The 288358-nt window shown below is 38.7% G+C and overlaps 2 protein-coding genes, 3 long non-coding RNA genes and 1 pseudogene across 8 annotated transcripts; 3 read left to right on the top strand and 3 right to left on the bottom strand.

The window, feature by feature from the left end:
• Positions 1-51810: 51810 nt before the first annotated feature.
• Positions 51811-234285, top strand: Superdeath (Suppressor of ER stress-induced death). 4 transcript variants are annotated; one of them, XM_076391398.1, is made up of 15 exons: positions 51811-51919; positions 84983-85352; positions 98084-98382; positions 106296-106454; positions 160102-160401; positions 161360-161543; positions 163026-163182; positions 163265-163346; positions 175902-176085; positions 176178-176385; positions 192118-192392; positions 215633-215832; positions 215915-216226; positions 233108-233189; positions 233839-234285. In XM_076391398.1, the coding sequence occupies exons 2-15, from the start codon at positions 84996-84998 to the stop codon at positions 233989-233991; spliced, it is 2952 nt and encodes a 983-aa protein (XP_076247513.1). In that variant the 5' UTR covers positions 51811-51919; positions 84983-84995; the 3' UTR covers positions 233992-234285. The 4 variants fall into 4 exon arrangements, with proteins under 4 accessions (XP_076247513.1, XP_076247540.1, XP_076247522.1 ...); XM_076391407.1 differs by lacking the exon at positions 51811-51919 and adding an exon at positions 56957-57147; XM_076391416.1 differs by lacking the exon at positions 51811-51919 and adding an exon at positions 84670-84730.
• Positions 81000-84469, top strand: LOC143187597 (uncharacterized; annotated as a pseudogene).
• Positions 180162-180765, bottom strand: LOC143187311 (uncharacterized). Its single transcript, XR_013003183.1, has 3 exons — positions 180679-180765; positions 180359-180445; positions 180162-180171 (listed from the first exon to the last, which is right to left on the bottom strand). It is a non-coding gene; the product is annotated as an uncharacterized LOC143187311 (long non-coding RNA).
• A 6313-nt stretch (positions 234286-240598) lies between the features above and the next one.
• LOC143187628 (uncharacterized) lies at positions 240599-248034 on the bottom strand. The gene is made up of 2 exons (XM_076391858.1): positions 247755-248034; positions 240599-241260 (listed from the first exon to the last, which is right to left on the bottom strand). The coding sequence occupies exon 2, from the start codon at positions 241257-241259 to the stop codon at positions 240663-240665; it is 597 nt and encodes a 198-aa protein (XP_076247973.1). The 5' UTR covers position 241260; positions 247755-248034; the 3' UTR covers positions 240599-240662.
• Positions 248035-270801: 22767 nt separating this feature from the next.
• LOC143188451 (uncharacterized) lies at positions 270802-271332 on the bottom strand. Its single transcript, XR_013003523.1, has 3 exons — positions 271220-271332; positions 271084-271139; positions 270802-271008 (listed from the first exon to the last, which is right to left on the bottom strand). It is a non-coding gene; the product is annotated as an uncharacterized LOC143188451 (long non-coding RNA).
• A 10241-nt stretch (positions 271333-281573) lies between these two features.
• On the top strand, positions 281574-282104 carry LOC143188432 (uncharacterized). The gene is made up of 3 exons (XR_013003522.1): positions 281574-281686; positions 281767-281822; positions 281898-282104. It is a non-coding gene; the product is annotated as an uncharacterized LOC143188432 (long non-coding RNA).
• Positions 282105-288358: the final 6254 nt, after the last annotated feature.

Here is a 288358-nt window from a genome sequence, read left to right as displayed (position 1 = left end):
TATGTCACCGTACTAATTGCGAGATAAATTATGCATTTTTCCATGAAGATTTATCTGCATCGGATTCTTACTTGGGAGTTCGAGATGAAGGACACTCTTCCACACTATACAACGATTTTCAATTAGAACGCGCAATTTACATAAAGACTTCTACAATACTAATTTACGAAACATATTACCTTATAGGTCATTTTTAAAAATTTTTTTGAAAAACATTTATCCATTACAACTTACCATTCTTATCAAGTATTCAATCACATTCATAATATTTCTAAGATTACAAAATTATAGGAACTGACTGGCGAGCAACAATTAAGGGGGGAGACTCCTTGTGTCATAAGCTGTGTGCGTGCGCTCATACAAGCAAAGAAAGTCACACACGTAAACGCGATGAGCGAGAGAGACAAACGGTTTTGCAAATTACGCTTTACGTCTTGGTATTTGCATAAATGAATTTTTCGCGAGTACAGAACCTACGGGTAGACTTCATCACAGAGTGGTCTGGCTCGTTTAAACTCCAATAAACACTATACGTTGAGAAAAATGTAAAATTACAAACTGTAAGCATGAAACAGACGCTGCTGTAAACTAGCAAGATGGCTGCCGAAGTGACATTTTTGCAAATATCTCACGATTTAATAGTATTTTCACTTATAGTAAACCAGACCACCCTTTCTTGAATTAGCACAGTATCGTGGAAATAAGATTTTCCTCAATTTAACACTTCTTCAAGACGTAAAGCGTAATATTCCTTGTTTACCCGTTATGACAGGAAAATAGTTCAATGATATGTCGTTAGAAGCGTTGATGTTATCTCAACCAATTTGGTCATATTACCATCAGCCTCGATTAAAATACAGATCAGTCGATAAATGTAATCTAAAATTTGACAGCTGAAAGTAACGTATTCGTCAAATACGCGAATACAGATGCAAGAAAGGCTTAGTTGCTAAAACGTATTGAAAGTTTGATCACGCTATTGCCACATATATGAATGTACATATTACAATTCTGCCCATCAGGAAAACTCGAACAAATCCAGCTCTAGCCGAAATTTTGATTGCTACTAATAAGGGAACATTGCAAGGAAAAAATCTTCGATTTTGATGAAACTTTGTAGGATTGTAGAATAGCCGAAAATATTCGACACGAATTTTTTTTTATTGCTTCTAATTTATCTAAAGGGTATGAAAACCACCCACATATTTCGTTTAATATCTTCAAAACTAGTGCGTTGTTGTGCCCCGCGTGGTGACTTTGCAGGACGAGGGACGGGATATGGCCTTTAGGTCCGTGAGCGGTTAAAGGATTAGAATCCACCGGGTGATTTCAACAAAACTCCGTTTATTGAGCAGAGGTACTGAACAGTTCGGGAAGTTACAGTGATCGCTTCGACCAGTTCCCCGCCGTGGTTTTAGTCGAACTCCTCGATTTCCAACTCTCTCGAGTTCTGTTCGGCGTTTTTGGTGAGGTCGCACATTACCATATATGGTTTTGTTAGCAACAACGTTAAGATGTCGATGCTGAATTAGCGAAACGTGCTTGGCGGAACGCGTGTCTTTCTAGAGCGTTCTCGGGTGACGCAATTATGTTACGCGGATGGGCGTTGTCTGGCACAATAACGTGTAGTAAAATGGTATAAATTGGGCGATTGTGTATTTCTGAACGACGAATCCACCTATGTAAACAGTTTTTAGATATCAATTTATTTAAAAAATATATTAAAAAATAGTATATTGTCGTTGTTTTCACTGACTACATGCTGATCGATCGTTTTGCAAATTTTTAAGCAAATACTATGAACCAAAACACAAAATACGGCTAAAATAGAATTTTGAATTTTTACATTATAAACAAAGTAATAAAATTCCTAGTTAGACTACATTTTGTGCGAAATTGGTCCCTAAAACGAGTGAGTTTACGAAAAACATATATCTCTACAATGTGTTTGTGCATTTTTGACTTGACTTATTTGACTGCGGCCCTAATTGACCCATCTGGTAGGGCAACATCGTAAACTCAAGTCTACATTGTCCACAACGTAAATATAACCATTATTTTGCCATACGTTGTATCTGAAACTGTCATATGATCAAGGAACTGCTATACTTATTCTCAATTTTATGCTTCTCAAGTCGAGTTCCTTGGCCCTAATTGTCCGATCTGGTTGGGCGACGTCTCAAACTGAAGCCTATGTCGTCCGGAACGTAAATGTAAGCATTATTTTGCTTCCCATTGCAGCTGAACCTATCATATTTTCGAAAAACTGCTGTATTTATTCTGAATTTTATACTTCTGGCGTCAATTTCTGTGGCCCTAATTATCCCATCTGGTGGGGCAACGTCTTGAAGTGAAGCCTAGGTTGTCCAGAACCTGTCATACGACCGAATAACTGCTGCATTTATTTTGAATTTTACGCTTTTCAAGTCAAGTTATGATACATGTTGTTTACTGTTCACTAAATGTATAAATAATAACATTGCTAATGAATACTCGCTATGTTTTGCACACGTTACAAACAGTACGAGAGGTTCAATGTGAGTGAACCTTGCAACGACGAAAATGTAGCAAGTAAAGATGGTTTACAAATCATTATCCTTCAATAGTTATTATCTACTATGTACGACCAATCTGAATTGTACCTAAATTGTAGTTTAATCCACTCATAATCTGTAGGTGCCGGATTCAAAACTCGTGGTAGCTTTTTTATTTTTTTTTTCAATTCTTATTTTACATAATTCTAATTTTCGTATACCTTTTCACAGATTACAATTCGGCCGCTCAACTCAATTCACCAGTTTATTACTGGTACCAATTTCGTCAGTTCGAAGGTCATTTACTACCGTATAGTATATTATGAGTAGAAGCATGATTCGAGTTTGGATCAAATCAGATCCAAAAAGTAGCAAAGGGTGCCGACATTATACAAAACATTATAAGGACATATGTTTTTCGTAAAGCTACTCGTTTCAGGGTTCAATTTCACACAACTTGTAGTTTAACTGGGAATGTTATTATTTTGTTTATAACGTAAAAATTTAAAATTATATTTTACCCGTATTTTGTGTTTTGGTTCATAGTATTTGCATACAAATTTGCAAAATAATTTATCAGCATATAGTTAACCCATAAATGCGCAACATCTTCAGTTTAAACAAAAAATCATGTACATTATTTAGACACTAAAAATAATTTGCGTGCATAATTGGTTTAAAGGTTCTATTGGAAATTTAAATTGATTAATTTTAATGTGGTACATTTAGCCTACAATTCATTTTGCATCATTATTTTGATTTTAGAAGGCATTTTATAAGTGATTCATATGTGCAACAATTTACATTGAAGGGTTAAAAAGTATGAATGAATGAAAACATAGTATGAATTTAACGAATTGTTTATTCTATACATAAAAGTTTTACAATTTAACGCATTAGTACATATGTGCCCATAATTATGAAAGTGCTCTAAGTCGTATATTTCTTATTTTGGGATATTGAAAGAATTACATTTGAATAAATTTAGAAAATATTTCTATATTATGTAATACTGTAATTTAGAATTTTATTAGTCTCAATTAATGAAAATTTATTATGAATGTAAAATTTTGTGTGAATCTCATACGAAAGTGTTGTTTTTAAAGTTTGAATTGACTTAAGAGGGCAGACTCCTTGTGTTTTGAGCTGTGTGCGTGCGCTCACACAAGCAAAGAAAGTCATACACGTATACGCGATGAGCGAGAGAGACAAACGGTTTCGCAAATTACGCTTTACGTCTCGATACTTGCATAAATGAATTTTTCGCGGGTACAGAACCCACGAGTAGACTTCATTACAGGGTGCTCTGGTCCGTTTAAACTCCAATAAACACTATACGTTGAGCTTACTGTAAAATTACAAACTGTAAGCATGAAACAGACGCTGTTGTAAACTAGCAAGATGGCTGCCGAAGTGACATTTTCGCAAATATCTCACGATTTAATGGTTTTTTCACTCATAGTACACCAGAGCACCCTTCCTTGAATTAGCACAATATCGTGGAAATGCGATTTTCCTCAATTTAACACTTCTTGAAGGCGTAAAGCGTAATTTTCGTTGTGCACCCGTTTTGACACAAAAATAGTTCAACGATTTGCCGTTAGAAGCGTTAATGGTATATCTCAATCAATTTGGTCATATTACCATCAGCATCGATAAAAATACAGATCAGTCGGTAAATGTAATCTAGAATTTGACAGCTGAATGGCGTATTCATCCAATACACGAATCCAGACGCAAGAAAGGCTTAGTTGCCACAACGTATTGAAAGTTTCGTCACGCTGTTGCCACATATATGTATGTACATATTACAATTCTGCCCATCAGGAAAACTTGAACGAATCCAACTCCAGCCGAGATTTTGATTCTTACTAATAAGGGAACATCGCGAGGTGAAAGTCTCCGATTTTTATGAAACTTTGTAGGATTGTAGAATAGCCGAAAATATTCGACACGTATTTTTTTTATTGCTTCTAATTCATCTAAAGGGTGTTAAAACCACCCCCAAAGTTGGGGGTGGAAAACATCTTTCGTTTAATATCTCCAAAACTAGTGCGTATAGCAAAATGATATAAATGGGGCGATTGTGTATTTTTGAACGACGAATCCATGTATTTAAAGAATATATTAAAAAATAGTATATTGTCGTTGTTTTCACTGACAACATGCTGATCGATCGTTTTGCAAATTTGTATGCAAATACTATGAACCAAAACACAAAATACGGCTAAAATAGAATTTTGAATTTTTACGTTATAAACAAAATAATAACATTCCTAGTTAAACTGCATTTTGTGCGAAATTGGGCCCTGAAACAAGTGGTTTTACGAAAAATATATACCCCTATAATGTTTTTGTCATTATATTATGATACATGTTGTTTATTGTTCACTAAATATATAAATTATAACATTGCTAATGAATACTCGCAACGTCTTGCACTCGTTGGAAACAGTACGAGAGGTTCAGTGTGAGTGACTCTTGATCGATGAAAATGTAGCAAGTACAGGTGATTTACAAATCATTATTCTTCAATAATTATTATTTACTATAAACAAACAATTGGAATTGTGTCAGAAGGTATAGTTTAATCCACTAATTTTACAAGAAAGTACCGTAGTTGAGTGTGAATTAGGCATTCCCTCATAATCTGTAGGTGCCTGGTTTGAATCTCGTAGTAGCTTTTCATTTTTTTTGTTTTCAATTTTTATTTTAAATAATTCTAATTTTTGTATACCTTTTCACAGATTACAATTATACCACTCATAACATTTTTATTTTTAAATAAAAAAAAATTAAAATAATTTCGTTTGTTTATTTCTTAAAAAGTATGAATGAATGATTGAATGAATAGCATGAATTTAATGAATTATTTATTCTATATATAAGTTTTAGGATTTCACATATTAGTATATATATATGCCCATAATTATGAAAGTGGTCTAAATTGTATATTTCTTATTTTGGGATATTGAAAGGATTACATTTAAATAAATTAGAAAATATTTTTATATTACGTAACATTATAATTAGTCTTGATTAATGAACATTTATTATAAATGTGAAATTTTGTGTGAATCTCATACGAAAATGTTGTTTCTTAGACCACTTTCATAATTTTGGGCACATATGTATTGTTTCATTCGTGATACTCTTTCTTTCTCGTTCGCACCGTCCTTTTCTATATTCTGTATTAAGCAAAATATCGGCTCAAGGCGTATTCAGTAGAGATTTACTGATGCATAAAATTGTAATTGATGTGGCAACAGTGTGACAGAACTTTCCTACGATGCGATTTAGCAATTATACCTTCGCACTTCTCATTTGTAATTCAACAAGATAACACTAGATGTCACATTATTAAATGTCTCTGTGGAGTCTATCTCATGACGAACCTGAGGTTGTAACATGAACAAGAACCGGAAACATGAAGCTATCATCTTTGTAAACTCTTATACTTATGATAACGATCGTCAGGAGATACTTCTGAGATTTGGTAGAGTCTAGACGTGTATTTTAGAGGAATTTTAAAATATATATTTATTCAAAAAATATTGTATCGGGCTTAATACTAAAGAGTCGCTATAATATTTAATTGGTGACCCCGACATGATGAGATTCTAATACATAATTAAATAATTTTTACGAATTTAAAAAAAAGTGCCTCTTGATCGTTTTCCACTACGGCAGTCGGAGTCTTCGCCATGAAACTCAAAAACAGAAGATCATTCTCAAGATCAAGCTCAAAATAACCCGGGGATCCAAGAAACCGGTCAGCAGCAAAATTTTAATGCGATTAACGCAACCACTTCCGTCAGACTTCCACCGTTTTGGAAGGAAAATTCAGGACTTTGGTTCGCTCGAATCGAGGCAGCGTTGGCCATAGTACGGATTTCCAGTGATGATTCGAAATACAGGTACGTGATCGTACATTTGGATCAAAGCATTCTTCCGATGGTGTCAGACATCCTGACCGATCCACCTCCGCAGAATAAATACTGCGACGTGACCGTCCCGCCGAGCCGTATTTGACCTAGGACGGGCGTGCAGAATCCGGCCACTCCGCGTCCCACGCCTTGATTTTTTTTTTTATCTTTCGATACCGGCGTGGAACGCGTCTCCCGTTTTCCGAACCGCGGCCCAGGCTAGCTCTTTGCGCGAAGAGGGGCGAGGTTCTTTCAGGCGTAGGGTGAGGAACGTATCTAGGATCTCGGGTTCTTACGGCGAGAACGCCAGTCAAAACACGGTTTTCTGAGGTAATAAAAGATGTATTATAGCAAGAAACGTACAATCGTTATTCGATGTGATTACACGCGCCGTCCCTTGACACGTGGCCGCGGGCAGTTACCCGTTTCCTGCTACAGCGATCGCGTAACAATAATTTTCGAGCGGCGACGAGGCTGAAACGCACGTTGGCACGCGTAAGCGAACCGCCCGCGTGGCTGCTGTTACAACGAGGTTACACCAGCAAAGTTACACTCGCCGCTTAGTCGAGCCTGCAGGCTTCGAGAAACCCACACGCGACGGCTTTCTTTCTGTTACACGGCCTACACGACCATCAGGAGTCGGCCCTCTCAAGATTCCGCTTACGAACCGATCTAATCCGAGTCAACCGGGGAGAAAAATGGGGGAAGACTTACTACCTGCGACCTGGTCGGCGTCCCGTACAAGAAGAAGGCCGAGATCGCTGCGTGCGGCAGGATCTCGGCACGCGACGCTTCCCCCACCGTGCTCCGATTGGCTCGCTCGAGTCGCGCGACCTCGCGACCAATAATTATTGGCGCCGTTCGAATGTCGATGGTTGATTGGCAGGGACTCCTTGAGTCCCCCTGGAATTCTTCTTTTGACGAGGATCCGAGACGCAGTGTTAGATGTCGCATTTCCGGGTTCCGCTGCCATCATCTGCCCGCGGGATGGCTCCCGTGGCGACGCCCCTGCGCCTCTCTGGTAAGGACTTCTACCCAGAACGCGGGGCGAGGAGGCCTACATCCAAATTTAGGCGTCGAGTCACTTGTCGGGTGGAGTGACTCTGGAGCGGCGGGTATCCTGACCGCTCCCCGATTCCGAAGATCCGTCGCAAGAGACCGTATCGGTGGCTTCGTTGTGGTCTCGCACAACCTGTCTCCTGCCAATGCTAGCATCTACGCCGTTGAGAGAACCCTGGTAGCTTGAGTGCAAAGAAGGTGTTAGTAACGCGTTAGACTCCCGATGGTGCGCACTAAAGGCCTCTCTTGCCCCGGGAAGGGGTCGGCTTTGTGACTGGCACTTGTGCCACGTCACTGTACCAAACTATAAAAAGTAGAATCATTAATGCTTTTGAAGCGGCTAATGAGTCCAAATTGCGCAAATTAATGCATGGTCTTGAAATTTCCGAAGAAACACTCTCTAATTTCCTGCAAAAATTGAGAAATTTGTCAAACGGTCAATGTAATGATTCCATACTACGTTCGTTATTCTTAGAACGATTACCCGACAACATTCGAAGTATCTTAGCGATCAGCGAAGTTTCTCACTTACAGAAATTAGGTTTACAAGCAGATAAGGTTTATGAAATGTCCAAGTCACATATCTCGGCAGTTTCCTCTTCGCCAAATACGGGCACTTCTTCATTATCTGATGACCGTTACAGTGAACTGAAACTAATGATAGAAGCATTAGCAGAAAACATTTACACACGTCGTTCAAAACAGAAGCAAAATCGGTTTAGACACAGAGCTAGATCTAATTCCCGAAATAGTAAATACTGTTTTTATCACCAAAATTTCGCCGAGAAAGCAAAAAATGCACCCCGCCTTGTTCTTAGAGACAAGCTCCGAATCAAACATCATTGACGCATACGGAAAACTAGTAAAGTCATCGGTATCAAAGGCAGTTCCGGATGACTACTCGAAAATTCGCCTCATTATCGTAGATAGGAAAACGAAAACACGTTTTCTGGTCGATACCGGCGCTGATATTTCTGTAATTCCAGTAAAGGGTTATAAAGGAACTCGTAAACAGGACGATTTAAAATTATATGCTGCAAATGGTACGGTCATCAATACTTTCGGTCATAAACTTCTATTCATCGATTTCGGCCTCCACCGAGAATTCACATGGGAGTTCATAATCGCGGACACTTCGAAGGCGATTTTAGGAGCTAAAATATTATACTCTTCTTGTTGATTTGAAACGAAAGAGGTTACTGGATGGGATCACATTTTTAAGTTCTCCAGCTTACATAACATCCAAATCTTGCGTTACTTTATCGACAATTAACGAAACCGGAAAATTTTCATCTCTCCTGAAAGAATTTATTGACATTACAAAACCTTTAGGAAAACGTGGATGTAAACGTCATGTTACGTATCACATTCTTACTTCTGGACCTCCAATTTATGAACCAGCTCGTAGACTCACTCCAGAGAAGTTACAAATCGCGAAGAAGGAATTTGAAAAGATGATGAAAGAAGGTATCTGTGTTCCCTTTCTAGTTCTTGGGCGAGTCCACTGCACATGATTAAGAAGAAGACGGATGATTGGTGCTCATGTGGACACTACAGGACGAATTACTCGAAGCCTTTAACTATTGCAAGATTCAATTAGCCGACGCTACTTTATTGGCTCATCCTATTGCTGATGTTCCTTTAGAAATTCGTACAGATGCATCGGATATCGCCATTGTCGCTGTTCTTCACCAATTCCGTGAAGGTAATTGGCTTCCTTTAGCATTTTTCTCAAAAAAATTAAATGATACTCAGAAAAATTATAGTACCTGTGACAGAGAATTTATTTACAGCAGCATTCAATTTTTTAAACACCAAATGGAAGGTCGACAATTGACGATACGCACTGACCACAGACCTTTAACTTTTGCTTTTTCTCAAAAGTCTTCCAAAGCTTTTCCACGACAATTAAGGCAACTTGATTTCATTTGTCAATTTTTTACTGACATTGTTCACATTGCTGGTCAATCTAATATTATTGCTGATACTCTTTCGTGAGTAGAATCAATAAATATGCCTACTGTTGTTACTATTGACGAATTACTAAAAGAACAACAGCATGATCAGGAGCTACAAAATATCCTGCAAGCAACAAACTCTTCACTGAAGCCTTGCGGTCTACGCGTAGATAATTCAGATTCTCTACTGTATTGTGACACATCCGGAGAAGACATTCGACCTTACATACCCATCTCTTTACGGAAACAGATTTATGCATAAGTACATAATCTTTCACATCCTAGCGGAAGAGTTACATTAAAATTAATCTCACAAAGATTTGTTTAGCCACTTATGAAGAAACACATAAAAGATTGGACCCGTTCCTGTCTTCCGTGCCAAAGAAGTAAAATTCATAGGTACGTGAAAAACGTACCAACACACTTTCCAGTTCCAAATTCTCGTTTTGAACATATTCACATGGATATTGTTGGACCTCTCCCTATTTCTCATGGTTTTAAATATTGTCCGACTATCATTGAAAGATTTACTCGCTGGCCAGAAGCTATCCCAATCATTGACATTTCTGCTGATACTATAGTTACTGCACTTTTTAATAATTGGATATGTAGATTTGGTTCTCGAACCACAATTTCTACAGATCGGGGAAGTCAATTTGAATCAGAACTCTTCGAAAGCTTATGCAAATCTATTGGGGCAAATAAAATTCGAACTACGGCTTATCATCCAGCTACCAATGGTTTAATTGAACGATTGGCACAGATCTCTTAAAAACGCTATGAGTCTGAAATATTCATAAATAAATTCAAGGAATATATGCAAGACATCCGACCTGTTCCTACCTCATATCATTCTAAAAGAAAATCTTTTAGATTTAACGGATTAAATACCTGTTCTTACGTATTTGTCGAGTTGACGCTTCAAGAGGATCTTTAGACGCACCTTATGAAGGACCTTTTGAAGTTATAAATAGGAATTCAGATTTAGTTTATACTGTTAAATGTAATGATAATTTAGTTACAGTTTCCACTGAAAGGCTTAAACCGGCTTATTTTGAAGACATTCCTACAGAAGCTGTTGCAATACCTATGTGGCAGTTCGGCACTGCCACCACGGCCTTGTCATTTTCTCTCAATTTCCATTTCCGTTTTTTGTTCTGACTTTCTCTTAGACTTTCGCTGTTCTTAACCTTTTCTTCTAATACTTTACAATTTTCAGTTTATTCTTTCTACATCCTGTCCCAAGGATTGGCACGGGTCTGGTCATCGTCAGTCACATCTGGCGGCCAGATCCGCGCGAGGCTCAGGACAATTTTCCCCTTTTTACTTTCTTCACTCTTCTCTCTGTTCTGTCCGCTTTCCTCTTCGTTTTCCAGCCCTCTTTCCATCCTTCTCTCTTCCTGTTACTATCTCTAGTTTGTAAGGTATAAGAAAGGATGATGTGAGGGCGCGAGGACAGTCGGAGTCAAACTACTGTAGTTTACACTTCATCGTGACAATAAATCAGTTTTTAGTTAACCACGTTTATGTGTCTCTTCATTAACCACCTCACCTATAACAGAAAATGAACCCCAACCGTCATTCTTACGGTATGCAACAAAAACGAACCCTGGGAAGAAAAAAACTCACGTTCGCGTAGTTTACTAGGAGGGGAGTACTGTGGAGTTTATTGTGGAGTCTATCTCATGACGAACCTGAGGTTGTATAGTCTGAAGAAGAACCGGAAACATGAAGCTATCATATCTTTGTAAATTCGATTTACGCGCGTTATTTAATTGTTTAAAAATTTAACTATTAGTTTGTTTATGGTAACGATCGTCAGGAGATACTTCTGAGATTTGGTAGAGACTAGACGTGTATTTTAGATGAATTTTAAAATATATATTTATTCAATAAATATTGTATTGAGCTTCATACTAAAGAGTCGCTACATCTCATGTATAAATTATATGTTTTCACTAATACCCGTTTCTTCGCAACAGCGCTTCGATCGATTTGGAGTAGGCCCCGAAGGAGTCTGCGACCTTACAATTTCAGATCAACGATACATTACAATCAAACTTTTAAATCAGCCCTGCGCATAATGTTTCCACATACAACGCATCATCGAACAACGAATTTCCAGCGAAGAAATTCACAAACACATCTTACCTTGTGAAATAACAGTCTCACAACGGCAACAATTTTGGCTATGGATCATCTCGGTGATGACGATTCAAAAGCAAGTGGTTTGTTATATTTAACGTTAGATACTCTTTCTTAAACTACAACGTACTCGACTACGAAAATTTCCACAATGCTACACATTATCCAGACACATTGACCAATAAAAAGAAAAATTCAGAAAATTCTAGTTTGGAACGTAACACCAGCATACGTTGCATGGATATTGGATGTGCGTAACCTAAGCTATAGGTCAAGTGTTACATGTATATTATTTATCAGATATGAGCTCTTTGGATTCCGTTTTTAAATTGTACCTCATATAATCCGTTTTCACTTCTTATCTCTCTTATTATTACATTGTTTTTATATTTTATTTTAACTTTATTTTAGTAAAAAATTACTTCTTCGCCGTTCTCACTCATTGCAAGTATCGAAAATAGTTTCGTGCTAAATTTAGGTATATAAAGTACATTTTTTAGTATACAATCATTATATTCTAAAGTTCCACTAACTTTAGAGATTGATTTCTTTTTACTATGTTTATTTTGGTCTATGTCGCGCATCTTGTATTCTATTGTATAGATTTTCTCGTCCACTAGTAAAAGTCATAAATTTAGGTAACAGTACACGGTTCTAGAGGACTGCACTCCAGATATTGAAGCAATGCGTTTAGTAGAAAGGAATTTCTGTGAAGATGTCCAGAAACTTTTCCTTTCTTGTTTTACGTATAGATTATTATTGAAGCACAGTAATGTCACCGCCTACCCCTTGTTGTAACTCCACTAATAGTAGATGTTTAGCTTGTTCTTCTTCGCACTGAATTGGCTAATAGAGTTTAGCCGTACTCCAAACTTTGTACATCTTCTTGCACAGCAGAGCAGATTTCGTTCAACTCTCGAACCGAAAACATTGGTAATCCTTAGGGATATTCGTATCGATAGGAAACCAAATACAGTTTTCTAAACAATTCTTTGTGCAATATTAATTTGGCGTACAACCGCGTATTGAGACGTACGTAACAGTCTCATTCTCAACGAAATCTTGTAACCCTATCTTTGTATTTTTCACATGCGACGTGGTGCCTGAATCTACAATCCAACGTTCTGTTATACTCTGTTTGCCAGGAAAGAAAGCAATTTTGCTCGCTTGCTATTATTTTGTTGATTTATTATGAAAGAAGCAATTTTTCTCAACGTAATTGCTGTTTTTACAAATTGTGCAGTACACGTCGCCTACATTTTTGCTGAAACCTTGTATCTTTACGTTATTATTATTATTACTTTCTTTACCGTATCTGTGATCTGTATAACTTTTGTACTTACAATTTTTGGCAATATGATCATATTTGTTAGATTTATAACATTTTGAACCATGGCCCGCAAAGGCGACGGAACTTTATTTTTTGTTTTGTGGCTCCTCTTTCCTCCCTTATCAGTCTCGAGCTAAGATTCTCTCGAGAACTCTTTGGCCTCAGTCGACTCCCACGTAGTCACAAAATATTTGTATCGGTTTGTAACTAATGTTAGGATCTTCGAAATTAGTAATTCAACACACTCTGTTCTTCCAACACTTTGACAACAAAATTGCCTGTAATTTAGTTCAAATTTTATAAACATACGTGCAACTGGTTATGTAAGGAATTACTTTTTTATCTATAGATAATACCGGTACTTTTTGTGCCTTAACGTCTGGATGCGCCACTGCTCATTTTTAAAGCCGTTTCTATACGATGAGATTTGTTTCGAGTCATGCTTTGCATCAAGCGATGAGTTTGAGACTACTGGAAGTATTTCGAATTACTTTGCTTCTTCGAAGATCCAATAAGAGTCAAAACGACTCGAAATAGTCTGATTCCAACACTTGTCGCGAGGCATACCTGGAAGCAAGTCTAATCGTGTAAAACATGTGTAGGCGATTCCGTAGTTCCTTTTTCCACTAAGCTTTTCAGTTCACATGAGTTTAAGTAAATTCGCATTTGAAATTTTCACGTGTTGTAATTTTCGACGTCGTTGAATTTGTTGATGTGGCTACATTTCGTTTCAATTTTTTCGTTTCATATGTTACTTATTAATTTTACTTTTTATGTTTTTATACTTAATAACCTTTCCTATTTCCTAATTCTGGGCACAAAACCTACTATCATTTTTTAATGAGCGTAACACGGATCTTATATCATTATTCCATAATGAGTCACCAAGATCTGTTAGTTTCCTTTGAAGCTAGAGAAAAACTCATTCCTACACTTGATTTTGATAATACAACACGTCGATACGTTTTTTTAAATTTTACGAACACTTTTTTGTACCTATCGATAGTATTTGACGAATACAATTCAAAAACATTAGTTTTAGCTTTAGAAATTCATAATATCAAAAGTTATCAAAAGTTATGCCTCTTTAAAGATGCGTATTATACGGTTTATTTTAACGTCATATTGACTGCGTTTGATGACCTTGGGAATCAGTTTCTAAGAAAATTCAAGTTTTTATCGTTTATAACCTAAAATTGAGATTTGGATTAGGTTTTTTACGGGTTGAAGGTGTGCCTACTTTTTAAGGTTATAAAATTATAAATTGCTCAGAAAAAACTGTAATATTGATTGTCGGAAAAATAAAAATAAGGTGTTCAAAATGTTGACTTCTACTACGTATCTATAAATTGATTGGTATAAGAAATTTGTTATGAAAGTCATATGGATTGTTTTGAGAGTTACATGAAGTTGAGTACGCGATGATACGTACACAAGACAGTAAACCATACTGTTGAGCTTATAAGTAAGTGAGACGCAGGTTTAGTTTGGGGTCAATTTGTCGAAAAATAAAACACTGTTCGACTATAGTGTTGTCAATGTATCTCAATGAGCTAAACGCTTTACGACTCTTTACACAGGATTGGTTTCAACTTATTCACAATAGAACATGACATGGTATTTCCTGATATAATTTAAGTAAAACAGTAATGATGCTCGATCAGCAGTCAAAGGTCAAATGCTGAGCCTTGGCCTTACTTCTGGACGTTCTAACTCGGCGGCATGAAAATTCGGAAACCTATTCTGCCCTATCGCTTTTGTCTATAAGCTGTTGTCCGTATATTTCTTACGATCCAACGAACGGCAACAGAATTCATGCCACAATAGTTTTGTAAGTTTCAGTTTGGGTCAATTTGTCGAATTACCATACCTTTATCCATTTTAATGGTTTCTAAATATGTTACCCCCCCCCCCCAAACATTAAACATGCAAATTTTGCACCAAGTACTTAAGGTGCCTTAAAACCTTTTAAAGATTGCTATAGAAATAAATTAACTTCCCAAAAACTTTTTACTATTTATATCTATGAAATCATAGATAAAGCACAGAAGTACCTATGTTTTAGCTTACGATATGCACTTTATTATTTGAAAGCTGATTACATTGAGGTATGTTAGTGGTTTAATACTTCGTATGAATACTTCGTTTAATAGTGGTTTAATATTTCGTCTAAAATTGTGAAATCATAAATACAGCGCGCAAGTACCCACTATTTTAGCTTACAGTATGCACTATTATACCTATCCAGAGGTTAGCTATACCTGACTATGCTAGTGGTTAATGAATATTTTGAAAAAGCTGATTGCCATTTAAAGTTGTGAAATCATAGAAGAATTTATGAATCATCTAATCATAGATGAATCTATGATTACATGAATTTAAATGGCGCAGAATTGGAGAAAAGACTCTTCAGGAGCGGTCTTAGAAATGTGCCCGACTAGGAATGGCTTCTAGCGCTTGTTGGCAGGCGATTCGTCTGCTTCTGGCGAGCACGAACTCTATATTAAAGGAGCATCAACTACTATTTGTTAGAACGGTCGCTACCCCTAAAGGAGCGGTCTCGATCTGTTAGTATATCAGCTTTCTTCAAGATGTCGCCCGTACTGCTCTTCACAGGAATCGTCCTAGTGCACTTGTCATAAGGTTACTCCAGACTGAACCTGTAAAGGAGCATCAAATACTCTTGATCGCTGGAAAACGGTCGCTACCTCTAGAGGAGCGGTCTCGATCTCACTGGACGAATATATCAGCTGCCTTCAAGATCTTCGTCTGTTCGGAACCCGAGTTCGCGCATGCGTAATGTCTTACTTTCTAATGGCGGTCTTATTCTAATCGCGAATGAAATCGGACGATATACGTTGTTTTTATGTTAACATATAATTGAAACTTGTAATATATGGTATAAAAATAAGGTACAAAAATATTAGTTAGTGTTAGGATAATAGAATATGCAGTAATATAATAATAAAGTATTAGAAAGATACAAATATAAAGAGAGACGGTGATAGATAGAGAGAGATAGCAATAGAGTGAGAGGGAAGACCGTGGGTCGTTACACCCGCGAGGCGATTCGCAGGACGAGTGTTCGGGAGTTTGTGAGTAAACATTCAGTTTTTGTTGGGTTAGGCAAATTTCCCGCGGCAAGCTGTTGAGTCGATCGCATGGAAGTGTAGTTGGAGCGAACCAATCAGCGAATATTGCCTTCTGATTGGTTTTAGAGACTTCGCCCCAACCACATAAATTAATATTTAAGACAGTGCGTCTTACAGATGCCAGTCAGTCTGGTTTTGGAGTTTAGAGATAACAGCCTAAATTTTCGGTTGGCACTTTCATGCAAAATTAGAATTCAAATCCGAGCTTCGGATTTTCGAATTAACATTGGTTCTTCGAGCCGGATTAAAAAATATATACTACGACGTGTTACATCAGAAGAGCTGTAATCTAGATCCTGATACATCATGCGGCTTTCTATAAAGAGAAGTTGCTGAATTTTGAATACATGAGGAGGGTTGTAATCCAGATCCTGATACATTCAGTAGGCTTCTAACTACAGAAGGTGTGAATATCGACGATTCTTCCGAGGTCCTTCGTTGGCGAGGCCTACCTGCATGAAAACGTCTGCGTACCACATTGTATATAATACAGAAGTCATTGCGATCCAATAACGTTAGTTCAATCATTGTATTTAATCTGCATTTGTTCGAACATGGATTTTCAAGAAAGCGTTAAATAATTGATCTTAAGGCAGCTTTAATTGATTTAAAGGTAGCACTAACTCGACTTAAACGATTTTTTGAGACATCGGCTAATAAATCTTCTATTGATTTGTTAAAAAAGAGATTAGATTCAAAGATAGACTTGCTAGAATTTGATAAGATTCAAAACCAGATTGAGAACTTGGCCAAGGGCACAGAGCATAAAGGGGACCATTTAATAGAACGCGAGCAATTTGAATAAATATATTTTGATGTAACCTCCGCAATAGAAAGTCATATTCTCAATTTATGTCCTTCTTCCGTAAGAAGCACTTCGGCTCCAACAGTACCGTCTTCCGCCATTACTGAAAATTAATTAGGAGTCAAACTTCCCACTATTAAGCTTCCAATTTTTGATGGTGATTATAATGGTTGGGTCAAATTCCGGGACACATTTGAATCGTTAATACATAATAGTGCAAGTCTCTCGGGTATTCAAAAGTTTCATTATTTAAACTCGTCATTAAAAGGTGAGGCTGCTCGCGTAATACAATCCCTTGGTATTTCTGACACTAATGACGCTATCGCTTGGGAAACTTTAAAGACTAGACATAAGGATACCAAATGCTTAATAATATCACTATGCAAATGCTATAATGGAATTACCATACGTTAATCGTGATTCTCATCGTTCACTTCGCGCGTTTACTGACGACGTTCGTAGTCATTTAGCTTCGTTAAATGCTTTGAAAGAGCCCGTAGAGCATTGAGATACTCTTATTATTATCATTGTCACAAAAAGGTTGGATGCAGCTTCGAAAAGAGAAAAGCGAGTATTAACGCTAGAAGATAAGCCCACGTTACAAGATTGGTATGATTTCATTGAGAAGCGGTGTTCCGTTCGACGATGCAATCGTTTGAAAAAAGGTGCATACATTAATGTTTGCTGAATTCGTCTTGAAACGTACTATCTATTGATCAAACAAAAAATATATAATCCCATTTAAAAAACCAAACTTAACTTTCATATCTCTGTAAACAATAATGCTAAAAAAAAATTGTTACAACCAATAAATCAGCCTCCTCTTGCCATTCAATTTCATATAAAAACTTTTTTCCTATCTTTAATAGGTTACCAAATAATCGACTGTCCAGGATTTCATGGGACATACTGTATATGCTGATCCAGTTCCATTTCCCTTCTGTGTGTCTAAGAGTGGGACATAAACTGCAAGAAGAAGGCGCCTTTGGTGATATCCGATGTCGACTACAGCGATTTCTGTAAAATCCTTAATTGTGAAGTGAGACTCTGGTAGAGGGAAATCGAGGTCCTTTATAATTCGTACTATGGAGCTCGTAATGTCATGTAACTGTTAAGAAGTAAGCAATTTTGTGTGCAGACGTTTTTCTCGTGCAGCCCGTATTATGGACATTGTCTCATCTGTAGTTTCCTCGAATTGGCCGAACACTGCCTGAATCATACTGATTCATCGACTCAAATTTGCTGTATACTTCAAAATGTCTACCTTTTCTCTTATTAAGAAGAGGTTTCTTGACATTTCTGTAACTGTTACCGAAAGTGCCTTGATAGCAATGGCATGTTGCTGCGAAGCATTATCTATATGTTGAAACTGATTTTGAATTAGGTGCATCTGACTTTGCAGTAGATGTGCCATTTGTTTTGATCGGAGTATAAATTATCGATTTCTTGGTTTATGTAATCAATATCGTCTTCTGTTAAAGTACCAAATAAAACTCGTCCAATATCTCCAATTATTGACAAGGGTGCGTGACGTTTCATCCTTATGGACGTGGGTAATTCCGTAGGGTCTCTTGCTTCTAATCTGAGTTCTTCGAGAATTTCCTGAATTTCTTGCCTCCTCTCCTGTACCTGCTTTGCTCGTTCTTGAAAATAGTGAGGACGAAGAATACCTTCGCATGCGGTATCCAAATGCTTCCTGCAATCCTCGTAGATTTTCTGGATGTATGGTATGCCCTCCAGGCGTTGCTTTTGGTAAACTGTTATATTTAGGAAAGTAACGATTCGCCAATGTGCTCTTGTGAGACGGAGATCCTTCAATTTTTCGTAATATAACCTGGGATTATTGTCATATTCCGTGAGTACGTAGTCATTCTCTCCAGTGACTAGTGGAATACCCCATACAATCTAAACGATTAGCTTGATTTCCAGTTCTTATGAATGTATGTGTTAGATGTACGCAAGTTTTAGTTTTTCCATGTGCTTCTCAAACTTGGAACCAGGTTCAGATTCTAATATAGCATTGTTATTTTGAGTAAGCGCAATAATGTTGTATGGACCGTGATACCATTTAGAAAATTTTCCTTGACGAGGTTCTTGGATTACGTAAGCGAATTGCCCAGGTTTTCCCGCAAACGAACGAACTTTCGTGTCATAACGGAATTTAGATTCGGCCTTAGAATTTTGCAAATTTGTGGCTGCTATATTGCGTAACTCGATCAATGCTTGTAACTAGATCGTAGAGATATGACTCAAAAGTTTTCAATTGTTCATCGGTTGCAAAGGACGATAGAATTCTAGCAGATTTCCCAAATATTAGTTCGAACGGTGAAAATTGTGTACCTTCATGCACAGAGGAATTACAGGAGAACATGCCAAAAGGTAAAAGGAGATCCCAGTCATTGTAGGACTTGGTATAGTGTTTTATGAATTCAGATAAAACTATATGAGTACGTTCTAGTGAGCCATTGGTTTGTGGACGATAACCCGATGAGTTAAATCATTTGATTTGGAAAGTTTTACATCAGTAGTAAATAAGATTGCTCATAAAAGATGTGCTTCGGTCGGAAAGAATTGCTTTTGGAGTTCCATAGATAGCAATTAGATTTCGATCCATTGTGTCAGCTATGGTTTCGGCTTTTATATCGGGAATGGCAACAACTATACAATACTTAGTTAGGGTATCTACACATCTGGTGTAGTGGGTAAAGGGCCTACGGAATCAATAGAGCCCTTATCGAATGCAATAACGGGAGTATCTGTAATAATCATAGGTTCCTTTGTGCGAGATCTAACCAATTTCTGCTCCTAGCAACTTTTACATTTGCGAATAGAATTTTGTATATCGTTTTTCATGTTCGGCCATGTGAATCTTTCGCGTATACGCCTGTAAGTTTTAGTGATTCCTTTATGTCCTCCAACCAAACTACAATGATATTCCGAGATAATTTCTGATCTCAACTCGTCCGGTGGAACCTGTGTATTACCGTAACATACAGTTATGGCGATTTCGTCTTGATCAAAGGTGTCCAGTAGTAACGTCGTTAGTTCGTGAGTGGATAAGTCGGTAATCGCGTCTTGAAATACGGAAAAAATGTATATGATGATTTAATAATGTCATACAAAAATTTCCTAAACAATCGTGAAGAATTTGAGAATTTATTTCATCAAAGTGATTTTGCTTCACAACAACACTAAATGTCTTCTATTTTCCTCGAGGAGTTACTATAATTTTACCCAAAGTTTATGGAGTGCTACGGATATTTTCAAAATCTATGAATCCTGTATCTACTAAGACATTACTTATTGACGAAGAAATCTCACCATCAGCAGATATAAAATGGACAATGTTATCTCTGTGGTAAAGAATTCCTTCTCAGGTACTAGAAATTCCACATGGTGAGTTTATACAAGACGTGCTATTCGTACGCAGTGTGCTGAAAGGTACATGTTTATTTAGGGTGATGTACGGGTAATTTGAGTTTCTATTGTTTGTCGGCATAGTTTCAGGTGGGGGTACTTGTTTGGCTGGGATAGAGGGTGTATGATTTTTTTCGGTTGCTAGTGACTGATCAGGAGGGGTGATTTCCTCATTTTCCGGTTCTTCCTCCTGAATGATAGTTGAAAGTTCGGGGGGTTTAATATAAGGTCGCATCCTCGATTGGTAAGATGGGAAAGGAGTAGAGGATCCCAAATTTGGTATCGTGAATTTAAGGTGATTGCTGTCAGCGTTGGAATCCTTATCTTTTAGTTGTAATTTAGAGTAGAACTAGGCGAAGATGTGTCATTACCTATTGTTTTCAAAAGATTATCTATTCGATTGTTTAACTCTCTGTCTCCGTCCTCGTCAGTAAACGGGTCAAGGGTTCCCAAAGTCTCTAAAAGTTCTTCATCATTTTCTCCATCTGATACAAAAGTACACGAATCTTCAGTACCAGATCGAGATTCTGATGATTTATTAATCCAGTCTTGATGGTCTTTTAAAGATTTGTAAAATTTTGAAAGGGATTCTACAGTAGTTCCTCTGCTGTTGGCTTCGAATTTGTTGTTTCGTCATCAGTTGAATCATCAGATGGAGGATTTATCATAACGCAAAAATCTTCTTGTAGTATCGTAGGAGGTTCTGATTCGGCACTATCTGTGGTAGTAGGGAGAATAACTTCTTGGGAACTACTACAAGTTTTAGGTTTGGGAAAGCACTTTTCCGTTGTTGCAGAATAGGCGGTGGTTCTTTTAAGGAATCATCGTTGGTAGATTCAACGGGACTGTTATTTGTATCTATAGGATTTTGTAATTGGGGAAGGAGCGGTCTTCGTCTGTCAATAATTCGTTTTGCTATACAACTTTCGTTTAAGGAAACAGGGACCTTAGGACGAGATTTGGATCCAATTGGTCGACCTCGTTTAACCATGGGTGGGTTTATCGAAGGGTTACCCTGAGATGTGGTTGATTTTGAAGGTCCTTGCCTAGCTGCAGTTACCGAAGGTTCAGCCGGTTGTGAAGGATTTGATACAATGTTTTGGTTAATAGCCTGACGGGTTAATGGGAATAATTTTGCGCAGGGGTTTTTGGAGGGCATTTCCAATTTTGATTCTTTATCAATAAAATGTATTGGTTTTATAGGATGTGACTGAGTCACCATGGCATTGTGATTAAATGATATCTCGATTCTTTCTGTTCTCATAAAGGATTTTCCGATAATTCCATCTGATTTAAGTGCCGGAATATCGCGCAATACGTGAAATTTTGCGAGGGCTCCTGAATATTTGTAAAAACGGTACCTAAAGTTTTCAATTTTTCATCAGCAATATCTGAAGTTGTCAGGATTTCATCATGTGTTATTAGAGTGTTTGGGTGTAACGATCTTAACTTTACAACGTTAATTTCTGAGCTCGTATCTAATAAAAATCTTCCTTGACCCGAGGCTAAAGTTTTACTAGAGATTTTTATAACGGAGGATTCTTCGTCTGTGCCTGTTCGGAAGATTTTTCGTCCTATTCGGTTATAAACTGTACTTTCGACTGACGCGACTTTGGAGTTTGGCTCATTGTCGCGTCGTTCCGACGGCCAAAATAGGAGTTTAAAGATTGATTATTTTGGTTTCGATACGGACACACAGATTGAGAAGATGTGGCATGAGGTTCTATTGTTCGTGAATTATATGGGTTAGTTGGGAAATTTTGAGGTGCGGAAATGAAAGGATATGGAGGGTATGCTATAGGAAAAGGATATGGAGGGTAAGGTTCATATAAATTTGAATCATATGTCGGGTAATTAGGCACTGGAAGTGGTTTCATCAGGTTGAAAGTTTATCTTTAAAGATCGAGGGTGTGAGGGATTTGATGAATTGTGATGTGCAAAAATTCTATCATAATGCACAGAGTCTCTATCTAAATATCGTTCTGCTTGTGTTGCAGACGTAAGGGCCTCATCCAACGTTTTAGGATTTTTGTATCTAACTATTGTACAAATTTTGTCCGCTAACCCACAAATAAATGCGTCCAAGGCCAAATCTTGCACGAGTAGTAACATATGCTTAACCGTGGATTTATCATATCTTTCTTCTAGAGCAGCTTAGGCTACGGCAATTAGCATACGTAGTCTATCATAAAATGCATTTACTGATTCTCGCCATTTCATACGACATGCATCTATTTCGCGAAGGTAGTGCTGCATATTCTTATGAGAAGAGTACCTATTCTTTAAATGTTTTACTAGATCATCTAATTTCGAAAAATTTTTGTTGTCCACGCTATCGCGAGCTTCACCACGCAATTTGGACAGAACTGCTTTGTCAAACGCGGCTTCGCTTTCTACCGGCATGATGGCCGCTTCGTTTTCTACATCTTGTAGGAAATCTTTTAAAACTATATTGCTTTCGTCGAAAGAAGGAATATGCATTGTGGCTTGATGAATTGAAAAGCATTCTGCCATTGAATGCATCATAGTATTAGTCGTATTTAGATTTGACGCTAACCCGAACATTGTAACATTTTCGGAAGTCATATTTATGTCTAACATGTAACACAGATATATAACGACAACTTATAAATGGAAATTGTATCAATCGTACAATAACGTTTCTGGTTCGATTGTTATACGCAGTAGGTAAGTGAGGAACAAGGTCCTTGTTAAACCCAATTTGTTAAGAACGTTCCGAGAATCCTACCACTGCCACCAATTCTGTTACGTCCCGGGTACGCTACCGGGGACTAAACAAAGTATTTATAAGAGGTTTAGACTATGTATGCCTTCCTCGGGATCGTCGGAATGTTCGGGAATCGGGAATTGGTCAGGCTGTCGTCACTTAACTCCTTACGTATATATGTACCAATAGTTTAATTCATTATATCTCGTTTCGGAGATAAAAATGATACGTTGTTACAAATATGATTTACAATAATTGATTTACCTTATAACTGTGACGGTAGCGAGTGACAAAGATCTAATGGCTCCGCGTTAGAAGACTTACAAAGGTATTCACTCCCGGTTTTACGTCGCGTGACACTGACTACGGACGGGCGAAATATTCCTTACTTGAATTTTGGTAAAATAATGGGCGCGAGACAAAGGTTACGGCAGGTTTTAAAGGAGTTGATTGGAATTTTGTTCGAATGGTGGGCCCGAATGACCTGCCGCAATTGATGCTTAGTCTGGCGAAATCTATTCTTAAAACGCGAATTATGTACTAGGTCGGTCATCGACACACGTTTGACACCTGCACGATTGGTGTAATGCTGAGGTTGTCAAATTACCAGGTTACAGGGACGCTCGGTTTGAAGCAATACTTCTGTTGAAATGTTATACGATATTAGGCTATGATTTCACCGGAAAGTAACAAGATACAGGATTTGGTCTTTGGGTTCCTGAGCGGTTAAAGGATTAGAATTCATCGGGTGAATTCAGCAAGTCTTCGTTTATTGAACAAAGTGTCTGAACGATTAGCGAAAGTACAAGTAGCCGCTCCGACCTTTCGTCGTTCGTAGTCATCTTCGAACTCCTCCATTCCTCATATATCGAATTCTGTTTTCGTTTCACTGACGGGTCACACATTACCATATATGGTCCTGTTAGAAACCTCGTTAACGCTGAACATGTCAATGCTGACTTTGCACAACGTGCTTGCACATGCCTATCTAAAATGTCCTTAGACTGACGCAATTATGTTACGGATAGGCGTTGTCTGGCACAATAATAATAACAACAGCATTTCTGGATTTAAACAAGGCTTTCGACATAGTATGGCATCGAGGGCTCATATTCAAAATGTATAATCTAAACTTCCCAACATACCTAATAAAAATCATAGCCAATTACCTCACCAATAAAACATTTGCAGTAAAAATAGGACCAAAGAACTCAACAAAACAACTAATAACAGCAGGAGTCCTACAAAAATGGGTACTGAAATATGCGTTATTCCTTATACATCAACAATATTCCAAAAAACTTACATACAAATCTAGCACTATTTTCACATGACACAATAACATTCACCTTCTCGTGGAAAATAGAGCAAGCTTCCAAATACCTCACCTCACACTTACAGCAAATAATAAATTATTTTAAGGAATGGAAACTAACACTCAATACAAACAAAATAGTTACAACATATTTTAAACTTACAAGAATAAAACCATCACCACCGATTATAACAGATGACCAAAAAATTTCATGGACTAAAGAAGCCAAATACTTAGGAATTTGGTTAAACTCTAAGCTAACATGGAAATACACAACAAAAGAAAGAATCAGTAAAACTTACGGTGCTCTAAGAAGCACAAGATCCTTAATTGAACCAAACAGTACTCTTACATTCAACACAAAAATGCTTCTTTATAAAATTTGTGTACTTCCAATATTAACTTATACTATGCAAATTTGGCCTATCACAACACTAATATATATCAAAAATATTTATACAGTGCAAAACAAATTTTTAAAGATCATTCTAAATAGACTCAGAGATTATCCTACTGTAATAACCAGCCGTGATCTCATCTGTGAGGAAATCCGGTGTTGCAGGACATTTTTCCTTTTACAGTTAATAGATGATAAGTGATAATTAGATTCGAACAGTGGCAGTGATATAAACCCCTAACCCATAACCCTAACCTCGAATCCTTAATTGAACCCTCACGCCAGCGATACGCGGCGCGCGTGCGCACACAGAACGGAACGCTTCTCATTACGCGTGCGCACAAGATCAGTACGTCATCAGAGCGACATCCTATGGCGTGCGATAGAACACACGTTGACGATAGGATAACGACCGGATGATGAGAGTACGAGCCAAACAACGCCCTCTATACGCCGACGCAAACACTACCAGACGCATGTGCCAAAACCTCGGAACCATCCTGCAATGACTCCTGAATGCGCAGGCGCAACACAACGCTACCCCTACAGCAAGAACAATCATTGGGTCCAAAAGAGGGAGGCAATTTTCCCGTATAAATAGGGCAGCGCCAGCGCCAGCACCAGCAGATCAGAAGATAACAAGAGGCAAAAGTCTAGTTTTCTCCAACTTCCAAATCATTACCAAGACAGGTTCAACCAGCTCCTTGGTTCCCTCGTTCAAGGTAGCTTTAATCAGCTCCTTGGTTCTTTCGGTCTAAGCAGCTTTAGCTAGCTCCTAGATCACTCCTAACTGAGACAGCTCTAATCAGCTCCTTGGATCCTCCGAATCGAGGTAGTCTCAATCAGCTCCTTGATTACCGACCAAGGCAACTTCAACTAGCTCCTTGGCTTTCCCTTAAGGGCCTTAATCGCGCTGACCTCATTCGATAGAGGAAGGTCCAATCTAGCCCGCGCTGGTCATTATTTAATCAGAATCTGCTGGTGTTCAGTAATATGAGTGTTCAAAGTAAAGCAAAAATCCACAAATTCACAGCCATGAAATCTAAGCATTTTTAGCTAATTTAGAGATTGTCCTGAGCGAAATCATGACCAGCGCGGGCTAGATTGGACCTTCCTCTATCAAATGAGCCCTTTTTCAGCTCAAAACCTTTCAATATAAGGACGTAAAGCGTCAGCGCGATTTGGCAGTACTTTTTGCCAGGTTAGAGATAAAACAGAGTAAAAAACTGACAAGTTTATTTCCGCTTGAACACACCAGGCAGCGCCTAATTAGGAGGCCCGTGCTGCTCTGAGTTGGCACGCGAGTTTCGAGAATTTGACACACCACTACACATGTGTAACGTGCCTCTTCGATCTCGGATAGCACATTATTGATCGAATACCTTGTGCTTCGAATGACATCTTCCCACCGAACTACTGGACACTTTCCCACATGAAGCGTGCATCGGATGACATCTCACCTGAACAATAGGATTCCTTTGCACACATTCCTACATAGACACCTTTGCACACGGTCTTACTGAAAACACAATCCCCTTAGTATAAATATCTCTCGGAGTCGCACTCCTGAGTTAGTTATTGTTTAACTCTCAATATATTGAGAACATAAGCTCTTGTTAATAAATCAAAGTTATTCATATTCCGGTGTTACGATTATTACGGCCTCAAATCACTCTCTTCAAAAAGACTTTTCCATTAAAACTTTCCGCATCGTGTTTTACGTGACATTTTGGCGATCCTGCTAGGATACCTCAACTGTTCGTCTGGAAAACCAACGACCACTCTAATCTACGGATAGTGCTACTTGGGACTACGGTCATCCAGGACGACAACAAGGCTCTACGGACCAAGGTAAAAACTGGCTTTTTATAAATATCGTACACGGAAGAATAGCTTTGAATCTAACTCCTCTAACGAAATGACTCAACCAAGTAACGAAACTACTATGCTTCGGCAAGTGCTCGATCGTATGCAGCAACTCGAAGAGGCTATGCGTAACCAATTCATAGCTGTTAATAACGAAAATAAGAAGCGCGCCGATGAAATTGAACAATTAAGCAAAACTTTACAATTAACTATGCTGACAGAAACTGGATCTAGTAGACGCTCAGACCTCACTGTACGCAGTGTTAGAGTAGAAGGCTGTGACGAAGAAGAAGACTCAGTATTCTTACACACTGCACAAGAAGGCAGTCCAAAACCTTCTATTAAACGACAACAAGGAATCATTTTACGAAAAACGACTGAAAACGAACTAAAAGCCAACGAAGCCATTGAACTAGTCGAAATCTTACGTGGAAAAGACGATGTCGGTGTCGAAGATTTCATCAAAAACGTAAAATTTGCCCGAAGTCAATGCTATCAAAAAGCATTACTCCTCAAACTCATACTAGTGAAACGCATCACGGACAGTGCCAAACGAAACATTCGCTTCCTGAATATCGAAACTTACGAAGACCTTTACGATGCATTACGACAAAACATCTCATTACCAAGCACAGTATCGAACTGCCGTGAAAGACTCCGCAACACAAAACAAGGTAACACTGAAAGCGTACAGTCATATAACCTACGCTTCAGACAACAACTTAACGAACTAACATACGCGTTGCAAAATAAACACACTAAACCAATTAGCAGACGCATAGCAATAAAAGAAGAAATGGAAGATGCAGTCAAAATTTATACGTTTAACCTACGGGATGATATAGGACAATACGTAATTCCTAACCAACCTCTTACGTTACTCAAAGCACAAAATCTAGCTTCCGAAATGGAGATGCATCTACGCGAACGACAAGCGAGACGATCATCGACACGAACTGTCACCCAACAACAACAGCCTCGTCACATTACAACTACGTCACGATACGCCGCGCTCCGATCACAGTCAATACCAATCGAACGAAAATTTGAAAAGATGGAGATTCATCCGCTCAGTGAACGCGCTTTACTTAAGTGTACCAAATGTGGACGACTTGGCCACACCAGTGACAAGTGTTACGCTCGAAATTTTCCGTTGGCCAGCCAACGCAATCTTCCACCACCGCAACGAGTAAACCAGACCACGGTCAACACAGACGAGACAGACTGGAACATAATCATGGAAACGGAAGAACCAGAAAAGACATCAGAATCAACTGCACCACTCGAAGAAACTTACTCACCATCGGATTACAACAACCAAGCACTGGAACCATCCGACGAATGCTCGTGGATACCGGAGCAGGAATAAATTTAATTAAAGAAACACAGGTTAACTCTGCTAAAATTAAGTACGACAAATCAATATCTTTTTATATGGGAAATGACAAACATACGACGGACAGAGTCACTACGATAAAAATACTTAACAAAGACAATACCTTCCACATAGTTCCTGATAACTTCCCTCTCATTGAAGACGGACTAATAGGACTTCCATTACTCCAAAATTATCAATACCAAATTACAAACAACAAAATCATACTTGATAGCCATCCAATATATTTCCAGAAACCAACACACCAGCCAATTAACCCTGGCGAAACAGAAATCCATACAGTATATTTACAAGGCAAACCGACACCAGTATGCTTCTTCAACAATGGTAAGCGTATCCATCATATTTCTAACGAAATTTATACCGGCAAAAAACCAATTAATCAAATCTCGAAATTCAAGCAAATAGTTAGAACAGATCATATCGAAAGTGCTTTACGAGAACCTATAGAAAAAATTCTTGTTTCCTACCTAGACGTGTTCAACTTAGAAACTGACATACTCCCTTGCAGTAGACTAACACAGCATATCATAACTCTCAAATCCGAAAAACCAGTTAATGTTAAAAGTTATAGACCTCCCGAATGTCATAAGAAAGAAATAGAACGCCAAGTAAATGACATGCTTCAGAAAAACATTATAGAAAAATCGGACAGTCCATATAATGCACCTGTCTGGGTCGTGCCAAAGAAATTAGACGCTTCCGGTAAACAGAAATGGAGAATTGTAATAGATTTTAGAAAATTGAATGAACTAACAGACCAAGACGCATATCCTTTACCCAACGTCGATGAAATTCTCGATCAACTCGGAAACGCAAAATTCTTTTCTGCACTCGATCTATCTTCAGGCTTTCATCAGATCCCCATGCACCCTGACTCAAAGAAATACACTGCATTTAGTACACCTCAAGGACACTTTCATTATAACAGAATGCCATTTGGACTTAAAAACGCTCCCGCGACATTCCAACGAATGATGGACACAGCGCTTAGAGGTCTAGTCAACAAACATTGTTTCGTATACTTAGACGACATCATAATATTCGGTTCCACTATTCAAGAACACAATCAAAATTTAGCGATCGTACTTCAACGACTTAGAGAATTAGGACTTAAAATACAACCAGATAAGTGTGAATTTCTCAAACCAGAACTTGAATATCTCGGACACCTAGTTACCGCAGAAGGAATCAAACCCAATCCTAAAAAATTAGACGCTGTTAGAAATTTCAAAATACCAAAGACCCCTTCGCAAATAAAATCATTTCTCGGATTAGCAGGCTACTACCGGAAATTCGTAAAGAACTTCAGCAAAATCGCTAAACCCTTGATAGAACTTACAAAGAAAGACATACCATTCCACTGGACAGACGCTCAACAAAACAGTTTCGATACACTAAAACAAAAATTATGTGAAGCCCCTGTACTCAAATATCCTGACTTTAAGAAAACCTTCACTCTAACTACAGACGCAAGTAATGAAGGCATAGGCGCGATACTTTCACAAGAAGGACACCCCTGCTGTTACATTTCACGAACGCTCAATGCACCCGAAAAGAATTATAGCACTACGGAAAAAGAACTCCTCGCAATAGTCTGGGCAATTAAAAGACTTAGACAATATCTCCTCGGACGTAAATTCATTATCCAGACTGACCATCAAGCTCTTAAATGGTTAAAAGACTGTAAAGACCCTTCATCTAGGCTCATGAGATGGAGACTTAGATTAGAAGAATACGAATACGAAATCGAATACAAGAAAGGTAAAGAAAACAAAGCCGCAGACGCACTCTCGCGAATATTCCCTATTAACACTCTAGAGCCAGATGAACTTCTAAATTCATATTACGAATGGAAAGAAAACCCCACATCTCGAGTTCCCGTGATGATCAAACCCAATAAACATAATTTCGCTCAACTAACCAAACAGTATCTCGGAACATTTGATGAAAGAACATGGCTATACAAGCTTAATCAAATCATATCACAAAATCCCGATGACGCCAAACTTGGTATAAACGACGACAATATTACGACTCGCGAAATTCTTCACCTACAACTCATGCTACAATTCTTAGCTCAAATCACACCTAATAAACAGATCACCTTTGCAAAAGAAAAACCACTAGAACTAACTCGCGAACAGAGAGACCAAATCTTAAGAGAAAATCATAACGACATTATAGGCCACTTAGGTATTCAACGAACTTACAAACGCATACAAGAAAAATACTCTTGGCCCCACATGCTAAAAGACATTGAAAGTTATATTGAAAAATGTGAAACTTGTCAAGCTGAAAAATTAGTACGAATCCGACCTAAAGAATTACCAACCATCCCAGATACTCCAACAAATCCCAATGATAAAATTGCTATGGACATATTCGGACCACTAACCAAAACCAAGAAAGGCAACCAATTCATCCTTTCCATACAAGATCAACTAACCAAATACCTTGTACTCATCCCTTTGAAAGATCAGCAAGCTCATTCGATAATCGATCAACTTCTAGAACACTATATCTATATCTTCTCCGCACCCCGAACTATTCTAACTGATCAAGGTGCCAATTTCGTTAGTAAGCTTATGGAAACGTTTGAACAAGCATTTAAAATCAGACACATCAAAACCACCAGCTTCCACCCTCAATCCAACGGATTCCTTGAAAGAACACATGCTACAATCAAAGACCTCTTGAAAACCTGCACTAAAGACAGACACAACGAATGGGACGAAAATCTAAAACTCGTTTGCATTGGATATAATACTTCAGTACACGAAACGACTGGACATACTCCTTTTGAACTGACTTTTGGGCGACAAGCTAACATGCCTTCCACAATTTCAACTACTCCTAATATCACATACGACCAACTATTCAAACTCTGGAAAGAACGACATGATGCATATATTAGAGATGCACAAAGAATAGTCAAACAAAATAAAGAACGCTACGCCCGCGATCAGAAACGTAAAATTATCAAATTACAAACCGTATTTAACGAAAACGACTTAGTCTGGGTACACAACGATCACAAGAAACACAAACTAGATCATGAATGGTTAGGTCCTTACCAAATCCTAGAATCTCGATCTCCCACATATACCCTAAATATAAAAGATAAACCAACAAAAATACATGGTAACCGATTAAAACCATATATTTCAGGACAACAATCATCTTCACCACAACCATCTACTTCGCAACTTGTATAAAAGTAATACCACTCAACAACAGTAACATCTTTATAGAGAATATAGAAACAGGCTACTTGTACTCTGAAGAAATCCAGATCACTATTGGATTCGATATGGACGATCTATATAAAACGCTCAGTCAACTGAAGGTACACTCTAAAATAATTACTGAACACTGTACTACACCTTGCTTATATACAAACGAAATTCATTCGCTACAAACACGTATTGGTCAACTCGACGATTTAGCTGTACACTTACAATTCATTACTCATAATCGTAATAAACGTGGATTACTCAATATAATCGGTTCAGCATCCAAAGTTTTGTTCGGAACTCTCGACAACGATGATCTAGAACTTATTAACGCTAATATAGATAAACTTTTCACTGAAACAAATAGTATAAAAACTATCATCAGCAACCAAACTGCTCTCATTAGGAAAATCATAAATTCAGATAGCTTAAGTCACATCGAAGAAATATCTCGAAACATTAGAACAGAAGAACAGCTCCAGCATCAGAACGATCTTATAACAAATTTAATCATTAGAACAGACAATGCCGCTTACGACCTACGATTTCAATTTGACGAACTTCTCAATACAATTATTTTAGCGAAACAAGGTATCATTAGTCCTCAAATAATCAACCACCACGAATTTATTAATACATATCGACAAATACTCACCAGTAAGTTTATTAAACCAACGATTGAACCAAAGGAAAGTAACTTTCAATTTATATTAGACGTCAGTAAAATTACTCTTTGGACGCAGTTTCGTAAAATATATTTCAAAATCACTATTCCTATGTTAGAAGATCAGGAATGGAACATTCAACGTATACACCCCATACCAGTTAAAAGAAATGGAGTATTTCTAGCCCCTCTGATAGAATCGCCATACTACATCTTAACACGAGACTTATTTATGAATGTAAATCAGGAATACTTTAGAGACAACTGTAGACATAGAGCTAGTATATACATATGTAAACGCAACCAACCAGTACACAGTAGATTAGGCATTCACGACTGTACCACTGAACTTATTAACCATGATAACCAAATTAAGATTTGTCAATTTGTAGTATTCAAAATCGACGAACTAACTTTTATATCACTTACACAAGAAAACCATTATATTGTAATACCTCACAAATCTATAATAATACACACACTATGCGACAAAGAATCAGGTCAACAAATTACCATTGACAAACCTAATCTCATATATTCTGAGAACCCGTGCAGTTTAGTTTACAATTCAAATTTTATGAAAATTGGCGGAACAGCGAAATCTGTAACGTACGATATTCGAATTAAGAGTATTCCACTTTCAAACGAAACAGACCTCAGTGTATTGTTAACCAAATTGGAAACCGCTCCCAAAATAATCAACAACGTTAATGATTTTAAAACTACACTAAATAATATTGATCAGCAAATAGATAAATTACAATTCGAACATCGTATGACTTCGCTAAAGAACTATGGATTAACAGTACTCCAACTTGCAGGATACTTAGCGTTAGTGATAGGACTATTATATACTTTATACAAGATAGGCGTTTTCGAATATATCAAAAATTGTTTTCCATCTACACTTTGTATTAACATACTCTGCTGTAAAAACACCACTGAACAACACATAGACATTCCGACACCTCAACCATCAACACCCAATAGGTACGAAGATCTTCTGGTAAGTCTTCCACCACTAGAAGACAATGTAACCATCATCCCTAAAAGGAAGGTCGTACGTTTCGAGAGACCAAAACGAATCTAAGGAGGGGGGAATGAAACGTGCCTCTTCGATCTCGGATAGCACATTATTGATCGAATACCTTGTGCTTCGAATGACATCTTCCCACCGAACTACTGGACACTTTCCCACATGAAGCGTGCATCGGATGACATCTCACCTGAACAATAGGATGCCTTTGCACACATTCCTACATAGACACCTTTGCACACGGTCTTACTGAAAACACAATCCCCTTAGTATAAATATCTCTCGGAGTCGCACTCCTGAGTTAGTTATTGTTTAACTCTCAATATATTGAGAACATAAGCTCTTGTTCATAAATCAAAGTTATTCATATTCCGGTGTTACGATTATTACGGCCTCAAATCACTCTCTTCAAAAAGACTTTTCCATTAAAACTTTCCGCATCGTGTTTTACGTGACACATGCAACTATACGAGCTGCGTGTTTAGTTCATGTTTCACAAGAAGTCTCATGAAAAGTCATTCCGAGTGACATTGTAAGGTTCGAACAGAAAGTGAGCTCGGCGGTTCGGACTGCTTCAGACGGCTTCGGAAAGATTCGGAAAGAAGCTTGAAACGCTTAGATCCAAGTCACCGGCTTAGCGCAACGAGGCATACGCAGTCTTTTTGATATTATAGATATTTTCACGTTTCGACTCGGAAGGAGATTCTTCGGTGACATCTTCAAAAATTTTTATAAAATTTTGAGGGATGAGTTTAAAGATCAAACGATTACATTCTCTATGTATTTTGTATAAAAAGTTAAATTAAAACAAGTTTGTGTACAAGGTGATACAATCGAGAAAGAGCGATTCTAGATGCAATAATAAATTAAAAATAAAGAGTATAAATTGTTTATAATATTTATATGTTCTTAGGTCTGGGTTAGGTTTGGATTAGGTCTGGGTATATACAAAATAAAAGGAGACATTGCTAAAAATACATTAATTTATTATATTTATTTTTTAATTAATTATAATAATTTATAATTCCGTCCCGAAATATTTCGAGTGTAAACTCTGATTTGGTCTGCAAAAGTAAATCAGTTTAATAAAAATTACTTTTCGAATTTATATAACTTGAATGTAAAAGATGATATACTTACAAGTTTTACACATTCTACGTTCTTGATACCAGCCTTTAAAAACAATTAAAACAAGTTCATAATGATTTCCTATTAATTTACTTACAACCAATAAAAGTAAACGAATTTTACTTATCTCTTTGTATATGTGGCGAATTATTTCCAATTCGTTTTTCCTTCCGGTTTGGTCTGGGTTAGGTCAGAGTTACTTGAGAAAAGTGGTGTAGTGGTACTGGCATATGCCGATGACGTGACTTTCCTGGCGACAAGGAAGAGCGAGGAGCTTGTTACCTGCAGGGCGAAAAAGGCGCTGCGGGTACTAGAGGAGTGGTGTAACCAAACAGGGTTATCGGCGAACCCGACGAAAATGGAGATGATCTTGTTTACAAGAAAGATCAACAGGCCAACCATCACGGACCTGAGATACAAAGGACAAGCACTGGAGTTCACAAGGGAAGTGAAATATCTAGGAGTTTGGTTGAACGAGAGACTGACATGGAGGAAACATATCCTCAAGCAGATAAGTAAAGCTAAAGCGAATTTAGCAATGTTGGGTAGGGTGGTGGGTCCCACATGGGGACTATCTCCTTTAACGACAAAATGGATGTACGAGGCGATCGTACTTCCTAGATTAATGTTTGACAGCATAGCCTGGTGGGAGGCGGCTAATATGAGAACGGTAAAGGACAAATTAGACGGTCTGCAGGGATTGGCGCTGAAAAGGATCCTGGGAACGTTAAGTACAACACCGACAAGGGCAGCAGAGGTGGTAGCAGGGGTGGAGCCTCTGGACGTGAAAATTAAAACACTGGCGTTAAAAACGGCGCACAGGCTGGTGACATGGAACGCTTGGAAGGAAAGAGACTTCGGCCATAGCTCGATACTAAGGACGGAGGGGAATGAGGTCATTCGGGAAATGATAAGTATGAAACAGCATAGCAAAACATTAGAATTGATTTTTCAAAGGAAATTTCAGATACAGGTTAGTAGCAATACGAGCTGGGAAGATAAGAAGAAGGGTCTGAAGGAGTACCATCAAATTTGGTACACGGACGGATCCAGGAAGGAAGGCATTACAGGAGCGGCCTGGACGAATGAGAATGGAACAGATATAAAGGTGATTCAGCTGGGAAAACTGGCGACAGTATTTCAGGCGGAGGTCCTAGCGATACAGGACTGTACGGAAGCACTGATAGAAAGGAACACGGAACACAGGAGGATTGCCATCTGTTCGGACAGTCAGGCAGCGTTAAAAGCGTTAAGCAAACCAGCGCACAGGTCCATAACGGTTATGGAATGCAAAAGGAAGGTAAACAAATTAGTAGATAGGGGGAATAAGATAACGTTGATTTGGGTACCAGGTCACGAGGAAATCGAGGGGAACGAGATGGCGGACAAACTGGCGAACCAGGGGTCGGACGATGCACCAACAGGAGTGGAACCCTACCTCCCTCTGTCGGTGTTGACGGTGAAAACGGCCATCAAGGAATGGGCCACCGAACAGAGGAAAAGGAAATAGAGTGAAACGGAAGGATGCAGGGAGGCCACGGAGATCTTGAGGGATGAACCAAAATACAAATACGCCAGGAACCTGGTCGAGATGGATAGAGGTAAATGTAGATTAATATCGGGATTATTGACAGGGCATGCGCAACTAAAGCTGCATCTAGCAAGGATGAGACAATTGAAGGATAGGATGTATAGCTTCTGCGAGAAGGAAGAGGAGAGCAGCACGCATATTGTCTGTAGCTGCCACAGGCTGATGGCGAGAAGACAAAAACACCTGGGAAAATACCTTCTGGAGGTGGAGGAGATAAAGGAGACAAAGCTGGACAAGTTGACAAAGTTCGTGATGGAGGTCAAGCCGTGGAAACGTCCGGGTTGATCTCTGGTGAAAGGGTAAGAACGGAGAGTCTAGCTAGGTGATGGCCTCCATCGGGAGACGGAGGGCTTCACTAGATTCAGATCATCCGTCGGGATGATAGGATCATTGGGATCCTGGGGAGACTCACGGATGGGGGCGAGGTCGGCTCCCCCGTCAACACAATGATAAAACGATAATGGACAGAAAGGGAAGTATGACAGGAAAAGGATATGTTACTATAGATTTCTAAATGTTTACAGCAAGCTGGAAGGAGGAAAGGGTAGGATGGACTCGTGGAAACGAAGAGAAGGAAGCAGGAGACAACGTCGCATGAAAGATCGAGATGAAGGGAGATGCGACAGCACAGAGATTGGGACTGGGAAAGGAGTCAAGGGAAAGGACAGCACGAGAGCAGAGGGGAACCAGGAAGGAACAGGAAAAGAAAGGGCAGAGAAGAGAAACATAGAATTAAGATATAAAATGTAAAAAGAAAAAAAGAAATATAAATATATAGATACATATATATATATATAGAAGTGACAGGGCAAATAATAACGCATATAATAAGAAAGGATAGCTTAAACCGAAACTTGAATCAGTATACGTAGATTAGCGAATAAATGAACGAATAAGAGAACGTATAGTGAGTAGGTCGGACAAGCGTACAGCCACGGCCTGATCGGTAGCAGAAAGGGAAGCATGAAGATCACAGATCAGAATAATAGATAGTTGAATTGAAATGTCAGGTATAGATTAAAGGGGAAATAAGTAAGTAAGAAACTGTAAATCATATCGGGAAAAAAACAGAAAAAAAAGAGAAAAAAAAAGAGAAATATAGATGTAATATACGGAATAGTAATTTGGAAATAGGACTAGTTGGTAATGACAAATGTAATCTAGAATAGAATATTATAATAAAGTACGACACATACGGGAAAAGAGAGGTCCAGGTTTGGACGATCACTCAACAAGATTAAGAGAATAGGAATAGTAGAATGATAGCAAGATGAGTAAATAATAATAACGATGGTAGCAATAGGAATAAGCTAGAATAATGAATGTACAGATAAACGTGAGTAATCGATTCATGGAGAATGTAATATGTATAAGGAGAAGGGAGACCGAAACCGGCATCTACAAATAAAGAAAAATTCTACCAGAACACCATGTAAATGAATTAATACGAGAACACCTTGAAATTATCGAATAACTAGAGCACAAGGGAGAAGGAAGAAAGACAGGATGCACAACGGGAGGGTAGGGAGAGTTGCCTTCAAGTAGAATCAAACGTAAATATATCCACCTGATTCATCCCTCCTACCCCTTCTTATCCTTTCAGTTCTTTCATATTACCCATATACAGGGTGTCCCAAATTAAGTGCGGGAGCCGGAAATGGGAGATTCCTGGGGTGATTCTAAACAACATTTTCCTTTGCAAAAATATCTTCCGAAGCTTTGTTAACGAGTTATTAACAAAAAACCCCGACCAATCAGAGAGCACAAATAGCGAGCGCTCGGCCGACCAGCGACAGGGCACAAGCTACGCGGAGCGTCTGCTATTCACCGTGCTCGAGGCTTGTACAAGAAACTCAAAATGTAAACGTCAATGCTCAATTTCTCCTAAACTATTGGATGAAAAATTATGAAAAAAATTAAGACCACGTTAACTATTGTGACATATATTATAGAATTTTTTCAGATTTTTAAATTAATTATCAAAGTTGTAAAAAATAAAAAACGAGAAGAAAGAATTTTAAAATGCCGATTTAGTAAAGTAATACCATAGTAAAAAAAATAAAAAGCAATGTTTTCGTAGTTCCTACGGATTGTACGTTATTTTACTGTGTATTAAAACATTGAAAACTCTACAAGAATACTTATTTCATAATGAATGAACAAAAATTGGACGTACTAGTTGCTGTAATCGGTAAAAAGTATGGAAACATTGATTTTTATTTTTTTAATTACGACGGACCAAAGCAAAAAATGTTTAAATGAATTGAGATTAATAATATGACTATAGTAATATGAGTAATTACTATCGGTAAAACTCACCCATTCGGAGAAGAATTCACCTGCTGCCTGAACACTTGCTCCATTGGGTCACTGTGCCGATCCCGATTACTGAGGGATGATGCCCAGGTAGCGTTGATCGCAGGTACAACAGCACGAGAAACCACTTTGCATTTACAACACTTCGCGGTCACTAACACTGATCACTTCACTAAACGAGCACTTGACCTTTTAATGACCGACAACCGACTACTTTGAAACATTCTGCGCATTCCGTAAATAAAAACAAGATGTTATACAGTTCAGCGGCGAAATTACGATGGATACTGACCATTTTTTCCGAAGTTTCTTTCCTCGTGCCCTCGCATCCCTCCAGCACGACTTCTCGGGGTGTAGCTTCGTCAAAATACTCGAATTTGATTTGCTAGCTGACACCAACAAGATTGGATCTTCCTCGGTTACTTTTTTTAGTGGAGGTGGTAGTCTCTCCTTCGAGTCGAAAAAGTCACAAGCAAATTCATGGGGAAAAGCAAAGGTATATCGGATTAGCGTAGGAGACCGTAACGAGTGTCTGGCAGATATAGCCGTTTATGATCACAGGTATTGCCTTGCGTAGTTCGAAGGAGCCATCCGTACCCGAGACCGAAGGCCGCGAGGGTCGCGTCGCGCTTACCATGGAAGTCCTTTCAATGCATTCGGACGGATGAAATATGGAATTGTCCGTTGTTAAAAAGCGAGTTAGGGAAACTCTTTTGCCCTTAAACATTTGGTCAACGAATGTCTGGCAGAGACTAATTCGTTGCTGAATCGGGGGTTAAATACATCAATTGTATTCGAATTCCTTTAACAATTTCGACGTCTGCGTCTTGCGACCGAGCCTTGCTTTTTATTACGCTGCACATGTAGTGACCGTACATTTATTCTTATTGTTTGCCCTGCTATCTTTCAAAATATTTTTATGAAACAAAATCGAAAAAATAAACAGATATTCGTTGAAATATTCCGAAGGAAAAAAAGTATTGCCATTGTATTGAATTTAATTTCCAAGTGGTTTATAAAGGAGGTCCTGATTTTACATGTACAGTAGCTCACGAAAGTATTCGAACGCTTCCAATCTACATCGTTAACAAATAAAATACACCCGTTGGGTTTAAGTTTTCAAAATAAGATTGTAAATAAAGACACATAAGAGTCTTGAGAATGTGTAAGTAAAATTACAAAAAAATCTGACAGCACATACGGGATTCACAAGGCATTGAGTATAAACATACCTTTTTCGGATGTCACAAAAGTATTCGAACGTACGAATAAATCTTGAATTGTTTGATGTTAATATCTGGTTGGTCCTCCTTTGGCATCAATAACGTGTCTAGCCGGCTTTCCATACTATATACAAGTTTTTCCGTTGTCTTTTTTTCAATGGAATTCCATATATCTATTATTTTGGTTTTTAACACTTCCTTGGACGTTATGTCAAAATTCATAAGTTTTCTTGCAATTTCGGCCCATAAATGTTCTATAGGATTTATGTCAGGGCTTTGCGGAGGAGTTTGTAGTGTATGCGGGGTATTATACATATATGATCCATTCCTTTACAATCCCAGCTGTATGTTTAGGATCGTTGTCCTGTTGGAAGTAGAAATCATCCAATAGGTTCAATTTAATTGCACTTTGTTCCAAATTTTGTTTCAAAATATTCAGATATTTGTACTTATCCATAATTCCGTCAATAAAAACAAGATTTCCCGTTCCATTCGCCGCCATACACCCCCATACCATCACTGAGCCACCTCCGTGTTTCACAGTTGGAATCATATTCTGTATTTGCAATGCTGTGTTGCACTGTCGCCACACATAATGCTGTCCATCCGAACCGAAAATATTAAACTTACTTTCATCCGCGAAAATAACTTTATTCCAAAATGAAATATCCTTATCAATATACATTTTTGCAAACGTTAGTCTTTTCTTTTTATTAATTTTACTGATATATGGCTTTTTTCGTGGTATTCTTCCATGGTAATCATTACTCCGCAGAACCCTACGACACAGTTCGGGATGTACATCTTTCCCAAAATTATTTGCAACAATCCCCACAAGTTTTGGTGCAGATGTGCTTGGATTTTTCTTAATTTCACGTATAATCATTTTCTCCTCTCTGGGCGTTAACTTCTTTGGACGTCCTGTACGCTTCTTGTTTGTAATATTACCTTCAGTTTTCGACTTTTTTACTATATAATGTATCGTAGATTTACTTCGATTTAATAATTTGGCAATTTCAAGATAAGATTTATTTTCATTATACAACTTCAATATTAATTCACGTTCACATTTACTGGTTTCTGATTTTTTCGTGCTCATGATTAGAATAACTATGAAAGATTATACTCTACGAAATCTGTATGAACCACACGATGTCTCGGAATCGACTAAAGTGTAATGTTTACATTTCAATCACTAGAAATACGCTTCTTGTCTACGCGTTCGAATACTTTTGTGACGTCCGAAAACGGTATGTTTATACTCAATGCCCTGTGAATCCTGTATGTGTTGTCAGATTTTTTTGTAATTTTACTTATACATTCTCAAGACTCCTATGTGTCTTTACTTACAATCTTATTTTGAAAACTTAAACCTAACGAGTGTATTTTATTTGTTAACGATGTAGATTGGAAGTATGTAAAAGATCCGTCAAATCTTTAATACATGGGTAAGCCTCCCCTAAAGGTCGAAAAGGTTTACGAAAATTGGGGAAGAGAGAAACAAACATCGAATGATCACTATGTGTGTGTGTGCCGTAATAAAATGCATGCAAGAATGAGAATACAATTGCTGTATTTTCTCCTCATCGACGAGTTTGTCTGTCTATGCGAGACATCCGTTGACCAAATGTTTAACGTTCAGAAGCTTTCCCCAACTCGCGTTTTAACAACGGGCAATTCCATACTTCATCCGTCCGAATGCATCGAAAGGACTTCCATGGTAAACGGGACGCGACCCTTGCAGTCTTCAGTCTCGGGTATCGATAGCTCCTTCGAACTTGCAGGGCAGTACCTGTGATCATAAACGGCCACACCTGCGAGACACTCGTTATGGCCTTCGCTTTTCCACATGAATTTGCTTGCGACTTTTTCGACCCGAAGAAGAGACTACCACCTCCACTAAAAAAAGTAACCGAGGAAGATCCAACCTCGTTGGTGTCAACTAACAAATCAAATTCGACTATTTCGACGAAGCTACACCCCGAGAAGTCGCGCTGGAGGGATACGAAGGCACGAGGAAAGAGAGTTCGGAAAAAATCGCTAGTATCGGTCGTAATTTCGCCGCTGAAGTGTGTAACGTCTTGTTTTTATTTATGGAATCCCGCAGAACGTTTCAAAATAGTCGATTGTCGGTCATTAAAAGGTTAAGTGCTCGTTTAGTGAAGTGATCAGTGTTAGTCACCGCGTAGTGTTGTAAATGCAAGGTGTCGTCTTGTGGTCTTGGATACCTGCGATCAGCGCTACCTGGGCATCATCCCCCAATGATCGGGATCGGCAAAACGACCTAATGGAGCAAGTGTTCAAGCAGCAGGGGAATTCCTCTCCGAATGGGTGAGTTTTACCGATAGTAATTACTCGTATTACTAGCGTCATATTATTAATCTCAATTTATTTAAACATGTTTTTCCTTGGTCCGTCGTAATTAAAAAAATAAAAATCAATGTTTCCGTACTTTTTACCGACTACAGCAACTAATACGTCCAATTTTCGTTCATTCATTATGAAGTAAGTATTATTGTACAGTTTTCAATGTTTTGATACACAGTAAAATAACGTAAAATCCGTAGGAACTACGAAAACATTGCTTTTTATTTTTTTTAACTATAGCATTACTTTACTAAATCGGAATTTTGAAACTTTTTTCCCTCGTTTTTTATGTTTTACAACTTTGTTAATTGTTTTAAAAATCTGGAAAAATTCTAAAATATTTGTCGCGATAACTAACATGTTGCAGCATTTTTTGTTATAATTTTTCCACCAATAGTTTTAACAAAATTGGTCAGTATCCATCTTGTCTCTCGCTTTTTATGTTTTACAATTTTGTTAATTAATTTAAAAATCTGAGAAAATTCCACATTTGTCGCGATAGCTAAGGTGTTCCTAATTTTTTTCATAATTTTTTATCCAACAGTGTATGAGAAACTTACACTAACATTGTCTTTTTTTTTTCTACAACTTGGCTAATAATTTAAAAATCTGAAAAAATTCCACAATATGTGTCGCGATAGTTAGCGTGTCCCTAATTTTTTTCATAATTTTTCATCCAATACTTTAAGAGAAATTTGGCAATAACGTGTAAAGGTCTTGAGTTTCTTGTACAAGCCTCGAGCACGGTGAGTAGCAGACGCTCCGCGTAGCTTATGACCTGTCGCTGGTCGGCCGAGCGCTCGCTATTCGTGTTCTCTGATTGGTCGGGGTTTTTCGTTAATAACTTGTTAACAAAGCTTCGGAGGACATTTTTGTAAAGTAAAATGCTGTTTAGAATCACCCCAGGAATCTCCCATATCCGGCTCCCGCACTTAGCTTGGGACACCCTGTACTTCTTCTTCCTTCTTTCTCCCTTTCTTCCTCTTTCACCTATCATTTATTTAGTAATGTTGCGATGGGGGCCCCGACCTCGCCTCCGTCCGTGAGTCCCCCCAGGGTCCCCTGATCCTACCATCCCGAGGGATGGTCTGAACGTAGTGAAGGCATTCGCTAGTCGAAAACCATCACCCAGTTGGACTTTCCGAGATACCCAGACCTAACCCAGACCTAACCCAGACCTAAGAACATATAAATATTATAAACAATTTATTCTCTTTATTTTTAATTTATTATTGCATCTAGAATCGCTCTTTCTCGATTGTATCAGCTTGTACATAAACTTGTTTTAATTTAACTTTTCATACAAAATACACAGAGAATGTCATCGTTTGATCTTTAAACTCATCCCTCAAAATTTTATAAAAATTTTTGAAGATCTCACCGAAGAATCTCCTTCCGAGTCGAAACGTGAAAATATCTATAATATCAAAAAGACTGCGTGTGCCTTGTTGCGGTTGCCGGTGACTTGGACCTAAGCATTTCAAGCTTCTTTCCGAATCTTTCCGAAGCCGTCCGAAGCGGTCAAAATCTTCCAATATAAGGACGTAAAGCGTCAGCGCGTAAACCTCTGTTTTTGCCTAATTTTGTCGGTTATGTCACCGCCCTGACATATCTGATCTTAGGCCCTTAAAGGGTCAAGTGCTCGTTTGGTGAAGTGACCAGCGTTAGTGACCGGGAAGTGTTGTACATGCAAGGTGGCTTCTTGTGGTGTTGTATACCTGCGATCAGCGCTACCTGGGTATCAACCCCCAATGATCGTAATCGGTAGAGTGACCCAATGGAGCAAATGTTCAAGCAGCAGGTGAATTCCTCTCCGAATGGGTGAGTCATATCGATAGTAATTACATGTCTACTTACTCACCATCCAATAAAGGGTACAATCGAATGAAGGAGTCATATTATTAACCTCAATTTATTTAAACATTTTTTGTTTTGGTATGTCATAATTAAAAAAATAAGAACCTATGTTTCCGTACTTTTTGCCGATTACAACAATTAATACGTCCAATTTTCGTTCATTCCTTATGAAATAAGTATTTTTGTACAATTTTCAATGTTTTGATACACAATAAAATAATGTACGATTTGTAGGCACTACGAAAACATTGCTTTTTATTTCTCTATTATGGCATTACTTTAGTAAATCGGCATTTTAAAATTTTTTTTCCTCGTTTTTTATGTTTTACAACTTGATTAATTAATTGAAAAATCTGAAAAAATTCCACAATATGTATCACGATAGCTAACGTGTGCTTAATTTTTTTCAGGCTTTTCCATTTAATTGTTTAAGAGAAATTGGGCAATAACGAAGAGAACTTGTGTTTCTTGTACAAGACTCGATCACAGCGAGTAGGATGCATTACGCATAGCTTGTGCCCTGTCACTGGATGGCTGTTTGTCCACCACAGGCGCATTCTGATGGGTCAATGTTTTTCGTTAATAACTCGATAACAAAGTTTCAGATAACACTTTTGCGAAGGAAAAGGTTGTTTAGGATTACTCCAGGAATCTCCCCTTAACGACCCCGTCACCTTATGTGAGACACCCTGTATAGGGTATCCCATTTTAACCTCCCAGGGCAAATATTGTGAGAAGCACGAATGAAATGAAACAATATTTCAGACGAAAGTTGTATGGTTTCAAGGGGGACAAATTGTGCTGTCATTTATTCGACCTTGTGGCGGCTTTCGAAAAGCTTACAAAAGTTAACTTGAGATGTGTAAATTAAAACTTGTATTTTATGTTACATATTGTTGTAGCTGACATCAAGACGTTTATAAAACACTACTTGAATGTAACTTTTGCGTAATTCCTTCCCGAGATATAAGCTTTTAAAGTTGACGTATCGCCTGCAGTACCAACTAGAGTTATCCGCTGGTACAAAGGCTAAGCTGTGATTGCTCCTATAATATTTATAAACACTTCGACTATTTCGAAGCATTTCACTCTAGTACTCATTGGTCAAATGAATCTTGAAAACTAAGCTGGTCATTACTGTTTTCGTACCGAATTTCCATTCCATATATATTATAATTGGTGACACCTTTAATTAATTTATTTAGGTGACTTTTAGGTATTAAAATTTTTATTAGTTAAATAATGCCCAACTATCTACTAGAAGAAGTTATGGATATGGTCGCTTGCTTAGAAGCAAGTGGAGATGTTTTTATAGAAGCAGTATGTCTTTATACACAATGTTATCCAGACAGAAAACATCCAGATCGAAAAACTATTAAGTCTTGCATTGAAAGAGCAAAGTTGAGACATTTTAAACGTCATCGTCGTTGACGTCAAAGTTCAAATCTTCGTGAGATTACTGTTTTAGGAACTGTTAATTTAAACTCTAACATAAGTTCAAGGTAGATAGAAAATTTTCATAACGTACAGCGCTTAACAGTCTCATAATATCTTAGATACAAGAAATGGTATCTATACCATATTGTACTGCATCAACAATTGAGTGACAGTGATTATTGACGTAGATTACTATTCTGTCAATGGGCTCACCAAAAAATGAGAGTGAACTTCAATTTTCTTTCTTACGTACTATTCTTATTACTGTTGTTATTCTATAACTATATAAAGTAAACGGATATGCTATTGGGCCTTACTTCTTTAATGGTCATTTGACAGGTATTTATTATGATAGATTTCTCCAAGATGAATTACTAGAATTTTTACAAAATGTTGATTTACAAACAAGGTAACGCCTATGGTTTTAACAGGACGGAGCTCCTACACACAGCGCCCGCATTGTTCGTGAGACTTTGAACAAATTATTTCGTAACGGTTGGCATGGTAAGGGTAGAATTGTTGAATTTTCACCGACATCAAATTGTTGAAACATGCCAAAATCTGTCGGCAACAATATTGAAAACAGTAGAGGACTCTTTCTGGCGACAAATGGATTTGTGCATTTAAGCAAATGGTCAAGAATTCAAACATTTATTAGCCTAAGGTGGTTATTGGTATTGTGACATTCACACAATCGGCTCTTTTCAAAGCTAGTATAATGTACAAATTCCGAGCGTACAACCTCCTCGCAGTGTACATTAGGTAACATTAGGTTCAACTTTAAGAGCTTATGTCTCGGAACGGAGTTACACTTAAATTACATTTAAGTAGTGTTTTGAAAACGCCTAGATGTCAGTTATAACAATATGTAATAAAAAAGAAAAGGTTCTAATTTAAAAATTCGAAGTTGACTTCTGTAGCCTTGGAAAAGGCTACAGAAGTTTTTCACTGTAACGTCAAAGAAGAGAATACGCCCAGTCTCACATATATTTTCGGCTCTCATATGCGATTCATCAGGGCAGCCATACACACAATGTAGACCGAGAGATCCCACTATTCCCTGTACTGTCTCAGGGATCACCTCGTGAGCGGAGCACAGTACCTATTCGATAATATGACCATTCGAACCCGAGTGTTTTACATTTGCTAACAGAATACTATACTGCATTTATTTAGAAGGATGCAACACTGGCTCCGTGTAATCCCGTCTGTTACAGCCCCACTTTCAATCTTGAGTCCGATTCTTTATTTTTTAATTATGTACACGCATTGTTCGAATATATGTATATAGAAACGTATTCACTGAGTGAGACGAAGAGTGGACCGTAAGCAGGAGATTATATTGTGACTAAATGGACGCGTATCCCTTTCCCGTATTTCCTTTTTACCGCTGTATAGAAGTAATAAATATCATGCGGTTGCTTGATTAATAGTACTAAACAATAAGTACAGGGTATAAAAATATTGATAGTCACGGTTCAAGGGTGTGAATCTGCACCCCTGGATTGCTGGACATTTGTAAACAGAACCCGCCCGTAAAATTGCTTATAACATTCAAAATTAATGTCACTTTTTATTCTGTAATCGTATTGAGATCGTTTAACAGAAAAAAATGTTTGGAAGGAACCATATGACGCAAACAAACCGTTTACTCAAGAAATATTAACAATTTGGCATTGAGTTGATTGTGTAGAATCATATACAGGAGCATGGGTTTACCACTATTCTGCTACGCAGCAACGTCTATCCTGAACATGAGGCTTAGCACAGCAGTGCGCGTACTCCAATACAGGAGGAGGGTTAGCAAAGTGCATTGATTTAATAAATCTAACTCGAGTAGCTTTTCTTTCCTTTCAGTATTTCCAATATGATATAGGAAAATTAACAATTGTGAACTACGATATTAGACGTAACGATAACATATTTATTTACCTATTCGTTGTTTAAACCTTCTATCTCCTGTTATTTTATTCTATCTTTTGAAACACGTTCCATTCAGTACAAAAATTACAAATTCGCTAATAATGAAAACCCTCTAAATATCATTGGTAGTCAAACATTAACGATCAAGCACTGAAATATTAATAACAGATAGCACTGAACCACTCTTAACAGTAGTTTAGATAGAAATAACTGTCAAATTGTGCTACATATGTGCTGCACATACACATGTAATACTAATAAAATAAATTTGAACTGATTTAATAGACAAAAAACTAAAAACTTTAAATAAGACGCTAAGCAAGTCAACGATCGCGTAGATATGATTTTGGTGTTACTGTTAAAACGATTCTGACCTTTTGAAACTCTTTGCATACTTTTCCGAAAATTCCGAATTCAGTCTTGACAATAACCAGTTCCCAATTTTACATGTCCTGCCGAAAACATTTTTAAGAAAAGGGGAGGACTATAGAGAAAGTAATCCTCACTTCAACTGAATATCTTCGTTTGCAAAGATTCGGATGTTGGAATGGGTCTTATAGAACTCAGGTCAGGTCAAAATCGTTTCAACATCGACATTGAAAGCACTTCTAAGAGACCGTTGCTTTATTTAACGCCTTATTTGAAATTTTTATTTCTTAGTCTGCTATAGTGGATCAGTGATATTTATTATTAATGTTTCAGTTCTTGATCGTTAGTGTTTATGCTATTTTGATAACTAAATTTGTGCTGAATGGAACGTGTTCCATAAAATAGGATAAAACAACAGGAGATAGAAGGTTCAAATATCGAATAGATAGGTAAATGTATTATAATTACATATAATATTGTAGTTCACGATTGTTAATTTTGCCATATCATATTGGAAGTATTGAAAAGAAAGATATTCGAATTAGACTTATTAAGCTAATGCACCTTACTAGGCCTTCGGTGTTGGGATCACACACCATTATGCTGGGCTTCACATTCAGGGTAGACATTACCGCGTAGCAGAGTAGTTGTGTAGGCCCATGCTCTTATGGGTGATTCTACACTAGGCTTACCGTCGGTTCCGACGGTCGCTCTACTTCTTCTGCTGTGTCTGCTGGGCACCCCTTTGCTTCTCCCACTTTTACCACTTTCCAAGACCGAGTACGAGAAGTTAACGCGTGTCCTTTAGTCCCTGAGGACTAAAGTGTATTCTTACGTAAGTTAGGTTCGTTTAGGAAAAATAAGCTTTTAGATATTATTCAATACAGAAATTTGAATGACAAGCTGTTTTAATGAAATAAATTCGTGTTTGTAATCTTAAATAAATGTAAAAGGAATGAGGATTAGAAAATTATGTACTTACGTTATTGTAGTATTCTTAGTAATATTTTATGTTATAAATGAAATATGTTGGTTATACAATTTACAAAAGTAATATACCATATACGAACATGGTTATTCACAGGAATATTATAATCCCCCCCCCCCCCCCCCCCAAAAAAAAAACATTTAAAATATTAAAACACCAAGTAATTGACGTATAGACTCAGATACGTCGCCACCTCCTTTCCCCCACTCCGACTCCCTCCAAAAGAAGGTCCCAAAAAGCATTAAACCTACAATAAATATCTTCAAAAACATGAGTCCATTTCATGTGAAGAAAGTACTGAAATCAAAGGTTAATAATGGTTAATAATGTTTATAAGGATGTTCCAAAACTGGAGGAATACAAAATAGGGGCAAGCAACACACTTCATTATTAGCCAAATGGATTTCTCCGTTACTAAAATGTCGAGGTTTCAAAATAATTTTCAAGTGACGTGTGCTCATAATTTAGATACATGCGTACTAACTCGACATGCGACAGCAGCAATGTCTGTTTACTGATGAGCTTGCTTGCGTATAAAATACTTGGTGAGCCTTTTTGTAAAGCACCTAGTCTGATAATAGCTCTCAAGACGAATACAAATACTTATAACACAAGGTCATTCAAGATCATACAAGAGAATAATAAATAAACTAAATAAAGATATTTAGAATTTTTACGTTGTCTTCATTGTTAGAAGAGGTACCTCTAGATATCGAAAGTAGAATTATTTTTTAGCATGACAGTGATTCGCCATATTTCACGAGACGAGTTTTAAATTTCTTAAATGGAAAGTATTTGTGCTGGATAAATCGTGACGATAAGATACATTAACTTTCAAGATCTCTGGACCTCACACCTCTGGACTTTTACTTATAGGAACATGTCAAAGAAGAATTGCACAGATAAAACAAAAAATTCTTCAAGTCTTTGAAAAACTAAAAATTCATAACACGTTACAATTCATTTAGTTATCTTTAATTCGACGAGCACAGTTATGTATGCGGCAATGAGGAGGACATTTCCAACAGTAGTTGTAAAATACTGAACTAAAATGAAAGTAGTAATTTTTAAAAAATTCAGTTTCAAAATTTTTCCTTATGTTTTTTAAATGGAATTACCCTCGGCCGGTTGTACTACAATTTTCCACCTACCCTGTATACTTTGGAATGAAGAGTTTTTGGTATGTTTCTATTTTTCGCTAGCAAAATCTTTATAATGAAATTAATTGTTATCTATAGTATAGTGGTGTCTACCATCATAAAAAATTGCATAAAGTAAAATATAATTGTATCATTATTCCACGGTTGAGTTGAAAGTGAATTGCGTGCGCAGTATGTTTCTTTGAGTGAATATTACTAGATAATATCATAATGAATCTTCAAGACAGATGTTTTCCCATCTAAAGTTTATAATATTTTTTAATAATAAATTTATCAAAAATCCTAATTTATAAGCAATTTACCGGTAATGAAACAGTTATATGATATTCATTAGCATAATTGCATTAATTTTAATTTTATTAAAAAAGAATTCAGTGTTATGTAGACGTTCGCAAAAGGTACACAGAATGTTTTTTTCAAACATTCGAAAAATGTCCTGAGAATGTTGTCAAAACACGTCTTTAGTATGTTCCTTTTTGTAAACTGAATCTTCCATAGGGTCTTCTAGTTGAGAGGACGAAAAACAGTGATCTTTTTGAGAACTTTTTCCAAAAAAACCCTGAGACTTTTTAATACGAGCATTTCGCTCACTGTTTTATTCACATTTACGGAATAATCAGAAATTTTTTTAATGTACATTAATAAAAATTGCAAAGGTTATATAATGGTATATTGTATAGCCTGTTTCTGGATAGCTGACATAATTGCGGCCGTTTCACTCATGTGAAATGAACAAATAGTAAATCATTTTAATTAGTAAGTTATAGTCTGAATTATGGATATTAAAATCTGATGTCTTCTTCTACTTTTTTTCTTTTTTAATTTGATAGACACAAAAACATACGAAAACCGATACTTCAACTTCAAAGTGTTGCCATTTTTTTAAATATTGAGATATTTTCTTCTCCGTAGTTTATAGCATAACTTAAAGTATTCTTACTAATCAAAGTTATTTATCATTTGTTCGTTTCAAATAAGCAGAACAACTGTAATCATAGCAACTATCCAGAACCGTTTGTCAAAACAGCCTATATATAGAGTGTCCCAGATTTTTCCGGCCAAATGGTGTCAGTATATTTTGCGAGTGAAAATAAAGAAAAAAATGTCATATAAACATAGACTCAAAAATGGTTTATTAAAAAATTATAACAAAAATATGAAATAGCAATGGACTAATTTTCATTCAACGTAAAAATGTGAGTGGTATTTCTCTTGGTAACTATACCTTTATCTTATCTGTGTTTGCTTATTCAAACTAGGTTTACTAATTCAAATCGTCTTAATATGTTTGGTAATAGTACTAATATTGCTTAGTAAGTTGTACGATGCCGTAGTAGTAACATATCGCAAAGGTTTTCGAATCGAGAATATGTTAAAATTCACTTTATTTCCGGTTTCACAAACGAAAGTTTGTTTATCAACAAATGCAAGGAAACGAAAAAGAAATTCGCAATGTAGTACGTTCGATTTTTCATAGATGTCAATAGTGTATTTTCAAGCCGTCTGTTGTTATTTTGTTTTTTTCTTCTAATTTTTTAATCAAGCATTTTTTAACCTATATTTATATGACATTGTTTTAACCTATGTTTATATGACATTGTTTTATTATTTTTGCTCGTAGATTACACTTCTACTGTTTGGACGAAGAAACCTGAGACACTTTGTATATCATTTCAGAACTTTTGCAATTTTTATTATCGTGTATTAAAGAAATTGTTAATTATTCTCTAAACGTGAATAAAGAAGTGAGCGAAATCCTCGTACCAGAAAGTCTCATGGTTTCTTTGGAAAAAATTTTCAAAGAAGTCCCGGGTTTTCGATTTCTCAACTAGAAGACCCCTTTAATAAGAACGTATAGAGGACATCTGAACATTAATTATTAATTAATTAATTGTCAAAAAGTTAAAAACTTTTAGAATGTAAAAATAGAAAGAATTACTAAAATACAAAACTGAGATTCTTCTGTGTGGTACTTCGAGGAACAATTTATTCCTTCAAACTGTAAACGCTAAAATTTTCGATGCTACAATATTTACAAACTGTTCGATGAAATGCACGGATAGGTATTCGATGACTAGCTAACTAAATATGACTTACATATCTACGTTCTCCTTCAGCATTTAGTGTGTCAACATTTGACAGTATTTAATAAATGTATAGAAGATGGCAGAAGTCATACTTGGAAAGTTTGTCAAGATCTTTTTCTATCGATATGTTGAAAAGTAAATTTAGAAAATAATTTAAAGAAAGATCGCTACAACAGGGTTCAGACTTTAAATTTGAATGTTCCCCATTCGCTTGGGTTTCGGTGAATTGATGGCGAAAAGTATCGTAGAGACAGCGCACACGGATAGAAGGAAAGGGTGTATTAGTAGTAGTGCAGTGCGAGTAATGAGGGTTCTACGGTTGGTCGTGAAGGGGGTAAGAGTTTGTCTCCGTCCCACGTCCCACGATTCTGTCATCGCTGCTTAGTAGTCGTGTGCAAGCTATCAACACGAGCGGAAGGTTCTCGCTTCGTCGGTTTACTTTCACAATCCTTTCTCAGTGGCACGGTGGTATAAAAAGTTACATTCACTGACCGGTTTCAAGGTAACAGGTAACTTTCCTCGTTGATTTTGCTTGGTGAAGAACACATGGTTTTGCGCGTATCCAAGATACATTAAAAGAAGCGTCCCTCCAGTGATTCTCTATGGTAGATAAAAGAAAAGTGTTATTATTGTTATTGAGATCATTTCAAAGGAACATAACAATTAATAATTCATAAGCCTTATTGTTATGAATAAAATTTTATGAAGAAGTATTTAAATTGCTTTTGTTCTATCTAGTTTTCCTCCTTTCGTTCCATTTTTCGGATAGAACTCTGTAAAGAGCTTGTGTGATTCGTTTTAGATTGATATAATTGAATAAAAAATAGTGTACACTAATAACAGAACAGTAACAGATTTAAAATAACGATGTAATCGATGTGTAATACTTCGCACACCAAACAGTTCTTGAAAAAGTTTTAAAGTGGAACTTTCTACGTATACATATACATACATACATACGTCTAAACGTAGACAAAGCTTTTCGATGTGCATGACTACAGTAGCAAACAGTTCACGAACACGGTACGCAAACTTTTTATCATCTTTACTCGACTTTTTCGTGAACACCAAGAACAATGTGTGAACAGATACGCGACAATTTCCAGAAAATTTAATTTCCATACTGTTCGTGAACTCTGATATAAACGCACCTTAGTGGAGTAAAATAATAAGTAATATTACCGCCATTTATCGAAAAGGCGATATTATTATATTTACATTAAGATAAATTTATTCTATTCACAACCTTCTGGTTCGGATAACCATAACATAGATACTAGGTGTGTGCTGGTACCCGGAATTTTGGGTTCGGATGGGCTCGAAAAAAATCGAGCAAGCACGGATGGGTAACCGACACATCTAAATTTTCGGGTAGCCTGACTCTTTCTCTGTCTCTCTTGATTCTGTTTCGGGTAACCCGAAACAGTCGAGCTACTCGAAAATTTAGATGTGTCAGGTACCCACTCGACCCAACTACTCTACCCACCCACCTCTAATAGGTACTAATCTATTGGATCGCATGCTTTGACGCTACGTTCAAATGCGCATAAGAAATCCCATCTTTAGACATATACCGATATATTCTGACATAAGAATAGCAAATATACTAATATTAATTTAACTGGTTTAATACCTGTTTTATTTATCGTGTAATCACTTTTGTGTATTTCTGACGGCATCATTTTTATTTTCATTTTTCTTATTCATTACAGAATAAATATAGAGTCATCAGCATGAGCATATTCATGATATTATAATTGTGTAACATATGAATTATTGTAAAATATGATATAACGGAATCAAAAAGTACTCAAGTTTGAATACGTATTAGATACACGGTGTGTCTTAAAAGTCCCGAAACGGTCAATTATTTTGAAAACGGAACATTTTAGAAGAAAATGTTTTAGACAAAAGTTTTAGGGTTTCGAATGTTTCATTGACAGGATATTTCCGATTGATCTTGAGTGTGAGCGTCAAAGTCACATAAAGGTCAACAAAATTTTTTTTAACCAGTACTAAAGCTGACTTCAAGATCTTTCCAAAACACTGCAATATGACCTATTTTTCTCCAAAAGTACCTGACCTATGATTTCTAGAAATTATAGTGCCACCAACATAAGCATTATCCAGAGTACCTAACCCAGACCTATTTTTCTCCAAAAGTACCTGATCTATGATTTCTAGAAATTACAGTGCCACCAACATGAGCATTATCCAGAGTACACTATGTGGAGGTTATATGGTCGAACTTTACATTCCTCTGCGTGCGTGTGTGTATACATCTGCGTGAGTATATAGTACACTTTAATTTCTCAGGTATTCGAATTGATGACCATCGACTACCTGGTATTGCCTCAGTCGTACATAAAAGCTATTGAACACGTTATGCATTTGATCGCGTGTGATGAGAGGTACTTCGTCGAGAATATGATTCTTAAGAATCTGAAGATTTAGAGATTTTGTGGCCTATGCTTTGCTTTTCAAGTGACCCCATAAGAAATAGTTTAAGGGATTTAGATTAGGTGATCTGGATGGCCACTTTAGTGTACCTCCCCTACCGATCCAATTTTCTGGAAAATTGTGATCTAAAAATGCACGTACTTGCAAGCCAAAACAAGCAGAAGCTCCATCTTGTTGTAACCACACATTATCAAATTCTTCGCTGTATAATTATTGAATTGCAGGAACAATCTGATCTTATAATATTACCAAATATTTTTCAGCATTCAAGTTTCCGTCAATAAAAAATGGACATATTAGGTTATTCCCAACTATTCCTGCTCATACATTTAATTTTTGAAGATACTGTGTATGATTAGCACTCATCCAATGAGGATTTGAGCCACTCCAGTATCTACAATTGTGACGATTAACATTTTCATTCGATTCGAATGTGCCTTTATTCGAAAATGCTATTAAATCGCATCAAAGAACATTAAAAATGCAAACGTTTACACCAAGTACTTAAGATGCCTTTAGAGCATATAAACATAGCTATAAACTTTTCAAAAATTTAGTGCTATTTAGATTCATGATATCGTATCTGCATAAACCGCATGAGTAGTATTGTAGTTTTTAGTGAGCTATATTATATTTACACACTTATTATAGCTGACAGTGATAGTGTCTAAATATTTCTGGAAAAGTTTTTGTCATTTAAAGTTGTAGCATGTTAGATAAGATCTGCTAGTATTATTTGAATTTGCGATACAGGATATTTATAACTTCCAAAAACTTTGGGCCATTTAAATTTATAACATCATAGATAAAGCACACAAGTACTATTTTAATTTATAGGATGCTGCATTATATTTATAAATTGGTTAATCATCGAAACTAACGGAGTCCATGAGAGATAAGTAAATTAACATTTTTTATTAACGGAAACTTGAATGCTGAAAAATATTTGACAATATTACAAGATCAGATTGTTTCTGTAATTCAATAATTATACAGCAAAGAATTTCATAATGTGTGGTTTCAACAAGATGGAGCTACTGCTTGTTTTGGCTTGTAAGTACGTCCATTTTTAGATCACAATTTTCCAGAAAGCTGGATCGGTAGAAGAGGTACACTAGAGTAACCACCCAGATCACCTAATCTAAATCCCCTAAACTATTTCTTATGGGGTCACTTGAAAAGCAAAGCATAGGCCACAAACTCTCTAAATCTTCAGATTCTTAAGAATCGTATTCTCGATGAAGTACCTCTCATCACACGCGATCAAATGCATAACATGTTCAATAGCTTTTATGTACGATTGAGGCAAAGCCAGGTAGTCGATGGTCATCAATTCGAACACCTGAGAAATTAAAATCTACTATATTCTCACATACGCACACGCAGAGGGATATAAAGTTCGACCACACAACCTCCATGTGATGTACTCTGGATAATGCTAATGCTGGCGATAGCACAACTTCTAACAATCATAACTCTTATAATTTTAGAGAAAAATAGATCATATTGCAGTGTTTTGGAAAGACCTTGAAGTCAGCTTTAATACTGCATGATTAAAAGTCGAGTATTCTGGATAAAAAAATTCTGTTGACCTTTATGTGACCTTGGCCCTTCCACTCAATGTCAATCGGATATATCCGGACAATGAAACATTCGAAACCCTAAAACTCTTGTCTGAAACATTTTTTTCTAAAATGTCCCGTTTTCAAAATAATTGACCGTTCCGGGATTTTTGGGACATACTGTATACTTATACATAAGATAGTTCAATATCTATTACGTAGGATAATTCAAAGCCGAGTATTTTGTTTTTATTATAGTTAATCACGTTTTCTCATCTGGGTATATTTATCTTACAACTGTTTTGAATTACTTATAGTATTACTTTACTAAAGATTTGGCGCTATTCCTCTTATTATTAGTTCGTAAAACTGCCCTCTAAATTTCTTCTATTATTATATTCAGTAAAACAAAAAATGTTATTAGTACAGAAATTGATTTCCGAAAGATATTACTTAGATACTCTAAAGATTCGTTACTCATCCTGGATTACAAGATTACAGCGTGTAACGACTAAAAGACTTGTAATGTTTTTTGATTTTATGTTTTTGTTAAGTTAGCATTTTTAATGTCAAGTTTTTTCTAAATATTTGAGACGATGTATGTACAAGTAATTTAAAAATATTTATAGATAAATCCTAACAAAATAACGGTTAAATTACTTCAATTTCGTACTTTAACATTTACTTGAAAAAAGTTATCTACAATTTATTAGATTTTTACAGTCAAGTTAAAAAGAATAGAAGCATTTGATACTTTATGGTCATAATTGTTTTAGCAGCACAAATAATCTTTCTAATGTTATGTACTTTTTTAACGTTTCGTAATTAATAGTTTATCATAACACATAATATATTTAATTATAATTCCGTATGTACCTATGTAATTATTATGCATTAGCCTTATGTATATGTACATAGTATCAATAAGCGATTACTTATAATTTTCATTATAAGGTGAGCCAAGTTCGATCGTGATTATAGGTAGACATCCCATTCGAAGATGATTATTGACAGTAGCATCAGCTACACTTAAATCCACAACATTCAGATCTTTAAAATTGGTTCCGCCGTACCGTCGCTCGTCGCACCGTATCACTGCCAACCTTCATATCTTTTAAAGTGCTTATCAATAAAAATTTTAACACAGGTATTTTGGTGCTAATTATGGGTTTTGTTTAGGGTGGGAGGTAGTCATCTTCGAACAAGACGTCTACTTATAATGACGATCGAACTTTGCACGCTTTCGGAGTACTCGTTTGGTCATACAATTATACTATGACGTCTCGTTTTCAACGATTACTACTAAATGTTCAAAGCCAGAGATAAACTTTTTATTTATTTATTTAATTTCTTTAACTATTACATTTTTTTTAATGTGACTAGATTGTTATTATATTATGATGCATGTTGTTTATTATTCATTAAATGTATAAATAATAACATCGCTAATAAATACTCGCAACGTCTCGCACCCGTTGCTAAAAATACGAGAGGTTCAATGTCAGTGACCCTTGTATCGACGAAAATGTAGCAAGATGGTTTATAAATTTATAAATATAAATAAACACTTAGAGTTTCCTTAGAAAACGTAGTTTAATCGAACTTTACAAAAAGGTCAGTAGCCGAGTACGAATAAGGTACTCGTTCAGATTTCTCGTTCATACCGCGCTGGAAACACCAGTTCTGGTTCGAACACCAGTTCTCGTTATAAATAAGTAAGTACCATAAGATATTATCACAGCTGTGCAACAGACTGACTTCAACAGACTATTAATCTAGTGGAACTGTTATAAAGTTAAATAGTATGCAGCTTCCTGAAATAATATCAGAATCAATGAACCTAACCCAAAAAACGAACAACTAACCTTACATGAGGGCAAAATGTCAATGCATTTAGTGTGGTAGTAGTAAAAGACAGGAAACGGAAAATACAGCATTTTAAAATATATAATATGCAGAAGAAAAAATACAATTAAGAGGGTAAAATCCCTATCCAAAATAGATTTCAGTTGCTTGAAGACGACAGTGGTACTGATGACATGGATTTGGATGAAATTAATTAAGAAGATAACGTAAACACTAAAAATGACAAGAATCCTTCACCATTAGTGTTATATGGAAAAATCGAATCATATTCAACTTTCATTAAAAGACATTAAAAGACCTATTGGAACAAAATTACCATGTGAAATACCACAGTGAATTCATAGAAGTATTCGCAACAACAAAGGAATAATATGAGCTACTTAAAGAAATCTGACAACCACAAAACCTAAGTTTTCATACATGTACTGACAAAAATGAAAAAAGAAAGATTTTTGTCATAAAAGGTTTACACGAACAAGCAAAATATCAGGAAATAAAATGAGAACTATTAGAATTAAAATATGAAATGATTAACATAAACTTTATGAAAAATACCATACAACCAAAATATATGGTTAAGTATGGAGGATAATATACAGTTAAATAAACCAAGGCAAAGTGTTAAACATGTAATGAACATAAAGATAGAATGGAATAATTATGTTAAGTAGAGACAGGTAATGTAATGCCACAAATGTCAAACCTGGGGACGCACCACCACAAATTATTATGCCAAACTAGTGTGTCTGAAGTATGCAGAACAGTTTGGAGAACCACTAAGGAATTTTGAGTCCCCAATAAAAATATGTAATACTGAAGTTTCTTCTTTAATTAAACAAATGTATTTAAAATTCTTATAAAATTATAGATTAAACATTACAAATCAATAAATCTATGAATTATGATATCTCTCGACCTTTCTTTTTCAAATCCTCACTATCCTTTTTCTTTTGTTATTAACAAAACAACCACATTCCAAAATGAAATATGACAGTAACTATATTCAATCCATAACCAACTTTACATTCATAAAGTTGTCAAGTGTCGCCACAACAGCACTTGACAAAAGACTGTACAAAGAGCAAAGATACCTCTGCAAAATGTGCAAATTGTGAAGGTGATCATTCAACAAACACCCTAACATGTCAAGAATATATAAGAAGAATTAAAACAATAGGAACAAGGAGTATTGTCACCCAGCAAAAACATGCAGAAAAGAAAAAGAGAATCGAAACCAATATTTAATCTAAAGGACTACACACAGTATCTTAACTTAAAACAAGAATCTACTTCAACAACATAAAGTAATAATGAATACGCTGTATGGAATCTGTCACCCTCATCATTGAGAATCAAAAGGACCACCTCATACACTGATGCACAACACAACAAACAAATAATATAGAAAATGTAATAATAAGCGTAATAATAATAGTAATAATAATAGATATTGTACTAATAAGCAAAACAAGACTGAATGAACATATAAAACTTTAAACTAAAAACTATAAGTGCCTTAGAAAAGACAAAACAAGTACTGCCAGAGGCTTAGCAATACTTATTAAAAATAATATACCTCATAAGGTAATCTGCCTGACTGAAGATACATTAATAGAATATTCAGGTATTAAGCTAGTAATGTAAATATTATAACAGTATACAACAGTTCAAATGCAACATATACAGCCAAAAATATAGAAAAACTTGTTAAATTAGGCAATAAGATTATCTTAGCTGGAGATCTAAATGCTCATCATAGCGTATGGAACTGCCATGTAAATAATTTGAGAGGTATAATCTGACATAAATACATACTACAAACTAACTGTAGTCTAATATTTCCTGATGAATCAATTCATTTTCTTGAAAATGGAACAATGCCAACTACAATTGACATAGGAATAAATAAAAACATCACAAAAATTTTAAATGTACAGTCATTAAATAAGTTGTCTGATCATAATCTAATTGTTTTCACACTATATTTTCAAACCAAGACAGAATACTTCCTAAGAATATATGATTATGATAACACAGACTAGTACAAATTCAAACAAATGCCACACAATAAAGTAAAATTAATACCAAATATTAGCACCATAAGCGAATTGGAGAAAGAAGTGCAGATAAATGTAAACACTATCAAAAATTGCATTGAGCAAACTGTTCCTATAAAATGTGTGAAGCAAATTCAAGATAGTTTTCCAAAATATATAATAGATTTAATCAAGGATAGAAATAAAATAAAAAGACTCTGACAAAGAACAAGGAATATTGAGCATAAGAAACTAACTAAAAAATATAATACTGATATCAGATCAGCTATCATCAAATATAGAAATGAAACTTGGAGAAAGAAACTGGAAAAACTAAATGTAAATGACAATTCATTATGGAGAATGACCAAAGTATTTAAAAATGAATTTCAACCTATACCTACTATTATAAAGAATAGTACAGAAGCTATAATTGACATAGAAAAAGTTAACATGCTTGCATCCCAATTTGAAGAAGACCATAACATGACCATAAATAATAATATTAACGAACAAACCAATGTGATCACTCAAGTGCAGCAGTACATAAATGAAGCTTTTAATGAAGATTGGTCCAAATTCATAACATCACTTGCAAAAGGTAAAGAAATAATTAAGACACTCCTGTTGTGCAAAGCCCTTGGAATGGATAACATTCAAAATATTATTCTCAAAAATCTAGGTAGAAACTAATAGTGTAACTCATATACATAGTCAATGCGACAATTAAATTAGCACACTTTTCAAGTCACAAAAACTTGAAAGAATAGTGCTGAACCTAGCAGTTACAGACCAATTAGCCTACTTCCAACTATGAGCAACATAACTGAAAATGTCATTTTTAAAGAGATTAGGAGAGTTTGAAGAAAGAAATAATATTATAAATGGTCGTCAATTTGGATTTAGAAAGTACTATAATACAGTGCCACAGATAAATCAAGTAGTTAACAATATCAGTATTAACTTTAACAAAAATAATACAACAGCAATGCTACTATTAGACATTGAAAAAGCATTTGACAGAGTTTGGTTTGATGGACTTATATAGGGTGTAACAAGAATGTTGCAGTTCCCTGAAAGGGGTGATTAAGGGGGTGATTTGAAACAACTTTTTCCCTAGCGAAAATGTAAGATGAGGCTTTGTTAACGAGTTATTTACGAAAAACACCGGCCAATGAGAGCGCGAGTTTGCCGCCCGAGCGACCGCGGTAGCGTTGAGTATGCGCGCTAGATGCTACGGTTGTACTCCGAACAAGAAAGTCAATACAAGGATAGGAATTCGTCATACATCGAAGAAAATAGCATTAGTATGAAAACTGAAAGCGACATAATAAATAATACCGAGTCCTTTTTTTGTTTATCATTTGAAGTGAATAATTACTTAAAATCGAGGAAAACTACGTGCAACGTAAAAACACGAATACGTAAATTTCTTATTCGCATAACGTATAAACGAGATTAACGTATAATACAGAAGCTCTTTCTACCCTCATATAGTTTCCCATCGTTCTATTATGAGTTAACTTTCACTGTGACCACAAGATTGAGAGAGAAAAAAATTAGTATCTGTCAAGAAAACATGTGTTTTGCAGAAGTGCACAACAAGCACCAACAAGCAGTTTTACAAAAGCGCTCACTCCACTCTTTAACTGCCTACGTATCCAATGCTTCGAGACCGAAAACAGACACATCATGCATCGGTCCAAAAGGGTCCGCGAAGAAGAGAAAGTCTTTTCCGTCCCCGAAGAATTAGAAAAAAATTTTTAGCACCGTGTGTCGAGTTGTCGCTGCTAGGACCAGTCTAACCACCTTAGCAGAGATCGGGGGCACGCGTCTAAACGCGTCTGTAATTTATGGCTTCATTGCTTTGGTTTCGAAGGAGACGTGATCTCGGAGTGTCCGAACAAGGAAGGTCTGAGGTGCTTAAACTACGTGGGGATACAAGGAGCTTCTTTGGAAAAATTCTACCCCACCATAAACCATCTCGACGGTCGATGACCAGGATCGGTACAGTGACCCAGTGACACAGATTTACAAATTACAGATGAATTGCATTTAATTCATTAGTGATTATTATTTTTTAAATCTAACACAGACTACTTTTAACGTTTCTATCTTCAACGTTAATTCTCCAATTTTCCGTTCATTTCTTTTGTTGCATTGCTTTTTCGTTTATACGTTATGCAAATACTTTCATACTAATGCTCTTTCCTTCGACGCATGCCGACTTTCTTGTTCGGAGTACAACCGTAGCATCTAACGCGCGTACTCAACGCTACCGCGGTCGCTCGGGCGGCAAACTCGCGCTCTCATTGGCCGGTGTTTTTCATTAATAACTCGTTAACGAAGCCTCATCTTACATTTTCGCTAAGGAAAAAGTTGTTTCAAATCACCCCCTGAATCACCCCTTTTAAGGAACTGCAACATTTTTGTTACACCCTGTATATGAAATGATTAAATATTAATATCCAACTCCTCTAGTCAAATTTGTTTATTTATAGTTGAGAAATAGAAATTTACAAGTCAAGGTAAACAAAATTGTAAGTCAAAAATGCAAAATCAGAAGAGGCGGACTGCAAGGTTCTGTTTTAGGTGCTAATCTATTTAATATATGTATATATTAATGATTTATCCATATTTTCAAAAACCAACTTAGCATTGTTTACGGATGATATGGCGATTTACTCACATTCATTTACTGCAGCAGTAGCAACCAAACAAATACAAACACATGTAGACCTATTAACCAAATATTATGACTTTTGTAAATTCTCTCTAAATGCCAATAAAACAGAGGTAATAGCTTTCAGTAAAAAGCATAGAGACACCAAGATCCATCAACCAATTAAAGTATATAATTATATAATACGACCATCAAATAGTACAAAGTATTCAGGAGTACATCTAGACAATAAGTCAACATATAAACACCATATCAAACAAGTCTTGTGCAAAGCCTATTCTATACAAAGAAAAATATATCTCTTAATGGTTTCCCCAAATTTATCCAAAATCAATTAGAAATTGATTTATAAGATAATACTCAGGCGCACTATTCTTTATGCTTGCCTTGTATGGTGTGGGGCTTCTCAAACGAATGTTAAAATACTTCAGGTGTTCCAAAACAAGTGCCTTAGGTTAGTATTATCCAAGAATAGATATACAGTCAACCCTCCTATAACGCGGTACTCTCAGAACGCGGTTTCCATATAACGCGAAGCTGAAAATGCGACAGCCCTCCTATAACACGATACTCTTACAGCGCGGTTTCCGTCGACAGCATCCCATAAGTTCGAATAAATCGTTCTTCAACTCCCCGTGTTATGAAAAACATTAATAAGACCGAATTGCCTGTGTTCTGGCGATCTAATAAGAAAGCTTGGATGACCCAAGATTTATTTAAGGATTGGTTTTATAATTGTTTTATCCCGGCAGTGGAAACCCATACGATGGAAAAAAATTTGTATTTCAAAGTTTTATTGATTCTTGATAACGCTGGTTGCCACAACATACAACTGGATCATCCAAATGTAAAAATTGTCTTCCTTCCTCCTAACTGCACGTCATTAATACAACATTTGGACCAAGGAGTCATTCAAACTTTAAAAATGTATTACACACGCCAAGTTTTCCAAACCATTTTCGACAGATTAGAAAGTAGTGAAAATAAAACCCTTACTCAAGTTTGGATGGAATTTTCTATTTTAGATTGTATTAGAACCGTGTCATCGGCTTGCGCGGAAATTAAACCATCAACGCTTAATGCGTGTTGGAAACCCCTTTTACCTGAAATGGTTCAAACAATACAAGATGATTCTACAATTTTACTCCCAGTTACAGAAATAGTAAACATTGCTTCTCGTTTAGGCGATGAAGAATTTACAACAAACCATCAGGATGTAAGAGAACTCGTACTCAGGGAAGAAACTTTAGATGAGGATGAACTGATGGATTTAATTGATGCACCCACCTCAAATCCATTGGTAAACGAAAATAAGGAAAACGAATGGGTGCCAAATGTCGATTTACAAGATGTGAAAAAAGGGCTAAATTTGGCTAAAGAATTAGAACTCCATTTCATTCAAACTGATCATTCAACGGTGCGTAGCGCAAAGTTTAAAAGAGAGTTAAGAAATTGCTTAGCTCCCTATAGAGAGGTTTTAGTGGAGTTAGAAAAAAAAGCTACAATCGAAAACCAATGTGAAGATGAGCCAAGTGAGAAAGACATTTTGCCTATTAAAAGAAAACGAGTTAGGCGACTCATATTATCTGACAGCGAGGATGAGTGTTGAAAGATTAAATTTTACAAAAGTCTTTCTTGTTTTTGTTGGAAAACAGTTTTTCAGTTTAGTTTTGGTATCATTTCTTTATATAAACTCTTCAATTCAATAAAAATAATTTATAATTTATCTTGTCCTTATTGGTCTCCATATAACGCGGTACGAATAATGTGATTTGTACTAATTCTGCGTTTCTTATAGCGCGGTTTCCATACAACGCGGTAGACGGTTTCCATAGAACGCGCTACGAATTAGCCTGGTTTGTACGGTTAAATCCGAGTTTCTTATAGCGCGGTTTCCATATAACGCGGTACGCACTCACCGCGTTATAGGAGGGTTGACTGTACTAGAATTAAGGGTCTACATGAAAAGCCTTATGTACCATTAATAATAGATTATATAAGAGATTTAGCAGAATGTTTTTACACCATTCAACTACGAAACAACACATTAACAAAAAATATAACGGAAATCAGAAGACATAATCTTTCTTTTAGACCCAAACATAAACTATCGTACGAAACGCTCCAATTATTCAATTAAAAATAAAGCTCAAATCCTGGTCACAACATTCTATGTATAATTAATAATATCTAGGTATAATTTTTATAGACAGTTTTTCTAACATCATATATTGCTGTTCTGTATCACAGTCATTATTATTGATATTAAAACCAACTAGAGCAGGGTACGAAGCATATTCATAAGCGAGTATTTTAGATACATACAATCATATCTCTAGGTTAAGCTTATGTAAGTAGGAACTAGTCGTTAAGTTCTAAACGTATAGTGCATTGTATATTTAGTTAACTACATGTGTAATGTATACCTTTTATACAAAGTGCAATAAATATGTTATAAAGAAAAGGTACTTTGCAAGTCCTGAGTTCGAATCTGGTGGTAGCTTTTTATTTATTTTCTTTTCAATTTTTATTTTAAATAATTCTAATTTTCGTATACCTTTTCACAGATTAGAATTGTTTTGTAACAAAAACTACTTTTAGTGATATTACGATCCTCCCTTAATATTTTAAGGATTTCGTTATCAATCGCTAGTTCTTTTTGAATCTCTTTTTAAGTTCCATCTTTCTTTTGGAAGTCTGATACATTTAGCGAATTATCTGTTTGAACCTCATTTTCCTAGTTATAACCTTTCTCTGGTAGAAAAAGGTAAACCAGTTTTTTTGCATGGAACATATTGTTCACAATGAAGTTTGTGTGAAACTTACTTTTATTACTTATTTAGTATTTAACTTTATTGACCTTATTGGACGTGCTTTGTTCGTGTGGAACATGCATATACATATATTTTGCACAATAGGCTGATAGATTAATGAAACGTATAAAAATTAAAATAAAGGTCTAAGGTATATTTTTATTTAATTTCTCATATCTTGATTATTTGTGCGTAAAATAAATTAATTGTTTTTTTTGTGATAAGTCATTTATTTATAAAATATATAGAATTCATTTCGCTTATTTATAAATAATACACTATACTTAATATTAACTGAGAAAGTACGTCATTAGAATACAAGTCGTTTAAGAAACTTTTACTAGGTATATAACTGTTTAAAAGTGTTGCATCCACCCCTACAGCCTCCGCACTATAATCTAGTAGAAAAATTGTGGGTCGAGTTGCATAAATAAATAAAGATTACGCCTATAAATACTAGCAAGAGAAGTTTCCCAGATTGGCAATTAGTTTAAAAGAAAAAACAATTGAAAGCTATAGTACTCCAACTCCTAATAACTGAAATGAATGTCGTTCGCTCGAGAAATTTGATATTCGTTAGAAAAATGGCATTAAAGTCTACCATAAGCGGTTCCGAAACAGGGTATAAATGACATTTTTGCGTAAATTTTATTCACATTTTGAGGTTTTATAGGTACTTGTAAGTAATATAAGTGAAATAGAAAAAAGCTCGTGTCCCGATTCTGTTAGTGGGTGTAAAACGTCGTATACTTATCCCTGCCAGAGTTCGAATTGCGTTTGAGTATGGTACATTTACAAAGTTATATGAATGTATGTACATACAAAAATACATGTATATTCTTATTTATTACACATTTTTATTACACACTCTTGTTATGTAGATATCTACATTGTATAAGTAGATATATACCATATTATGTACACATTTTATATTGTATATGTATACTATTAGTTGTAAAAAAGTATTAGCACATTAGTGCACGCCAATTTATTTCTGATCTTTCTGTCTAATTTAGAAAAACAAAATTAATGAAGTATAACAAGAATGTATCTAGTATCAAGAAAACCTCAAAATCTGAACAAAATTTACGAAAAGATGTCATTTATATCCAATTTCGAAGCTGTTATGGCGGACTTTTACGCCATTTTTCTAACCAATACCAAATTTTCCGAGAGAACAATATTTATTCCGATTATTACAAGGTGAAGTACTATAGCTTCTAATTGCTGTTCTTTTTAAACTACTTACCCATCTGGGAAATTTCCCTTCTAAGAGAAAAACTTACAAACAGGCTGCAAGGAATGCTATACAGGAACAAGTCTTGATTATTTAGAAAAGTAATTGAGCAATACGACAAAATGTTTAGGACATAATATAAAAACGAACGGTCATGCCATGACATATTAACTGAAATATTATATTTATTTAACTTATATAATAATGACTTCTTTGGTTAATATTAACTACAATGTAATTGTAGTAAACTACACAGTGTAATTGTAATAAACCTAACTCAGGTCTATCAATTTGTTAAAGAAATTCTACAAATACAGGGTGTCACCTAACATTAGAACTTGAAATATTTTCGAAACTGTCAATTATATCGAAAAATTATTCAGACACAATTTCATTTGTAGGAGAAGTTCATTTATAGGAGGACGTGTAGAGGAAAATCGAGGGTTGAATTTGTTTTCTTAAGTATAATTGTATCTTTTTTAATGCATGAAATATTGGGTTGTTCGGAAAGTAATTTGGTTAAAATTATAACTAACGATACTCTTGGGAAAAACAAAATTACTTTCCGAACAACATAATAATTTAAATTGTCGTTTCTTATAAAAAAAAGTATTAAGCCATTTATACCAAAAACAATTTTGGATATATATTAATTTGAAGTATACGGGATTTTATATGTACAGTTACATGTTATTATGTTTTTTAAACGGCGCTTATCTTTTGTTAATAAGTTGTGCCCTTTCGTCTATGATCTATTCCACACCAACCTGATCACTCCTGTACCTCGATGTTAGGGATTTTTATAATATTGAAATATATTGTAGTTCATGTGCAAATAAGAGGGGTTCAAGTCATCATTTTGATAATTTCAAAATTATTTAAAAAATACAAGCCTCCAAAGTTATAGTTTTCACCGATTTTTACGACAAAAATGCAAAATTCAGCTTTTTTTTAATTTTGTACGATTAAGTAATTAAGTTACGCTAGTAAATATCATGAAGCGAAAAAATTCAGGTAAGTGCTAAAAATATAAGTTACATTGTTAAGTTTTCAAGCGTGCTCTAATTACAGTTTTGAAGCGTTTGCAAATTAAAAAATTGGAATCGAAATGGGAAAGACCAGAGAATACGAAAATATTTTTTTCAAATTTTTTGACCCTTAAACCAGACTTCAAATTTGCAAAAACATTTTATATATTTTTGCATGGAAAACAGTTTTGGAATACGAAACAAATTAATATGTGAACATCCTTCAAGACTAATAGAAAGAAAGCTGAATTTTATAGCATTAATAGTTCCGGTGATGTAGTGGGAATCACGGGACATGTGATGTAAGATATGTACATAGGTGAATGAGTGCTAGTAATTAAAAAGAAAACAGACCTAGAAGAAGTCTTAAAAAGTAGAAGAAGATTGAAGAAACTAACTTGTGAGAAAGATGAAACAATAGAGATAACAGGATCAGATTAAGAGGCAAGGAGAGGAGAAAAAGATTACAGAAAGATAATAAGTGCGAAAAGAGAGGCTAGAAGTATACATCGATTATACTGACAACTCATCAGTGACAAAATATACACTCAGCAAAAAAATTAAGGGATCACCTCTACAAGTCAAAAAGACGGTTTGTGTTTCAAAGTTGAATGACTTTATCACAAAAATCGTACAATATTCAGCAAACACTTCCTTTACACAGGAAGGAAGTCGTTTTCGACTGGTATAAATGCAATGTACCTAAAAAATATTTTACGCTCCGTGGAGTATTAGAATGTTGATCGAAATTTAAAAAAAAACTTAAACTGCTGTTTATATCGCTATAACTTTCCCACGGAACAATAAAATTAAAATCTGAAAACAGTATGCGAAAGTAGAGATTTCACACTTTCAAACGCCTTTTCAATATTGTTAATACGATCGATTTTGCTAAAGGTAAGACTATTTGAACTTACTTCTATTTCTCGGCTTCATAGAGGTGATCCCTTAATTTTTTTGCTGAGTGTAGTTTATCGGTCATTCCTTCCAAGGGTAATAGACCATCTAGAGGAGCATAAAGGAAGTATTTATCGATCAAGGTTAAGAGACACGTTAGATAAATAAAGTCGAGGTGATCTGGAGGTAAGAAAGCGAACTATCGAAATAAAACTACTAATCACAGTCGATAAATAAGTACTTAGATGAGAAGGTACGAATGAAGAAAACGGAAAGGCAAAAAGAACGGAAGAAAGAGTAAAAGAAAAGAAGGAGACCAATGAAAGTAAGCAGAGTTTAGTAAACAGAGATCGAATAGTCTCGATTTAATAAAAAATATGACAAAAAGAAAAAGAGAGGAAATAGAAGAGACAGACAATTCTGGGAATATATAGAAAGATTTATGAAAAACAATGGGAAAGGTTAGCGGAGAGATTGCCAAGACAATTTGATTGGAAATGCTAACTTGCAAAAAAAGATAAACGTAAAATAGTACAAGCGAAGAGATTATTATAGAGGTGAAAAGAGGAATAGAAGAAATAGAAACAAGAATTAGAAGACAGGATATACAAGACAGAAGAATTAATCTGAAAATCAATGTATGGAGAATAATAACAGTGTATAACAGAGACATGAAGGAGACGAGGAAGGCTTTATGCGAAATGGTGGATAAAATGGAAACTCGTGTTCTGGTAATAGGAGGAGAATAAACGAAATACATGTAGAAAAGCAGTGAGCAAAAATACAGAAGGAAAACAACTGCTGGAGATGGGTACGAGAGAGGATGGGAAATTTTCAAAGGAAAGAGAGGAGGAACAGGAGGAATCGAACTCCATGGAGAAGGAAGAAAGGATATTCGAAGAAGAAGTAAAGAAACAAATAAAAAAATTTAAAAAGAACATAGCAACGGGAACTGACAAGATAGAAAATGAAGCGTGGTTAAACAGCAATGGAGAAATAATTAAACGATTAAAAGAGATAATAAATAAAATTTGGCGCGGAGGGGGACTTTCATATAACTGGAAGGAAGGAGTTACCTCTCCTATCTTTAAAAAAGGAGATAGGGATAACGTGAAAAATTATATGGGAATAACAATATTAAATACTCGCCAATTTAAGTACGGTTTTTGACAAAGTAAACAGGGAAGAACTATGCAGAATAATAGAAAAAAGATGTATAAGACACAAATTACAAGCAAGAATAAATGAGATATACAGGGTGTAACAAAAATGTCGCAGTTCCTTAAAAGGGGTGATTTAGGGGGTGATTTGAAACAACTTTTTCCTTAGCGAAAATGTAAGATGAGGCTTCGTTAACGAGTTATTAACGAAAAACACCGGCCAATGAGAGCGCGAGTTTGCCGCCCGAGCGACCGCGGTAGCGTTGGGTACGCGCGCTAGATGCTACAGTTGTACTCCGAACAAGAAAGTTGTCATACATCGAAGAAAATAGCATAGTATGAAAACTGAAAGCGACATAATAAATAACACCGAGTCCTTTTTTTGTTTATCACTTGAAGTGAATAATTACTTAAAATCGAGGAAAACTACGTGCAACGTAAAAATACGAATATGTAAATCTCTTATTCGCATAACGTATAAATGAAAAAGCAATACAACGAAAAATAAAGGAAGAAGAGAACAAACTTCACCTGCAGTTTGTAAACCTGTGTCACTGGGTCACTGTACCGATCCTGGTCATCGACTGTCGAAATGGTTTATGCTAGGGCACGCGTTTAGGTAATTTATGGCTTTATTGCTTTGGTTTCGAAGGAGACATGATCTCGGAGTGTCCCAACAAAGAAGGTCTGAGGTGCTTAAACTACGTGGGGGGTACAAGGAGCTTCTTTGGAAAAATTCTACCCTGCCATAAACCACTCCAGAGGTCGATGACCAGTATCGGTACAGTGACCCAGTGACACAGATTTACAAACTACAGATGAATTGCATTTAATTCATTAATGATTATTATTTTTCAAATCTAACGCAGATTACTTTCAACGTTTCTATCTTCAACGTTAATTCTCCAATTCTCCGTTCATTTCTTTTGTTGCATTGCTTTTTCGTTTATACGTTATGCAAATATTTTCACACTAATGCTATTTCCTTCGACGCATGTCGACTTTCTTGTTCGGAGTACAACCGTAGCGCCCAGCGCGTACCCAACGCTACCGCAGTCGCTCGAACGGCAAACTCGCGCTCTCATTGGCCGGTGTTTTTCATTAATAACTCGTTAACGAAGCCTCATCTTACATTTTCGCTAAGGAAAAAGTTGTTTCAAATCACCCCCTGAATCACCCCTTTTAAGGAACTGCGACATTTTTGTTACACCCTGTATAAAGAAAAGAAAACATCGCGAGAGTAAATGGAAGAATCTCGAAGGTTTTCTGGATAACGACGGGAGTAAGACAGGGATGCTCATTAAGCCCAACACTATTCACACTGTACGAAGCACGTTTGTTTTTCTGCTGAAAGGTATATTTACTACATTGTGTTATCGTAGTTTATTTGGAGACTATCCGCTAGCTTGTCGATATCTTGTTGCACGTACATCTGTCTGTGAAAGCTGAGACCGTGTGCATATTGCGGGATGCTTATGGCTGCCCTGATATGCGTTATTTATAAGGTCGGCTTAATATTTAGTTTAGACAATTCTTCTTCTATAACAGTCGTGAAGATAATCGGGCAAACATTCGACAATATAATACATTCAGATTTGGATATTAACGGTCAAATATCGAGGCTGTGTGTTCCGATGTTTATTTTTTTGAGTGTATTAGTGAGTTTGTCAACTATATCCTTGATGCTCAAGTACATACATACACGACCATGAGAGATACGAGAGATGTAACGAATATTGATTCATAGTCTTGTCATAGTCTCAAAGTCTTGAACCATTAGATCTATAAAATTTAAGACGATTACCTGTTCCTTGGTTAGATATTGCACTTGCTGCACTACTTTCGCATAAGACGTTGTAGGAAAGATTTTAGTTGATGAATTTATTTTGGAAGGGAAGTTTGCAGGTCTCCATAGTCAGAGATAATTGCGGTTCTCCTCTTCACTTGCTTATTAACTGCACTTCTTTTTTCCCTTAACGAGATAAACTGTTGCGCCGAATCAAAATTATCAGATAGCGAAAACGGGAGTTTAACCGTCTCAACTTATACTTTTGTTTCGAGCCACTCGCTAGGACATATTTATAAACACGTCTTAACTTAATGAAGGTTTGACTCGAACTCCAACGTCTTACTACTAGTTTCGGAGATGTAAATTCAAACGTAAAGGCAGTTATTGTAAAAGTCGGCAAAAACTGTAAACTTAGGGACTTATATTTCTTAAATAATTTCGGAATTATTAAAATGATGACTTAACCCCTCCCACTTAATTGCCCATGGATTACAGTATATTTCAATATCATCAAAATTCTTAACATCGAGATACAAAAATAATCGAGTTGACGTAGAATAGCACGTATGATTTTAACAACATCGACCTTAAGATAAATTTTTGTGAAATAATTTTTATAAAACGTGTACAAATAATGTAATACTCTTTATTTAATGTGTTTAAATTCAAATAAATGATTACTACATTATTAAATATCTATTATAAAATGAGTTCAAACAGTGACTGTTGACTTCTAAACATTTTTGCAATCCAATCCTGCATACGCTTTGTAAGAATTACTTCTATTACGGGCAGTGTTCGTAACCCCATTTATTACTTACGATATTGTTACAGGATGGCTAGGCCACCCGAGATGTATTTTATAAACTAATATACTCATGCTCTTTATAAGTGACTAGTCGAGCAACTACTCTGTTTTATCAGTCGCTACTAATGAGATTATGTGAAATAGTAGTGTGATCGTCATAGCAGAGTAGTCTTTAGATAGAAGAAGAACTCGGACATGATACGTGAAAATGTCAATTATATTTATTAGTTAATTATCCAGTAGGATAATGATATTGGAAGGGAAACGTAGAAGAAAGACAAATCTCATCGTTCTACAAAGAAACGAGTACTTAATAATATAACGGTCACACATAATCTTCACTCAGAGTATGCCTTAATCATACTGCACCTCAATTTTCCTCGCCAACTTCACATCATGCACTCAATAAGCCGTATTCACATCCATCTCATCAATCTACAATAAAACAATTACATCTTAGACTCACAAATGGTAGATGAGTTAGGAAATCATCTAGTCCCATACGGGCCACGCTACACGTGATTACCCTTCGAAAGGTGGGGATTTAGACTTGTATTGTACTTGGAAAAATTAAATAATTAACTCAATGCAAATGAAAAACCAAAAAAGAAGAAAAATATATGTTTTCAAAGATTTGATATTTCATAAACAAATATAATATCGTTAACTAATTTAAGTTAACAGTAACGTAGAACAAAAAAAAACATAATCACATATAACAAAAAATAGAAAGGAAACGCATTACACGCAATGTGCACGCAATTGTAAAATAATATGATTCATATACACGCAAAATTATTATGTTGTTGAGAAAAAGAAAAAAATAGATAATATGAACAAAAGCATATGATATAACAGAAACAAAAAAAAAAGAAATATTATAACGTGTTTATATAAATATTCACATGGCTCTTTGTGCCAAGGTAACAGTAAGGACACCAAGATAAATTCACGATATCGATGTCCTTCGAACCACGCGGAGCATACAAATGGCGATACCACGTAGTTAAAAAACTGGTGATCAAATCAATATAAAATCAATACATGAATATTAGCAAAGTCAATACACAATCAATATGGAAATAAAAATTATAATAATAAAAGAAAATTACGCTATTCTAGGAATCAATACAAAATTGCAATCGTAATACACAAAATCGAGGTCCTAGATAAAGCCTGGTTATTGTATAGGGTGCCTGTAGAAATTGTTGTGATATGCTGGCAAAACTGAAAAAGAAAGAGAGACCACACTTGGATTTAAATGTATATATACTATATATACTATTATGGAAATTCAGAAAGAAAGAAAAGGATGAACCCACAGGCTCTTGTCACGCATCTCGTGACTTGTTAACGAAGAATATTGATTAGCAGACTTAAGAGGAATTCGCAAAGGATTTTAACAGGCATCGCAGATAACAAGATATCCGATTCGCGATACAAGGTGTTACTCGCACGTTCAGACCGCATTTACTCTGCCATATGAAAACCCACAATTTCAAATACTGAAATGTAACGATAATTGGTACGACAAGGTGTTCGCGTTCACTTTCTCGAGACTTCAGAAGAATATACATACTTCGAACACACTTATACGCACTTACACACACACATCCGCGGTGTCATTCTTCGACGACAATTCCAAGGAGAAAGCGAATAATACAATAATTATAATTTAGAATTTTGAACGTCAAAGGCCAGAATATGTCAGACTAGGAAAATCCATAATGACAAAGCATTGTCGTGATACATTTCAACTGACGTAATAGTTAAAATAAACATTTTCCTATTCGGAATATAACACTTCACATTTTAGTTAAAAGTTAACGTTATTAATGTTACACATGAAATGGCATAAATAAAGATCCAGTACATAACTGCAGGTAACTGTACTCGTAACATTGGACATTTTTTAAATTAAAAATTTCCAAGGCTAATTGCTTTTTGGTATAACTGGCTTGGTAATTGTTTAGGATTAGGACCTCCCCACCAATTTTTTGCGCCTTTGCTACATTGTAGATTTTGATGTGTAAATTAAGATTTATATTATAAATAGATTTATATTATAGTGCGGACGTCGCCGTATCAGTTATACAGAGTGTCCCGGAATAAATGTAACTCCCGAGAAGGGGTGATTCCTGGGGTAATTTTAAGCAACTTTTTCCTTAGCAAAAATGTTGGGTACAAGCACACCTCTAATTTGGGTTTCACTAAGTATGTATACATATCACAATTCTAAAATTTGTCATATTTTTTATTCCAACTTAATGTCTGTATGTCGAAAGATCTTTAGTGGTCACAGCGGTCTCTAATTTACGGTGTTACCACTTTCCTGACTTGTAAATGGTATTTCAACGCTTGTGGTAAAGTTCTTCATTTAGGTTTCACCTTTATGAATACTGTTTTTTTTTATCCCTGCAACTGATTACCTTCTAGCACCCAATCTCCACCACCCTCGATAATAGTTGTCTCTTTCTCTTCATATAACTGTTACTTCAATCAGACCTTACGTAATCAAGAATGATTATAGACGTACTGATTATCTTTCGATCAATAATTATAATTATTATTATAAAATAATCAGTAATTATAAAAAGTAGACAATTTGTAGTTATAAACCAATTATAAAAATAAGACATGGAAAATAAAACATACTGATGTATAAGCAGTAGGCTAGAAGCGTAGAACAACGTTACAAGCAGGAAAACAGGAGAGTGAAGTTAAGTATTGAAAAACAAGTTATTTATATGGATAGAAAATAGGGAAATAAAAGTAAGCGAGAGTCATAGTAGGGGTATAGAAGTATGACAAGTAGATTAAGAAGAAAATTAGGAATCTAGGTAAAGAATTATGATAAATAGGTTAAGAACCATAGAGAGTACGTATAAGTGAAAAAAAAAGAATAGACACAACAGAAAGCAAGAAGAGGAAGGAAAAAGTTGAAGGAGATATAATAGGTATAGAAGACACACCAAGTATGGAAAAAAGGAAAAGAGGAAGGTCTCTATCAAAAAAGTATAGAATTAAAGGCAGTTCAATGAACCGAAAGCTGATAGATCAATGGATGTGAAGAAAAAAGATTAATCAGATCAGTCACAGTTAAAGGAAACAATTGCTAAGAGATTGGACACGAAGAAGACCTCATAAAAAAAAGACAAGAAAGAGAGAACGGAGAAGAAAGAACCGATACAAGATATATTAAACATAACACTGTTCAACAAATTTTGACTTTTTTTCGATTTTGTAAACGTGAATAAACATTTCTTATAGATTTCGACGTGCTGATTACGAATCTGCAAACCGTTTTTTTCCAGAACGTACAGTTTTTGAAAAAATCAATTTTGAAAAAAATGACAAATTTTCAACTTTGGGATTTTTCTGTGCTTTTGCCGTAGTAGTTACTTAGTTGCTCTTTGCACGAAATGATTCTGTGGACTCTCCCGAATAAAATAATATAAATATTTATTAGATTATAAACATCGAAATAGGTTTAAATAACAATTAAAGTGAAAAGGACACCCAAAACGCACCCATTTTTGCTGATATTTTTCACTTTATTTCAAAAAGTAAGGGTCTAGGAGAAAATTTGACTATAACACGCGATAGAGCAAACCTTTCTACTAAGGAAAGCATCAAGGGAATGTTCAAAATTATTTTTGTTTTCAATATAGAAATAAAATAGTTTGGCGAAACGCGCGGCGGCGACAGTGGTACTCAATGACGGCGACGCGCGCCGGTGGACGCCTCGCCTATCGCCTGCCGTTCCGCGGACCCTATACGCATTGACGTCATTGAGTACCACTGTCGCCGCCGCGCGTTTCGCCAAACTATTTTATTTCTATATTGAAAACAAAAATAATTTTGAACATTCGCATGATGCTTTCCTTAGTGGAAAGGTTTGCACTATCGCGTGGTATAGTCAAATTTTCTCCTAGACCCTTACTTTTTGAAATAAAGTGAAAAATATCAGCAAAAATGGGTGCGTTTTGGGTGTCCTTTTCACTTTAATTGTTATTTAAACCTATTTCGATGTTTATAATCTAATAAATATTTATATTATTTTATTCGGGAGAGTCCACAGAATCATTTCGTGCAAAGAGCAACTAAGTAACTACTACGGCAAAAGCACAGAAAAATCCCAAAGTTGAAAATTTGTCATTTTTTTCAAAATTGATTTTTTCAAAAACTGTACGTTCTGGAAAAAAACGGTTTGCAGATTCGTAATCAGCACGTCGAAATCTATAAGAAATGTTTATTCACGCTTACAAAATCAGACCCCTGTTGAACAGTGTAATTAAAAACAAAATGCAAGGCTTAAGAATAGAAATAGCAAAAGGAAGAGAAGGATTAGAAAGGCAGATAAAAAAAGAAATAAGTGGACTGGTATTGAGAATAAGGGTCATAGAAGAGAGGAGAAGGTTTAAGAAGATTTAAGTAGGAATGTTACAAGAATTAAAACAAAATGAGAGAAAGGAAAGAGAAAGGAGCCATGAAAAAAAGGCAAAACTAATGAAGGAGATCCTAGAAAAAGTAGAACAAAAACTAAAAAGAAAGAAGGAAAAAATAAGAAGGTGGCGAAGCAAAGAGAGGACAGGGTGTAGGTGTGGAAGGAAATGAGGAAATTGAAAACTAGAGGAATAGGAAAGGAAAGAAAGGAAAAATAAAATAGTTATCAGAGGTCTGAAGGTAAATTGTAAGGAAGCAAAAGATAAAGTACAGGAATTTATGGTTACAGAGGGAGTAAACACAATACAGACAAACGGCAGAGGGGAGGAAAGCAATTTATAAAGTTGAAATGAAGGACTGGGAGATGAAATAGACACTGATGAGGAAGAAAACCAAAATGGTGGGGCGGACGGGGGGGGGGGGGGGGGGGGGGTAATTTTGATAGACCATGACTTGATAGACAAAGAAAGAGAAGTACAGAAGGAATTAAGAGGGATAGCGAAAAGAAAAAGAGTAGAAGGAAGAGAGTCAAAAGTAAGGTATAGGAAAATAAGAATACAAGGCAAATGGTATGGTTAGAACAGCGAGAAAAGGGAGATAGAGTCCAATAGAATAAATAGCAAGATCAGAGGTAAGATTAGACAAGTTGAGAGACTAAGGGGTACACAACAGGAGGTAAAGCAAGGAAGGAAAAAAAGCGATATCAGGGGAAGAAAAAACAATAGAAATAGGGGATTGTTATTTTGGAATATGGCAGGATTGAGGAAGAAGGATCGAGGCTCCTGGAAGTATGTGGTAAACTTTGATTTTATAGGAATGACAAAAACTTGGATTAACCAGAAGAGGTGGGAAAGACTAGAAAGAAACCTTCCAAAAGGTTCCGCATGGAGCTGCCAAGCAGCAGAGAGGAAACAGAGGAAGGGAAGAGCACGGGGGGGGGGGGGGGGGGGGATATTATAGAAATTACAGAAAAATGAGAAGAAATAGAAGGAACTAAGACAACTGAGCTCCTAGTAGAAAAGAAGGTTAAAGTTCACAGAGGAGTCTGGAATATTTATAGTCTACTCGAACAAAGAGGTGGAGAGACTAGCAAGGGAGATGAAAGAAAAGCTGAAGCAAAAAGAAGGGGAAGTATTAATAATTCCGAGAGATTTTAACGCTAGAATAGGGAGTGAAGGATAATTGTATAATGGAAAAGTGAAAGAGAAAATCAAAGGATAGGGTAATCAACGAAGAAGGGAAAGAAATGTTGAGGTTGATAGTAGAAAGGGGATGGCATATTCTCCATGGAAACATAAAAGGAGACAAATTTTAAGAATTCTCCTATGTAGGTAGGCGGGGAGCTACTGCTATCGATTACGTCATGACTAGCATAAGAGATCTGGACATGATACAGAGTTTCTGTGTAGGGGATTCAGATTCTGATCACCAACCATTCTGTGTTACAATAAGAAGCAGAAGTGGAGACAATTTAAGAGTAAGTGAAAGTCATGTAAAAGAAATGAGATGTTGGTAGCCAGGAAGTATAGAAAAGTACAGGGAAGCAAGGAAAGATAAAGTGTTTAGGGAAGCGGAGAAGGTAGAGAAGGACTGAGAGAAACTAAAAATGGCGATAGAAGATATTATAATGACAAGGAAAACAGTGTTGCGGAAGAAGAAGCTAGGGTAAAAATATTGGTGGAACAGGAAATGCAGTAGAGAGAAGAGAAAAGTGAGTGTGTGGTGCAATAAGTGGAAACTGAAGAAAGTAAAGAAAGAAAAATATTTAAGACAGGAGACGGAGTTTAGACATCTGTGCGAAAGCAAGAAGAAGCGTAAGAAACAAGAAGAGGAGATAGAAATAAAGAGGGCAAGGATGGAAGGACAAATTTGGAACTATATAAATAAAGAAAGAAAAAAAAACAGAAGTAACATTAAAAAAATTAAAATACAGGCATGGCGAAAGCATTTTAAAAGCTTACGTAAAGGTGTGGATGAAAATAAAAGAAAGATATACCGGCGTTGGCAGAGGAAGAGATAGAGAAACAATTTAAAAAACTAAGGAAAAACAAGGCTCCAGGAACGGACAGAATCCCAGATGAGGCATGGCAATATAGCGAAGGAAACACGAAGATGAAATTAAAAGAAATTATCAGGAAGGTTTGGGGAGTCTACGTCTGACTCCCGCAGCGAGTAGAAATGTGCTCAATCGCTTTCATTGCCTACACTATGTTTACATTCTTTGAATTCATTCGTGTGATAGAACGAAAGAATTAGAACGAAAACAGACGTGTCGTTTGGTGAGCCATTTCGCCGTTTGTGTGATCAGTGTCTACTAGAAGATCTATTAAAATCCTCAGTTAATATTATAATGTTCCTCATGGAGAACAAACTACACAGTGCTAGATCTATGCAAACAACAATACATTCATTCAATAGTGATCCGTCTTCAAATTTCAATTTACATCCCCTTCACATTCGTAATTCTCAACTAAATTGTTCAGACAAAAATGTCAATACGACAGACTACAACTCTTCTCTATTAATGCTAGATTTAAATAAAGCCTACGCTCAAATTTCAATTCACAAACAGTCGCATCAAATGCAACAACAAAATGTAGTACATCAGAAACATGCCGAATTCTCCCGCTGAAGAAAGCACACCTACTAATCCGAGAAACTCATGGCACATGATTAAAACTTTCAAGAAAAGGAAAATATCCCACAACAACAATTATGGTGTCGAATCTATCAGTTTGCTCAATATATTCGATAAGCTACCTTCAAGTAGTACTGAAAACGGAGGTTCAAATCCAACTGAAAAACATATCCCAAAGCCACCGCCCGTATTCATGTATGGAGTAGTGAACCTTTCTGAGATGACAAAATCCTTGAACAAGGTAGTAAAAGAGGATCACTAGAGTACTAAAACCATGGCCAACAGTACTGGAGAACAATTGCATTAATCTGGACATTTTATACACCACATTTATCGACCAAACGAGGATAGAGTATATATATGTAGAATCGTAATCAAATATTTTCATCACTCATTTAACATTCAAATTATTAAAGAAGAACTATCGGATTTAGGACACAAAGTAACAAATATTATCAACGCCAAACAGAAACAGACTAAAGAGTCGCTTAACATGTTTTTTGTAAACCTAGAGCCAGCAAATAATAACAAGGAAGTATATAAGCTACAAAAACTACTAAACTGTATAGTGCAGGTAGAACCTCCGAGGAAGAACAAAAATATAACACAATGTATGAGATGTCAGCTATATGGCCACACGGAATCATACTGTAACAGACCTTTCGTATGTGTTAAATGCGGTGGCTCACACATATGTACCTCAAGTTTTAAAAAAAGCAAAGAGACTCCAGTTACCACTACATTATGTGAGGAACCTCACCCTGTAAATTACAGGTGCTACGGATACTACCTCCATTTCTATAAAGCGAATCATACAAACAGTAATCCTATTGTTCGTCAAATGACATCACAGCCCCAAATAATACAGATCAGAAACTGTTTACTATATGTTATAGAGGATCAAAAAATAAGAGATACGTGTTTTTTTTATATTGGCCCGTATTCATATTTATGGTGTGAAACTACCACTCGAAATTGATAAGATAAAATACGAAAATAGTTTAAGTTAGTTAAAACATTATTATCAGACTTGATATAAATCTAATTTGTGGCATATCTAGGTGGATGAATAATGTCCTTGTTGTCAGTCATCCTTATCACGGGGTAAACTACCCTTAATCATTTAAATGCACATTTAAGATTTGAAACTTGCAATAAGATTCTTAAAATCTTTAAGAAACCTTGGATTTCATACTGATAAATTATCGCATGATAACAAATTACTGGTTCTATTACCTTTGACCCTTACTGAGGGGTGCACCACCCTGATTGGTGAACTACATTCGTCTTACTAGGAGCTCATCAAATTCAAGTAAAAATTTTTGCTTAAAAATCGAGTTCTGCATAAGCACTTCATTAATAAAAATAATATTATTTTACAAAAATTGTATTAAATTATTGTTAAAAATGAAAGTTGGAATTATAATACTGTAAAAAATAAAAAAATGTGAAGAAATCAAACGTCTGTGAAATGACACTTGTTTTCGTTCGTGCGGAATACATATACCCTGCTGGATATTTTTATTTTTGGAACGTTATCAAATTACATGTTATTACTGGCAAAACATTATTATTCTCTTCTTCGAAAACGCGTTCTCTAGTCATAGCCGAGTACTTGACGTTTTAACAAAAGTAATTCTGCTATTCTGCTATTTCAGTGATTAAAAGTGATTATTAAACCGATAAACATATTGAATTCGTTATTAATAACATTCAAAATAATGTACTTGATAGAAACTCCCATAACGAGAGAAAAAATTCAATTAAAGGAGTCTATAGAAAAAATTTTGCTTCATAGCATATTTAAATTTAATGCAATTGAAATTTCGGAAGAGTTTTTATTGGATTTTCAGAATCAATTTAAAATGTGTGAAGTTGAAGTTGTTGATGAAAATGATAAGGATGAAAATTGATCTGAAGAAACATATACAGAAGTTTGTTCACAGCGTGATGAAAATGTTAATATTGACTATAAGCAGAGAGCTATGGAAAGAGGAAAGATGCAGAAAAAAGACGGAAACTTAATACAATTGCGATTACGTCGATGGGCTAATCAGATCGAAGGAGGAAGAACCAAGCAAGAAAAATTAGCAAGAATTTCCGAGTATGTAATAAAAAATTTCAAGAAGGGCATTGAAAGCATACGCGGACCAAAATAATAACAATATGGAATTTGTAGCTTCCAGAACATAGTTATATAATTTTAAAAAAGCTCATCGCATTGTTTCACGAAAATTAACTTTTGTTAGACGAAAGGCAATAGAAGACGATGAAGATTTGAAGACTAAGGCTGCTGACTTTGTTAATATGGTAAAGCCCCTAATCACAACATATGGATCAGAAAATATATGTATACAATTCAGGCCAGAGTGGATTTCAGTTAGAAATACATTCTAGTTTCAGTTAGAAATACGAACCTTACAACTGAAAGGTGTGAAAAAAGTAAAATGTGTCGTGCAATCTCTATCTTCAACGTCACATACGGGTCATTCCACGCGAAATCGGGCACGTTTCGGAGCAAGTTCTTGTAATTTGCTCAAATTTGAATATGTTGTAGTCTTTAACGATATTTAAACGTACCCTAAAGGATTTTTCAAAATTTTGAAAATTGTCGATTTTACAGCTGTTTGAAGTTAAGTGCTACCTTTTTTTTAAAAAATTATAGCTATTGAACTAGTAAGCGGATGGAGATGAGCTTCACGGTGCTTATAGAGAAAACATTGAAGTTTGTAAAAAAAATTATTTCGTTTAAAAAAACTTGTTTTTTAATCATCTTTTTTGCAATTATTTTAAACAAATGCAGGTTTTTAAGATGATGCGCGATTTTAAAAATCTGAAAAAAAAGGAGAATATAGTCTGATCCTTCCCCTTGATGGACAAACTTTCAAAAAGATGGACATTTTAAAATTGGCCCTGTGAAAATTGCTGAAAGTTGACGCTGCGTCGAGTCGCACTGCTGTGGCGGGCGCGTCGTCGCTGGCAGCCTACTCGTGTCCAGCGGACGAACGTGCGTTATTATTTGCGATCAAGGCGGCAAATATTGGTAACTCACTCTTTGTCAATGATACTTATTGACAAGTTCACATTCATTTTTGCCATGTGAAGTTGCAAAAAAGTGCCATTCTGCATTAATACCAAAATCTTCGAAATGAAAGCTAGGATTTAAGAGATTATATTTATGTTTTCAAGAATAAGACGAAGATTGAGTTACCAATATTTATTGATTGCATTAAACCTTGCAAATGCTCGGAGATAATGTAGAGTAATGTTGGGTGAAGTCGCCTTGATTCCAAATAATAACGCACGTTCGCCCGCTGGAGTCGAGTAGGCTGTTAGCGACGACGCGCCCGCCACAGCAGTGCGACTCGACGCCGCGTCAACTTTCGGCAATTTTCACAGAGCCAATTTTAAAATGTCCATCTTTTTGAAAGTTTGTCCATCAAGGGGAAGGATCAAACTATATTCTCCTTTTTTTTCAGATTTTTAAAATCGCGCATCATCTTAAAAACCTGCATTTGTTTAAAATAATTGCAAAAAAGATGATTAAAAAACAAGTTTTTTTAAACGAAATAATTTTTTTTACAAACTTCAATGTTTTCTCTATAAGCACCGTAAAGCTCATCTCCATTCGCTTACTAGTTCAATAGCTATAATTTTTTAAAAAAAAGGTAGCACTTAACTTCAAACAGCTGTAAAATCGACAATTTTCAAAATTTTGAAAAATCCTTTAGGGTACGTTTAAATATCGTTAAAGACTACAACATATTCAAATTTGAGCAAATTACAAGAACTTGCTCCGAAACGTGCCCGATTTCGCGTGGAATGACCCATACAGTAATGTTGCGGACGAGAGCCGCTCTCGGGTCTGGTCGCGACTCTCGTCCGCGACTGGTAGTCGATTCGGCTTCCTTTGCTCTCGGTCGCCGAGATAATTGGTACACGACCGGAGAAGCAAAAAAAAGGGTCTCGCTCAAGCTCGATGCCCGAAATCAATGACGTGAGATAAGACAAGGATAGCATTAGGGATTTAATAGGAAAAATTGAAGTTCCTTATTTGCAAACAGATTTTCACGCAAGTAACACCAATCGATTCCTTGTGCTCTCCCGATAAAAATGATATCAAATACGACATGATTCCTATTATTTATAATAAAGATATTTAAATAATAAACGTTGGAACCCTGCGACGGTTACGGAGAATCGTCAAAGTTACTTTTCTATCAGTTCTTTACGAGCTAAAAATGACATAAACAGAATTTATGTATATTATATTTAATCGATGTCGGAAAGAAGATATTAAAAATAAAAAAATAAAAATTTCTAAACATTTAAAACGGAACTTATATACATACTTTTTGTATTACGCTTTCATTTTCTTAATAATTTCAGTCATTAAATAATTAAACACAAAAATATGAGGGAATACATAATAGGGAGTTAGCCCTACGACGAGAGCCGCGTTCGTCGAATCGACTACCACTCGCGAGCGAGAGTCGCGCTCGGGTCTAGTCGTGCCTTAGAATCGACTACCATTCACGGACGAGAGCAGCGCTCGGGACTGGTCGTGCTTAAAATCGACTACCACTCACGGACGAGAGTCGCGCCCGGGTCTGTTTACGAGCATGACCTTTCGTTCTACAAACCAAGTTTTATGTATCTTTGTTAAAAATAATCGGAATCATGTCGTGTTTGACATCATTTTAATCGGGAGAGCACAAGGAATCGATTGGTGTTACTTGCGTGAAAATCCGTTTGCGAATAAGAAACTTCAATTTTTCCTGTTTAAATCCCTAATGCTATCGTTGTTTTTTATGACGTCCTTGTTCTCGGGCGTCGAGCTGGAACGCGATGGTTCCAAGAATTGGTTTCTCGGCGGCACGTATCAAACAAGGTAGTGGGGATAAACCACGGCTCTCGTCCGTGTAGACGAAACGGCTCTCGTCCGCAACATTACTGTAGTTATACAATACAACCAACGGTAACTGCTGATAGAAAATTGTTGCCCCTCTTTATGGTCTTACACGAAGTAAGCAGACAATCTGGACCAACAGTTTAGAAAACATTATTTAAGCCGATGAACGTGTACGTGACTGCATCAAAATCTGAGAAGCTTACTTCAGATAATGATGTATTTTGAAATTATCTTAATTAAGATATCTTTTACTGATAATTTATATGTACATAGTTAATGCGGATGTTTTTTTAATATTGCAGCTCATTTCAAAATCTGGTTGGAAGAGGTATTTTTTCCTAAAACTGGAAACACAAGTGTGTTGTTACTAGACTTTTGAAGTGTATACTGGGAATAAGATGTACATGATGCAAAACCAGTCGGGAAAGAAATTACAATTAAGACAATTTCAAAGGACACCACTGGACGAATCCGGTCTTTAGATGTCTATGGATTTAGAGTGTAGAAGAATTATGTTAGGCGGTTTTGCGATGATGTACTCTTACATGATTACAACGTTAATCTTCATTTAGGAAACAATATTATTAAATTACAATCACTTGTACGCAATCAGTTGTCTTCACCAAGATATAAAAATCTATTTCAGTATGCTGGGTATAAAAGTGGATACATAAAAGATAAATTAGGAGATTTTGAGAATCCTATAAATTTTTCTTTCGAATAGAATACACAAATGAAGTGTGCACTATGTGATAATATACCGATAGTTCGATGCTCCTAGTATAAAAAAGCATTTTGTTTGAAACATTTCTATTATGAATACCACTTCTGTGATAAATATGAACCATAAGATTTCTTTGTATTTAGAGAACCATAAAATGAAAACGGGCCAATATAAAAAAACAAGCATCTCTTATTTTTCGGTCCTCTATAACATATCTGAAAACCAATGTAATCGGAGGCGGACACATAAAAACCCTTCCTTGTAAGTCATAGATGACTGTTAGTGGAATGTAGAAGAGGTATATTTCTGATTATGAAATGAATTTATGTACTTTCGCTCTACTTATGCTTAGTAAAGATGAAGATCAAGAAGGCAGGAAAATAATTCTGCATTAGGCTCACAGTGAAAATGTACCTTACTAATTCTTACGAAATAAGTGCTGTCGCTTGATATTACAACTACTGTAATGCTTCCTTCTTCAAAGTACCATCATTATCTTTTTTTTAAATGCAGGTCCATATATGATATGACCCAGTTCCGCGAGGTGTTGTCAATGATGGACGCGCACACGACAACATTCGGACGCAAGAAAGGATGCACAGTTTCCCCTTGTGGTGGTTTCCTTCTGGGTGCAGCTTCTATCTTATCCGTGGTTGTAACTGGATTATTGGTCTACCATTTTGCACCGTGTCTCGAAGAAAAAGTCGTTAAATCGTGCAATGATCTCAGCATTTCAACGTTCGAAGCACGCGGAATGTTCATTCCGCATATGACGAGTAAGAATAAACTGGATGTCAGATTGCCCAGGTCTGTTGTACCGGACACTTATGAATTGAGGTTGATACCCTTCATATGGGAAGGAAATTTTACCTTTAATGGCGAGGTAACATATATTTCTGTTCTTATATGCTTTTCCAGCTTATCCTTGAATGAGAGCTTTCTATACAGCATGTACAACGAAATGCAAGACATTTCAAGGAATTAATAATAGACATCGAAATTATGTTTAAATTTTTCACTGCACAGCATTAATTAATAAATAGTGATCATTTGGTGCCGTTAGTTAACTAGCAAATTGATATCTTCTTAAGCTTTACTGACTAATGATTTAAGCTCTTCTGAATGTTATCTAGAGACGCGGCAGCGTCTCGACGCCAAGTACATGAACCAACACCTTCTATATACAGGGTGTCCCAAAAATGTTGGAGTTCCTTAAAAGGGGTGATTCGGGGGTTGATTTGAAACAACTTTTTCCTTAGCGAAAATGTTCTTCGAGGCTTCGTTAACGAGATATTAATAGAAAACCCCGACCAATCAGAGCGCGAGTATGCCGGTAGAGCGCCCGCGGTAGAGTAGGCTACGCGCTATGCGGCCGCGCTCGTACGCGAACAAGCGAGTCAGCACCAGTGGTGGGAAACCGCGAACTTCGGAGTCGATTGTCTCGAAAATGGTGCGAAATATCGAAAAATGTTACTCTTGCTTTTTTACTTGTTATGGATAAAGGAGTCGAAAAGGAAGAGTAGCACTTTTCGATATCTCGCTCCGTTGGAGAGATATCGTCGACAAGAAGTCATAGCCTGCGTTAAATTTAAAAAATACTGATTACCGACAAATTGAATAAAACTCACCCTTTCGGTAATTCCTTTCCTTCCTTTTTAGAAAACTGTGCTGCTAGGTCACTGTGCCGAGCCGGAACATCTGCGGACGAAATGGTTGTATGGTAGTTCAGCGCCCTGTGCACAGCTGATCGCAGGTATACGCCACCACCCGAAATAAAGGGTCGCGACGTCAAGTGTATCCGAGTTATTGCTGTATCGAAGATGTATTCACTTCACTGCACGACCACCAACACTGATCAAGCGATACAATCACTGAATTTATTTTTAATGGAACTTGTTGTTCCTACGTTGTATCATCCCGTAGTACTCTTGAGGAGTAAACATGTCTTCACAGAGGCTTTCCGACTGACTGACAAGATTTTTTCGAAAGAGTTACCTCTTCCTCCAAGTAGTGTCTCGCGATTTCATTGTGAGGTATCCCCACCAAGACAACAGGATTCACGTAGGAAGAAATGAGCATGTTTTGGAAACATGTGCGTTGCAGAAGGGCCAAGAACGGACCATCCTGACAGAAAAATAATTTTCACCCCATTCACGATGCTTGACCTTGTCCGAGCATAGTGGCTAAAACCCTGTGCAAGCGCCGGCAGAAACGGTCGGAGCGTATCGTAACGGTCAAGCATCGTGAATGGGGTGAAAATTATTTTTCTGTCAGGATGGTCCGTTCTTGGCCCTTCTGCAACGCACATGTTTCCAAAACATGCTCATTTCTTCCTACGTGAATCCTGTTGTCTTGGTGGGGATACCTCACAATGAAATCGCGAGACACTACTTGGAGGAAGAGGTAACTCCTTCGAAAAAATCTTGTCAGTCAGTCGGAAAGCCTCTGTGAAGACATGTTTACTCCTCAAGAGTACTACGGGATGATACAACGTAGGAACAACAAGTTCCATTAAAAATAAATTCAGTGATTGTATCGCTTGATCAGTGTTGGTGGTCGTGCAGTGAAGTGAATACATCTTCGATACAGCAATAACTCGGATACACTTGACGTTGCGACCCTTTATTTCGGGTGGTGGTGTATACCTGCGATCAGCTGTGCACAGGGCGCTGAACTACCATACAACCATTTCGTCCGCAGATGTTCCGGCTCGGCACAGTGACCTAGCAGCACAGGTTTCTAAAAAGGAAGGAAAGGAATTACCGAAAGGGTGAGTTTTATTCAATTTGTCGGTAATCAGTATTTTTTAAATTTAACGCAGGCTATGACTTCTTGTCGACGATATCTCTCCAACGGAGCGAGATATCGAAAAGTGCTACTCTTCCTTTTCGACTCCTTTATCCATAACAAGTAAAAAAGCAAGAGTAACATTTTTCGATATTTCGCACCGTTTTCGAGACAATCGACTCCGAAGTTCGCGATTTCCCACCACTGGTGCTGACTCGCTTGTCGCGTACGAGCGCGGCCGCACAGTGCGTAGCCTACTCTACCGCGGGCGCTCCACCGGCATACTCGCGCTCTGATTGGTCAGGGTTTTCTATTAATATCTCATTAACGAAGCCTCGAAGAGCATTTTCGCTAAGGAAAAAGTTGTTTCAAATCAACCCCCGAATCACCCCTTTTAAGGAACTCCAACATTTTTGGGACACCCTATACACATATATACAGTATGTCCCACGAAATCCTGGACAGTCGATTATTTGCTAACCTATTAAAGATACGAAAAAAGTTTTTATATGAAATTGAATGGCAAAAGGGGGCTGATTTATTGGCCGTAACAATTTTTTTTATCATTATTGTTTACAGAGATATGAAAGTTAAGTTTGGTTTTTTAAATGGGATTATATATATATTTTTTGATCAATAAATAGTACGTTTCAAGACGAATTCAGCAAACATTAATGTATACACCTTTTTTCAAATAGTTTTTAAGATATTACGCGTAAAAGTTTACTGATTTTCGGTGGAAGAAAATCTGCGAGACCAGGAAGCACAGTAGGGAGTCTCGACTCTCGACCACACTTAAGATGCTACGGGTTAACACGTTGCGTGCGGGGGTAAAAAAATGGTCGAAAAAGGTTTGTTCGATTGTATGCTAGCGCGCGGCAGCACCGCCGGGTCAATAATTCTCCGGGGAAACGGGCTCAACTCGATAGATCTACCCTGCCGCGCGTCGAACGTGTTAAACCGTGCCTCTTGAAACTGATACGAAGAGACTGTGTAGGAACGGCAGGCCTAAATCTTCCACCGAAAGTCAGTAAACTTTTACGCGTAATATCTTAAAAACTATTTGAAAAAAGGTATATACATTAATGTTTGCTGAATTCGTCTTGAAACGTACTATCTATTGATAAAAAAATATATATATAATCCCATTTAAAAAACCAAACTTAACTTTCATATCTCTGTAAACAATAACGATAAAAAAAAATTGTTACGGCCAATAAATCAGCCCCCTTTGGCCATTCCATTTCATATAAAAACTTTTTTTGTATCTCTAATAGGTTAACAAATAATCGACTGTCTAGGATTTCGTGGGACATACTGTATGTCGACTGTCACTGCCGTGAATCTTTACTCAAAAATCGGCTATTCCAACCTTACCTGAAACTTATTTCATTAATATCTCATCACACGGGCAATGTTTTTTAAATTTAAAAGCATTTTTCTTACGTAAACCGCATCTGAGCTTTCCAATAAGAACAAATTCAATAAAATCGGTCAACTTAAACAGAAATATCGTAATATCATGTCACAGATCAGTCGGATATTGTACGATTTCTCTTCTGATTCTTCTTCTCCTCCTTTTCCTTCTCCTTCAGGCAAATTTCCGTCAATATAATACCTATACGCGTTACGCGCACACATTCAATCAAAAGGAAGTAACACATATTTCGTTCGTCGACTCTCGGGATCATTCCGTAGGGCTCGGCGGCCGTCATTGGAAAGAGAACCTGCCAAGTGTTGAATGCCATTTCGGACGCACCGGCATGGAGTTGAAGATTATGATAAAACGAAGAAGCATCCTCATTCGTAGTAGTTTTTGAAAATTTGTGTCATACTTATGCGAAATATAACAAATTGCAGGCAGAATTCTCATTTAAAATATTATCATTTGTTTGTTTTAATTTAAGTTTGTAATTAACTAGTTAATACATTTATCTTCTGTGATTCTTCATTATATTTGTTGACTTCATTATTAATTAATTATTAAGCTGTACGCATGATGAAACGAACATATTTTCAACAAATTACATGTATATACAGGTGTATGTGCAGTTAAATTAAATCAAAAAGTAAAGAAATTACGCCAAGTACATGAAAAAGTCGAGGACGAAAAGGGATATCAAAAAAATAGAAGACCCTGCAAAAGAATAGAAAATTATAATATAAAAAAATATGTGAAAGCAACATGAGCTGCAAGTACATATCCCCACAAAAAAATAGAAGATTACAGTATAAAAAAAATATGTGAAATCAAAATGAGCTGCAAGTACACATGATACATGTACAATATAAAAATATACAATATAAAAAAGGATGTAAAACCAAAATGTGTTACAAGTACATACGTGTGCTTTCCAGCAGCGTGTAAAGGCGACAATGTATAACACAATGTTAGAAAATTCGAAGTCAACGAATGCTCGAATAGGGCATGTGCTTTTCGTCAACGTGCTGTCTCTATCGACGGTCAAGTGGGTACCTCTAGGGTTACTATAAACACCGGAAAGGGCGATACTGACGAAGGCGTCCTCATGGCTAAAAAGACGGTCGAAGGACCATTCTTGTACGAGCAGTCGTTGTGACTGGTAAAACCCAGGAATAAACCACATATAGTTTTGCTGTTAGCATAAACGCCTACAAAGTGTCTTTCTTGTGACTGCTCATCACACCAATCGTGATTTTCCCTTACAACAATGTAAGATTCGGTGCTTTCCAACTGCGATTATTAAGATGACACCACTATGCACAGCTAAAATGCTGTGTTCAACTTGGCGTGGCCAGGCAAGATCAAGGTGTCGATGAATGAGAATTATTTACAAATTGCAAACTAATGAAAGTGTACACAATGTGTACACTTAAACTTTATTTAAATTGATGAATTAGTTGTACGTCTGTGAAATCGCAAGGTATTGATATCGATAAATGACTTTAGAAATATCTTAAAATGCAACATAATGAAAATCTACTCATATTGTCAGAGTATTGATGATCTGAGAATACCTTGCCTGGCCACGCCAAATTGAACACAGCATTTTAGCTGTGCATAGTGGTGTCATCTTAATAAGCGTAGTTGGAAAGCACCGAATCTTACATTATGTTATACATTGTCGTCTTTACACGTTGCTGGAAAGCACACGTATGTACTTGTAACACATGTTGGTTTCACATCCTTTTTTATATTGTATATTTTTATATTGTACATGTATCATGTGTACTTGCAGCTCATTTTGATTTCACATATTTTTTTTATACTGTAATCTTCTATTTTTTGTGGGAATATGTACTTGCAGCTCATGTTGCTTTCACATATTTTTTTATATTGTAATTTTCTATTCTTTTGCGGGATCTTCTATTTTTTTGTAATACCCCTTTTCCTCCTCGACTTTTTCATGTACTGGCGTAATTTTTTTACTTTTGTCATGTTTTTTTGTGGGGATACAACATGTACAGATACATATTTATATGTTATACAGATGCCTATACAGGCATATAGGCTATACAGGCATCTGTATAGGCATATAATAAAGAGTATTTCATCATTATAAACTTATTCCGGCATCCATTATAGTTTGATATTAATATGAATGAATTATCAGGCTAATTTTGATCGATGCGGTGTTGAACGAAAGCTTTTCCTGCGTCGAGCTGCCTCGAACTCAAGGCAGGACAGCCTGGTAGCTTCGCCATATCCGCCCTGCAAGTCGCTCGACAGACAGGACGATTGCCCAGATGGGCGCCAGGCACTTTCGTGCCAACTATAATGAAAATCGACACGATGCGCGACCCTTGCAGTGCAGGTACGGCGGGAAACCTCGACTAGCTCGGCGAAAGAGAAGAAGGTCGTGGTTCGGACGCGCAGAGAAATCTAGCTTTCACAGCAAGGCAAGGATGAAATGGCGAGTATCTTCCACAGGTGTTTATTGAACAAACTACTGGACCGTGCAGACGGCACAGTAACGTAAGATTACACAGATGTTCGGTAATAGTGACAAACACGCGTCCTAACAATTTCGACACACGCGGACTCGCCTGTTACAAAAGTCGCGTCGATCGTAGTGACACCGGAATAAGCGATACATTAGACAAAATACACAATGCCGCGATATCGGAGACACCCTGGAGGAAACCCGAATCGCGCCTAGCACCAACGGCACTCCGTGTCCGCAAAGAAATCTATGCAGCTTATCCTAATTTCGCTGGTAGCTAGTGTCGTCCGTCACGTATCGGCAATGAGTGACGACGCCCAGCACACGCGCATGCGAGCCCCCCCCCCCCCCCCCCCCCCCCCCCAACCCCTCGGCGTACTCACTATGCTTCAGGCGCGTATGCGAGGAGCGAGGCCCCGCGCGGTAGGCCGCTCCTCTGCGACGACAATACGTATTCCTTCGCATCGTGGAGACTTCCCCAGGACATCCTGTGGTTTCTGCAGCCTGAGCAACAGTCTCCGAGCTAGCCTCCACCCTCGCCTTCCTCCTGAGCCATTGCAGAAGGGCAGCACCGCGGGTCCATCCCTTAGCTCGCTGTGGACAGATTTTCCTTCGGCTCTCTGGTCCTCCGCGAAGGCGGCAAGTCCCTTAACTCCGAGGGTGGAGGACCCCTGTACCATCCGATGTAGATACGGTGCCTGAATCTGGAAACTGCACGGCCAGGGGACGGGGACGGGGACGGCCGCAGGGTCCCTCAGGTTTCCCCTACGGCCCCGAAACGTAGCGCGCGCTCGGCACGGAGGCACCCAAAATTAGCGGCGATTCCAAATTCACGATATTTTCCTCCAGGAGGTGTCTCTTAGCACGTGTTCCGCAAGGGGGCCGTACGGTCCTTCTTATCACTAACTTCGCGTAATTCGCCAAATCGGGGACAGCACTATGCGCATTGTCACAGTAGACGTACCATTAAATAAAAAAACATTCTTACTCCTTTCTGAAAGACTGTTTCTTTTTCTCAAACGTAAATGCAAATATGACAAGTATCCTAACACTTATAAGCGGGAGTGTATACTCTCCTATTTTGTTGGGGAGGTAAGAATCTTAGCTTTTAGTCACTATCTGAACTGTAATTCGGGCTCTGATTTGGAAAGTATGTACAAATAGAGACCTAAATTGTTTTGGACGGAATATTTTATTTGTCCTTTATGAATCTGAACTAAAGCTAGTCATCTAACAATATTGGCCTATGACATTTTTCTGTCTCTTAAAATTGTGAAGACATGCTGTATATAGCATGGACCATTTGAGCAAGACTATCACTACCACTATTCTGTTACACAGCAATGTCTACCCGGAACGTCAGGTGCAGCATAATGGTGTGCATATTCCAAAACCGAAGGTCTAGCGACATGCATTAACTTAATAAATCAAATTCGACTAACTTTTTTTTTCCAGTACTTCCAATATGATATAGCAAAATCAACAATCGTGAAGTACAATATCGTATTGTTGCGCTCCGTGAGGTGATTCGCAGGACGAGGATATTTGATCTTCAGGATTCGTAAGCGGTTAAATGATTAGAATCCATCGGGTGACTTCAACAAATTTCCGTTTATTGAACTGTATAATTGAACAAGTCAGAATGCGTACAAATGATCTCTTCGATCTGTATTCGGTTGTGGTCGCGTTCAAACTCCTCGTTTCCGCGATTCCTCGAATTCTGTTATACGTGGCGGTGGGGTCACTCATTACCATATATAGTCATGTTAACAATATCGTCGACGGTGAAGTTGTCGGTGCTGATTTTGCAGAACGTGCTTACACGTGCCCTTCTAGAACGTTCTCAAGTGACGCAACCGTGTTACGAATGGACGTTGTCTGGTACAACAATATGTAATGTAGTATATTTAATTACCTATTCGATGTTTAAACCTTCTATCTCCTACTGTTTTATTCTATTTTTTGGAACATGTTCCATTCAGCACAAATTTAATCTTAATTATTACAAGGTAACTATTAATGAAAAACCTCTAAATAACACTGATAGTCAAATAATAGTACTCTTAATAGTAGTTTAAACAATAATAACTGTCATATTGTGCTATATATGTATATACTACACATACACATTTAACACCAATAAAGTAGATTTAAACTAATGTAATAGACAAAGAATTAAGAATTGTCGTCTTTTAACAGTCGTCGGAGAGATTGGTTTATAACGACTTCGATTCATTTCTGACCTGATTTCCGGTGCTGTTAATTTTCTGTCTCTTTTGTTTGTGATGACTATAATCTCATCCTCTGTTTTAAATGTTATTCTTGGACGACCAGATCGAGATTTACTTTTAATCCTTCCCCTAGATTGCGCACGTTCGACAGTTCTATGAACTGCGTTTTTCGAAATTTTCAGTTCCTTAGCCATACTTTTCGCGCTTTCGCCACGTTTATGCAAAAACATTATTTGGCTTTTTATTTCAATTGATAATTCTTTTCCACGAACCATTTTATTCAAATGCGAACAAAATCTTCCACTTGTTTCATGTACCGCTACCAATTTCAAACTGAGTTGGATATACAAGTCCACATTAACTATTTATATCGCGAGAATATAAAAAAAACTACCACTGCAGGTATGAAAATCATTAAGAAAAAAAATTATAGCTCACAAATAGACAAAATGAACGGTTTACCCTGGTATTTCTCAACCGTCGAATAAACGCTTTAGGCCTATCAATTGTTTGCACTGACATACATATGTAAATAAAACAAAGGATGCAGGTATCAGGCACAGTTATAAAGTAATTCCTGCTACCTCTCTCTAAACTTAGGATATAATTACAGAACTGTTAAAGCAACTTTCCAGTACTTATGCTATAAAAAATAATAACTTGCAACCAACTGACAAAAAAAGTTTAGAACAAAGGTTGCAGGGTATGTGCATGTGCACGACGTCACATTCGACGACTTCGGCGACGCGACAATCGCCGCCGCATACTTTGTATACATCGGTGACTAATCTCGGAAACAGAAAGGTCCTCGGAGAACCACCATTACCGTTACGAGAGCAGTCACCGACAACGAAAACTCGAGACTTCGATAGTAAAGACTTTCTTGCCGAATACGTACTCGGTTCACTTTCCCGTCATCCACAGAGGGTATGATGTGTACAAAAGATATGAGTAAAAAAATTTCTTTTACAAATAGGAACCCATATTTTTTTTCGAAACTAATTCAAAACACATATTACATGATATTTTTACTAACATATTATTCGATTTACAGTAGTGGAAATGTAAAATATTTAGCTTTTCGTCGTATTTGACTTTTAAGACAATATAATCACAATTGACGTAAGATTACTGAATGGAAACATACGACTAAAACATAAGAAAAATGCACTTTATTTAATTACATGTCCGAAATGCAATTCGCCTCCCATGACGCAATATTCTACTCTTTTACATGAGTTTGAATGTATTGCTGCAGTTAGACTTGCTGGATTCATAGCTCTGCATGTTGAGATGATTCTCTGTTGCAATTTTTCAATACTATTAATTGTCGATAATGTTTACACTGTCTTAAAGTCAAATACAATGAAAAGCTAAATATTTCTCATTTCCACTATTGTAAATCCAGTAATATTCCGTCTTTCATCACAGATTTTGAACCAGAAGGCATAGCCTTTCCTTCTCCGTAGCCAGATCCTCTTGGAACAGCGTCTCTACTCTTTAGCAATACAACGTCAGCTCGCTTGCCATCTCTAGACATACTTTCTAAACATAAACAGTCAATGCAACGGCACTCGATAACTGGGAGATCCAACGTTGTCATCAGCCGTCGCCTGCTGCCAGGAATGTTTAGTGTCACTTATTCACCTACCGGACCATACACATTCTAAGACCCTATCATAAAACTCTCAAAGGTAAAATAACTTTGACTAATTGCTTTTGAAACTCTTTAAAAATAAGCTGTCGCTAACATACATATCCTACAAAATTTCTCATCATTTTTGCACAAAAATTTAAAGTCTGTCAGATTTTATTTCCACGAACAAGAAAACGTTTGATTTCATATGGTCTCAGGAGAAAATATTCCTAGGACGTACATGTATTTTTTTTATTTACTTGTTCCTCTGTTATTCCGAAATACAATATATATTGCATTAAAGGATATAATGGTATCATGCTCTAAGCATCCAATAAAGGACTGTTTAAAAAAGCGTTAATATAACGAGAACTTTGTCTTGTTCGCGAAAACCGTTGTATGTTGATCTACGTGACCAACCGAAGGTCTCCTTCGGTTGGAGATTCAGTGTCACTCATAACAAACACAGTGAATTTGAAGAAGGACTCGTTTTTAAACAATTACGGTTGAACTCGAACAGGTGACGACCTGTGTCAGCTGTTCGAATTTCAGGCCGGACGTCGAGTGGGAACGTCGACCCTGGAAGAGAGAGAGAGAAAGTTGTCGAATATTGGAAGAAGATAAAGTATGATAAGCGAGCGCCGAGTAGCGGCTAATTAGAGTATTCCGCGCATTCGCGGAAACACGCGCGAGTCTCGCAGTCAGTCTTGTGCCAGTCTTTGACATGTAACAGTTCTATCAGTAGAAGTATAGCCATTTCGAGACTACTTCGAATAGAGCTTCTTGGTTTCTCCAACAAGCTCGAAATACTCGAAGAGGAGTATCCTCACTGACCGAACGATTTTCTCTTGCGGCTTGATCTATTCGTCTGTTCGGCTAACACGTATTATACGTGCGACAAACGAATCAGCTTGCAAAAAAGAGATCGCTGTAGCGATTGAATACACTCTTGGAATCGGTGATTTTCACGATTCTCTGAGTTTGCTTATCGTCGGAAGAGCATCGAGCCCACTGCTCAGGAGCATTGGTTAACGGGTACATCCAGATAGAGTAAACGTAAGTTCTTATCACCTCTGCGTTACTCGCGCTTTAGTACCCGTTTAGAAGCAACCCCCGTGTGACGAATAGATGCACACGGTGCGTTGAACGGCGTCGTAGAGCCTCTGGCCGTCACCAGCCTCTGAGCCAAGCACCAGCTAGGGATAGTGCATCTCACAGCTCGCGAATCTCTGCTCCCTCAGGGATTCACCCGAAGCAAACCTTTTTATAAGGTGCATAAGACGTAGAGAAGATGTTTCCTCCTCTCTGCGCATTCGCCTGTTGACGAGGAAAGTCGGTTATACAGTCCACTGCATTACCTTCGCGTTACAGGCAAGGTATTACTATCCCCTCCACACAGGCTTGTTGTCACAGCCAGGAGTCGGGAATCTTCGGTACAGCATGACTTACACTCTCGCTTACCGTCGCGGTTTCGCCGCTGTTTTCTTTTCCAGACGCCAGCATCGCTGACCGGCGTCGTTAAGACCAGGGTCCCCTCCGCCGACAGCCACCAAGCACCCTGCCACGGACGAGGAGCCCTACTAGTAGTAGGTATTGCTTTGACGTAGAAACTTTCCACTTGTATTGTTCCACTACTATTGTGATCGAACAAAAGTAATTTTGCAATAAGAATTTGTTTGGTAGCAGTTATATTGACTTTCTTCATTATGTTTGTATTTGAAATACCACAATTATTGTAAGGATGTGTCAAATTTATCCATTCTGTGAAATTATATTTTATTATGTCTTGTAATTCAAATGATTTTTTTTAACATCTTGGGCAGTGCAAGGTGTACCACACAATTTATACTGATAGTAGTTATTGTATAATCATATTTGTTGAAATAAACATACATTTCTATCGTAATTTTTCTTTGACTATTTATTATATCAATATATGAAATTTCTGTTCCATTATAGAAGAGAAATTTATCAAGTAGTTAATTGCAAACTGAAAGCAGTTAAAACGATGAAATGATAATGTTTTAAATGAGAATTCTGGCTGCGATTTGTTAGAACATATTTCGCACAATCATGGCACAAATTTTGAGAAACTTGTGCGAATGAAGATGCTTCTCTGTTCAATAACCTTCTACTACAGAGAACCTCCCTGCCGGTGCGTCCGAAATGTCATTCGATACTTGGCAGGTCTCGTTCCAATGACGGCCGCCGAGCCCTGCCGAATAATCGCGAGAGTCGACGAATGAAACATGTGTTATTTCCTTTTGGCTGACTGTGTGCGTGTGACGCATATACGTATTATTTTGACGAAAATTTGCCTGAAGAATAAGAATCATAAGAAGAATCAGAAGAAAAATCATACAATTTTCGACTGATCCATGATATGATATTACGATATCCCTGTCATAGGTTGACCGCTTTTATTGAATTTGATCTTATTGGAAAGCTCAGATGCGGTTTACATAAGAAAAATGCTTTTAAATTTAGAAAATATTGCTCGTGTGATGAGACATTAATGAAGTAAGTTTCAAGTAATGTTGGAATAGCCGATTCTCGAGTAAAGATACACGGCAGCGACAGTCGACATATATAGATATACAGGGTGATACTTCATATACTTGGCGTCGAGACGCTACTGCGTCTCTAGATCCATTGGAATATAATTAATTCTTTTATTTCAACAATATCTCTCTATTCTATGTATTTTCCGTCTATTCCTCCATTTTTACGTGACCATTAAAAGTATATCAGACATGAGAACGAGTATCACAAGATTCTTTAGATGGGAGAAAGCATGTGAAATTGTTCAAGAACTGCAATTAGAAAGTTTGAAACGTCATTTTGCTTATAGCTTTTGTAGTTGTTTTAGAGCATCCGAAAAACGAATTAAAAAAAGTTCAAGAAGATACTATGGACATCTTCTGAACTTTCAAACAAAAATGTCTCTGTTATCACCGCCCTTTATTTCAAATCAAAATTGTTATAAACATTGAACAGAAGTAATCGATTAATATACTTATTTGTTCTTTATGTCTAGGTAAAAATTCTTGTAAATGTTACCGAAGATACGAAGAATGTGACGTTGCACGCGGTAGACATGAACATTGACGAGAGTTTCACAAATATCAGAGAATATTCAGCGACAAGCGACAAGCACAGAGCAATTGGAATTATAGAACAGAAGAACGATACCGAGCGGCAGTTTCACGTGATTAAAACCTCAAATACGTTAAGAAAGGGCATGCGATACGTAGTGCATCTGAAGTTTGTTGGCTATCTGAATGATTACCTGCAAGGCTTCTATAGGAGCTCCTATATCGTTGGAAGTCAGAAGAGGTAAATGCCCAGCGATTTAGTTCTATCTCATACATGATAGCTTTCTCTACGCAATCGATTGAAACGGGTATTTAGAGGAAGTACCAGTATAGGAGGCTACAAAAAAGTTCACTTTCAGGATTTTTTCTTACAAACTACAAGATAACAACCTGTGGGTTTCGACATTTTATTGTGTGTCGCTTGAGCATATGAAAATTGTATACTTTTTTATTTTATGTAAGTATTCAGTACGTCTGTGCCGTGTTCTATAGTAGTTCTCGAAATATTCTTTTTAAATGATGAGATGTCTACCATTTCGACTGTAAATCTGGACCAAAAAAATTGAATATATCGTTGAATCGTAAAAAATTACAGAAACAGTAAACTTATGAAAGTGAACAAACTTTGTTTTGTCATTAGTCTGATATCGTAAAGCCAAACATTTTCATACCAACTTTTTCATAAGTCCATGTCTTTCAAAAATTAGTAAATTTAGAAAAACTCAAAATATCACAGGTTTACTGGCTGTGAAAAAGTATATTCTTTAATTTGAAGAAAGATTTATTTAAATTGATAATTATTTCTTGAGACATTCGTCCTACCATATTAGTTTGGAAAATGATGTTTGGAGAAAAAAATGTTTGAAGTTATGCCGCTGATAGTGAGAAGCAGCTATTTAAAAGCTTGTAGCTGTTGTAATTTTTAGAATTTTGAAATTTCCGTTTAACTACATATTCTTGAAACATCAAAGAAGTGAAAAATCTAGAAGAAAACTAATCGAATTTTTGAAAGCTGTAGACCGGAACCTATAATAAGTAATGTGTATTTGTAGATGATGTCTATACAGGGTGTAACAAAAATGTCGCAGTTCCTTAAAAGGGGTGATTCAGAGGGTGATTTGAAACAACTTTTTCCTTAGCGAAAATGTAAGATGAGGCTTCGTTAACGAGTTATTAAGGAAAAACACCGACCAATGAGAGCGCGAGTTTGCCGCTGGAGCGGCCGCGGTAGAGTTGGGTACGTGCTAGGCGCTACGGTTGTACTCCGAACAAGAAAGTCGGCATGCATCGAAGGAAATAGCATTAGTATGAAAACTGAACGCGACATAACAAAGAATACCGAGTCTTTTTTTTGTTTATCACTTGAAGTGAAGCCTCATCTAATATTTTCGCTAAGGAAAAAGTTGTTTCAAATCACTCCCTGAATCACCCCTTTCAAGGAACTACAACATTTTTGTTACAACCCATATACCGATATGTAAAGACTGATTTTAGAGTATACTAAAGTATTCATTGCAATTTGACTAGATGGCTTTCAAACCTATAATTATCATAAACAATCCCATTCGAAGTTGACAGTTCCCCCACGATACAGCTTCGCCGCTCAAGTTGTATCAATTACTAATTAACAAGCTACAAAGCTTGCTAACATTTGCTGCCGCTCTCTCATTCCACATCAGATTTGTTTGCATGCCCTTACTCTCAAAGAAAACTGTATCCAACCTAGTGGCTACTGGATTGATTCAAGTTTGTCCACGAAAGTTAACCGATCCAGCAGTTATCTGATTTTACGTCAGATTCGTCTGTTTCGTACAGTTATCTGTAACACTAGGTTCATCTTCACGTCAAATCATCTAATTTTGCATCAGGTTAGTCCGTTTAAACTTTCCGTCCTCCTTAACAACACCTGAATTTGTTTTGAGTTCATCTGTGAAGTTGATCCTTTTTTTTTTTTTTTAACGTGGAGAAATGTTTGACGCACACCCGGAGGGGGGGGGGGGGGGGGGGTCCTGGGGTAGTGTGGGGCTTGCACCCACTAAAACTCCACGGTGGCCGTCATCGGCGCATGAGGGGGGACTCCGGGAACTCTTGCGAATATTTCCAGCGATCGCGGCCACCACGGCTGGGAGGAAGAGGTCGCCACCCATATCCCTCCGGAGACCCCGCTTTTGAGCCGCAAAACGGCTCCCCCGACCCCCGACCCCCGACCCACGGGCCCCCGTGGTTGGGTAGAAGTCGACCCAGCATGGTCGACACGGCCACGGTCCCTCGTCCGGGGGACGAGGTGGTCGAAATGTCCACCGAAGCACCAGCGGCTATCAATGTCCAGGCCGAGGTACTTAAACCTTTCCTCGACCTGGATGCGGGCATCACCCACCCAGACCCGAGCCTGGGGGGCACGCCGCGACAGAGGCAACCCGTGAAACCAGACTACCTCCGTCTTTTGCGGCAAGATCCTAAGCCCCAAGGCCCGGATCCTGGCGACGTCCAGGGCCACGGCCATCTCGGCCAGACGGACAGTCCTCGTCCAATCCCTCCCCACCACTACGAGGAGAGTGTCGTCGGCGTAACAGACAACGCTCGCTCCGGCTGGGAGGGGTCCGCGGAGCACGGAGCCGTACCCTAGGTCTCAAAGGAGTGGTCCCAATTCAGAACCCTGAGGCACGCCCTGGCTGAGCACCCTCCGCTGGGTGCCATCCCGGCCCGGGAATTCGATTTCCCTGTCCCGCAGGTAATCCGACATCACGGCCTGTAGGTAGGGCGGCACCCTGTGTTCTCGAAGTGCCACCCTTAATGCCCAGGGCAGGGAGTTAAATGCGTTGGCGATGTCACGGCTGTTCGCCAACGCAACCCCACACTGGGAGACAGCCATGTTCGTGAGGGATCTGACCCGATCGATCGCGTCTAGCGTCGATCTTCCCCCACGGAAGCCGAACTGACAGTCGGCTATGCCGGGACCGTCGCGGGACACCGCCTCCTCGATTCGGCGGGGAGCACGCGCTCGAACAACTTGCCGACTTCGTCGAGGAGGCATATGGGCCGGTACACGGAGGACGAATCCGCGGGCTTTCCTGGCTTCGGGACCATCCGTCCGCGCTTCCAAAGAAGCGGGACCCGCCCCGACAGCATGTAGCCATTAAATAGGATAAGCAGTCGGGGCCCGAGGACGCGCAGAGCCTTCTTTAAGGCTCGTCCAGGCACTCCGTCCGGGCCGGGGGCGGTGTTGCGCACCCCCAAGCGACGAACGGCGGCAGCAAGCTCCCCGTGGCTGACCCCCATATCGGCGGACCAGGTGGTCAGGTCCGCCGGCTCCGGCGACCGCGGCTCCTCTGGATCAACCGGAAAGAGTGTGCCCACGACTCGCCGAAGAATAGGGGGGCCGAGACTCGCCTTGACCGGGGGCGCCGCAGGGCGTAATCGCCCTAGGACGATCCTGTACGGTCGCTCCCATGGGTCACGGTCTAGCGAGTTTAGGAGCTCGCGCCACGCCTCGGACTTAGCCTTCTTGATGGCCGCCTGGAAGGCTATCGTTGCCTGCCGGTAGCCCTCATATAGGGTTTTCTCCCTCGCGGCGTTGCGGTTGGCACGTTGACGGGCCCTGGTGTAGCGGCGTCGGGCGGCCACCCTTGCGTCACGCAAGGTGACGATTTCGCCCGACCACCAGTACACGGCCCGCTTGCGAGGCTTTTCGGTCCGGGGCATGGCGGCGTCGCAGACCGCCGCCAGAGACTCGCGGAACGATTCTACCTCGCTGTCAACGTCCGCGACGGGCCCAGCAGGCGGCTCCGGTCAGGCCATCGCGAGGGAGGCGGCCATCAGCGCATCCTCGTCCACCTTCTTAGCGGCCCATCTGCGGGGTGGCTGAATACCCCTAGAGCGATGTGCTGGGTGGGAGTCTTGCTGTTCTGCGGAGACGTGCATCAGCACGTGGAGGTGGTCGCTAAGCGATTCCACCTCCTCCGCGACCCTCCACCCGGTTATACAGCGCGCGGCACAGGGCGTCGCCCACGAAAGGTCGACGATAGATTCACCCTCCCACCGCATGCATGTGCTTACGGAGCCCCGATTTAGTAGCAGGAGCCCCGCGCCCGCCGCCCATTCCAGTACTGCTTCGCCCCTCGCATTAGTCCCGGGACAACCCCACGCCGTTGACTTGGCATTGAAGTCGGCCAGGACCAATGTTCGGCCCTCTGGAGAGCGGGACACAGCGTCCCTGACCTCGTCCAGGAGCCTTTCGAACGACGCGAGGGGAGCACTGGGCGGGGCGTATACGCTTACCACCGCTACGCCGCCGTATGTCGCCGCGACGTAGCCACGACCGTGTGCAAAAGCGCAGAGGTCCGCGGAGCCGTCGGCGATTATCGCGACGGAGCCAATGTCGTCTCCCGCCCAATTGGGGCGGTCGAGTACCCTGTATGGCTCCGCCGCGACGGCCAACCCCACACCAAGCTCGACCAGCGTCTGTTACAGTAGGTTCTGCGACGCGGCCGAGTGGTTTGGCTGTGGGGGTGAACTTTAAGCTGTTTCCATGGCCTCTCCACTGCCGGATCCTCCTTCCTTCGTTGCGGGCGTTGGCGCCCGAGTCTTCTCCGCTTTTTGCGGTTGCGAATCCCTCGTTGCCGTGGCGGCCGGCCCGACTTGGCCGGACGCCCCGGTTGAAGGGAGGGACTTTCTCCCCCTTCGTGGCGGTAGCGGTGCGCAGGCCTTAGCGCCCAGCCTGTGGTTGGCTGGGCGGCCCAGGTCAGCACACACCGGGCACTTCGGCGGGGCCGAGCATTGCCGCGCCATGTGCTCGGTGCTACCACATGTGTAGCACCTGGCGCGGCTGTCTGCTTCTGTAGGGCACTTCTGCTGCATGTGCCCGGGCTCAAGACACTTAAAGCATCGCTAGGGACGCGCAGCCAGCGCCTCGAACCGGGCCGGTATCCACCGAATCCACACGGTGCCCAGTCCGGACGCGGATCGGCGGACTACGCCGGTGAGCACTTCGTCCGTGCGGCATCCGGCGGTGCCCGCGACAACTCTGGACCAGGTGTCGGCAGTGGGGCGGGACGAGGCTGGTGCGGCCGATGTGGGGCCGGGCTGCAGACGGCGCGCAGTCGAGGCAGCCTTGCCGCGACGCTAACTGCGAGCCTTCGGCGGGGCTGGCGCAGATGTTGACGGGGCCGCCCTCGAGGCGGCAGCGCAAACGGCAGCTGGAGTGGCGCGGCGCGTCGTAGCCGGCGCGGCGCGTCGTAGCCGGCGCGGCTGGGCAGGTTGCAGCCGGACGTCAGCGACGTTGCCGTCAGTTGCCCTCCTGTTCCTGTTACGCTTTCTTCGTCTTCTTCTTTTTTGGGTGGTGCTCTCCACCCTGGCATCACCATCAGACGCAGGTCGACGAGGGGGTGCCGCGGCAGAAGGGACACGCGGGGCATCAGTCGGTGTATGCGTAGTTCGCACCCGCGATGCGTCGGCATAGTTCGGCTAATCACGCGGAGCAGCCGAAGGTGCGCCCAAGCGGACCGCGAGACGGGCCTCCATCTCGCCGCAGAGGCGACGTATTAGTGGCTCGACGCCGGCGAGGGGGTCGCGTTGGGGTGAGTTGGAATGCGCGCCCGACCTCGAGCTCATGACGCGTCTGTGTTCGCGGCGCGCCGAAGATGTCGGCTGGACAACTCTCTGTGGCGGCGGCGGCGAGGGAGGTGGAGGCATCCCCCGTGACCTGTGCTGCCAGACTGAGGACGCAAATCTTGAGAATTACCCCCTCCACTACGCATACTAACGCACGGGCCGCGTATCCGTGAGCTCGGCGCTTTGGACAGTTTCGGGCACCTTCGGGAGGTCGAGAGAGAAGGTGGATCGTGATGCGCACTCTCTCATTCTTTGAAATGTTTAAATCCCAATCGTTAGCAAGCGGCAAGCGGCACGCACCTTGCGCGAGCTTTCCGATTGCCTGGATATTTTCAGTGTCCAACTTAGAAAAGTATTTTAATGAAAAAAAATTTCAAAAATTATTTCTGCCGAAAAACTCATTTTAAGACCCCCTGATTACGTTTTAACAAATAAAAAAAACAGTTTTTTTTTAAAAACCGCATATGTTTATTAACCCAATTGCATTGAAACGACTGAATGAATTTCAATGAAACTTTATATCTAAATTTTATATTCACATCTCAAGATCTTATTAGATTTAGAGCAAAATCAATGCATGGATTATGATACTTACCTCTTATAATTATGTTTATCTCTCTCTCTCTCTCTCTCTCTCTCTCTCTCTCTCTCTCTCTCTCCTCTCCCTCTCCCTCTCCCTCTCCCTCTCCCTCTCCCTCTCCCTCTCCCTCTCCCTCTCCCTCTCCCTCTCCCTCTCCCTCTCCCTCTCCCTCTCCCTCTCCCTCTCCCTCTCCCTCTCCCTCTCTCTCTCTTTAATATAAATATAACGTATGTCGTATGTTTTCATTTACGATTAGAATAAGTGCACCATTAGAAATAAGATACTACTCATGCGCGAATTCTGACTGGCAAGTATATAAGGAGCTGCGAAAGCAGCAGGAGACACACTTCTCTCTGGCATCGAGTTGTGAGAACACGAGGATCTGACAGGCAGCTCAGATACTCATCCAGAGATCGAGGCCGCATCTTTAGAGGTAGCGACCGTTTTCTAGAGATCGAGAGTATTCGATGCTCCGTTACAGACTTAGGTTTGCGTAACCTCTATGACAGGTGCACTAAAACGATTCTAAGTAAGTGTAGTGTGAGCGACATCATGGAGGCAGCTGATGTAGTAAGCCCTGTTGGATCGAAACCGTTTTCCTAGGAGTAGCGACCGTTCTAACAAAGTAATTGATGCTTCATTAAAATTATAGTTCGTACTTGCCATAAAGCAGACGAATCGCCGGTCAACAATCGCTACAAGACGTTCTCAGTCTAACGGATATCAAGACTGCTCCTGAAGAGTATTTTCTCAAAGGTAGCGACTGATATAACCTAGATAGCGAAAGGCTTACGGATGCTTAGACAATTCAAGAAAGGGTTAATTGTTTCCCGAAGACTTGAGATCGCTCCGAGGTTATAGCCACCTATAGCTTTGGCAGCGACTAGGTTGCACGCACGCACTTACCCTGCGCTCCGTATAGAAGATCCTTAACCACGAAATATATGTATTAATAATATAATTAATGATAGCCTAATTATCTAGCTTAACCTCATTTAATAAGCGTAATAATGATAGCTTAATTATCTAGCCTAACCTCACTTAATAAGCGTAGTAATGATAGCCTAATTATCTTGTCAAACCTCACATAATAAGCATAGACATATATCCTTGCGCTATTTTATACTTGTATTAATATTTAATTAAATTATAGTAGGTATAAATTATTGTATTAAAGTTAGGATTAGAATAGGTTTTTATTAAATAAATTTTGTTAAGAAAGATCTACGCTTTGCATTTCAACTACTTAACCGCACACCACAAGAACTCCCACCTTTCGTCCGTTGGAAACCCGCCGTTTTATGAACAACGTAGCATCGCTTTAGGGACGTTACACTTGTAATTCCCTGATTACGCATCAGGTATGTTCACGAAACCCTCACTCTTGCGGCTCACTATTCACAAATTGGTTTCTTCCGCAAGCGCATCTATTTTCAGAGGCTCCCCGATTTTACATCATGTTCGTTCTCATCTACAATGATACCAACGGCTCACTGATATCGCATCAGTTATATGTGGTATAACTATATTTTTGGAAATATATTTATCCTCAGCGGCCTCTCGCGCTGTTAGCGTCTCGTCTCGTAACAAGGTATATAGAACGGGGACAATACGTCTGTATTTCCACCCCTGGCCGACATAGTCCCTGAATTTGAGAGTTTCCAGTTAAATTGGATACTCTGTACAAGCCCTATGGAGTATATGCAAAATATATGTAGGATATGGAACATGTATGTAATATACAATATATGCAGAATAAAAAAACATTTCTGAAATTCGTGATTGGTAAAACATGTTTCTGCCAAAGTCTCATTTGTATAATTCATTTCTCCAAAACATGCATTTGCGTAAACTTCCGCAGTTTAGATATGATAGTACTCAATTAAATAGCTTCTCAAGCTGTTAGATATTATTAACCCAAGTAAAGTTAATAAGTGTAACCTCAGTAAAGTTTTTTCTTGTAGGTGGATCGCTACGACACAATTTCAGCCAACAAATGCACGGCGTGCCTTTCCGTGCTTTGACGAACCAGCTTTTAAAGCCATATTTCAGATCAGCATTGCGCGACCTAGGAATATGACATCCATCTCGAATATGCCTCGAAAAGGCGAGCCCATCCCAGTGTAAGTATAATTAACACATGCACACGGTAAACAAGGTAACAGTTTCGTACAACACACATGTTTCCGCCGTTTCATAAATTGACGTTGTTTTAGCTGTTTGGTTATCTCAAACGATTCTCAATTATCTTATGTGACTGTTTTATTTAATCAACCATGTCACTTTTGCATATATTAATATCTGTTTTCGTCGATGAATTATTTAAGGGATGCAATTAATTTCTTAAGAGAAAAAGTGAAGTGAAGATGAAACAGAAGAAATTACTTTAAAATTGATTTTTTATTTAGTTGTTAAATGATTATTTGTCACTAATTTTAGCTTTCGTATATGTTCCCGCTTCTAAAAAGGGGTACTTTGAATCGAAAATAATGACAATGAATATTATACAGAGGTAAAACTAATCAAATATCTGTTATCTCAAAGTACGATTGCACCTTTGGTTCCGAAAAGAAGTAGTGTACAGCAAATCTAGCATTGCCGGTGGTGCAGCAGACTATCCATCGAAATGGGGGGTTCTTTCTTTCTTTCTTAGGCTTAACTCAGCTATTCTTCTTTAACATCGTTCGTCCTATCATTTCTCTTTATCGGATTGAGCGGCTCACCAGCAAAGTTAGATTTGCTGTACCGTACATCACGAAGTTTACAACTATTTTGGAGATACCGCAAATAACCAAAACACGATGGAGCAATCGAAAAGATAGGCGACAGCAACGAGCCACAAATTCCGTTTGGCACCAGCAGGATAATGTCAATTCAGAGCAAAATGGAATGAGGATAGTTTATATGCCTGTATTAATTCTTAAATATTAATTATTGCGATTAAAAATAATCATTATTTTGACATTATAAATAATGTATAGAGTGTAAGTATTTCAGTACTTTAAAGAATAGTAGAGTACCTCAATTATATTGTTGCTGCCCGAGTCTCGCGCACTTCACTAAACGGCATTACAAGCTTTATACAGCACCTTATTTACAGATATGTACAAAGGTGTTTTCGTAGACTTCGAGTACATGTATCACGATTATAACTGACAACTGTGAAACTTGTTTGATCTTTTGCTGCCTTCTTGCGAGCAGCAGTTGGCCATGTCTGCATATCGGGTGCTCGCGAGAATATTATAAAGTGTCCCATGACATAGTGTCAATATTCGTTTTACATTAATAACATCTAAAAGTTAACATATTAACAATTGTTAGAATCACTTATAGCAAGGGATCTAACGAGGTTCCGGAAAAGGTGTGAGAGGGAGGGTTTGTAAAGAAACGGTACAATTGGTCAAATTTAAGTCTGCCCTGAAGAGGCAGACTTAACGACATTTACTTTAAGCTTTGTTTAAAAGTGGATGGGAGTTCCCAGTCCTCCGCGGGCGATCGGTCCTTCCGGAGGAGTGTGGAGGAGGAGTGTAGTCCTCCCGTCTCCAGACATCGACAACGAGCCTATGTGGAGGGGATAGCAATGCCTTGTAACACAAGGTAATGTAGTGAACTGTATAACCGACTTTCCTTCGCTAGGAAGGAATCGTTGCTAGGCGAGTGGATAGAGGGGAGGGGGCCTCTTCTCTTCGCTTTTGCACCTTATAGAAAGGCTCGCTTGATACGCATCCCGATCAAAGCGGTGATTCGCGAGCGGGGGGACACGTTATAACTAGCAGTTGCTAGTCCAGGTAGCTGATGACGGCCAGAGGCTCTATAACGCGCCGTTCACCTCACCGTGTGCATCCATTCGTCACACGGGGGTTGCTGCTAAACGGGGTGGTAGAGCGCGAGTAATGCAGAGGTGATAGGCACGTACGTTAGCTCTCTCTGTCGTATGCCGTCACTTAGTGATCAACCAGGGAGCGGCTTTGTTGCTCTTTGACGAAGAACAAACTCAGAGAATCAGGACAAACCCCGATTCCAAGAGCACAAATCTCGCCAAATTGCCATCTGTTGGCGAACTAGGTGCTTTGTCGTACGTATAATACGTATTAAACGAGACCACGAATAAAATACCACGACCACGAATAAAATACCACGACCACGAATAAACAGACCACGAATCTCGTAGACGAGCCAAATGCTCGTTATATAACCGCTTTTTAAACAACAGTTAACATAATAAACAAAGGCAGCGGGTTTAAATGCGGTTTAACTCGTATAAGATTTTAAAAATTCGAAATGTTTGTGACAAGGAGCATCGATAACACATAAATGAGTTCTAGTCTAAGGAGTGCCTATAATCAGATGTTCAACATGATGCAGTAATCGAGAAAGTGGAGAACATTTGCAGTAAGAATCCATTGAAGGATTCGTGTGTGAAAAAGAGATACACAATGTTGTCAGAATTTTTGTCTGTGCATTGAAACATAACCTATCATCTTTCAGATGAAGAAGAAATCTTCGCGCTTCAATAAATTGTTTCACTATTAGACTGCGTGACTCATACTCGTCGAATATTCGTATGCTACCTACTATTATCCCAAGCAAAGGGATAACTTTCACTACTATAAGTAACAGTTTTCTGTTAACCATTTCACCTTTTTCAACGAGTCTGACTCCTGTATTTTTTACAATATCTTCACTGCTAATTACACGATAACGTGTGACGAGAATTTGTCGCAAGTAACCGATGACACACCATTGCGTGAAGGATCTGTGTTCAGTTGTTAATAGGGGCTCTGTGGTTAGCAGTTTGGCATAGCAACTCCTTTCAGATTGGCGAAGTTTATAACATCCTTAGAGGAAACAGCATAATAATTATACAACTAATCTTCATTAAAGTTTCAGAAATCGAAACTAAAGAACAGACACAATTAACCATATAATGAATGAAGAGAAAACGAGCCGCTCCTGTGAAGAATTATACAGTAATTTTCTTGCCAGGGAATTCAAAACCACCCCCTAAAAACCTGGCGATAACTGTGTTTCTGTGTACGTGATCCATTGACAGTCGACTGGTACATAAGTGGTCGTACATATATCGTCCTTGTCAAAATGACTGTATGCGCAGTCACATACAAAGTGCTGTGTTCCGTGTGGTCTATTCTTAAAGGATAGGTTCGAGACACGAAGACGTTTATGTTAACTCTTGATTTCTTTGTTATATCTTATTTTATATTGAGTGGAGATTATAAAATCTCCTTTGAAATCTGTGATCTGGCACCATTCATTTAAATGTCTGAGGGCTTAGCAGTACCTTCAAGAGTAGCACAGCGTACACGTTAAGTACTGGGTCGCCATTTCACGCAATATAAAGTAATATCTGACTAAAACGTTATGCGTCGTCGAATATATGTGCGTTTGTACGTTTTTCATTATCTGTGACTAGAACGTATCTTTCAAAAGTGTTCCATATTTCTTTTATTTCTTTACGGGTTTTGGACTTACATTTGTCCAGTAATATTTACTAAAAACCCTTTAACAAGTAAGAATCACGAAACGACGTAGATCTAACTGAGGTCAATTCCATCTTTGATCTACTACCATGCCGCCAAATTCGAATTGTAGACCATACGGTGAATAGCAGACGCTCCGCGTAGCTTGTGCCCTGTCGCTGGTCGGCCGAGCGCTCGCTATTCGCGCTCTCTGATTGGTCGGGGTTTTTCGTTAATAACTCGTTAACAAAGCTTCGGAGGATATTTTTGCAAAGGAAAATGTTGTTTAGAATCAGCCCAGGAATCTCCCATTTCCGGCTTCCGCAATTAGTTTGGGACAACCTGTACAGTGTTTCCAAATATATGGAACATTTCTGGAGGATAGATTCTAGACACAAAGACAATGAAAAAAGTTCATATGGACATACGCCCGGAAACACAGTTTTTTAGTTATACTGCATTTAATATCGCTCAAAACGCTAGCCTATTATTTCAGTTATGAATTTTAAAGAAAGTATCATACTGTAATGACTTAGTTCGTCGTATATAGAATGTTCACAAATAAAGCAGCTTACCGGTAACAGAGTGTACGATTTGTATAGCGAGCGGTTAAGAGATGAATTTCATAGACTAGGATTCCTCTTGTATTAATATATAATAAAATTTACTGATCCTAAAAGCTATAAAATTAATATCTAACTTATGCTGAACGTAGCTACTTCTAAACTTATAATTAATTGAGTCTTTTTAGCCAATAGAGCGAAAACAATGTTCTAATAGTGACTTCACTGAACTGAGTCAATAACTATCAACGTTTACTTATCAACAGGATACTTTTCGTTTTGAAATCAGTTGATGAATCCTAATTTACGCAGCTGGAAATGATAGGTTATGGTCGATAGGGATCGAGGATAGGCCAAAGAGCTGGTTAATGTTGCCTCGGTTGGTAGTCAAATAACTGGCTACAGCTGTGGAGGAACCAAAGAGCTGGTTAAAGCTATCTCGGCGAGAAACGATCCAGGGTCTGGGTAACCTGCCTCGATCGGAAGGAATCAAGGAGCTTGTTATAGCTTCCTCGGCATAGATTAGGATTAGTGGGACTGTATATATTCTGGATGAGCATCAGAACCTTGGACTCTGCTTCTGAATTTTCGAATCTTGAAGAACCGCTGCTGCTGGCGACGCTATATTTATACACAAGAATTGTCTGCTTCCTTCGGACCCAGTGATTTCCCTCATTGGAGGAGAAGCGTTATGTCGCGCATTTGTGCTCGAGAACCGTCGCAGGAGACTCGTTGCTAATGGATTCCAATGTCTAGCGTATCCGTGTATTAGCGTTTGCGCAGGCGCCTATAGAAACTCCTTTGTTGATAGGTCCGTTATGTCGTCATGCTGTTGTCAGAACATACTAAGAAGCACGCCATAAGATATTGCTCGGATAAAGTCCTGATGTTATACGCATGCGTGGATAGAAGGATCCTATTGCTTATGCGCATGTGTGTAGCACGTCGCTGACGCGATTATTTGAATTAGGGAATTGCGATTAGGGTATGGTTTTCGGTCAGGGTTACTGCCAACTGTACAAATCTATTCTAGCACCTATTTTATTCTTTATACTATTAATAACATTATTACTTATTAATGAAAATGGTTGATATGACTAATTTTTAAAATGTACTATCGTCGAAACCGTCGCTGGTTGTTACACTGTTGTACGGATAAGACTACATATCGTGTTCAATATGACAATAAATCGATCGGAACCTAGGAACCTATGAAATGGCCTGTAAGAATCTCCGATTTGTCATCATTAGATTTCTTTTGAGAAGCATATTAAAGATATTGTTTATAGTATACTACCGAGAAGTTTAGATGACTTGACAGCGCGTCGTTAGCGCAGTGCGGTGTATAACAATGTATTGACGATTGATTTTTGTCTTGGCAGATCGAAATCAGCGGTATACGTCAGAAATCAACCGTACGATTTTCACTCCGTAAGCGGTAGCGAGCGTGTTTAAACATCTGTTAAAACGAGCCTCTATAACATTGTATCTTTGCTACATTTCGTAACAATTAAATTGTTTTTGAATATCTTCCCCACGAGAAATTATCGTTGTTGCGACGGTTCGTCACTATTCGACGTATCTGGCGTAAACATAGTGTAAGTTGCGAGTGTCTCTCGAATCCTGCAACGAACTCCCATTGCAGTCATCTGATATTAACATTCAGTTAAAAAGTAGAATACCTGGATCACTCAGTGATTCTCCAATAAGATTTAATAATAATAAAACAGCCATTCACAACGCATAGTTTTGGTCCAGGCGCACATGCGAGGAGCGGTGCCTCAAGGACAAGTCGCCGTATTTCCTTAGCATCGTACAGGCTTCCCTAGGACGTCCTCTGGCTCCTGGCGCCTTGGCAACGACCTCCGGGCTCGCCTTCACCCTCGTCTTTCTTTTGAACTTCTCTAGAAGGGCAGTGCCGCGGGACTATTCCTGGGCTCGTATTCGGTACATTTCTCATGGTTCCTTTGGTCCTTCGCGGAAGTGGCAAATCCCTCAACTCTGAGGGTGCAGAGCTGTTGTACCCTCCGGTACTGGTGACTGAATTATTGGCGATCCGAATTCAAGGTATTTACCTCCAGGAGGTGTATCTCGGCACGTGTTTCGCAAGGGACCAGTACGGTCCTTCTCATCACTGGATTCACTAACCCGGGGATAGCGCTATGCGCAAAGTTACAACACATAATTAATATATACAGTATGTCCTACGAAATCCTGGACAGTCGATTATTTGGTAACCTATTAAAGATACAAAAAAAGTTTTTATATAAAATTGAATGGCAAAAGGGGGCTGATTTATTGGCCGTAACAATTTTTTTATATCATTATTGTTTACAGAGATATGAAAGTTAAGTTTGGTTTTTTAAATGGGATTATATATATTTTGTTTGATCAATAGATAATACGTTTCAATACGAATTCAGCAAAGATTAATGTATACACCTTTTTTCAAATAGTTTTTAAGATATTACGCGTAAAAGTTTACTGATTTTTGGTACAAGAAAATCTGCGAGACCAGGAATATATATATATTTATATAATTACAGTTATGCCAATGAATGTGAGAATGTACGTATGCATGTAAATTCAGCATTTAAAATGTATAGGAGTTTTACCAACCCAACTTGTTGAAGAATTCAGAAATAAGAGGGATACACGTATATACACATACGCGTAATTTCCAGTGAAGCGCGCGAACCTCATGAGAAAACCGTGCCATGTCGTCAAAATACTACAATAATGCAACAACAGCATTTTGGTAGCCGTTCCAGTCTAGGCCTCTCTCGAGGACTTCGAGTTGTGATACTTTGCGTCGTACAGTCGCGAAATGCTTGACGGGGTAGTACGTGAGACTTATATGCTCTTTCTATCTATAAAAATCCAGTTTTGAGGCAAAGTCTATTCATGCAAAGGACTCATAGTTCCCAAGTACAAATTCTCTTTTGTCAATTATTTTTTCTTTTCTTGATTATTATTATTATCATTATCATCACTAGCTTTTGTATTTTTATTCTTTTGTGAGGTAAAAATTCCTTAATTATGAGAAGGAGAATTTAGGGTAAACACAAAGTCTGCTTGAAAGCGAAACAATAACATTTAATAAACCACTTGTAATAGTTGAACTAAACATCAACAGACATGGAATAATAAAAGAAAATTGATCATTGCGTATAATATCATGGTGACCCCTCTCGGCAATGCATCTGCAACATAGAGTTAACAACTTGCATTACTAGCGGGACCCAGAACATCACCGATTCACTCGTATAATGCTCCCTACATCATTTACTTCCCGTTATCATAGCACCGACTTTGACACGCACGGGGCGCTAGGGAAAATAACACACCAGGCCTTGGCTTGGCACTGGGGAAATGACACACGCCAGTCCAAATTCAACGTACATGGGCCGCTGAGGACAATAACGCATCAGGCCCCGTCTTGGCACTGGGGAAATGACACATGCCAGTTCAAGTTCAACGTACACGGGGCGCTGGGGAAAATAACACACTAGGTCCCGGTTTGGTCCTCGTACGGAATAATTGTATTCACGACGATGTCGATAGCACTACTTGCCAAAACGACCTACCTCTCTGAACAGTACAAAATGAACTGCCCCTTCTGAGGCACCCGGCAACTGTCCTAATCCCCTACCGGAAACACACCCCCTCTATATCCAGGCATATCGCGCTCTTGGTCTACTTCCAGCGATAACATTCGAAGGGTAGCGGAGTGCGTAAACACATGCGGGTCATTCCACGCGAAATCGGGCACGTTTCGGAGCAAGTTCTTGTAATTTGCTCAAATTTGAATATGTTGTAGTCTTTAACGATATTTAAACGTACCCCAAAGCATTTTTCAAAATTTTGAAAATTGTCGTTTTTACAGCTGTTTGAAGTTAAGTGCTACCTTTTTTTTAAAAAATTATAGCTATTGAACTAGTAAGCGGATGGAGATGAGCTTTACGGTGCTTATAGAGAAAATATTGAAGTTTGTAAACAAAATTATTTCATTTAAAAGAAATTGTTTTTTAATCATCTTTTTTGCAATTATTTTAAACAAATGCAGGTTTTTAAGATGATGCGCGATTTTAAAAATCTGAAAAAAAAGGAGAATATAGTTTGATCCTTCCCCTTGATGGACAAACTTTCAAAAAGATGGACATTTTAAAATTGGCCCTGTGAAAATTGTTGAAAGTTGACACTGCGTCGAGTAGCACTGCTGTGGCGGGCGCGTCGTCGCTGGCAGCCTACTTGACTCCAGCGGGCGAACGTGCGTTATTATTTGCAATCAAGGCGACTTCACCCAAAATTATTCTACATTATTTCCGAGCATTTGCAAGGTTTAATGCAATCAATAAATATTGGTAACTCAATCTTCGTCTTATTCTTGAAAACATAAATATAATCTCTTAAATCCTAGCTTTCATTTTGAAGATTTTGGTATTAATGCAGAATGGCACTTTTTTGCAACTTCACATGGCAAAAATGAATGTGAACTTGTCAATAAGTATCATTGACAAAGAGTGAGTTACCAATATTTGCCGCCTTGATCGCAAATAATAACGCACGTTCGTCCGCTGGAGTCGAGTAGGCTGCTAGCGACGACATGCCCGCCACAGCAGTGCGACTCGACGCAGCGTCAACTTTCGGCAATTTTCACAGGGCCAATTTTAAAATGTCCATCTTTTTGAAAGTTTGTCCATCAAGGGGAAGGATCAAACTATATTCTCCTTTTTTTTCAGATTTTTAAAATCGCGCATCATATTAAAAACCTGCATTTGTTTAAAATAATTGCAAAAAAGATGATTAAAAAACAATTTTTTTTAAATGAAATAATTTTTTTTACTAACTTCAATATTTTTTCTATAAGCACCGTAAAGCTCATCTCCATCCGCTTATTAGTTCAATAGCTATAATTTTTTAAAAAAAAGGTAGCATTTAACTTCAAACAGCTGTAAAAACGACAATTTTCAAAATTTTGAAAAATGCTTTGGGGTACGTTTAAATATCGTTAAAGACTACAACATATTCAAATTTGAGCAAATTACAAGAACTTGCTCCGAAACGTGCCCGATTTCGCGTGGAATGACCCATGCACAATACAAAAAAAAAGATCCAACAAAAAAATGACATCTTACACTTTTTATTCTTACTATTAAGGTTCATTTTAGTAATAACGTTCCTATTCCCGTGCGCTGTGTCTAATATGTATGTATAGTTTTTCCAAGTAAACAAGGTTTGGGTTCACTGTAACACAATATCAGTCAAAAAATTGAATAAAGGCCAAGTAGGAAAAAAATTTGATAATGAAGTAACCAATAGATTCGGTGAGTCTCTTATTATTATTGCTTGAGATCGGAAACGAGGAACTTGGACTATCCAACGAGTGACGGTGGTAGAAATAGAAATGCTTCAGTAACATGTGAAAAGTACACTTTACTTTGTACAACTTGACGTAACAGGTATGATAACGCACGAAGGTTACACACGCACCGAGTGCTAGTAAAGACGCAACGTTAAAGAGGTCTGATTAATTAGAATACCGCGACAGTTGCACGGTATTTTTAGGGAAGGGAGCCGTTCGGATACGCGTGTCTCCTGGGCGATTTAGGCGTTAATTGGTCGGTAAAGTAGGTTGCGAATTTATCTCTTATAATTTTTATAAATATAATTATAATTTTTGCAACGAGAAAAGGTTTCAGTCAGAATCGTCACAGACCTTGGAGCATCGTTGAGCTCGTCTTATTCGTGCTATCCTTTCCTTTTCTTGTATTATTTCTCTTTGAATTCTAATCTCAATATATTTGAATCTATCCATATACATGTATATCAGAATATACTTTCATATACATTGCAGTCGTAAATCAGTGTCATTAATCGTAATTTCAAACAAGTCTCCACTTTCCTTTCAACAAACATTTACCACGGGGTCTGTATAGGACTAGACGACAACAGACTCACAAAATTAACTATCATTGAGGGAGAAATTAAATGGACTAGTTCGCATTCCATTGTACTGTTTATACGCCTAACATTTTGAGTAGAGATTGCCGCCAACCAACGCGACCTATTGGAATGGATTCCAGTTTGTTCGTTGACAGTAGAAATCGTATTGTGTATGTATTATATAGAATTTAGTTTCAATACTTTTAACTTATTTCGTATTGCTAGGACGACTATATTAAAATAATGTTTCTAGGAAATCGACTGAGTGAGTGATCCTGAAGAAGGGCTATCAAATTCGAATAGAAATGATTGTTTAGACCAGCGGTTGATCAATAGATCTTTCTGGTTTTGTTGAATTTTGTACGTGGTGTGCCGACTAAGGTTTAGCTCGAAGGACCAGAGATATCGATGAATTCTAAGTTGTATCTAATCTTTATTTTGATGAATCTTACTTTATACAGAATTGAGTTAGAGGGAGGAGAAAATATTTACAAATAGGAATCCTCGTGACTCCTTAGAGGGAGACCTCTCTGGGGTAAGTTATGCCCCAAACTCCCACCACAGGCATGGGAGGGAAGCCTTCATCGATAGCGCGTGGGGGTAATGGCTAGACTCCGTAGGGTGACATCACCCCGGAAAGGCCCAAGGGGTGACGGACCCCGAGGGTAGCGCGCTAACGGAAGACGCTCGGGTTTTATGTTTACGATACGTCAATTGCTATTGAGCAGAGACTCGGAACCCTAAAGTACATGTGTTCTCCAGACTCGTAAAACGATGAAGCGATTTTTAGGGTCTTTACTCCTCAATTCAAATTAACAAATGATTGCCAATAAACTGACAGTGTATTTCCTCAAAAATAGCAAGCCCAATTCTTCCGTATCGTAAATCTAGTCTACCAGATGTCACACAATTATGATCGTCTTAACAATGACCAATCATAACATAAGGAAATGTTACAGATGTAAGCTGGAAAATTTTTTATAATTAAACTGCATATGTTTATCCAAATGCATATTTTTATAGAAAGTACGTAAGGTACTGAAACTTGAACGGAAATACATCTCATTATGAGAAGATTTTAAAAATAATACCTATGCTTTGCACATTTATGTATGAGAATGTATACTGTGTATGTGTTATTTCGTGCTCATATAGAATATCCATCTTAATGCGTCGATTGCGTCTGTCAGTTTGTATCATAATTCTATGATGTCGTAGTAATAATATACAGGGTGTCCCACATAAGGTGGCGGAGGCGAAAAGGGGAAATTCGTGGGGTGATTCTAAACAATCTTTCCTTTTACAAAAATGTTCTCTGAAGCTTTGTTAACAAGTTATTAGCGAAAAACATAGACCAATCAAAGAGCGCTTATAACAGACGGACGGCCGTCCGGTGACAGGGCACAAGCTACGCGTAGAGTTTACTACTCACCGTGCTCGAGCCTTGTACAAGAAACTCAAGCTCTTTATGTTATTGCCAAATTTCTCTTAAAATATTAGAATAAAAATTATGAAAAAAATCAGGTACACGTTAGCTATTGCGTCATATATTATGGAATTTTTTTCAGATTATTTAATTATTTATCTAAGTTGCAAAAAAAACGAGACAAAAGAATTGAAAAATGCCGATTTAGTATTCTAGCAAAGCCGGATTATGATCATATTAATTCAGTACATAAATATCACTAATACCATTGTTCAAAATTTTTTTCACAGTTTTTAACTTGACACGCCATAGTAAAAAAAATAAAAAGCAATGTTTCAAAGCAATCGCCCATTATTTTACTGTGTATCAAAACATTGAAAATTGTACAGAAATAATTATTTCATAAGAAATGAACCAAAAGTGGACGTATTAGTTGCTGTAGTCGGTAAAAACTACGAAAACACTATTTCTATTTTTTAATTATAATGGACCAAAGCAAAAAATGTTTAAATAAATTGAGGTTAATAACATTTACTTCGAAAGTAAAGGTAAAACTTACCCATTCGGAGAGAAATTCACTTGCTGCTAGAACACTTGCTCCACTAAGTCACTGTGCCGATCCCGATCGTTGGGGGATGATACCCGGTAACGTACAGCACAGAGTCTGCTGATCACAGGTATACTACATCGCACGAAGCCACCTTGCCATTTATGACACTTCGCGGTCACTAACACTGATCACTTTATCAAACAAGCACTTCAACTTTTAAGGGGGCAGACTCCTTGTGTTTTGAGCTGTGTGCGTGCGCTCACACAAGCAAAGAAAGTCATACACGTATACGCGATGAGCGAGAGAGACAAACGGTTTCGTAAATTACGCTTTACGTCTCGATACTTGCATACATGAATTTTTCGCGGGTACAGAACCCACGAATAGACTTCACTACAGGGTGCTCTGGTCCGTTTAAACTCCAATAAACACTATACGTTGAGAAAACTGTAAAATTACAAACTGTAAGCATGAAACAGACGCTGTTGTAAACTAGCAAGATGGCTGCCGAAGTGACATTTTCGCAAATATCTCACGATTTAATAGTTTTTTCACTCATAGCACACCAGAGCACCCTTCCTTGAATTAGCACAATATCGTGGAAGTGCGATTTTCCTCAATTTAACACTTCTTGAAGGCGTAAAGCGTAATTTTCGTTGTGCACCCGTTTTGACACAAAAATAGTTCAACGATTTGCCGTTAGAAGCGTTGATGGTATATCTCAATCAATTTGGTCATATTACCATCAGCATCGATAAAAATACAGATCAGTCGGTAAATGTAATCTAGAATTTGACAGCTGAATGGCGTATTCATCGAATACACGAATACAGACGCAAGAAAGGCTTAGTTGCCAAAACGTATTGAAAGTTTCGTCACGCTGTTGCCACATATATGTATGTACATATTACAATTCTGCCCATCAGGAAAACTTGAACGAATCCAACTCCAGCCCAGATTTTGATTCTTACTAATAAGGGAACATCGCGGGGTGAAAGTCTCCGCTTTTGATGAAACTTTGTAGGATTGTAGAATAGCCGAAAATATTCGACACGTATTTTTTTTTTATTGCTTCTAATTCATCTAAAGTTGGGGGTGGAAAACATATTTCGTTTAATATCTCCAAAACTAGTGCGTATAGCAAAATGATATAAATGGGGCGATTGTGTATTTTTGAACGACAAATCCACCTATGTAAATAGTTTTTAAAAATATCAATTTATTTAAAAAATATATTAAAAAATAGTATATTGTCGTTGTTTTCACTGACAACATGCTGATCGATCATTTTGTAAATTTGAATGCAAATACTATGAACCAAAACACAAAATACGGCTAAAATAGAATTTTGAATTTTTACGTTATAAACAAAATAATAACATTCCTAGTTAAACTGCATTTTGTGCGAAATTGGGCCCTGAAACGAGTGGTTTTACGAAAAATATATACCCCTATAATGTTTTTGTCATTATATTATGATACATGTTGTTTATTGTTCACTAAATGTATAAATTATAACATTGCTAATGAATACTCGCAACGTTTTGCACTCGTTGCAAACGGTACGAGAGGTTCAGTGTGAGTGACTCTTGATCGATGAAAATGTAGCAAGTAAAGGTGATTTATAAATCATTATTCTTCAATAGTTATTATTTACTATAAACAAACAATTGGAATTGTTCCCGAAGTTATAGTTTAATCCACTAATTTTACAAGAAAGTACCTTAGTTGAGTGTGAATTAGGCATTCCCTCATAATCTGTAGGTGCCTGGTTCGAATCTCGTGGTAGCTTTTAATTTTTTTTGTTTTCAATTTTTATTTTAAATAATTCTAATTTTTGTATACGTTTTCACAGATTACAATTATACCACTCATAACATTTTTATTTTTAAATAAAAAAAAATTAAAATAATTTCGTTACAATGCTATGGGTTAACCCGTGCCTCTTGAAACCCATACGAAGAGACTGGGGTAGGAACGGCAGGCCTAAATTCTACACAATAGTTTTTTTCACAACCCTTTACCTTTACGGCATGCAGAAAAATATCGCCCATGTTTTAGTAAAGAAATATAGCTAATGGATAAAGCTAAAGCGTTGCTCGTACTTTGAAGTAATTAACAAATTGGCAATACATTTGAATGGAAAATACTTATGATGGCAAGATATTATGTACTACAAGAATTTAATATTAGAATTTGAATTTAAATTCGTACAAAAGGGGTAGAGAAACTTTTTCAGATGTGAATGGTATTACTACGGTGTATACAAAATTATTGTGTAGAATTTAGGCCTGCCGTTCCTACCCCAGTCCCTTCCTATCAGTTTCAAGAGGCACGGTACGGTTTAACCCGTAACATTTTGAGTGTGGTCGAGAGTCGAGACTTCCTACTGTGCTTCCTGATCTCGCAGATTTTCTTGTACCAAAAATCAGTAAACTTTTATGCGTAATATCTTAAAAACTATTTGAAAAAAGGTGTATACATTAATGTTTGCTGAATTCGTATTGAAACGTATTATCTATTGATCAAACAAAAAATATATAATCCCATTTAAAAAACCAAACTTAACTTTCATATCTCTGTAAATAATAATGATAAAAAAAAATTGTTACGGCCAATAAATCAGCCCCCTTTTGCCATTCAATTTTATATAAAAACTTTTTTTGTATATTTAATAGGTTACCAAATAATCGACTGTCCAGGATTTCGTGGGACATACTGTATATATGCCCATTATTATGAAAGTGGTCTAAATTGTATATTTCTTATTTTGGGATATTGAAAGGATTACATGTAAATAAATTAGAAAATATTTTTATATTACGTAACATTATAATTAGTCTTGATTAATGAACATTTATTATAAATGTGAAATTTTGTGTTGCGTCGCGCTTGCCGCTGAAGTCATTTCGATGTATTCGGACTGGTGAAACATGGACTTGCCCGTTGTTAAAAAGCGAGTTGGTGAAACTCTTTTGCCCTTAAACATTTGGTCAACGAATGTCTCAAACAGAATAACGCGTCACCGCATCGAGGGTTAAATACATCAATTGTATTGGAATCCCTTTAACTGTTTCGATGTCTGCGTCCTGCGACCAAACCTTGCTTTTTATCACGCTGCACCTGTAGCGATTGTACATTTATTCTTGTATTATTACTAGATAAACCCTCCAATTTATTATTTCTGTTTGCCTTGCTACCTTTCAAAATATTTTTATGATACAAAATGGAACAAATAAACAGATATTCGTTGCAATATTCCGTAGGAGAAAAAATAGGGATGAATTTTCTTATGGGAAAGATAGGAAAATGATACGGAAAAAGAACTTATTTTATATTTCGTATTTAAACGACAAAACCAAATAAACGATATTTGCCGTTGTATTGAATTTAATTTCCAAGTAGTTTACAAACGAGATCCTGATTTTACATGTACCTAAATGCATTTATGTGCATGTAAAATATCAGTCAAATCTTTAATACACAGGTAAGCTTCCCCTATAGGCCGAAAAGGTTTACGAAAATTGAGGACGAGAGAAACAAGTGTCGGGTAATCACTGTGTGTCTATCGTAATAAAATGCTTGCCGGTCGCAGGACTTTGATATTGAAGTAACTAAAGAATGAGAATACAATTGCCGTATTTTCCCCTCATCGACGAGTTTGTCTGTCTATGCGAGACATCCGTTGACCAAATTTTTAACGTTCAGAAACTTTCCTCAACTGGCGCTTTAACAACGGGCAATTCCATATTTCGTCAGTCCGAATACGTCGAAAGGACGGTAAGCGCGACCCAACCCTTGCAGCCTTCAGTCTCGGGTACGGATACCTCCTTCGAAATTACAGGGCAATACCTGTGATCACAGATGGCCACTTCTGCGAGACACTCGTTACGGTCTCCTGCACTAATCGGATATGCCTTTGCTTTCACCCATGAATTTCTTTGCGACTTTCTCGATTTGAAGAAGGGACTATTACCTCCACTAAAAAATGTAACCGAGGAAGACCCAACCTTGCAGGTATCAACTAACAAATCAAATTCGAATATTTCGGCAAAGTTACACTCCAAGAAGTTGCGCTCGAGGGATGCGAGTGCGTGAGGAAAAAGACTTCGGAAAAAATCGTGAGCATCGATCGCATTTCGCCGCCGAACTGTGTAACATCTCGTTTTTGTTTACGGAACGCCAGGGACGTCGCGTCGCAGAACGTTTCAAAATAATCGGTTGTCGGTCATTAAAAGGTCAAGTGCTCGTTTAGTGAAGAGATCAGTGTTAGTGACTGTGAAGTATTGTAAATGCAAAGTTGTTTCTTGTGATGTTGTATACCCACAATCAGCGCTACCTAGGCATTATCCCCTAACGACCGGAATCACAATGACCCAGTGGAGCAAGTGTAGAAGCAGCAGGTGAATTCCTTTCCGAATGGGTGAGTTTTACCGATAGTCATTACAGTAATGTTACGGACGAGAGCCGCGACCGAGAGCGGCCGGGTCTGGTCGCGGCTCTCGTCTGTGACTAGTAGTCGATTCGGCTTCCTTTACTGTCGGTCGCCAAGATAATTGGTACACGACCGAAGAAGCAAAAAAAAGGGTCTCGCTCGACCGTCGATGCTCGAGCTCGATGCCCGAAATCAATGACGTCATAAAAGACGAGGATAGCATTAGGGATTTAAATAGAAAAAATTGAAGTTCTTTATTTGCAAACAGATTTTCACGCAAGTAACACCAATCGATTCCTTGTGCTCTCCTGATTAAAATGATATCAAATACGACATGATTCCGATTATTTATAATAAATATCGTAGCATTCTGCCTATCTCGGCGACCTAGAGCAAAAGAACCCAAATCAACTACCAGTCATGGAAGAGAGCCGCGGCTATCGAATCGACTACCAGTCACGGACGAGAGTCGCGTTCGGGTCTGGTCGTGGCTATGAATCGACTACCACTCACGGACGAGAGCCGCGCGCGGGTCTCCTCGTGGCTATGAATCGACTACCACTCAGGGACGAGAGCCGCGCTCGGGTCTGTTTACATAACGCGATGAGCATGACCTTTCTTTTTACAAACCAAGTTTTATCTATCTTTGTTCAAAATAATCAAAATAATAATAAATAAAAACTGATGTTTCCGTACTTTTTACCGATTACAGCAACTAAGTAGTTTTGTACAATTTTTAATGCTTTGATATGATTGATTGACCCAGTAAAATAATGCACTGTCTGTAGGAACTACGAAAACATTGCTTTTTATTTTCTTACTATGATACTACGTTACTAAATTGGCATTCTTAATGTCTTTTTCCTCGTTTTTTATTTTTTACAACTTGGATAATTTACTTAAGAATTTCAAAAATTCCATAATATGTGTCGGAATAGCTAACATGTCCCTGATTTTTGTTATAATTTTCCATCTGATAGTTTAAGAGAAATTGGGCAATACCGTAGAGATCTTGAGTTTCATGTACAAGATTCAATCTCAGCAAGTAGTGAACATTACGCGTAGCTTATACCCTGTCACTGGACGGCCGAGCGCTCGCTATCCGCGCTTTCTGATTGGTCGATATTTTTCGTTAATAACTGGGTAACAAAGCTTCAAAGAACATTTTCAGGGAGCAAAGGAAAACGGTTGTTTAGTATCACCCCAGGAATATCCCCTTTTCGGCTCAGCCACCTTATGTGGGACACCTTGTATATCAGTGCAAGTTATAGACTACATCTTACCATGATTTGTGGCAGTTTGGGTTTTAATTCAGAGTAGACTAGTTTGATTACCACAGCGTAAACAGCTCAGGTAATCGTTGGCGAAGCGGGGTGTGGGGGGGTTGTTCCTCTGCCGTGAAGCGATGATTCTGGGTACCAACGAAACGCTTTCGGCAAAGTTAACAGAGCAGGACGTGTTCACGAGTTGGTCCGGCTGTGTTTCTCGAAACTTAGTAACGTGCGAGTGTCAATGTAGTTCTCTGGAAGTGCGTCACTTCGCTTTATGCTTTCTTTCTCTTTCTTTTTTTTTTCTGTTATTGTGGGTCACCGCAATCACCAAAGTCAAAAATTCTGCGCCTGAAGCCTCAGACTACAGGACTCCTCTATTAAATCACCGACTTTTTCCGCAACCATAAATTCTTCTATATAGAAAACTTTTCCTCAACTCTCCTGCGCTCAAGTAGCGCAGAAGATACAGTTCAGGACCAATGATCAAGCTATAATCTTAGACGCCATTGAAGGTATCACAGTCCACGGTTATACTATGGCAATTGGGAAAATGATCGGGCCGATCAACATAAGATTCGTTTCCCGGATCTCTCAAGGTCGCGTCTGTTTGTATTTGAGTAGTAACAAACTCGTGGATGAACTTACTGAGAATCAAACCGAAGTCAACATTGGATCTCATGTCCAAGGCATTAGACCTCTAGTTTCCAAAACCAAACGTATTATTTTATCCAAAGTTTGCCCTATCATACCATATCAGGCCATATTAGAAGAACTTGCTAAACTGAACATACAATCTGTATCTTCAGTAACTTTTATTACAGCAGGTATGAACCATCTAGGCTTTGCTCATGTACTTAGTTTCCGTCGACAAATGTATATCCAACCTGATGACGTTACAAAGATACCTGAGTATCTCCGGATCAATTATGACTCCACTGGCTATTGGATCTACTTATCTGCAGAAAAGCTATCCTGTTTCCTGTGCAAAGGGGACATCACCTGGCCAAATTCTTCTAGATTTCTGTTACACCAACTACCTCAACTCCAGCCGATCAAGATACCTCACCTCCTCCTACTACTACTGTTACTAACGCAAACGACGCAAACGTCAACTCTATTTTAGACGAAGAGGAGGATGTTCAGCCTTCACCGACTCCTCCCTTCCCTCCCTATACCAACCAAGCGGTCCCTTCTACGTCTTCCTTCAACCCTAATAAAGGCCTGGATCTCCGCCACAATTGTATTAAAACGACTTTCATACATGTGAGAAAATCTAAAATGCCCAAAATATTTGGTGCTGAAAAGTCCCTCAACGACATCGCCAATCTACTTCTCCCGGCGGAAGACTTAATTTCTTCAAACGCAGAGAAGTATCCACTAGACATGGAAAATCTCACTGGTTTTCTTCGTGGCTCTTTCGGTCGGTCTGAACATTTAAAAGAAGTCCAGAATTACGCACTTGATATTTCAGCTTTCGTCAATATGCTATTTGAGATCATCCCTTGTATCACCAACAGAACTTTAAAGGCCCGTATACTCAGAATTAATAAACGTCTGACTAATCCGATCGATGCCGATTTCAGTAGCCTCAACTGCAGTTCTCGTGAAGATTCTGACGCTTAGTTTCCTTTGCATACTATGGCGACAATCAGAAGATCTCTAAACATCTGCTTCTGGAATGCCAGAAGTGTCACAGCAAGACTGGACGAAATCAGGAGTATTTTACACAACGTTGACATCTTGGACTGCGTCGAGTCTTGGCTCTCCCCGGACAAGAATCTCCGCCCTCCTGCTAGTTTTCTGACGCTTAGAAGAAATAGAACTCACTCAAGAGGAGGTGGCATCATTTTTCTTATTCGAAAAAATCTAACTATAGCAAGGTATCAGACTTAGTGCCTCCAGCCGAGTCTGTCGAATTATTGGGCATATCTGTAAGTAATGTCAGCCCTCCGCTTAATCTTCTGGCTTGCTATAGATCTGCGGGGTTCACTCTCTCCGAGAACCAGTGGAATTCTATCCTTTTCAAAACCAGTAGGTTCGAGAATTGTATTATCATGGGGGACCTCAATGCTCATAATGTTCTGTGGAACTGTGTGTACACAAGTCCTGAGAGGATCAGACTGGAATGTGCTGTAAACTCCTTTGATCTTTTTTTACACAACGCCGATATCCTTTCTCACCTAGATCTTCACAGAAATAAAAGGTCTAACCTTGATTTAGTTTTTTCTTCTATGTCTATCTCTGAAAAAAACAATACAGTTCATTATAATGATACCCTGGGCTCTGATCATTTTCCTGTTGTAGTACGGGTTGATACCGACAGGCATCTATACGAAAACAAGACTTTTAAGCTGAAATCTAAGAAAACAAATTGGGACACGTTCAGAGATTACTTGAGGGATTCTTATCATTGTTTCCTGTCACTAGATTACAACCTTCTACCTCCCAGTCATAAATATGAGTTCTTCGTTAGATGTGTCACTAAAGCAATTCAGTCTGCTTTTCCCTCTAACGGGGGTACCACTCGTTCAGCAGCGCGGCCGAACCCGGCTCCATGGTGGGACTCAGACTGTCAACAGGCTAAACGACTCCGTCGTGCCCCTCTCAAGAAATGTGAACACTTTAATGAGTCAGGGGACTTAATCAATCATAAAAAAACATGTCGCCCTCGCCAGGAAAACTTTTAAAAACAAAAAGAAGGCTTGCTTGAGAAGATTTTCTGAATCCATCATCATTCATACCAATCCCTCGTATGTCTGGAATGCATGCAAAATATTTAAGAACAGATGGATTAACATTACTTCTCAGAGTAGTAGTAGCAATTTGTGTTCCAAACAGAATTATGAAACTGCCTTAAATAAAATCAGTCCGGCTTGGGTTATAACTAATCCATCTTGTTTTCCACCTCACCAGGGAAACGAATTTCTTGACCACCCCTTCGACTCTATAGAATTCAATATTGCCCTGGATTCAAAGATATTCACTTCTGCACTGAGAATCAACAGCATAGATTTCGAGATTTTAAAAAATTTACCTGTCAAATTCAAACTCCTGTTACTTGATATTTTCAATTTAATGTATGCCGCTCATGAATTTCCGCAAAGTGGAAGCACTCCTTCATTCATTTAATCAAGAAGGCTGACGGTTGTAGTCTCAGACCTATCTCCTTAACCTCTTGCAGTTGCAAGCTGTTTCAAATTATGGTCAAAAATAGATTGAAATGGTGGATTGAAACCAATAACTTTCTTCCTCTTAGCCAACATGGTTTCAGAAAGGGCAAATCTTGTATTGACAATTTAGTCTGTCTCCCAGTAAAAGTCGATAAAGCCTTCTCTGAAAATAAATTCCTACTTGCGCCCTTCCTAGATGTGAATAGAGCGTTCGACAACGTCAATGCTGACATCCTCATCTCCAAACTTGCTCTCCTGGGCTGCCCTTTGTCGCTTCTTCATTTCATTAAATTCTTTACTCACGAGAGGTTTGTTATCTCCGAATTTAATGATGAGCCCAGGATCGTGTGCAAGGGTGTGGCTCAGGGGGGAGTTCTCTATCCTCTCTTATATATTTTATATGTTAGCGGCATTACTAAAAATGTTACCCGCAATATGTATGCTTTACAGTTTGTTAACGACATAGCCGTATATACGAAGTCTTCGTCTTTAGATTATGATCCATCTTCGATTGAAAATGCCATCGAGTTGATTAACTTCAACCTGTGTGATCTTGGCGTAAATGTATCACCTGAAAGAAACCAAATTCGTTTATTTCACAAGAAAACGAATTTCTCCTGGATCCTTAGATATTAAAGTCGGCAACTGCTTCATAAAGGATTGCCTCTCAGCTCGTTTTCTCGGAATTACATTTAACCGCGATTTATCCTTTAAATCTTGTATCGACATTATGTCGAATAGATGTTTTAGAGGCCTCAACATTTATTATATCCGGCCTTCACCTGATTCCCTTTTCCGTTGTCAATAAGCGAGAAATGCTGATATATTTCACAATATTGTTATGCGAGTGAGTATAACCGACACCGCCGAGCTGATGTAACAAAATAACACGTAAGCGTTTTCCTTTTGGGTATTACGAAGAATGACCCAAAAGGAATATTATAAAGAGCAGGCGAGTTAATCGATCGAGAGTCTTTAGAGTCTTGAGAGTCCTTCAATCAGGATCAGTCACCCCAGGATCAGAGCGAATCTCTGACCATTGCCACAACGCGAGAACTGTAACATCGTAACAATGAGCGCGTAACGCGTAGCAACGGTGAATCGCGTAAAGAGTCGAAGGGAATAGTTAAGAATTTCGCGAAGTTCGAATCCGCCACCTTTTGACCGCGTAGAGTAACTCCGCGAAGTACGAAGTAGGGAAGTGCGTGAGACAAAGGAACTAGCGACGCGAAGCAACCCCGAGCGACCAGCGACCGACTACACAGGCGAGGTGGCATCTGCGACTCTATACTCACAATCATAGAAGGAGTTGGTATGTAAACAACGAATCCAAATACATATACAATTGTTGAACCCGAAAAAGCTATACAGTTCACTCTCCACCCTCTCCTTACATTATTTATAAGAGAAAGATTACTGAAGGTGTGCTTTAGCACTTTAAAAGAGCAAGAACCCCTAAGGTTGATCTCTGCCGCTCGAGACGACCATCGTCTAGTTAGGACATAACACATTGTTAAATATCTCCGAGGAACCTGGTGGAGTTCCAATTCGGAAATCCTTCTCACATTATATAAGATAAATTTCCTTTGTTCTGTTGTTGAATACAGTCTTTTCATCTATTTACCTAATACTAAACGTTGGTCGGAAAGAATTGAACATATTCAAGTTTCCGCGGTAAGATGTGCCTTCGGCTACCTTATCTCTAGCCTCACCAATATTATTATGGCGGAGTCTGGGTTGCCACTTTTGGAGAACAGAGCCAAGTTTCTGTGTAACTGCTTCCTTGTGAAAGCGATGTCGAACTACAACAGCTTTACTTATAAGTCCATCATAAATTATTTTTTTTCGTTTTGTATGAATAAGTTCAGGCCTAGATTATTGATACTGATACAGTGTATCAACTCAGCACTCGACAATCTCATGGAGATGCAATCGCCGGACAATTGGTGTATTTATCGCCATAGTTTTGACACACTCACCACTTTTATTCCCTTTGATGTCAGTCTAGGACATGATGCATCTTCTTATCACGATGCCAACTTTACTTTTCTGTCTCGCATCAATAATCTCAACGCCATATCCATTTTTATGGACGACAGAAAGATTTCTGACCCTGTTGGTGTTGGTTGGGCTTGTTTATACACTGAACTCAAAATATGCTGAAGCGAGCTATTGATCGTAATGCTTCAATTATCATGGCAGAGTGTATTGCTCTTAATGATGCTCCTGATATCACTTTACTGCACACGGGCCACTATTTCCTCATACTCTCGGACTCCCGCAGCGCCTTGTCGCCTCTGCAGTGACATAAGTGTAACATCAGAATCAATCTATACATTCTCGAAATGAAAAGAAAATTCTCTTTATTTCATTCTACTTCGAACAACAGATTCATCAAATTTTTCTGGGTTCCATCACACGCGGGAATCGGGCCGCCAAGGAGGCTGCGCTTTATAACTTTCTACACATTACCCACATTTCTTTTACAGATCTTTATGCCTCATTTAAAAAAATTATGAAAGACAATTCCAACGAATTTTTGAAAAAGCAGGCTTCATTCAAGGGCAATCTTTTACTCACAAAAATCTCCAAAGAGATTTCATTGTCACTATTAATAGGATGAAGTCCGACCATTATAACCTGTCCTTCTCGTTAGTTCGTATTGGTATAATTAAGGAAGCCAAGTGTAAATGTAACTCTCCCATCAAAGACCTAAATCATATTCTATGGTAATGTCCTCTGTATGACATTCAAAGAACCAAACTAATTGCTTCACTAAGGAGGCTGGGCTTTATTCTACCTCTATGCATTGAAATTTTCCTTTCTAAGCCTTGTACCCCCCCCCCCCCCCCCCCCCCGTTGTTGTATATTTTCTTTTCTTAAAAATTGTAAATTACAAATTTGAATTTGCTTTTCTATACATGATATTTTGTTACTGTCTATTGTATGCGTTATACAACTTGTTTGGACTTTCGTTTGTAACGTTCAGCTAAATAAGCCCTTTTAAGGGCTAATATGCTTCAATTAAAAAAAAAAAAAAGAAAGAAAAATAAGTATGTTGTTGTATCGGACAATGTCCATCCATATCATACTTGCGTCTCGATAGACACATGCAAACACGTTGTACAAGAACAGCATCGATATCTTCATCGCCGACGATGTTACTAACAGGACCATATACGGTAATGTGTGACTTGACAGGAATGCGAACATAAAATTCGAGATCAGCAGAATCGAGAAATTCGAAAACGACCACGAACGATGAAAGGTCGGCGCGATCAGTTGTACTCTCGCTAACCGTTCACACAGTTTGTTCAATAAACGAAGATTGGCTGAAGTTACCTGGTGAATTCCAATCCTTTAACCGCTCACGAACCCAAGGACCAAATCCCGCACCTCGTCCTGCGAATCGCCTCGCGGGGCACAACAATGTTAGAAAATTTTTAGTTAATTCAAATGTCTTTCAAGGATCACATTGTTGGTCATGTACCATTCAATCTTTTTCAATGATAGCTGTAAGGTTGTTACTTACACGAAGTTCCTCGTTTATGCGGATGACTTAAAAATTCTTCATTTTCATTCTCATGAAAACAATTTTAGGTTCCATATACCCAAATGTCTTATGATCTACTATTACCAGTCTTTCTTCTCTGGATGTCATATTTACGTCCTGTCTATCTTTTGATGATCACTATCAAAAATAGGCAATTCAGTTTTCTAGACATTTGGATTTATTCATCCTTTCTATGTACTTCGTGCTATGAGTGCTCTATGTTTCGTCTGTGACGGCTGTTCACCTACTTGTGTGTGGATGTTGAAGAACGAGCGGGCACGTTTCTGTCAAGGTTTTGACTTGGCAGGGGTGGTGAGAGTAAGGGAAGGTGACGATAGCGTATCGTCCCGTGCTGAACACACTACCTCAAAGTTGGTCCTACTCCCTACCTGCTCCTACACATGGCCCAAGACCCGGAATCCTTCCAGCTTTGGCACCAGCTAATTCTATTCAGTCTGCATCCAGTCTCTTTCTGTGTACGAGTGTGAGTGTTGTTCGTGTCGTGGGAGAAAATTTTGATAACATTTGTGACGTTGCGCATAGCGCCGTCCCCGTGTTAGTGAATTTCAGGAAATCAATGGGAAGGAGGACCGTACGGCACCCTTGTGGAACACGTGCCGAGAGACGTCTCCTGGAGGAAAATACCGTGAATTCGAATCGTTGCTAATTTCAGATGCCTTCGTGCCGAGCTTGCACGACGTTTCGAAGCCGTAGACGGAACCTGAGGGACCCCGAGGCCGTCCACGTTCCTGTCCCCCGGCCGTGCAGTATTCGAATTTAGGAACCGTATCAACACCGGATGGTACAAGGGCCCTCCACCCCCAGAGTTGAGGGACTTGCCGCCTCCGCGGAGGACCAGAGGAGCCGAAGGAAAATTTGCCAACTGCGAGCTAAGGAATAGTCCCACGGTGTTTCCCTTCTATAGTGGCTCCATACGAAGGCGGGATTGAGGCGAGCCCGGAGATTGTTGCTCAGGCGGCAGGAGCCATAGAAAGTCCTTGGGAAGACTCCATGATATCGAAAAAATGCGGATCGTCGCCGGAGAGGAGCGGGGCCCCGCTCCTCGCATACACGCCTGGATCATAACGAGTACGCCGTGGAACTCTAACGCTTGCGCGGGGGACGGTCGTGCCGCGAATCGGGGGGGTCGCATGCGCGCGTGCCGAGCATCAGCACTCATTGCCAATACGTTAAGGCATATAGAGCGACCTACGATCAGCAAATTTAGGGTAAGCTGTACAGATTACGTTGGTCTCTATTATCGGGCACGGAGTGCCGTTAGTGCTAGGTGCGATTCGGGTTTCCTCCAGGGCGTCTTCGAAACCGCGGTATTGTGTAAATCGTCTCTATTGTTATCGCTTTCTTCCACTATGATCGACACAATTTTGTAACGGGCGAGTCCGCGCGTGCTGATATTCTTAGGATGCGTGTTTGTTTGCTACTACCGACCACCTATACTATCTTCCGTTACCGTGCCGTCTGCACGGTATAGAAAATTGTATAATAAATACCTGTGGGAGATACTCGTCGTTCCATCATTGCCTTGCCGTGAAGGCTAGATTGCTTCGCGCGACCGGCTCTCAACTTTTCCGCTCTCCCTCCGAGCTAGTCGAGGTTTTCCGCCGTACCTGCGCTGCACAGATTACGTATTACTGCCGATTTTTATTGTAGTTGGCACGAAAGTGCCTGGCGCCCGTCTGGACGATTGTCCTTTTGTTGAGCGACTGGTAGAGCGGATACGGCGAAGTTATCAGGCCGTCCTGCCTCGAACACACGGCAGTTCGTCGCAGGAAAAGTCTTTGCAAATTAGATAAAATAATTAGCCTGATACATTATACCTAATGGTTTTCAGAGGACTTGTAAGACAGAAATAGTGGGTTACTGCTTCTATCCGAGTTATTCAGGCAATGAGTGCAAGGTAAAAATCAGAATGAGAGGAGAAAATGTGACTGCGACAGGCGTAGGGCTGTGGAGTCTGTGTTGGAATTAAGGTTGGTGTTAGAATCGGAGGTTGAAAGCAATTTCTGATCACTCGAATCAGAGTTGGAGACGAAAAAATGTATTAACACAAAATTAGAAATGCCGTGAATAATTTTCATTACGCATGTATAATTAGGAACTACATTTAGTAGTATAAGTTAGATTTAGTGATACAAAATCAGAAATGCCGTGAACAATTTTCATTCGCATGCATAATTAAGAACTGTAATTTAATTTACAAAAACTGAACGAATTAAAATATTTATCTTGCTTACCTCGTTTATGACAATAATAGCTTTAGCCTGTTACATCAGTAAGTTACATGCATGCATACATAAACTCATTATGTTAAGAATCTATTATAAATACAACAACAAGAGGAGTCGGAATCAGCCGACTCCATAACCTTAGGCGAGCGGCTCAAACAGCTCTCCTCTCAATGGCTTTCCTTCCTCTCAAACGTAACGCGGATTCTTTAATTCTACCCTCCTGACCCGTTACATTTTCGTAATGCACAGGGGAGCATCAGGGTATCCGTTGCTCGAAGAATTCTGTATACCTTTCTTGACGGTTGATTCTGTGATTCGTATGGCAGTGATATAAATGTTAGCTGAATGTCATTTAAAGTAACTACGCGCTTGTGTAATGGATCATCAATGCGATATTTTTCTAGATTAATTCTGCGGCTGGTAAAATAACTTGTAGGGAGGACGAGCGGGGTTTTAATAGAAAAAAATGAACGGTTATTATATAACACTAACAGTTTATTTAGAGTTCGTAATTCCGATCGAACTGCGATCGACCTGTCACTTGTGGACTTCTGACCAGCACGCGGATCGTGCACGTTGCTATTACACTTCGTTTTCTCAGACAGACTCTCTGCTGACACGCTGCCTCTCTTAAATCTATCCTGAGTGGTTGTTTTTCCCCACTACGTCCGATCTGCGGAATATTTGGGAAAACCCACCCGCCTAAAGAAGTCAGCGGAGTAAGGGCACGTGGATACCGTGGGGTGCACTCGCCCGAGCTCTCGGCCGCTGCCTGGGTTTTCCCCATCTGACCTGCAGGATGGAGTTTTACGGTGCGTCAATGTCCATTGACAATTTTCTTAAACGCGATTCTTACAATTCCTAAAAATCGCCACGGGTCACGTCTGCACCATAAACTCCACCTCGGTCTCATCAGGTCGACCTTGCGCCCATGCCTCGGCCACTTGCACCCTTACTTCGCCCTCCAAATTGCCTACAAACTAATGTTTCATTTTTTACTCGATACAAATTTTTCTTCAAATAGTTTCTTAAGTATTTTCTAATTTTATACATTGTCAAAATTGTTTGACAATTTGAGGTGGATAGCGAGTTCGCGGTGTACATACTCGCGGTAACCTTCGATTTTTTGCTATTTCGTGCCATCCCTTACACTACACCCTCTCTGTTACGATATTACAGCTCTCTCATGGGTGATGATCAGAGACTCACTCTGATTCCCGACGTGATTTAACCCATGTTTCTTAACTATATGCAGGTTGAACGAAATAACTTGATCACCTCGTATATCTCGCTTACATTTTGTAACAGGCAGAAATGACACAGGGAAAAGTTGCTTGATTTGGAGCGGCAAGTATTATGGTATACAAAAAGTTTGTCTCAAGTTTAGGCAGCAAATGCGAGGAGCGTGGCCTCCAGACAGGTCGCTCCTCTACGGTGTCGGTCTTTGTTTCGTTGGTATCGTAACGTCTTCTCCTGGACTTCCTATGTCGCCTGTCGTCTGGACAACGGTCTCCGAGCTCTCTTCCACCCTCGTCTGCCCCTTGAACTTTCTAAGAACGGCAATACAGGCGGACCATTTTTGGGTTCGTAGTCGACAGTTTTTCTTTGGCTCGGCTAGTCCAACGCGGGAGCGTCAATTTCCTCCACTTCGAGGGTGGAGAGTCCCTGTACCATTTGGTGCTGATACGAGACCTGAATCTGGAAACTGCGAGACTAGTGGACGGGGACAACCTCAGTGTCCCTCAGGTCCCTTCTACGGTTCTGAAACTTCGTGCACGCTCGACACGGAGTCACCCGAAATTCGTGCCGATTCTGGTTCACAGTGTTTCCTCCTAGAAAGCGTCTTTCGGCATGGGTTGCGCAAGGGAGCCGTACGGTTTTTCTCATTACTAAATTCGCTAAACTGGGGACGGCGCTATGCGCAACATTACTTAGCTCAGGTTAAGATCAATCCAATGACCTGAAATACTATGATCTTCACATGACTTTGAAGGCGAAAAATTCAAAACCGTTTTGGTAAGATAAGAAATAAGGACTTACATAATTATAAAATATGCTCAAAATACTGTCCCTCATTTTCAATGCACTTTTGGATACGTATTTTAAGCGAATGCCTAATTTATTCAAGTGAATATACATTGATATTCATTGTAGACGTCCAAACATGTGACGCGATAGATGCCTTTTACCTGGGAATCATTCAGCGTGTAACTGTTGTGCCTTAAAATGTAAATTATAAATATTTCAGTTTTCTGTTCACTACTGTAATGATCCATGATTATAATTGTCTTTTCAGAAAATTATAAGCGGACTGAATTATGTATTCTGTGATTATCAATAATAATGGACATGAAATACATTGTAAACAGTATCCGAGAGAGCGGACTGATATTATCGAATATAATATAATATTATCGTAATATAGTTGTATTACGTATTTAGTAAATTAGTCGCTAAAACATTTTTCTTTTTTTTCGGGTTCAAAGTCACATGAAGGGCATAATATTTTAGGTGAAAATATGTTGACGGGTACAAATCTTTACATCGATAAATACCTGTATTCGCATCGACTTTCTTCCGTGGTAAACTAATATCACGCAAGAATTCACTGAATTGATCTTTTGTTTAAGCTGTTTTATTACAGTAATCTTGGTATAATACAAAGATTTCTTACAGAATTTCTCGCTGGCTTATTACTCGCTTGACCTCCTGTGTCTTCAGGTAGCTGAGCACTGGTTTGAAAACTGTTGGTTGCTATTAGTTAGTCGTTGGCAAAGAGAGGGGGTACACCTCTTACTTTGTTTGGTTTATGAGGTCAAGCATAGTTTGGAAAATCTAAGTACTTGTACCTGAAAACGTCCTTTATACCAGAACTCAGTTCCTGAAACCTTTGTAGCCTCCTCTTAGTTACTTATGATGGTCATCTAGCAAAAAGTGAGAATCAGGTATAAACTAAACTGCTCTATTGTGACCATGAGTAGTTCAGCTTCGAATAACTAACCAAACTATAACGCTCAACACATGGGACTGGCCTTGACCTATGTTAGATTCGCTTAAAATAAGAGATCCAACGGAGGTCCGGATAAGGTGAGAGTAAGGGTATACGAAAGAACCAGATACACAATTTTAATCTTTGTCGGCCCTTAAAAGGGCTTTTGAGCGACCTTTATTTTGACTTTTGGTTTTGTCTATGGGGCTGGGGGCTCCTTGCTCCTCTTCGGATCGGAGGGCGCTTGGTAGGTGACGCCGGCCTGCCTCCTTCAGCGACGTTGGCGTCTGAAAAAAGAAAAGCGGCGGAACCGCAGCGGTAAGCGAGAGTGTAAATCAAGCTATACCGAAGATTCCCGACTCCAGGCTTCGCTCACGAGCCTATGTGGAGGGGATAGCAATACCTTGCCTGTAACACGAAGGTAATGCAGTGGACTGTATTATAGACTCTTCTTTTGGTGCGAAGAAGAAGTCGATGAGCGAGTGGCTTGAGAGGAAGGGGAACCTCTTCTCTTCGCCTTGCACCTTATAGAAAGGCTCGTTTCGTACGAATCCCGATAACTTGGGGATTCGCGAGCGGGGGGACACGCTATAACTAGCGATTGCTAGTCCTGGAGGCTGAGGACGGCCAGAGGCTCCGCGACTCCGTTCACCTCACCGTGTGCTTCTATTCGTCACACGGGGGTTGCTTCTAAACGGGGTGGCAGAGCGCGAGTAACGCAGAGGTGATAGGCACGTACGTTAGCTCCCTCCGTTGTAACCCGTCTCTCAGGGATCCACCAGGCAGCGGCCTTTTTTGTTCCTAGACGAAGACGAAACTCAGAGAATCAGGTCAGGCCCCGATTCCAAGAGCGCAAATCTCGCTAAGTTGTCCCCTTGGACGAACTAGATGCTCTGTCGTATGTATTATACGTATGAATCGAGCAGAGCAGATTCCTAGTTGTAGGTGACAATGTTTCAGCTGTTGAAAGCTAGTGAGAGTTCAAGTGTCTGGCAACCAAACTACTTGAAATCTTAAGTCTGGCTAGGCTGAGAAACGCTTGACGAACGGTCGCACTGACTGTTGCAAGCTAGGTTGTCGTAAGACGACTGGGGCGAGAGCCGCGTGTTTCTCCACAAAGTGGAGAACGTGCTAAATTTTACCACTACGCGGCGCTCACTAATTATCTTTTGTTTCGTACTAATGTGTTACGATTGACTCTCTCTCTCCTTCAGGCTTCGATGTCCCCACTCGACATCGCGCCTGGAGTTCAAAACGTTGCTCGACAATGCTCACCTTGTTTTGAACTTCAATGTACACGATAAAAACGAGTCATACGACAATAGATCGTGTTTTTCTGCCAGGACAAAGGAATATCCAACCGAAGGCGACCTTTAGTCGGTCACGTATACTAACAGATCACGAATCTCGCGAACGAGCCACGTGCTCGTTATATAACCGCTTTTTAAACAACCTAGATTATCATATAACGATGATAAAAATATGTCGTTCCAATTAAAAAAAAATTGCGATGCTCTTAAAATCAAGAAGAATATAATCTTGGGACAAATTTTGGTATGCAAAAAATTTGTCCCTCCAAATCAAGGAATTTTTTTCTATCATTTCTTCCCATTGCAATATGTAAACGAGATATTGGAGGTGATCATGTTATTTCGTTCACCCCGTACATTTGCGTGCTCTCATTCTGGTTATGTTATCATATCTTGGTATGTTGGTGTTACGTATGTTTGAATCTTACCTATTGTATACGCTTAAAGCTAGATTCACACTACAACGTTTTCTTTTTTTTTTTTTTTTTTTTTTTTCACCTGGAGAAATTCCCGGGGTAGTGCGTAGTTACGAATACTTCCGGAGCCCCCCGCGCCACTGCCGCCGCAAACTGCGCGGCGGAGTGCCTGCCTGGATGGGGAGCTTGTCCTCCCCCTTCTGTTCCCTTTCGGGAATTGCGCCGCCGGGGGGGCCACACCCCCGACGACGCCTCTTCTGGGCCTGTTGAGTGGAGGCCACCGGGTCCCCAACCCAATGACCTCAGGCCCTGGCGGCCCTGCGCATGACTGGCGGGCCCAATTGGCCGGTCCTGCAGCTGGGATTAGTGCGGGAACCGCCTGTTTCTGCCGGGCGGATTATGTTTCCGCTAAGGGACGGACGAGCAGTTCAGGGAGGACCAGCCCCACCGATGGCTGGGGCGGCTCGTATACGCCGCCCCGCAGCTCGTCGCGCCCCTCTTGTCCGATTCCTTCCGGGACATGACTTCCTCACAGAAGGCGGCGAACGCCTGCCACGCGCCGCGATCGCCAGCGATCGCGAGATTCACACTACACCGTACCGTAACGTAACATAGCTCACCGTAGGTCACCGTAGCTCGCCGTAGCTCACCTTTGCAGTGCGCCTACGACGATCTGTTAGCTGCACTTTCGTCAGTAGGATTCTTCATTAAGTATTAGTGCGTCTTGCAAAGTGGTAACATCTAAGCAAAAATACCGGACATGTCAGACTTCTCCGAAGAAGAAATGGCAATTATTGCCGTAGTCTTAGAAGAGCAGGAAAAAAGAAAAGAAGATGAAAAGAAGAAAAAAACGTGGATGCACGATATGTGGAAAGCAAGAGCCATGGAAGGAGAGTTTTTTACATTATATAAACTGTTGAAAGACGATGAAATTTTATGAATATTTTCGAATGACTCAAAATACTTTCAAAGTACTATTATCAAAGGTTGGAGAGTCCATAAAAAGACAAGACACTCCATGGAGGTTATCCATTACTCCTAGAGAACGTTTGACCGTTTGTTTAAGGTAAGTGAAATGAAAGAAAATATTAACTGTATAACGAAGTTAAGAATTATTTAATACTTTTCCGTATAATAACTTTAAACTAAAATTAAAATATACTAAATATACTAAAGTATACTAAAACTAAATATACTAAAATATACTTACATATACTAAAACTAAAATATAGTAAATACACTAAAAAAATGTTCTAAATACTAATTACTACAACTTACATTCTAAATAATAAAATTAACAAATATTTCCGAATTTTATTATTGGCTGCCAGTATTTGGAACTGGCGGCGATATTACATTTTCCGAAAACGTTTCCAACTCATACTGTTGCACTAAATTAAAAGTTTGAGTTTTAATTAAGTTTTGTGTATGACCATCGAGATTTCTCATGGTATTTTTAATACCTTCTAAATAGTCCTTTTTACTGTTTTTATTAATAATGTATTCTACGAGTCTGGAAGATGCACGTTGACTGTCCCTTTCGCTTGTTTTCGTTCTGTGGTGGGCTGCCGATTATGCAGGTGTAGTTATAAACTGTTCTTCTTCCAGTTCTGGTGTTATTGTTGGTGTCAACGCCCATTGGTTCCTCATTATTATTATGCTGTATTTCAATGTCTTTCACAGCAAGCGCATTTCAAATGGTTTCCCTTTGGGCCATTGATTTTTGCCAAAAGCTTAATTGACTCCGGAATCTGTATGGTTTTATATTTGTTGCGGCCTGTCCACTACTTCCTCCTGTTTTTTTTTTCAAATACCTGTGTTAATTGTCCCTTATATTGCACCAACGCAATTTGCACGTTGATCCTAGAAAAAATAAATGTTAATATGAGTTTGCATTGTATGACATTATATAAATATGAAATCGTATACTGTAATATGTTCTTTATTTTTTTATTTCAGATTCCTAGCTACTGGGGATTCATTTAAAAGCATTTCGTTTAGCTATCGCCTAAGGCACAGTACGGTGCAAACGATTGTAAATGAAACATGCAGGGTCATTGTTACTAAATTCATGGCAGAAACAATGCCCATGCCAATAGAAGAGCGGTGGAAAGAGATCGCGGAGGAATTTAAGAATTTGTGGAATTTTCCAAACTATAGGGGCCATAGACGGAAAACACGTAACGATACAAACTCCTGCAGACAACGGGACGCAATATTTTAATTACAAGAAGACATTCTCCGTCTTGGCAATAGTAGATGCGCGATACAATTTTGTCGCGGTAGATGTCGGTGCATTTGGGAAGAATAGTGACGGGGGAATACTTGCAAAATCCAATATTGGGAAAGCCATGGAACGTAAGGCTTTATATATTCCAAAAGAAGCAGTATTGCTAAATTCCGTAAAAAAAGCAGCTTTTGTTTTTGTGCGAGACGAGGCCTTTCCATTCAAGTGTTATATAATGAGACCGTATCCAGGCAACCAATTGAACGACAAAAAAAAGCGTATTTATAATTATTGACTATGCCGCGCTAGAAGAGTGGTGGAGAACACATGTGTCATTTTAAGTAAAAAATTTAGAATTTATCACCGACAATTGCAGTCGAAGCCGGAAAATGCCAATTATATAATTTTATCAACGTGCATTTTGCACAATTTTATATACAAACGCGAAAATAATTCTGTTAGTTGTGTTAGTAACTATACTGCAGAATCTGCAGTTAATTTTACAGATCTAAAATACAAAAAATTGTATTTTAAATAATGGAGGGCACGTGGAAGGGATTCCGAAATAAAATGTTATTGTAATCACAAATTAATTTATATTTTCGTATTTTTTTTCTCCTAAAAATTCTTTAGCTTTATCCGTTAGCTTTATTTCATTACTAAAACATGGGCGATATTTTTCTGTATGCCGTAAAGGTAACGGTTGTGAAAAAAACTATTGTGTAGAATTTAGGCTTGCCGTTCCTACCATAGTCTCTTCAGTTTCAAGAGGCACGGTTTAACCCGTAGCATCTTAAGTGTGGTCGAGAGTCGAGACTTCCTACTGTGCTTCCTGGTCTCGCAGATTTTCTTGTACCGAAAATCAGTAAACTTTTACGCGTAATATATTAAAAATTATTTGAAAAAGGTGTATACATTAATGTATACTGAATTCGTCTTGAAACGTACTATCTATTGATCAAACAAAAAATATATAATCCCATTTAAAAAACCAAACTTAACTTTCATATCTCTGTAAACAATAATGATAAAAAAAAATTGTTACGGCCAATAAATCAGCCCCCTCTTGCCATTCAATTTCATATAAAAACTTTTTTCGTATCTTTAATAGGTTACCAAATAATCGACTGTCCAGGATTTCGTGGGACATACTGTATATTGTGTGTTATTGTAATATGTGATAATTGTAATTAATAACAACTTCATTCTTTGTAGAATTGAATTTTTTATGTTCGTGTGTACAAACGTATGATCCTGTGACTTACCACTTGCATTTAGTTGCGTTCCAATCTTGTCCCAAATCCTTGATTTGTAATGCACATCCAAGTATTTGGAGTGCTTTGAATCGTATAAGACAGATTTCTGACGAACTAGCTCGATCAATTTTTCGTCATTTATGTTTCTTACTAAAAAAAGGGAGAGTATTACTATAAATAACAATATTTCATAGGAACGAATGTTACACCATACGCGATATTAAACACTTGAACTTACACTTTTCCAACACAGGAACTTTTTTCAAATGAAAACTGTCACTTCTACCAATCACTTCTGACATTCACTGATGAAGTGACTTTCTTCCTTTTCCTAACTTTGCACGAAACCTGGATTGTCGATGACAATAAAACGTTAATTCCCGAAATTGGCCTTACGTGACTTAAGAAGTTTTTTCAACGCGAATGACGTTGTATCCTCTTTCGCGGGGTTCGAAAGGCGTTGACCCTTTACAACAGGCTTTTTATAACAGAATTTTCGTACCATCGAAAATTCCACATCTGGCAATATAAAGTAATTTCGTACTTTCTTCGAGCGGTGACTTCCTTAGCAATAATCATTGAGGGCCGTATTGCCTCGCAGTTGATACCATTACGTCTGCTCATCCGACATTCGGACTTAACGGAGGGTTGACGCCGACTCGCGGGACAATACGGTTATAAAAAGATTTGGGAAACACGCGCGTGGGCCTGTTCGAACCACACTATTCCGGGGTTCGATTTTCCTCCTCTATTTCCGCGGGTGGTGGAAGATCATGGGGTGACCGGGACTTTCCACCACCAACGGTGCCGAGTACCCACAAGAAAGGATAGTTCACCCCTATCGGAGAACATTACGAGTCATTGTTCCGGGCTCCTTTATTTTTATTATTGGTTAGAGTCGTTCACTTCACTGTCGAGGTCCATCCTCATAGTTGAAATAGTTGCTCAAGATTAATTTGGCGAATGACGAAATGAATTTCGCGATTTAGAACGTTAAACGCGAACCGAACAACATACGTAATCCCCATTCAGTAGGTAGCATCGCTTGGTCGATCGAGTCGATGGATTTCGATATTGAATTCAATTAATTTTCATACTGTCAATTTTAAGGCTTTGGCATTTCCAAAAATTGATCCGTGAGTAACCATAAGACAAATAAGGTTATACTTTTTTCCAAAAATTTTCCATAATTATCTACTATAAAAAACCTGTATTTCTTAGTAAGAATTTGAAAATAAGTGCTTAAACAAGTTGTTTTTTCAACTGAATATATTGTATTAGTTGCTTGTTTATCTTCACTACAAACACCCAACAGTACATTTTTATCAGTTTGTTAATTAAACAGTGATAATTGATAGAAAAGAAAAAATACTATGTTTGTAACACCTATACACTTGTTACGAGACGGGAGGCGAGCAGCGCGAGAGACCATCGAGGATAGGTATATTTCCAAAGAATATAGTGGTTGATGTATTGGTTGGTACACGGACGAAACTGATGCGAGATCAGTGAACCGTTAGGATTATTGTAGACGAGGACGGACCTGATGTAAAATCAGGGAGCCTCTGAGGATAGGTGTGCTTGCGGACGAAACTGATCGGTGATCAGTGAGCCGCAGGAGAGTGAGTTTGTGAACGTACCTGATGCGAAATCAGGGAGTCACTAGGATCAGTTTTACAGACGAACTCAAATTAAATTGAGGTGCTGTTAAGAAGGTTGGCGAATTCGAACAGACGAGCCTGATGCTAAATCAGGGTGCTGTAAGGAAGTTGGATAATGTACAGACGAACCTGGTATCAGGTGGCTGTAGGAAGTAGACGAAACTGATGTAAAAATCAGTTAGCTACAGGATAGGTTAGCTTTCGTGGACGAACTCGAATAAATCGAGTAGCCACTAGGTTGAATGCAGTTTCTTCGGAAGTAAGGGTAAGCGGACGAAACTGATGTAAGATCAGAGAGCTGCAGGAGATGTTAGTGAGCCTCGTAACTTTTTAAATTATTAATTGATACAACTTGAGCGGTTAAGCTGTATCGTGGTGGATCTGTCAACTTCGAATGGGATCGCTTAAGGTAGTTATAGGTTTGTAAGCAATCTACACAAAATTACAATGAATACTTAAATATATTCTAAATCAGTCTTTACGTACAAGTGTACAGTGTAGTGTTGTCGCGTAAAGTGTATGATGTTAATACACGGTGTTAACGCACTGTCGATGCGGGGACTTACAGAGTGGTCGTAGGAATTGCCAGATAGAATTTATGCCGACTCGCGGATTCTATGAGGTTAACTGTAGACTCGAAAGGGAACTTTAGCCCGATCTAACTGGATAGCAACCAACTCTGACGAACTTGACTATCAACGTGACGGTACTGTTCTGAACCCGTTAGGGCTAAAATCTCTGAGTTTATATAGGCCGAAAAATGAGTGGGGGTTCGTTACAAATTTCCATATAAGGAAATTTCTCACGGTTGGTACAGCGTCGTGGTTGCTACCCAGCTGCTCGGAGTCGCGTTTACATTAAGATAACGAAAAAAACGAGAGTGCTAGGGCGTTTTCTCTTAACAGGCAGAGACTTGAATATTTGGGAGAGTAGACGGAAAATATTCTCCGTACGTAACACACTATTCTGTTTTTTACTTGCAAGAAATCATTTAACATATGTTTATACATCCTCCAAAAATACAACATATCCTACTTTTAGCAAAATTAGATATTATACTCCATTATATCCATTATATCGCATATGGTTCAGAAGTTAAGTATTCCTTTTATTGAAACCCCTAAAAATAATCACATTTATATCGCGTTTGGTATCATTTTAATCAGAATAACATCAGCATGTCGCTGATTACATTTCTGCGAAGATCACATATGAATTTATAAAAATGGCTTCTCATTAGTAGGTACCGTACTTCTGTTTATTTTTTCCCCGAACCTCTGGGATGCGGGTTCCGAGAGTTTCGACCCAAGGCACTCCAGGGTCATAAACAAGATCCCATTCAAGTAGTCATCGTAGAAATATCGTTGGTAACGAATTTCTTACGGTACATTCAATCTGACGTCGGTACAGTGTGAACTGCTTCATTTAAAAACAAGGCAACAATATTTCTTGCCTTCGGCCCGCTGCGTTACGGTGTAGTGTGAATCTATCCTAATTTGTTATATTTTAATTTGTTTTGCTTTTTGTGTAAGTTAATTGTCTATTTTCCTTTGGATTTGAGGCTCTTGGCTTAACGTTGGCCGATTTTTTGTTAAGGGGGCAGACTCCTTGGAGGCCTACTCCGAATCGACCGAAGCGCTGTTGCGAAGAAACGGTCATCAGTGAAAACATATAATTTCTACGTGAGACATTTGATAATGTGGCATCTAGCGTTATCTTGTTGAATTACAAATGAGAAGTGCGAACGTATAATTGTCAAATCGCATCATAGGAAAATTCTGTCACACTGTTGCCATATCAATTACAATTTTATCCATCAGTAAATCCGTAGTGAATACGCCTTGAGCCGATATTTTGCTTCATACGGAATAGAGAAAAGGACGGTGCGAGCGAGAAAGAAAGAATTACGAATGAAACAATACATATGTGCCCATAATTATGAAAGTGTTCTACGTCAATTCAAACTTTAAAAACATTTCCGTATGAGATTCACACAAAATTTCACATTTATAATAAATTTTCATTAATCAAGACTAATAAAATTCTAAATTACAATGTTACGTAATATAGAAATATTTTCTAATTTATTCAAATGCAATCCTTTCAGTATCCCAAAATAAGAAATATACGACTTAGATCCCTTTAATAATTATGGGCACATACATACTAATGCGTTAAATCGTAAAATCTTCATATATAGAATAAACAATTCATTAAATTCATACTATTCATTCATTCATTCATACTTTTTAAGGTGGTACGGTAGTCACGTGACTTTTCGAGATTGCCAGGTCGGTATCTGCTATTACAGTTTTCGTTACAGAAATAGTATTACCCACAGACACGTGGCTGCCTGATGAACGCAAGGTGGAGCCTTTCTATGATTTCGAATTCGGGAGGTAGCTTAGAAAATTTCCCCCTCTACTGCACACACTACTATACGAGCTATGTGTACGTGAACTCGACACTTCGCGACCGACTTCGGACATTTGCGGAAAGTAGAGAGAGTGCGAGTCTGAGTCTTACTCTCTCACTCTTGAAACGCCATATTCAACTGTTCAAATCCCTGCAAGCGGCACGAGCCACGCGCGATGTTTCCCATTGCTAAGATATTTTCTGTGATTCAATATAGCACTGAATCGTGTGAATGTAGTGGTATTTATCAAACGACACATGTTATTTGTATGTGTATAACTTTTACAAGTGTCACATTCTAAATACCACTACATTCATATTATTCATTGTTTGCCCACATCGATGCCTTTCTCGAGATAGACACTTTTTCCAAATATCGTTATTATATTAATATGAAGATCACGCATATGTGTGCGTGTACATAAGTATACGTATACATATACAGTAATGTTACGGACGAGAACCGCGCTTGGGTCTGGTCGCGGCCCTCGTCCGTCACTGGTAGTCGATTTGGCTTGCTTTACTCTCGGTCGCCAAGATAATTGATGCACGACCGAAGAAGCAAAAAAAAAGGGTTTCGCTCGACCGTCTATGCTCAAGCTCGATGCCCGAAATCAATGACGTTACAAAAGACAAGTATAGCATTAGGGATTAAGAATAGGAAAAATTGAAGTTTCTTATTTGCAAACGGATTTTCACGTAAGTAACACCAATCGATTCCTTGTGCTCTTCCGAAGAAAATGATATCACATACGACATGATTCCGATTATTTATAATAAAGATACTTAATAACTTAATTTGTAGAAAGAGCTTACTTGTCCGTTTTCCGATTTATTATTTCGCTAGATATTATTCATCCTTTTTATATATACATAGAATATAGAATATAGAAGTATATATTATTTTACATATATAAGTAGATACTAATGAAACTCAAACCAATTTTAAATAGAAATATTAATATATATATGTATGTGTGTATGTATATTTTGAGTTAGGTCTGGATTAGGATCGCTGGATTCTAAATACAGTAATAATACGATCGAGGGCCGTTTCGTTCGCACGAACAAGAGCCGTTACGAGACCCGAGCACGGCTCTCGTCTGTAACATTACTGTATACGTAAATGAGCGTGACCTTTCTTTAAATAAATATCAGTCAACTCGCGATTTAACGAAATTCATTGATATTTAGTAATACGAGTGTTGTAAAGTAGAGCAAAAATCTACCATTGACAGCTATGGAAATTTAAGCATTTTTATGTAATTTAGAGAGTGTTTTGAACGAAATCGCGAGTTGACTGCGCTGCGTTGTACTTTTTTCTATCGAATGAACCCTTTCCCAATTCAAAATGTTCTCATATAAGGACGAAAAGTGTCAGGCCGTAAAACCATACAACAGTATTGCTTTTGGCTGGGTTATCGATAAAACAGAGCAAAAAATGTGACAAATTTAGTTGAGCATTTGCAAACCAGGCGACGCCTAATTTGTAAGGCTGCCGATGTGGAATCGGAATCTGTGATACCCAAATTAACGATGCGAGTTACTGAAAATTTCCCCCTCCACTACACACACCACCTTAGGAGTCGCGTGTACGTGAGCTCGGCGCTTCGGGCCACTCCGGCCATATTCGAAAAGTCAAAAGAGAACGCAAGTGTAAAGTGAACCTTACTCTCTCGCTCTTTAAATACTGTCCAAGTTGCCGACAAACGACACAAACCGCGCGCGATATTTTCATTTGTCCAGACATATTTACGAAAGCCCGAGAAGACAAGAATACAGAGCCCGTCTTTTGCTATCATGCAGGTTCAAATCTGTGACTTTTTTATTTCGTACATAATTTTTAGTAGCTTTTTAACTTTAGAATTCCTTGCTTCATATATTACTTCATTTATAAAATACTGTAGAAAATATAATTCATATTTTAGCCACACAGATAGCCATAAAACACAGTTGCATCGTTCTCATTTTTTTACAACCAGTCTTTTATGGAATGAAATAATAATTTGAGTCATAATAATATAAAATCAAATTTATATAAAGATTGGAATTGTATATTAAAATTACTTGTAGAATAAAAAAAAAGTTGCAGGTTTGAACGGGATCCGAACTCGATCAATGGTAAAGACATAGATGACAGGTATAGAGGATCCGTGCATCTTGACGTTCATCATTTCATTACGGTTACGAGGTGAGATTGTGAGATCCTATACACGTCTGATGTCGCAGTCAGATTATGTATAATGAAGAAATAAATGCAGTAGATCACATGTATATTCAAAACAGTCGTGTGCGTTTGGATACACCACCAGACATGCATAGGGAATTGAAATATCTCAGTACTGTCGATTATCTGTTGCGATTTCGAGTAACACTCGGTCATGTTCGGCTCGTGTCGCATATCGCATCGCTCGCTCCTAACCTAGCGCGTTACCACTTATGTATACATTCAGGGTGTCCCGTGTAACACACAAAAAAAGAACACAAAATTAAAAAAGTGTTTACATGTCATTTGCATGGTATAAGGGGGAAAATTTATTGGCTATAACAAATTATCTTTTAGATTATTATTTTCAAAGATATGATAATCAAGTTTAGTTTTTTAAATAGAACTATATACTTCTTTTCAAATCATTTTGTAGTGCGTTTCAAGATAAATTTAACGACATAGAAATTATGTATCTGTTTTCAAATGGTTTTCGAGATATTGGATACGAAAGTTTAGTGTTTTTCAGCGCAGGAAAACCTGCTCGAGTAGAGAGCACCGCAGGAAATCTCGCCTACGCGTCAAATGCCACATGCCATATATTATTCCTTGAAATCAATACGGGAGGGTCTGCTGCAGAAACAGTAGGCCCAAATTCTGGAAATGGTTTTCCTGTGAACCTGACTATCATATCTTTGAAAATAATAATTTGAAAGATAATTTCATCTAGCCAATAGATTTTTTCCTGTATATGTGTAGATACAGTAATTTTGCCGACGAGAGCTGTTTCGTCTACACGGACGAGAGCCGCGGTCTATCCCCACTACCTCGTATGATGTGTGCCTCCGTGTAACCAATTCTTGGAACCATCGCGTTCGAGCTCGATACCCCAGAACAAGGCGGCCATAAAAAACAAAGATAGCATTAAGGATTTAAATAGGAAAAGTTGAAGTTTCTTATTCGTAAACAGATTTTCACGCACGTAACACCAGTAAATTCCTTGTGCTCTCCCGATGAAAATGATATTAAACACGACAGGATTCCGATTATTTATAACATACATAAAACTTGATTTATAGAAAGAAAGGTCACGCTCATTTACGTATACAGTAATGTTACAGACGAGAGCCGTGCTCGGGTCTCGTAACGGCTCTTGTTCGTGCGAACGAAACGGCCCTCGATCGTATTATTACTGTATTTAGAATCCAACGATCCTAATCCAGACCTAACTCAAAATATACATACACACATACATATATATATTAATATTTCTATTCAAAATTGGTTTGAGTTTCATTAGTATCTACTTATATATGTAAAATAATATATACTTCTATATTATATATTCTATGTATATATAAAAAGTATGAATAATATCTAGCAAAATAATAAATCGGAAAACGGACAAGTAAGCTCTTTCTACAAATTAAGTTATTAAGTATCTTTATTATAAATAATCGGAATCATGTCGTATGTGATATCATTTTCTTCGGAAGAGCACAAGGAATCGATTGGTGTTACTTACGTGAAAATCCGTTTGCAAATAAGAAACTTCAATTTTTCCTATTCTTAATCCCTAATGCTATACTTGTCTTTAGTAACGTCATTGATTTCGGGCATCGAGCTTGAGCATAGACGGTCGAGCGAAACCCTTTTTTTTGCTTCTTCGGTCGTGCATCAATTATCTTGGCGACCGAGAGTAAAGGAAGCGAAATCGACTACCAGTCACGGACAAGAGTCGCGACCAGACCCAAGTGCGGTTCTCGTCCGTAACATTATTGTATATGTATACGTATACTTATGTACACGCACACATATGCGTGATCTTCATATTAATATAATAACGATATTTGGAAAAAGTGTCTATCTCGAGAAAGGCATCGATGTGGGCAAACAATGAATAATATGAATGTAGTGGTATTTAGAATGTGACACTTGTAAAAGTTATACACATACAAATAACATGTGTCGTTTGATAAATACCACTACATTCACACGATTCAGTGCTATATTGTATCACAGAAAATATCTTAGCAATCGGAAACATCGCGCGTGGCTCGTGCCGCTTGCAGGGATTAGAACAGTTGAATATGGCGTTTCAAGAGTGAGAGAGTAAGACTCATATTCGCACTCTCTCTACTTTCCGCAAATGTCCGAAGTCGGTCGCGAAGCGTCGAGTTCACGTACACATAGCTCGTATAGTAGTGTGTGCAGTAGAGGGGGAAATTTTCTAAGCTACCTCCCGAATTCGAAATCATAGAAAGGCTCCACCTTGCGTTCATCAGGCAGCCACGTGTCTGTGGGTAATACTATTTGTGTAACGAAAACTGTAATAGTAGATACCGACCTGGCAATTTCGAAATGTCACGTGACTACCGTACCCCCTTAAGGGCCTAGGATCAGATATGTCAGGGCGGTGACATTACCGACAAAATTAGGCAAAAACAGAGGTTTACGCGCTGACACTTTACGTCCTTATATTGAAAGATTTTGAGATGGAAAAGGACTCATTCGATAGAGGAAGGTTCAATCTAGCCCGCGCTGCTCATTATTTAATCAGATTCTGCTGATGTTCAGTAATATGAGTGTTCAAAGTAAAGCAAAAATCGACAAATTCACAGCCATGAAATCTAAGCATTTTTAGCTAATTTAGAGATTGTTCTGAGCGAAATCATGACCAGCGCGGGCTAGATTGATCCTTCCTCTATCGAATGAGCCCTTTTCCAGCTCAAAACCTTCCAATATAAGGACGTAAAGCGTCAGCGCGATTTGGCAGTGCTTTTTGCCAGGTTAGATATAAAACAGAGTAAAAAACTGACAAGTTTAGTTCCGCTTGAACACACCAGGCAGCGCCTAATCAGGAGGCCCGTGCTGCCCTGAGTTGGCATGCGAGTTTCGAGAATTTGACGCACTACTCCACATGCAACTATACGAGCTGCGTGTTTCGTTCATGTCCCACAAGAAGTCCCATGAAAAGTCATTCCGAGTGACATTGTAAGGTTCGAACAGAAAGTGAGCTCGGCGGTTCGGACTGCTTCGGACGGCTTCGGAAAGATTCGGAAAGAAGCTTGAAACGCTTCGGCAAGCGCAACACGTCACAAGCAGCCTTTTTGATAATATAGATATTTTCACGTTTCGACTCGGAAGGAGATTATTCGGTGAAATCTTCAAAAATTTTTATGAAATTTTGAGGGATGAGTTTAAAGATCAAACGATGACATTCTCTGTGTATTTCGTATGAAAAATTAAATTAAAACAAGTTTATGTACAAGGTGATACAATTGAGAAAGAGCGATTCTACATGCAATAATAAACTAAAAATAAAGAATATAAATTGTTTATAATATTTATATGTTCTTAGATCTGGGTTAGGTCTGGGTTAGGTCTGGATATATACAAAATAAAAGGAGACATTGCTAAAAATACATTAATTTAATATGTTTACTTTTTAATTATAATAATTTATAATTAAATTTTCCCCCCCGTTCCCGCCTCTTCCACCCAGGCCAGGTTCGCAGTTGCTGCCGCGACCCCGACTGCGGCTTCTCTCATACCTCCACTTGCGGATTTTCTTTTTAAAGTCCCAATATTATAATATGAAAAATAGACACATGTTATTCACGAAATTTACTTCGTTCTTGAACAAAAAATGAATAGATAAATTACTGAGCGCTTTAGCATAAGATCGCCTATGATCTACGTATCTTTTGTCGTCATGCCTCCTCTAAAGCTTGCCCCGACTCCGGCGTCGGCGTCGGAGTCGGCGTTGGTGTGGGCGTCGGCGTCGGCGTCGGCGTCGGCGCTAGCTTTAGAGGAGGCATGACGACAAAACGTACGTAGATCATAGGCGATCTTATGCTAAAGCGCTAAGTAATTTATCTATTCATTTTTTGTTCAAGAACGAAGTAAATTTCGTGAATAACATGTGTCTATTTTTCATATTACAGTTCTGGGATTTTAAAAAGAAAGTCCGTAAATGAAAGTATGGGAGAAGCCACGGTCGGGGTCGCAGCGGCAACCGTGATTCTGATGATTATAAATATATTAAATTAATGTATTTTTAGCAACGTCTCCTCTTATTTTGTATATACCCAGAGCTAACCCTGACCTAACCCAGACCAAACCGGAAGGAAAAACGAATAGGAAATAATTCGCCACATATACAAAGAGATAACTAAAATTCGTTTACTGTTATTGTTTGTAAGTAAATTAATATGAAATCATTATGAACTTGTTTTAATTGTTTTTTAAAGGCTGGTATCAAGAACGTAGAAAGTGTAAAACTTGTAAGTATATCATCTTTTACATTCAAGTTACATAAACTCGAAAAGTAATTTTTATTAAACTGATTTAGTTTTGCAGATAAACCAGAGTTTCCACTCGAAATATTTTACGAGTGACTCGTGCCGCTCAATGCCGCTTGCGAGCGACTTGGACCAAACCACAATAGCGTTTCAGAAACGCGAGAGTAAGATTTGACATTTGCCTTCTCTCTCGTCTTTCCGAAGCTATCCGAAGTGATCCGAAGGGCCGAATTCACGTACATACGGCTCGTATAGTAGTGTGTATGGTGGAGGGGGAATCATAGTGTGGCTCCATCTCGCATTCATTAGGCAGCCACATGTCTGTGGATAATTTTATTTCTGTAAAGAAAACTGTAACGGCAGATACCGACCAAGAAATCTCGTGAAGTCACGTGACTACCCTAGGCCCTTAACCCTTTAATGTAAATTGTTGCACATATGAATCACCCATAAAATGCCTTCTAAAATTACGAGACTGATGCAAAATGAATTGCAGACTAAAAATACCTTATTAAAATTAATCAGTTTAAACTTCTAATAGAACCTTTAAACCAATTATGCACGGCAATTATTTTTAGTGTCTAAATAATGTACATGATTTTTTGTTTAAACTGGAGATATTGCGTATTTAAGGGTTAACTCTTTCCGATGACGGCCGCCGAGCCCTGCCGAATGATACCGAGACTCGATGAACAAAACATGGGTCAGTTCCTTTTGGCTGAATGTGTGCGTGTAACGCGTATACGTATTATATTGACGAAAATTTGCCTGAAGAATAAGGATCATAAGAAGAATCAGAAGAAAAATCATACAATTTTCAACTGATCCATGATATGATATTACGATATGTCTGTAATAGGTTGACCGATTTTATTGAATTTGATCTTATTAGAAAGCTCAGATGTGGTTTACATAAGAAAAATGCTTTTAAATTTAGAAAATATTGCCCGTGTGATGAAATATTAATGAAATAAGTTTCAAGTAAGGTTGGAATTGCCGACTCTCGAGTAAAGATACACGGCAGCGATAGTCGACATATATATGTATACAGGGTGTTCTTCTTCATGTACTTGGCGTCAAGACACTACCGCGTCTCTAGATAATAAATATTGAAGGATAATGATTTGTAAACCATGTTTAATTGCTATATTTTCGTCGTTGCAAGGGTCACTCACACTGAACCTCTCGTACTGTTTGCAACGAGTGCAAGACGTTGCGAGTATTCATTAGCAATGTTATTATTTATACATTTAGTGAACAATAAAAAACATGTATCATAATATAATAACAAAAACATTATAGGAATATATCTTTTTCGTAAAACCATTCGTTTCAGGGCCCAATTTCGCATAAAATATAGTCTAACTAGGAATGTTATTATTTTGTTTGTAACGTAAAAATTCAAAATTCTATTTTAGCCATATTTTGCGTTTTGGTTCATAGTATTTGCATACAAATTTGCAAAACGATCGATCAGCATGTAGTCAGTGAAAACAACGACAATATACTATTTTTTAATATATTTTTTAAATAAATTGATATCTAAAAACTGTTTACATAGGTGGATTCGTCGTTCAGAAATACACAATCGCCCAATTTATACCATTTTACTACACGTTATTGTGCCAGACAACGCCCATCCGCGTAACATAATTGCGTCACCCGAGAACGCTCTAGAAAGACACGCGTTCCGCCAAGCACGTTTCGCTAATTCAGCATCGACATCTTAACGTTGTTGCTAAAACGCCGAACAGAACTCGAGAGAGTTGGAAATCGAGGAGTTCGACTAAAACCACGGCGGGGAACTGGTCGAAGCGATCACTGTAACTTCCCGAACTGTTCAGTACCTCTGCTCAATAAACGGAGTTTTGTTGAAATCACCCGGTGGATTCTAATCCTTTAACCGCTCACGGACCCAAAGGCCATATCCCGTCCCTCGTCCTGCAAAGTCACCACGCGGGGCACAACAACGCACTAGTTTTGGAGATATTAAACGAAATATGTGGGTGGTTTTCACACCCTTTAGATAAATTAGAAGCAATAAAAAAAAATTCGTGTCGAATATTTTCGGCTATTCTACAATCCTACAAAGTTTCATCAAAATCGAAGATTTTTTCCTTGCAATGTTCCCTTATTAGTAGCAATCAAAATTTCGGCTAGAGCTGGATTTGTTCGAGTTTTCCTGATGGGCAGAATTGTAATATGTACATTCATATATGTGGCAATAGCGTGATCAAACTTTCAATACGTTTTAGCAACTAAGCCTTTCTTGCGTCTGTATTCGCGTATTTGACGAATACGTTACTTTCAGCTGTCAAATTTTAGATTACATTTATCGACTGATCTGTATTTTCATCGAGGCTGATGGTAATATGACCAAATTGGTTGAGATAACATCAACGCTTCTAACGACATATCATTGAACTATTTTCCTGTCATAACGGGTAAACAAGGAATATTACGCTTTACGTCTTGAAGAAGTGTTAAATTGAGGAAAATCTTATTTCCACGATACTGTGCTAATTCAAGAAAGGGTGGTCTGGTTTACTATAAGTGAAAATACTATTAAATCGTGAGATATTTGCAAAAATGTCACTTCGGCAGCCATCTTGCTAGTTTACAGCAGCGTCTGTTTCATGCTTACAGTTTGTAATTTTACATTTTTCTCAACGTATAGTGTTTATTGGAGTTTAAACGAGCCAGACCACTCTGTGATGAAGTCTACCCGTAGGTTCTGTACTCGCGAAAAATTCATTTATGCAAGTGTCGGGGCGTAAAGTGTAATTTGCGAAACCGTTTGTCTCTCTCGCTCGTCACGTATACGTGTATGACTTTCTTTGCTTGTGTGAGCGCACACACACAGCTCAAAACACAAGGAGTCTGCCCCCTTAATGCGACACTCGCTTCTTTGTTCCGTTATATGAATGAACTGTACATATCATTTTGTATATCTTCTAGTTTCTCCTGCACTTATGACAGCTTCTAGTACAGGTTGTCTATTAAAATTTTTCTTTGTGAAATAAGGTAAAGTACAAATTCTCTCAAATAGACGCAACGCTTAAAACACAACGAAATAACAGGGGGCGTCACTTAAAGACACTTACTGTTTTACTTTATTTACTCTCGTGACGTAGTTGTGGAGGCGAGGAGTTGGGGGAACTACACGTATAATCTTGAGAGCGAGGCTTGAAATAGAGGGTGTTTCATAACACCACAGGATCAATTTATGATTGATTCTAGACACCGAAGTAAAAGGAAAATCAAGAATAACGAGTTTGCGTTTGAGGCTTCGTCTATTAATCATGAGCACTTATAAGTCTGATTAAAATGACCAGAAATCAGGCCAAGTGGAGGTTTCCAGCAGTGGTTGTGCGTGCAGCAATGTAGCCCTGATGCAAGGGAAGGGAGATAGCACTTAGCGTTGAACAGTTGAATATCGTTGAATAACAATAATCTTCTCTACTCGTTGTAATTCATAAGGTAACTCAATATATGTATTTATTATGAGATAGAAAGATTTAACATGTCCACCTTCACGTAAATTGTGTGTTCAGTTCACATGCATATACATACCAATGCAATGGTATCGTCGAATAACGTTAAACCTATCTACTCTATACAATACAAATGGCAAGTCAAAACACTTCCTATGAGATCTTCGAGTAGAAAGAATAAATCTGTCCTCCCTTCGAATTAACCTTCTGGTCCAAATCCACTCTCGAAAAAACTGCACCCACTATTTACAGTCTTGGCGTAGAATGTGGAGGAAAAACGCACACATATCGAGAATATTCCGCAACGAAAGAATTAGGTTTATAGGAACACTCGGCACGTATCACGAATATTGAAGGACCGAATATTATCGAGACGACTAATAACACCTGGTGTTGTTAGTCTTTTCCCAAAAGCCCTTAACTTTACTGACGATTTAGGCTCTTTGAAAAACGAATCGATGTGCTAAGAAAGTTCTTCAATGTTTGGTATTCAAATACTTTGCTGTAATGATTTCTGTAAACATAATTAAACTAATTACATGAGTCAAATTGCGCTCGGCATTGCACTAATCGCCATCAGTCTTTGCTTTCCTGACTGAATGTTACCAAAAATTTATAGAGGTAGAGGTATTTTCTTAATGTTTAAATATACGGTATTTCAAATCAATCTACGTGTAGGTACATTTTAAAAAGTAAAATATCATATTTTATTATATGACAACTTTATACTCGTATTTTTAAATAATCAACTCGGAATATATACTTCCTGTTTACATAAAACAATGTTCACAATTTGTTTATGGCACTAACCATTTCACCCTTAATTTTCTTTTGTAATCTTATCACCTTTGCTGCCGATCTGAAACATCAGCATATTCCAAACTTCTAACCACAGAATTCCCGTTAATTACACCTACTGAACCTATCTCGCGATGGTAAGTCGCCGATTACTTTTGAAAAATCCCCTTTCACGCGGTAGCGCGTGCTCAGTAGCGAACGTATTATACAAAGTACACAAGTCAAGCTCGAAAGAAAACGTGAACAGGTTAAAATGAATTTGACATTGATTTTCAAATAATTCTGCTCCAAAATTCTTTTTAGGTTTTCGTAAGCGATTGTCGTTGATATAATACCCTTCTGATTGCTTGTACCTATCATCGCCCCAGCAAACCATAATCAAAATGATGGCGATAGCGGCGCATTTGTATCAAGAGCTAAAAAATTTACTTGTATCGAGGCAATAGTGTATATGGGTCATTCTATGCGAAATCGGACACGTTTTAGAGTAAGTTTTTGTAGATTGCTCAAATTTGAATATGTTGTAGCCTTTTAACGATATTTAAACGCACCCCAAAGGATTTTTCAATATTTTGAAAATTGTCGATTTTACAGCTGTTTTAAGTTAAGTGCTAACTTTTTTTAAAAAAATTATAGCTATGGAACTAGTAAGCGGATAGAGGTGAGCTTTACGGTGCTTATAGAGACAACATTGAAGTTTGTAGAAATAATTATTTCAATTAAAAAACATTCTTTTTTAACCATTTTTTTGCAATTATTTTAAACAAATGCCGGTTTTTAAGATGGTTCGCGATTTTAAAAATTTGAAAGAAAAGGAGAATATAGTTTCATCCTTCCCCTTGATGGACAAACTTTTAAAAATATGAACATTTTAAAATTGGCCCTGTGAAAATTACCTAAAGTTGACGCTGTATCGAGTTACAATGCCGCGCTGCGGCGGGCGCTTCGTCGCTGGCAGTCTGGACGACTCCAGGAAGCGAACGTGCGTTATTATTTGCGTTCAAGGCGGGGTCATCCGACATTATTCTACATTATCTCCGAGCGTTTGCAAGGTTTAATGCGATCAATAAATATTGGTAACTCACTCTTTGTCAATGGTACTTATTGTTGAAAGTATAAATATAATTTCTTAAATCTTAGCATTCATTTCGAAGATTTTGGTATTAATGCAGAATGGCACTTTTTTGCAACTTCATATGGCAAAAATGCATGCGATGGTGTTGGCGGATCTTTGAAACGTCTTGTAGTCGCTCGCGATAGGAGACCTTTCATCGGAACAATACTGTACTGCAGACTTTTTCAGAGATTCACCCGTCATGGCAGCAGACTGCCTGTTCATACATTTTGAATAACACAAGACTTGAGTCGTGTTGCAAAAAGCCAAAGGGTAAGAGAATATGCAGTTTATAGTAAGCCATCAATCACACTCACATTATGCTGTAATCCCCACTCTTACACGACTGTTATTACTGCGTTGCTGCAGCTATTTCTTGTGGTCACCGAAGGTTGTTCTTTGCAACGGAAGCAGTTTTTAAACAGACCTGCTATAGAGATTAGGAAACCATATAACTTTTTTGCTACACGTCATGCTTTCACTGCACGTGGTAGCTTAGAGTTCACGGTCACTTTATTCCGCATTATGATTCAAACTAGATGTAATAACTTAGAAACAAACATGCTGCCTATATTATACAGGGTGTAACAAAAATGTCGCAGTTCCTTAAAAGAGGTGATTCAGGGGGTTATTTGAAACAACTTTTTCCTTAGCGAAAATGTAAGATGAGGCTTCGTTAACGAGTTATTAATGAAAAACACCGGCCAATGAGAGCACGAGTTTGCCGTCCGAGCGACTGCGGTAGCGTTGGGTACGCGCTGGGCGCTACGGTTGTACTCCGAACAAGAAAGTCGGCATGCGTCGAAAGAAATAGCATTCGTATGAAAATATTTGCATAACGTATAAACGAAAAAGCAATGCAACAAAAGAAATGAACGGAGACTTGGAGAATTAACGTTGAAGATAGAAACGTTGAAAGTAGTCTGCGTTAGATTTAAAAAATAATAATCATTAATGAATTAAATGCAATTCATCTGTAGTTTGTAAATCTGTGTCACTGGGTCACTGTACCGATACTGGTCATCGACCGTCGAAATGGTTTATGGTAGGGTAGAATTTTTCCAAGGAAGCTCCTTGTACCCCCCACGTAGTTTAAGCACCTCAGACCTTCCTTGTTCGGCCACTCCGAGATCATGTCTCCTTCGAAACCAAAGTAATAAAGCCATAAATTACCTAAACGCGTGCCCTAGCATAAACCATTTCGACGGTCGGTGACCAGAATCGGTACAGTGACCCAGTGACACAGGTTTACAAACTACAGGTGAGGTTTGTCCTCTTCTTCCTTTATTTTTCGTTGTATTGCTTTTTCGTTTATACGTTATGCGTATAAGAAATTTACATATTCGTGTTTTTACGTTGCACGTAGTTTTCCTCGATTTTAAGTAATTATTCGCTTCAAGTGATACACAAAAAAAGGACTCGGTATTATTTATTATGTCGCTTTCAGTTTCCGTACTAATGCTATTTTTTTCGATGTATGACGACTTTCTTGTTCGGAGTACAACCGTAGCATCTAGCGCGCGTACCCAACGCTACCGCGGTCGCTCGGGTGGCAAACTCGCGCTCTCATTGGCCGGAGTTTTTCATTAATAACTCGTTAACGAAGTCTCATCTTACATTTTCGCTAAGAAAAAAGTTGTTTCAAATCACCCCCTGAATTATCCCTTTTAAGGAACTGCGACATTTTTGTTACACCCTGTATTTCTACTAAATATAGAGATTCGGGATGCATGCAGAATTCTTTATTACATCATACCTTGACTGCATGTACAATAGGCGTAAAGGCTTTTCTACCACACATCGTACTTTGACTGAATGTGGCGACTCAGAAACCACAAAGGTCTCTATCTTATATGGTACTTCTTCTGGATATGAAAATTTACAAGTCAGCTAAAAAGACTTCTCGACACCACATTAGACTATTACTGAATGCAGCAACTCAAACGTCAGATTGCTTCTCCACCGCATATCTTTCTCCTCTTGACATAATCATTTCACTTCGAACAGAAAGCCAACATAACTCTTAACTGATATCGTAACCTTCAAAACTTACTTAAACCTAATTCAAGATTTAAGAATTATATTATGTATATAGTATTGGACGTATTACTGGGAATATCTTTAAAGCTACAGTCGAGCAGTAGTTATATGAATAGAACAAAATTGTTCGGAACATTGAAGTTGACGTTCACAATTTATGTGAAAGTTATTAAAATTGGTAAAATATTTTATTCTCAACAGTTACTACATTTAGTGTTTGGAGCTATAATCATATAGTATTTTATAACTCTCTTCATAATTGCATATCCTTACAGTCGTATAATAAATAAGAGATTGTATCTCCTAGACCAGGCTTGGGAATTAACTGCTATTTTTGGCCGATTTTCGAAGGCGATGCCTCCTTCCTTCCACCGCACGTCACCTTTCTCCGTGGTGACCGTAGTCCTCGGAAGGCTCAGGCGCGTGGCACAAGAATCGCGCGTGGAGCATTGTGTCACCGATACTTGTATCAATAGATTTCCACATCACCCATGAGATACTATTGTTAATGTGTTTTTTTTTTGTCAGCGGTATCCCCTATAGGCCTATTTCACTGTCTCGCGTTAATAATTCGGAAAATCGCGAAAAAAATAAACAAAAAAACGCATCAACAATAGTATCTTATGGATGATGTGGAAATCTATCGATATAAATGTCGTCGACCCAATGCGTCATGCGTGATTTCTGCAGCACGCGCCTGAGGCTTACTACCTAAAATTGGCCGAAAAGAGCAGTTAATTCCCAAGCCTGTCCTAGACAATACAGATGCATTCTTTAAGAAGAGTTCGTATTAAACAATGTTCATTTTTTCTTAAAGCTTGACAATATTCAATTTTGATTTTTTGTTTAACAGCTACCGTTTAGCATACCAATTAATAATATTATGCTATTTGAATTTAGGACTGGCTTACCTTCATACTTATGGGATCATTACGAACCGTCGGTACCAATGTCTACGTATCTGGTGGCCTTCATAGTTTCGGATTTTGAATCACTGAAATCTGAATCTGGGAATTTCAGAGTGTGGGCACGTAGCGAGGCGATTGAGCAAGCACGTTATTGTCTGAAGATCGGTCCGAATATATTGAATTATTATGAGGACTACTTTAATATTAAATTTCCTCTGCCGAAGATAGATAACGTAGCCCTGCCAGATTTTTCAGCAGGTGCTATGGAAAACTGGGGTTTAATCACTTACAGGTACTTCTAATTCATATTCTATTATACTATCAAAACTGAAAATTTATGTTGATCCTAGATATTTACAGAGAAATAAATGTGTTTTTGCAATTATTAAATGGAGCATCGTTTTTAATAAGTAATTGCTATTTGTTTTTGTCAAAAATGTTAAAATTTTCATTAGTGTAGAATTTAATGAAAAGAATTGTATTCTGAACATAAGCAATAGATACATCTTACAAACAATAAAATAGATTTTAAACGATTACAACACTTTTTAAGATTTCAACGCAAATAATTAGTACAAGACACAAGTTTAACAATATATGCAACACAATGATCCACACTTCTTCACGTTCCGTCTTTCAATGAAGTTTAATGTGTTGTTCTGGCTATCAGTTATGAAACAAAACACTGATCATGTAGTATGTGTAAATATAATGCGGTGAAAATTATCGACACAATTCTCCTACATTAATTTCATGTAAAAGTCCACAAAACGTAGCATTTCTTTTACTGTTAAAGATATGAAAAATTTTAGAAGTTCTCAAATGATAAATTTAGTCACATTTTAAAGTAATAATTTTTCAAAGATACATACTATTATGACTTCCATTAGGAATAAAAAAGTAGCTTGTTCATTACTTCTTTCAAAGAAAATAATTCTTTTGAGTATTACAAGGAAAAAATTTGTTTAATAAAATTAGACACAAACATCAAATTTGTTATCCTTACTCTTAATCACGTTCTTGCATTTATGCAAGTTTACAGTTTATATGCGTCAATGCTCCATTTTATTTTTTACTACTTATATAGCTCCATATGTTAAACAAGTAACTATAATTTCCTTGGTCTATCTTCTGATCTTTTGATCTTTTGATCAGAATGATCTTTTTTGGGGAGGTTTACACAGAATTTAATTATCTATTTAGTAGTTTTATAACGTCTGATATATTTAACAAAAAAATTCGATTGACAGAGAGACGACTATGTTATACCAGGATGGTGTATCTACGAGCAGTAATCAACAGCGGGTAGCCGCTGTAGTTGCTCACGAACTTGCTCATCAATGGTTTGGAAACTTGGTGACTCCAAGTTGGTGGACAGATCTCTGGTTGAACGAAGGCTTTGCTAGTTACGTAGAATATATTGGCATGAATGCTGTAAGTTCATAAGCCATCAACAGAGCGCTTGATATAGGACGAATATTATACAACGTGTTTCTGAGCAGCACGGGATAAATTTGAGAAGTGATTGTAGATACCAAAATCAGACGAAAATCAAGAATGACGATTTCGCGTTTGAGGCTTCGTTCATTAGTAATAGATGTTTAAAAATTTAGTAGAAATCACCAGAAATGAGCCTGCGGAGGCCTAAAGCAATGATTGCCGAATTTCAGTATCGCATTGATGTAAAGGAGGGGAGAGGTCACTCACTGTCAAATAACTGATCGGAAATTTCACGATACTCCACAAAACTACAGGATCCAAAATTCAGTGAATATTGATGAACATCAATGAATAATAATAATCTTGTCTATTCGTTGCAATCCATAGGCAAACTCAAAATACTCACTATAAACATAGACCGGATTAATATGTCTACCTTTATGTACATTGTCTGTTCATTCCACACATCCACACATCACGATTCTCTCAACAGCGAATATCGAAACACCATACGAGGATATCGTTGAATAACACTAAACCTGCCTACTTTTTACAGTTCAGAGGGCAAGACAAAACATATCCTCTGAAATTTCCAAATAGAAAGGATTAATGTGTCCACCTTCTAATTAATTTTTTGGTCCAAATCCAGCCAGGAAAAAACTGAACACACTACTAGAAGTCTCGGTGTAGAAATTAGAGAAAAACTGTACAACAACGGGAATATCGCGAGAAAAGGACCAGGTTTATAGAAAAACTCGGCACGTGTCACAAATATTCGCACAAACGTTCGATGTGAAGATCCATCGAAAAACTAACTGCGGCGTCTTGAAAAACTAGTCGAGATCCACACATGGTTTTGTTAGATACCTGAGTTTTCCCCCAAAGACACTTAGCTTTACTGTAGGCTCTTTGAAACACAAATCAATGTTTGACACTTAAACTTCTTGCTGTAATGATTTCTGTAAACATAATTAAAGTAACTACATGAGATAAACTTTTAGATGAAGATTTACATTCCATATAATTTAGATGAAGGTGTACATATTAACCCTTTCTCTCTTATAGTGAGTGTTTTGAATTGGCCCATGGTTTACAGCGAATAAACGAGATTATTGTTATTCGATAATATTCATCAATATTAAGTGAATTGTGGATCCTGTAGTCTTGTCGCGAGTCGTAAAATTTCCGTTCAGTTGTTCGACGGTGAGTGACTTCTCCTTCCTTTACGTCAGTGCGATATTGTTGTTTGACCAACCACTGCTCAAGGTCTCCACGTAGGCTCATTTCTGATGTTTTAAACCAAATTTTTACACATTTATAACTGATAAACGAAGCCTTAACCGCGAAGTCGTTTCTCTTGATCTTCGCCTTATTTTGGTATCTAGAGTCACCCTTTCAGTTTATCCTATGCTGTGCAGAAACACCCTGCATAATGTATTGTCTCTCTCATTACCTGACTTTACTTGAACTTTGCAGGTGGAACCAACATGGAAAATTTTAGAACAATTCGTTGTTTATGATATGCAAAGTGTTCTTGGATTGGACGCTTTGCAATCTTCACATCCAATATCGATCGAAGTTGGTCATCCTGATGAAATTGGTGAAATTTTTGATAAAATCTCATACGAGAAAGGTATTCATATAGTCATTCACTTAAAAATAAGTAGACATTTCATATAATATATTGTTAATCGAGTATGATTATGTGGAAATAGGTGCTTCGATAATCAGAATGATGGACCATTTTCTCACTACTAACGTTTTCAAACAGGGTTTAACAAATTATTTGAATGAAAGGTAAGTACTTACTTACGATGCAGACCATTTGTATCAGAAATTCAAACGGAATATTGATTCATGAGCCTTGATTACTTATTAAAGATGAAACCACATATTCAGCGTTTTATGAATAAGAAACATGCAGCATTCAGTGAGGATCTATGTACATGCGTGAATATAGTGATATAAACAACTATTGGCTATTCGTTGATTTTCAAACGTACAAATATTCGTTATTCTTAAATCCTCGCATATTGTGATTTACACGTTACTAATTTGCGCATGGGTGGTGATCGGGAAGCTATCGAATAACTGTAGATTATATATAGGGTGTAATAAGTACACGTTCGAATATTGTAAGAATTAGTGAGGTACTCTAATTGGAATACAGTATTTTCAGAAAATATACCATAACATAGTATCCGATCTGCTTTCTTTCGCAGTGATAATGTTTCAAGGTTAGCACTGCGTTTTGAAACGAGGAGCAACTCGCGCATATCGGTGAAACAAACGCATTGAAAGAGTCCGGTGACCTAGATTACTCCATTGCTTAAGAAGGCTGCATTTGTTACAAATTCTTTTAAAATACGTTCCCATTTAACAGTTCTGGGATAGATCCCATGGGATTCATCACAGTCCTTTTACCAAAGGGCGTAACCTTCCTCATTTCCTGGCCTGATCTTTTAAGAAAGATATTCTTATTTTTTAGCAAGATGGCATCGGTTTGTTTGCCATCTCTAAACAGTCACTCTTCTTCTAAACAGATGCACAATACCTGGTGGCTGAGATATCCAACGTAGTCGTCAACCATCGGTTACCAACAGGACTATTTAGTTTCATTCACCCTCTTCAGTGGTCATACACCCTGAGCATCTATTGTAAATCCTTCAAAGGCCATACATCGTTTGGTCATCCTTTTTTGAATTATCTCTAAAAATGCATGGTCGCTAACATGTTTGTTTCCCAAAGCACTTAATAGGAGTTAAGATCCTCACAAACACAAGTTCTTCAATGGACAGGAAGAGGACAGAGAAGAAGGTGCCGTCTCAGCTGCTACGTCAGGTTTACGCTGACGAATAAACAAGGTGAAGGTGTCGTAACGAACGCAATTTATTGTTAACTACTAAATATTATAACTAAGTCTCGATGGGCAGATCGGTCTCGCGGATGACCCAGCGCGCTGCAGCGACTGCTGCTAATCGGTACTGGAACCGCTGCTCCCACGGTCAGCGCTGGTCACTCGGCTAGAGTACGACGAGTCCCGCTATCGGTCACTGGAGTCAAGGAAGCCCGGGCAATCGCTCGCTTACAGCAGTCAGTTCGGGAAACGGAGGGAGAAGGTGGTTGAGCAGATCTGGTGTAGCATGAGTCCACCCACTTGGCCTTGACCATGACCTCGTCTGGACAGAATTGCCGCAAACACGAACATAGCTGTAAACACTCTAAGAGAATAGGTAAATGGAGAAGACGTGCTGCAGACAAAGTTAGAAGATTCCAGAAACGATCAAAAGTACCCGAGAATCCTCAAAGGAGTGCGTAGGCAATATTCAGGACGAACAGCTTGGAACTGTCTGGGTGATTGTCGCCGCGGCGAATCGCCTAGCTCGGTGTCCAGATAGACCGAACTGACATTGTGCCCGTGCGCTGTACTGGGTATCTCTAGGAAAATGAAGAGCAAGTTGTTGTTTGTACGCAAAATCCAGGTTACAACTACGAAGATATACGATACAAAATTTTATTTGTGTCAAAACTGCAATTGCAGACGAATATAGGCATCTAGAATTAATAAAATACAATGTACGTAATCATTAATATGATTTGACTTAACAAGATTGAATAGAAATATTTTTAATAGTGATGTATATTGTCTTTTGCATTGAAAAATTTGTGTTTTATTAACTTTCAATCTCTGGCCATTTTAAAAGCGGAACTCTTGGTTTATTATCCGGAAATGTATGGAAAACAGGCAGCCTAGCTAGAAAGTACGTTTACGGGCTGTTTTGGTTATAAATCCATTCATTCGGAAACAATGGTTTAGTGCCAAGATGACGAATCTGAGATAATAATACTTGATTCTCGATCCCTTCCTCCCGTGCAGTCGATCGAACCGGTCGCTGTACAAGGATTAGTGGTAAATAGAAAGAAAACCGTTCAACATGAAATATATGACAATGTAGTACAGATTATTAGTATTAATAATGATAGTAATACTAACAACAGTAAGTTATGTAGTGACAATTATTGTGAATTCAAATGCTTGTATCGCTTCCTTTCTGTACTTCGCTCATGTTTCAGAGACCACCATGCCAATGATCTATCTGAAATGGCTCCTCGGATCGCTCAATCGATGTGAAGTGTATATAACAAGTTTAACCAACGAATGAAATTGCTTATAAAAATCTCCTTTGTATGGAAAGGAGTAGTAAAATTCATGATGAATAAGATTCATGCTCTTATTAATTGTCATCTCGCTTGTTTTTACCCCAATTGGATGAGAAATTACATGAGATTTGTAAACAGTTTCACTCATTGGTCAAAAGCGATGCACTACTTTCTGTCTTATAGGCTCGGTGTCTATCAACACCAGTGTTCAACTCGGGTTTGTTTTGAAAAGTTGAAAGCGGTAAATCATATGAAGGTCCGATGCAACGAGCTTACTCTCTCCTTTGTAAACCTATACTCTGCTGCCCTCGCTCTTGCTTACTATGTACGAGCGCACGGGACAACGTCAGTTCAGTCTATCTGGTCACCGAGCTAACCGATTCTTTGCGACGGCGATCACCCATCCAGACAGCGCCAAGGTATTCATCCCGAACATTGCCTACGCACTCCTTTGAAGATTTTCGGATACTTCCGGTCATCCTCAGAATCTTCTAACTCTGTCTGTCGCACGTCTTCTTCATTTATCTATTCTCCTAGAGTGTTGTCAGCTATGCTCGCGTTCACAGCGATTCTATCTGAACGGGGACTAAGGAACTCTTTTCCGTGGTATTCCGGCGTGCGATTGGTTGGTGATCATGGCTGTCGTAGGATTGTTTGCGTGGAGTGACTTCCGCTAATGACCAAAAGTTAAACCGAAGTCTGTCAATCGCTGGACGGCTCGTATCTGTCCAGTAGGTCCCTTGGAGGTTCACACAGAGTGCGGATATGAGAGAGGCCTCAAAACCGCCATGCTATCGCAATGTTATCACGGGGTAATGCCATGACAGAGATTCATACGCTGTCGACAACTGGCTCTGCCTCTCCTGGTCGCCGCGGCTGCTTGTTAGCTAGGCGGCCCGCGAGTCTTATCGCGGGATCACATTTTACGTAATGGCCACCTAGCGGTCGCGGCAGTAGGGAGTCCGTGTCCTTATAGGATATGTGTTACATACGTTCTTTACGTTGATTTTGAATTAGTGCGGGGTTGCTACATAAAATTTCGATAAATGTATTGCGACCTGATCGTCCTGCCGAGCCGTATTCGGGCTAGGACGAACGTGCAAAATCAGGCCGCACCTCGTCTCATGCCTTGATTTTTACAGCACGCACTAGGTATCTTGTGATACCAGCGTGGAACACGCCTCCCGTATTCCGAATTGCCGCCCAAGTTAGTTCTTAGCGCGGAAAAGGGCGAGGTCCTTTCAGGCGTGGGGTGAGCAACGTATCTATCTAGGACTTCAGGTTCTTACGAGGAAAACACCAGTTAAAACACAGTTTTCTAGTAAAATAGAAGGTGTATTACAACGAGAAATGTACAGGCTATGGTCGAGTTTTCTTTACATGCGATGGCCCGCAACACGTGGTCATGGGGAGATACCCATTTCTCACTTAGACGATCGCGTAACAATAGTTTAGAAAGATTGCTGGCAATGAGTACAAGAGACTTAAATACCGAGCGCCTTTGAACTCATATAGTTAGTTTAATTTGAAGCTGGATATTTGAAGTAAGTATCTAAAAATTGTCTCCAATATAAACTTAGGTAAGTGGCCGTTATACAATATTGAAAAGAAACGTTAAATATTGCTGTGTAAATTGTCGAAAGAAAGAGAACGCCCACGCGGTTTTAATATAACTGTTGTTATCTACTATTTTGAGGGGTCTTTCTAGCTTGTAGGGAAGAAACAAGAGACGTCATTTCGAATTTTTTTGCAGAATATTTGTTGGGATTGCTGAAAGGGATCTAACGTAGGTCCGTATTAGGTGAGAAAAGGTGGGTAAACCACAAGAAAATCGTACGATTCAATTCCTTTTGTCTGTTCTTAGAAGGACAGACGTTTATTTAAATTTTAACGTTTCCCGGGAGGGTAAGTAGCGATGCTCTTTTGGTCCTGGACGTGTTCCTGACCAGGAAAGAGTCCGCCTGGATCCTACCGCCTCTGGCGCCTAGAACGAAAATTCGGCGGAACAGCTCCGTCTAAATACGAGTAACTCGTGCTATGGTAGAATTAATTTCAACAGGTGGCTCAGGGTCACTTAACCTCTTACGCCCTTTTCTGGTGGGTTCCCCCACCGCGGCAGTTCCCTGTGCGCGCGTACGCACTTGCCGCGCGTGAAATATCCGTGAGCTCACTCCTCTGTCCCACCAAAAAGGCGCGTGAAGGACTGAGTAACCATGAGCCGCCTGTTGAAATTAATTCTACCATAGATGCGTCTCAGCTGTTTCCAAGCAATGAATTGTCGTGCCTATTGGAAGGGGCCCACGATACCTCACTGCATAGCGTAGGTAGGACAGTGGACTATATTATTGACAGTTCTTCGCAATGGGGACTGTCGTGTAGCGAGCGTATAGAGAAGAGGTATTTGACCTCTTCTTTGCGCTCTATATCCTGTTTGGCGAATTGCCTCGAACGAAGCTCAGTGAAATCAATTTCCACCCCCCCCCCCCCCCCCTTTTTCTAACAAAAAATATTTTTATTTCAGATAAATAAAGAGATTTTTGTTGTGAATTCAGCATTGTATAGCAATATACAATTATTCCATTTCTTGTATACAAAAACTCTGCATCATTTCTGCGTAGTGTAATATTCGCCGTTATTGGTACGATGAATTGAAGTAAGTATTCAATTATTACATTTTTTATTCTGATTTTCGGGTGTTGTCGTTATCGTTGTTCGTTACAATGCCCCGACAATAATGACAAATCTTATTTTCTGACCTTTGAATTCATTACGGCAGTCCAAAATAATTAAATGGTGAATTCGATAAGAAATTTCTTCTGTTTTTAACATTTTGATATGTTTCAAGCGTGATGTTATTTTTACAAAGCTTGAATAGGCAGCGAAGTATTTATTTAGAACTTCTGCACCTAAGCGCTACAAAAGCATGTGTAAATTTAGAAGCAAATGTAAATGTTATTTTCAATTATGTACTAAATAATGTGTGTACTATAAAGATATATAATAAATAAAAGTGATGTACGTAACAATGTTATTAGTTTGATAGAGATAGTTACAGTTAGATAACAATAACGCACCCAATTTTTCTGATTTCTCTTTATATCTGATTATTGAGTATGACATTCAAGAATGCAGGAATTTGGTAAATACCTCCAACGCATAGCTATTTTCTCCAAATGCATAAGTAACCATGGTATATAAGACGGTAGTAGCAGCAGATTCATTCGCATACATTCGTCTCTACACGTAACTCTCCTGGTCGTTTTTAAAATAATTCTTCCGATTATAATATTCTCGCGTTGTCGATAATAATTTTTTTTTAAAGACTCGATTCCTGGAACCTCATTATCAATCGTGACAAATACAATATCGTAAGCAGTAGCTCGTCTTGTTTTTCTGACCTCTGTGTGCTGCTGATAGTTGTGTATAAATATGCAAGAAGCAAGCAAACGCATAACTAGTTATTGAGTTTAAAAAGTGGAGGTTATAACTTTCGCCAGTTAGTGCTTCATCTATTGAAAATGGTATTCATAAATCCGGCAAATGTAATTAATTTGCTCTTTACAACAGCATACTTCTCGAGGTATACCCTCACTCCTGTGAACTGTAAGGAGATCATCTTATCGGAAATATTAGAGGAAATTATACTTCGAAGTATGGAGGTTGAATTATTTACGGCAGAACGAGCTGACACCTTGGATTTTGAAGAATCAAGATCAATAGAAGCAGAGTTTGTAGATACGTCACCTGATGACATTGCGGATGCCGAACTTGCACAAGAAACTGAAGTCTGTCTTCCAGAAGAAGAAGGACAAGACGAAGAAGGGGAAGTCGATTTTGACTACAAGAAAAGGACAGTAAAATATTGGAAAGTGCCACGGGTAAACGGAAATCGTTTCAAACAGTACAACATCGTTTTCGAAAAGTTAAATACCCTCAGCAGTTATACAGGGTGTCCCACATAAGGTGGCGGAGCCGAAAAGGGGAGATTCCTGGGGTGATTCTAAACACCCTTTTCCTTTGCAAAAATGTTCTCTGAAGCTTTGTTAACGAGTTATTAACGAAAAACATCGACCAATCAGAAAGCGCGGATAGCGAGCGCTCGGACGTCCACTGACAGGGCACAAGCTACACGTAGTGTTTCCTACTCGCTGTGCTCGAATCTTGTACAAGAAACTCAAGATCTCTATGTTATTGCCCAATTTCTCTTAAACTATTAGATGGAAAATTATGAAAAAAATCAGGGACACGTCAGCTATTCCGACAAATATTATGGAATTTTTTCAAATTTTTAAATTAATTATCTAAGTTGTAAAAAATAAAAAACGAGGAAGAAGAATATAAAAATGCCGATTTAGTAAAGTAATGCTTTAGTAAGATAATAAAAAACAATGTTTCCGTAGTTCCTACAGATTGTACATTATTTTACTGGGTATCAAAACATTGAAAATTATACAAAAATACTTATTCCATAAGGAATGAACGAAAGTTGGACGTATTAGTTGCTGCAATCGGTAAAAAGTACGGACACATCAGTTTTCATTTTTTTAATTATGGCGCACCGAATAATAATTAATAATAATAATAATTATTATCGGTAAAACTTACCCATTCGGAGAAGAATTCACTTGCTACTTGTATACTTGTTCCACCGGGTCACTGCACCGATCCCGTCGTTGGGGGATGATGCCCAAGTAGTGCTGATTGCAGGTATCCAAGACCACAAGAAGACACCTTGCATTTACAACACTACACGGTGACTAACACTGATCACTTCATTAAACGAGCACTTGACCTTTTAATGACCGACAATCGACTATTTTGAAACGTTCTGCGGCATTCCGTAAATAACAACAAGATGTGTCGATTGTCGGTCATTAAAAGGTCAAGTACTCGTTTAATGAAGTGATCAGTGTTAGTCACCGTGTAGTGTTGTAAATGCAAGGTGTCTTCTTGTGGTCTTGGATACCTGCGATCAGCACTACCTGGGCATCATCCCCCAATGATCGGCTTCGGCACAACGATCTAATGGAGCAAGTGTTTAAGCAGCAGGTGAATTCCTCTCCGAATGGGTGAGTTTCACCGATAGTAATTACTCGTATTACTAGAGTCATATTATGAATCTCAATTTATTTAAACATGTTTGCTTTGGTCCGTCATAATTAAAAAAATAAAAATCAATGTTTCCGTACTTTTTACCGATTACAGCAACTAATACGTCCAATTTTTGTTCATTCATTATGAAATAAGTATTCTTGTAGAGTTTTCAATGTTTTAATACACAGTAAAATAACATACAATCCGTAGGAACTACGAAAACATTGTGTTGGAATCGCTTAAAATAAGGGATCCAACGGAGGTCCGGATGAGGTGAGATGGAGGGAATGCGAAAGAAACGAAAACACAAGTTTTAATCTTTTGTCGGCCCTGAAAAGGGCTTTTAAAAACGACGTTTATTGAAGCTTTTCTTTGGGGGCTGGGTGTTGGCTCCGGTCCTCGTCGGCTCGGGTGGACGGCGGTGGATCGGAGGGCCCTGTGGTCGTGGCGACGCCGGTGCTCCCCTTAGCGACGTTGGCGTCTGAAAAAGAGAGATAGCGGCGGAACCGCGGCGGTAAGCAAGAGTGGAAGTCTAGCTATACCAAAGATTCCCAACTCCAGGCTGCGCTCGCGAGCCTATTTGCAGGGGATGGCAATACCTTGCCTGTAACGCAAAGGTAATGCAGTGGACTGTATTATCGACTCTTCTTCTGGTGCGAAGAAGAAGTCGATGAGCGAGTGGCTAGAGAGGAGAAGGGACCCCTTCTCTTCGCCTTGCACCTTTTGGAAAGGTTCGTTTCGTACGAATCCAAGTAACTTAGGGATTCGTGAGCGGAGGGACACGCTATAACCAGCGAATTGCTGGTCCTGGAGGCTGAGGACGGCCAGAGGCTCCGCGACTCCGTTCACCTCACCGTGTGCTTCTATTCGTCACACAGGGGTTGCTTCTAAATGGGGTGGCAGAGCACGAGTAACGCAGAGGTGATAGGCACGTACGTTATCTCTCTCTGTTGTAACCCGTCTCTCAGGGATCCAACAGGCAGCGGCGTTTGTTGCTCCGAGACGAAAACGAGACTCAGAGAATCAGGGCAGGCCCCGATTCCAAGAGTGCAAATCTCGATCAGTTGTCTCCTAAGACAAACCAGGTGCTCTTTCGTACGTATTATACGTACGAATCGAGCAGAGCTTCCTAGTCTGTCGGCGACAGAGGTTCAGCTTTTGAGAGCTAGTGAGATTTCAAGTGTCTGGTAACCAAACTACTTGAAATCCGAAGGCTGTCTAGCTGAGATGCGCTTGACTACCGGTCGCACTGACTGTGTCAAGCTTGATTTTCGTAAGACGACTGGGCCGAGAGCCGCGCGTGTCTCCGCGAAGCGGAAGACGTGCCAAATTTTACCACTACGCGGCGCTCACAAATTATCTTTTGTTTCGTGCTAATGTAGTACGATGTACTCTCTCTCTCCTTCAGGCTCCGATGTCCCCACTCGACATCGAGCCTGGAGTTCAAAACCGTTGCTCGACAACGCTTACTTTGTTTGAACTTTAATTTTGACGACAAAAACAAGTCATACGACAGCTGATCGTGTTTTGCTGCTAGGACAACGTATGCTCCAACCGAAGGCCACCTTCGGTCGGTCACGTATACCAACAAATTACGAATCTCGCGGACGAGCCAAATGCCCGTTATATAACCGCTTTTTAAACACATTGCTTTTTATTTTTTTTACTATGGCATTACTTTACTAAATCGGCATTTTAAAATTCTTTCTTCTCGTTTTTTTCTTTTTTACAACTTGGATAATTAATTTAAAAATCTGAAAAAATTCTATAATATATGTCTCAATAGTTAACATGGTCCTAATTTTTTTCATAATTTTTCCATCAATAGTTTTAACAAAATTGGTCAATATCCTTCTTGTCTCTCGTTTTTTATGTTTTACAATTTTGTTAATTAACTTAAAAATCTGAGAAAATTCCACAACATTTGTCGCGATAGCTAAGGTGTTCCTAATTTTGTTCATAATTTTTTATCCTATAGTTTACGATAAATCAACACTAACAGTGTCTTTTTTTCTACAACTTGGCTAATAATTTAAAAATCTAAAAAATATCCACAATATGTGTCGCGATAGTTAACTTGTCCCTAATTTTTTTCATAATTTTTCATCCAATACTTCAGGAGAAATTTGGCAATAACGTGTAAAGGTCTTGAGTTTCTTGTACAAGCCTCGAGCACAGCGAGTAGGAAACACTACGCGTAGCTTGTGCCCTGTCACTGAACGGCCGATCGCTCGCTATCCGCGCTTTCTGATTGGTCGATGTTTTTCGTTAATAACTCGTTAACAAAGCTTCAAAGAACATTTCTGTAAAGGAAAAGGTTGTTTAGAATCACCTCAGGAATCTCCCCTTTTCGGCTCCGCCACCTTATGTGGGTCACCCTGTATAGATGGGAAAAATATGTAGAAGCAGGTGGCGCGCGAAGGGACAAGTTATTGTATGTGCGAATAATGTCCTTGCGAAATTTACTGATGCTATTGACGAAGGTGGTATAATTCATGATAGAAACATTCAAAGGTGGGCGCTTGAAGCAAAAGAAAATGTCGAGTTTCCATCATTTAAAGCGTGGATATCAAACTTTAAAAGTGTTCATGATACAGTTTCGCGAAAAATAACGGAATTTATATCTCGTCCTCATCAACAAAATACTGAAGATCTCAACCTGGCAATAGATAATTTTATAAGAACTGTGAAACCACAGATTAGGAATTATGGAGCAGAAAATGTATTCAATTCCGATGAAAGTGGTTTTAATTTGGAGTTACATTCTGGGCGAACATTAGCTGTACGCGGACAAAAAACCATAGAAGCTGCCATACAATCTACATCAGCAACTACTCACAGCTATACCATTCAACCAACTATTTCTGCAGATGGAAAGTTACTCTCACCTCTCTATTTAGTTCTGAAAGAACCAAGTGGACATTTAGGACCAGTGGTAGCTAGTACCTTATTCAGACCATCCAATATTTACGTTTCTGCGTCAAAATCTGGAAAATTGACTGGCGATCATTTTAAAACTTGGTTCATATATGTATATTTGGCATAAGTGAAAGATCGAAGCGTATTATTGTTGGATTCCTGGAGGGGACATTGCCCAAATCACGTGCAACAGCTTGTACCTCATGGTAAAGAAGTAATTATTCTTACAATACCAAAAAAGACAACAGGGCAGCTACAACCTTTAGATGTTCTTGGTTTTCGAATTTGGAAGAATTTTGTAAAAACTTTATCTGATCACATAATATTGCGTAATTACGACGTCAATTTTCACCAGAGAAATAACATTATAAAGTTACAATCTCTTACTCACAATCAGCTGTCTTCGCCTAGATTTCATAATATGTTTAAACATTCATGGTTTAAAAGTGGATACCTCGAAAATCTCCCAGATCGTTACGAGAATCCAGTTGATTATTGTTTCGGGAAACAAGATATCGAAATTCGTAGGTGTCACATATGCGGAGAAATTGCAATTTTTCGTTGTGCTTAGTGTAAAAAATACTTCTGCTTTAAACATTTTTACGAAGAGTATCATTATTGTGAAAATTAAGTCCAATAAATACATGAACAAATTAACAGAATATAATTTTGGATTATATTGTGGAATCCTATTCCGTCATTGTAGACGGTGAGATCGAAATACTATGTACATTACTGTCACTCCCTGATTGTATGTTTTTTAATTTTGAAATAAATAAAAATTATAAAAAATCATGGGTAAAATTAACCGATATTGATATGTCATCTCCCCTTTTAATTCTTTCTCCTTCGTTCAGAGCTGCCAACTACAATGCAAGTTGTGCCATTCCATACACAAGTCGTATGTATGCAAAAACTATATTGTATTATCGATAGCATTCAAAGGTCAGCAAATGAGGTTTGTTATTATTTCCGGGGCATTGTAACGAACAACGATAATGATAACACCTGAAAGTCAGAATGAAAAATGTAATAATTGGACATTTACTTCAATTCACCGTACCAATAATGGCGAATATTAGACTACGCAGAAATGATGCAACGTTTTTGTATGCAAGAAATAGAATAATTGTATATTGTGTTACGAGTCCAGACGAGTTACGTAAAGTAACTATGAAAGGGCTCGATTCAAAGCTCCTTCCGTTGACCTTTGACTTTGCCTGGAAGTCACCATGTAAGGGCCGATAGGCATTTCCGTTGCAACCAATTAATAGATTTTCTTCGAAATTAATATCTTTCACTTTTCTCGGAAACTCTGCGATGCAACCGAGTCCCCACCATTTTTCCCATAGATTTTTGACTATAAAAAGGCTAAGAAACTCGGTCTAGCGGGCTCACTCGTAATCCAGTTTTGAAGTTAGTACGTGGCTTAGACTGGAAAGCAAGATCGAGCATTAGTTCTCCTTCAAGCAAAAATCTTTGAGTACAGTACGTAAAAACTCACTGTAACGTAGTCTTAACCGAAAGGAGTCATGCGTCGTTTTTGCGGACGAGACAAATGCTCATTATGACTCCACTTTTAAGCAATATTAAAAAGTGGTTATCTTTTCGGACGTACTTGTTATATATTTTGCTATATATTAGAAGTATCGATTAGTATCGATTGTTTCCACAGTTTTTGTTGATCCAATTTTTGTGTGCGATGCCTGGCTACGTAGATGATAACTCGAGACCCATTTACTTGAATCACGAAAACGTAGAAAAGAATGTAGGTAATACGCACAAATGAAGAGTAGACCAATAGACTGCCGTTAGTCAGCTGTTGAAGTATGACCCAGTGATCGAAAAAGCAAGGACCTTCTACAGTGGGAATGGCCTTGAAGAACTTGTGTCTGTGAGGGTCTTAAGATGTGTTAAGGGTCTTTCGAAACAAACACAACCTTCTCAAGCAACCGAATATTCTAGGATAACGGACTTTTTCAACAGGTTTATCTCACTGATATGCAGGAGCTACTCCTCATGCTAACTTTAATGCATTATTACTGCAACACGAAAGCAGATTGGACACTCTGTTATAGGACATTTTGTGATCCAATTGATGTAATCCTACTACTCCTTAAAATATTTCAACGTATACTCGTTATATCCTGTGTATTATAATTTATATTTTTACAATAGAGCATATCAAAGTGCCGAACAAAATGATTTATGGTACGCCTTAACAAAGCAAGCACACAAAGATAGAGTATTAGATCCTGGAATAACTGTGAAACAAATTATGGATACTTGGACCCTTCAGACCGGTTACCCAGTGGTGACAGTCACTCGACATTACAATAATGGTTCAGCAACTTTGGTACAGGTTTGTTAAAAATCATCGCACTTATAGTATACTAATATATTTAATATAAAGGTATTTATATATTTCTTTATTAACATTATTTTTTTATGTAGGAGCGGTTTTTACTTCATAGTAGCACCACAGTAACTACATCGGAAACTGAGTCATTGTGGTGGATTCCTATCACGTATACAAGCGAAAAAGAATTGAATTTCAATAGAACTGAACCTTCTGAATGGATGAAAGCTATAAAATCGATTACACTGCGACAATTAGGTGTAAACCCCACGCAATGGATAATCTTTAATCTTCAAGAAACCGGTAAGTTACTATTACTTAAAGGGATATATTGAGATTGCAGACTGTATTAGTAACCAGCAAATTTAACTGAATCAACAGGATTCAGGATTGTATGTGATACACATGTATACTGACTAATTTTTTAAAGATCCTTGATGGCTGAGGTCTCTATCTTACAGTGTTACCTTTTCTCTGGCTCACAAATAAGATTTCTGTGTACGAATGCTTGTTCCTTGTCTCGTAATTGACAAGAGCATAAAATCCTATTAGCGATTTAAGCAGACTCGTGTCACACAAAAAGTAACAGACAGCTCAGTTCCTTTCAATTCAAGTTTAAATTAGAGTAAACGGTCCCGTATTATCTCATAACTTATTTTTTTTCTTAATTTATTTGTAAGTCTCATAGCAAACATATTTACGCTTACGTATGTACAAGGTGTAAAAATATTAATGCTCACGGCTTTAGAGATTGAATTCACACTTCTGGTCCGGTGGACATTTATAAAAGAACCCATCCGCAAAATTGTTTATAACATTGAAAATTAATGTTAATTTTTCTTTGTTACGTAGTCATATTGAGATCATTTAGCAGAAAAAATGTTCGGTAGGAACCATATGCTGCAAACGAACCGTTTAGTCAGGAAATATGGTCAAAGAGTTGGCATTGGTTTGACTATGTAGAGTCACATATAAGATAATAGGCCTACCACACTCGGCTACGCGACAATGTCTAACCTGAACGTGAGGCCCAGCATAGTGGTGTGCATACCTCACATAGGAGGCCTAGCAAGATACATTGCACTAATAAGTCAAATTCGATTAACTTTTCTTTCTTTTTAATACTTCTGATATGATATGGTAAAATCAACAATGAAGGAACTACATTTGTTCGAATATGTCGCGCATCTCGCACGTTCCAGCGTAACCGATTTACACTGTCTACATTGACTACATTGTCATATAACATGGTTTATGTGCTTCTTCCTGTTTAAATTTGAACATCGGCTTATTTATAATGTTAATATGGGCAAAGGAAGCAGTTAAGTTAACGTGAACTACTCTTGTTCAATTGATTGAGACAATCACTTCCGTGGATAGCTTTTTGTCTGTATATCATGGTTTCTTAAAGTGGTCACTATAAAAGCGCTGAGAATTCTTTCTTCTTTTGTTGACGCCTTGCTCTTTGACCATGTTTCTTACATTACATTTGGCTTTCTGTATATTAAAGAGTCAGCAGCCTTATTCCCTGTTATTCTTACATGAGTTGAAATTCAGAGAAAATTGATGTTACTATTACTACTGCCTTCTCTTCCTTGAGTTAAGCTTTTCCTTAATGGACTTACTCTTACATGGAGGTAAGAGTTCGTTCTGACAATTAATTTCAGAATTAAAGACTCTGTAAGGCAGTTAAGCAGTCAGAGGATACATATTCCTTTATTTATTACTTAAGGTAATATTCATTGCATCGTTCAAGGCGATACATTTTGTCAAGAACGTTAAAGCATCTTTGTCAGTACTCTGTATAGAGTTCAGTTCTAACTTGGGACAATGAGCGGCTGACCCTATAGAGTGATTATTAGAAATTTTATTTCCGCCTGTACCTGCTGCGGCGTGCTCGTTCGGTTGAACCGCGGACAAACCCGAACGGCAGTGCAAAATAGGTTCATACGCTTCGCACACCTTAAATTCCTAAAGGGTACAATGTATCTTTCTATACTGGCGTGGAAGCGTACTTCTTGTTATTCTACCGCGGCTCGAACTAATTACTATTTGCCGAGAGAAGCTGTATTTTTCCAGGTGAGGAAGTATGGTAGGATTTCAAGTTTTTTACGACGAGTAAGCCAGTTAACACTCGGTTTTTCGATTAAAATAAAACAGTGTATTTTGGCGAATAACTTACAGGGGATAGTAACGCAATTCTTACACGCGAAATGTCCTGCGACACGTGGTTGCGGACAAGGTACTCGTCACTCGCACTGTCGTTCGCGTTACATGTTTTACAGAACGCGACGAGGCTAAGACGCCTGTTGTCGACGCGTTTAGTTAATCGTCCACATGGTCGCGGGTACGATGGTTCGTATCCCGCGGACCGAGGTAGTTTCGTTCGCAAATATCTCCCGATAATCTAACTTCGCACGTGGCCGCTGACTCGACTGGCATCGTAATTCGCATGCCATAGGTAATCCGCACGTGAAATTGCCTTCCTCCTGCCACACGGTCTTTGCTGACTACTAAGAGTCCGATGCTACGCAGTTCTCGCACAAGCAATTCCTAATTCCGAAAACACAAGGAAGCAATAGGGAAGCCCTTACCGCTTGTGGCCTCGTCAGTGTCCCTCGCAAAAAGGACGAAATCATCCTTCCCGTGGAATCGCGGTGCAGCTCTCCTATCGGGTGTCCTTCCTGAGTTGGCTCGATGAGCCACAACAGCCTTTTCCTTATCGTCGAGTTATCGCCTCATTCTCCGGGCGGAGTGATCCTGGAGCGGTGGATATCTAAGCCGTTACCCAAATCCGAAGACCCGCCGTAAGATAACCTCTGCTGACTCGGCTATTGGGCAGCCAACTCTATCCTGCCAATGGTTTCATTGTTGTCACCGAGATATCTGTTGGAACTTGACTTTCGCACATAAAGATAGATGTTAGTTCCGTATTGTACTCCTGATCCTGCACACTAAAGACCACTCCTGCCTCAGAAAAGATTCAGCTTTGTGCACTGGTGCCACGTCACAGTACAATGATTATACAGCACTTTGTCATGTTTTCCAAAAATTTTATTAAGCATTTTGTTAGAATTGACCAAGTTTTTAAGTTTAATGCCCAGATTGGTATCAATTAAAATAGCGATAGATATGATAGTTACAATAGTAGCAGAATATTGGGGGGTCTTCAACGACTTGGGTGCGCCGAGAGGGGGCTGACATCATAAAGGACGGGCGAGGGTGACGTCACTGAGAGGGCTGACGTCATCCGAGGAGTGAGAGGGGACACACTACTAAGTTTTTCATCCAAACCTTACTAACAGATGATAAAGTAGGCAATCTTAATAACCGAACCGTTGATAATTTAAAACTTCTACATTATCCACCTTGATTATACTAATGCATATTAATGAGTAATGCTGATAACACTGTGCTAATACACATTGATGGTATTGTTGGCGAAGAACCCTTAAAGAGAGATGGTTAAAGACACGATATCGTGCTTAGTGGGGATATGGTGCAAATCGGATCTAGGGTGGGGATAGTACTTGCGACTTATCGGGATCGTGCCGATTGTGGAGGATTATCAGATCGAGGATTGTGGTGCACGGTTTACTATATTTCGAGTTAGATAGTTTGAGTTGTTAATTTGAGTTAAGTGAACTTCTATTTCGCAAATAGTGAATTTTGTAATTGTTTAATACAACTATATATATTGACAAACGTAAATTATATATTAGTCGCATTTATTATGAACTGACTGATAAGTGGGAAGGTGAAGAGTGATAGGCGATTAAAGTTTCATTATATGAAAATTAAGAGTTTATTATATAAATGTAAAAAAAATACAAATGTATACAACAAAATTAGAAAAAAACTAAAAATCAAGTACATTTTTATGGGGGGAGGAGGATGGGGGTCGCCCTCAGTATGAGTAGCCATATAAAACAAAAAAGATTTCATATGAATTTTAATATTATCTTATTGAAATGTATTATATAATGATTAAAATCATCTCATTATATTTATACTCCCCAATAGATACTTCAGATACATGTCGTTCCACTCGAATATTTCATCATTATGATATCGTCGACGGCGCTACTCCTCAAAAAACAAAAGAAAAATACAGAAAAATTTGTAATTCAATTAGATTCATTGAACAACCACCGACTGAATCTCAAACATAGAAATGACAGGTTTAATGTAAATATATATATTTAAGAAATAGTTATTGCACTGAAACTGTCATTAAAAAATTACCTTACTTACGAATTACGGAAATTGCACTTACGGCGTATAATGGTGACTCTTCTTTAGTAAAATTTGCGCGCCGCCGACGCCGCCTGTCATGGAACCTTCTGAACCAGAAGTTCGTAAGCTGAAAAATATATAGAAAAATCAGTCACATGACTTAAATTCATTCCGAAATCACCGACTGATTTCCAAACATAGAAAATGATGTGTTGAACGTAATAATTATATCTAAGAAATAATGTCACTCGAAATAATCTACTATGAATTATTTCTTAGATATAACTATTGCGTTGAACCAATCACTTCAATGTTTGAAATTAGTTTGGAATTTTTAATTGAAATGAATATAGTACTTACGATAAGCAGTGCGGTTGATTCCAATCTTTTGGGATGCGTCTTTTTCATCTTTTACACACGCGCACGCACGCACACACAGTATATGCGTTTGAAAAACAGGGAAAACGTTTCACCGAATCGAATCTCGCGTTTTTGTATAACCATCCCCACCAGTTTATCCCTACTAAACAGTCGCTCTGATCATTCCCCCCACATGACAAGATTCTACAATCCTTTACGTTTATACACTGAAACAATATAGTGAAGAGTTACATGATATACATGTTGCGACGTGACCGTCCCACCGAGCCGTATTCGGCTTAAGACGGGCGTGCAGGATCCGGCCACTACACGTCCCACGCCTTGATTTTTCCGTGGGCGCCAGGTATCTTTCGATACCGGCGTGGAACGCGTCTCCCGTTTTCCAAACTGCGGCCCAGGCTAGCTCGTTACGCGGAGAGAGGCGAGGTTCTTTCGAGCGTAGGGTAAGGAAGGTGTCTGGGATCTCGGGTTCTTACGGCGAGAACGCCAGTCGAAACACGGTTTTCTCAGGTAATAAAAGATGTATTATAGCGAGAAACGTACAAGTATTATGCGAACTGATTACACGCGCCGTCCCGCGACACGTAGCCGCGAGCAGTTACCCGTTCCCCGCTACAGCGATCGCGTAACAATGGTTTCTGAACGGTGATGAGGCTGAAACGCACGTTCGGCACGCGTAAGTGAACCGCCCACGTGGCTGCTGTTACATGAGGTTACACCAGCAAGCCGACGATGTACCCGCACGCGACAACCGTTCGCTATGACGCCGCTAAGCCGCGGACTCGCCGCTTAGTCGAGCCCGCAGGCTTCGAAAAACCTACACGCGACGGCTTTCTTCCTGTTACACGGCCTACACGACCACCAGTAGACGGCCCTCTCAAGATTCCGCTTACGAACCGATCTAATCCGAGTCAACCGGGGAGAACAATGGGGGAAGACTTACCACCTGCGACCTGGTCGGTGTCCCATACAAGAAGACGGCCGAGATCAGTGATGCCAGAATCGTGGGTTCTGGGCGCTCGACGGTTCCCTCACTACCTGTGCTGCCAGACTGAGGACGCAAATCTTGAGAATTACCCCCTCCACTACGCATACTAACGCACGGGCCGCGTATCCGTGAGCTCGGCGCTTCGGACAGTTTCGGGCAGCTTCGGGAGGTCGAGAGAGAAGGTGGATCGTGATGCGCACTCTCTCATTCTTTGAAATGTTTAAATCCCAATCGCTAGCAAGCGGCAAGCGGCACGCACCTTGTGCGAGCTTTCCGATTGCCCGGATATTTTCAGTTTCCAACTTAGAAAAGTATTCTAATGAAAAGAAATTTCGAAAATTTTTTTCTGCAGAAAAACTCATTTTAAGACCTCCTGATTACGTTTTAACTAATAAAAAAGAGCTTTTTTAAAAAACCGCATATGTTTATTAACCCAATTGCATTCAAACGACTGAATGAATTTCAATGAAACTTTATATCTAAATTTTATATTCATATCTCAAGATCTTATTAGATTTAGAGCAAAATCGATGCATGGATTATCGAATTAACCCTTTCTGATTCAGAATTAATTGCACTTCAGAATTCAAGATTATCACAAAATAAATACTCTGATACTGAAAATTCGTCAAATGTATTAGAATAAGAGTCCATTCTTGACCAGTAACGTGCACTTTGTCACAATCTTCAATATAATATATTTATATTGGTAATTATTTAGAATAAGGACCTTCTCACCGATTTCTTTGAAACTTTTTTATATCATGTATCTTGATACGTGGATTAATTGTTCTAAATGAAATAATTGTCGCTCTCTTCTTATTTTCGAAATAAAAATTTTTATATGCTTGAAAATTATGATGGCAGGCCGAGGGTAGGTAGCAAAAAGGGGATTTGAGTTAGATTATAGCTAGGGCCAGTAAAAGAGATGTTTCGAGTTGGTCAGAGCTAGGGCCAGGAAAAGAGATGTTTCGAGTTGGTTAGAGCTAGGGCCAGGAAAAGAGATGTTTCGAGTTGGTTAGAGCTCTAACCCAACTCAAACCCCCTTTTTACTACCTACCCTCGGTCTGCTACCATAATTTTCAAAATTTTTCAAAATGTTTATCTCGAAAACGAAAAGAGAGCGATAATTATTTCATTTAGAAAAATTAATCCACGTATCAAGATACATGGTATAAAAAAATTTCAAAAAACTCGGTAAGGAGGTCCTTATTCTAAATAATTACCTTTATATTAACCAAAGGAACATTAAGTCACACGAAAAAAAGCTTGATATATAAAAACGTTTACATGAGTACAATGATACTATAAAAAAATGACAAAGAAAAGCAGTAAATATATGCAGTTCGAATGTCATGACCCACAGGTCGTTACACTGATCTATTCGAAAAGTACGATGCTGCGCGCATCGCGATCGCGTTTCTTTTGTTTCGCGTGGTAAAGCATCCAGTGGGGTGATCGCGCTACGTGACAGTTAACGGTTAGATCAGATCGATGGCTAATCGTTGCGTGTTTTGTGATTCGTGACATTTGTTGTGTGTTGTATCAGGTAAGTAAAACTTTTTACACAGCTAATTTTGTAGTTTCCCTTTAATTCCCCCTTTCCGCGAATTAGAGCTTATTTTTCTTGCTTGTGTATATAGCTTGTATATTTTTACTATTTCATTCTTTTTGCGGTGAGATGGATACGTTCGAGAAACCTAGTGGAAGCAATTCACGTGTTTTCCGTGGTTTGTCGACCGTTAAAAGACATACAGAATCTGCGAGACGTAAATACTTTTTGTCGAAAAAAAGTTCGCGAGTATGTATGGATGTTAAGGACTCGAGAAAAAAGACTTTTATGCCTCAATGGCTTGATATCGAAGATTTCAAGCCTTGGTTGCATAAAGTCCTTGAGGATCCTTTTTCGTGTTTTTGTTCGGTTTGGAATAAATCATTTGCTTGCGGTATATCGCAAATTAGACGTCATGCCGATTCTAAATGCCACATCAAAAACTGTAAAAAGAATGGAATATATGTGAGGTCAAATAACGATATCAGTACGCAATCTGAAGAATCACCTTTGTCATTTCTTGATCGAAAGAAATCTGCGGAGATTCGTTTTGCGGCCCTGATCGCCGACAGAAATATTTCGCATCAATCGGCAGAAGCGATTCTTCAGTTTTTCCAAGACGTCGGGAAAGATCCCGATGTTTTGGAAAAAATGACGTTCGGTCGAACAAAGTGTAGTAGCACTATATCGAACGTTCTGTGTCCTCGAGAAACAGAACGTCTTAGTAGTATTTTACAGAACAATAAATTCTCAGTATTTATAGATGAAACTTCAGACATTACGAATGAAAAGTGGATGACGTTTCTTGTTCGGTATGTCGATCCCCAGACTATGGATATTCGAACGGAATTAGTCGAATTGATGAATCTCGACGCGAAGGATTGTAGCGCGGAAAAATTATTTAGCACATTCAAGCATGCTATGTGGAAAAGACAAATTCCGTTCGAAAACATTGTCGCCCTATCTTGTGACAACGCACCTGTCATGATAGGACGACACTCGTCATTTAAGACTAAGCTTGCAGAAATTCGCGGTAATTCGTTTTTTACCATGCCGTGTGTGTGTCATTCCTCGGCATTGGTAGTGCGTGCAGCATGTGCTACTATTCCCGAGGTCTGCGAAGAACTTCTTCGCAAAGTCACGACGTTTATTTATAGTAGTCCCAAACGTTCGGCCATTTTTCACGATTTTCAACAATGTTTCCAAAATTCCGACCGCAAAATTTTAAACTTGTGTACTACGCGATGGCTGTCACATCATTCATCCGTAGTTACACTTCTAGAAAATTGGGACAGTGTGTTACATTTTCCGCAAGAGTTAGTCTTAAATGAAAAATCAAAGTCTGGAGAATATCTGTTGATCTCAATGCGAAATCCAGAAGCGAAAGCATATCTGCATTTTTTAAAATATGTTCTCGAGTTTTTTAATAATTTTAATTTATTCTTTCAAGCTCGAGAAACAAGAATCCATTTGCTTCAAAAGACTGCGGAAACTCTTTTGTATAATATAGCAAGTAATTTTTTAAAACCCGCACTTTTGAAGCACATCAGATCGCACTTCATCACGTTAATGTAGGTCCGGATTGTGATAACTTCCTCCGCGGGTTGATCGAGGAAGGCAAATCCGACATCGTCAAAACCGTTCGTACAGTTTGTTTAAAATTTTACGTCGTGGCTGCTAATGAAATTCGTGATCGATTACCAATCGATGATGAATTTCTTAGCAAACTTTATGTTTTTAGTCCTCATTCAGCTTTAGATTTTACTAGCAGAGACACTTCCTTCAGAAGTGTTCTCTTTATTGCACAAAAGTTCGGCGGTTTCGACGAAGACGGTTTGCAAAAAGAATGGTTAGAATTGCATCTGGACTTCGCAAATGAGGATCAACAAAAATATGTAAATATGGATTTCGACAATTTTTGGAAAACGATTTTGTTAACCCCAAATGATCAGGGCTTTAGTAAATATCCATGTTTATGTAGATTAGTAAATTCAATTAGATCGCTCCCCAATTCGAATGCCGATGCCGAAAGATCGTTTTCCATGTTGCCGGACATAAAGACTAAGAAACGTAATAAACTTAGTTCGACTTCCGTCAATGCCCCTCATGTCATCTGAGACTTTGTATTCTTGTTCTGTTAAGAAACAGAACTGTCAATTACGATTATATGCCGCACATGACGACGGCCTCGCAGATACTCCCTCTTCGTCCTTTGACGCGACTTAGCGATGTCCAGAACAGTATCACTTTTAGTTTTATATTTAGTTTCATTTAGATTACTCTAATTTAATTTATTTTTTGGACATCGCTAACATGTAAGTAGCTTTCTGACTTGCTTCACATAATTTCTATTCTTTCCCTGCTTTAGGTATGCTTGCCTGCTGTAAATATAATACGCTTGCTCGCTGTAAATATGCTTGCTTGTTGTAAATAGTATTTATAGACAGAACTTCCAGATAATTGTACATATAAATTTATATATATTAGTTATATAATAAATTTACATGTAACAATCATCTCGAAATTCCGTCATATGTAACTCTTCTGCTTGTGCTTTCTATTCTTTGGAAATGTAAAGAATTGTTTAACTTTTCCGTTTCGTTTTATCTTTTATTTTGATATACATTATATTAAATGTTTTCGATCACATAAACAATTTTTTACATTTCCCTCCCGATGAAAGAAACCACCACCTTCACCCGGTTTTCATCGAGCGGTAGTGTGTACGTTATTTTATAATAGCTGCGAGATCAACTCAGACATAAAATTGAAAAAATGTATTAAAAAACCTCATTGAAAAATATTTTATATTAAAAGCTGTGATAGCGTGCACGTTACTGGCTAAGAGTGGACTCCTATTCTAATACATACATTTGACGAATTTTCAGTATCAGAGTATTTATTTTGTGATAATCTTGAATTCTGAAGTGCTATTAATTCTGAATCAGAAAGGGTTAATTCGATAAGAGGGTTAATTCGATAATCCATGCATCGATTTTGCTCTAAATCTAATAAGATCTTGAGATGTGAATATAAAATTGAGATATAAAGTTTCATTGAAATTCATTCAGTCGTTTAAATGCAATTCGGTTAATAAACATAAGCGGTTTTAAAAAAAGCTCTCTTTTTATTAGTTAAAACGTAATCAAGGGCTCCTAAAATGAGTTTTTCTGCAGAAAAAATTTTTGAAATTTTTTTTCATTAGAATACTTTTCTAAGTTGGACACTGAAAATATCCAGGCAATCGGAAAGCTCGCGCATGGTGCGTGCCGCTTGCCACATGCTAGCGATTGGGATTTAAACATTTCAAAGAATGAGAAACTGCGCATCACGATCCACCTTCTCTCTCGACCTCCCGAAGCGCCGAGCTCGCGGATACGCGGCCCGTGCGTTAGTATATGTAGTGGAGGGGGTAATTCTCAAGATTTGCGTCCTCAGTCTGGCAGCACAGATCCACAGACATGTGGCTGCCTAACGAATGCGAGATGGAGCCACACTATGATTCCCCCTCCACTATACACCCTACTATACGAGCCGTATGTACGTGAATTCGGCCCTTCGGATCACTTCGGATAGCTTCGGACAGACGAGAGAGAAGGCAAATGTCAAATCTTACTCTCGCGTTTCTAAAACGCTATTGTGGTTTGGTCCAAGTCGCCCGCAAGCGGCATTGAGCGGCACGAGTCACTCGTAAAATATTTCAAGTGGAAACTCTGGCTTATCTGCAAAACTAAATCAGTTTAATAAAAATTACTTTTCGAGTTTATGTAACTTGAATGTAAAAGATGATATACTTACAAGTTTTACACTTTCTACGTTCTTGATACCATCCTTTAAAAAACAATTAAAACTAGTTAAAACTAGTAAACGAATTTTAGTTATCTCTTTGTATATGTGGCGAATTATTTCCAATTCGTTTCTCCTTCCGGTTTGGTCTGGGTTAGGTCAGAGTTAGCTCTGGGTATTGCTAAAAATATATTAATTTAATATATTTATAATAATCATCAGAATCTCGGTTGCCGCTGCGACCCCGACCGCGGCTTCTCCCATACTTCCATTTACGGACTTTCTTTTTAAAATCCCAGAACTGTAATTTGAAAAATAGACACATGTTATTCACGAAGTTTACTTCATTCTTGAACAAAAAATGAATAGATAAATTACTTAGCGCTTTAGCATAAGATCGCCTACTCCGGCGTCGGCTTCGGCGTCGGTATAAGCTTTAAAGGAGGCATGACCACAAAAGGTACGTAGATCATAGGCGATCTTATGCTAAAGCGCTAAGTAATTTATCTATTCATTTTTTGTTCAAGAACGAAGTAAACTTTGTGAATAACATGTGTGTATTTTTCATATTGTAATTTCGGGACTTTAAGAAGAAAATCCGCAAGTGGAAGTATGGGAGAAGCCGCAGTCGGGGTCGCGGCAGCAACTGTGATCCTGGCCTGGGGAGAAGAGGCGGGAACGGGGGGGAAAATTTAATTACAAATTATTATAATTAAAAAGTAAACATATTAAATTAATGTATTTTTAGCAATGTCTCCTTTTATTTTGTATATATCCAGACCTAACCAAGACCTAACCCAGATCTAAGAACATATAAATATTATAAACAATTTATATTCTTTATTTTTAGTTTATTATTGCATGTAGAATCGCTCTTTCTCGATTGTATCACCTTGTACATAAACTTGTTTAATTTAATTTTTCATACAAAATACACAGAGAATGTCATCGTTTGATCTTTAAACTCATCCCTCAAAATTTCATAAAAATTTTTGAAGATCTCACCGAATAATCTCCTTTTCCGAGTCGAAACGTGAAAATATCTATAATATCAAAAAGGCTGCTTGTGCCGTGTTGCGCTTGCCGAAGCGTTTCAAGCTTCTTTCCGAATCTTTCCGAAGCCGTCCGAAGCAGTCCGAACCGCCGAGCTCACTTTCTGTTCGAACCTTACAATGTCACTCGGAATGACTTTTCATGGGACTTCTTGTGGGACATGAACGAAACACGCAGCTCGTATAGTTGCATGTGGAGTAGTGCGTCAAATTCTCGAAACTCGCGTGCCAACTCAGGGCAGCACGGGCCTCCTGATTAGGCGCTGCCTGGTGTGTTCAAGCGGAACTAAACTTGTCAGTTTTTTACTCTGTTTTATCTCTAACCTGGCAAAAAGCACTGCCAAATCGCGCTGACGCTTTACGTCCTTATATTGGAAGGTTTTGAGCTGGAAAAGGGCTCATTCGATAGAGGAAGGATCAATCTAGCCCGCGCTGGTCATGATTTCGCTCAGAACAATCTCTAAATTAACTAAAAATGCTTAGATTTCAAGGCTGTGAATTTGTCGATTTTTGCTTTACTTTGAACACTCATATTACTGAACATCAGCAGAATCTGATTAAATAATGACCAGCGCGGGCTAGATTGAACCTTCCTCTATCGAATGAGTCCTTTTCCATCTCAAAATCTTTCAATATAAGGACGTAAAGCGTCAGCGCGTAAACCTCTGTTTTTGCCTAATTTTGTCGGTAATGTCACCGCCCTAACATATCTGATCCTAGGCCCTTAATCGTAGTTGGAAAGCACCGAATCTTACATTACGTTACATAGTGTCACCTTTGCACATTGCAGGAAAACACCATTATGTACTTGTAGCTTATTTCGATTTCACATCTTTTTGTGACACCGACTTTTTCATGTACTTGGCGTAACTTTTTTATTTTTTTTAAGTTTTCTGTTAGGATCTCACTTCTTTTTACAAAGATAACTTGCATAGGGAATGACCTCAGATAATTTTTAATATTATACTTTATGCAATAAAATATACAAAATGCTTTTCGCATATTTATCGTGCGTAAACATCCGTAGTTTAGTAATAACAATCACAATTAACGCCTTTCGAAGTAAAATCTGTATGCATTTTTAGCATTTCATAGTCAACCTTGCTTTTTCTACTCGTAAATCATCAACGCATATTCACATTGTGCCCTTTCCCCTTACCATACTCGTGTAATGACCATCCGCAATACTTTTACCATAGTGAAAAATCGCTGCTTTAAGTTTATAACAGTGATCTCCCATTTGTATTTTAGTAATGGGTATTGCTTTGATGTAGAAATTTTCCACTTTTGTTGTTCCACTACTATTGTAATCGAACAAAACTAATTTTGCAATGAGAATTTGTTTGGAAGCACTTATATTGACTTTCTTCATTATGTTTGTATTTGAACTATCACAATTGTTGTAAGGCTCTGTCAGATTTATCCATCCTGTGAAATTATGTTTAATTATGTCTTGAAATTCAAATGATTTTAACATCTTGGGCAATGCAAGGTGTACCACACAGTTTATACTGATAGTAGTACTTGTATAATTATATTTATTGTAACAACCATACATTTTTATCGTAATTTTTCTTCGAATATTTATTATATCAATATTTGAAATTTCTGTTGCATCGCAGAAGAAAAATTGATCAACTTGTTAATTACAAACTGAAAGCAGTTAAAGCAATCAAATGATAATGTTTTAAATGAGAATTCTGGCTGCAATTTGTTACAACATATTTCGCACAAGCATGGCACAAATTTTCAGTTTGTCAGAATGAGTATACTTCTCTGTTGTATAACCTGCTACAGTAATGTTGCGGACGAGAGCCGTTTCGTCTACACGGACGAGAGCTGTGGTTTATGCCCACTACCTCGTTTGATACGTGCCGCCGAGAAACCAATTCTTGGAACCATCGCGTTCGAGCTCAACGCCCGAGAACAAGGACGTCATAAAAAACAACGATAGCATTAGAGATCTAAATAGGAAAAATTGAAGTTTCTTATTCGCAAACGGATTTTCACGCAAGTAACACCAATCGATTCCTTGTGCTCTCCCGATTAAAATGATGTCAAACACGACATGATTCCGATTATTTTTAACAAAGATACATAAAACTTGGTTTGTAGAACGAAAGGTCATGCTCATCGCGTTATGTAAACAGACCTGGGCGCGGCTCTCGTCCGTGAGTGGTAGTCGATTCGACGAGCGCGACTCTCGTCGTAGAGCTAACTCCCTATTATTCCTTCATATTTTTGTGTTTAATTATTTAATGACTGAAATTATTAAGAAAATGAAAGCGTAACACAAAAAGTATATAAGTTCCGTTTTAAATGTTTAGAAATTTTTATTTTTTTATTTTTAATATCTTCTTTTCGACATCGATTAAATAAAATATACATAAATTCTGTTTATGTCATTTTTAGCTCGTAAAGAACTGATAGAAAAGTAACTTTGACGATTCTCCGTAACCGTCGCAGGGTTCCAACCTTTATTATTTAAATATCTTTATTATAAATAATAGGAATCATGTCGTATTTGATATCATTTTTATCGGGAGAGCACAAGGAATCGATTGGTGTTACTTGCGTGAAAATCTGTTTGCAAATAAGGAACTTCAATTTTTCCTATTAAATCCCTAATGCTATCCTGGTCTTTTCTGACGTCATTGATTTCGGGCATCGAGCTCGAGCGAGACCCTTGTTTTTGCTTCTCCGGTCGTGTACCAATTATCTCGGCGACCGAGAGCAAAGGAAGCCCAATCGACTACTAGTCGCGGACGAGAGTCGCGACCAGACCCGAGAGCGGCTCTCGCCCGCAACATTATTGTACTACAGATAACTTCCCTGCCGATGCGTCCGAAATGTCATGCGACACTTGGCAGGTTCTCTTTCCAATGACGGCCGCCGAACCCTGCCGAATGATCCCGAGAGTCAACGAACGAGACATGTATTAGTTCCTTTTGGTCGAATGTGTGCGTGTAATGCGTATACGTATTATGTTGATGAAAATTTGCCTGATGAATAAGAATCATAAGAATGAATCAGAAGAAAAATCATACAATTTTCGATTGACCCATGACATGATATTACGATATCTCTGTCATAGGTTGACCGATTTTATAGAATTTGGTCTTATTGGAAAGCTCAGATGCAGTTCACATAAGAAAAATGCTTTCAAATTTAAAAAATATTGCCCGTGTGATGAGATATTAATGAAATAAGTTTCAGGTAAGGTTGAAATAGCCGATTCTCGAGTAAAGATACACGACAGCGACAGTCGACATATACATGTATGTATGTATGTATGAATATGTATAGATATACTGGGTGTTACTTCATATACTTGGCGTCGAGAAGCTACCGCGTCTCTAAATAAAACCTACATGTACGTGTCCATGTGCAAATACACAACGATATGTAGTTATTGTACTGAAGAGTTAAAATATGTTTACTTCAAATTGTTTAATCGTTCACGAATCGAAATCCTGTTCTTCGTCCTGCGAATCGCCTCGCGGGGCACAACAGTATTAGTACAAGATATTCTATAGAATATCGTCGTTTGATCTTCAAACTTCTCCCTTAAAAATCTCTGGGAGTTTCATCGAAAAATCCCCTTCTAACATAAGTCGGAAAGTGAAAATATGGGGGCAATCGTGAAAGTCGCGTGGCTCGTGGCTTTTGCTGCTTGCCGGCGACTGTAACAGTTGAATACAGTGTCTCAAGAGTGAGAGAGTAAGGCTAATAGTCGCCTCCTCTGTTGACTTTCGAAAGTTATCTGAGGTGGTCCGAATGGCCGAGCTCACATACCTGCGGCACGTGCAATACTGTGTGTAGTAGAGGGGGGAACCATAGAATGGCTCCATCTTGCATTCATTAAACAACCACGTATCTGTAGATAATACTATTCCTGTAACAAAAACTGTAACAGCAGATACCGACCAAGCAAATCTTGAAAAGTCACGTGATTACCCTAGGCCCTTAAGTATTTGTTAATTTACTTGCACTACATTGAACATTTGAATTCACATGTCCATTCTGATTTGACTTACCAGGATTTTATAGAGTAAACTATGACAAGAAGAACTGGCAGCTGATAATAAATCAATTGATTAAAGCACCTAAAGATATTTCAACGATTAATCGGGCTCAGCTGATTGACGATGCACTTAACTTGGCAAGAGCTGGGAAACTGGATTATGCTACTGCATTGGACGTCACATCGTATTTGGCTCATGAAACTGAGTACCTACCTTGGAAGGCTGCATTTACCGCCATGCATTACTTGGATGACATGCTGTTTAAAATGTCGAGTTACGACAGGTTTCGGGTAAATACATATCCGTATTGAGGTTGTGTATTATTAATAGAGAACAAATATTTTATTTTCAAATACAGAGGACTTCGCTCTTATAGTAGATACAGAGCCTATGAAAGAGTAAAGATTTAGAATATTCATGTCTTGCAAATTTTGGTTTGTAAGTAAACTACATTTTCGAAAAAAGTTGTGCTTGTATTACATAAGTATACATAATTTGTAAATTACAAAAACACTAAAGTTTTGTTCAAGAATAACGTTTCATTCCAAGATTTTAGTATGTTTTGGATTGGTTGAAACGCAGTAACGTTAGCCAATTTGCTAAGCTGACGATATCCATGAGAGAACGCACCAAGTCCTCGGTGTTGCTGAATAGATGATCGGCCAAAATCCGATTACCAATCAGTAATATATGGGTTTGTCGCCTCACCTAATTACGCAGCTGTTTCGCTCCAGCAAGGAGCACCGCCTTCCTCCGAGGAAAGAACTCCTTGTTACGCTAATAAGCAAGCGTTTTTAGATGAGGTGTTTACTTAATTAACTGCGCGAATTATGGCGGTCATTATCGTAATTACAGAAACAGCAGTTAGTCTTGTGTTTGCATTTGATTTGTTATAACTGATTTCGGTGTTCTCATTTATTTTGTGTTAAGGTATTCTGTTCCAATTCAAGGTGTACATAATAAAGCTAAGTGTAATTATACAAGTGTGTCTTTAAGGTATTTGTCTCGTGGAATGACTTATTTAAGAACGACTTGAAATTCAGGTAGTGTGTTAATATAAGTGTCACCTACGTCTAATTGAAATTTTAAGAAATTTCACCATCCAAAATCCGAGATGTTCGCTTTCAAAACTTTAACTTTTAATACGTAATCTCTGTACCGAGACTTCGTTGGAGTGACATTTTTAGCTGTATCGCTAAAAACTAACTCGGAGGTTTTTCAAAAAACTAATGTATGATGCAGAGCAACCATACGAATTGAATAAAAACAGAGAACAGAAAAATTTACCATTTAGTTACCGAATTACAGCAATGTAAAGTTCATAGTCTATTCATAGTTTAATGTTCTTCGTATGTATAGAGGATGATTATGTGTGTATGTGTAAACGGCGGGTAAAAGATGTGCAAACGTATAAAAACTTGTCATAATCCGAGAATTAAAATTGTCTTTAATAAGGAAGCTATACGCAATTAATATTCTATCAAGATTATACCTGGACAATTACCTTAAAACTAAGATAAACCTAATTATTCATTAAAATATTGAAATGATAATACTAAAACTTAAAACTGTTCGCACCTTAAAAGTGGTAATTACACAGGGAAAAACAAAAATGTTGTAGTTCCTTGAAAGGAGTGATTCAGGGGATGATTTGAAACAACCTTTTTCTTAGCGGAAATGTTATATGAGGTTGCGTTAATGAATTATTAACGAAAAACATCGGCTAATGAGAGCGCGAAGCGGGCGAATAGTGTTGAGTACGCGCTAAGCGCTACGATTGCACTCCGAACAAGAAAGTCGGCATGCATCGAAGGAAATAGCATTAGTATGAAAACTGAAAGCGACATAAGAAATAATACCGAGTCCTCTTTTTGTTTATCACTTGAAGTGAATAATTAATTAAAATTAAGAAAAACTACGTGCAACGTAAAAACACAAATATAGTCTTTTTGTTTAAGGAGAATCAAGAATAATAGTTACTTGAAGTGAGAGGACAAGGAATACGTAAATTTCCTATTCGCATAACGTATAAATGAAAAAGCAATACAACAAAAAATGAACGAGAAGTGATAGTAGTATTTTATTCAGTTAAATATTCGTAGTTCAATAACTATAAACATTGTTTCTGGCAATGCATAAGTCTGTTTCAAAGGCTCTAAGAAAATTTTGCAAAGACACTTGGAGAATTGACGTTGAAGATAAAAACATTGAAAACAGTCTACGTTAGATTTAACAAATAATAATCATTAATAAATTAAATGCAACTCACCCTTTCGGCAATTTATCTGTAGCTTGTAAACCTGTGTCACTGAGTCACTGTACCGATCCTAGACATCTACCATCGAAATGGCTTATGGTGAGATAGTGCCTAGTCCACGGCTGATTTCAGGAATACGATCACCACTTAAAGTTAAGAGCCGCAACGTCGGGTGCATTCGGGTTAGTACATCGAATACGTATTATTCACTTCACTGCACAACCACTAATCGCTTGTCACTAAATCTCTTGTCACGACCTCTTTATTTTTGTTTTCTCATTAGACGGTGTTTTTCGTCAATAATTCGTTAACGAAACCTCATCTAACATTTCCGCTAAGGAAAAGGTTATTTCAAATCACCCCTTTCAAGGAACTACAACATTTTTGTGACTACCTGTAGAGTTTCATTTAATATTGTAAGCCTATTTTTGTATACATCAACGGGACATACCTACTCTACTTATACGATGTTTTCCATTTCTATTCTTAAAACTTTTTATAAATATGGACTATGCCGCGAATAAATGCAAAGCCTAACACAATACAGGGTGTAACAAAAATGTCGCAGTTCCTTAAAAGGGGTGATTCAGGGGGTGATTTGAAACAACTTTTTCCTTAGCGAAAATGTAAAATGAGGCTTTGTTAACGAGTTATTAACGAAAAACACCGGCCAATGAGAGCGCGAGTTTGCCGCCCGAGCGACCGCGGTAGCGTTGGGTACGCGTGCTAGACGCTACGGTTGTACTCCGAACAAGAAAGTCGTCATACATCGAAGACAATAGCATTAGTATGAAAACTGAAAGCGATATAACAAATAATACCGAGTCCTTTTTTTGTATATCACTTGAAGTGAATAATTACTTAAAATCGAGGAAAACTACGTGCAACGTAAAAACACGAATATATAAATTTCTTATTCGCATAACGTATAAACGAAAAAGCAATACAACGAAAAATAAAGGAAGAAGAGAACAAACTTCACCTGTAGTTTGTAAACCTGTGTCACTGGGTTACTGTACCGATCCTGGTCATCGACCGTCAAAATGGTTTATGCTAGGGCACGCGTTTAGGTAATTTATGGCTTTATTGCTTTGGTTTCGAAGGAGACATGATCTCGGACTGTCCGAGCAAGGAAGGTCTGAGGTGCTTAAACTACGTGGGGGGTACAAGGAGCTTCTTTGGAAAAATTCTACCCTACCATAAACCATTTCGACGGTCGATGACCAGTATCGATACAGTGACCCAGTGACACAAATTTACAAACTACAGATGAATTGCATTTAATTTCTTAATGTTTATTATTTTTTAAATCTAACGCAGACTACTTTCAACGTTTCTATCTTCAACGTTAATTCTCCAAGTCTCCGTTCATTTCTTTTGTTGCATTGCTTTTTCGTTTATACGTTATGCAAATATTTTCATACGAATGCTATTTCCTTCGACGCATGCCGACTTTCTTGTTCGGAGTACAACCGTAGCGCCCAGCGCGTACCCAACGCTACCGCAGTCGCTCGGACGGCAAACTCGTGCTCTCATTGGCCGGTGTTTTTCATTAATAACTCGTTAACGAAGCCTCATCTTACATTTTCGCTAAGGAAAAAGTTGTTTCAAATCACCCCCTGAATCACCCCTTTTAAGGAACTGCGACATTTTTGTTACACCCTGTATATATTGATATATTAAATCCTTCTGTAGCTTGCGATGTGATCGTTTGATTCGAGTCGTGCAGGATCCCGAACAACAGTGCAAATTAGTGTCGAAAGCTTCTCACGCCTTTGATTTATTTGAAACATCAGGTATTGAAGATGCAAGCGCAAGAAGCGTGTACAGTAATGTTGCGGACGTGAGCCGCTCTCGGTTCTGGTCGCGACTCTCGTCCGCGACTGGTAGTCGATTCGGCTTCCTTTGCTCTCGGTCGCCGAGATAATTGGTACACGACCGGAGAAGCAAAAACAAGGGTCTCGCTCGAGCTCGATGCCCGAAATCAATGACGTCAGAAAAGACAAGGATAGCATTAGGGATTTAATAGGAAAAATTGAAGTTCCTTATTTGCAAACAAATTTTCACGCAAGTAACACCAATCGATTCCTTGTGCTCTCCCGATAAAAATGATATCAAATACGACATGATTCCTATTATTTATAATAAAGATATTTAAATAATAAAGGTTGGAACCCTGCGACGGTTACGGAGAATCGTCAAAGTTACTTTTCTATCAGTTCTTTACGAGCTAAAAATGACATAAACAGAATTTATGTATATTTTATTTAATCGATGTCGGAAAGAAGATATTGAAAATAAAAAAATAAAAATTTTTAAACATTTAAAATGGAACTTATATGCTTTTTGTGTTACGCTTTCATTTTCTTAATAATTTCAGTCATGAAATAACTAAACACAAAAATATGAGGGAATAATAGGGAGTTAGGGAATTGGAGAACTTTTCGTAGCATTCTAACATGCTACGACGAGAGCCGCGCTCATCGAATCGACTACCACTCGCGAACCAGAGTCGCGCTCGGGACTGGTCGTGCTTAAAATCGACTACCACTCACGGACGAGAGTCGCGTCCGAGTCTGTTTGCATAACGCGATGAGCATGACCTTTCGTTCTACAAACCAAGTTTTATGTATCTTTGTTAAAGATAATCGGAATCATATCGTGTTTGACTTCATTTTAATCGGGAGAGCACAAGGAATCGATTGGTGTTACTTGCGTGAAAATCCATTTGCGAATAAGAAACTTCAATTTTTCCTATTTAAATCCCTAATGCTATCGTTGTTTTTTATGACGTCCTTGTTCTCGGGCGTCGAGCTCGAACGCAATGGTTCCAAGAATTGGTTTCTCGGCGGCACGTATCAAACGAGGTAGTGGGGATAAACGACAGCTCTCGTCCGTGTAGACGAAACGGCTCTCGTCCGCAACATTACTGTATATCTCGAAAGTATCTGCTGCCCAGGCTAGCTGGAACCGCGGAGAGAGGGCTGGGTCGTATGAGAGGAAAAATAAGTAAGCCGTTGCGGATTCTAGGCACGGCTTGAAACGGTTCCGGAAATAACTGTTTTAAACTGCTATATAAAGGTATTGACTGAAACAGTTATAAAGAGCTTCTATTCTGAATAAATGTTATGAAACCGAAATTTCGAACTATAGCTGTTTCAATTATAGTTCTATGTCAGCACTCGTATTTTTCGAAAATAAATTGAACAAAGCATTATTAAGTACAAGGTAATCATTTTGAACACTTATTAAAGTACAAATAAAACGCAATTACGTTAAATGATCAATACATTTATTTCAATCTCCTTTTCGGCGTTTCCCGACCAGTTTTACCTTGAATAGCCTTCTTTAGATAGTTCTCAAATTCGTCTTAAAATAAGCTTCAATACCAGCAAAAAATAAAAGTACGGTACCGTTTTAAAAAATAGTCGTGACCTTACCTCGCCTTTGCGTGTCCACCGGGAAAAATAAAAATCTCACCACATGATATTCCTCTCGGTGCTAAACAAATTTCATCTGAAACATTTTTGTATATAATCAATATTTTTGGACATATTCGTCTGTAACGCTTTATAATTTTCATCCTGTACGTACCTATCTTTTATAATAATTTTCTAAAAAATATACTTATGTACATGTTACGAGACGGGAGGCGAGCAGCGCGAGTTATCGTCGAGGATAGGTATATTTCCAAAGAATATAGTGGTTGATGTGTTGGTTGGTACACGGACGAAACTGATGCGAGATCAGTGAGCCGTTGGGATTATTGTAGACGAGGACGGACCTGATGTAAAATGAGGGAGCCTCTGAGGATAGGTGTGCTTGCGGACGAAACTGATCGGTGATCAGTGAGCCGCAGGAGAGTGAGTTTGTGAACGTACCTGATGCGAAATCAGGGAGTCACTAGGATCAGTTTTACAGACGAACTCAAATTAAATTGAGGTGCTGTTAAGGAGGTTGGCGAATTCGAACAGACGAGCCTGATGCGAAATCAGGGTGCTGTAAGGAAGTTGGATAATGTACAGACGAACCTGGTATCAGGTAGCTGTAGGAAGTAGACGAAACTGATGTAAAAATCAGTTAGCTACAGGATAGGTTAGCTTTCGTGGACGAACTCGAATAAATCGAGGAGCCACTAGGTTGAATGCAGTTTCTTTGGAAGTAAGGGTAAGCGGACGAAACTGATGTAATATTAGAGAGCCGCAGGAGATGTTAGTGAGCCTCGTAACTTTTAAATTATTAATTGATACAACTTGAGCGGTTAAGCTGTATCGTGGTGGATCTGTCAACTTCGAATGGGATCGCTTAAGGAGGTTATAGGTTTGTAAGCAATCTACGCAAAATTACAATGAATACTTGAATATATTCTAAATCAGTCTTTACGTACAAGTGTACAGTGTAGTGTTGTCGCGTAAAGTGTATGATTTTAATGCACGGTGTTAACGCACTGGCGATGCGGGGACTTACAGAGTGGTCGTAGGAATTGCCAGATAGAATTTATGCCGACTCGCGGATTCTATGAGGTTAACTGTAGACTCGAAAGGGAACTTTAGCCCGATCTAACTGGATAGCAACCAACTCTGACGAACTTGACTATCAACGTGACGGTACTGTTCTGAACCCGTTAGGGCTAAAATCTCTGAGTTTATATAGGCTGAGAAATGAGTGGGGGTTCGTTAGAAATTTCCATATAAGGAAATTTCTCACGGTTGGTACAGCGTCATGGTTGCTACCCAGCTGCTCGGAGTCGCGCTTACATTAAGATAACGAAAAAAACGAGAGTGCTAGGGCGTTTTCTCTTAACAGGCAGAGACTTGAATATTTGGGAGAGTAGACGGAAAATATTCTCCGTACGTAACATACATGTAGATTAATTTACATCTAGAGTCGCAACTCCTGATATAATACAATTTCATTTACTGTAATATAATCTATATGAGAATCGGTTCTATAACTGTTTTGGAACCGGTTAATGTAGAATTGAAAAAATAATGGTTATAGAACCGATATGAGTGCTGACGTAGAACCGTAATTGAAACAGATATAATCCGAAATTTCGGTTCTTCATAACAGTTATTCAGAATAAAAGTTCTTTGTAACTGTTTCAAGAAGTGAAATCGATATTGTAAGTAACAGTTTTGGAGTCCTCATTCTGGGTTTTTCACGGTGAGAACGCCAATCAGCATCAGGTTTGCCGGGCGATTCTTTATGCATAGAGTTTCATGGCTACACCGTTCTATGATGTAATAAGGAGAAGAGGGGGAACAAGATAGAGTTGGAGATTTGGGAGTGGGTTGACGCTTCGCGTCCGCGCCTGTCACTTGACCTTAGTATATGCAACAGGACCAGATACGGCACGGTGAAGCAATGCATTTCATTGTCATTATTGTTGACTAAATAATCATTATACCTACATCCAAATTAGGTGTTTTAGGAATGTAATAAACAATAAAATGTATGGAATGTTAAAATGAACTGATTAATTTATTTAAAATAATTCTGTGTATTTCTTTAGAGGCGTTTCGATGCTCCATAGGGTGTTTCGGAACAACTCGACATAACTTTAAGGGGTGATTCTAAGGGTTACCCTTAACTCACCGACAATTATTTCATCGATAATTGTTTCACCGACACTTAACTTCGTTGGTAATATTAACTCACCGACATTTTGAGATTACCGACAGTCATTTCCCCGACAGTTATTTCACCGACAGTCATTTCCCCGACAATCATTTCACCAACAGATGTGTAGGTGTTTGTGCTAACTGTTTGTACAGTGGAAGTTGCTCGAGTCAACTTCTGTTGGTCGCACCTCTTGTCTCCTCGAGAACTGCACGCGAAAACCGTGTGCCCTCTTTTTTTGTTTCGCGCGCGAGTACTTACCAATCAGCCGACTTGTCGACTTACATCCGTACCATCTATTTTCTTACTCACTAAGCTAAACCTAAGAAAAAGCGCGGGGCAACTTGGAGGAAGGCACCCCCACAGAAACCCCGATGACTTATTGGAATTTCCTGTAGACCATCGCTCAACGGCACGGTTGACTTTGGGGTCCACCGCCGGTCACGCGCTCGCGGACCTAGCACCGTTGGGTCTTTAAGAAATTCAGGGGTTCATGAGGCCTGTATTAGCTGTTAAGGCCTAAAACGAAATTCGACGACAACATGCTTATAAAAGAGAAAGTAACGACAATTACTTAGCTTTCTCAAAAATAGCCTTCCATAGTCACTGACGTTCTAAACCCTGTCACCATTTGCACGCCAAATGTTTCCATTTGTGTGTGCCGCTGTGCGCTATAGATGTTTTTATTGACACCATGTTTCACCGACTATAGTTTCAACGACAATTTATAACTATTGATGTAGATTCGTATTTTCATTCAGCTAGTGATAATGTGTTTACATGTGTAGTTGCCGGTACACGACAATGTATCATGATATATATATTTATTTCCTTGCATAGAAAAATGGCAATGCTACTGATATACTATTAGTTAAGTATTAACAATTTCGCTTTATTAATATCAATATTAATAAAAGATAATAATAAATGAACATATGAAACAAATTACTGTTTGAATTAACATTACATTAATTGTCATATTTATTTACTTTTATTATATAAGTTCTTACATAAATAAACTCAAAGTAACTTTATTAGTAATGTTAAAAAATAGAGCATCTTACTTTATTGATACAGAACATGAAAACTGAATCATTATACAGGGTGTAACAAAAATGTCGCAGTTCCTTAAACGAGGTGATTCAGGGGGTGATTTGAAACAACTTTTTCCTTAGCGAAAATGTAACATGAGGCTTCGTTAACGAGTTATTAACGAAAAACACCGGCCAATGAGAGCGCGAGTTTGTCGCCCGAGCGACCGCGGTAGCGTTAGGTACGCGCGCTAGATGCTACGATTGTATTCCGAACAAGAAAGTCGTCATACATCGAAAAAAATAGCATTAATATGAAAACTGAAAGCGACATAATAAATAATACCGAGTCCTTTTTTTGTTTATCACTTGAAGTGAATAATTACTTAAAATCGAGGAAAACTACGTGCAACGTAAAAACACGAATATGTAAATTTCATCAAAAAATAAAGGAAGAGGAGAACAAACTTCACCTGTAGTTTGTAAACCTGTGTCACTGGGTCACTGTACCGGTCCTGGTCATCAACCGTCGAAATGGTTTATGGTAGGGCACGCGTTAAGTAATTTATGGCTTTATTGCTTTGGTTTCGTAGGAGACATGATCTCGGAGTGTCCGAGCAAGGAAGGTCTGAGGTGCTTAAACTACGTGGGGGGTACAAGGAGCTTCTTTGGAAAAATTCTACCCTACCATAAACCATTTCGACGGTCGATGACCAGTATCGGTACAGTGACCCAGTGACACAGATTTACAAACTACAGATGAATTGCATTTAATTTCTTAATGTTTATTATTTTTTAAATCTAACGCAGACTACTTTCAACGTTTCTATCTTCAACATTAATTCTCCAAGTCTCCGTTCATTTCTTTTGTTGCATTGCTTTTTCGTTTATACGTTATGCAAATATTTTCATACTACATTAATGTTGCGGACGAGAGCCGCTCTCGGGTCTGGTCGCGACTCTCGTCCGCGACTAGTAGTCGATTCGGCTTCCTTTGCTCTCAGTCGCCGAGATAATTGGTACACGACCGGAGAAGCAGAAAAAAAGGGTCTCGCTCGACCGTCGATGCTCGAGCTTGATGCCCGAAATCAATGACGTCAGAAAAGACAAGGATAACATTAGGGATTTAATAGGAAAAATTGAAGTTCCTTATTTGCAAAGAGATTTTCACGCAAGTAACACCAATCGATTCCTTGTGCCCTCCCGATAAAAATGATATCAAATACGACATGATTCCTATTATTTATAATAAAGATATTTAAATAATAAAGGTTGGAACCCTGCGACGGTTACGGAGAATCGTCAAAGTTACTTTTCTATCAGTTCTTTACGAGCTAAAAATGACATAAACAGAATTTATGTATATTTTATTTAATCGATGTCGAAAAGAAGATATTAAAAATAAAAAAATAAAAATTTCTAAACATTTAAAACGGAACTTATATACTTTTTGTGTTACGCTTTCATTTTCTTAATAATTTCAGTCATTAAATAATTAAACACAAAAATATGAAGGAATAATAGGGAGTTAGCTCTACGACGAGAGTCGCGCTCGTCGAATCGACTACCACTCACGGACGAGAGTCGCGTTCGGGTCTAGTCGTGCCTTAGAATCGACTACCATTCACGGACGAGAGCAGCGCTCGGGATTGGTCGTGCTTAACATCGACTACCACTCACGGACGAGAGCCGCGCCCAGGTCTGTTTACATAACGCGATGAGCATGACCTTTCGTTCTACAAACCAAGTTTTATGTATCTTTGTTAAAAATAATCGGAATCATGTCGTGTTTGACATCATTTTAATCGGGAGAGCACAAGGAATCGATTGGTGTTACTTGCGTGAAAATCTGTTTGCGAATAAGAAACTTCAATTTTTCCTATTTAGATCTCTAATGCTATCGTTGTTTTTTATGACGTCCTTGTTCTCGGGCGTTGAGCTCGAACGCGATGGTTCCAAGAATTGGTTTCTCGGCGGCACGTATCAAACGAGGTAGTGGGGATAAACCACAGCTCTCGTCCGTGTAGACGAAACGGCTCTCGTCCGCAACATTACTGTAATGCTATTTCCTTCGACGTATGCTGACTTTCTTGTTCGGAGTACAACCGTAGCGCCCAGCGCGTACCGAACGCTACCGCAGTCGCTCGGACGGCAAACTCGTGCTCTCATTGGCCGGTGTTTTTCATTAATAACTCGTTAACGAAGCCTCATCTTACATTTTCGCTAAGGAAAAAGTTGTTTCAAATCACCCCCTGAATCACCCCTTTTAAGGAACTGCGACATTTTTGTTACACCCTGTATACGTACATTATGAGCTATTGCTCTCACAAAATTTATGCTTGTATATGTTCCTCGATTTTCTATAATTCTTTCTATTTTTCCTTCTTTCATTCTATCTTTCTTTTTTTTATTGATGGTTCAACAATAAGCTTTGTATTTGCTGTTCCCTTACAGTTACAGCTGTCTTCTTTCTTTCCTTTTTTTTCGCACGACCAGTAAATTGTCCTTGTTTCTGAATTTATTATATACAAAACAACTAATACAGATTGTTGATTTTCCGTGAATAGAAGATAGAATTTGTACTTCTTATTTCGCAGCATTATACTCGATCCAGAATTCATATTGTTTAATACTTAGGCAGACAGCGCATCTATACTGCACAATGATAAGACGAATACTGTACTAAATAGAAATTAGCGATTTGCATGTAAGCAGTGTCAGCGATATTCCGTAGTAATGAAAACATTTGTCGGTGAAATGATTTTCGATGAAATGACTATTGGTGAAATAACTGTCGGGGAAATGACTGTTGGTGACCTTAGCTTCCCTTCGGATGATCCTGTAGGAAGGTGACGAGGGAGTTTTTCCGGGTCTGCTCCCCCTGGTAGTGGTTTAACGCCCCGAACACCGGCCGACATAGGCGTAAGCCTCGCTCGGGATGTCTGCTTCAGGCTATACGAAACAAACACAAACAATGCTGGTGATCTCAAAATGTCCATGAGTTAATATTGTCAGCGAAGTGAGGTGTCGATAAAGTCATGTCAGTGAAACGATTGTCGATGAAATAACTATCGGTGAGTTCAGGGAAACCCGATTCTAGGCACCAATATAGGACGAAAGTCAAGAATAATGATTTCGTGTTTGAAGCTTTGTTTATTAGATAAAACCATTTAAAAATCTGATGGAGAACATTAAGTCTTATTTCTATAAGACCGTGCTGGGGCCTTAAACAGTGATTGCACGAACAGCAGTATCCCACTGACGTAAAGGAGGGGAGAGATGACTCACCAGCGAACAGCTGATAGGAAATTTTACGACACTTAACAAGGCTACAGGATCCAAAATTCAGTTAAAATTGATGAATATCATTGAATAACTCACTTTGTTTATTCGCTGCAATCCACAAGTCAACTCAAACCACTCCAAACCACAATTGATGAATATCATTGAATAATAATAACCTTGTCTATTCGCTGCAATCCACAAGCCAACTCAAACCACTCATTATGAGATATAAAAGGTAAACGGTCAGAACAGAACAGAAGTAAACGGTCTGTTCACTTCACGCATTCACACATCACGATCCTCTCAGCCACAAATATTGAAATACCAAAGGAGGGTATCGTTGACTAACACTAAACCTGCCTACTCTTTACAATCCAGAGGGTAAATCAATACATGCTCTATAAAATTTCGGAGTAGAAATTTTCGGAGTAGGATTAATATGTCCACCCTTCGATTAATCTTCTGACTCAAATCCACACACTAAAAAACTGCACACACTATTAGAAGTCCTGGCTTAGAATGCAAACAGAAAGTACATATTCGCAGCTAGTTATTTAAAAATATGAGTATCATGTCGTCATGAAATAGGATATGATATTGTTGCGAGCACCAAGCACGTGAACAGTTCCTCCTGCGCTCGCACCAAGAATAAGAAAAAGACGGTAGAAGAGACGTCAAAAAAATCGATCGAGAGAGAATTCGTTAACAGCTGTCACAACGATCAGATGTACGGCAGAAACCGAGCGTGAAAATAATGAGAATTGTAACTAGAACGTAGTATGCATAAGTGTAGTGAATAAAACTGTTAAACTGTAAATAGAGTATAAATGCCTCGTAGTGTTCCTCGAGCGACGATGGGTCGACCGCCGGCAGGCCGCCGCCGCAACAATATTTTACTTTCTAAAATTCACTTAACAAAATAATTAAGGGATCACCTCTGCGAAGCCGAAAAATGGGACCAAGTTCAAATAGACATAACTTTGGCAAAAATGGTCGAATTGAAAATATCAAAAAGTCGTTTGAAAGCGTGGAATCTCTACTTTTGCGTACTGTTTTCAGATTTTAGTTTTGTGGCAAAGTTGTAGCGCTATAAAGTGCAGTTTAAACTTTTTTTAAAATTTAGACCAACTTTCTAATACTCCATGGGGCGCAACAAATTTTTTAGGTACATTGCATTTATACCAGTCGAAAACAACTTCTTTCCCGTGTAAAATAAGTGTTTGCTGAATGTTGTACGATTTTTTTAAATAAAGTTATTCAACTTTAAAGCAGAAACCGTCTCTTTGACTTTAATTGCTGCTCAAAGGCGATAGAATCATCGTAGAATGTAGATAAAAAACCAATAGAAAGTTTGAACTTTCCTCTTGAAGATGCATTGTTTACTTTAGCAATTTAATTAACATTTCTGATCGCAGCATCGTGATTTTAAGCTCATTTTAAAGCAGAAAGTCTGCCAATTTGATTGAGCCCTGAATGAATTTGCTGTGACCATTTTTTCCTTATGTCCTTTATGTTTAAAGTTCCGCTTTGGTTTCAGCGGTTGTCTGACTACCTCAAACCCACTACCGCCGGCATTAGCGTCATCACGTGTAGTCGCGCGTGTGTGCGAGTATGTACGTGCTGTGAGTATATACGTGCTGTGAGTATGTACGTGTTTGACGTCGGTAGGTGGGGGATATGAGAACAAGAGAACTCGCCTGAATGGCGCGGCAAATTAACGCAGTAGCCTCATTTTATGCAAAACGGTAAATTTAACCATAAAGGACATAAATGCAATGTACCTAAAAAATTTGTTGCACCCCATGGAGTATTAGAAAGTTGGTCTAAATTTTAAAAAAAGGTTAAACTGCACTTTATAGCGCTACAACTTTGCCACAAAACAACAAAACTAAAATCTGAAAATAGTACGCAGAAGTAGAGATTTCACGCTTTCAAACGACTTTTTGATATTGTCAATTCGACCATTTTTGCCAAAGTTATGTCTATTTGAACTTGGCCCCATTTTTCGGCTTCGCAGAGGTGATCCCTTAATTCTTTTGCTGAGTGTATATTCATGTGTTGATTGTTTTGGAGTTCCATTTATTTAAACATCAAGAAAATACCTCTACCTCTATCAATTTTTGGTAACACTTGGTCAGGAAAGCAAATACTGCTGGCGTTTAGTGGAATAGGCGTAAACGCCGAGCGGGATTTAACTCATACAATTAGTTTAATTTTGTTTACACAAATCACTAAAGCAAAGGATTTGAGTGTCAAACACTAAAGAACTTTTTTCACTTACTGATTCGATTCACCGGAGAATCTACTTTGAAAGAAGCCCCAGGTATCTAATAACCCCACGTGTTGTGGAGAGTTCTAGACTTGTTTTTGAAGTACCTGCAGTTACTTTTTCGATGGACCTTTACACCGGACATTTCTAATGCTAGTCGAGTTTTCCCACATGTTTAGTTTTTCTATCGCGATAATTCCTTTTGTGTGTGCAGTTTTTCTCGATATTCAGAGCCAGGACTTTGAGCGATATGTACAATTTCTTTATGTGTAGTTTTGGATAAGGATATTAGTCGAAGGGTGAACACATTAATAATTTCAACTCTAAAATCTCGTAGAGAATATTTTAATTTGCCCTCTGGGTTGTAACGAGTAAGCAGGTTTGAGAACCGTTCAGACTTATCTATCCGGCGCTGTCCACTCGGCACTGTTTGTCCATTTTTCGTGCGATACCGTCCGGTACTGTCCAGTTTTCATCCGGCACTGTCCAGTTTTCATCCGGCACTGTCCGTATCCAACTTAATCAGTTGAATCATAATGTAGGAATTCTACAGACTATTAGGCTGTCAGATTGTGCATCAAACAAAAACTCGAAATGAGTGATTTCATAGATGAGCAATTACTGATAATATCGGTGTTATTAGAAGAAGAGGAGGAAATGGAGAAAAGAAAAAAAAGAAGTGGGTACTTTCGGCATTTTATAATCTGAATACATCACTGCTCACTATATAATGCGCTATACCCGTAAATTTTGACGCACCGTTAACTTCAACAAATTTTTATAGTGCTAATTTTAAAATATCCTTATTTTTAAAAAGCTATTCATAAAGAGGACAAAGCATTCATTATGCGAGGTGGACACCCCTGAGTTGAGTACTTACGAACTGACCGCCCCTTTAGCGATTTCTACCTAGGGGTTACACAAGCGCATTTGCACTGTGCCAAGTGTAACGACCCACGGTCTTCCCTCTCACTCCATCTATTACTCTCTCACTCCATCTATTACCCTCTCACTCTATCTATTGTTATCTCTCTCTATCTATCACCATCTCTCTTTATATTTGTATCTTTCTAATACTTTATTACTATATTACTACATATTATATTATCCTAACACCAACTAATATTTTTGTACCTTATTTTTGTACCATATATTATAAGTTTCAATTATATATTAACATAAAAACAGCGTATATCGTCCGATTTCATTATGATTAGAATAAGACCGCCATTAGAAAGTAAGACATTACGCATGCGCTAACTCCGACTAGCGGGTATATAAAGAGCTGCGAAAGCAGCAGGAGACACACTTCGCTCTGGCATCAGGTTCCGAACAGACGAAGATTTTGAAGGCAGCTGATATACTCGTCCAGTGAGATCGAGACCGCTCCTCTAGAGGCAGCGACCGTTTTCCAGCGATCAAGAGTATTTGATGCTCCTTTACAGGTTCAGTCTGAAGTAACCTTATGATAGGTACACTACGACGATTCCTGTGAAGTGTGGGGACCAGCGTTCCGTACTCCCAAGTATGGGGAGTAGGGGAAAGGCGATGCGCATGCGCGCGGTACGCAGGCAGAGAGAGCGTGCCCGGCTTCCATGGCAAGCGCACCAAGTAATAAACGTGACTCTGATTACTTGACTGAGTTTCTTTATACGTTTCCCCTACGCACTGATCACACAAGAAGAACAAGAGCAGAATAGGGCTGCTGATACAACGATAACCCTATACTGGTGACCCCGACGTGATCACGTGCGAAAAAAGAAAACGGGCTACCAGCGTGGCTCGACCGGGCTTTGCCGCAGCCTGCAAACTGGGCACCGACGAGCTGAGACGTCCCTTTCAACAACGGACCGGCGTCCGCGGTGAGAAACATCGTGCACGGTGAGAAGCATCGTCCCTGCGAGTTGCCGAGTCTCTCGCACAACCACGAGTGGCGGAGTGGCGTGGGACAGCCAAAGAACTGTCCAGACCATCGGAGACAACGAGGAACAACGTGGACTACCGACGGCGGCGAAGGACCACCTTCTACCTCAGCGCATCCGTCGTCGTGGCCCAGACACCGTCAGGAGTCATTCTGGAAGGACCGAGGTACAAGGAAATTCGTTTCCGATTGCGCAAGACGCGTCGCATTACACGGCGGCCATTTTGTGTAGGCAACCGTGCCTCGTGGACGGGAAACGCGCCAAGCGGGCACACGAGCGCCACCGGTAACAAGCGAGCGTGCGTTAAACCGCGTTACTGTACGACGCGACGACTGCGACGACGTGGTAGAACGCGCAAATAATGAACCCCGGCGAAAACCCCCAGGAAACCCTGGAGCAGCGTGCTGCCAGGACGGAGGCTGCATTGAGTGCGGCCCAAGCACAAATCACTGCGTTAAACTCAGGGCACATAGATTCGTATCGCGTTCCAAAAATTCCCGGATTCTTTCGTGAGGACCCGGCGCTCTGGTTTTACCAGGTAGAGGCATCGTTCCGAACCTCGCGCATTGCGGACGAGCGCACTCGGGCCGACACGATAATTGCCGCGTTAGACTCTGAAATCATAGCGAGTTTTCGCGACCTTGTAACATCACCGAACCTCACAAATCCGTACTCGCAAATAAAAGAGCGAATCTTGGCAACGTATTCCGCGTCATCGGAAAGCCGACTCAGGAAACTGCTGAAGGGTCAAGTTCTGACAGACGGGAAGCCAACTCAGATCTTGATGCGTCTGCGGAACCTGGATGACGAGCGATGCAGCGAATCAGTCATAAGATCGATATTTCTGGATCAGTTACCGTCGCAGTGCCGAGCAATCCTCGCGGCTTCGAAAATCACCGAATTATCGGAAATCGCGTCATTGGCCGACCAAATCGTCGAGGCAACGAATGTAGGGCCTAATTACGCGGCACCCGTGTCCGGCGCGGCGACCCCACCCACGCTGGAGGCCAAGGTAGACAAGCTCACGGCTGAGCTCGCGAAATTAACAACCCAGGTAGAACGTCTTTCGAAAGACGGTAAATACCGCGAGCGTGCGCGGGCGCGAAGCCAGTCGAGACGCGACGACAAGCGAAGTAGCTCTGAAAATCGAGAACTGTGCTGGGCACACAGGAAATTCGGATCCGACGCGCGGATGTGCAAGGGAAACTGTGGCTGGAAGGAAAAAACGGTCGCGGGAAACTGAAAAACCCCTACATCGCGGAGACTGATGCGGGGGAGTGGATATCGCGAAACCGTCTCCACGTGCGCGACCGGCGATCCGGACAACTCTTCCTGGTCGACACCGGCGCGGAAATTTCGTTACTCCCCGTTCCCAACAAAATTGCCCGCGAACCGAACGCGTTTAAATTATATGCCGCGAACAACACGGTAATTAACACGTTCGGCGAGGCGCACCGCGTTTTGGATTTAGCGCTTAGGCGCCCATTGGCGTGGAATTTCTGTATCGCCGACGTGCCGTACCCAATCATCGGCGCAGATTTGCTCAGGCATTACGGCCTCGTGGTGGACCTGGGAAAGCGTCGTCTCACGGACTCCCTGACGAGCGTATGTACACTCGGCGTCTTGAGACCGACGGCGTTGACCTCGATCCACACCGCGAACCCGTCGAGTCGGTACGCGCGAATCCTCGCGGATTTCCCGGAGGCAACCGGTTTAGCTCAGCAGACGCCATTGGAGGCACGCGGTGTCTCGCACCACATATTAACTCGCGGTCCACCGATCGCAGAGCGACCACGACGTTTGCCCCCGGACAAGTTGCGCGCCGCGAAACTTGAGTTTGAACGCTCGACCGCGGCAGGCATATGCAAACCGTCATCCAGTCCTTGGGCAAGCCCCATTCACATGACGAAGAAAAAGAACGGCCAGTGGCGGGTGTGCGGCGACTACCGCCGACTGAATGCCGTCACGGTTCCCGACAAGTACCCCGTGCCGCACGTACACGACTTTTCGGCGAATTTATTCGGGAAAACTATCTTTTCGTCCCTTGACCTACACAGCGCGTATCATCAGATCCCGGTCGCTCCCGAGGACGCCCCGAAGACGGCGGTGATCACCCCATTCGGACTTTTCGAGTACCTGGCGATGCCGTTCGGATTGCGGAACGCGGGCCAGACACTCCAGCGTTATATTTACCGGGCTCTCGGAGACCTGGATTTCGCGTTCGTGTACATTGATGACATCCTCATAGCTTCGTCGTCGGCGGAGGAGCATGAGAAACACATTCGAACCGTTCTTGAACGCTTGAAGAATTTCCATTTAAGGATAAACACGGAAAAGTGCAAATTCGGCGTGCCCGAATTAGAATTTCTCGGCTACATAGTGAACCGCGACGGGTTAAAACCGACCCCCGCAAAGGTCGAGGCGATCACAAAATTCCCAAGGCCGCGCACAGTCGCGGAACTCCGGAGATTCCTGGGCATGGCCAACTTTTACAGACGTAGCCAACCCCACGCCGCGGTGGTACAGGCACCATTGAACGCGTATCTAACGAATTCGCGCAAAAGTGACAGGACGGAAATCGTGTGGACGCCGGAGTCTGAGGCCGCGTTCGACAAAGTAAAAACCGATCTCGCCGACGCGACGACCTTGGCACACCCTTCCGACGCGGCGGCGACGAGAGTAGTGACCGACGCGTCCGACTTCGCAATGGGTGCAACCCTCGAGCAAAGGATCGACGGGGAATGGAAACCCCTTAGCTTTTTCTCGCGTAAGTTCAGTCCCGCGCAGTGCCGTTACAGCGCATACGACCGCGAACTCACCGCGATGTACGAAGCAATCAAGTTCTTCAGACATTTCCTCGAAGGCCGTGATTTCGCGATCGCGACGGACCACAAACCATTGACGTACGCTTTCTCACAGCGCTCCGACAAGGCGTCACCACGTCAGGCCCGTCAGCTCACGTACATCGCTCAATTCACTACGCGAATTGAGTACATACCCGGAGATGAGAACACGGTCGCGGACCCACTTTCACGGGTCGAGTCAATCCGTCTTCCTACCGAGTACAGTCTAGTCGAACTCGCTAGGGAACAAGCAAACGACCCACAGCTCAAAGAGATTCGGGAGTCCGACAAGCCCATTCTCACGTTGAAGCGACTGATGTGGGGACCGGAACACACCCACATATACTGCGAGATGTCCGCGGAATCAATCCGTCCATACATACCCGTGTCGCTGCGTCGACAAGTTTTCGATACCTTCCACAACCTTGCACATCCGGGCGCCAAGGTCACGGACAGACTAGTCAGGCAAAGATATGTATGGCCTAACATGCACAGAGATGTGGCAAAATGGTGCAAGAACTGCGTGCACTGCCAAAAATCAAAGATATCGCGTCATGTGCGAATGTTGCCGGGGCAAATCGTGGCCCCGGACGGGCGTTTCAAGCACGTGCATATGGACCTCGTTGGCCCATTGCCGGACGACGGTGGTTACCGCTACTGCCTAACCTTAATCGATCGCTTCACACGCTGGGCCGAAGCGGTTCCTCTGAAGGAGACATCGGCCGAAACGGTGGCTCGCGCGTTTTACGACCAGTGGATCGCGCGCTTCGGATCGCCCGAGGTCCTGACCACCGATCAGGGCGTCCAATTCGAGTCGCGAATATTCGCAGCGTTGCTTAGGCTAACCGGATGCCATCGCATACGCACTACAGCGTACCATCCGGCCTCAAATGGCATGATCGAGAGGTGGCATCGAACGCTCAAGGCCGCAATAATGTGCCACGCGAACGTGAACTGGACTCGCGTATTGTCCACGGTATTACTCGGTCTCCGAAACCACGTCCGTCTCGACACGGGCACATCGCCGGCGGAAAACGTGTACGGAATCGCGCTCCGTATTCCCGGAGAATTCTTTCTCCCGGAGGACGTAACAGCCGATCCTCAAATATTCTTAGAGGAGTTTCGCGAATGCATGCGGAGAGTTCGCCCAGTGCCGGTCGCGCAGAAGTTCAAAAAGCGCGCGTTTGTGTATAAAGACTTAAGCACCTGTACACACGTCTTTTTGTTATGTAAAGCGACTAAGAAACCGCTGGAGCGACCCTACACCGGTCCGCACAGAGTACTGGCCCGAGCGTCCGAGCGCGTATACTCCATCGAGGTAAACGGAGAGGCCAAGAACGTATCCGTTGAATTGTTAAAACCCGCATACGTCGTATGCGACGAATCGTTGGACAGCGGTAGTGACACACCGTCACGGAACGTGCCGAGCGACGCACACCCAGCGCTAAGAACCTACCCTAGTCGTAAGAAAACTGTAACTTTCGCACTTAATCTAGAGAATAAGCCTAGAAAGTAAGAAATTCAAAGTTCCTAAGCGACCAAAGAATAGAATATTTTTATATAAAGATATATATAGATACATCGACCACATGTATTATTCGTCATAAAGCGCGCCTACATTGTCACGCGTAAAATACCTACCCACACTGCCAATGTGATCCCAAGTCGTTGACACTCGGGGGGGAGTGTGTGGGGACCAGCGTTCCGTACTCCCAAGTATGGGGAGTAGGGGAAAGGCGATGCGCATGCGCGCGGTACGCAGGCAGAGAGAGCGTGCCCGGCTTCCATGGCAAGCGCACCAAGTAATAAACGTGACTCTGATTACTTGACTGAGTTTCTTTATACGTTTCCCCTACGCACTGATCACACAAGAAGAACAAGAGCAGAATAGGGCTGCTGATACAACGATAACCCTATAGAAGAGCAGTGCGGGCGACATCTTGGAGGAAGTTGATATACTAATAGATCGAGACCGCTCCTTTAGGGGTAGCGACCGTTCTAACAGATAGTAGTTGATGCTCCTTTGATATATAGAATTCGTACTCGCCAGAAGCAGACAAATCGCCTGCCAACAAGCGCTAGAAGCCATTCCTAGTCGGGCACATTTCTAAGACCGCTCCTGAAGAGTCTTTTCTCGAAGGTAGCGACTGATGTAGGAAAGACAACGAAGGGCTTACGGATGCTTAGGCAATTAAGGCAAAGATTATATGTTTCATGAAACCTTGAGACCGCTCTGAGGTTATAGCCACCTATAGCTTTGGCAGCGACCAGGGCGTGCGAGACAAGATCTGTTGCAGACACACACACACACACACAATGCACTTCACTTTGTACAGAGGATCCTCTACCGCGAATAGTATAAATAGTTACATAACCTAACTCTCGTTCAACGACATATATATATCGTATTTGCATAACTCTTGCGTTATCGAGATAATTAATAGATAATTATAATCACGTTCAATATAACTTCACAAATAGATAATCACATATAATATAACCTAACATCATCTTATGATTTTATTTAACCAGATTAGAATAGTTATCATTGTTGTATTAACCTTAGGATTAGAATAAGTATTATTGAATAAATTATTGTTAAGAAAGATATAAGCCTTGGATTTTAACTCCTTAACCGCACGCCACACGGACCCCCACCTTTCCGTCCATTGGAAAGCCGCTCTTCCATGGACAACGTAGCATAGGTTTAGGGACGTTACACAAGCAATGACAGAATCCGGCAGATGGGTCATAGTGCTAAATTGGAATTTCGAAATTTCGATCAGTGAGGATTGGCAAGTTTTCTAACTGTTATAATAAAACACAGTGTTCGTTGATTGAATCTTCACAATTAAAACAAAAAAAAGGGCCAAGTCCGGATTTTTAATGATTGCGAAGATAAAAAGTCATTTAGGAACGCATTTTGCGTACATATCAATGAGAGCTGCAAACTTTGTGGGTTTGTATTTTTTAAACATTTTCGAAATTAGAAAATTCATGCTTGAACCTCTCTTCCCTAACTACACCTGCATTATAACACGTTTCAATGTCGTCAAAATATCTAATATTGAAAAGCAAAAATGATGAAGTATTCACAATTGAAGGTACGTTCAATTGTAACTATAAAAGTAGCTGTAAAATGTCCTGCAGCATGTGAATACGTGAACATTCTCAATCAACTTTGAAGCAGACCTTTGTTCCGACAGTCGACTAGATATTCCGAAATATAGCTTAGTTTAGTCAAAAACTTTGCCGAAGCTCTATATACGCGTCTTGGAAACATATCCTGAAATGCATCTATCGTACATCTCTAATTCTGCATGCACTTATTGAATTAAACACTTCACTATATTTCTGTAATATCTATGATTACCGCAATCAGTTCCATAGCTATCGTACGAAATTAAAACACCTTCTCTTTTCATTCCAATCATTCATACATTCATGTTTGATATCATTTTCACCAGGAAAATGCCAACAATCTATTAGTGATGCATTCATGAAGGTTTACTGAGAAATATACATAAATACCTGCACGTTCATTAGAAGATAGCTCACTGCTTCTTTTTATGACGGCCATCTGTGGTGCGTCGTTCAAGACGCTCGACTCGAGAATCCATCAGAGTTATAAAAAAAGGGTCCAGCTTGATCGAGTTCAAAAGCCTTCCGAAACAAAACAAAAATTTTGTTGTCATCGATATTTAGCTTTTCAAAACGGCACTAGACGGTACTGGATGAACCAAGTGTGAACTGTTCCATTCGAAAACAAGGGAACGATATTTCTACCTACCGGACAGCGACGGTACGGATAAAGATGAATGTATGCGAATAACCTTTTAATATTATTCAACGGTACAGCCGGTTGGGAAAATCGTGATGTGTGCATATGTGAACTGAACAGAAAGTGTATGTGAAGACAGATACATTAACCTTTTCTATTTTATAATGAGTGTTTTAAGTTGTCTTATGGATTATCGCTATTCAATGATGTTCATTAATTTTGGCTGAATTTTGAATCCTGTGGGCTTGTTGAGTATCGTAAAATTTCCGATCTACTGTTCGAGGGTGAGTGATCTCTCTCGTACATTGCGATAGTGCTATACTGCTGTTCAGACAACCACTGCTTGGGACCTCCGTAACCAGATTTTTAAATGTTTATCACTAACAAACGAAGCCTTAAACGTGAAATCGTTATTGTTGATTTTCGTCTTATTTTGAAGTCTAGAATCGCCACTTAAATTTATCCCGTGCTGTTTAGAAATACCCTGTATAAGATCTTGTTAATAAAATGTTCTTTTCAGGTATATATTCTGAAACTCATCGACCACCTGTACAAGAAAATTGGTTTTAAAGACAATCTTGGTGATCCACAGTTGAAAGTTTTCACTCGTATGAGTGTATTAACTTGGGCATGCAACTTTGGCCATGAAGACTGTGTACAAAATGCTGTGAAACAATTTTACAATTGGCGTAACACACCGAATCCGAATGAAAATAATCCGTAAATTTAAATGAACTCCTTACTTTTCATAAAATAATATTAATGTAGCCTGAATTAAAGTAACGAAATTTATTTTTTCTAGAATTTCACCAAATTTGAAAGCAGTCGTTTATTGTACAGCTATCCGGGTTGGTGGTCAAAGCGAATGGGAGTTTGCTTGGCAAAGATATTTAGAAACAAACGTTGGTTCTGAAAAGGATTTGCTTCTACACGCACTCGGTTGTACCAGAGAAATATGGCTTTTAAATCGATATCTAGATTGGACGATTACAGAAAACTCAGGAATTAGAAAACAAGATGTTCGACGGGTAATTAGCTCTGTTGCCAATAACCCAAATGGACAATTGTTAGTGTTCAGTTTCTTCAGAAACAAGTGGTCACGTTTTAAAGAATAGTAAGTTAGATTGATTTTTAACTTTGTAGATTAAGTAATCTCTAATACTAAGTTGCACATAATTTAATAAAAATGATATCAATCAAATATTATATACAGGGTGTAACAAGTATTTGTTGAAATATCCTGAGGAGTGGTAAGGGACCTCGAATGGTGTACAAAATGTTCTATGATATAGTGTCCCATTTGCTATACCTACATGCTAAAGTGCTAATCAAAGGATTCTGTAATTTTACAAATGTATTGAGGAATAGAAATAGTACAAAAAAATCTGAGTTCGTCTTCTTGTATTTTTTACGGTTTAACTTTTATACAAATTCGAACATTTGAGATGTTTGTAGGAAATGGATCTCAGATTTACAAAGCCTTATAGAAGTTCAACCATAAGAAATACAACAAAATATATTAACACTTTCTTGCACTACTTCTGACCTTCAATGCAACTGGGAAATTACAGAATCCTCTGATTGTTAGTTTAACATGGTGGTATGTTAATTTTAAGGCGCTATTATTGTGAAATGGAGGCAGATCGGACACTATGTCATAAGACATTTCCACCACCACCTCTTAGAATATTTCAACGTATACTTATTTCACCCTAGATACATACAGTTTAGAGACAATTATTCCTATTTCTATTGTTTCATAGTTTGCAACGTCTTAAAGGGGTAGACTAGACGTGACTTCTCGAGATTGCCAAGTCGATATCTGCTGTTATAGTTTTCGTTATAGGAACAGTATTATCTACAGACACGTAGCTGTTTATTGAACGGGAGATAGAGCTATTTTATGATTTCGAATTTGAGACGCGGCTTAGGAAATTTCTCCCACCACTATACAAACTATTACACGCGTTACGTGTATGGAAACTTGGCGCATCAACAGCTGAGAAAAGTCAAGAGAGAAGGCAGATGTGACTCTCTCGCTCTTAAAACGCTGAGATCCAATTGTTCAAGTTGCCAGCAAGCGGCACAAGCCATGCACGATCTTTTCAATTGCCCAAATATTTTCACTTTTCGATCTGTTAAAAGGAAGCAGTGGCGAATCTACTCTTCAAAAGACCCGATACCTCACAAATTTTTGGAGCCCCGTTGTAATAAGTGAATTATGGGTGATATGTATTGTTTTACTTTTATACAATATGAAATATACATAAAATTAAGAATATTTTAATCAAGTATTTAAAAAGACATTAGTTTCACATCACGATAATAATGTAGCTGCATAATCCACACTCTAAGCCCGAAAAGCTAATAATAACTCAGTGTACTTCAATCCGATTTCCTTCTAATTTTTGGTAGTCGTTCCTAGTGCTATTTTATTGTGTGATAAATAAAGCAAGGTAAACGTGTATTTGTTCCAGAAATACCATAAACAAAATACAATAAACAAATTATGTCGTCTCACATTTTCTTTCTAATCGCACGTGGTCCCTTTCTGCGAGTCTATTTCAATCTCTCCTCGCAGAGCGCGCGCTTCACCCTTCCGAACCCACACGTCTCAAAAAGCGCAAACGCACACACGCATACTCGTACACTACATACTCACTTACATTGTTGCACGTACGGAATTTCCGCTGAAATAATACATACGCACATATTTTTCGAACCCTGTCTTACAGATTTCTAGATGACAGCTTGAGCGCAAATTCGCTATTGGTGAAACCCTCAGAAACTTTCATGACATTTTTATGGATGAGTCTAGGAGTGATGACGTTTTGTGGAATGTCGCTACGCGTATTTCTTATGACAATCAAAATATATATATATAGACTTGTATATATATATATCCTCTCACTGGGGAGCAGGTAGGGAACCTAACGGGTATTATTTTGTGCTACGCGACCCTACAGACGACTTTAGCTTGCATAAGTATACGGTTCTTTCGGAACACCCGCTGCCATGCCCACGCTGCACGCATCAGCGTCAGTGAGAGGAGTGGGGCAACCGAAGGCAGGGTCCGCAGCACAGCTAGGCGAGGTACGGAAAGGTATGGGGAATCGAGAGACTCTCGGATGGCAACGCTGCTTGTGACTTGTCAGAATTGTACCGATTGTAAATTATTATTAGATCGAGGGTTGTGGTGCGCAGTTTACTATATTTCGAGTTAGTTTGAGTTGTTAATTTGAGGTAAGTGAACCTCTGTTGCGCAGATAGTGAATTTTGTAATTGTTCAATACAACAATATACAGGGTGTCACAAAAATGTCGCAGTTCCTTAAAAGGGGTGATTTAGGGGGTGACTTGAAATAACTTTTTCCTTAGCGAAAATGTAAGATGATGCTTCGTTAACGAGTTATTAATGAAAAACACCGGCCAATGACAGCACGAGTTTGCCGTCCGAGCGACTGCGGTAGCGTTGGGTACGCGCTGAGCGCTACGGTTGTACTCCGAACAAGAAAATCGGCATGCGTCGAAAGAAATAGCATTAGTATGAAAATATTTGCATAACGTATAAACGAAAAAGCAATGCAACAAAAGAAATGAACGGAGAATTGGAGAATTAACGTTGAAGATAGAAACGTTGAAAGTAGTCTGCTTTAGATTTAAAAAATAATAATCATTAATGAATTAAATGCAATTCATCTGTAGTTTGTAAATTCGTGTCACTGGGTCACTGTACCGATCCTGGTCATCGACCGTCGAAATGGTTTATGGTAGGGTAGAATTTTTCCAAAGAAGCTCGTTGTACCCCCCACGTAGTTTAAGCACCTCAGACCTTCCTTGTTCGGACACTCCGAGATCATGTCTCCTTCGAAACCAAAGCAATAAAGCCATAAATTACCTAAACGCGTGCCCTAGCATAAACCATTTCGACGGTCGATGACCAGGATCGGTACAGTGACCCAGTGACACAGGTTTACAAACTACAGGTGAAGTTTGTTCTCCTCTTCCTTTATTTTTTCTTGTATTGCTTTTTCGTTTATACGTTATGCGAATAAGAAATTTACATATTCGTGTTTCTACGTTGCACGTAGTTTTCCTGGATTTTATGTAATTATTCACTTCAAGTGATAAACAAAAAAAGGACTCGGTATTATTTATTATGTCGCTTTCAGTTTTCATACTAATGCTATTTTCTTCGATGTATGACGACTTTCTTGTTCGGAGTACAACCGTAGCATCTAGCGCGCGTACCCAACGCTACCGCGGTCGCTCGGGCGGCAAACTCGCGCTCTCATTGGCCGGTGTTTTTCGTTAATAACTCGTTAACGAAGCCTCATCTTACATTTTCGCTAAGGAAAAAGTTGTTTCAAATCACTCCCTGAATCCCCCCTTTTAAGGAACTGCGACATTTTTGTTACACCCTGTATATACATCGACAGTGCAGTGGACACGCGGCCTACCACGCCATGTAGTTGAGTACCGCTAACGACGCCGTACATTTTACGAAACTATTTCGTTTCTGTATTGAAAACAAAACGGCACTTACAACTTCTGTCGATGCTTTCCGAAGGAAAAATGTCTGCTGCATCGCATGGTGGGGTCAGATTTTCTCCTAGACCCTTAGTTTTTTAAATAACTTGAAAAATATCTGCCAAAATTGGTGCATTTTAGGTGTCCTTTTGCCTTTGATCTTTGCTTAAACATGTTTAAATGTTTATAACCCAGTAATAATGTGTATCATTTTATTCGGGAATGTTCATAGAATAATTTTACACAAAAATCAACTGAATAACTTTTACCGTTTAAACGCAATAATTGTTTAAAGTTTAAAAATTGCGTTTATTTTTAAAATCGATTTTTTCGAAAACTGAAGGTGGTGGCGACTAACGGATTGCAGATTCGTATTCAGCGCATAAAAATCTATAAGAAACGTGTATTGAATGTTACAAGTCCAGATGGCTGTTGTACAGTGTCATCCAAGTTGGAAAAAAATAAATTAACAAGAGAAAAATATTCAAAAATGCCGGTTTTGTTTTGAAGAAATACCGGAACAGTAATCATATTAATTCGGTAGATAAATATGACTAATACTATTGTTCTACTTACATTCTGCTTATGTGTCTCTGATTTTTTTCAAAATTTTTCATCCAATAGTTCAAGAGAAATTCAGCAATAATTTGATGAATGCTGAGTTTCTTGTACAAGTCTCGAGTACGACGAGAATAAACGCTACGCGTAACTTGCGCCCTGTCTGGACGGCCGAGCGCTGGATTAAGACGCCCTCTGATTGGTCGATGTTTTTCGTTAATAACTTGTTAACTAAGCCGCAGCAAACATTTTTGTTTAGAATCACCCTAAGAATCACCCCTTAAATTATTGGTCACCTGTTGTAAAACACCCTATATACAACTACTGGATGCTCCAACAGGGTAGAACGCGTCTCGAAGATACTTAACCGAGCGTCCTCGTCGTAACAAGCGCAAGACAGCAACTTGACGTTTGGGAGAGTGGCAGGTCACACCGCTTCGAGATGCTTAATGTATGCAGTCGCGATCATCTTTCTTAATTCCAGGCAGGTCAGTAGATCGCTCCTCAGTTATTCTAACTGAGGCAGCGACTCGGAGTGTGTCTTATTAGAATTGATCTTCAGCATAACCTCTCTAATCTCGCGCCGCCTACATTACCAACACTCGATACGAAACGTTCTATCACAAATCACGCTATTCTCACGTTGTACCATTGACTAAGTATATGAATGGACTGTACATCTTATAGTGTTTCGTGTCTACAGTCACATTGCAGTACCGACTTAGAAACTAATCTTCATCGTCTAATCTTCGGCTTAGAAACTAATTATTCATGTAGTACTATCATTTTCATCGGAAAAACATCAGGAATTGATTTGTGGTATTCGCGTCAACATTGAATAAAAAATATAGAAGTTCATACATTCGATTATTAATACCTAGTGCAATTTTCGTCTTAGGGGTATTCCTTTTCCCAAACATAGAAACCCTTGAGCACGTCAAAGGACTGCATACGAAATTAATATCTATGGTCACTTAGTTACTCCGAACAGGTTATGTGCGTCTTATCTGTACATATTTCAACGATTAAAGAAAAATTTGTAAATTTATAAAATAATATATGGCACTCAATGGGTTCGCCACGGCGAATGTACAGACATGTGACCACATATGAGAACAGCACGGTAACGGAATTAACCCTTGGGACCTGATATCGGTACGTCATCAGAAGTATTAAGTTAAGCTTGAACATATCATATATCACTTATTTTTGAGTGGAATAGTTCGTGCTTACTTATCTTCTTTCTTCAACGTCCTATTTTTTTCCATACAGTGAAAGTTGAACTTCCTTGGTGACGATATTTTGCTTCTTCAAGAAGGCTCTCTGGAAATCTGGTATAGGTGACCTTTCTATATAACCCTGAACTCATATCACTGGACGTAGGAACTCAGGTCGAACATCTTGAACGACTCGTACTGAAGATTCTAAATACGTTAGTTTTAAAGACGAAGATAGCAATTACACTGCAGAGTCTTAAATGACAATTCTATTTATTATCACGCAGTTTTCTCCACGTCGAGCTGCCATGTGTTCGAAGTAGAGATACGTGAAACTTTGTCGTATCCGTCCAGCAAGTCGCATGACAAAACGACTTTTGTCCACTTTCCGTGCCGATTAAATGAAAGGTTCAAAACATCTACAGCAACTTGCGGCGCAGGTTCGGCAGGAGAATTGGCTAGAAACGTTGTAGTGGGTTGTAGTGGGTTAGAAACGTTGGGAAAGATTACACTGTTCAACACGGGTCTGATTTTGTAAGCGTGAATAAACATCTCTTATAGATTTCGACGTGCTGATTACGAATCTGCAAACTGTTTTTCCTCAGAACGTACAGTTTTCGGAAAAATCAATTTTGAAAAAAATGACAAATTTTCAACTTTGGGATTTTTTTCTGCTTTTACTGTAGTAGTTATTTAGTTGCTCTTTGCACGAAATGATTCTGTGGACTCTCCCGAATAAAATAATATAAATAGTTATTAGATTATAAACATCGAAATAGGTTTAAATAACAATTAAAGTGAAAAGGACACCCAAAACGCACCCATTTTTGCTGATATTTTTCACTTTATTTCAAAAAGTAAGGGTCTAGGAGAAAATTTGACTATACCACGCGATAGAGCAAACCTTTCTACTAAGGAAAGCATCAAGCGAATGTCCAAAATTATTTTTGTTTTCAATATAGAAATAAAATAGTTTGGCGAAACCCGCGGCGGAGACAGTGGTACTCAATGACGTCAATGCGTATAGGGACCGCTAAACGGCAAGCGGTAGGCGAGGCGTCCTCCGCACGCGCCGCTGTCATTGAGCTGTATACTTATGTAACCTTTTTTTTTTTTGTTTTATTATTATTAAAGCATGTAAGCTCTTAAAAGGGCTTATTTAGCTGAACGTTACAAAAGAGAGTACAAACATGTTGTATAACGCATACAATAGTCAATAACGGAATATCGCGTATGGGAGAGCAAATTCAAATTTGTAGCTTACAATTTTTAAAAAAAGAAAATATGCAACGAACGGCGGGGGTACAAGGCTTAGAAAGAACAATTCCAATGCATAGAGGTAGTGTAAAACCCAGTCTCCTCAATGAAGCAATTAGTTTTGTTCTTTGAGTATCATACAAAGGGCATTGCCATACAACGTGATTTAGGTCTTCGATGAGGGAGTTGCATTTACACTTAGCTTCCTTAATTATACCAATACGGGCTAAGGAGAAGAACAGGTTATAATGATCGGACCGCGTCCTATTAATAGTGACAATGAATTCTCTTTTGAGATTTTTGTGAGCAAACCAAGGAGGGCCGAAGCCACTATGGAAATCCTGAAAGAACTTTTTGCCTTTAAATGAACCCTGCTTTTTTAAAAATTCGTTAGTATCGTCATTCATAATTTTCTTAAATGAGGCATACTGATCTCTAAAAGGAATGTGGATAATATCTGGCAGGTTGCAAAGCGCCGCCTCCTTGGCGGCCCGGTCAGCCCTCTCATTTCCCTCAATTCCCACGTGTGATGGAACCCAGAAAAATTTGATGAATCTGTTATTGAAAGTGAAGTGAAAAAGAGAGAACTTTCTTTCAATTTTGTGAATGTGTGGATTGATTCTAATCTCAAGCCTATGTGACTGCAGTGACAACAGGGCGCTGAGAGAGTCCGAGAATATGAGAAAACTGTGACCCGTATGGAATAAAGCGATATGAAGTGCATCATTAAGGGAACTATACTCTGCCGTGAAAATGGAAGCATTGCAATTAACAGTTCGCATTATGCATACTTTGAGTTCAGGGCATATAGAAGCCGAGCCAACACCAACAGGGTCAGAGATCTTGCTGCCGTCCGTAAAGATGGATACGTCATTGAGATTATTGATGCGAGACTGAAAGGTAGAGTTGGTGTCGTGAGAGGAAAGTACATCATGTTCTAGACTAACATCAATGGGAATAGAAGTGGTGAGTGTGCCAAAACTATGGCGATGAATACACCAGCTGCTCTACGATTGCACCTCTTTCGGATTGTCGAGTACTGAATTGATACACTGCGTCAGTATCAATAATTTAGATCTGTACTTACGCATACAACGAGAGGAAAAATAATTAACTATGGATTTATAAGTGAAGCTGTTGTAGTTGGATATCGCCTTAACAAGGAAGCAGTTACATAGGAACCTGGCTCTGCTCTCCAGGAGCGGCAATCCGGACTCCGCCATAATAATATTGGTGGGGGTAGAGATACGGTAGCCTAAGGCACATCTGACTGCGGAGACTTGAATACGTTCAATTTTTTCTGACCGACATTTACTATTAGGAAAGTAGATGAAAAGACCGTATTCAATAACAGAACGCACGAAACTCTTATAAAGTGTGAGGAAGGTCTCCGGATCGGAACCCCACCAGGTTTAAGGCTTTGAAACATCTTTTCGACATGGTGTCGATGTGAGATTTGAAGGATAAGTCGCGGTCAAATGTAATACCTAGAAAACGAGCTGAGGAGCAATCCTTTAGGAAGCAGTTGTTGATTTTAATTTTTAGGGATCCAGGAGGAATTCGTTTTCTTGTGAAACAAACGAATTTGGTTTTTTCAGGTGATAAATTTAAGCCAAGATCACTCGGGTTGGAGTTAATCGTCTCGATGGCATTTTCAATCGAAGGTATACCATAATCAAGAGAGGAGGACTTTGTATATAGAGCTATGTCGTCAGCGAACTGTAAGGTATACATATTGGGGGAGACATTTTTTGCGATGTCGCTGACATATAAGATATATAAAAGAGGACTCAGAACTCCCCCCTGAGCCACGCCCTTGCATACGATTCTGGGCTCACTATTAAATTCGGGGACAACAAGTCTCTCGTGAGTAAGGAACGTGATGAAGTGAAGAAGCGACAAAGGGAAGCCCAAGAGTGCGAATTTAGGGATGAAGATGTCAGCATTAACGTTGTCGAACGCTCCACTTACATCTAGAAAGGTGGCAAGTAGAAATTTATTTTCAGAGAGGGCTTCATCAGCTTTTAGTGAAAGGCAGACTAAATTGTCAATACAAGATTTGCCCTTTCTGAAGCCCTGTTGGCTAGGAGGAAGAAAGTTATTGGTTTCAATCCACCATTCCAATCTATTTTTGACCATAGTTTCAAACAACTTGCAATTACAAGAGATTAAGGAGATGGGTCTGAGATTACAACCATCCGCTTTCTTGACAAAATGGATGAAGGAGTGCTTCCAACTTTGTGGGAATTCGGGAGCGGCGTACATTAAATTTAAAATATCGAGTAGTAGAAGTTTGAATTTGACAGGTAAGTTTTTTAAGATCTCGAAATCTATGCCATCGATTCCCGAGGCAGAAGTAGATCTCTTTGAATCCTGGGCAATATTGAATTCTATAAAGTCGAAGGGGTGGTCAAGAAATTCGGTTTCCTGGTGAGGTGGGAAACGAGAAGGATTAGCTAAGACTCAGGCCGGACTAATGTTGTTTAAAACTGTTTCATAATTCTGTTTGGAACACGGATTGCTACAGCTGCTCTGAGGACTAGTGTTAATCCATCTGTTCTTAAATATTTTCCACGTATTCCAGACATACGAGGGGTTGGTATGAATGTTGATTGATTCAGCAAATTTTCTGAAGCAAGCCTTCCTTTTGTTTTTGAAAGTTTTACTGGCAACGGCGACATGTTTTTTATAGTTGATTAAGTCCCCTAACTCATTAGAGTGTTCCCATTTTTTGAGAGAGGCACAACGGAGTCGTTTAGCTTTTTCGCAGTCCGAATCCCACCAAGGAGCCGGGTTGCATCTTGCGGCTGGACGAGTTGTACCTCTGTTAGAGGGAGAAGCAGACTGAATTGCTTTTGTGACACATCTAATGAAGAACTCATATTTATGACTGGGAGGTAGAAGGTTGTAATCTAGTGACAGGAAAGAATGATAAGAATCCCTCAAGTAATCTCTGAACGTGTCCCAATTTGTTTTCTTAAATTTCAGCTTAAAAATATTTTTTTTTCGTATATGTACCTGTCGGTATCAACCCGAATTAGGACAGGAAAATGATCAGAGCCCAGGGAATCATCGTAAAGATCTGTTCTAATTTTGTCAGAGATAGACATAGAGGAGGAAACTTATCAAGGTTAGATCTTTTATTTCTATGAACGTCTAGGTGAGAAAGGGTATCGGCGTTGTGTAAAAAAAGGTCAAAGGAGTCTATGGCACGCTCCAGTCTGGTCTCCTCGGGACTTGTGTACCCACAGTTCCACAGAACATTATGAGCATTAAAGTCCCCCATAATAATGCAGTTTTCGAGCCTACTAGTATTGAGAAGTATAGAATCCCATTGGTTTTGAGAGAGAGTGTATCCCGGGGCTCTATAGCAAGCCAGAAGATTAAGCGGAGGATTAACATTACTTACAGATATGCCCAATAATTCGACAGACTCGGCTGGAGACACTAAATCTGATATCTTGCTGTAAACTAGGTATTTACGGATAAAAAAGATGATACCACCTCCTCTTGTGTGAGTCCGATATCTTCTAAGCGTCAGAAAGCCAGAAGGAGGGCGGAGGTTCTTGTCGGGGGAGAGTCAGGACTCGACGGAGACCAAGATGTCAACGTTGTCTAAGATACTTCTGATTTCATCCAGTCTTGATGTGACACTTCTGGTATTCCAGAAGCAGATGTTTAGAGACCTTCTGTTAGTCGAGAGAGTGGTCGCAGAAAACTAAGCGTCAGAATCTTCACGAGAACTGCAGTTGAAGCTACTGGAATCGGCGTCGATCGGATTAGTCAGACGTTTATTGATTCTGAGTATTCGGGCCTTTAGAGTTCTGTTGGTGATATAAGGGATGATCTCGGATAGCATATTGACTAGAGCTGGAATATCCGGTGTGTAATTTAGGGCTTCTTTTATAAGTTCAGACCGACCGAAAGAGCTATGAAGAAAACCCGTGAGTTTTTCCTTGTCTAGAGGGTACTTCTCTGCGTTTGAAGAAATTAAGTCTTCAGCCGGGAGAAGAAGATTGGCGATGTCGTTGAGGAAGTTTTCAGCACCAAATATTTTGAGCTTTTTAGGTTTTCTCACATGCGTAGAAATCGTTTCAGCACGGTTGTCGCGGGGATCTAGGCTTTGACTAGCGTTGGATGAAGACGTAGAGTGAGACCTCTTGGAATGGGGAGGAACGGGGGGAGTCAATGAAGGCTGAGCATCCTCCCTTTTGTCCGGAATACTGTTGAGGTTCGCATCATTTGCGTTAGCAACAGGAGTAGTAGGAGTAGGTGATTGGTCTTGAACGGCTGGAGTTAAGGTAGTTTTGTAGTGTAATAGAGTTTTTGCAGAATTTTGCCAAGTGACCTTCCCCTTTGCACAGAAAGCAGGATAGCTTTTCTACAGATAAATAAATCCAGTAGTCGGTGGAGTCATAATTGATCCAGAGAGACTCAGGTAGCTTTGTGACGTCATCAGGTTGTATATACATTTGCCGACGAAAACTCAGTACATGAGCAAAGCCTGGCTGGTTCATACCTGCTCTAATAAAAGTGACTGGAGATATAGGTTGTACGTTCAGTTTGGCAAGTTCTTTTAATATGGCCTGATGTGGTATTATAGGGCAAACGTTGGATAAAATGATAAGCATGGATTTAGAAATTAGAGGTCTAATTCCTAGGACGCGGGATTCTATGTTGACTTTGGTTTGATTCTCAGTTATCCACGATTTCCTTGCTAGTCAAATATAAACAGATGCGACCTTGAGAAATCCGGGAAACGAATCTTATATGGACCGGCTCGATGATTTTTCCAATAGCCATGGTATAATCGTGAACTGAGATACCTTCAACGGCGTCTAAGACTGTTTAATCAAGGTGTAGTAGTTGTGACGGCGGCCGTACCAAGACTTTGGAATCGATATACTGATCGAGGAGGGCGCGTGAAACGGGCGTCCCAACGAGTGATCACGCCGAGCGACAGTCTCTCAGCTAGGAGAACCCGACCAATAAAGATGGTGCAGCAGGGCACAGTTTAGCCACAGCACTGTGTGCAGCAAGGCACAATACTCACAATCGAGTGCAGCAAGGCACGGGAGCAGTACAATGTGCAGCCAGGCACAGAGGTTATGAACCTCACAAATGGGTGCAGCGACGGCGCGGAGTCACAGGTACCATTCGCGGGTGTAGCCTGACACCTTGTACTTAACTCGATCGTAATCTATCACTTGTGTAGCTCGACACGGTTAACTAGATTGTACAGAATGTTAACACAACCAAGAAAAACTATACGAAACTCCAAGCGGAGTCACAAATGGATATTCCCACGTGTTTCAACGCACTGAACTCAGCGCTTCACACCCGAAACTAAAAAAAAAACAAAAAAACTGCGAGCTGATATCACCGCCGTGCCGATGATGATACTAACCCTGCTCCTCTGGTTTCTTGAGCCCGTCGTCGTATGATCTACTCTTTATTCAAAGATTATGGCCTGCTCTTTAGTTGGGAACTGTATCTTCTGCGCTACTTGAGCATAGGAGACTTTAGGAGAGGTTTTCAGTATAGAAGAATCCATGATTATAGACAAAGTCAGTGATTTGATAGAGGAGAAGCTCCTGTAGTCAGAGGCTTCAGTTAAAGAATTTTCGACTTCGGTGATTGTGGAGACCCACAATGACCGAAACAAAAAAAGAAAGGAAGCACAAATTGAAGTGAAGCACTTCCAGAAAAATACACTGACATTCGCACGTTACAGAATTTCGAGAGACACAGCCGGAGCAACTCGTAAACACGTTCTGCTCTGTTGACTGCTCGGAACGACTCCACTTATGCAACTTGATTTGTTTAGGAAAGGTAGGCTATCAGATGTTGGTTATTACGAAATTTAAATAACACGCTGCTGTAACGAAATAAATTCAGTCGTATGTTGTTAAATAAATACAAAAGAAGCACAAACTAAGGTTTGAAAAATGTACTTCATTGTGTTATTACAATATTCTTATTTTACACACACATTACACATTATATTACATTACACATAGATACATACATAAATACATACGTACCAACAGTATGTGACTTACTCTATATATACAAAGTTATTTACACAATTATTATATAAATCTTATAAATACAAACTGTACACATTTCTAATTATTATCATTACTATCGCTTTCACTAGTGTCTTTCTGTACAATACTAGATCATAATTTTTGTGGTATTACTTCTTTCTTATACATATTTTTGTTAAAGTTTTTTAAGAAGTCATCACTTATAAAATAATTATGACATTCTGTCGCTGTATTATGAAATTCTAATTTAATTCGTACCAATACTGCAACTAGTTGAGGTTGTAATCGATTACGGTCTGGCCTTTTTATGTCCGATACGAGAGAAAACAATCTTTCAATCTCGGCGTTGAAATATGACAGTGACAAACATACTAATGATAAATTGGAAATATTCTGAAATGGCCTTTGACCATTAGGCTCACGCATATTATTTATTTCTTGCCAAAATTTAATTATTTGTAACCCTAACAACCGCTCTTTTACACCGTCCTTACGAACGGTTAAAAAACCTAAGGCGTACCATTCGTCATTGCATAGTGTTGCGTCGAATTTTGTACCAAATTTTTGTATAATACAATCTTTTTGGTTCGTGTGTTTATTAGTATCTAATGCGACAGAGGGTTCTAAAAATTCCAATACCTTCACAAAATTGTCATTAAATGGCAATCTGTTTAGAGCTCCTTCGTACGCTGCCTGATAAAATTTCTGGCAGTTTTCAAGGAATTTGGTAATATTTTGTTGTTTCTGGTTGTCTGTTGCCTGATTTTTAATTTCTTCTAATGTACTTTTTGCCTTTGCTCTAATATACATCGACTCAAGTGACAATAAATTTTCACGTTTACACGGATCAATTTCATATATATTCGGAGCTTCGGCAAGAATTAAGTAATTTATAAAATTACACCTTATTTCTTTTAGAAACTTGTTACAATATGGTAATACATGATAAATTAGAAGATCAGAAGCTTGACAAATTTTATTAAATTTTGTAATAATACCTATTGTAAAATCTACGAATTGTAGGTACGCTTTAGTGTACAATAGGCAACGAAAACTAGCCAGTATCTCCAAAGATGTTTTTTCAACTGAACTCCATCTGAAGCGTCTGACAATTCTGACTGAGATTGAGATTGTGATTGTGACGCAGTATCAGATTCCGATTCATTTTCGGATTTATCACTGACTTCTGTTATATTTGTAGTGCGTCCCATTGTTCGAGTACTCTATGACGCATTCAAATAATACTAACCATTTGCTTCTGGATGGCTGAATGATCTTATGTTTCACCAAATGCATTTCTTCTTGGATTTTTTCTAATTGTGCCTGTCTCTTCGGACTTCTTGAAATATAACTATATATTTTATGTAATAATTTATCCAAAGCTTTCGGTAGACATTTGCATGCATCGGATGCGAGTAGGTGCATATTATGACAAATACAAGGAAAAACTGCTATATTTGGATTTTCTTTTAAAAGCAAAGAAACTAACAATTTTTTCTTCCCCAACATTAGCATTATCGGTTGAAATTCCAATTATATTTTTTAAAGATAAATCATTTTTGTCCATAGAATAGTGAAAATATTTGTATAGACTTTCTGCATTCGGTTCCTTAATTTTAACATAATCTAATAAATATATCTGTATATTGCCTTCATGCACGTACTACACTAAGATGCATAAAGCTTTTATGCCGGCTAAGTCCGTGCTTTCATCTATTAATATGGAGAATAATTTTTTTCTTAACAATTTTTGTTGTCCTCTCAACAATTATTTTACTAAGAACATTTTTAATTAATGCTATAATCTTAGACCGCTTGAAATTCATTTCTTTTAGAGTAAGGCAATTGCAATCAGGATGTGCTGCCTGAACCACCAGAATGTGATATTCATAAGCATTAAAACTTCTACTATGATATACAATGTTTAGTACGTATTGTAACTCTGCCTTCTTAACTAAATCTGTATTTATGGCACTACCTGAAGGTTCACCTGAAGTGTCTTCTTGTTCTTGTAGTTCAGCTGCAGTATACAGACACGACTTTTACTACAACTGTGTAGTATAAGCTCTTGCTTACCAGCTTGCAGTGTTTTATTACATATAAGATATTTCGCTTTATCTGGCCTTCCTTCGCATTTAGCCAACCACGGCATAAAAGAAGGTTCTGATAGCCATGAATCGAGAAATTTCTTTGGCCACTTCATTTTTGGAGCTGGTGAATGCATGCTGCTACTGCTGGTATCAGTATCTGCTTCTATATTTCTTGATACAATTTAGATAATTAATTGTAAACCATTTATAAAATATATTTAAAAATGAATGTTTGCAAAAATATTAAGTAAACATATATTACCTTTGCTAGATACAATATTCATTGCCTCACTGGAAATACTGGCACTAGGGCTTTTCACAGATTCAGCCATATTACCTATTTATAAAATAATATGTTATACAATACATACAATAAGCATAATATGTATATATATAAGTCATAATTAAACTGCGGATGTTTATGCATTTATGAGGAATTTATATTTACAAAAGGCTGCAGAATATCCATAACATGAAAAATATAGAAAATATTCAAACTAAACTAGTCATTATAGTATTTAAAGTATTAAAGAAATTTCTATTTCAGCTCTTTTCCTTTCATTGAGCTCCTCGAAATATGAACTTGCATAACCATCCCCAGTCTACCTCTAATGATTTATGTTACATACTGAAACTATAATAATTTAATATTAAATATATATATTACCTGCTTCTTTAATAATTTTAAAGAATCCGTAATGTAAAATGTACACTACACTGTTCAAGAAACGTCTGTAAGCTAGGAACTAAATTCACAAACTAACTTCACCCAAGCTAAAGCCGTCCGTAGGGTCGCATAACACAAAAGAACACCCGTTAGATTCCCTACCTGCTCCCCAGTGAGAGGAGTGGGGCAACCAAAGACAGCTAGGCGAGGGACGAAAAAGTAAGGGGTATGAATGGTAACATAAGGTCCTTCTTGCTATGAAATTCGCTACATAGAGGACGGCGCGGCGTTAAGCGCAGCATCACATTGTTTAAACATAAAGTTGCATTTTTCGTGTGAAGCTGTAGGTGTCAAATTGCGAATAGATTTTGTTTCAGCAGAGCACCTAAATCCTTCATGTTTCGTTTAATACTTTAAAAGATAATAAGATAAAAAGGAAATTTTTTGTTTTCTACAATAAATTTCATTAATTTAATACGGTAGGAGATAAAATCAATTATGGAATGAAAAGATAACTCTATTAAATATGTACTCTATTAAATTATAGAGTTAACTCTATTAAAATTTTTTTTATACACAAAATACAAATGTTATTTCGACCTTTCTTTCTTTTTAATTTATATTAACATTTCTATAAAAAGTATAATTATATCAGTTATGTTTGCATAAATCAAGTGTAAAAAATTTCTAGAAGCAAGCACTTACTTATATATTGTATTACTTATATATATTAATAAAATAAATTGTATAATCTATTTTTTGGAAGTAATCTTAAGATTTAAAGTAACTTACATTTGAAATATTGGCGAAAAAGCAATATTTTCTGACTAAACCGATAACGTCAAGAGTGACATGAAAATGGTAACGGAGCTCTAGAACCCCGTTTGCCTGGGACAGAAAAGTAGATTGGATATTATTCATATGCTTAATCAATGGTAGTATATACTCGCGCATAAAATCATAACCTAGCTTCTCCAACTGCGATCTAAGCAATTATTATTTTCTCGCGTTAGTTAATCATTCCTTATTAGTAAGTGCTCACTGATGTTAACCACTCTCTAGTACAAACCGCTTGACAAGCGTATGTATGTTTTAACAATCGATTGTAAAAGGTTACGATCACACATTAATACTTGATATTCATTTCATACGTCAGCACAGCTGTGCTCAAGTTTAATTTTATTAATTACATGAGTTCGTTTTTATGTTCAATTAGTTGATAGTTGAATTTGAATAAATTGTTAATGTTAAACAGATCCAAGACTTCGATTTTATTCTTTTACCGCACGCAACACGAACTTCCATTGTCCTAAATTCGTGAGGAAGCCGCTCTCCTCTTGAAAAGTGTTCCTTCCTTTCGCCTAGGGCCTAGCTTATTGGGACGTTACAGTAATAATAAAACTGTCATTACTTATTCGTCGGTGACTCAAGAGTTCTAAGAATTATAAATTGAGAATTTAAACACATATTATTACGCAACTAGATTATTTGTCTGAGAGCATAAGATGTACATAAGACGTTCTTATTTTTTATACACATTTAATATTAGTAAAAATTTGTCTTTTTTTGGCTGAATTCTAAATATTATTTATTTCAATAGGATTTTTTACATTTTTTATCTTTCCAGTTTCAGATCGTCAGTAATGACTATCAATAATATAGTACAATCTGCTACAAGGAGCATAAGTACTAAATACGAGCTCAAAGATGTACGTAAGAAAACAGTGATCAATTTATATAAGTTGCTAAAAAATAATTTTTTTAAAAGAACATTCAAGTTCACATAAATTTACATAAGTCTCATGTCCAATTACCGAACACCATTGTGTTAGCACATATACAGGGTGTTTTCAAGCATGTTGGACATTTTTAAAGGGTAAATTCAAGACATGAAGACAATAAAAACAGTTCATATGCACATATGTCCGAAAACGTTTAGCTTTTTAATTATATACTACTTTACATTACGTACGGTGTGACACTTTCTTCAAGATTCATAACCGTGCGTCACTCAGTTAAAGGGCCAGAATATCTCTGGGTCTAGTTGGACTTTAAAGAGGTAACATACCGTGCAGGCAAGTAATGCCTGCTTAAGCAATACTAAATAGCGTATAATTAAGAAATTATGCATTTCTAGACGTATGTGTACTTGAATTTCTTTCATTGGCTTTGTATCTAGAATCTATTCTCCAAAAGTATCCCACATGTTTGGAAACACCCTATATGTATATAAAATAGAATGTGTGTCGAATCTGGAAAAAAATCAATAGTGCTTGAAATGACGTGGGACTGACATCTGAATGTACTTCGTTAGATTCAAATTTTGCAAAATAAAATTATATTACGTATTGTGTTCAGTTGCTGGATTTTACGACCGAGCACAGCGAAGAGCTGAGTAGTGCGACGAGGACAGTACAACAATCAATTGAACAATCCGAGGCCAACATACGATGGATAGATACCAATCATGCTGCAATTTATGATTGGTTGAAGAAAAACACAGCAGAATAAAGCAACAGAAATAAACACCTTAGACATTCGACAGAATAATTTCTGGGTCGAAAGTTCTGGGAGATACTTCAAGCATTGGTGCGAGAATTACCTATTTGAGAATGCTGCATTTAAGCGATAGAACTCGTATTTTTATTCGTGTACAACACAAACTGATTTAAACGGACTGTTTTCGAGATTTATTAAAGTATTTAGCGTTTTTTATATTTTCTTAATCTGTATATCGAACATTATTATACACTATGTACACTACAGATTCTTAGATATTTAATAAATAAATAGAATAGGTGTAAATCCGCACATCATATAATAATAGTATGTTAATGATATAAACATATGTAACAAATGATTGAGTTTGATTTTGTGACTCTGTATTAGATTTCGAGTTACGATCATTTCATATGTAACAATTAAATGTAAAATGTAATTTATATTTTTTTTTTTTCGAATTCAGAATATACGAAACCCTTAATTTAAATTTTGAATTATGAAACATAGTCTTGTTACGAGACGGGACACGAGCAGCGCAAGAGGCCGGTAAGACTAATAATATTTCCAAAGAATATAATGGTTGAAGTGTTAATTGGTACAACGGACGAAACTGATGCGAGATAAGTGAGCCGTTGGAATTATTGTAGACGAGTACGAACCTGATGTAAAAGCAGGGAGCCTCTGAGGATATATGTGCTTACGGACGAAACTGATCTGTGATCAATGAACCACAGGTGTATGAATTTCATGAATGCACCTGATGCAAAATCAGGGAGTCACTAGCATCAGTTTCACAAACGAACTCAAACTAAATTGAAGTGTCGTTAAAGAGATTGGTAAGTTTAAGCAGACGAACCTGATGCAAAATCAGGGTGCTATAAGGAGGTTGGAGGTGAATCTGATAAGGAATCAGAGAGCCGCAGAAAATATTAGTAAGCCTCATAAGTTGTTAATTATTAATTCATACAACTTGAGCGGTTAAGTTGTATCGTGGGAGATCTGTTAACTTTGTAGGAGATGTCATACAATTAATAAACGTTGTAACACTAACAATAACGAGTTTATTGAAAATATTAAAAACACTCGAAAGGAGGAGCGATACGAAAATACATCCTTACTCAACACACGTAATCTTCGGAGAGTGCGTCTCTCGGTGCGTTCTTCTACCTCACGCGACGTCTAGATGGCGCAACACTCGCGTGCCATGTGGGGAACAGCGTTCCGTACACCCAGATTGAAGAGTGAGGGAAAAAGGACAGCGTACGCGCGCAGTACGCAGCATTAGCATGCAGACTTTGCAGACAGAGAGTGAGAGAGCGTGCCCGGTCTCCGTTGTGAGCGAGTCAGGAGGGAGACTGAATAAAGCCTTAAATTTATTACTCGACTTTGTGCCGTTTCTTTAACGTTTCCATACCGCACCGATCACCTAGATTCTAGAACTCTACCGAGAGCAGAGTAGGGCTGCTGACTGAACCATAACCCTTACAGTCAACGTAAAGGCACTTATATCCGTCCGACTAGGGAATTACCCTAAGCCGCCACAACTTCGAATGGGATCGCTTATGGTAATCATAGGTTTGAAAGCCATCTAGTCAAATTGCAATGAATACTTTAGTATATTCTAAAATCAGTCTTTACGTACAAGTGTATAGTATGATGTTGTTGCCTAAAGTGTATAATTTTAATGTTCGGTGTTAACGCATTGACGATGCGGCGACTCAAAGAGTGGTTGTAGAAATTGCCCGATAGAAATTATGCCGACTCGCGGATCTATGAAGTTCAAATGTAGACTTGAAAGGGAACTTTAGCCCGATCTAACTGAATAGCAACTGATTTTGACGAACTTGATTGTCAACGTAATAGTACTGTTCTGAACCCGTGAGGGCTAAAATCTTGAGATTTATATAGACCAAAAAATGAGTGAGTATTCGTTAGGTATTTCCATATAAGGAAGTTTCTCACGGTTGGTACAGCGTCGTAGTTACTACCCAGCTACTCGGAGTTGCGCTCCCATTAAGATAAATAAAAAGAAATACTAAAGTGCTAGGACGTTGGGAGAGTAACGGAAAATATTCTCCATACGTAACAATCTGTTGCTAATTATCAGTTATGGGCTGCAATCATTTAAATTAATCACGGTAACCAATAAAATTACACGAAGAATCGATCTTCCAATGTGATTAAAGTTGCAAAAATTGTGATTTATCGAAACTAATTTTCTACTGTGAATGACATTTGTCCTAATGTACTAATTCTTAAATTCGGTATATTTGTTAATTTTTATGGAAATTCGTGATTTACAGATTAACTTCACGTTAATATAATATTGTAGTTTTTCAATAATCCAGTTATAAAGTATTAGGAAGGAATTCAGAAGTAAGCGTTTAGATTACAAGAATTTTGGTTCGATTCAGAATTTGTTACGAACTTTCTACATCATCGCTCGATTTCTGTTATGCACTACACGTTCTTCAAATATTTACGACTTCCGACTTTCAATTTCTGCAAGAAAAGAAAATAAATTGTTTTTCTACAATTTATTACATTTCGAAAGTATTGTTATAGTTCGCGATAGCTAAACTTGTTCCGATGCACGGCTGTGATAAGGGGGTACGATAGTCACGTGACTTTTCGAGATTGCCGGGTCGGTATCTGCTATTACAGTTTTCGTTACAGAAATAGTATTACCCACAGACACGTGGCTGCCTGATGAACGCAAGGTGTAGCCTTTCTATGATTTCGAATTCGGGAGGTAGCTTAGAAAATTTCCTCCTCTACTGCACACACTACTATACGAGCTATGTGTACGTGAACTCGACGCTTCGCGACCGACTTCGGACATTTGCGGAAAGTAGAGAGAGTGCGAATATGAGTCTTACCCTCTCGCTCTTGAAATGCCATATTCAACTGTTCAAATCCCTACAAGCGGCACAAGTCACGCGCGATGTTTCCGATTGCCGAGATATTTTCAGTGATTCAATATAGCATTGAATCGTGTGAATGTAATGGCATTTATCAAACAACACATGATATTTGTATGTGTATAACTTTTACACGTGTCACATTCTAGATATCACTACATTCATATTATTCATTGTTTGCCCACATCGATGCCTTTCCCGAGATAGACCCTTTTTCCAAATATCGTTTTTATATTAATATGAACATCACGCATATGTGTGCGTGTACATACATATACGTATACATATACAGTAATGTTACGGACGAGAGCAGCGCTCGGGTCTGGTCGTGGCTCTCGCCCGTGACTGATGGTCGATTCGGCTTCCTTTGCTCTCGGTCGCCGAGATAATTGGTACACGACCGGAGAAGCAAAAAAAAAAGGGTCTCGCTCGACCATTGATGCTCGAGCTCGATGCCCGAAATCAATGACGTCAGAAAAGACAAGGATAGCATTAGGGATTTAATAGGAAAAATTGAAGTTCCTTATTTGCAAACAGATTTTCACGCGAGTAACACCAATCGATTCTTTGTGCTCTCCCGATAAAAATGATATCAAATACGACATGATTCCAATTATTTATAATAAAGATATTTAAATAATAAAGGTTGGAACTCTGCGACCGTTACGGAGAATCGTCAAAGTTACTTTTCCATCAGTTCTTTACGAGCTAAAAATGACAGTAAATGAAGATTTGGCTAACAGAATTTATGTATATTATATTTAATCGATGTCGGAAAGAAGATATTGAAAATAAAAAAATAAAAATTTCTAAACATTTAAAACGGAACTTATATACTTTTTGTGTTACGCTTTCATTTTCTTAATAATTTCAGTCATTTAATAATTAACCACAAAAATATGAAGGAATAATAGGGAGTTAGTGAATTGGGGAACTTTTCGTAGCATTCTAACATGCTACGCACGAGAGCCGCGCTCAGGTCTGGTCGTCGAATCGACTATCAGTCACGGATGAGAGCCGCGCTCAGGTCTGCTCGTGGCTCTGTCGTAGCATTACATATTGTATACATAACGCGATGAGCATGATCTTTCTTCCTACAAACCAAGTTTTATGTATCTTTGTTAAAAATAATCGGAATCATGTCGTGTTTGACATCATTTTAATCGGGAGAGCACAAGGAATCGATTGGTGTTACTTGCGTGAAAATCCGTTTGCGAATAAGAAACTTCAATTTTTCCTGTTTAAATCCCTAATGCTATCGTTGTTTTTTATGACGTCCTTGTTCTCGGGCGTCGAGCTGGAACGCGATGGTTCCAAGAATTGGTTTCTCGGTGGCACGTATCAAACGAGGTAGTGGGGATAAACCACAGCTCTCGTCCGTGTAGACGAAACGGCTCTCGCCCGCAACATTACTGTAATTACTATCGGTAAAACTCACCCATTCGGAGAGGAATTCACTTGCTCCTTGGACACTTGCTCCATTGGGTCACTGTGCCGATCCCGATCACTTAGGGATGATTGCATTTACAACACTTCGTGGTCACTAACACTGATCACTTCACTAAACGAGCACCTGACCTTTCAGTGTCCGACAACCGACTATTTTGAAACGTTCTACGGTATTCCATAAATAAAGACAAGATGTTAAACAGTTCGGCGGCGAAATTACGATCAATACTGGCGACTTTTTCCGAAGTCTTTTTCCTCGTACATTCGCATCCCTCCAGCGCGACTTCTGAGGGTGTAGCTTCGTTGAAATACTCGAATTTGATTTGTTAGTTGACACCAACGAGGTTGGATCTTCCTCGGTTACTTTCTTTAGTGGAGGTGGTAGTCTCTTCTTCGGGTCGAAAAAATCGCAAGCAAATTCATGGGGAAAAGCAAAGGCATATCGAATTAGTGTAGGAGACCGTAACGAGTGTCTCGCAGATGTGGCCGCAGATATATATATATATTGCGACGTGACCGCCCCGCCGAGCCGTATTCGGCTTAGGACGGGCGTGCAGATCTGGCCACGACGCGTCCCACGCCTTGAATTTTCCGTGGGCGCCAGGTATCTTTCGATACCGGCGTGGAACGCGTCTCCTGTTTTCCGAAATCCGCGGCCCGGGCCAGCTCTTCGCGCGGAGAGGGGCGAGGTCCTTTCGAGCGCAGGGTGAGGAACGCTTCGGGATTTCGGGTTCTTACGGCGAGAACGCCAGTCAAAACTCGGTTTTCTCTGGTAATAAACGATCTATTTAAGCGAGAAACTTACAGGGCTTGGTCGAGTTCTTACACGCGCGGTCCCGCGACACGTGGCCGCGGGAAGTTACCCGTTCCCCGCTAATATGATCGCGTTACAAGGTTTCGAGCGACGACGAGGTTGAAACGCACGTTCGGCACGCGAGAGAACCGCCCGCGTGGCTGCTGTTGCACCGAAGTTACACCAGCAAGCCGAAGATGTATCCGCACGCTACAACCGTTAGCTAACGCGCCGTCAAGCCGCAGACTCGCCGTTTGGCCGAGTCCGCAGGCTTCGAGAAACCCGCGCGCGAAGGCTTTCTTCCTGTTACAAGGCCTGTGCGCCCACCAGGAGTCGGCCCTCTCGAGATTTCGATTGCGAACGATCTAGTCCGAGTCAACCGGGGAGAACAATGGAGGAAGACTTACCACCTGTGGACTGGTCGGCGTCCCGTACAAGAAGAAGGCCGAGATCGCTGCGTGCGGCAGGATCTCGGCACGCGACGCTTCCCCCACTGTGCCCCGATTGGCTCGCTCAGTTCGCGCGGTCTCGCGACCAATTATTCGTCGCGCCGTTCGAAGATTGATTGATGATTGGCAGGTCCTCCTTGAGTCCCCCTGGGGCTCTTCCTGCGGCGTGGATCCGAGGCGCAGTAGTAGACTTCGCTCTTCCGGAGTCCGCTGCCATCGTCTGCCCGCGAGATGGCCCCCGTGGCTTCGTCCCTGCGCCTCTCCGTTGAGGATCTCTCCCCGGAACGCGGGGTGAGGTGGCCAACCTCGCCCGCGTCGGCTGGTCCCCATGTACCGGTGCGTTCTCTCACATCCGTGGGGCAGCCCTCCCATCGTGTGTCCTCCCTGAGTGGCACGATGGGTTCCGACAGCCTCCCAATTTCGGCGTCGTGTCACTCGCCGGGTGAAGTGACTCTGGAGCGGCGGGTACCCTGGCCGCTCCCCGATCCCGAAGATCCGCCGCAGGAGACCGTATCGGTGGTGTCGAGATGGTCTCGCACCTGTCGCCTGCCGATGCCACCATCTAGGCCGCTGAGATATCCCGAGAGCTAGGGCGCAAAATAGATGTTAGAAATACGTTGGACTCTCTCTGGTGCGCACTAAAGGCTCCTCTTGCTCCGGGGAGGGTTCGGCTTTGTGACTGGTACTTGTGCCACGTCACAATATATATATTGTTACACACGAAGTTTCGAGAAGAGAAACCTTTATTCGTTCACAATTGACGTTACAATTATTGACAATGATTTTGACGTGAAAACCACCAGAGTCTAACTCAGGACTAACTCTCGCGTTCGCCTGCCCCCCTCTTTATACTCTTTCTTATCGCTTCCTCGCGTCGGCTTTTCGTTTGGCTCATCGTGTTTACTTGGACCATGAGATTCCCAACGTTGGCTTTTGCGTTCGGCGTACGTTTGGTTCGTCGCGTTTACGTCGCTTCTAACGTTAGCTTTTCGTTTGGTTTATTTTGTTACTTCGCTCGGCCCGTGAGATTCCTCCCGGGGTGAAAGAAAATGCGTCCTCGCATTTTGATTACAATTCTACGTTCCTATCTAATAGTATTAGGTTGTATTCTAGTTCCTCCACAACGTTTAGGATGTGGTCTAACTTTGTAGCTATATCTCTTTCGCGTGCCCATTCGTTAAATGTTCGCGATAGATACTGATTGGTTTTGTTTTCGTAATTTACATTTACACTATAGCAGGCCGGCATATACCTTCTAAGGTCTAGTGTCTTATGCTTTAGGAAAAAGAAAAATTTGGTAACGTATAGCGAACAGATGTTACAGTCTTCGGCGCGTCTATACTTGTGAATATTCTTTCCGCACATGGTACAAAGTTCTCTTTCTGCTAAGGCCCGGGTTGATAAAATGTGTCTTTCTATGCCGTACTTCGCGTATTTCCACGTGTTCCTTCTGTCTTCAAGGGTGAGCGAGATGAGTTCTGGCTGACAATTTTTGCAATAATATTGTTCTTGCTCGTCGTCATCCAATGTGGTATAGACTAGGCTGTCGTCTTCTATTCCTCTGGTGCAGACGAAATTTTCTAGGATGTCAATGAATGTTTCCAGTGTTCTGGTTTCATCTTCTAATAGGTTTCCCTCTAATGTGTACTCGGCGGTGTACCCCATCCTGCAACACATGAATTATTGAACTTCTTTGACTGTAAGTTTGTAAAATCCTCTCCTAGGTGGTCTTGGTCTTGGTGAGGTTTCTTGTTCCTGGTATTGAGGTGGTTCTTCGTCTTGATACATTAGATCCGTCATTCTTACTGGTTCCGCTGGTGTTCTATCTATTGTTTGTGCATATCTTCCATACGAACAGTGGTCGTAGATGATGGTGCACGGTCTGAAGATTCCCTTTAATAGGTTCCATGTCGGTTGTAAGCAGTTTATTTTGTATAGGACATATAGTCCTGCTCCTATTAGGCTGATATACCCCAATATTGCCGTATAGTACTTGAGATGTTCCATTACCGTCATTGTTCTCTTCTTTAATGACAGTGTCTCAATCTGTTGGTTTATTTCATTTATGGTGGTTCCTAGTAATTGGAGGTCTCGCGCTGTCACTTGAGTCTTCTTGAGATACGTTATGTTTAGATCCTGTACGTCGATTTGTTTTTCCGCCAATGTTTGTTTCCAGTGATCTTGGTGCTCTATTGTTTCTACAGGTATATTGAGCGTGATATTCTTTTTATCTCCTCCGGCTTTTATTATGGCTTCTTCTGTAGTTCCTACGCAGCCTTGTGGTAGGTGTATTATATTTCTGTCTTGTATTGTTATTACATGCGGTTCTTCCTTATCGCATAGAACGTGTAGCTGTTCTCTCTTTGGGGTGATTGCTATCCAATCTTGGTTAGTCAAGAGTTGGATGAACAACGTTCCTTGCAACTTGATATATTTTTGTGAACATTCTTGGCCCTTTTTCAGGAGTAGCGCTATCAGGCATGCATTTGATGATGACGTGAGGTAATTCGGGTGTTTCCTCCGTGCCACGTACTGGTTTCCTATAGTTTTAAACTGTGCTTTTTCTTCTTCGTTGATAGGCATAAACTCTGTTCGCGGTTCGTTTAAGAGCAGGTATTCGAATTCTATATTGTATATAGAGTATCCTTGTAGGTATGAATACGTTGGTAAGGCAATTGGCTTGTATAGTATGTATATGTCTTCTTCTATTATGGGAATTCGGAGATTATAAATTAGCTTTTCTTTCGTGAGAGTTATCGCTATTTCACTCACATCCAATAGTGTGCCATAGTATTCTTCTTTTAGTGGTACTGGAAATTTTTCGGACTGGGTGGTACTCTTGATTGCGTCAAATAGCTCTTTAGGAGGTAAAATCGTTGGGTGTACTATTCCGTGTTTTCCGTCCACTATAGCTTCTTGAAGTTTCTGCATAGTGGTTGACACATCGTGGTAGAGGAATATGTGATCTGCTAATGTCTCATCTATTTCCATATTGAAAATTTCTTCTTTTGTTGCGTTCTGTAATAGTTGAAAGTTAATGTTCAGATTTTCCGTTTGTTGTTGTATATATTTATAGGTTCCTAGGTTGTCTTGCATTTTATGAAGTAACACTGTGGTTTGATCTTTTATTAAGTGTGCTATCTTGAGGTTGTCTTCTCTTAACTTATCCAATTCATTGTTATAGTATTCTGCGTCTGAGGCTGACATCGTCCCGAATAATACTTTCATTCCTTCCCCTATTACATTCAGTAATCCTCTTTTCTGCACGTGTCCAATGAATTTCCTCAAGGATGTTAACTCCTGACTCAGTCGGTTGTTTCGTTCTTGTTGGAGTGTTATTCGCTGTTTGCTTAGGCACGGTTCGATTTCTTTACATCTTTCTGCTAGTTGGTTTGTTTGTAGCATTAACAGTTTTATCTCCTCTTGCAAATGCCCGTATTCTATTCCCACTATTATTTTCCATGTATCATGGTATATCTGCGTTTTCTTTATGTGTTCTAGGTAGACCGATTTCTTTTCTTCTATCGGTGTTATGGTTATCTCTTCTTTATTGAGTGGTTTCATCCAAGCTTTGTGGACTAAAATATTCAGAATCAGAAGTTTCGGTAGCTGATTCATCTTCATTTTGGCTTTGCGTTGCTTCTGGACTTTCCCCTTCTGTTTCTGCAACAAAGAAAGGTTTTACATCCGATAAATGATACGTTGCTTCCCTATTGTTTTTCCTTATTGCAACTGCTTGGTTGTCTATAACTCGTATTATCCTGTATGGTCCTTCCCACGGTGAGTCGAGTCTCTTGTCCTGCGGTTGCCTTCGTCTGACCATTACGTATTGTCCTATTCTGTATTCTCTTTCTATTCTAGCTGTCGGTAACCTTTGTTGCGTTTTCTCCTGTTGCTTCTTTATTTCTTCTTTAGCGGCCTCTTGTATTTTCCGTCTCCTATTGCTCAGTGCCTGGTATGCCATTCTTTCTCCGAATTCCATTTCACGTGTTTCTATCGGAATATACGGTTTCCAGCCTAACATAAACTCGGAAGGGGATACTCCAGTAACTTCGTTATGTGTTGTATTGTACGACATGGTAGCGTCAGGTAGAAGTTTGACCCATTCATTTTTTTCTCCTATAAAGCTTCTTAAATAGTTGAATATTTCTTTGTGAGTTCTTTCGTTCTTTCCATTCGATTGCGGGTGATATACGGCGGTTGTCGTGTGTCTAATTCGAAGTTTCTCTTCTATGAACTCTTGAAATTCCCCTCTGAATTCTAGACCGTTATCTGTTAATATTTCTTTTGGCACCCCGAATATCCGACAATAACTTATCCAAAAATTTTCCATAACCTCCTTAGGCGTTTTTGTTCTTAGTGGGGCCAGCTGCACGTACCTTGTCAAATAATCCTGTATGACTAAAATGTATCGGTACTTCCCGTCCGATGGTAATGGTCCCAGGGTATCCAACGATACTTTGTCGTTGGGTTTCATTGGTATGTCTGGCGTTCCTGGAGGCGGTCTGTTGGCTATATACTTTAGTCTTTCTCTTTGACATACTTCACATTCCCTTACAAAATTTTCCACGTCCTTTGTTATCCCTGACCAGTTATATGTGGTCCGTAGTCGTTGGAGCGTTTTTTCGACTCCTTGATGTCCTCCTAACGTGCTTTCGTGCACGGTTTTTATCAAGCGTTCTTTCTCTTCTCGCGTTTCCGGATCCTTAGTGAGATTACATCTTACTATTAGGCGCTTTTCTGGCGTTTTTTCCTTATGAATGAATTCTATCATTCGCAGGATAGTTTCTTTTACATATGGATCCAGGATTCGTACTTCTATTTCATCCACTTGAGGTACCTTGGTTCTCAGCCCAGCGTACCATGCTTCTTCCTCCGCTTCTGGATCTATTTGCAGCCCTCTCTCTGTTTTGCTGGTTGTTACGACGAGTCCTCTCCGGGATACACGTCCAGTATCATATTCCAGCGTTTCTTCTTTTCCGAGGGCTCTTGCTCTGCTTTTAAATTCGGCATACGTTGGAGCGGCTTCCTCCTGAAGGTCGCTCAGTACATTTTCACTTGTCTCGTCCGTCTCGCCGTCGTTTACCATGTGTACGTTGGTTTCCGTAATCCGGGATAGGGCGTCCGCATTAGTGTTACTCTTACCCTTTTTGTAAATTATTTCGTACTCGTACTCTTCTAATTTCAGCCTCCATCTTATAAGCCTAGATGTCGGATCCTTAACGTTCATAGCCCATGTCAGGGGTTTGTGATCCGTGACTACCTTAAATTTTCGTCCGTATAGGTATTGATGAAAGTGCTTTATTCCCCAAACTATTGCCAGGAGTTCTTTCTCGGTGGTTGAATAATTTTTTTCGGCCTGGTTGAGCGTTCTGGATGCGTACGCCACTGGCCGGTCCTGACCAACTATTCCTTGCGAAAGCACAGCTCCGATTGCCTCATTGCTTGCGTCTGTGGTCAATATAAAGGGTTTTTTCCAATCGGGATACGCAAGAACTGGTTCGTCGCAAAGGGCGTTTCGCAGTGTGTCGAAAGCCGTTTGCTCCTCATTTCCCCATTTCCACTTGATTCCGTCCTTGAGTAGGGTTGTTAGCGGCGATGTTTTTTTCGAGAAGTCTCTTATAAACTTCCTATAGTATCCTGCTAGCCCTAGAAATTGCTTGATTTCTTTTGGATTCTTAGGCGTTGGATAGGTTTTTATTTTCTCTATTCGTTCTGGATTCGGTTTTATTCCTTCTGCGGATATTATGTGTCCTAGATATGATAACTCTGGTTTAAGGTATTCGCATTTGTCTGGTTGTAGTTTTAGGCCGACTTTCGATAATCGTTCAAGCAGAATTTGCAAATTTTTATTGTGTTCCTCTAAGGTTGTTCCAAATACTATTATATCGTCCATATACACGAAGCAAGTGTTTCCAATTAATCCTCTTAGACCGTTGTTCATCATCCTTTGGAAAGTGGCTGGTGCATTTTTCAGTCCAAACGGCATTCTGTTATATTCGTAGTGTCCGTCTGTAGTAGAAAAAGCGGCTTTTGCCTTATCTCCTTCTCTCATGGCTATTTGATGAAAGCCTGAAGCTAAATCAAATGCAGAAAAGTATTTCGCATTGCCCAGTTTATCCAAGATTTCGTCTATTAATGGGAGTGGATAAGAGTCCTGTTTTGTTCTCTCATTTAATTTCCGATAGTCTATCACGAGTCTCTACTTCCGTTTACCTGAAGCGTCCGGTTTTTTGGGTACTATCCACAATGGCGAATTGAAAGGGGAATTGCTTTCCCTAATTATTCCTTGCTCTAGCATTTTCCTTACTTGCGTTGCCACTTCTTCTTGATGAATTGGTGGGAACCTATATTGTCTGGTGTGTATTGGGGTTGAGTCCGTTAACTCTATGGAGTGTTCAGTTAAATTCGTTAAGGGTATGGGATCTCCTGGTAGGACGAAGGTGTCGTGATATCTTTTTATTATTTCCCATATTTGTTCTTTCCCTTCTATAACGTGGTCCAGTCTAGTGTTTTGTTTCAACAATTCTTCGCGTTCCTTCGTAAGCGGTTCAGGGTTTTTTGGGAAATCTGACGGTTGGATTTTCTGGCCCAATACTTCCGTCGCTCTCACCCTTTTGGTTTCTGTTTCACTTAAGTTGTTTACAGGTATTCGGGCGATTCCACCTTTCACCGTGACTAGCATATCTGTATCTTCTAGTGTTATCTTTGCTTCTCCGTCTTGGATGTTAGCTACTTTGATTTTTTGTAGTTTGCTCGTTTTCGGCGGTATGGTTATTTCTTCCCTGTCGTCTTCTTTTCTCTTGAACAAGTTGTTCTCTAATCGTAACTGTCCTCTGCTTATATCCCATGTACAATGCAACGTTCTCAACGAATCTATTCCGATCAGGCCATCTTCCTGCATAACTTCGTCTCTTACTACTTGAAATCTCAAATTCTTTCCGAACAATCTTGTTTCAAATTCTCCTGCCGTTTTAAAGGTACTTCGTGACAGAGTTCTCACTTCGCGTATATTTTGCCTAGATATCTTCTTTTTGTCGATGATCATAGATTCTTTTAATAGTGATATGGCTGCCCCCGTGTCTACTAAGAATTTACTTGTCTTCGCGTTTTCTAATTTCAGAGTAACGTACGTTAATCGATCCCCTACTGCCGTGTTTATTCGTATAGTATTTCGCTGGTGTTCCCCTGAAAGTTCTCTTCCACGGAAGTTTCTTGTTCGGGTTTTTGGTTTTCTTGGATTGCGTGCGCCGGTGGGGTTTCTGGGAAGCCTCGGCGCGTTTGAAAATTTTGAAATTGTTTCGTTCTACACTCTGCCTCTAGATGTCCTATTCTTTTGCAGTAATTACATTGTTTTATCGTGTTTCGCACCTGGGGTTTTACGGGATTTGAACGAGCTTGGGAATTCGGTTGCGGTCTTTTCGCATTGAAATTCACACGGTTTTGAAATCTCGCTGGGTTCGGTTTAAAAAGGTGCTGTCCTTGCGGCGTTTATTGCTTCTTGGATTGATCGCGGGTTTGCTGTTTTTACCTCTAACCGGGTTTCTTTGTCTAATCCATTTATAAAATCTATCACTCCTTTTTTCTTTTCCTCTTCTAATAACAGTTCGCGATGCTCTGTCGGTAGTGGCCTACTTAATGCGGCGTTTAGTGCAGCATCGTGTATTCTCATGAACCGGGATACGTACGAATTTACGGGTTCTCTGAACTCTTGTTTGCATTGAATTCTCTGTAATTGAAGTACTGTTGAATCGATTGGAGTTCCATAGTTTTGTCGCAATTGTTCTTTCAAGTCATCGAACGTTCCTATCATCTCAGCGCGGATCACCGTTCTGGCCTTTCCAACTATCTTTTGGCCTAATATGTTTCCTAACAATAGCTGGGCTTTTTCTTTCTGGACATTATGTTTGGCTGTTTCTATTTGACAAATGAAGGTCTCAACCGGTAATGTCTCTCCGTCAAACTCGGACACAGTTCCTAATAATTCGTTTAATATACACGGAGCCGGTTCGAATTCGTTATCGCTTGTCAGTACAGACTGCATTGATTTTGACAGGAGATCCTCTCTCCGGAGTGATTCACCCTTCGTTTCTAACTTCTCCAATCGATTCATTATTTCAGAGAGCATTTTAGTAACAGTTTCTGATTCGGCCATCTTACCTTGGTTTTTGTTTTCTTTCCTTTCTTTTTCGTACTTCTTAGAGAGTTGGCTCTTCGTCAGGTATTCTCTTCGTTGCTCGTGGTTTCGGAATCCGCTGGCCGTCTCCGCAGCTACGTTGACTCAGCAACGATTTTCAGCAGATCCCATCGCTGCCACCAAATATGTTACACACGAAGTTTCGAGAAGAGAAACCTTTATTCGTTCACAATTGACGTTACAATTATTGACAATGATTTTGACGTGAAAACCACCAGAGTCTAACTCAGGACTAACTCTCGCGTTCGCCTGCCCCCCTCTTTATACTCTTTCTTATCGCTTCCTCGCGTCGGCTTTTCGTTTGGCTCATCGTGTTTACTTGGACCATGAGATTCCCAACGTTGGCTTTTGCGTTCGGCGTACGTTTGGTTCGTCGCGTTTACGTCGCTTCTAACGTTAGCTTTTCGTTTGGTTTATTTTGTTACTTCGCTCGGCCCGTGAGAATATATATATATATATATATTCTCTAAGTCGAACACAACTTAATGATGTGCAATCGAACATTTCTTTCGAAAAATGTTTCGAACAAAATGTGTTATTTGTTACACGTTCTTCATTAAGTTTCAGAATGCTAATCCGTTCCTTCCTTCGTTGTTCATTCTTCGGAAGTCTACAATAATATTTAAATAATAATTAAAAAATACTAGGTTACAAATACATTATATAACAATCACAGAGCAGTAAATAAGGAACATTAAAAAAAGCTTTCATTTTATTAATTATTAATTACAAATAGATAAATAATAGTTTTCTGCCAGTTAACTCCTTTTTCATTCATTAGGTTAGGGTACGTGTAAGTGCAATAAATGTAAATTATTTTTATCACTTACCTGTGAAATGTAATTTTTTCATTTGTGTGATCCAACTGGTATGTACTAAATTGTGCTGAGCTGTATTGTTGCGTGGCCTTCAGGGATTTTGACTGGAACGAGGGATGAATTCGTGCCCATGGAGCGCTAAGGCACTCTGCTCGTAAAGAAATGAAACAATTTTGAACTCAAACTAAACCGTTATATTTGAACCAAGAAAAAACACGTCTTATCCGTTCAAAGGACTGGGGCGAAGAGTGCGTACCAAAATGGTTTCTCCCTAAATCTAATACATGTTTGTTAATTTTTGGTATCTTAGTAACAAGGAACCAATTACATAATTATATTATAATTAATAAACTCCAATTCGTTAAAACTATCGTCAGCATTTATCGATTTCTAGCTGTTTAAAAAGCGGTTATATAACGAGCACGTGGCTCGTTCGCGAGATTCGTGATCTGTTAGTATACGTGACCGACCAAAGGTCGCCTTCGGTTGGATATTCCGTTGTCCTGGCAGAAAAACACGATCTATTGTCGTATGACTCGTTTTTATCGTGTACATTGAAGTTCGAAACAAGGTGAGCATTGTCAAGCAACGTTTTGAACTCCAGGCGCGATGTCGAGTGGGGGCATCGAAGCCTGAAGGAGAGAGAGAGAGTCAATCGTACTACATTAGAACGAAATAAAAGATAATTAGTGAGCGCCGCGTAGTGGTAAAATTTAGCACGTTCTCCGCTTTGCGGAGACACGCGCGGCTCTCGCCACAGTCGTCTTACGGCAACCAAGCTTACAACAGTCAGTGCGACCGTTCGTCAAGCGTTTCTCAGCCTAGCAAGTCTTAAGATTTCAAGTACATAGTTTGGTTGCCAGACACTTGAACTCTCACTAGCTTTCAACAGCTGAAACGTTATCACCTACAACTAGGAATCTGCTCTGCTCGATTCATACGTAGAATACGTACGACAGAGCACCTAGTTCGTCCAAGGGGACAACGCAGCGAGATTTGCGCTCTTGAAATCGGGGCCTGCCCTGATTCTCTGAGTTTCGTCTTCGTCTAGGAGCACCAAAGGCCGCTGCCTGGTGGATCCCTGAGAGACGGGTTACAACAGAGAGAGATAACGTGCGTGCCTATCACCTCTGCGTTACTCGCGCTCTGCCACCCCGTTTAGAAGCAACCCCCGTGTGACGAATAGAAGCACACGGTGAGGTGAACGGAGTCGCGGAGCCTCTGGCCGTCCTCAGCCTCCAGGACTAGCAATTTGCTAGTTATAGCGTGTCCCTCCGCTCGCGAATCCCCAAGTTATCGGGATTCGTACGAAACGAGCCTTTCTATAAGGTGCAAGGCGAAGAGAAGAGATCCCCCCTCCTCTCCAGCCACTCGCTCATCGACTCCTTCTTCGCACCAGAAGAAGAGTCGATAATACAGTCCACTGCATTACCTTCGTGCTACAGGCAAGGTATTGCTATCCCCTCCACATAGGCTCGTGAACCAAGCCTGGAGTCGGGAATCTTCGGTATAGCTTGATTTACACTCTCGTTTACCGCCGCGGTTCCGCCGCTATTTCTCTTTTTCAGACGCCAACGTCGCTGAAAAAAGGAGGTAAACCGGCGTCGCCGCCACCAGCAAGGGCCCTCCGATCTACCGCCGACCACACGAGCCGCCGAGGACCGGAGCAGCCCCCAGCTCCCCGACACAGCTTCAATAAAAGTCGCTATAAAGCCCTTTTAAGGGCCGACAAAGATTAAAATTGTGTATCTGCTTCTTTCAAATACCCTCACTCTCACCTTATCTGGACCTCCGTTGGATCTCTTATTTTAAACGATTCCAACACTAGCTTTCGAGTCTTTTACATCTTGCCGCTGGATATAATTCCTTAGAGAAGGGGAAAAGGTGAAATTTGAATGTTTAAATAAGTGTTTCTAAGGAGATATTCATTTATTCTTTACTCTGAAATATTCTGTAGAGTAATGTTTATAACTGGTTTCAAGCATATAAACTTATTCCAACTTCACCTTTGACGCCTTCTCTATTACATTCAATTTAAACTTCGCGCCTTGAAGTTAGTGTCACACGTTGTCATACAACAACACTATCGTCAACATTTATCGATTTCTTACTTTCGAGTCTTTTACATCTTGGCGCTGGATATAATTCCTTAGAGAAGGGGGAAAAAGGTGAGATTGGAATGTTTAAATAAGTGTTTTTAAGGAGATATTGATTTATTCTTTACTCTGAAATATTCTGTCGAGTAATATTTATAACTGGTTTCAAGCATATAAACTTATTCCAACTTCACCTTTGACGCCTTCTCTGTTACATTCAATTTGAACTTCGCGCCTTAAAGTTAGTGTCACACGTTGTCACACAACAAACCACAGAGCATTCTTACAGAGGTGAAACTGTCGAAACCAAAAATGGCTAGAACCTGTAATTATACAGTGTTGCGAATGCTGTTAGATAGATAGATAGAGGTTTATTCTCCTCGAAATACAGTATTGTTTTACATGTTATCCTGAAGATGGCGTTTCGAATGACTTTTCTGTAGCGGATAAAATGTAAAGGTATATATTAACTTTTTGCGTCGTACTCGTAGCCACGTGTTCTCTCAATATATTTCTTTGTCCAACTACAATATATATGCTCTGTGTCTTAAACCTTAAACCTTAAAACTTAATCTAGAATGTAAACCTACTGACTTATGCTATACCTATTTCTAGTAATAATATTTCACCGGTAGAGTGCCGCTACATCACTCCCCTCCTAGCAGTTTAGACATTTTTTAAATTAAACTGCGAGTTCACATATTTTAAAATCTAAATCGTAAATTTGACAGTCTTTTCTCTCGTGTAGGTTCTAGGTTCGGTCTCTGGTTTGTCCACTTTTTCTTGGAACGCTGGTTTCAGTCTTTCAATAGTCACATTAACTAGTCTTCCTTTATAATTAATCTGGAAAACGTCATCAGACAATCTTTTCACCACCTCAAAAGGTCCCTCGTACGGTGGTTCCAAAGGTTTCTTTGTTGAATCAACTCTCAGGAAAACATGCGTACATGTATATAATGATTTATGTGTAAAAACTTTTCCTTTAGAATGATGCGCCGTTGGAGATGGTCGAATTCTTTGGATATAATTACGGAATTTGCTGATGAAGTATTCCGGTTCTGTTCGATGAAGTTCTTGAGTGAAGAATTCAGCGGGTAACCGAATGGGTTCTCCGTACAACATTTCAGCTGCCGTCGCCTTGATATCCTCTTTGAAGCTGGTTCTTAGACCCAACAAAACTGTTAATAGCACCTCCGTCCATTCAGAATTGTTGTGACAGATTATAGCAGTCTTTAAAGATCTATGCCATCTTTCAATTAGTCCATTGGATGCCGGGTGGTACGTTGTCGTTCGGATTCTGTTGCAGCCTAAAAGTTTTGTTAATGATAAAAATAGTTGTCACTCAAATTGTGTACCTTGGTCTGTCGTAATAGTGTATGGAGTGCCAAATCTTGAAATCCAGCTATCGTATAACGTCGTTGCAACGGTGTCCGCTGATATTTCCTTAATCGGAATTGCCTCGGGCCAACGGGTACATCTGTCCATGATTGTTAGACAATATCGAAATCCTTTCGATGGAGTAAGTGGTCCCACTATATCTATATGTAGATGCTCAAATCTTCCAGGCGGAACTTCAATACGCTTGTGCTGTTTTTTATTATGTCTGTGAATTTTGCTTTTTTGACAAGTAATACAGGTACGCGCCCATTCCGCGACATCTTTTTTAATATGCGGCCACACAAAGCTCTTGCAGATAATTTTCTTCGTTCCCCGAACTCCAGGACGCGATAAGTTGTGTACTGCTTCGAAAATCTTTTTTCTCAATGTTCGAGGTATGTATGGTCTAATTTTACTATTATATATATCTCCATAAATGTGTGTGTTTGTACCTTCAACCAGAATTTTATATAATTTCCACTTATTGGTTTCTGTAGGTTCCTGTAGGATCTTTTGTAGCTCTTCGTCTTTCTTTTGTTCTTCCACTATTTCTTCAGTCGAAACCAACACGGGTATTCCTATTGCTTCTATTCGGGATAATGAATCAGCTACTGTGTTTTCATTTCCTTGAATGTGTTCAATCTTGGTCGTAAATTGACTGATGAATTCCAATTGTCGTTGTTGTCTTGGTGTAGCTTTATCTGCTTTTTGCTGGAAGGCATATATAAGGGGCTTATGGTCTGTTTTAATTGTTATTTCTTTTCCTTCAGCCCAGTGTCTAAAATATTTTAAACTTTTATATATTGCTAATAATTCTCTGTCATAGGTGCTGTATCTGATTTGTGCTTTCTCTAGCTTCCGAGAAAAAAATGCTAATGGTTCCCATGTACCATCGTTCTCTTATTCCAGTACAGCGCCGATTGCAACTTCCGATGCGTCCGTTTTCAGTGCTAGCCTCGCGTTGCATTTTGGATAGTGAAGTAAAACTGCTTTTGCCATCTGTTGTTTGCATTGTTTAAAGGCTTCGTCTGTTGCTGCTGTCCATTTAATTTGTTTATTTCCGTCTCTTTTACTTCCCCGAGTCAGTTTATTTAGTGGTATTTGTATTTCTCCTGCTTTAGGAAGAAATCTCCTGTAAAAGTTGATAATACCAAGGAATCTTTTTCAATCTCTTATGTTTCCTGGTTTCTTGTACTCGAGTATTACTTTGACTCGCTCGTTCAGCGGTGTAATACCCTGGCTGTTTACTGCACAGCCTAAATATTCGACGGAATCTTTTCCAAATTGGCATTTGTTTAAGTTAATAGTCAGTCCGTTTTCTGAAAGTTTCTGAAACAACATTTTCAGATGTTTCTCGTGTTCTTCTTGAGTTTCTGATGCTACTATAATGTCATCTATGTAACAAGTACAAAATTCCAATTTTCTTAATATGTTGTCCATAACCCTTTGAAATGATTGTGCTGCGTTACACAATCCGAACGGCATTACTGTGTATTCGAAGAGTCCAAATGGTGTAATGACGGCTGTTTTGGCTCTATCTTCAATGGCTACAGGAATTTGGTGATAGGCTCTAGTTAAATCTATTGCGGAAAATACTTTGCAACCTCTAAAATTTTGGATTATGTCCTGTATATGGGGTAACGGGTACTTGTCCGGTGCGGTTACACTGTTCAGTCTTCTATAATCACCGCATATTCTCCAATCGCCTGATTTCTTGCGCACCATGTGTATTGGATTTGCCCATTGGCTCGTTGAGGGTGCAATGATTCCTTCTTCCAATAAGTACTGGAATTCCTTTTTAGCTATCTTTAGCTTATCTGGGTGTAGGCGACGTGCTTTCTCCGCTATGGGTGGACCTTTTGTTACGATGTGATGGTATATGTTCAGCTTTTTTATCCCACGATTTTGAGGCCTTGTGATATCTGCAAATTCTTTTAAGAGTGCCTGATAACTATTTGTACTATTTATCGTTGATAACGTAGGAACTTTTGTTTTAATTATTGCACCAATGCGGAACATGCTTGTGGTAGGGTCGATCAGCTGACGTCTGTTCAAATCTACTAATAGATTGTAATGGCGTAAAAAGTCTGCGCCGATTATAGCTTTTCCAACATCAGCTACCACGAATTGCCACGGAAATTGTCTTTTGAGACCCAGTGATATCATGATATTTCTAGTACCATAGGTATTAATGCTAGTTCCGTTTGCAGCGTATAACTTAAAATCTGTAGCTTTGGTATATCTTTTAGTCTTATTCGGTATCACAGATATATCTGCACCTGATCTATGAGGAAAGGTATGCGAGTTTCCCTATCAGTAATAATGAGGCGGTTCTGCTTACCGTTATCGTCTCCTGACGCCTCGCTCAAGGACGATCCTCTTAGTTTACCGTATCATTTCTAGCGTCTGGTCCAGTCCATGTGTATGGTTGCACGCATTTGAATGACCTTTCCTTAAATCGCCTATGGTAATAACAGTGGTCGTAATTCTCATTATTTTGTCTACTATAACTTGAGAAACGATCTCTGCTTCTTCCTCTTGAAGAACTGCGACCTCTGGAATATCGTCTTCTGCTGCGGCTCCTGGGTCCTCTGTGTAGTTCCCTAACTAAAATTTCTAATTGTTCCATTTTCTTTGACAATGCCTCGATGGAACTGATGTTTTGGTCTGTCACTGACGGCTGCTGTTTCGCTAAAGGGGTTTCTGCTGGTGTGGCTCCTGTAATGGCTGCTGTTTCGAAGAGCGTAGCTCTTTCCATTGTTTTGTCTGCCAACGCTGCCAATTTGTCCAAGGGTGCATCATCCATCACCGCTAATATCTGTTGAACCCTTGAAGGCAATCGTTGCAGCCAAAGTGTTTGTAGACCGCTTGAACCAATGCCTTTTCCACCGAGTAATTGCATTTCGCGTAGTAATTCTGATGGTTTTCGTCCGTTGAGTTCTATACCACTAAACAGTTGTCTTAGTTGCGCTTCTTCCGAGGACGCTAACCTGTTTATTAAGGCTTCCTTTATCGCTTTATAAGAATCCTCGGATTCCGGGGCCGTAACGACATCTGCGACTATTCTGACCAGATTACTATCCAGATGCCTAAGTACTGCAGCGGTTTTCACCACATCTGATTTCACACCGAAGGCTTGAAATTCTTTCTCCAACATAGCGAACCATAACCTTGGGTCCTCACGCCAAAGCGTGGGTAACCGTACGCTGCGAAAGTCGCTAGCGTTCACCTCTATCGAGGTCTCCGGTTGTGTCTCCTTCTTTTCTTCCATTTTTGTATATGGTTTCGGCACCAATTTTGTAGCGGATAAAATGTAAAGGTATATATTAACTTTTTGCGTCGTACTCGTAACCACGTGTTCTCTCAATATATTTCTTTGTCCAACTACAATATATATGCTCTGTGTCTTAAACCTTAAACCTTAAAACTTAATCTAGAATGTAAACCTACTGACTTATGCTATACCTATTTCTAGTAATAATATTTTGCCGGTAGAGTGCCGCTACATTTCGTTTTTCATATTGCCCAATGAACGAATACTTCCCTCCCTTATATGTTCAGCTTATTCAAACTATCCATTTGTACACCATCATTCGAAACGTCTCTCTTACATTTTGAGTAGAACAATAACATCTCATTACAAAAATACTTATTACTAATCCATACATATGTTGTAAGGTCAATCTTTGATTAATCACATTTGTTCTGGCTGAAATCGTACAGGAACTTTTTCAGGATTTGTACCTCTTGGAAATAACACGTTAAATCTTATATAAATATATATCGCTTCCTGACTCTATAAATAATTGCACATTTAATAACCTTAAGTATCCTATATAGAATGTACCTAATCTCACTCTTTGATTTAACACTGTAAAAGCTTATCGCAATTCGATCGCAATACTCCCTAACCGAGTACGCAATCATGAGCATTACGCACCTGGCTGAGCATATAAATTCCTAAATTCTTAAAGGACTATATACCTTCATAGTTACACTCCTTTCTCAAATTTTGTACTCCAACTAATTTCTGACATTCCTCTTTTAACATTACAGTTATCTAAACATTCATTCCCCTTAGTTTTATATATTTGTCGGAGTAAATTGCATTGGGACTACTCACAGTTCACCTCGAGGAGCTGATGCACGGGAACATTGTCCTTGAGTAGGTTCCATTATTATAAAGACAAAACAGACTCAACACTTTATAATTTGACCCAACAAATTTAATAATTAATAACAAATAAGTTTAATAACGAATTAGAAAAAGAAACAGAACTATTGGAGGAAAACACGAAAAACGCACAAAATAATCCTAAACACTAATCGTTGTAAATCCAGCGCACTAGATGCCTCTTTACGTCCCGTTCGCTTCGGTGTACGGTGCGTTACTGTCCTTCTTTGTTTTGGGTATCAGCTACCTGGTTCCCTGCCATTGACCGGGAACAACAACAGTGCTGATTCCACTCGCGCCGACATATTAATATCACATTTATTGATAAAAGTTGCAATCATTCTGCAAGCAGCTTGTCTGTTAATTCGTAACAATTCGTATACACTAGTGTTAGGGTCAATACCTTTTTTACCTAGATATCTAAGTCTATTCTCTTTTAGTCATATTCGGGACACTTCTAAACTACGTGATCAATGTCCTCCACATCCTGACCACAATCACACATCGGCGACTCAGCCATATTTTTCCTACGTAGTGATTCCGTAAGATTATAATGATTATTTCTTATCCTATTGAGAATTGTAATCGTTCTTCTTTGTAATTTCCCTAACTTGGCGAACCATGGACTCCTTTTGGACGGATTGATTTGGCCTTCGTTGAAATATTTTTTTCCTTTGAAACTAGCTTCAGCCTACATTCTCTCTGTGAATTTGTTTTCCATTATGCCTCTTAGATAACTATTCAAATCACAGAAAGGGATCTTCCAAGATGAATCCATAGGATGAGAGGTATAACTTTTGGCTAACCGATCAGCTCTTTCGTAGCTTTCTATGCCTATATGTGCTGGAATCCAACATAATATAATTTCGTTACACATATTTTTTAGCGAATTGACAATTTTGACAATCTACCAGTTGTAATTTCTCTTAACCATCATTTTATCGTTATTGAAACATTTAATATTTTTTAAAACGCTTTCTGAGTCAGTAAAAATAGTAATCTTTTCATTCATAAATTTTCTATTTGCCAGCGAGATCGCTTCATATATAGCAATCGCCTCTGTGGTGAAGATAGTACTTTTGTTACTTATGCTCCTACCTATTGCTTCCCATGTGTTGTTGTTTTTCACGACAATTCCGACCCCATTGGATTGGCTGTTTGGTATTTTGGAACCGTCGGTGTAAATTTCAATTATCCGTTCAGATCTTCCCATGTTTTTCATCATAATTTCTCTGATAAGCAATATTGCATTAATATTAACCGAACTGTTTAATTTTCCCGTCTCTACACCGATCATGTTATCCAGTCGGGTTGACAAATCCGAATCGAAACCACTCGAGTCCTGGTCAAACAGTAGGTTCTCGATTTCATTAGAGCTCTCTAAATATATTATTTCTTTGAGGTTTTTGATCTCTATAAAAACTTTAACCAGTTCGTTATTGATAGGTCTTCCGTAAATAGTAAGCGTTTCCCATAGAGACTGAATATTTAACATAATTTCCCTTTTGTCTTTGGACATCATTCTTAAAACATACCTACACGATAATACTTCTATTTTCGTATCCATGTCCATCACACCGGCGTCGGTGTTCATCACGTTCGTTGGCGTCGAGATTCTATAGCCCATGGCCGCTCTTATACCTGCATTGTGTGCTCTTCGTACCAGTTGTTTATTATTTTCGTGCGTTGTGTAATATATCTGTGCTCCATATTCCAAGACGGATCTGACTAGTGCCTTATACAGGATAACCATGGTGTTGGGGTTAGCTCCTTTTTTAACTCTGCCGATGAATCTGAGCATATCATTCCTCTTTGTAGCCTTTAATCTTAGATTTTCGATGTCTCTTTTAAAATTAAGTTGCTTGTCCATATAAATTCCAAGAAATTTGCATCCGTCCGTCTCTTCGATGATGCTGTCATTAACATTGATCTTGATTTTACCTCTTGAATAGTGATCGTACCTTCTACTAAAATTAACCAAGTCGGTTTTGTCACTAGCCATGCTCAGGCCAATGTTTTTTAAGACATTTGACAAGGGTACTAAAGCATCCTCAATGTTTTTCGCGTTCTCTTCTCTAACATTATTGCACGCTAATAATGCTATGTCGTCTGCATATTGAATCATTTTAGTCTCATCTTTATCGATTCTTCTATTTAAAAATACTGTATATATATTGTATAACAATGGACTAAGAATTGCTCCCTGAGGGAGTCCCTTCCGGAGGGTTCCATCTATGAAATTACCATCGCTTGTTCTGCATTTTATATTTCTGTCTTGAATCCAACTGCTGATAAAATTGGTGATGTTTTCCGGGCAACCCAGTCCATACAATATTTTTATTAAGATAGAATGATTCACATTGTCATATTTAGCCTTGACGTCAACAAAAGCGGCTAAAGTTTCTCTGTATCGTAAGAACTCTCTTTGAACCGTGGTAGTTAATAATATTAAGTTATCGATGGTCGATCTATTTTTTCTAAATCCATTCTGCCATTCATCCATGACATTGTATATTTCGGCCCACTTCCTCAATCTACTGTTTATAATCTTTTCCATTAGCTTTCCCATTGCGTTTGTGAGTGAAATGGGTCTAACCGCATTCTTTCCTGGTTTGTCCAGAAATATGACCACGGTTTCCTTCCACGAGGATGGAGTCTTCCCCGTCGAACAAACCTGCTGAAAAATTTCTCGGCGCAATCTTCTGATTTCTATTGTTAATTTTTTATAGACATCATATGAAATTCCATCCGCACCTGGTGCCGATTTACCATTGAAGCTACCAATCGCTTCGTTAACCTCCGCAATGTTAATTTCCCGATTCCACGATGTCAAATCTTGAGGGATGCTTTCCTCAATTTTCCTTGATAATACATTAATATCCTCCTCAAGATCGTGTCCATTGGCAACACTGGTAGTTGGCGGTTCCAAGAGTCTTATGAATACATCTTCTTCCATCTTTATTCTGTCTAAATTGAATAGACCTGTAGGGGAATTATTGTTGAAACCGTTTTTCAGCATTTTAATAGATTTCCATATCGTTGATCCATTGGTTCTATGATCAATACTCGCTGCCAGGCCATCCCATGCTTTGAATCTTTTTGTATTCAAAAGATTTGCAAAGTCCTTTTCTGCCTTTTTCATCTTGACCCAATTTTCCTTGCTATGATTTTTTATGAAGTTGATATTTGTTCTTCTTCTTCTATCTTTGGCAGCGTTGCATTCCTCAGCCCATCATGGATACTGCCTTGTAGGAACTCTTCTTCTAATATTCTTCTTGTCATCGTTCGTCGTCATTGCATCCTTTCCTTGTCGCATGTTACGTTCTTCTTGGGTCCGTCTTTGGTTGTCGAAGCTTCTATTAAATTCTTCATGAACTTACTAAAGATCGTACATTTCTCTTCCACATCATCAGCATTCTTTAGTTCGTCGCTAAGTCTCGCACATCCATTAAGTTGCAACCACAGAAACCTTTTCCAATCAATTTTGTCTAACTTATATCTTTTAGTCGAAAAACGAGTTCTAATATTTCTTTGTATTTTCATGTTTAATTCAAGGATTGCCTCCTTCTATTACCTCGGCTAGGTCGACTCCTTCCTTATCCGTCCTATCGCAATTCCATAGCCTATTTTTAGCATTAAAATCACCCACAAAAATGCACTCTCCTTTGTTATTCCTATTACTGAAAAGAATGTCCCATTCCCTTCTAGATAGCCTGACATTAGGTGGTTTGTAACCGAGTACCACGTCCAACTGTTTATTTTCTAATTCCAACCTGATGGCTAATATCCCTGTTTTTTCTTTAATCCATTTAACTTGATCGATAATTTTGAAGTGAATATCTTTTTTGATAAAAATACATAACCCTCCACCCTTTTTACTATTACTTTTGTCTTTTCTAATCATATTAAAATTTTTTAAACAAAGTTTGTCTCTTTTGCTCAGCCAAGTTTCCGTACAGCACATAATGTCGTACTCATCAATTTCCATCTTTAATTCCGTTATTTTATTCCTATGGCTCCTTGCGTTCCATAACGCTATTTTAATATTGTCATTGGTAGAGATGTTCCTATTCATAAGTTTATGAATTAGGCCGATTGTTCATTTAACTTTATGAAAGACCTTGTTTTCATCGTTCTCTCTCTTTTCATTTGGCGAGGAACCATACCTTATTAATTAATGCTCGTATTGTTTATCTTTTCTTCCGTCTTTCGTTCACTTTTCCAGTAGTTCAGCCTCTTTAATGAGGTTTTCATCCAAGTATTCCACCTCGTATTCTGCATTATTATCCTCCATCACAGCGTCCTCTGTTCTTTCCGAAACTTTTATCCTATTTGTTTTCCTAGTGTTATCAACTTCCATATCTATGACACCTTCCCTATTCACTTCCATACTTCTTTCCTTGATTCCTCTTGTTCTCTTCTCATCCCATTATTATTGTTGTATTTCATGTAATCTCTTTGTTCGATATTTCTTCTCCTTGCGTCTTTCCATTTATGTATCTCCTTTGATTGCGGGTAATCAAGTCTTTCCCAATACTCTATTTTTGTCTTCCTGCCATTTAGCCTGGGATAGTTATTCTGATTCAAGTCAGTGTCAGTGTCTGATTCAAGTCAGTTGATATTTGATCCACTCTCTGCCTACGCTCATACGAGCGCCCTCGCAGTTTAGACATGTAGGATTCTCCGTGCATCTATCATGATAATCATCGGTGCTGATGAAGCATCTTCTTTCTTTACTTCTGCAGTATTTTTGGATGTGACCGAACCTCAGACATCTAAAACATTGTTTCACGGCTTCTACGAACGGCTCAACTTTGATCCACACGTGGCCGTAACCAATTAATAATTTGGTGAGGAGTGAGTCACCTTGCATCCTAAAGGTCGCTTCCCATTGCTGTAAGTTCGGGCCGCAAGCGCGTTCGCCGTCCACTTGAAACTGTCAACTCTACGAGCAGGAGGGTCTGAAGTATCCAGCGAGCCTGCACCGTGATCTGCTTAAGCACCAAACGAGCCCGGCAGACCCAAAGCGACCATGCACCTATGCTCGTCTAGTGGGAACGTCTTTTCGAACAAAATTCGCCGAGCACGCACAATTTATGACCGAACGAGCCCGTTACAGCAATGGGAAGCGACCTTAACGAGAATGGCTCTTCCGTTTCCCCACGTCGCTACACCGTCTTTCAGCTTCCTTTTTTTAAGCCGCTCTAGCGTAAATATCCCTTGGTTGGGAGTTAACTGTTCCATAAGTTTTTCGATAGAATCCTCCCATTCGTGTATTACGCCGAGGCGTTCCTTTTTCCTTTTTGGGATTCTAATCTCAAATCCGTCATCACCTCTGATATTTCTTCTAAGCATCTTGTTAGCAGCTTCTCTACTCTTTAAAAGAACTTCGGCTTTCGAAAAACTAATCATTTTTATACTTTCAATAGGGGTCTTATTTCTATTTAAAAAATTATAAATGGTTATTAAATTCACTTTTCTTGATTTCTTAATTGATCTTTTGTTTATGCTAATGTTTATAGTAATGTTTATAGTAATGTTTATAGTAATGTTGCGAGCACCCGGTACACAGCCACGGCCAACTGGTGCTCGCAAGAAGAAAAATCGAAAATCGAGAGAGAATCGAAAGAGATCGATTACGGTGACAGCTGTCAAGCTGTCAGTTGAGACCGATATCGCGAACGAACTACATGTACGCGAAACTATCGGCCAAACGACTATATATCCAAGTGTAAATAAAGTGTGTACAAAGATCAAATGCCCCGTGGTGTTCCTCGACCGACGGTGGGCCGCCGCCGGCCGACCCACCGTCGCAGTAGTATATTCCCCACTCACATTTCTTTGATTGAATTCATCAGAATTATTATGATTGTTTTTCAACACTTGGTCCGGATCAGTGTTATTGAGGTTATTGTCTGTTACCTTGTCTCCGCTTTTTCCTTGGTCCATCTGTCTTGTATATTCCGTATTTTCAGTGTTTTTTCCACTCTTTGTTTCCCCTTTATTCCCTATTTTTTTATTACTGTTATTCTCATTAATCTTTTCCTAGCTTTTCCTTTTCGTATCTCTGTTCACTGTGACCGGTAATGTTTCTGCGCATGATTCTTTGTTCATCATATCGGCTTCGAATTCTCTCGAATCCTTAAGTCTCATTTCCCATGTATCTTTATTCATCTCTTTTATCATTCTGTTCCATCTTATATTCCCATTATCCCTTGATTCCTTGATCGTTGTATTCTTTTCACTAATTTTCCTAATGTTAATTTTTTCATAGTCAATTTCCATACCGGTAACGTCTGGCTCTATTTCCTTTACGTTGTATGTACCGCCATTATCTTTTTTTCCATGCTACCAATCCTCCGCCCCTCGAAGGGGGATTCGTCCCTCCAGATCCTTTCTTTTTCCTTTACCAATTAAAACAGTCTGTTCTAATCAATCCACTGTCTCCCTTATGCTTCTTCCTCCTCCTTCTTCCACCACATCTCCCTTTTTTTTATTTTAACTTTTACTTTTACACTTTTACTTCCGAGAAACAAATTCACGTCCGTCCTCTATAACGTACAAAACCTGTGGAAATATCTGCGAATGCTGTTGTAGGGAGCATAAGGTAACTTCCTAGTTACACCCACAGATGGCGCAGTGGCGCCAGTGCCAACCAATGTGATGAAGGCCGGTATTGCGCTAGGGGATTTTGCCCCGAAGTACTTGTGGCATGCTGACCGGACGTTAGTCTAGTGCGAGTGAGCGTAACGTGCAAACGCAATAAAGAAAACTCCACTGCAAACCACATGTGAAGTCATTTTCTCTAAGTTCCTGAATCGCGTCGCGTAGGAAAGAACCTACACTGTTATGATCAGTTACGATTCTCGTTCGTATGAATTGTATTTTATAGACTGAAGGTAGCTATAGACATCGAAATATCGAAGTTCAATGTAGAGCGAAATTCAAAGTTCCCTTAATAGGAAATAGTATTGTTAAGATGTATTTTGTCGTTATATTATGTAAATATAGCTTTAACGTAGTATTTGTACGTTAATACATAACGTTTTAGAACACTCGATGTGGGTGGCAAAATAAGAGAAAGCTAGTTTTCGAGTGACAGGAAACATTTCTTTAGAAAATTCTTGTGTTATTAGACCTGTCGCGTTCTTATATCTCTAAATTATGTGAACTTAGGTAGAAGTCTCAAGCTGCGCCATCACGAAGATAGTTTAGAGGGAGATTTAAATGAATCGATTATTATAAGCTATGAATGTAAATCATAATGTTGTATTTTAAATGATTGTACATTTGGGTTTAAATTTCGCCCAGTAGAAAAACAAAAGGAATATTAGTTGTTAGCAATGATTGAAAAGAAGATCAATCCATTCCAGAATTGTAACTCAAACAGACAAGACGTATAATTAAATAATACATTCTCTCTTCCGATCTAATAAGTTTCATTCAGTTTTAAATTAATAGAACAAGTTACTAAATAACCACGCAACAGATCTTAACAAATTAAATATATATATATGTTTCTATTTTGAATATCCCGCATTACTAACACGAACAGAGCGGTTTAGCGTTCAATTTTCATTGACATTCGCAACAGTTCAATTTGTTCTATTATTTATTACAGCATATTCTATTAGGTTAAATACTAAATTGATATTTTTATACTTTATTTTATGTCATATACTATAAGTTTCAATTATAGTGTAATATAAGTATAACGTATGTCGTACGTTTTCATTCACGATTAGAATAAATACGCATTACAAATAAAACATTACGCATGCACGAACTCCGACTGGCGGGGGTATAAAGAGCTGCGAAAGCAACAAAAGATACATTTCTCCTCAGCAGAATTATTACATTCAGCGGTCATTCTCTGATCGTCTCTAATCGAGTTCGTTTCGGGTTTGTCGTGCTCAAAAGTGAATAGCTGCCTCAGAAGATAACCGTAAGTTTTTTTTTGTGTATTGGGTGCTGCTTGCGCTTCGTGCTGTGTTGTGCTGTGTTATTTGCTTTCTAGTGTTATTTACTCTATGCTTGCAATCATTGACCTACATACCTAACTGGAGTGCGTACTATGAAGGGGGGGGGGGGGGGGGGGGGGGGGGTCCAGAAAGGTGGCAACAGGCTGGGGATGAACTGGGGCGATGCTACAGTCTACACGATGCTACACGAAAACAGCTAATGGCGTCAGGGCTGCTCGTAGCGTCGTTGTTTCAGTACCCCCTCTACAGTAAAGCACTTCGTAAGAGAGGGATAATAGGAAGAACAAGGACAGATTCACCCCAGTTCGTTATCCTGTTGAATTACAAATGAGAAGTGCGAAGGTATAATTGCCAAATCGCATCGTAGGAAAGTTCTGTCACGCTGTTGCCATATTATTTACAATTTTATGCCTCAGTAAATCTCTACTCAATACGCCTTGAGCCGATATTTTGCTTCATACGGAATATAGAAAAGGACGGTGCGAGCGAGAAAGAAAGACTATCACGAATGAAACAATACATATGTGCCCAAAATTATGAAAGTGGTCTAAGAAACAACATTTTCATATGAGATTCACACAAAATTTCATATTTATAATAAATTTTCATTAATCAAAACTAATTACAATGTTACGTAATAATGTTGACTCCTTTTACAACTTTTAGGATTCGATCTGATCCAAATTTGAATAATGCTTTTACTCAAAATATACTACATGGTAGTAAATGACATTCGACTGACAAAATTAGACCCAATAATAAATTGGTGACTTGAGTTGAGTGGTATAATTGTAATCTGTGAAAAGGTATACGAAAATTAGAATTATTTAAAATAAAAATTGAAAACAAAAAAATTAAAAGCTACCACGAGATTCGAACCCGGCACCTGCAGACTATGAGGGAATGCCTAATTCTCACTCAATTAAGGTACTTTCGTGCAAAATTAGTGGATTAAACTATAACTTATGGTACAATTCCAATTGTTTGTTTATAGTAAATAATAACTATTGAAGAATAATGATTCGTAAACCACCTTTACTTGCTACATTTTCATCGATGCAAGGGTCACTCACACTGAACCTCTCGTGCTATTTGCAAGGAGTGCAAGACGTTGCGAGTATTCATTAGCAATGTTATTATTTATACATTTAGTGAACAATAAACAACATGTATCATAATATAATGACAAAAACATTGTAGGGGTATATGTTTTTCGTAAAACCACTCGTTTCAGGGCCGAATTTCGCACAAAATGTAGTCTAACTACGAATCCTACTATTTTGTTTATTACGTAAAAATTCAAAATTCTATTTTAGTCGTATTTTGTGTTTTGGTTCATAGTATTTGCATACAAATTTGCAAAACGATCGATCAGCATGTAGTCAGTGAAAACGACAACGACAATATACTATTCTTTAATATATTTTTTAAATAAATTGATATTTTTAAAAACTGCTTACATAGGTGGATTCGTCGTTCAAAAATACACAATCGCCCCATTTATTCATTTTGCTACACGCACTAGTTTTGGAGATATGAAACGAAATATGTCTTCCACCCTCAAGTTTGGGGTGGTTTTCAGACCCTTTAGATGAATTAGAAGCAATAAAAAAAATACGTGTCGAATATTTTCGGCTATTCTACAATCCTACAAAGTTTCATCAAAATCGGAGACTTTCACCTCGCGATGTTCCCTTGTTAGTAAGAATCAAAATCTCGGCTGGAGTTGGATTCGTTCGAGTTTTCCTGATGGGCAGAATTGTAATATGTACATACATATATGTGGCAACAGCGTGACCAAAACTTTCAATACGTTTTGGCAACTAAGCCTTTCTTGCGTCTGTATTCGTGTATTCGATGAATACTCCATTCAGCTGTCAAACTCTAGATTACATTTACCGACTGGTTTATATTTTCATCGATGCTGATGGTAATATGACCAAATTGATTGAGATATACCATCAACGCTTCTAACGGCAAATCGTTGAACTATTTTTGTGTCAAAACGGGTGCACAAAGAAAATTACACTTTACGCCTTCAAGAAGCGTTAAATTGAGGAAAATCGCATTTCCACGATATTGTGCTAATTCAAGGAAGGGTGCTCTGGTGTGCTGTGAGTGAAAAAACCATTAAATCCTGAGATATTTGCAAACATGTCACTTCGGCAGCCATCTTGCTAGTTTACAACAGCGTCTGTTTCATGCTTACAGTTTGTAATTTTACAGTTTTCTCAACGTATAGTGTTTATTGGAGTTTAAATGGACCAGAGCACCCTGTAGTGAAGTCTACCCGTAGGTTCTGTACCCGCGAAAAATTCATTTATGCAAGTGCCGAGACGTAAAGTGTAATTTACGAAACCGTTTGTCTCTCTCGCTCATCGGGTATACGTGTATGACTTTCTTTGCTTGTGTGAGCGCACGCACACAGCTCAAAACACAAGGAGTCTGCCCCCTTAAACATAAAAATTTCATCTTTTTCCCCTCTCTCTAAGAAAATAGATTCATTGCCTAGATGTAATGTACTCGTAAGATAAAAGATTGATAAACGATGACGTCAGTGAAAACCAATAGGAATTTATTAATTATTAAGTAATATTCTCATTGGTTTTTAGTAACTAAGTTCTTCGGAGAAATCAACAATTAGACGTGTTTTCACACTATAATAAAAGTAATCATTTAATTCTAAGTTACAAATTATCTGAATTATTTCTGCGAACAGAGTGCTTTAGCGCTCCACGGGTTCCCATTCCCCAAAATCCCTAAATTGCATACAACAGTATTACAAGTAAAGAAAATATCAAGCCGCGCCCAACGATCATTTATAAAAAGGTTAAATGCCACCGTAGTGGAATTTACCTTCAAAAAGTTGCACAACAAATTGATGACTAACTCCTCTAAATACTCTTTAAACTTCATGATCTGGAACGCATGCTCCATTCAACATAAACTACCTGAACTTGAAATTTTTCTTCTCCAAAATCACGTATCCATAGCAACTATACAAGAAACTTGGCTTACTCCGAGCTCATACTTATATATAAAAGATTATTCAATAGTTAGAGCTGATCGTCCTGATAACTCTGGCTTTGGAGGAGTTTGTATCATAATACACAAAAATATTAAATACACTTCATACCCACTACCAAATATTGGTAAGGCTGAAGCCGTTACTATTCAACTTACAAGGGAAGTTCTGTGAGTGTTAATCACTGATTTTAACGAAACTTTGTACAATTATTCTATGGTCCTACGTAAGAATTTTGCCATACGAAGTAGCTGCCCATACGCACCATTAAGGGAGAAACTATCCCTTTAATCCAAGTCGCCCTTTTCATTTCGGTGCTTATAGCTGACAAAGTATAAGCGCTATAAAAAAATGTTGCATACAAAAGTTTTACTGTTTTTCAAGCCTATGAGATGGCTTTAAAGAAATGTTGAAAAAACGAATTGTTTATAAAAATTTAATCCCCTGGCCCCTTGTTTCTAAAAAAAATGTTTTTATTTCAGATAAATAAAGAGCTTTTTGTTGTGGATTCAGTGTTTTATAGCAGTATACAATTATTCTATTTCTTGTATACAAAAACGTTGCATCATGTCTGCATAGTGTAATGTTCGCCATTATTGGTACGGTGAATTAAAGTAAATATCCAATTATTACATTTTTCATTCTGAGTTTCGGGTGTTATCGTTATTGTTGTTCGTTACAATTGTTGTGCCCTGGGTGGTGACTTCGCAGGACGAGGGACGGGATATGCCTTTGGGTCCGTGAGCGATTAAAGAATTAGAATCTACCGGGTGATTTCAACAAAACTCCGTTTATTGAGCAAAGGTGCTAAACAGTTCAGGAGGATACAGTGGTCGCTTCGACCTGGTCTCGGCCGTGGTTTGCTTTGAACTCCTCGATTTCCAACTCCCTCGAGTTCTGTTCGGCGTTTTTTGGTACAGTCGCACATTACTATACAGGGTGTTCACAAAAGCCATTCAATATTTATATGGTATATAGGATACACTGTACTGGGTAAAAAAGCTTTAGTAAACATAGGTCGAAAGGTCAACCGTTTCTGAGATATAAACATTTTTGTTTGCTAGTATCATGATTGACTTACTTGCTTCTATCACATGCGATGTTTACTTGAGTGTTTACAAACCGCGTTCTGAATGTTCTTATTCAAGTGCCGACAGTAGATTTCATTGAGAATCAGTCAGTTGTGAATCGGCGATTGTAGATATTACACAGTTACAAAGTATCGTGAAAATGTCAGCGTATTATTCGAATGAAGAAATGGCAGATATGCATTTTATGTATGGCCGTGCTAATGGAAGTGCTTTATCTGCACGACATCATTACGCGGAAAAATTTCCTAATCGAAGGGTTCCCTCTCACATGCTGTTTCAAAAACTTAACCAACGTCTTTGTGAAACAGGCTCACTTACACCTTGCCATCGAAACTCTGGCAGACCTAGATCTGTATCGACACCCAATACGGAGAATCGTATTTTAAGGATTGTAGAAGAAAATCCTGGAACCAGCGTAAGAAGAATATTCGATGCCACAGGAATCGGTACTACTCTGGTCTGGAGGACGCTTCATGAGCAGTTACTCTATCCATACCATATCCAACGGGTACAAGCCCTCACTCTACCGGACTATCAGGCAAGAACAGAATTTTCACAGTGGCTACTCACAAAATGTGCTGTGAATCCGAATTTCGTATCTTGCATTTCATTTACTGATGAAGCTGCATTTACGCGAAATGGAATTACAAATTTCCATAATAATCACGTATGGACGGAACAGAATCCTCATGCATTTATTCAAACAAATCATCAACATCGTTTCTCGTTAAATGTTTGGATGGGCATTGTGAGAGATCGCCTTATTGGCCCTGTAATACTCCCAAATCGGCTTTCAGGTGCTGCTTATTTCAACTTCTTGGTGAATACACTACCTCAGTACTTGGATGATATGCCTTTGGCAGAAAGATTATCGATGTGGTACATGCATGATGGGGCACCACCTCATTTTGTGCGTAATGTGAGAGACCACTTAAACATGGTGTTCGGTCAAAGGTGGATTGGACGTGGTGGACCACTTGCATGGCCTCCTCGATCCCCCGATTTAAACCCTTTGGACTTCTTTTTATGGGGATATTTAAAAAGCCTAGTGTATTCCTCGCCGATAAATGATTTAGAAGAATTATGTAACCGAATCCATCATGCTTGTCAAACAATTCGACAGAAATGTGGAATTTTCGAGAGAATTCGCGACTCTGTAAAACGAAGATGCCAAGCGTGTGTAGAAATGGAAGGTGGACACGTGGAAAATCTTCTGTATGTAAAGATCTAAGCTTTGAATTTCAACTCCTTAAGGGGGTACGGTAGTCACGTGACTTTTCGAGATTGCCAGGTCGGTATCTGCTATTACAGTTTTCGTTACAGGAATAGTATTACCCACAGACACGTGGCTGCCTAATGAACGCAAGATGGAGCCTTTCTATGATTTCGAATTCGGGAGGTAGCTTAGAAAATTTCCCCCTCTACTGCACACACTACTATAGGAGCTATGCGTACGTGAACTCGACGCTTCGCGACCGACTTCGGACATTTGCAGAAAGTAGAGAGAGTGCGAATATGAGTCTTACTCTCTCACCCTTGAAACGCTATATTCAACTATTCAAAACTCTACAAGCGGCACGAGCCACGTGCGATGTTTCCGATTGCTGAGATATTTTCAGTGATTCAATATAGCATTGAATCGTGAGAATGTAGTGGTATTTATCAGACGACACATGATATTTGTATGTGTATAACTTTTACACGTGTCACATTCTAAACACCACTACATTCATATTATTCATTGTTCGCCCACATCGATACGATCTATCACAGCGATAACTACACAAAACATTTAGTTTAAAATAACTAAACAATACATGTCTTAAAATTTTTTATTTAAAAATAAAACTTGACATTTTGGTGCCCGTCTCTCCCGCCTCTGTAGCTGCTGTCGCGACCCCGGTCAAAGTTCCTGCTGCCGTTCTTCCACTTGCGTAGTGTGAACTCTTTCTCTATCATATTAAAAGTAAACACAATTATTTATCTATAGTATTGAAAATAAACATAATTATTACATTTTTTGTGATTTATAAGAGAAATATGATTAGTTAGTGTGAAATCGCCTATACATCTACGTACCTCTTTTACATATTTCAGTAACTCCTGTCGTGACGATATCGTTCATCTGTGGCAAGCTGAAACTTCTCCTGTGTGAACTCTTTTATCTGTAATGTTGAAAATAAATATAATTATTACATTATTTTCGACTTACAGGAGAAATATGATTAGTTAGCATGAAATCTGTTATACATCTATGTACCTTTTTTATACACGTTCAATAACTCTTGTCATGGCGATACGGCTCATCTGTATCTAGTATTGCCCTCCTTATTTCGTATTTTTGTCAGCTCACAAGTGTCGAAGGAACTCAGCCGTTCTATTGAAAAATGATAGTGAAGTTCCAATAAATTTTGAACTCAGTTTGAGTTCTTTAACACCCTGTACTTACAAAAGTCAGAAAATTACAGTTGGATGCTATAAAATCTGTGATAAAAATTTAAGCACAACGAAAACGATTTATAATGAATTTATCTACGATGAAAAATGTACATGATTATTATATGTATTTGACTATACTTATCTCTCTACATATGTTGTAAACTGTTGGCTCTGTCTTCGTTTCAAGTGGCAGGATTTGCACTCTTGATACTGATCTGTGAAAAACAGAAGAAATGTATGGTGTTGTTTACTTATTTATATGATAAAGGTATCATCATTATCGTACTTACCGTTTTTTGTGCATCATTTCCACTTCATATAAAAGAATTATTCCTGTGACATGAACCTGTAAAAGAAATGTATACAAAATTATTTTCATGATGATTTCGAATTAATTCACCTATAGATAACATTTTGTAATTTTACTATAGTCGCAATAGGCCATAGAAGAGTTCTACGTGTGCGCTGCTTTGCACTCGTTGATGCGATTGCGACTTTAGATTGCAATCGGACAGCTCTTCATGTGCGCTGCTTTGCACTCGTTGGTGCAATTGTAACTTGTTTGCAATCGGCTATTAGACAATATTATTGCCTCAATAAAGTGGGAGTTGTCTTCCCAGCATTACACAGATGTTAGATGTATTTTTGTATTGAATTGAGCATGTAGCTCTTTTTTTTATATATGAGGGCTCTCTAATTGGCTGACCTCTATTGAATCTGCTGTCTACAATTTCTGGTAGCATGCAGTCCTTATAAAACTTTTTTAATTTTTCTTCCATTTCTGTCTGCCAGAATTCGTTGTCTCTTTTTACTTTAGTAATTTTCATCCCTTTCGGGGTCCATAAACAAAACAAAGCGTTTTCTATGTTGGTGATATGCAACTGCCCTTGCACTTGATAGTAGTAATGGTGATTTTTATTTAATTCATCACCGCAATAAATCCGTCGTATCGCAGGAAGCTGTTGTATCGCTTCAGTAGGCGATAAATCCTTTGCCGATTCCGGACATTTGACTTCAACGATAGTATCGTCTTCAATGAGGCTATCGTGCGTCGCACCCAAATAAGGTACGACGGCATCGATGAAGAGGCCACACGATGCAAAAGTAATTCCAAATTCTTTTTCTAATTGTTTCAAAGCTTTCGCCTCGTATTCTCTTCCGTATTCCAGAGAACGTAGATTTTGTATTTGCGAATACATTATACTCTTCAAAGTATTTGCTCGTGGCGTATCCTTTCGTAATCGGCATATCTTGCCGAAATTACACGCAGTTAATTTTTTCCTATATGCCATCCATTTTGCACAATTCGCCTGATCACGAGTTTCCTCTTCGATCCTGTGTCGTATCCTCTGCTATTCGCGGAGTGTTGCTATATGCCTTTCACACTCAGAAGAGTACACAGCCTCTTCCATGTCTGGTTTCTCTGCATTGGGATCGTAATCGCTATCGCATGATTGTTTTCCATACCGAGAGGAGGACGCTTTCGCTTGTTGTGCGTATTTCATTTTTCTCAATAATACACGTTTACGTTGTTCTTCCATCCTTTTTACAATGGCTGTCGGTTCCTTGTCCATTGCGATACTCAATCGGCTTAACGCTTCTTTTGAGTTACATTGAACCACAGCAGCAGAAACTCTACCTTGATACGAGCCTTTTCGTCCAAAGTTTATTCGTTTTCCTCCGATGAATTTAGCAATAATATTATTAAATGTTTCGACGGAATTATTGTTCAGAGTGTGCAGCAAACTTTGAGCCTGAACGAACAGTGGCTGCATCGCCTCCTCAATGCTCTGATAAATGCCCGCTTCCTTCAGCTGTGGAACGTAGTTGATTCCGTTGGAGTCAGAGTATTTGTCGCAAAAATATGCTAATCTCTGACAATCCTTGTGTTCACCGAAAACGTGGCTCGGCACATTTCTCAAATCCACCTTCAAATTTTTTATTTGATCGACGAGACTTATCTTCTCCTTGAATCGGTATTTTGCAGCTTTGTGTATACCCGTGCGCAGGCGGAGGACATTCTGTTTGACGATGCCTCTTAGTTCCTTGCATCGACCTTTTGCAACGATTTCGTTTATCTTTCTACCGAAATTGCGTAAGAGATGATTGGTGCATTCAATTTTCCGTACATGCACCATGTACTCTTTGTAAGGATCATTATCCAATATCTTTTTGTACACACTGCTGTCACCATCGGCAACTAATATTGCGTATATTAGGCCGTGCATTTCTACGCTACAGTTGAAGCCTTCCACAATAGCAGCACTTTCCATTCCAGTTGAACTCTGATTACGATCTCAGTTTTTGAAGCAGCGATGCTCGCGCGCTTCTTCCTTCTTCTTAGCTGCTCGTTGACAGATCATTCTTCACGTTGATATACAATACTTTTTTTGTATGGTACCCAACGATGGCCCCTACACCAGAAAGAGAATTGTAATCACCACCGCGGTATGATCTTTTCATCCAACTGCCATCTGCGACAACTGCGATCCACGGAACATTAAAACCCGGGTATACATCGCCTCTTGTTATGGCCAGTTCTCTCTCCTCTTTTCCTGCATCTTCCATTTCTCGTTGTGCAGCCAGTTCGAAGGCATCGATTAACTCATCTTGACATTTGTCGTACAGTCTTCTGGACATACACGATACGTTTATGCCAGACATTATCTCTTCCAGTTGATTATATCCGCCGCCTATCAGCATTGTCACGGAAACAGCGCTGCGATTTATATCCATAGTGGCATCAGTCTTTTGCAAACATGATATGCGCTCTTGATGATTGCACATTTGACACTGTACATTATAGACTTTCTCTAATCCGTTTTGTTGATGTCCAACTATTTTAAAATGTTCGATGCCACAGCCGATATTTGAATGTTTTCCGAGCTGTATTATTTGATTGAAAACATATGGAAAGTCGACAAGGTCTGTCCCTTGTGACATTGGTTGATCTAACTGTTGTAGTTTTTCTCTATCTACCAACCAGTTCCTCTTGGAATCAATGTCGCTTCGAACATCTTCACTTACTTCTTGGAGGGCTGCCAAGGCTCTTCCGGCACTGGCGAAATTCTTTCACTATTCAGTTGATCTTGTTGTTCCATATCTTCTATATCTATATCTTCCAAGTCGTCTTCTTCTATGCTTTCTTCTATAATTTCGACGTCTTCGGGATTTCCAATGTTTTCTTTATGTCTTGCATGAAAATCAGCCATAGCGGACGTACTTGGAAATATTTCACCGGACGCACCTGACCAGTACTTGTTTCGATTACGTTACGAGCATCCTGACGGAGTTGTATGTTGCTGGTATCGTCTTGTTGATATTGCGTTATTAGGAGGCACGCTGCATCCTTTAGTTGTCATCTGTACGTAAAATATACGAAATATGCAGTAGAAAAAAGACAGGCACAGTAAAAGTCATGTACAATTGAGTAGCTATTTGGAAGAAAGACCTTTCTCGAGATAAGCCTTTGTTCCGATTATCACACTTTTAGAATCTGAAAATCGTATTATATATGTCCTCAAATTACCAATGTCATACTATGAATCAACTAAAGTACGAAAGTGTTAAACGAAAAAAGAGCCTTTCTCGTGATAGCCAATAAATTTTCCCCCTTGTACCATACAAATTTCGGCTGAACTTTACTTTGGGGAAACAAAAATTAATGGTTCTTTTTTACATATTTTAATAATACTGGACGAGCGGAATCCAAAAATGCAAATTTTAAGTTTAGGAATCCAGCGGTTGAAAAGTTATGCACATTTAGAGGTGAGCATTTTTAAACTATTCACTAGCTATTTCGACGCCATATTGGCTTCTACACGCTGCTCAGCCAATGAGCGGAGCCATTGGCTACGAGCAATTGCATATGGTGATGGCCATTTAAGCTGTATATACAAATGTTACGATTTCCCTTTTTTAATTTCCTTTCTAGTCTAGACCTAGTAACGGACTAGAACCGAGTGATGAAATATACTAATTTCAACTAATTGAAGTCGTTCTAAGTGGTGACTGCGTGCAAAAAACAAAATTCATTATATTATCAATTAAATGTATATTCGTTTCTAATAGCATCCATTAAAGATGACATCATATCAATTTTATTATATTTACAAAATCGACGCCATAAGAATTCGCATAAACGGTATGCAAATTCATCGTCGTGAAAACGAGCTCTTCCACGCATCCAGTCTTTCGCTGGTCGCCAGTTGGACTCAATTTTTTGAGTGTGGGTACTATCGCTGACTGTAATTAAAAAATTATTTACATATTACATAATCGGTGGTACATTTGATGAGTATATGTCATAAGTTATCAAGAGATTAAAATTGATTAAAAAATTTAGTAATTATTTAGAATACGTGCCTCCTCACAGATTTCTTTGAAACTTTTTTATACCATGTATCTTGATACGTGGATTAATTTTTCTAAATGAAATAATTGTCGCTCTCTTTTCGTTTCCGAGATAAACATTTTTATATGCTTGAAAATTATGGTGGCAGGCCGAGGGTACGTAGCAAAAAGGGAATTTGAGTTGGGTTAGAGCTAGGGCCGCGAAAGAATTCGAATTCGGTCGCGCGAGAATGATTCCGTTAAGACCGTTTTGAACCGAACCGGAAATAAAACCGTGCTTATGTCTATATATATATATATATATCCGCATTTAATGAATTAACAACAATCGGCCCCTTTCGGGGCTACCAATTCTTTTTACAACGTAGGAACAACAAGTTCCATTAAAAATAAATTCAGTGATTGTATCGTTTGATCAGTGTTGGTGGTCATGCAGTGAAGTGAATACATCTTCGATACAGCAATAACTCGGATACACTTGACGTCGCGACCCTTTATTTCGGGTGGTGGTGTATACCTGCGATCAGCTGTGCACAGGGCGCTGAACTACCATACAACTATTTCGTCCGCAGATGTTCCGGCTCGGCACAGTGACCTAGCAGCACAGGCTTCTAAAAAGGAAGGAAAGGAATTACCGAAAGGGTGAGTTTTATTCAATTTGTCGGTAATCAGTATTTTTTAAATTTAACGCAGGCTATGACTTCTTGTCGACGATATCTCTCCAACGGAGCGAGATATCGAAAAGTGCTACTCTTCCTTTTCGACTCCTTTATCCATAACAAGTAAAAAAGCAAGAGTAACATTTTTCGATATTTCGCACCGTTTTCGAGACAATCGACTCCGAAGTTCGCGATTTCCCATCACTGGTGCTGACTCGCTTGTCGCGTACGAGCGCGGTCGCATAGCGTATAGCCTACTCTACCGCGGGCGCTCCACCGGCATACTCGCGCTCTGATTGGTCGGGGTTTTCTATTAATATCTCGTTAACGAAGCCTCGAAGAACATTTTCGTTAAGGAAAAAGTTGTTTCAAATCAATCCCCGAATCACCCCTTTTAAGGAACTCCAACATTTTTGGGACACCCTGTATATATATATATGTGTATATGCGTAGATAATGGGCTCTGGTAATTACTGTCAAAAGTTACGGAGACGTAACACAACTCGAAATATCTCTTTTCCTGGTCCTAGCTCTAACCAACTTGAAACATCTCTTTTCCTGGTCCTAGCTCTAACCAACTTGAAACATCTCTTTTCCTGGTCCTAGCTCTAACCAACTTGAAACATCTCTTTTCCTGACCCTAGCTCTAACCAACTCGAAACATCTCTTTTACTGGCCCTAGCTCTAACCCAACTCAAATCCCCTTTTTGCTACCTACCCTCGGCTTGCCACCATAATTTTCAAACATATACAAATTTATATCTCGAAAACGAAAAGAGAGCGACAATTACTTCATTTAGAAAAATTAATCCACGTATCAAGATACATGATATAAAAAAGTTTCAAAGAAATTGTTAAGGAGACCCTTATTCTAAATAATTACCAAAAATTTTGGTCCTCAACACGAAGTTTAGTTTAACCCTTACCTACAAATTCAATACTATGATTTACTGTTTTATGGACACATCCACGGGCAGTAAGTCCCGCGTAACTTTAAAAACTGTCCGTGTGTATTTCACTGCCGGCAATTACATGTCTATCGATGATGTCGATTAAAGTCGATGCCTCTCGATTTTCAACGACTATCATTCGACAATCGTTCGTTTTGGTATTGACTATACCTAATACCCAGTGGCCTTCCACTCTTCTGCCACGATTGTATTTTCTTTTTCCAAATTTGGCTTCGTCAATCTTTTATAAATGAAATAATATAAAATTAACAATGTGTCACTACAGAATAAAAACTAAGAAAAGAAATGGAAAAAGTACTATAGAACAATTATATAAGATACCTGAACAATGATACGAGATCCAGATTCGGAAATGCCTCCCAATTTAGGTATTCCTGCTTGAATTTTTGAGAAATGATCTACAACCATTTCTCGGCAATATTGATACCACGCAGAAATAGTGGCAGATGATAAATTGGTACTATCTTCTTCTGTGAAGTCGCACAATTCGTGGGCAGTATCTTTGTACGAAAAATCTCGCGTGAAACAATACATCAATCTAAAACGAGCATTACAAAAACAAAAAAACGTTTTTAAGAATCTTCTAAATTTTTTAATCGTTAATTTGATGAAATCACGAAAAATAATTCTAACTTTATCGCCTTATCAAAAGGCAAACGGACATCCTCAAAAAAGGAATCAACTGTGGCTGCAAATTGTTTGCGTCTGGACCTTCCAACCGAACAGAGAAACCGCCCAGCACTGTGTTGCGATGACTTATATAATTTCATCGGCTTTCGATGGACAGAACAATTTTTATCTGTCCTTAACAATCCATGCTCTCGAGCCCAGGCGATCGCACTTTCTTTTGAATTTGGTAAATTCGATAAATTCCATTTACCAACACTCATTATTACAAAAGAAAAAAAATAAATAATTGAAAGAAAATAGAAATATAAAGTATACTACAGCTAATAAAAAAGAAAAAACACGGAAAGTAGGCAAAAATTAATCATACGTAACAATAAAATAAAATTAATGCTATACTACTTGAATGTACTAAATAAAAGCTAATATAAACGTTAAAATGCTATAAATAAAATGAGTGAATCGTTAAAATACTATAAATATATGAATGAAACGTTAGAATACTATATATAAGACATTTAAAATACATTAATAAAATGCTATACTAATTTACTATACTAAATAAAAACTAATATAAATCATAAAATACTATAAATAATTCTAAAATACTATAAAAACTACAACACTATAAATGTTAAAATACTATACTAAACTACTATTCTACAAGAAATACTATATTAAAATCGAAAATACACAAAATCAAAGAAATTAGCAATGAACACCTTAAACTCAAACGCATGGGAATATTGTGGTATCACCTCGTAAATCAAATCACTCGTAAAACTTTGAACATCGAATTTTGATTTATCCTGCCTAAATGCTCGCTATTATGATATCAGTGGAGCAATTGCTCATATCCAACGGCTCCGCTCATTGGCTAAGCTGCCTGTACAAGCCAATATGGCGTCGAAATAGCTAGTGAATAGTTTAAAAATGCTCACCTCTAAATGTGCATAACTTTTCAACCGCTGGATTCCTAAACTTAAAATTTGCATTTTTGGATTCCGCTCGTCCAGTATTATTAAAATATGTAAAAAAGAACCATTAATTTTTGTTTCCCCAAAGTAAAGTTCAGCCGAAATTTGTATGGTACAAGGGGGAAAATTTATTGGCTATCACGAGAAAGGCTCTTTTTTCGTTTAACACTTTCGTACTTTAGTTGATTCATAGTATGACATTGGTAATTTGAGGACATATATAATACGATTTTCAGATTCTAAAAGTGTGATAATCGGAACAAAGGCTTATCTCGAGAAAGGTCTTTCTTCCAAATAGCTACTCAATTGTACATGACTTTTACTGTGCCTGTCTTTTTTCTACTGCATATTTCGTATATTTTACGTACAGATGACAACTAAAGGATGCAGCGTGCCTCCTAATAACGCAATATCAACAAGACGATACCAGCAACATACAACTCCGTCAGGATGCTCGTAACGTAATCGAAACAAGTACTGGTCAGGTGCGTCCGGTGAAATATTTCCAAGTACGTCCGCTATGGCTGATTTTCATGCAAGACATAAAGAAAACATTGGAAATCCCGAAGACGTCGAAATTATAGAAGAAAGCATAGAAGAAGACGACTTGGAAGATATAGATATAGAAGATATGGAACAACAAGATCAACTGAATAGTGAAAGAATTTCGCCAGTGCCGGAAGAGCCTTGGCAGCCCTCCAAGAAGTAAGTGAAGATGTTCGAAGCGACATTGATTCCAAGAGGAACTGGTTGGTAGATAGAGAAAAACTACAACAGTTAGATCAACCAATGTCACAAGGGACAGACCTTGTCGACTTTCCATATGTTTTCAATCAAATAATACAGCTCGGAAAACATTCAAATATCGGCTGTGGCATCGAACATTTTAAAATAGTTGGACATCAACAAAACGGATTAGAGAAAGTCTATAATGTACAGTGTCAAATGTGCAATCATCAAGAGCGCATATCATGTTTGCAAAAGACTGATGCCACTATGGATATAAATCGCAGCGCTGTTTCCGTGACAATGCTGATAGGCGGCGGATATAATCAACTGGAAGAGATAATGTCTGGCATAAACGTATCGTGTATGTCCAGAAGACTGTACGACAAATGTCAAGATGAGTTAATCGATGCCTTCGAACTGGCTGCACAACGAGAAATGGAAGATGCAGGAAAAGAGGAGAGAGAACTGGCCATAACAAGAGGCGATGTATACCCGGGTTTTAATGTTCCGTGGATCGCAGTTGTCGCAGATGGCAGTTGGATGAAAAGATCATACCGCGGTGGTGATTACAATTCTCTTTCTGGTGTAGGGGCCATCGTTGGGTACCATACAAAAAAAGTATTGTATATCAACGTGAAGAATGATCTGTCAACGAGCAGCTAAGAAGAAGGAAGAAGCGCGCGAGCATCGCTGCTTCAAAAACTGAGATCGTAATCAGAGTTCAACTGGAATGGAAAGTGCTGCTATTGTGGAAGGCTTCAACTGTAGCGTAGAAATGCACGGCCTAATATACGCAATATTAGTTGCCGATGGTGACAGCAGTGTGTACAAAAAGATATTGGATAATGATCCTTACAAAGAGTACATGGTGCATGTACGGAAAATTGAATGCACCAATCATCTCTTACGCAATTTCGGTAGAAAGATAAACGAAATCGTTGCAAAAGGTCGATGCAAGGAACTAAGAGGCATCGTCAAACAGAATGTCCTCCGCCTGCGCACGGGTATACACAAAGCTGCAAAATACCGATTCAAGGAGAAGATAAGTCTCGTCGATCAAATAAAAAATTTGAAGGTGGATTTGAGAAATGTGCCGAGCCACGTTTTCGGTGAACACAAGGATTGTCAGAGATTAGCATATTTTTGCGACAAATACTCTGACTCCAACGGAATCAACTACGTTCCACAGCTGAAGGAAGCGGGCATTTATCAGAGCATTGAGGAGGCGATGCAGCCACTGTTCGTTCAGGCTCAAAGTTTGCTGCACACTCTGAACAATAATTCCGTCGAAACATTTAATAATATTATTGCTAAATTCATCGGAGGAAAACGAATAAACTTTGGACGAAAAGGCTCGTATCAAGGTAGAGTTTCTGCTGCTGTGGTTCAATGTAACTCAAAAGAAGCGTTAAGCCGATTGAGTATCGCAATGGACAAGGAACCGACAGCCATTGTAAAAAGGATGGAAGAACAACGTAAACGTGTATTATTGAGAAAAATGAAATACGCACAACAAGCGAAAGCGTCCTCCTCTCGGTATGGAAAACAATCATGCGATAGCGATTACGATCCCAATGCAGAGAAACCAGACATGGAAGAGGCTGTGTACTCTTCTGAGTGTGAAAGGCATATAGCAACACTCCGCGAATAGCAGAGGATACGACACAGGATCGAAGAGGAAACTCGTGATCAGGCGAATTGTGCAAAATGGATGGCATATAGGAAAAAATTAACTGCGTGTAATTTCGGCAAGATATGCCGATTACGAAAGGATACGCCACGAGCAAATACTTTGAAGAGTATAATGTATTCGCAAATACAAAATCTACGTTCTCTGGAATACGGAAGAGAATACGAGGCGAAAGCTTTGAAACAATTAGAAAAAGAATTTGGAATTACTTTTGCATCGTGTGGCCTCTTCATCGATGCCGTCGTACCTTATTTGGGTGCGACGCACGATAGCCTCATTGAAGACGATACTATCGTTGAAGTCAAATGTCCGGAATCGGCAAAGGATTTATCGCCTACTGAAGCGATACAACAGCTTCCTGCGATACGACGGATTTATTGCGGTGATGAATTAAATAAAAATCACCATTACTACTATCAAGTGCAAGGGCAGTTGCATATCACCAACATAGAAAACGCTTTGTTTTGTTTATGGACCCCGAAAGGGATGAAAATTACTAAAGTAAAAAGAGACAACGAATTCTGGCAGACAGAAATGGAAGAAAAATTAAAAAAGTTTTATAAGGACTGCATGCTACCAGAAATTGTAGACAGCAGATTCAATAGAGGTCAGCCAATTAGAGAGCCCTCATATATAAAAAAAAGAGCTACATGCTCAATTCAATACAAAAATACATCTAACATCTGTGTAATGCTGGGAAGACAACTCCCACTTTATTGAGGCAATAATATTGTCTAATAGCCGATTGCAAACAAGTTACAATTGCACCAACGAGTGCAAAGCAGCGCACATGAAGAGCTGTCCGATTGCAATCTAAAGTCGCAATCGCATCAACGAGTGCAAAGCAGCGCACACGTAGAACTCTTCTATGGCCTATTGCGACTATAGTAAAATTACAAAATGTTATCTATAGGTGAATTAATTCGAAATCATCATGAAAATAATTTTGTATACATTTCTTTTACAGGTTCATGTCACAGGAATAATTCTTTTATATGAAGTGGAAATGATGCACAAAAAACGGTAAGTACGATAATGATGATACCTTTATCATATAAATAAGTAAACAACACCATACATTTCTTCTGTTTTTCACAGATCAGTATCAAGAGTGCAAATCCTGCCACTTGAAACGAAGACAGAGCCAACAGTTTACAACATATGTAGAGAGATAAGTATAGTCAAATACATATAATAATCATGTACATTTTTCATCGTAGATAAATTCATTATAAATCGTTTTCGTTGTGCTTAAATTTTTATCACAGATTTTATAGCATCCAACTGTAATTTTCTGACTTTTGTAAGTACAGGGTGTTAAAGAACTCAAACTGAGTTCAAAATTTATTGGAACTTCACTATCATTTTTCAATAGAACGGCTGAGTTCCTTCGACACTTGTGAGCTGACAAAAATACGAAATAAGGAGGGCAATACTAGATACAGATGAGCCGTATCGCCATGACAAGAGTTATTGAACGTGTATAAAAAAGGTACATAGATGTATAACAGATTTCATGCTAACTAATCATATTTCTCCTGTAAGTCGAAAATAATGTAATAATTATATTTATTTTCAACATTACAGATAAAAGAGTTCACACAGGAGAAGTTTCAGCTTGCCACAGATGAACGATATCGTCACGACAGGAGTTACTGAAATATGTAAAAGAGGTACGTAGATGTATAGGCGATTTCACACTAACTAATCATATTTCTCTTATAAATCACAAAAAATGTAATAATTATGTTTATTTTCAATACTATAGATAAATAATTGTGTTTACTTTTAATATGATAGAGAAAGAGTTCACACTACGCAAGTGGAAGAACGGCAGCAGGAACTTTGACCGGGGTCGCGACAGCAGCTACAGAGGCGGGAGAGACGGGCACCAAAATGTCAAGTTTTATTTTTAAATAAAAAATTTTAAGACATGTATTGTTTAGTTATTTTAAACTAAATGTTTTGTGTAGTTATCGCTGTGATAGATCGTATCGATGTGGGCGAACAATGAATAATATGAATGTAGTGGTGTTTAGAATGTGACACGTGTAAAAGTTATACACATACAAATATCATGTGTCGTCTGATAAATACCACTACATTCTCACGATTCAATGCTATATTGAATCACTGAAAATATCTCAGCAATCGGAAACATCGCACGTGGCTCGTGCCGCTTGTAGAGTTTTGAATAGTTGAATATAGCGTTTCAAGGGTGAGAGAGTAAGACTCATATTCGCACTCTCTCTACTTTCTGCAAATGTCCGAAGTCGGTCGCGAAGCGTCGAGTTCACGTACGCATAGCTCCTATAGTAGTGTGTGCAGTAGAGGGGGAAATTTTCTAAGCTACCTCCCGAATTCGAAATCATAGAAAGGCTCCATCTTGCGTTCATTAGGCAGCCACGTGTCTGTGGGTAATACTATTCCTGTAACGAAAACTGTAATAGCAGATACCGACCTGGCAATCTCGAAAAGTCACGTGACTACCGTACCCCCTTAAGGAGTTGAAATTCAAAGCTTAGATCTTTACATACAGAAGATTTTCCACGTGTCCACCTTCCATTTCTACACACGCTTGGCATCTTCGTTTTACAGAGTCGCGAATTCTCTCGAAAATTCCACATTTCTGTCGAATTGTTTGACAAGCATGATGGATTCGGTTACATAATTCTTCTAAATCATTTATCGGCGAGGAATACACTAGGCTTTTTAAATATCCCCATAAAAAGAAGTCCAAAGGGTTTAAATCGGGGGATCGAGGAGGCCATGCAAGTGGTCCACCACGTCCAATCCACCTTTGACCGAACACCATGTTTAAGTGGTCTCTCACATTACGCACAAAATGAGGTGGTGCCCCATCATGCATGTACCACATCGATAATCTTTCTGCCAAAGGCATATCATCCAAGTACTGAGGTAGTGTATTCACCAAGAAGTTGAAATAAGCAGCACCTGAAAGCCGATTTGGGAGTATTACAGGGCCAATAAGGCGATCTCTCACAATGCCCATCCAAACATTTAACGAGAAACGGTGTTGATGATTTGTTTGAATAAATGCATGAGGATTCTGTTCCGTCCATACGTGATTATTATGGAAATTTGTAATTCCATTTCGCGTAAATGCAGCTTCATCAGTAAATGAAATGCAAGATACGAAATTCGGATTCACAGCACATTTTGTGAGTAGCCACTGTGAAAATTCTGTTCTTGCCTGATAGTCCGGTAGAGTGAGGGCTTGTACCCGTTGGATATGGTATGGATAGAGTAACTGCTCATGAAGCGTCCTCCAGACCAGAGTAGTACCGATTCCTGTGGCATCGGATATTCTTCTTACGCTGGTTCCAGGATTTTCTTCTACAATCCTTAAAATACGATTCTCCGTATTGGGTGTCGATACAGATCTAGGTCTGCCAGAGTTTCGATGGCAAGGTGTAAGTGAGCCTGTTTCACAAAGACGTTGGTTAAGTTTTTGAAACAGCATGTGAGAGGGAACCCTTCGATTAGGAAATTTTTCCGCGTAATGATGTCGTGCAGATAAAGCACTTCCATTAGCACGGCCATACATAAAATGCATATCTGCCATTTCTTCATTCGAATAATACGCTGGCATTTTCACGATACTTTGTAACTGTGTAATATCTACAATCGCCGATTCACAACTGACTGATTCTCAATGAAATCTACTGTCGGCACTTGAATAAGAACATTCAGAACGCGGTTTGTAAACACTCAAGTAAACATCGCATGTGATAGAAGCAAGTAAGTCAATCATGATACTAGCAAACAAAAATGTTTATATCTCAGAAACGGTTGACCTTTCGACCTATGTTTACTAAAGCTTTTTTACCCAGTACAGTGTATCCTATATACCATATAAATATTGAATGGCTTTTGTGAACACCCTGTATAGTAATGTGCGACTGTACCAAAAAACGCCGAACAGAACTCGAGGGAGTTGGAAATCGAGGAGTTCAAAGCAAACCACGGCCGAGACCAGGTCGAAGCGACCACTGTATCCTCCTGAACTGTTTAGCACCTTTGCTCAATAAACGGAGTTTTGTTGAAATCACCCGGTAGATTCTAATTCTTTAATCGCTCACGGACCCAAAGGCATATCCCGTCCCTCGTCCTGCGAAGTCACCACCCAGGGCACAACAATTGTAACGAACAACAATAACGATAACACCCGAAACTCAGAATGAAAAATGTAATAATTGGATATTTACTTTAATTCACCGTACCAATAATGGCGAACATTACACTATGCAGACATGATGCAACGTTTTTGTATACAAGAAATAGAATAATTGTATACTGCTATAAAACACTGAATCCACAACAAAAAGCTCTTTATTTATCTGAAATAAAAACATTTTTTTTAGAAACAAGGGGCCAGGGGATTAAATTTTTATAAACAATTCGTTTTTTCAACATTTCTTTAAAGCCATCTCATAGGCTTGAAAAACAGTAAAACTTTTGTATGCAACATTTTTTTATAGCGCTTATACTTTGTCAGCTATAAGCACCGAAATGAAAAGGGCGACTTGGATTAAAGGGATAGTTTCTCCCTTAATGGTGCGTATGGGCAGCTACTTCGTATGGCAAAATTCTTACGTAGGACCATAGAATAATTGTACAAAGTTTCGTTAAAATCAGTGATTAACACTCACAGAACTTCCCTTGTAAGTTGAATAGTAACGGCTTCAGCCTTACCAATATTTGGTAGTGGGTATGAAGTGTATTTAATATTTTTGTGTATTATGATACAAACTCCTCCAAAGCCAGAGTTATCAGGACGATCAGCTCTAACTATTGAATAATCTTTTATATATAAGTATGAGCTCGGAGTAAGCCAAGTTTCTTGTATAGTTGCTATGGATACGTGATTTTGGAGAAGAAAAATTTCAAGTTCAGGTAGTTTATGTTGAATGGAGCATGCGTTCCAGATCATGAAGTTTAAAGAGTATTTAGAGGAGTTAGTCATCAATTTGTTGTGCAACTTTTTGAAGGTAAATTCCACTACGGTGGCATTTAACCTTTTTATAAATGATCGTTGGGCGCGGCTTGATATTTTCTTTACTTGTAATACTGTTGTATGCAATTTAGGGATTTTGGGGAATGGGAACCCGTGGAGCGCTAAAGCACTCTGTTCGCAGAAATAATTCAGATAATTTGTAACTTAGAATTAAATGATTACTTTTATTATAGTGTGAAAACACGTCTAATTGTTGATTTCTCCGAAGAACTTAGTTACTAAAAACCAATGAGAATATTACTTAATAATTAATAAATTCCTATTGGTTTTCACTGACGTCATCGTTTATCAATCTTTTATCTTACGAGTACATTACATCTAGGCAATGAATCTATTTTCTTAGAGAGAGGGGAAAAAGATGAAATTTTTATGTTTAAGGGGGCAGACTCCTTGTGTTTTGAGCTGTGTGCGTGCGCTCACACAAGCAAAGAAAGTCATACACGTATACCCGATGAGCGAGAGAGACAAACGGTTTCGTAAATTACACTTTACGTCTCGGCACTTGCATAAATGAATTTTTCGCGGGTACAGAACCTACGGGTAGACTTCACTACAGGGTGCTCTGGTCCATTTAAACTCCAATAAACACTATACGTTGAGAAAACTGTAAAATTACAAACTGTAAGCATGAAACAGACGCTGTTGTAAACTAGCAAGATGGCTGCCGAAGTGACATGTTTGCAAATATCTCAGGATTTAATGGTTTTTTCACTCACAGCACACCAGAGCACCCTTCCTTGAATTAGCACAATATCGTGGAAATGCGATTTTCCTCAATTTAACGCTTCTTGAAGGCGTAAAGTGTAATTTTCTTTGTGCACCCGTTTTGACACAAAAATAGTTCAACGATTTGCCGTTAGAAGCGTTGATGGTATATCTCAATCAATTTGGTCATATTACCATCAGCATCGATGAAAATATAAACCAGTCGGTAAATGTAATCTAGAGTTTGACAGCTGAATGGAGTATTCATCGAATACACGAATACAGACGCAAGAAAGGCTTAGTTGCCAAAACGTATTGAAAGTTTTGGTCACGCTGTTGCCACATATATGTATGTACATATTACAATTCTGCCCATCAGGAAAACTCGAACGAATCCAACTCCAGCCGAGATTTTGATTCTTACTAACAAGGGAACATCGCGAGGTGAAAGTCTCCGATTTTGATGAAACTTTGTAGGATTGTAGAATAGCCGAAAATATTCGACACGTATTTTTTTTATTGCTTCTAATTCATCTAAAGGGTCTGAAAACCACCCCAAACTTGAGGGTGGAAGACATATTTCGTTTCATATCTCCAAAACTAGTGCGTGTAGTAAAATGAATAAATGGGGCGATTGTGTATTTTTGAACGACGAATCCACCTATGTAAGCAGTTTTTAAAAATATCAATTTATTTAAAAAATATATTAAAGAATAGTATATTGTCGTTGTCGTTTTCACTGACTACATGCTGATCGATCGTTTTGCAAATTTGTATGCAAATACTATGAACCAAAACACAAAATACGACTAAAATAGAATTTTGAATTTTTACGTAATAAACAAAATAGTAGGATTCGTAGTTAGACTACATTTTGTGCGAAATTCGGCCCTGAAACGAGTGGTTTTACGAAAAACATATACCCCTACAATGTTTTTGTCATTATATTATGATACATGTTGTTTATTGTTCACTAAATGTATAAATAATAACATTGCTAATGAATACTCGCAACGTCTTGCACTCCTTGCAAATAGCACGAGAGGTTCAGTGTGAGTGACCCTTGCATCGATGAAAATGTAGCAAGTAAAGGTGGTTTACGAATCATTATTCTTCAATAGTTATTATTTACTATAAACAAACAATTGGAATTGTACCATAAGTTATAGTTTAATCCACTAATTTTGCACGAAAGTACCTTAATTGAGTGAGAATTAGGCATTCCCTCATAGTCTGCAGGTGCCGGGTTCGAATCTCGTGGTAGCTTTTAATTTTTTTGTTTTCAATTTTTATTTTAAATAATTCTAATTTTCGTATAGCTTTTCACAGATTACAATTATACCACTCAACTCAAGTCACCAATTTATTATTGGGTCTAATTTTGTCAGTCGAATGTCATTTACTACCATGTAGTATATTTTGAGTAAAAGCATTATTCAAATTTGGATCAGATCGAATCCTAAAAGTTGTAAAAGGAGTCAACATTATTACGTAACATTGTAATTAGTTTTGATTAATGAAAATTTATTATAAATATGAAATTTTGTGTGAATCTCATATGAAAATGTTGTTTCTTAGACCACTTTCATAATTTTGGGCACATATGTATTGTTTGATTCGTGATAGTCTTTCTTTCTCGCTCGCACCGTCCTTTTCTATATTCCGTATGAAGCAAAATATCGGCTCAAGGCGTATTGAGTAGAGATTTACTGAGGCATAAAATTGTAAATAATATGGCAACAGCGTGACAGAACTTTCCTACGATGCGATTTGGCAATTATACCTTCGCACTTCTCATTTGTAATTCAACAGGATA

The sequence above is a fragment of the Calliopsis andreniformis genome, chromosome 2, assembly GCF_051401765.1.
Source record: "Calliopsis andreniformis isolate RMS-2024a chromosome 2, iyCalAndr_principal, whole genome shotgun sequence".
Taxonomy (NCBI): Eukaryota; Metazoa; Arthropoda; class Insecta; order Hymenoptera; family Andrenidae; genus Calliopsis; species Calliopsis andreniformis.
Note: the sequence above shows the minus strand (reverse complement) of the source record. Positions and strands in the feature narration are given on the sequence as shown.

What these genes read in the sequence shown, in the direction of transcription:
- LOC143187628 (XM_076391858.1), bottom strand. Translation starts at nt 241,259, where the DNA reads ATGGGGTACACCGCCGAGTACACATTAGAGGGAAACCTATTAGAAGAT.
- Superdeath (XM_076391398.1), top strand. Translation starts at nt 84,996, where the DNA reads ATGACCCAGTTCCGCGAGGTGTTGTCAATGATGGACGCGCACACGACA. An exon ending in AATCCGAATGAAAATAATCC is followed by an intron (nt 215,833 to 215,914) that starts GTAAATTTAAAT and finishes TATTTTTTCTAG; the next exon opens with AATTTCACCAAATTTGAAAG. An exon ending in CTAAATACGAGCTCAAAGAT is followed by an intron (nt 233,190 to 233,838) that starts GTACGTAAGAAA and finishes TATTGTGTTCAG; the next exon opens with TTGCTGGATTTTACGACCGA.